This window comes from Bactrocera tryoni, chromosome 3, assembly GCF_016617805.1.
Source record: "Bactrocera tryoni isolate S06 chromosome 3, CSIRO_BtryS06_freeze2, whole genome shotgun sequence".
In the NCBI taxonomy this organism is placed as follows: domain Eukaryota; kingdom Metazoa; phylum Arthropoda; class Insecta; order Diptera; family Tephritidae; genus Bactrocera; species Bactrocera tryoni.
Genome location: NC_052501.1, coordinates 62444525 through 62669226, shown reverse-complemented (window position 1 = coordinate 62669226; position 224702 = coordinate 62444525). Strand labels below are relative to the sequence as shown.

General features: G+C 34.1%; 20 protein-coding genes, 1 long non-coding RNA gene and 3 other non-coding genes across 40 annotated transcripts; 7 read left to right on the top strand and 17 right to left on the bottom strand.

Moving 5' to 3' along the window:
* Window positions 1-208: 208 nt before the first annotated feature.
* LOC120772453 (inactive peptidyl-prolyl cis-trans isomerase shutdown) lies at window positions 209-2090 on the bottom strand. Its single transcript, XM_040101076.1, has 3 exons — window positions 1958-2090; window positions 1001-1899; window positions 209-931 (listed from the first exon to the last, which is right to left on the bottom strand). Exons 1-3 carry the CDS (start codon window positions 2014-2016, stop codon window positions 525-527), a joined length of 1365 nt encoding a protein of 454 aa, XP_039957010.1. The 5' UTR covers window positions 2017-2090; the 3' UTR covers window positions 209-524.
* A 367-nt stretch (window positions 2091-2457) lies between these two features.
* Window positions 2458-4349, bottom strand: LOC120772247 (hydroxysteroid dehydrogenase-like protein 2). The gene is made up of 3 exons (XM_040100744.1): window positions 4269-4349; window positions 3911-4110; window positions 2458-3842 (listed from the first exon to the last, which is right to left on the bottom strand). Exons 2-3 carry the CDS (start codon window positions 3954-3956, stop codon window positions 2650-2652), a joined length of 1239 nt encoding a protein of 412 aa, XP_039956678.1. The 5' UTR covers window positions 3957-4110; window positions 4269-4349; the 3' UTR covers window positions 2458-2649.
* Window positions 4350-4628: 279 nt separating this feature from the next.
* Window positions 4629-6189, bottom strand: LOC120772696 (hydroxysteroid dehydrogenase-like protein 2). The gene is made up of 2 exons (XM_040101436.1): window positions 6010-6189; window positions 4629-5935 (listed from the first exon to the last, which is right to left on the bottom strand). Exons 1-2 carry the CDS (start codon window positions 6053-6055, stop codon window positions 4695-4697), a joined length of 1287 nt encoding a protein of 428 aa, XP_039957370.1. The 5' UTR covers window positions 6056-6189; the 3' UTR covers window positions 4629-4694.
* A 981-nt stretch (window positions 6190-7170) lies between these two features.
* On the top strand, window positions 7171-9376 carry LOC120770324 (serine palmitoyltransferase 1). Of its 2 annotated transcripts, none has more exons than XM_040097706.1 (7): window positions 7171-7278; window positions 7592-7652; window positions 7723-8219; window positions 8286-8415; window positions 8488-8685; window positions 8756-9121; window positions 9180-9376. In XM_040097706.1, exons 2-7 carry the CDS (start codon window positions 7602-7604, stop codon window positions 9342-9344), a joined length of 1407 nt encoding a protein of 468 aa, XP_039953640.1. In that variant the 5' UTR covers window positions 7171-7278; window positions 7592-7601; the 3' UTR covers window positions 9345-9376. The 2 variants fall into 2 exon arrangements, with proteins under 2 accessions (XP_039953640.1, XP_039953641.1); XM_040097707.1 differs by having other exon boundaries at window positions 7183-7278; window positions 7582-7652.
* A 720-nt stretch (window positions 9377-10096) lies between these two features.
* LOC120770322 (1,4-alpha-glucan-branching enzyme) lies at window positions 10097-17188 on the bottom strand. The gene is made up of 6 exons (XM_040097705.1): window positions 16772-17188; window positions 12640-12809; window positions 11798-12566; window positions 11556-11727; window positions 10669-11484; window positions 10097-10235 (listed from the first exon to the last, which is right to left on the bottom strand). The coding sequence occupies exons 1-6, from the start codon at window positions 16861-16863 to the stop codon at window positions 10185-10187; spliced, it is 2070 nt and encodes a 689-aa protein (XP_039953639.1). The 5' UTR covers window positions 16864-17188; the 3' UTR covers window positions 10097-10184.
* LOC120770323 lies at window positions 16122-36390 on the top strand. Its single transcript, XR_005704925.1, has 3 exons — window positions 16122-16282; window positions 35458-35570; window positions 35638-36390. It is a non-coding gene; the product is annotated as an uncharacterized LOC120770323 (long non-coding RNA).
* On the bottom strand, window positions 21420-77188 carry LOC120770320 (AF4/FMR2 family member lilli-like). Of its 4 annotated transcripts, none has more exons than XM_040097701.1 (10): window positions 76391-77188; window positions 39769-40363; window positions 39359-39697; window positions 38413-38561; window positions 38176-38343; window positions 37760-38058; window positions 37162-37677; window positions 34489-35187; window positions 28424-30953; window positions 21420-23407 (listed from the first exon to the last, which is right to left on the bottom strand). In XM_040097701.1, exons 2-10 carry the CDS (start codon window positions 40204-40206, stop codon window positions 22093-22095), a joined length of 6453 nt encoding a protein of 2150 aa, XP_039953635.1. In that variant the 5' UTR covers window positions 40207-40363; window positions 76391-77188; the 3' UTR covers window positions 21420-22092. The 4 variants fall into 4 exon arrangements, with proteins under 4 accessions (XP_039953635.1, XP_039953636.1, XP_039953638.1 ...); XM_040097702.1 differs by having other exon boundaries at window positions 37760-38019; XM_040097704.1 differs by lacking the exon at window positions 21420-23407 and adding an exon at window positions 26395-26477.
* Window positions 77189-78892: 1704 nt separating this feature from the next.
* Window positions 78893-118490, bottom strand: LOC120770849 (GTP cyclohydrolase 1). Of its 3 annotated transcripts, none has more exons than XM_040098452.1 (6): window positions 94082-94240; window positions 93199-93827; window positions 88544-88753; window positions 79870-80035; window positions 79667-79783; window positions 78893-79537 (listed from the first exon to the last, which is right to left on the bottom strand). In XM_040098452.1, exons 2-6 carry the CDS (start codon window positions 93626-93628, stop codon window positions 79408-79410), a joined length of 1053 nt encoding a protein of 350 aa, XP_039954386.1. In that variant the 5' UTR covers window positions 93629-93827; window positions 94082-94240; the 3' UTR covers window positions 78893-79407. The 3 variants fall into 3 exon arrangements, with proteins under 3 accessions (XP_039954386.1, XP_039954385.1, XP_039954387.1); XM_040098451.1 differs by having other exon boundaries at window positions 94113-94240; XM_040098453.1 differs by lacking the exons at window positions 93199-93827; window positions 94082-94240 and adding an exon at window positions 117576-118490.
* On the bottom strand, window positions 80225-80296 carry Trnaw-cca. Its single transcript has one exon. It is a non-coding gene; the product is annotated as a tRNA-Trp (tRNA).
* On the bottom strand, window positions 80859-80930 carry Trnaw-cca. Its single transcript has one exon. It is a non-coding gene; the product is annotated as a tRNA-Trp (tRNA).
* Window positions 81803-81874, bottom strand: Trnaw-cca. Its single transcript has one exon. It is a non-coding gene; the product is annotated as a tRNA-Trp (tRNA).
* Window positions 118491-126342: 7852 nt separating the features above from the next.
* LOC120770848 (general transcription and DNA repair factor IIH helicase subunit XPD) lies at window positions 126343-129930 on the bottom strand. Its single transcript, XM_040098450.1, has 8 exons — window positions 129855-129930; window positions 129333-129793; window positions 128907-129258; window positions 128713-128846; window positions 128414-128661; window positions 128076-128357; window positions 127737-128015; window positions 126343-126949 (listed from the first exon to the last, which is right to left on the bottom strand). The coding sequence occupies exons 1-8, from the start codon at window positions 129857-129859 to the stop codon at window positions 126398-126400; spliced, it is 2313 nt and encodes a 770-aa protein (XP_039954384.1). The 5' UTR covers window positions 129860-129930; the 3' UTR covers window positions 126343-126397.
* Window positions 129931-130251: 321 nt separating this feature from the next.
* Window positions 130252-150453, top strand: LOC120770548 (USP6 N-terminal-like protein). Of its 6 annotated transcripts, none has more exons than XM_040098115.1 (6): window positions 130252-130328; window positions 130839-131595; window positions 134441-135122; window positions 136748-137133; window positions 138000-138064; window positions 144460-146383. In XM_040098115.1, exons 2-6 carry the CDS (start codon window positions 131162-131164, stop codon window positions 144804-144806), a joined length of 1914 nt encoding a protein of 637 aa, XP_039954049.1. In that variant the 5' UTR covers window positions 130252-130328; window positions 130839-131161; the 3' UTR covers window positions 144807-146383. The 6 variants fall into 6 exon arrangements, with proteins under 6 accessions (XP_039954049.1, XP_039954048.1, XP_039954047.1 ...); XM_040098114.1 differs by lacking the exon at window positions 130252-130328 and adding an exon at window positions 130335-130480; XM_040098113.1 differs by lacking the exon at window positions 130252-130328 and adding an exon at window positions 130335-130626.
* A 2216-nt stretch (window positions 150454-152669) lies between these two features.
* Window positions 152670-154293, bottom strand: LOC120771066 (arginine-hydroxylase NDUFAF5, mitochondrial). The gene is made up of 5 exons (XM_040098872.1): window positions 154033-154293; window positions 153701-153956; window positions 153411-153635; window positions 153129-153341; window positions 152670-153066 (listed from the first exon to the last, which is right to left on the bottom strand). Exons 1-5 carry the CDS (start codon window positions 154203-154205, stop codon window positions 152917-152919), a joined length of 1017 nt encoding a protein of 338 aa, XP_039954806.1. The 5' UTR covers window positions 154206-154293; the 3' UTR covers window positions 152670-152916.
* A 419-nt stretch (window positions 154294-154712) lies between these two features.
* On the bottom strand, window positions 154713-157646 carry LOC120772174 (WD repeat and HMG-box DNA-binding protein 1). Its single transcript, XM_040100620.1, has one exon. The coding sequence runs from the start codon at window positions 157588-157590 to the stop codon at window positions 154801-154803; it is 2790 nt and encodes a 929-aa protein (XP_039956554.1). The 5' UTR covers window positions 157591-157646; the 3' UTR covers window positions 154713-154800.
* A 193-nt stretch (window positions 157647-157839) lies between these two features.
* Window positions 157840-159273, top strand: LOC120772472 (synaptosomal-associated protein 29). Its single transcript, XM_040101111.1, has 2 exons — window positions 157840-158325; window positions 158398-159273. The coding sequence occupies exons 1-2, from the start codon at window positions 158076-158078 to the stop codon at window positions 158997-158999; spliced, it is 852 nt and encodes a 283-aa protein (XP_039957045.1). The 5' UTR covers window positions 157840-158075; the 3' UTR covers window positions 159000-159273.
* A 6557-nt stretch (window positions 159274-165830) lies between these two features.
* LOC120770023 (heterogeneous nuclear ribonucleoprotein U-like protein 2) lies at window positions 165831-175078 on the bottom strand. Of its 3 annotated transcripts, XR_005704909.1 has the most exons (12): window positions 174459-175078; window positions 174290-174325; window positions 173382-174170; window positions 172536-173312; window positions 171877-172376; window positions 171671-171799; window positions 169575-169746; window positions 167444-168342; window positions 167188-167377; window positions 167050-167129; window positions 166609-166973; window positions 165831-166554 (listed from the first exon to the last, which is right to left on the bottom strand). XR_005704909.1 is itself a non-coding variant. In XM_040097120.1 (11 exons), exons 1-11 carry the CDS (start codon window positions 174589-174591, stop codon window positions 166836-166838), a joined length of 3843 nt encoding a protein of 1280 aa, XP_039953054.1. In that variant the 5' UTR covers window positions 174592-175078; the 3' UTR covers window positions 165831-166835. The 3 variants fall into 3 exon arrangements, 2 of the variants coding, with proteins under 2 accessions (XP_039953054.1, XP_039953056.1); XM_040097120.1 differs by having other exon boundaries at window positions 165831-166973; XM_040097122.1 differs by lacking the exon at window positions 174290-174325 and having other exon boundaries at window positions 165831-166973.
* Window positions 175079-176461: 1383 nt separating this feature from the next.
* On the top strand, window positions 176462-181156 carry LOC120770445 (parkin coregulated gene protein homolog). The gene is made up of 5 exons (XM_040097918.1): window positions 176462-176723; window positions 176833-177011; window positions 178188-178359; window positions 178553-178702; window positions 180970-181156. Exons 1-5 carry the CDS (start codon window positions 176462-176464, stop codon window positions 181128-181130), a joined length of 924 nt encoding a protein of 307 aa, XP_039953852.1. The 3' UTR covers window positions 181131-181156.
* Window positions 181157-181202: 46 nt separating this feature from the next.
* Window positions 181203-183432, bottom strand: LOC120770446. Its single transcript, XM_040097919.1, has 4 exons — window positions 183025-183432; window positions 182131-182274; window positions 181927-182062; window positions 181203-181440 (listed from the first exon to the last, which is right to left on the bottom strand). The coding sequence occupies exons 1-4, from the start codon at window positions 183182-183184 to the stop codon at window positions 181356-181358; spliced, it is 525 nt and encodes a 174-aa protein (XP_039953853.1). The 5' UTR covers window positions 183185-183432; the 3' UTR covers window positions 181203-181355.
* Window positions 183433-185758: 2326 nt separating this feature from the next.
* LOC120770444 (sentrin-specific protease 8-like) lies at window positions 185759-206005 on the top strand. Of its 4 annotated transcripts, XM_040097913.1 has the most exons (6): window positions 185759-185852; window positions 203398-203750; window positions 203810-204478; window positions 204580-204883; window positions 205160-205249; window positions 205336-206005. In XM_040097913.1, exons 2-6 carry the CDS (start codon window positions 203411-203413, stop codon window positions 205553-205555), a joined length of 1623 nt encoding a protein of 540 aa, XP_039953847.1. In that variant the 5' UTR covers window positions 185759-185852; window positions 203398-203410; the 3' UTR covers window positions 205556-206005. The 4 variants fall into 4 exon arrangements, with proteins under 4 accessions (XP_039953847.1, XP_039953851.1, XP_039953850.1 ...); XM_040097917.1 differs by lacking the exons at window positions 203398-203750; window positions 203810-204478; window positions 204580-204883; window positions 205160-205249; window positions 205336-206005 and adding an exon at window positions 186861-188216 and having other exon boundaries at window positions 185772-185852; XM_040097916.1 differs by lacking the exons at window positions 185759-185852; window positions 203398-203750; window positions 203810-204478; ... (1 more) ...; window positions 205160-205249; window positions 205336-206005 and adding exons at window positions 186443-186664; window positions 186864-188216.
* LOC120770443 (fatty-acid amide hydrolase 2-B) lies at window positions 189383-192493 on the bottom strand. Its single transcript, XM_040097912.1, has 3 exons — window positions 191941-192493; window positions 191645-191864; window positions 189383-191067 (listed from the first exon to the last, which is right to left on the bottom strand). The coding sequence occupies exons 1-3, from the start codon at window positions 192241-192243 to the stop codon at window positions 189881-189883; spliced, it is 1710 nt and encodes a 569-aa protein (XP_039953846.1). The 5' UTR covers window positions 192244-192493; the 3' UTR covers window positions 189383-189880.
* A 227-nt stretch (window positions 206006-206232) lies between the features above and the next one.
* Window positions 206233-212937, bottom strand: LOC120770442 (succinate dehydrogenase [ubiquinone] flavoprotein subunit, mitochondrial). Its single transcript, XM_040097911.1, has 6 exons — window positions 212840-212937; window positions 212651-212771; window positions 207381-208772; window positions 207065-207267; window positions 206847-206997; window positions 206233-206786 (listed from the first exon to the last, which is right to left on the bottom strand). The coding sequence occupies exons 2-6, from the start codon at window positions 212702-212704 to the stop codon at window positions 206607-206609; spliced, it is 1980 nt and encodes a 659-aa protein (XP_039953845.1). The 5' UTR covers window positions 212705-212771; window positions 212840-212937; the 3' UTR covers window positions 206233-206606.
* Window positions 212938-213556: 619 nt separating this feature from the next.
* Window positions 213557-216030, top strand: LOC120772613 (succinate dehydrogenase [ubiquinone] flavoprotein subunit, mitochondrial-like). The gene is made up of 5 exons (XM_040101327.1): window positions 213557-213660; window positions 213755-215146; window positions 215200-215402; window positions 215453-215603; window positions 215759-216030. Exons 1-5 carry the CDS (start codon window positions 213607-213609, stop codon window positions 215936-215938), a joined length of 1980 nt encoding a protein of 659 aa, XP_039957261.1. The 5' UTR covers window positions 213557-213606; the 3' UTR covers window positions 215939-216030.
* Window positions 216031-216033: 3 nt separating this feature from the next.
* Window positions 216034-216737, bottom strand: LOC120772614 (protein CTLA-2-beta). Its single transcript, XM_040101328.1, has 2 exons — window positions 216451-216737; window positions 216034-216393 (listed from the first exon to the last, which is right to left on the bottom strand). Exons 1-2 carry the CDS (start codon window positions 216487-216489, stop codon window positions 216181-216183), a joined length of 252 nt encoding a protein of 83 aa, XP_039957262.1. The 5' UTR covers window positions 216490-216737; the 3' UTR covers window positions 216034-216180.
* Window positions 216738-224702: the final 7965 nt, after the last annotated feature.

Below are 224702 nucleotides of genomic sequence, written 5' to 3'. Positions count from 1 at the left end.
GAAATTGTGTTGCAATATTAAACAAGAAATCAAGTAATAAAAACTTGAAGAGTAAAATTAAGTAAGAAACCGTATTAGTATTATTTGTGAATTATACATAAATAATGAAATACATTTATGCGTTTTAACTAAAAATAAAAACAAAAAGTGTTTCAATGCAATTTTCATAGTTCAACATTTATTATTCGATTTTTTAAAAGTTCAGGTTTTTTTTATTATTTCTAAGCTTATACGAGTACATGAATATTAATTTTCAAACTTATTATATTTTTTATTGTGGTCGCTGAGCAGTTTTTTAAACTAGTGAATAAAAAGTAATTTTCCTTTACAGATTTTACCAATACAATTTTTATTGTACTTACTAGTAATTGTTTTGCATAAAAAAATTGGCGCATAAATTTAGCACTCTGTTCTTACGCACTAATATTGTTATGTATAAACTTATTTTTCTTTGGTGCAAAAATATATCGAACATTTTTGCTATAATTTCATTCAATCTTCTTAGTCTGCTTTAGCAGTCTAATTTATTTTTTATTTACTTTACTTAGCGTATAGGTTGCATTGTCTAGCGGTGAAAGCGTTAGTTTTAGATCCATGCTCTGCGCTAGCTCATCTACAGTTTTTATTTCACTTTTAGTTAAACCAGTTGGTAAGTTGAAATTATTCAAATCCATGTTTTCCTTGAAACTTTTCATTAGTTCTGCCATTTCTTGTTCGAAGATGCTGGGCGTCTCGGCGCTACCAGTATCACCTTGTTTGCCGACATCATTCTTCTTTATTATACCCATTGCTTTTGTCCAAATGCTGCGCTCGTTTTCTTTGTATTTTGCATAACGTTCTTCCAATATTTTCAGCTCCCGACTGATATCTTCGTTTTGCGGCTCCATGCGTTGAGAGCGTATAAGTATCTGCCGTGCGCGTTCATACTCGCCTACAATAGCAACCAAACAACATACATATTTGCCAAAAATCATACATAAAAATATTAAAAAAAACTTACCCAGCAGTAGCAATGCACGTCCTTCTTGAAATAATGCTTTACACGAGGGTTTATTGTTAGTCAACTGGCGTATTTCTTTGCACATAATGCAAGCCTTTGTTGGTAGATTAACTTTATTATAACAAACTGCTAAGTTTGTATATAGTTTCAATAAAAATGCTGTTTGCTCTTTCTCCTCTTGCTCGTTCGCCAAATGACAGCTGTTCAGCAAACTTACTGCTTTCTCAAAAGCGCGAAAAGCATTTTTGTATAAGCCTTGTCCGAAGAAATCTAGACCTTTGAGATGTACTTCACGTATTTTTTCAATTACTATGGAATATTTGCGTCGTTCTTCATCGGTTAAGTTTTTATCTGCCTCTAAATCACCAACGGCATTGAATGAAACTAATTCTATTATAAAGAGTCCATCGGCACTTGGTTTTATGCGTGGCGGACAACCAATTTCACGGAAGAGTAAATGATGTGAAATTACGAATTGTGCCTGTTCGCCACGATACATGGTGCGCACTGCTTCCTCTAATCCTTCGATTACTTCATTTCGTCCAGTATAGAATTGATACGAGGAGCCACGCAAAAATGATGAATCAAAAGGTGCCCCTTCACCTTCCCAGTAGGCATTATATCGTATACACACACGTGCATTTAACGGCACTTCACCGTTTTCTGCTAATCCCGGCTGTGTAATTTTTTTGTAAATGTGTTCATTTATCTGCACCATTTGTTGACGCAGTTCATCAAATGTTTTTGTCCACGGCGAAACCAGTGTTGTGTGATCTACAGCCGACTTTTCATCATCTTCCTCATCAGAACCTAAATTTAATTCATCGAATATATCGTTGCTGAAGCCCTCATCAAAGTTTGTGTTAATCTCAAATGTTGTGCCAGGACCAACGAGATCGCTGCAATGAATGAATGATTATATTATTTGCGTATTACTACAATTTAAAATGTAGTTACCTTATTGATAATGGGTCCTTTAGAAAGTTGCAGCTCCCAGGTAAAGTTTCTTCCTCCATTTTATCAAATACTTTTGAAATTAAAAGAAATTATTTGGGTAATCAGAGGTTTTGGTTGTATTTGCATGTAATTTAGCGGCAATTAACTGTGATTTGATGACGCACTGAAAGGAAGAAGAAGCAAAATAAATAGTGTTGTAAGACGATGGAAAATTTTCTATTCAACTTGTTGCTTCTCTTAAACTTAACAAAACCTATAAAATATGGTGAATTACTTATTTCATTCATTAAAAGTTTTTAAGATATATGCATATAATGCGCAAATTATCAATTTAATGCCGTTCTTCAATATTTCATTTAAAATGATTTGTAATATCTATTCAAAACTTCGGTTAATAGCTCGTCGTTTTTATTTTTAAGTATATTTAAACACACATTTTATGATATTTTCCAAACAAATTTGACCAAATCGGAACAATTACAAATAATATAATACAAAAAAGTCAAAAATTTTTATTGTCTAATCTACAACTTCGTTTGGAAGGCACATATGCATATACTTATGTATGCATGTAAGTGAATAAACAACGGTTTACAAATAAAATATTTATTAAAAAGTAAATTAAACCTATATTTAACATAAAAAATGCAACTTATCACTAGCAAACCTCAGGTCATAACAATTACCAAAGTCTATAATTTTGATTTTAGTGAACGCATAAGCTTCTCCAGTTTCATTGCCTTATTCAAGTCACCGGAAATTTTTAGTTTTCCTGTCATATATGCAGTTGCAGCCTTTAGTTTTCCCGAAAACATATCATGGAAGTTATTAGCTTTCATTGTTAAAGTTGCATCAGGTGAAATCTTTGGTTCACCACTACCGCATGAGCCTGTTCCATTTTTTAAATCCAAATGCCATGTGCCTTTTTCTTCTCCTTCAATATTGAATTGGAAAACAGCCTGCGTTTTTTGCACCAGTTCTGGTGAAAGCAATGTTTCAATCTTTCCAAATAATGCCGGTATTTGACCGGAAGATGCACCTTCAGATTTTCTTTGCTTGATATCTTCTTTAATTGCATTGAGTTCATTCTCGGGAATATCCAAAAAGAAATCGGGCATTAATTTATCGGCATATTCAGGATTGCAGGCGTATTGTTTCAAATCCGTGACACCAGCTTCGGTTAAGACTTCATCGTCAATAAGAAAACGTCCTGTACACTGAGTAGGTTCACGCACCAAAACTGCGTAAGCGGCATCTGCCATGATATCAACTTTGCGCGATACATTTAAACTATCTGGCCCAGTCAACATTTCTATGGCAGCCGTATGTATAGCAGTTCGTGGCCATAACGCGTTTACGGCCACTTTGGCAGAACGGAATTCTTCTGCCATACCCAGCACACACATAGACATACCATATTTGGCCATTGTATAGGCCACATGTGGAGCAAACCAGATCGGATTCAAATTTAAAGGCGGTGAAATATTCAATATGTGTGCATGATTACTCTTCGTCAAATATGGTAAACATTCCTTTGATACAAGGAAAGTGCCACGCGTGTTAATATGATGCATAAGATCATAACGCTTCATATCTGTATCCAGCGTACCAGTGAGTGAAATGGCAGATGCATTATTTATGAGAATATCAATACCACCGAATTTCGCGACAGCATCCTGAACAGCTGAGCGTACTTGCTGCTCGTCGCGTACATCTACAACACAGGGGTGTGCACGACCACCAACCTTTTCAATTTCTTCAGCCGCTGTATAAATTGTACCTGGCAATTTGGGATGTGGTGTGCTTGTTTTAGCAGCGACGATGATGTTTGCACCATCACGTGCCGCTTTTAGTGCAATAGCTTTGCCAATTCCGCGCGACGCACCTGCAAAAAGAAAGTTGACCCACTTTTGTTAGTTTAATTTTCATGAAAACTTTAATATGCGCCCTCACCAGTAATAAAAAGTGTGCGTCCAGCTAGTTTCCCTGTATTAATCATTTTAAGTTTTTTCCTTTAATTTGCTATTAAAATAAGTGCTAATTTATAGCGACCACTCCGTTGCGCGTTTGTTTTTTAAATGTCAAAAAATTGGTTGGTCAAACAATGAAGTCAACAAAAGCAGAGTCCAAAGTACACAATTGGACCGCGGCGTCTGAAGTAGAAGCAGAAGCAGCATAATTAAATGATAGCAACAATCACAGAGGTAAAAGAAAAAACGTAAACATGAACAGATATAGAAGAGAGAGAATCATAAGACTTTGTACCAGAGGCAAACTGATATATTTTAGGAATACAATCCATTGTGCGAACCTGTAATCATACAACATATGTAGATTTGTATGCATGTATGTATGTATGCTAAAATAAGTACAATCCCACATTTGCTATCAAAAAACAACAGGACAGCGTTAAACACAGACGTAGCAATAATGACGACAGTAATAAATTTGACCCCCCACCTAGTGCAAATGTAAACACAAACGAATATTTTTTCAAAGAGAAAAGCAGAGAAGTTTTTTGATAATAGATGTAATAAAAACGAAACATTCAAATAATTAAAATATATTAGGGTTGCCTCAAGTCTAAAATTAAAATGATAATGATAAAGATTTTTAAAATCTACGTATTGCAGTTTCAAGTTCAAATAAAATGCTGCGTAATAATTGCCATACTTTTGTTATATACTTTTTTATTCAATATGAACAAACTTCAAACAAGACGTTAAATAAAAAATAACTACAATTTATCTATAATCATTTTTGACCTAAGTGTTTTCGTAAGTTTCTCCAATTTAAGAGCTTTACTCAAATCTCCCGATATTTTCATTTCACCCATAAGAAGTGCTGTTGACGGCTTCATTTTACCGGAAAATATTTCGACAAAATTCTCTGATGTTATTGCAAATGTTGCATCCGCTTCCTCTTCCGGTACGCCTTTTCCACAAGAACCTGCACCATTTTTTAGGTCAATGTACCAAACACCACCTTCATTACCCACTATATGAAATTGATAAATCGCTAATGTTTTTTGAACAAGTTCATTTGAAAGTAGCGGCCCAATTTTTTCAAATAATCCTGAAATTTTTCTCTCCTCTTTTTGTGTATTTACTTTCGGTTTTCTTTCTTTCAATATAGACTTCCATACTGGTATATCTCTATTAATAAAAGGTACAATTTTCTCTTTTGGTATATCCACGAAAGATTCATACATCAATTCATCTGCGACTGTAGGGTCGTTAGCATACTGATCGAGATCTTTTACACCAGCTTCCGTTAAAACTTCATCATCGACTAGAAAACGACCAGTAAACTCTTTTGGCTCACGTATAAGCACTGCATACGCCGCATCTGCCATAATATCCACTTTGCGTGTTCTCTTCAGAAATTCTGGTCCCATAAGAGCTTTGATTCTCTCTGTGCATATTGAAGTTCGGGGCCACAAGGCATTTACCGCCACTGACATAGCATTTAGCTCATATGACATACCTAGCACACACATAGACATACCATACTTTGCTATGGTATACCCTAAATGAGCTGAGAGCCATTTAGGATCCAAGTTTAAAGGCGGGGCAATATTTAAAATATGTGAATATTCGCTTCGTATCAAATAAGGCATACACTCTTGTGATACGATGAAAGCGCCACGTGTATTGGTTTGATGCATAATGTCAAAATGGTTTATTTTTGTGGCCGCTGTACTGGAGAAAGAAATGGCGGAGGCATTATTAACCACAATGTCAATACCACCAAATCTCGAAACAGCATCATGAACAGCGGCACGCACTTGCTCTTCATCACGTATATCTACAGCACAAGGAAGTGCACGCCCGCCTGCTTTCTCCACCTCATGGGCAGCTGTGTAAATGGTTCCAGGAAGTTTAGGATTTTCTTCAGTAGTTCGAGCAGCTATCACTATATTTGCACCATCACGTGCCGCTTTTATAGCTATTGCCTTACCAATACCGCGTGATGCACCTTGACGAATCAAACGTCCAAGGAATGAATTAATATTTATATTTAAAATATTATAGAAGTAAATTATATTAAACCTGTAATAAATATAGTGCGTCCAGCTAATTTGCCCGTGTTTATCATTTCAAAATTTGGACCGATAACCTAGTCGAACTCGTATTTTGGTTATTTCTTTGATAGTTGAAGGGCAGTGATCGCATAATATTTGTTTATTTGCGTTTTTTTTGTTTAGTATATACCGGTAACAGCTGATTTGAGAAAACATCTGCTCGTGAATGAAAAATGACAGTTTGTTTTTTGTCTCTAGCTTACCAGAACGCTGGAAAAATAATTTTACTAATTGGCATTAACCTTTTACTTTTAGAAATTACCCTAGAAGATAAGTAATAGCTAACTAACCGGCCATCAATAGGCTATCAGTAATTAATGCCTTCGTTATCCATTAGGTTATTTATTATCCCCTGAACAGGGTATATTAAGTTTGTCACGAAGTTTTGTCTGTCTGTATACATAGTATATGTACATATGTATATACGAACCAGTCCCTCAGTTTTTAAGATATCGTTTTAAAATTTTGTTAACGTCATTTTCTCTTCAAGGAGCTGTTCATTTGTCAGAACCGCCGATATCGGACCACTATAACTATAGCTGTTATACAAACTGAACGATCGGAATCAAGTTCTTGTATGGAAAACTTTCACATTTGACGATATTTCTTCACGAAATTTGGTATGGGTTGTTGTTCTTAGAAATAATGTATTTTTGGAAGAAATTGTTCAGATCGGCTCACTATAGTATATAGTTGGTATACAAACCGAACGATCGGAATCAAGGGCTTGTATGGAAAACATTTGCCGTGGTATCTTCACGAAATTTTACATGAATTACTGCTTAAGGTAATAACGACAAAATTGTTCAGATCGGATTACTATAGCACATAGCTTCCATACAGACTGGACACATAGTTACTAAAAGAAATGCACCTGTGAAAGGCATATTAGCTTCGGTGCAGCCGAAGTAAACGTTTTTTCTTGTTTTTATTTATTATTATTCCAATTATCAGCGACAAAAAATCAGCCTTTCAATGGAGTGTTATACTTGTACAAGTAAAAGAATACGAAAAATGCCAAAGACCATCCCTTTGAATTCTGTATTTACGAATATTTTTAAATGTAAACAATACAAAAGGGAAATTCTGCTGTATAGAAATAAGGCAACACTTGAAAGGTGTAGTCAAATAGAATTTGACATTTCACCTTGAAAAGCGGGTTTTTTACCTGCACGTTCATATCAAAAAAAATTTTCATACTAAAATAAATAAATTGTGATTGATAAAAATTGAACAGGTACATTTTATTAGCAATATAAAACATTTGAAATATAGAAGTTTAAGAAAAAATTAGATACGGTTAAAAAATCTAACGTGATTTTCCAAAATAGTATCAAGTTTCTATTATAAATATTGTTTTAAAAAGTAATAAAAAAATAATCTTATCACTTCATATGTGAATTAAATGGAATTTAGTGCAATCACGAATGACGAAAGGTTTTGCATGACGCATATGGGGATTCTTTACTAACATGAACTAATCACATCGATTGTTCGCGTTTATATTACTTGATTTTTTGCTTATTTTACTTAATTAAAGTATTTCATAGGGTCAGCAGCATGGTCGCAATTCCTTATTTATTTAACGAAATCGAGCGCATATTTGAAAATGTGAGTAAAATTGTCATATTGAAATCAAATAGACCATGTTATAATTATATTCTTATTTTGCTAATTCCAGACCCCATTATATGTGATTGTATTGGAAGCTTTTCTGCTGCTGTCGGTAATATGGTTGTTACTTTTTAAGCGTAATGGGCGTGGTAAACGGTACACAAAAGTAGAGGAAGAAGAAATTATTTCCAAATATGAACCGGAACCACTCATAGCTGAAACCGATCCCAATCATCCATTGCTGCAAACACGTTTAGTCCAATCGAAAGTAGGCAAGCGTGTGGTAGTTGACGGACATGAGTGCTTAAATTTAGCAACGCACAACTATTTGGGTTTATTAGAAGATGACAAAATATTGGAGGATGCTTGCAATACATTGAAGAAATACGGTGTTGGTTCTTGCGGACCCCGTGGTTTCTACGGTACAATGGATGTACATTTGGATCTGGAAGAACGTTTAGCAAAATTTACGGGTATGGAGGAATCAGTGGTATACTCTTATGGATTCTCTACCATAGCAAGTGCTATACCAGCATATGCAAAACGAGGCGATGTCATATTTGCGTAAGTAAAAATTTTAAAATTGAACATCAGAGTTAGTATAATTTTTTTTATTTATGAATTCTTAAGTGATGAGATGGTTAATTTTGCCATCCAAAAAGGTTTGGATGCTTCACGAAGCACTATTTATTACTACAAACACAATAATATGGCCGATTTGGAGAGTCTACTTATTGAGCAACAAGAACGAGATGCAAAGGTGTGTTTATAAAATGAGTATGTGTATGCATTGAAAAGTGTAATTACCAATAGTTTATTTTTATACAAATAGAATCCAAAGAAGGCAGCCAAGACCCGTCGTTTTCTTTTAGCCGAAGGTATTTACATGAATACTGGCGAAATATGTCCTTTACCCGAACTTGTAGCGCTACGTGCTAAGTATAAATTGCGTTTGTTCCTGGATGAGAGCATTTCCTTTGGCACACTTGGTAAAACCGGCCATGGTCTCACCGAGCACTTTAATGTCGACGTAAGTATATTTTTTAACATAAATTGCATATATTATATTTTAATGGTTTACTAAACGTTTTTATTAACAGCTGATTGAGGTTGATCTCATTATGGCAGGTATGGAAAATTCTCTAGCTACCATCGGCGGTTTCTGTGTCGGTTCACACTTTATCGTCGAGCACCAACGTCTGTCGGGTTTGGGTTATTGCTTCTCTGCATCACTGCCACCACTATTGACACAAGCAGCCATCTCTGCACTTGATCGTTTCGAAACCGAACCGCAAATGTTTACCCAACTGCAGGAAATTTCGCGAAAAGTGCAAATGATATTTGGTAAATTTTCAAAGTTGAAGTTGCGTGCCAACGAACTTTCGCCCATCAAACACTTATATATAGCGGAGGAACGCGAAAATGCAGATGAGGAACGGGAATTGCTCATTCAAATAGCCAATAAGGTAATTCCTATATGAAATTAACGTTTTCAATTGTTTATACATTGAAATATATTTCTAGTGCATTGCAAAGGGTGTTGCTGTTATTGAGGCGCGTTATTTGAATAATTTGGAGAAACATGCTATACGTCAAAGCATACGTATAACGGTGAATCGCTTACTCACTGACGCAGATATCAAGCATGCTTTCGATGTTATCGAAAGTGTTTCCAACGAAGTGTTGTAAATCACACGCCATTCATTATGACTATTTCAAAATTAGTAGATAGTATAGGCTGATAGCTTATTTCAACACCATAAAAGCATTACGTTATAGTTTTATGTTAACTGCTGCTATGACATAGTAAAAGTGAGGTTAATTTTCAAAAAGAACAAATATTTGATGTACTAAGCCACGCTTTATTAAGTAGTGGTAGTATTCTATTGAATACTTCTTGTAGCTGAATATTGGAATGTGCATGCACACAATTTCCGAGCACTATTTGTTTACATTTCAACAAAAAATATAAATATAATAAAATTGATTAAATAATAATATTTTTGCATACATATTACAATTTTCCTAGTTTCCTATTATATTGTATAAGGTCATACATGCACATTCCATGCTAAGGCTTGTAATTTCACTTTCTTTGAATGTTCGTACGAAAAAATCGTGTGTTAAAACCAAAGCTAAAACGAAAATGTATTAAACTTTAAAATAATAAAACTTATAATTTAAAATAATATATTTATATATGTATACAGAGTTTTCTATTCAATTGCAACGCGTTCAAAACTTAATATAAAGTGATGTTTAAAGCATATAATTTTTCCGAGTTTAACCCTTAAGCACATATAAAAACTCAATAAATATAAAATTTATTTAAAAAAATATGGTATATGATAGAAATTTTTTATTTTCTTTTAGAAAAACACATTTCATTTCATAAGCTCTATTTTTAATAGAAAAATTTTGTTCACTTTCACTTATTGTACATTTTTTTCTAAAACAATTTGTAAATTTTTACAACTACTAATATGAGTATAGCGCTCCAACTTTAGACAGCCTTTTTGCCGTTGTTGTCTAGTCACTTACATGCGCATAAACCACAGCTGTGCGTGAGGGTGTATAAACCTGAAATGCAAGACGTTAGAAATATGGGTGAGTTTACTTAATTATTTCCATTAATATTAATTTTTAGATATTATTTGTAATCATTATTTTTGTTTTATGTATCTATTTATTTAAATTTTTTTCTTAATTTAAAATTCGTACATTTATTTGTTTTATTTTGTTATTTTTTCATTTTTTATTTTAAAATACTTTTTTTTATTATTTTGAATTAATATATTTATTTATTTTTTCATCGCACCGTTTTTAATTTCATCATGCTGTCTTCTGTTATTTAAATTATAGTACATCAATTACTATTTTAGATTTTAAAAATTAATATTATTTCTTGTTTAATAGTATTTCTTTAATTTATTTTATTATACTATACTAACGCTTTGTCACTTTCAAGCCCTGCAAACATTCCTACCTTAAGTGCTAACTACCGTTCACTTACCTCAAAGAAGTTCTGGCGTCCTGCATAACCTTCGGCTCGTGTTAAATGCTTGCAATCCTTATCAATACGATTTTGGCCGCCAAAGAGTTCATCATCCGAACTTAACACCGCCTGATAAGTGCCTGCCCAGTTGGTGCCAACACGATAGCCAGTAAAACTTTGTGTGGGGTGGAAATTGAACACAAACACTAAGCCGGCGCGTTCAAAAGCAATCACTTTATCGCCTTCATGCTTCCAGCTGACATATGCCGGATCTGAATGTAACCAGCCGTAGCGCTCTTCCAGCTCATTCATCGCACGATCAAATTCATTCAAAAATTTGTACTTTAATAATGCATCATCAACCAAATTCCACTGACGACGCGCATAATGATAGGAATCGTTATTGCCCACACGTGGGAAATCCAACCATTCGGGATGGCCGAATTCGTTGCCCATAAAATTGAGGTATGCCTCACCTCCAAGTGCATGTGTGATCAAACGTATCATTTTGTGCAACGCAAGGCCGCGATCGATAATCAACGACGGCTCAGAGAGTGTTGACATGTGTGTGTACATTTCTTTATCCATTAACCAAAAGGCGATCGTTTTATCACCGACCAAGGCTTGGTCATGAGATTCAGCATAGGCGACAGTATTCTCCTTCCAACGGCGATTTGTCAACGTGTGCACGATGTTACCAATATTCCAGGCGTCGTCTGTAAACTCTTTCAGCAACTCAATCCATTTGTCTGGTATGGCCATGGCAAGACGATAATCGAAACCAATACCGCCCTCGTCGACTGGACGGCAGAGTGTAGGCATTCCTGATACATCCTGCCATGTTGCGGGTGAAAAAATATGTTATCAAACTCAAAATAATCAAAATTATATGTGAAATATTATACTTCTGCGATAGTGACGACTTCTGGATTTTGTGTATGCAACATGTAATTGGCTAAACCGAGATAGTTCAATGCGTCCGTATCAACATTTAGACCAAAATATTCGTTGTAATCACCGCTGAAACCTTCACCAATGCCGCGTGAATGATACAACATGGAAGTGACGCCATCAAACCTGAAGAGGCAGGTCAAAAATGGTAATAAATCGCGAAAACATATATTTTCACAACTCTTTCACAACTTACCGATAGCCATCGAAGTAGTACTCATCGTGCCACCAACGCAAATTGGAAAGCAAAAAGCGCAACACCTCATATTCTACATAATTGAAGAGTCGACTATCCCATAGTGAATGTTCTCCACGCGCTCCATCATGGAAATAACATGAATTGGTGCCGTCAAATTGATTCAAACCATCCTGCACATTCTTACTCGCATGCGAATGCACCACATCCAATAACACATACAAGCCATGTTCATGCGCTACATCGATCATGCGTTTCAACTCTTCGGGCGTGCCATAACGACTGGAGGCGGCAAAGAAACTGGTCACCTGGTAGCCAAAACTGGCATAGTAAGCGTGCTCCATAATGGCCATAACCTGTATGGCATTGTAACCTTGACGCTTGATGCGCGGTATTATATTATCGGCGAAATTCTGATATGAACCAACACGTGGCTCCTGCGAGGCAATACCCACATGGCATTCATATATGCGCAACGATTTGGGATGCTTCGGACGTGGGTGCTTGCAGAGGTAGCGTTCAGTTGGTGGTGGATTCCACACATACTGCTTATAGTTTACACCCTGATTGGCCTCCTTTGGTGGTTGACGCACATATGTGGCCCACGGTGAGAGACGATCCAACAGATGACCAGCCTGATTGCGTATTATCACCTTCACCTCGCTGAGATGTTTGATGGGCGCGCTGCCATCGGCATTGGCGGGCAAATGTAATTCCCATTTGCCGAAATCGAGCTTCTTAAAAGGTGTCGCCTCCCATTGCCAGTTATCTGTGTGAAGTTGTAAAATTTGAACATGATAAAAATGACTTCTGTATGGAAAGATTCAACATTGGTTACTTACTAAAATCACCGGTGAGATAAACTTGCTGTGCACCAGGCGCCCATTCACGTGCAATCACAGAGTTGTCGGGTTGGAAATGTAATCCGTAATATTTGTAACCCTGTGAGAATGTATCCATGCCCCCTTCGAGCTGGTCGATTTTGCCGATCCACTCCTTAAGCACGCCATGTCTATGGAATGAAAAAATTTTATTTTGAAAATATTTGTGCAATAGTAAAAAATTCAGTAATAATAAATAATAAAATATTTGGCGAGAATAATTATGCTCATTCAAATTCTCTTCCTCGCAGTAATGTTAGGATGGTAAGGTCAAATTGTCATCGAGGTCTCCTCACGGAAGGCTCAGGAAACGTGCTATTTCGACGGCGTCGGACCATAAGATTAGCTGGGCATGCAAAGAGGTGATTAGTGTCATACGGGACTCGTTGCGCGCTGGACATATGTACATACATATGTTCAATGTGTCGGCGTCGATTGTGAATAAGTAGGAGTTTAATCTGCTACAGAAAGGGTCAAAGCAAGTAATGTAGGATGTTGTTTGTTGTTTTTGGTTTGCCAGTGCGCCAGTTTTGTTCAGTGCACCGAACACACGATTGCACTAAGCGCGCAGGAATCGAAGTAGATTAGCTGGAGTATAGCGCAGGGTGGTACTCCCAGAATACTTACATCTGGTGCCAAAAAGTATGCAATGTTTGCGAGTTAGTGTTGGGAAACTGACATTTCAACCAATTATGGCGGTTGTTATGCGCGCCTGGTAGAGTAGAGGTAATGAGGGTTAGAAACAGTGACGGTCTTTGAATTAGCCCCCCTAGTAGAACTTATGCAATATTTATTATTTCTACCATTCGACATACATATGTCGTACCTATTACTCCCAATTATATTCGGCAAGTCACTTGTCCTTCGCTCCAGGCCAGTATTGCAAGTAATTCACCCATTATTAGACTGACAGGATCGGGAAGGACATCTCCGAGCCGTTAAAAACCAAACGAGATTTTAGACAAGGCGACTTCTTCAATCTACTCCTTGAGAAAATAACTAGTACTGCGAAGCTGAATGGGGAAGGCACAATCTTTTATACAATTGCAGTCGACGGCGTCAAAATTCCGACTGTCAACAATCCTAAGATTTTAGGTGTAACATTCGACAGTATATGCTCCTTCTCTCCTCATACGACCGCGATTATCGCCAAAGTACAGAGCCGCAACAAAATCCTCAAGTCGCTAGCCGGCAGCACATGGGGAAAAGACAAAGAAACGTTGTTGGCAACATACAAGGCAATCGGCCGGCCGGTCCTCAATTACGCAGCCCCCATATGGTCGCCTGGATACAGTGGTACGCAGATGAGGAAACTACAGACCCGTCAAAACACTGCACTCCGGACCACTACAGGATGTCTTTTGATGTCTCCCATTGAACACCTCCACAGTGAGACGCTTATGCACCCAGTTAAGGAGCATAATGAACTCCTCTCCAAGCAGTTCCTGCTGGAATGCTTTCGCAGAAATCACCCCTGCAGTCATCTGCTTGGAGCGGAACCGCCTCCTAGGAGCATCAAAAGGTCATTCCTGGATTACGTCGACGACGTCGTACAGTACGCCGACCGGACTTCGGACGCAACTAACTTTCGACAGGTACTGACCGCCATTCACAGCGGAGCCATCAACACCTTCACCGACTCCCTTCCCGTGAATGGCGATCTTGGAGTCAAACCACCACCCATCGCAGACGAAGAGCTCCAGCTGCCGCGAGAAACGCGTGTGACCCTTGCGCAACTTCGTTCTGGATACTGTAGCAGGTTAAACTCCTACTTATCCAGAATAGACCCTGACATACCCAATGTACATATGTCCTGCATGCAACGAGTCCTCTTTACACTGACCACCTCTTTGCATGCCCTACAAACCCTACCCATCTAACACCCTTCTCCCTTTGATCCGACCCCTTCGAAACAGCACGTTTCTTGGGCCTACCGTTAGATGACATCGACGACAACACAAATGACATTTACCATCCCAACGGGGATTAGATTTCCGTTTAAAACAACAACAACAACATAGAAGAAGAAGTATATGAATAATCAGCTACTTTTTTTAACTAAGACGTACAGCTACAAAACATAACAACAAAACAATTTTTGTTCACATCCTCGATTACATAAAAAATTTAATAACACTAGAAGGATTCTTCTGTAATGTATTAGAATGAGACTGACAAGTTTGTTTTAAACGGATTGCAGGACTGGTTGTATTATCATACATATTATTTACACTTTTGTTCTTGCAGTTAAAATATTGTTTTTAACTATATTTTTTTCCTGAAAACACAGAAAAGAAAAGAACAGAAAATCGCTACAGGATTCATTAAAAAATGCATAGCAAACAAATTTAAACTAAAAAGCAAAAAAAAAACACCTTATAGACGGCTAATAATAAATTTTGCAATTCTGCATCACGAGGAAATAAATATACGGAAAACAAATTTTTATATTTATTAACATGTCTATATATTATATACTCGCACAGTCGATATGTGACTTCATAAAAGCTTGCATAATGCGTACAGTTATACATCCATCCACACATACACATATATTTATATGTCAAGAAACTATTTTAGGGATTATATTTAGAAATGAAGAACTTCGGCGTTGCCTTTAATATTAAATTTTTTTTTTTTAATTTCGTAAACAACAACAATATTATATGTACATAATATGTAGGTATGTATATGTATCATATTTCTATATATACATATTTTTGTGCCTTTAATTAAATATATTTTGACAATTTTCTGGATAATGTTTTTTATTTTAATTATTATTTTGTTTTTATTGAACTTGTTCGCTTTCATAAAAAAAAAAAATAATTTTAACCTAAACAATGGGTTAGGAGTATTATTTAGAACTTTCAAAAAATGTTTTTTTTTACATTTTCTTTAAGTATAATATCTAAGGAATATTCTCTGAATAAAGTAAAAAAGACTGAGAACATTAAAAACTAGTGCCTGATCGAATGATTTCTTAACTTCTATTTTTTATAAGCAATCGGCTGTGGTTTTTTCTGAAAATATGAAAAAAAAATTCTCTTGATCCCGCCATCTTTTTAATTTAATAAAAAAAATCGATAAGGCTTTACATTATCTATTAATAAACCGATTTTTTTTGTCTGATTTAACTTAAATGAATCTCCAAGGATTAGTGGTGGTCACCGCAAAGAGCTTTTAAAATTATATTTTTTCAAATTTCTGGCATGTCAAGTCGAAACGTTATTTAATGATGCTATATTTTTGCTGGCACAACTACATCTAACCCCACAAAGCACAATGTTTAGTTAAAAAAATTTTACCAAAAATTAAAAAAATGTATGATGTGAGGTGGATCCTTACTTGTTATACTGGGATTATTTTTTTGCTACATGGCGTGTGGCAATTTGGCGCAAGTGACGTTGTTGACCTTGGCAATTAAATTGCTAATAAAAGAATTCTTACGTTGTGCCGGTTTGATTAAATGTAAAAATAAATTTATATGTAGTATGCATGTAAAAATATAAATGATAAGGTTTAACACACTAAACCAAATATTTAAACTTATTTCAAAATGTCAACCTTTTACCGAACCGCGAACCACAATATGAATTAATATGTATGTATATGTATTAAAGATTACTAGGTATATTTTTTACTGCTAAAATTTTATTTCTAAATTTCTAATCTAATAAATAATCACCAATATGCATTTAGCTGAAATTTTTTTGCACAAAGTTTTGATAAGAAATGTTGTTTATAATCAATACACACACAAAGGTTTATATACGCACACGGTCGCCATAGGGTAGCGAGGCCAACTTGCCGGTGTGTGCTCATCAGTTTAACCTTCACCTGACTTTCAAAACTATGCACACAATTTATTTTGTATTAAACCGAACAAAATTACTTTTAACGCATTAAAACACACAATCGTTCCATTAAACGACATATTAAATAACTAATTATGCACATTAGGAATAATCCAGACAATGCGGATGCAGTTATCAGTGGTTGCTAAGAACTTTGACAGTCAACTTGCATGCAATAGTTTTGCGATTACGCTCGTTATCAAAATTTTTTCAAGCGCATCTATATTTTCACTCACCTGCGTCGTATTTCACGTTCAAATGGCTTTAAATAACCATCTAATTTAAAAAGTTCATCAATACTTTTCACTTCAACCTGCATTGGATCCATTATGGAATTATATGAGTTATTTACACAGCCAAACTTAAAATGTAGAATGTTTTCGTGATCGGTAAACAATATATTATTTGTACACTCTCACTCGCTGGAAGCGTGTTCACTTGTGTATTGAATTTATATTTCTGTTTTCTAAATATATTCCAATAGACCGGTTGCTTTTATGTTTGGACGCCAACTGATTGACTTGATTCGATAGCAGAAGACTGTGTAGTGAAAAAACGCCAACAACTAACTAATATACACCGAGTAGGGAGCACAGCTGTTTGATAGCGTCGGTTGGAGGCACTTATAGAGCACTATTATTTTGTTTATTCTGCTTTTGTGGTTATTCTGCTCTGCTGCCGAACTCCAACAGCAGCTGTAGTGTGCATTTACTTGCTCTTCACACATAAAGCTTACTTGTATGCGTTTACGTGTTTGTGTATGCGTATTTTTGTTGAACGAATGTCAGACAGAACAAACTTAAGGCAAAAATAGGCGCGCAACCCTATGAAAACAACAAATCTGATAAGCGGCTAACAACCAATAACAGACAAGGTCACCACTCTGTGCTTATGTTTCAAACATTATTCGTTTATTTTATAATAAATTTAAAATTTAATTATTGTGTATAGACTTGGGTTTTTTTATATTTCGTTCAGAATAAATAAAAAAAATTATATAGAGAAATTTGAGTTGATATCAATTCTCTGAATAATATTTATTTATTTAATGTTGTTTTCTTATTTAGCGCAAACATGTCTCATTTCAATATATCGCATCTCAAGCTTGAAATGAGACTGGCAACAGCGAATTGTCGTCGGCATAAGATGTTTGAATATTTGTATTATTCTTTTTCCCAGCTTAACTTTTTATAGTTCAACAAACATTTATAAGAAACGATTTATTTGCTAGGCGAGTTTTGTTAATTTTAATTGCACAACGAAGTGATTGCCTGAAGTTCCGCAAGACTTCAGCGCAGAAAAAAGAGAACTAATTGAGTTCGTCGGATTGAGTAGAGTGATTAGGCGAATAAACAGCTTTCTGTTTAATGATTCAAGTGCATAATAATAAAACAAATTATTTAACGATTTTTTTTTACATTAGAAGAAGCTATTCAAACCAACCAGTTCCATTTCCTATCAAATATGGACAACTATCGCTTAAAAACAATAAATCTCACTAAATAAAGCAGGTCACAGCAAATTTATGAAATAAGTTTCGTCTTTATTTTATATTATATACTTGTAGGTATGTAATGTGTAATATTAACAGATAATTTAATATTTCACATTATTACACTGTGCTTGAAGTGGGAACTTTTTTATAATTAGATTTTTTTTCCTTAGCACAATCAGCAACTCTGCGCTGGTGTAATTACAATAAAATACTACCAGCTGAGTGATTGTGTGCTTGTAGTTTTCTGACTAGCACAGTGCAGTTAATAGTGTTATAATAGTTTATATATGCGTAGCCTAAATGAGCTACATGCAATACGAATGGGTCATTTAAGCTTTTACAATAATATATGTATATATTTTACAGGTTCTTACAACAGTTTAATTTTTTTATTAATATCGCTCAAACTAATTCCATTTTTTAAGATTTTTCCTTTTTTTCAATAATTTGTTATTTTCGTACAATAAACTTATAATAATTATTTATTTTATGCTTTAATTACCATTATACTAATTATCAATCATTGGTTTTGTTTATTGGTCAAATTTTGTTCTTACATGATTTTATTTACTTCACTTTTTTCCTGATTATGAAATGCTCTTAAATTAAGTTAAAGGAAAATTATTTATTATGTTTAAATAAATTTAAAAGAATTTTATTTTAAATGGCTTAGATTTTAAATAAATTATCCAATTCAAAACTATTCTGAATTTGCATTTTGTTTCTAAATTCAATAAATTTATGTCTACAATAGTTTTTCGCATTTGCTTTTCGGTTTGTTTGTTTTGCTTGGCTTAAATTAATTGAGTTTATGTACTTATTAACACGTGCTTAAAACTATTCCATTTTTTATGTCTATATACTAAACGTACATACAAGTTGTTAAACATTTTCATGAATTTTTCAATTGAAAATCAAATATTATAAAATATCAATCAGCACATAGTCATATCAACTGAGTACTAAGGATCTACAATTAAGAAATACTTGTAACTCGTCGCTTTTTTTAAGCACGTCGCATTTAAATATTATTTTATTATTATTTAATCTTATTAATTTAATATGTATTTATATACATAATTAAAACATAACCTAATTGAATTGTAAAATATAGTACTTTTATTTTCTTCTATGATTTGCCTCAACTGGTCTCCTTAATTTTATTAATAAGCTTTTTCGTGAGTGTTTCTACTAGTAACTGACAGTCATGTTGTTTACTGCGTTAGATACTGAACAGAATATAGTTTCTGATTGTCGAACAGAAATCTGTATTGTTGAGTAAGAGGAGTCTGTTCGAATTTTAAAACAAAAATTTTAATTTTAATTGTAGAGGACAAACCAAAAATTCGAAGAAATTTGTTTATAATAATTTAAATTCAATAAAATAAATAGCATATATCTACATAATAAACAAATGGGTATTAAAAACAAACAATTCAAAAATAAATATAGTAAAATGACACCCGAAACAAAACAAACCAGCTCGAATGGCTATGTGTAATTGCAAATAATTATTAATAAAATATATTATTATGAAAGTGGAAAAAGGTATTGGTAGAAACAAGTATGACCTGACAAATGTGGTTCAAATATAGTAGTTATTTCGGCAAGTTTTGAAAACACAACACGAATTTGATAAAATATACTTTTACGACCTGAAAAGCTTTGCTTATACAAAGATATAACCAGGTGTAAGCTTAAAGCAGCCTATTTAAAATTATTTTCAACATTTGTTATCGCGATATTACCTTTTTACAAAAGTTCGAACCAAAAATGTAGAAAACATTAGCATGCAGTTGTGTAAAATCTTCAAATAAATAAAATTAGTTAAAAATATGTTATAAAATCTTCATAATCAATTATTTGTACCAAATGTAGAATTTTGAAGCGGTAAAAATACCATTAAGTGTAGTTTTAATACATTTTTGCATGCATTTATGTTTTTTGAAACTTTTATCGCAATTACAAGCAAAAGTCGTAAAATAGGTTTCTGACTTATTAAACTGCTTTCATAATATCGGCGTTACAATTTGTTGTTTTCTTTTTTTTTTGTAATGATGAGGATACACACAACAATTACTTTTATACAATTTGCAAACGAATTGGAAGGAGCATGATATATATAAAGTTAAAAAACTAAAGTAGTAGTAACTATAATATATTTTTAATAACGCTGAGTGATCGAATATAAGTTACCGTTATACCTATTTCAATGTTTATATCTTTGTTTATGGTATACATTTACAAAATAGTAACAATTCGAATTTTCGAAATTGCATTTTCTCGTTTTTATTAAACAAATTATTTGCGTGTGGATTATATAATATATAATCACCCAAAACTTATTTTACTAAGCTGTCTTTGCAGTACTTATGTGACGAGTATATTATGTATTTACCATTTTTGTTTCAAGTAATTCGACAACTTCGAAATACGCATTCATATTTTTCTAGTTTTATTTAACACACAGGTATTTATTCGTCTTTAGTAGATTCTAGTTTTGACGCTTGGGTTTATTCGTTAGTTTTAGTTTCGAACAATTCACACTTGTTGGAGAAATTAGTGTGTGGTATATGCTAGTCAGAATTACGAAGAACTGCTTGGAGATTTTTTTTATATGTGATTTTGTTGTTTTTTTTTTTGTTCTTGTTTGCTAATTTTATTTTTTTTATAATATTATAATGATTATTATTTCTTAATTCCATGGTACACAAAAATTTGTTCATTTAATAGAAATAAAAAAATCAATAAAAGAAAATATTTTAATATTTGTATATGCAATTCTTTGTAAAAATTTTAGCGCTAAAACAATTTTTATTAAAACTCTTGCAGAGAAGGCATAAAATGGCAGTTGAATTTAAAAATTTCGAAAACTGTAAAAAGTAAATTGATTATTAACTAATTTGTTGTATAAATAAACTATTATAAAATATTGTTTATGTAAATGATTATTTCGCGGCAATTGAAATAATATTAAATAAACCAATTGTTATTATAAATTTTGCCAGTAAAATTCTGTTTGTAAATTGAGTTTTTAAAAGAATTACTTTTAATGCATTGAGAATTTTAAAAAATAAATTACTGTAAAATTTTGTTTCTATCTTAAAATAGTTTATTCATGCTGAAATTAAAAAATAATAATTTTTTTATTTCCCTTTATTAGGACAAAACACGCATTCAAACAAATTGTGACAAACATATCCAAATATTATAAATTTTTTTTTAAGTATTCTAATTTCTAATTAAGTTATTTTCAAAATAATTAATGAATGTTATTATTAATTCGTTTTCAAATTGTATCTCATTTCAAAAGTTTCTTTATTTTCACTTTTAAAATGAAATAAAATTTAAATTTAGTGCTTCTCAAATTTTACTGCGCAATAAAAAAAAAATAATCACTTTAAACTTTTTGAAACATTTTATCAAATATTTAACTTATAATTATAGTTTATTTCATTTCCTTCAACGTTAAGTCTCCATATACTATTCATATACTGACATCTTTTCATAACTATGTATGAATTGTTGACTATTAGCTTTTCAGAGTTTAAAAAGCGACTAGTATATACCCGAATGAATATAACTGACGAATGACCCGACACTAAGCGGTTTTTTCTAATAATATTATTGTTAAGCATTATTACAGCAATTAAGAATTGCTTAATCGTAGCTAATTGGAGCGATTCTTGATTTTTAATATGCAGCCATAGATTTTAATTTTCTTTTGAGACGGTGTAAATTTAATTATTTCATAACAAGTTATCGAAAAACACATTTCAGCGCTTAAAGCTAACTGATTTAATTATAACTGATTTTTACATTTAGGTGTTGAAGAGAAACCAATTCAAGGAAAAAGTTTAAACACGAATTTCTTAAATTAAGACAAAACTAAATAACATACTCGCACTTAAAACTCTTTGCTAGACAAACTGATTACACATATAAAGTATACACGCACATTATAAACGGATACATTATTACCTGGTCGTTTTAGAAAAAGTAGGTCGTCGGTAAAATCGTTGCATTATTCAGAAATCGCCCTAATTGGCCACCGGCCAAACCCTACGCCAGCACTTGCGCCTTCAGCGCCTCAGCCTGTTGGGCGGCGACAATCTGCGCTGCAGCTGCTGCTGCCGCCGCCGAATTCGAAGTGGCGCCGTTGGCACTGGTTGCGGCGGCTGGTGTCGATTGTATGATTGGTATGGCGGTGCCGTCGGCGGTGAGCAGCAATGTTTGCGTTGTGGTGGCTGTTTGTGGTTGGTGGTGTGTTGCGGCAGCTTGTACAGCTTGTAGTACTGTTGTAGCATTAGCGTCGACGCTTCTGTTGGAGCTGCTGGCGCCGGCGCCACCGCTACTGCCATTCCAATCTTGTATCGCTATTATTTGTTGTTGTTGCGGCTGTGGTTGTTGTTGTTGTGTTAATTTACTCAACTGCTGTGGCGTCGCTGTGGCGAGTATCGTGGAACCATCCGGCGCCGTGAGCAGAATCGTGTTCGGTGGCAGATTAATACACGTCACTGTACCATTCGGTTGCAGCGTTTGCAGTTGAATTTGCGGCAGTGCTGTCGCAGTTGTTGTTGTTAATGCGGCGCTACCGCTATTGGCCGGCACTAAAACTGTTGTAGTGTTGTTGGTATTAGAATCGACATCAGCTTCTTCGACAGCGTCTACCTCACACTCGTTTATGGTGTCGGCTGTGGTTGTGTCTGCGGTGATCAGCACTTCGTCGGTTGACTGACACGTTGAGTTCTCGTCGGTCTCGATCACCTCCTCCACCAAATCTACAGAGTTCGGTGTGTCAGCCGGTGGTGGTGGCGAACACGAAGTAGAATGTATTGGCGAGTGCACAGGCGATGTTGAAGTGCTGCAGATTAACGCTTCCGGCGCACTAGTTGCCTCTTCCACGTTGTTGATCGATTTCGCCGTCAATGCAGTGCCCTTAGGTATACGAAATTTGCGTAAAATTTGCGCTGTAGTCGCCGACATTGCGAGCGCGTTCGGTGACATTGAACCGTCATCGCCACTAGTGGCTGTGAGCAATTCATCGTCCTCTTCCTCAATTACAATGGTTTCAGTACCGGTGGTGGTATGTAAAATTTGATTGTTGTTATTTTTGTTGTTTGCATGCATTGCCGCCGAAGATATTTTCAATACGCCAGGTGCTACAATTGTCGCTGTTTGCGTGGCGGCAGCGCCGCTGTTGTTTGCAACAACTTGCGTTCTATTGCTGTTGGTGTTGTTGTTTGCGATGATGGGACGACGCGTCACTAACAGTTGCACTGTACGCGGCTGTATCGTTGTCTTCTTGTTGTTGTTGCTGCTGGTGGTGGTAATAACGGTATTGTTGGCATTTCTGACTTGTGGCCCAGCAATGGTCCTAGTTGGTAGGAGGCCGCAATTTTGCAATGTTGGTAATCGTATTGGTGGTGGTGGTGGAGGTATAGGTGTTGGCGTTATTTTAGAAGTGGAAGAGTAATTGGTTGAGGTTAGTTCATCGGGAAAACGATCATTCAAAACAAAATCAGTAAATTCATCAACGAAACTATTAACTGCATAATTGTGGTTGATGTTGTATTTAACGCCGCCATTGCCTGTATTGGTGACTGCAAGCATCTGTTGGCTCTTGCTGTTGTACTTGTCACCAAAGCCACTACTGCATCCAACGCCGCCGCCGCTGCCACTACCGCCGCCACTACCTATGATGCCCATATTAATGGACTTAATCATTGTTGTTGGCGGCGGCGGCTTTGGCGGTGTGCTTTTGTGTGTTGCTAATACGTTACTGTTGTTGGGGTTGCTGTTGCTACGTTGTGGCTGTGTTATGGGTCTAAAAATTGTTGGTAGTTTTTGGGATATTGGTGTGCTTTGGTGTATGGCTTGTGTGGCGGTCTGAGTTTGTGTATTAAACACTGTATTAGTTGTTGTTGTTGTTGTGGTTGTTACCGTAGTTGATAACATGTATGGCGCTCTTGTTGTTGGTGTTTTACTGAAATGATGATTGGCATTTTTGTTACCAATTGAGGATGATGTAAGCAATGTTGTTGGTGATGATGATGATGATGTTGGCTTAGGAATTACTGTTCTTTTTGGTGCAAATGTTGTTGAGTTGTTTGTAATAGGTGTATGCTTCGATAGAGGATCTTTTGGTGGTCTACCGGCTTTACGCTTTATTGGGTGTAGTGGTGGTGGTGGTGTTGGTTGTTGGAAGGGGAAATTCGTGTTGTCAATGAGTGGTTGGTGATAGTTGTTGTTGTTTTTCTGTTTGTATTTGTTCTGATTGTTGGTAGCGCTAATTGTTTGGCTTTTAGAAAAACCTACACGTTTCCCGTTGACGAAACACAAGAAGTAGACATACAGACACAATATAAACACAGACGCAGAAATTAATTATCATGTAAAATAAATAAAGAAAGAAAGACAAAATGAAATTAGTTTACTATCAGTCGAATATCGAATTATTTTCATTATAAAAACTTAAAATTTATCTTACTATTAGAATATAGATGGAAATATGTGCGCGAATTAGTATAGTATATTCTCATTAGGGCTGTTAATGGCAGAACGATTATTCGATAACTTCGATTATTGATCAATTTAAAATATCACGTTGCTTTAACTTTTCCGAATGAATGCAGAATTTGGAAAAGATATTGAAAAATTTTAAATTTTATAATAACTTCAAAAAAAGTATACATTTTAATTTAGTGTTTATAAAATATAATGTTACGAATATTCAAACATTTTTGTATTGAAATCAGTTTGTATAAAGTTAATCCCAAATTTAACAGCCCTAAATCAAAAATAGTTACAAAAATTATAGATGTTGTATGAAAAGCGGTGGACTTATAGCTATTATTAAGTAAATATATTAAAAATAAATATATTTTTCTTCAAGAAGAATTTGTATGTGTTTTACTGCGGCATTTATGCAAAAGAAAATATAGTTGAATCTTAATATTACCAAAATTGTTTTCATTTAACACTGTTAAAATTTGTATACATAAAATAATATAATAAATTTTTCGTTTCCTCTGCATCAATGCCGCCTTATAAACAATATAAAATTCATAATGCAAAAATATACAAATTATAAAAAATACATATTTATAAAATATATACATATGTATGGTATATAAAATAAATTTTGAAAATTTGATGAATGCATAAATATGTTAATACAAGCATACATATATACCTGCAAGCAAAACAAAAATGCGTTCTGCATAGGTGAGTGTGTAAAACATAACAATGTGCATTAATTAATATGAATTGTGGGATTTAACAAAATAAAAAAAATTTAACTTAGAAGTAAAAATGTTTTAATGAACACAAAAAGTCAAAAATGTAAAAGGATGTATTAATAAAAGATCAACCGAATCGAAAATAAAAATTTAATATTAACAGATGGTTGTATAAAAGCGAAAAGGTTTCAAAAATTCAACAAATATCCATACAGCCATTGGTAGAAAGGTGCAATTATGCCTAAAACAAAAGCATTCAACTAAGTTTCTTTGTTCAAAACTTTGCTGATAGAAAGTAGAATAATCCTATTTTATGTGGTCGAAAAAGCTGAGAACAACCTATGAAAAAAAATTTGTTAAATTCAAATTTATGTATTTAGAAAAATTTTGTTTCAATATTAACCACATAAAATCTAATTTGAAATATTCGATTATACATACATATTTGTAGAACAACACTCCTGATACAACAAAAGCATATCAAAAATTCACACCAGGCAAACAATTTCGAAAATTTCACACAAAACCAATTTGAAATCGGCATTAAAAATGCCAATTTTGCATACTTTTAAGAGCTAAGGATAACTTCAAAACCAACCCAAGAAAGACACCAACATCAGCTTAGAAACTCAAATACCTATTGCATGCCTATGCGAGGCAACAGTATATTTATATTTTTGGTTTCGTTGGCCAAATCAATGTGGAAAACGGTTTCAGCGATACCACAAAAAATAAAAAAGAACTAAAATTATAAATAACAACAAAAAAAAGTATATATATTTTTTTAAGAAAACACATACCTCTGGTACAAATTTTATTGAACTGTAGTTAGCAGTAGTATGCAGCTAATGTTGATATAATAAGAAAAATGTAATCTAAATAAAAACGTAAGTCGGTTTCTTTCGCATTTTGACGAACTGCTACTTTTGCTGGCGCGTTAGCAAAACGAGCACTTTTTTATTTTTTTTTTTTTTTGTTTTATTCGGGTGCTTATTATTTGTATATCTAGTAATTATTATTTTGCGTTTCAGCAAAAATTATGATTTTTGGCTTTACACTTTTAACAATCTCTTTTCTCCCATATTATTATTTTTATTTAAATAATATATCTTTATTTGTTTCGTTTTTTTTTTTTTGGTAATTCCTCCTTAACGACATGCTTTTATTCATTAAAGCGCTAACAGAACCGCCTCGCTGATATCATAGCTGTACATTTGTTTTGTTATATTCATTCAGTTGTGCATGTGTACATGTGTATGTGGGTTGTATGTATGTATGTGTGTGCGTGGATTGTACACAGGACATGTTTGTTGTTGATTGAGCGTTCGTAGTTGTGAATGGGTTGTGTTGAAATTGAATGTTACGCGTTGTTACATATTTTTATATATAAAAAAATTAAATGAAAATAAGAAAAAGAGAAGAAGAAAACAAAACAAAAATTTCAATTAAATTAATGTTTTCAATTAAATCATTGATTGTATTTATATAAATAATTGCAAGGAATAAATAATGAATTAAAAGGACAAAAACGTACCCAACAATTATAATTTAATATAAAAAAAACTAAATGCAAATGTAGTGCTTTTCAACTCCCCTGCTAAATCAAAATTAAAGCAAATAAGTATAGTAATTAATATAAGTGCCCTCAACCACTTGATTGTTATACTTATAAAATGTAGTCACAAAAAAAGTCAAAACAAAGAAATAAAGGAGGTATGTAAGAATTTAAGTAGACTTCTAAGAAATAAGTGACAAAAAGAGTAAAAGAAATAATCTCAACAAGTAATAATTTACAGCTAAAAAAATCGATATAAATAATAATGTAAATAAGATATAAAACTAATTTTTCAAAAAAAAACATACATGATTTAAACAAATGCAAATACATATATTACTTTTGATAGAAATATAAAGAAAATCGAAAGAGTATCAAATGAAAAAAATCGTATTTTGGGTTAATTACTATTTAATTTTGAAATTAAATATTTTTCACGCACATTTTTGTATCCACCTTTTTGTTACATATGACATTGAAAATATATTGCAGCGAAATGTATTTTTCCCCAAACAGTGTTTTAACACTACAAATCGCTATTCGGCAATGAAGAGCAAAAATCTTAATAACCTAAAAATTTTACACAGACATTTTTGCAACGTCCGTTTGGAAATATGAATTGTATAAAAATTAAGAGCGAAACAAACTTTAAATGACAGTAGTATTTTAATCATTAACATCTTCAATTTGAGATAAGCTTATAAAAGTTGTTATTCCTTCACTTTTATTCTCATCACTCCACAGTTATAATAAATAAAGTTACGTTTACAAGTCAAACTTTGCAGAGATTCAAAATCTTCTAAAAATATAAATGATTTTTCATTGTTTATATTGAAAAAAAAAAAAATTATACAAAATATTATAAAAAAATAATAATAATTTTAAGTTGTCTACTTCTTACATATCGCTTAAAATTCGTTATTACTTTTATAGAGAGTGTTTATTTTGTAGAGAGTAAGAGTGTATTAAGAGTGTGTGAGCAATAGAAGTAGTTAGCAGCAACAATACAACGCAACAACAGTGTACATTTGTCCACGCCGCATACGTTTAGCAGCATTTTACGATAATATATTAAAAATTAAATACATTACGTTACAAATTAAACTAAAAAATAATTACAATTGTTTTACTGCCAAAAATATAATTAATATGAAAATTAAACTAAGTTAACCAAAAGCAAATATTACTACAAATAAATACATATACAATTCAAAGCACTTTTCAAACTTTTATTTTCTATATTTGTACTTATTACTTGGTTAGCGTTACAGTAAAAAATTAATACTGGAAGAAGATCAGTTAACAAGTTCTAAAATTGTATTACAATATACAATTGAAATATTTAGTTAGTCTCTTTTTCATGTTAGCGTTCGCACACACGCCGGCGATTGTTCGGGCAGGCAGTCAGGCAATCGCAGCGCTGTAATCAATAACAACAATCTAAAAGTTATATTAAAATCGGTTTAAACATACGCCAATCACTACTACTTCAACTTTATCTTCCACAAAATTTCGCAAATTTTACTTTTACAAATACGAAAATAAATAAGAGATTATGTAAATTGAGAGCAATTTATATAGAAAAAATTTGTGTTACCTAATCTCTTTGGTTTCGAGCAGTGACTGTCCGTTGCCATCGTTCACCGAGCTGATCATCGATGATGGCGAGAAGGGCAGGTGATACATGGAGCTCGCGTCCAACGCGTACGCATCAGCTGCGCTTTTAATCAACAAATCGTTCTTGAGCTCCATGAAATGATGTTGTTGCTGTATGTGATGCTGCTGCTGGCCGCCGCCGCCAGCCGCCAACTGGTGCTGCTGCTGCTGCTGTGTATGACTAGTTGTGGCGCCGGTAACTTGCTGATGCAACGCGTCCGCGGTGGCGCCATGATGTCCCGCATGTGTTGTGAATGTGTAATGTGGTGTCGTGCTGGTCATTGAAGTGTATGGACAAAGTTCCGCCAAATCGCTCGGTTCCAACTTGGTTGTCGTCGCTGTGGCGGTGGGGTAGCTTTGCAAGCCGTCGGGCGTGAGTATCTGATAGCTTTGCACAGTGCCGATGACATGGTGTTGATGTTGTTGATGTTGTTGCTCCGGCGGCGCCGGCGTTGCAGCAGTCGACGACAGATATGCAACATTCTCCAGCTCATAATGCTGTTGTTGCTGCTGCTGCTGTGTCACAACATTGCCTGTGTGCTGTTGCTGATGTTGTGTGGTTGTTTTCAGCTGCTGTTGCTGTTGCTGCTGAGCCTGTGCGGCCGGCGATGTCGTGGTGATGATAGTCTCTTGTGGCGAACCGGTTGGTAACGCCTGCAGCTGTATATGTTGTTGCGGCGCCGGCTGATAGGCATTCGGCGGCGTCGTTTGCTGTGTTGGCTGCAGCAACTGTTGAGGCGGTTGTGCATGACGCGCCGGCTGTGTCGTGTAGATTGTTTGCGTGCCGTCTAACGTGGTGGCTGCGTTGAGCGCTTGCAATGATTGCAGCGGCACCAAATTGCCCGCTTGATCTTGTATCATAATACTTTGGCCATGCAGCTGTTGCTGTAACAGCGCTTGCTGCAAATCAATCTGATTGGAATAGATGAGGGTGGTGCCAGCGGCGCCAGCAGCAGTGGCGGCTGTTGCTGACGGCTGCAGCACCTGCGTGGCTTGCGCGGACAATGCAATATGCTGCGGTGGTGGGGCGTGCGACTGTTGCTGCTGCTGTTGTTGTTGATGTGCAACGCGTTGTTGCTGCAGAAGCGCAGACGTCGCGCCGGGATTGGCCAGCGCTAGCTGAGCGCCACCGGGCAGAATCATACCACTCAAATCGATGGGCGGCAATGTCTGTTGTTGTTGTACCTGCACTTGTTGTGCGTTTGCCTGCTGTTGCAGTTGTACATTGATAGTGGTTGTTTGCGCCTGTGTTGCGTTCACGTCGGCTGCTTGCTGCTGCACCACGTCTAAAACGCTATCGATTTGCGCAAGGCGTTTCCGTTTCGCTTCCACGGCATTCTCTTCACTGCCGCTGTTGACGGTCGCCGTCGCGGTGTTGGCTATGGTAGCACGTGGTTTCCGCGCACGTGATGATCGTGCACTGGTGGCACGTGGACGCTTACCTGTATTGGTTTCTGACGATTGCTTCACCGGTGTGGCCGCTGGTGTAAGAGTGCCATCGGGTACTTGCATATCGCCGTGTTTATCTTTTTTATGCATTTTCATTTTGTCGGGACGTGAAAACTCTTTATTGCAAATGGGGCAGGCGAATATCTTGCGATTGTCGCCCTCGTGGAATAGGTAGGCGTGACGTTGGAAACTGTATTTGTTTTTGAATGTTTTGAAAACGTCATTTTTGGCACACACCAGGCAATAGGAGACGCCGTCAATGATATGTTCATAGCGCTGAATGTCCAGACCGCGCACCGACATTTTCTCCAAGTACTCGCCCTGTTCGTCGGGAGAAATCAAACGTGTTTTTCGCTTGCGCTTTTGTTTTTGCGGTGGTATCGCTGGTACGCCGTTAGCGGGCACTATTATCGTGTCGGTTATAGTTTGATTCATTTCTTCGTCTTGCTTAATAGTTTTATAAGTAAATTGTGGTTGCTGTTGTTGCTGCTGATGTTGTTGTTGGTGCTGTTGCTGTTGTTGTTGTTCCATTGACGATCCATCATTGTGTATGCCATTTGAGTTGTCCTCCTCTTGTTTTATCACCTGATATCCTTGATACTCGGTATCGTCACCCTCAAATTTAATGATCGTGGTGGCGCCCCCTCCACCGTTCACTTCAGTGACCTCACCATTGTAGTTTTCAAAAACGATTGTCGTCGGCGTTTGTCCATCTTCACCTGTAGTGGTGATGTAATGATACTGAGGGTGCGACTGCGTCTGCAGCGTTGTTGTCGTGCCATCGCCATTGACGATAATATGATTCGTTTCGTCGTTAATTTCAGTTTTGATTGCATTGAGCGGTGTGGCAGTGGTGGTTGTAGTGGTATAGGTCGGTGTGGCGGCAGCAGCGGAATTATGTTGTTGCTGTTGTTGTTGTTGTTGGAGATGATGTTGCTGGTGGTGGTTATTATTGGCGCCGGCGGCAGCGGCGGTCGAGGTGAGCAGTATAGGGGACGAACTAATAGTGGTGACCACATTGTCTTAATTTTTAAAAATTGGTTTCAAATGTGTATAAATGTAAATAATCTTTTTCGTTTTCAGTTTTTGGGATTTTTGTTGTTTGTTTAAACAAAAAAAAATACAAAATAAAAATTACGAGAAAAACTAAAATGTAAAAGAATCAATGCGTTCATAATTTCAACTAGCATATTACGAATTTATAAAGAAAATATTGAAGAAAAATTTTCAGAAAATTTTAAAAGAAAAATACAAAAATTACGATAGCAGTAGATAATTTCATAGCAACGTGCAATTTTTTTGTTTTTGGAATAGAAAATGCAATTAGATTTTTCTCCGTTTTAGTTCGATAGTTTGTGGTTTGGATCGCATTTTGAGACTCTTATCTAGATGTGCTTTTTGTAAAAATTCTTCAGAATTGGCTTTCGAATTTCCAAACTCACTCCCAAATTTTTATTTATAAGTTCGCTATTACCTTAACTCCATCCAAATATTTAATTATTTTTATATTGTATTATTATTGTGAAAATTTTATTTTTTTATCACAATTTTTTTAATATACAATTTACTAAAAATCATTAGAATTTGAAAAAAAAAATTAAATTTACGGATATTTGGCTTCCAATATTATTTTATTTTTTAATTTAAAGATTTTAATTGAAAAAGTTTATTTAAAAAATAGTCAGCTATCGATTATTTCGATACTCTGAGTTCATAAGTTTAAAAACTAATTTATTGTAGGTATGTGTTCGTTTTTAAAAACCGACTTTTAACTCTATGATTTTTGAGATTTCTGTATCTAGCTTTCTTTGATATTACTTCATAACTTCGTCTCTTTTCATTTTGTATAACCAAAATTAATATAAATTGCTTGTGTTGCATAGAAATTTTAACAGAATAATTGGAGTATAAATAATAAAAAATAATTATTGGAGCGATAACGTTTGGCAATTTCAAAACTATTTAAATATTAATACAAACTGGAGTTTTACAAAAGTTACTTAAAAAACTAATACATACATACATATATAAAAGAACTAAAAAACTTATTTTATGAAATTTTTTTCTAAATATAATTAATAACAAAATCAATATTAAAACTAATTAAAAATAATAATGTATATTATGTCCATTTTTGTATTTCTGTTGTAATTTGTTGCTGCTCATTATGAAATTGTTTAATATACCTCTATTTTTAGAACCGAAAAACGTTCTTGAACTCATTAATATTCGGTTTATAACCAAGACTAAAAGTAGGCCAAGCAGTAATTGGCTTAAGGGGTTATATACCTTTTTTAATTTAAAAAAATCGAAATTTTTTATTGCTTAATCTTAAAGAACAACTCCTTGAGAACATTTGCTCAAATTTTCATAGAGATTCGAGCAGTAGAAAAAAAGTTACAGCACTTCTAAGCGCGCGCCTCGTCGCGGCCCTAAACCCTAGCGGCCAGCGTCACGTGCGAATATCTCGAAATGGTGTTTTTTAAAAAATGACTTTGCGGTGACATGGATTGGCGGAAAACTACTGAACCGATTTTCTTCAAATTTTTTTATAATGTTCAAAATGAAATTTTTCTGTGCTTGAACGATCGACTTTTTACGCACAAACTTTTTTTCGCCAAAATGAATTTCTTAGTGAAATTTCTAGTGACCAAAAAGTTAATTTTTTGCATAAAACGTTCCCGTGTGCACAAAAAAAAAATCATAAAAACGATCGTTCAAGCACAAGGAATTACACTAAACTAATGAAATTTGTTTACTTTTATGGTTTCAGTTGACTTGTTCGACCTGGGGAATTGTCACCGCAAGGCCCTGCCAAAAAAAGGTCTCTAAGGGAAACAGCCCCCCCCTTGAAAACTATTTGATATTTTTCCACGAAATTTCGCACAAACATTGTTAATAAAGTGTACTGTCAAAAAATAAAAACATTCGTGTAATGAAATAATTGATACATACTTAAAAAAATTCAAACTTTCCTTTTTTTCTTCGACAGAGAAGGTATATAACCCCTTAAACTATTTTTAGGAGTATGGTTTTGCAAATTATATGAAAAGCTGCAGAGGAATTTTCTTTTCTTTCTATAAACGGTTTTCAGAATGAGGTAAGAGTTGGTATTTTTGAAATGTGCGCTACATTTTAATTCAAAATTGAAACTCGTAAAAAATAATTGAACCATGTATTTATGGCTGCTTAATTAAAAATAACTGTGCGAAAAAGATTTCTGTAAAATTAGATTCAACTCAAGATTTGAAGGAAAAGGTATTACAGTATGGCAATGTTGCTGTGGTAAACAGTATATGTTTCGGCAAATATTTCCATTTAGGGAACTTACGAATTTCTGGCAATGAACAGCTGTCGGACTAAAGCTGTATTTGTATATATTTTCATATATTTTGATATTGAAGAAATAAAATTAAATGAAATATATAAAAATATTGGAAAGGAGAAAAAAAATTACAATAAATATTTTAGAATTTCATTATATGGGAATAAAGAAATGAAATTAAAATTAAGAATTAGTACTTAACATATTTAATATTTTACTATATTTTGAGTACTAAATATTTTAACATTGAAAAGTTGTTTTAAAAATTGGGGCACAACATATTTTATTTTATTGTTGTAACTAAAACCGAGTTAGAATTTCGAATGTTTAAATTTAGTCGTAAATAAACAAATGAAGCCCAGATTTAATTATGAAAACTATGATTCTAAACTCTGCTTATTAGTTAGCACAGTGTGAATTTAGTAACATTGAAAGAAAAATCATAACTTAAATGAACTTCGCAGCGAGGTATTACGGTAATGGGTTAGATAATTGCAGCATGACTTTAATAATGGTGAATGGAAAAGAATTTAAATGGACTTTAGAAAGAAAAAAATAATAATTAAACATAAATAAAAAGATAAAATGAAAAATATATAAATTTAAATAAAAAATCATATATGTATAAAAAATTTGCAAAAAATTATTTATTTAAAAATTTAAAACAGTTGGTTTTACGTTAAATACTTTAATCATTTATTTTAATAACATTTGAATTATTGCCTTCTTTTATTACTTAAATAATATTATTTTTTTAATATATGTATGTATTTGTTTTTAATTTTTTGAACTATGCGGAGTTATTTTAAATTTTATTTTTCTTAATGAAATGTATTAATTTTTATAAATTTTAACAACAAATATTGAATATATTAAATATATTGAAATTGTATATGCTATATGTATATACATACTTTATACACAATTACATTGTCATATATTTAATGTATGCATTTAAAAAAACCAACTGATTTTGGGAAATATTGCTATAATAACGTTAGAATTAGGGCGACTTGATTAATCAAAGGAAATGCCAAACGTAAATAAAATCAGAAAAAGTGTTATTCAAAGCCAAATTACTACAGACAATATACAATAACAACTTTCAAATTAACAAATAAAACCAAATAAAACGAATGTTAGTTACAAATCAAAACCATTCTACACACAGCTACATACTAAGTAGGCAAGTTATTATGGCCACGGCCACTTTGTGTGGCAGAGACACCTACCTTGCGCTGCGGCGGCCGACGTCACAGCAATTGTATTGCCGTTGATGCTTTGTGCAGTCAATTGTTGTTGTTGCTGCTGCTGTTCGTGCTGTTGCTGGCGTTGTTGCTGTTGCTGCTGCTGCTGCTGCTGTTGCTGATGTTGCTGATATGTAGCTGCATCGCAAACAATTTCGCTTTGCAACTGATAAACAGCGCCATCCGTGCTATTGGCACCCGACGCCGACGATGTGGCGGGTATTGTAATGTATTGTGTTTGCTGTTGTTGTTGCTGCGTACTTTGCTGTGCAACGATGCCATTCAATGTGCTTGCCGCCGGCAACATTGTTGTATAAACAATTGTTTGCTGTTGTTGCTCCTGCTCGAGCTGCTGCTGCCGTTGATGTTGTTGTTGTTGCTGACTAGATGTGGTTGCTGTTGTTATGGCGTTAGTGGTATTAGCAACAGCAGTGGAGGCCGAAGCGTTCGATGTTGTTGGCATTATGAGCAGTTCGGCACGTTGTAAATTCACTTGTTGACTGATTTTCGGTATTTTACCCTCAAATTTGCGTGTTTGTTGCATGAACTGCAACACACTCGGCACAGAGGGGAGATCGTAGTTATGATTGCTCAGCTGATCGCTCAACTTACGCACCACACGTATAACGGGTGTGTGTGCGGTTGTGGTAGTTGAATTTGTTGTGACTGCTAAACTGCCGTTACCTACAAAAAGTGTTGAAAAACATGCAATGAATTATGACAATCAAAAGTTATAGTCAAGAAGACTCACATTTTCAAGCGGAAAATTTACTTTGTACAATTTTTACAATTTCGCTTTTTTTTTGTTTATTTTGGGTTTGGTTGTAAAATTTTGTACATGAATTCTGGCTTTGATTTTTTTCTTAATTTTTTTTTTTTGTTTCGTAAGATGTTATGAACATGTAAAATTTATTTTGCTGTTGTTAATTTAACTTTTTTCATTTCATTTGTTAGATACACGCTCACAAACGGGGCAAGTGAAGCAATCGATTGCTGGTGATAGTTGGTGTGGGAGAGGAAAGGAAATAGAAAGGAGAAAAAGTAGTAGTGTAACGGAAAATGAAGGAGTGAGTAAACTTGTATGCTTACCGCCAATTAAGAATACAATGACAGATTATCTTATACACTTTCTAGAAAGACAAGCCACAACTTGGAAATTTAAAAGATGAATATTCCCACAATTCAAAACGCTAAATTAATAACAGAGAGTGAAGAAAACAATGCCGCCGTAATTTTAATAAATTGTGTATCACTAGAAACCTCAAAATCTCAATATTTTGCAATTCTCACACCAAATGTTCAACCAACCTGTAACCAACAACAAACAAGCCAAACACAAAATGTCCACCTGGAAACGCTAAAGAAATACACAAATAATTTCGCCAAATGCAATTTTCGAAAACAATTTCTGCCAATTAAAGTTTTGTCGAATTGTTCGATGGGCCACATAAATTAAAGAAAAGACCAAACAACACGGTTTTCGCTTACACTAAAAAGTATATTTCTCCGTTGAGCATTTCAAAACAAAAAATCAGAAAATTTCGCAACATCATCATCTTCATCATCATTCATCATCAAATCAGTTCCACATTTTATGCAAATGAGCGCAGCATACAAAGCGCGACCACATTTTGCAGGGCAAATACAAAACATACAGTACATACTAAATATCGCTTAAATGTAAGAGAATACAACGGCGGCCAAAAAACAACACACAAATACAAAATTTCCAAAAACAAAATACAAACAAAAATTAAAAAACAAAAACTAAAACCAATAGATAGGCAGTAACGGTACGTTTGAGTGGGGTTGACTTCGTTAAAATCTGTTCTCAAAAGAAATACAAGTCGCAGAAGTAATAAACGAAGAAAAAAACAATTTGGTAGTTAAAATTTATAAAAAGAAAATATAAACAACAGAAGACCCAAAAAGACTTATAATACAGGATATATGTAAAAGTTTTCACTTCAATTTTGTAATTTTCTTGTTCTTCTACATTTTCAATTTCATCGTGAAGATACTTCGGAACTAGCGTCGTTTTACAGTTTGCCTAATAAAATGGCATTTTCCTTATTTTAAACATATTTATGCATATATGGATATAATTTTCGTATATATTTACAACCTAGAAGGTAAAACAAAATCCTACATAAAATGAGAAATCAATTGTCTAAAGTTAATAAAATCACGCATACACATGTATAAAATATAAATGATGAGCTAAAAGCATACATATACAAAGGTATTTAAATGAAATAAATATTAAAATTAAATGAATGAGGAAATTCGCTTTATATATATATATATATATATAATATATATTTTCGCAAGAACGGTCTAAAATGAAAAGAATTAATTTCTGTTCTGATTTTTTTGTTTTTGCTGTACGCATATGTGTTTTGTTAGCAGGTATGCATGTATGTTTGTATGAAGTATGTTAAAGTTTAATATAAAAGACACTAAATATAAGAGTATATGAAATAGCATAAGAGTAAATAGAATAGTGCGTTAACACAATGTGATGTTATAAAATAAGTAGTTAGAAACAAAAGCATGATTTGTGATTTTAATGGGTTAAAGGATTTGTTCATTTGCGATTGTAGCCATTTGCGGGTGAGATAAATAGTGAATGCTCCTTTATTTCGCTAATTGCCTCACCTCCCGCCGCATCGGCAGCAGCAGCTACGGCTGACACGGTCACGGCTACAGCTGGTGTCTCAACGTTGGGCGCTGATGGGCTCGCAACACCGCCATTGCTGTCGCTATTGCTATTGCCGTTTTCATCACTGCATTGTCCGCTTAGCGCTTGTGAAACGGCAGCTGCGGTTTTCAGCACGTTTGCCACAGCCTCGGATTGTGCCGCTTTCGTGGGCACTGTCGTGGCGGCGGTAGCATTTGGTGTTGTCGCTCCATTGTCTTTCTTTCGACGATTGGGCGTCTTGCGTGGTGTTTTGCCAGGCGTCGTACATGGCTGACGACGTGCACGTGACGATGAGGATGTTGACGATGCCGGCGATATGGAGCGATCGTCTTTATTGCTATTGCGCGGACTACGACCTTTGCTGCTATTGCGGGAATTCGTACGCCGCTTGCTGGTGAACCAATCATCATCATAATCAGAATGATGTTTGCGCTTATGACGACGTTTACGAAACTCCTCTTCCTCATCTTCATCTGAAAGTATAGAGAGCAAATTACAATTTTTATATAAAAATAATTATGCTGAGGCAGCGTGATTGATAGAATTGCCGCCCACCTGTGCCATCATCGATGTAGTCTAATAATTCCTTTTTGGTCTTCAAATTGGCTGGACTTAGTGGAATCAGCAACTCAGGTTCGCCGTCACCGATTATGGCCGGCTCTTCGTCCTCAGCGTCGAGTGTAAGTACGCTCTCTTTCAGCACAGCCTTAACCTCATCGGGTATGTTGGGATTTAGTTGTATCTCCTCTAAATTCAAGTCAGGATTGCGCTCTTTGAATGACTTCTTTTTTGTAGGGTTACATTGTTTCTTCATTCTTTGTATTACGTGCATTGGTAAATTGTCAGCCCCATGACTAAGGGCCGCGAATGGCAGTGTTTGTTTTTAAAAAAGAAAACAGAATGTTAGTAAACGTTTACAAGGCGTATAAGAGAAATGCATTTGCGGACTTGTGTTGGTATGGCCCACTTACTTCTTATTGCATGTCACATCTAAATGTGATGGTAGTGGTGCTGCGGCTACAGCACTGGGCGGATCCTCCGGATGTCTGCCCACATCATTGCCCTCCAGCCACGCTTGATAGCGGTCGGGCTGAAAGCGTTTCACGAATGTGTCCATGGAGATCTTAACCATATCGTTGCTATATGGGAAATTGTTTTCATAATTAATATGCTTTTTTGTGTATATGTAAATTAGTGCAACAGCGTACCTGCAGGTACATTGAACGGCACGTTTTCCATATTCAATCCACCGTTCCATGGCGAAATTTGTAGACTCGGCGCAATTGAAACCATGATTGAAGCCGGCATGGTAGCCGAAAGGAAATGTTATCATTATTTCACCAGCTTCTTGCGTTATCTGTGAGGAAGTTTGGGTATTTAGAAAGCGTTTGCTTTAACAGTTTGGGCAAGTACTTTTCGATTTGGTAGAAAATAGGATAACTGGCAAACATACTTGAGTATTTGGAAAATTACATACACATTTTTGTCATAAAATTTGAATATAAAATAGTTTAAAACATTTTTGAGAGCATAAATGAACAATTTCGAAGTTTGAAATTTTGATTTTTAAAAACTTATTTAGATTCCTCTATATTTTTTATGCTTTGTTGCTAGCATTAAGCATTTTTTTAATATTTGAAATTTCACCTCTAAAGATTCCCAGATAATCTAACTTTCGAAGATGCTTATAATCATAAATGAAAATTTAATTGTTTTAGTATCACCAAACAATATACATATATATCTTTGCTGTATCGATATTTTTTATGCTATTTATGCTAACTATTTGTATCAAAAATATTTTTCAGTAAAACATTTTCGAAAATCATTAAAGTTTTTATATATTTTATTTTGAACTATTTTTTCTTTACTTCATATTTATTTACATTAGCAAATATATAGTGACATGATTTTCACATGTTCGAAAAATTTCGAAGCTTCTCAATTTTCATCTACTCAAACATATCAAATTAAAATATTTTCGTTTCCATTTTGACACATTATTCGCATCAAATACCTGTTAGTTAATTTGGATACAATTGATTTTCGAATATTTTATAGACTGAATTTCCAAAATTTATTAATAATAATTCATGCGCCAGTTATACCAGTCTCGCCTATACGAAAAACAAACTCCCTTCACTCACTACTTACTTTGCTCACTGGCACATCGTGTTGCTTAAGCACTTGCGGACTGATCAGTGTCATTTTATGCCGTAAATATGCGTTGCAATTTTGATAGCTTGCCGGAAAATATTGATTAGCGACCTTCTCCAATTTGCGCCCATGTTCGGGTGGAACGACATACCACGTCTTCGGGGCGCCAAAGTGTAAATAGTTTATCGAATAGAGATCCATATCTTCGGTGTGCCAGGCAAAGGTGGTCTTCCACATGCCAAAATACAAATATGCCGTATTCACACCATCAATTTGTATGCCGTAATCCTCGTTAACAAAGTCCAGTATTGTGCCCAGACGATTTATATTCCAACTCTTTGTGGAGTAAGTGGAAAAAATAGTTCAAACAATTTTTATTCATTTTGTTTTTGTGCTCAGATACTTACATCCTGATCCACATCTGTAATACTACCGCTAACATCCGCGCCATATATCGGCGCTACATAAGTAATATTCTTCCAATATTTACGCTCGAGATCTTCAAAGTCAAAATGTTTGGGCGTCTGATAGCGCTCTGTGGACGCCAATTCACTGAATTGCTTCACGGTAAGTGGTTTCTTCTGTATGTTGATTTGTTGGTAGAGACCTTGTTTGCCGGTCACGACCTGACAAATCGGCGCCGGTATGGTAATGTTGAGTGCATCCAGATCATCGTAGCCACTGCGTCGTGGCACCCACTCGGGTGGTGGCACTACTTTGGCCAAACCGGCTTTGTGTGCGCCTTGAGATTCCATGTAGGCGATGTATTTGGGAAAATTCTTGAATTCTTCCCAAGTCGGTCGAAAGACCATAATCCGCGGTACATCTACGCTGGATGAAGACATTTTTTGTGTGCTGTTTTTGGTGTTGTGGTTCTTTATTTAAGTGCAATGCTTGTCACACATGCACTTACACACACACACACACGCGCGTTCGCTAAATGTATTTAACCGTTATAGCAACGTTATTTTGTTTGCTTTTCGTTTACGATTTTATTAATGGCTGCAAAAGAATGATATAAAGGTAAACGGTATAGAGAAAAACAATTTTCAAAACCTTTTTCAACATTACACCGTTTGTTCGTATTTCCAGCGCGCTCAAGACCAACAAATTTGTAGAATTCAATTTCCATGCAAATAAGTTAGACATAGTTGTAAATGAAGCCGTTTAAGCGCCTTTGCATGCATTCGGTGTGAGTGCACACACACACTCACGCAAGTGCGCGCACACAAGCGCTGAGACGGCAACACTTCGAACGCACACAATGCACTATATAACAATGGTAATAACAATACCCACGCCATAATAATCAAAATATGAGAATTTTACAAAAAACAACAACAACAAACACAACGCATACGCTACACAGGCTGCGTGATGTTCGAAAATGGAAAAACCTCATCAAGTGTATGACTTATTCGTGTCTGTAGGTACACAAGCAAGCTGGAAAAGCAGCTAAGTAGAACTAGAGCAACAACAACAGCAGTAAGTACCAGGATTACATACACATATGTACATACAAAGCTACAAAAAGGAAACGCTTCAACACATACAAAAAATACTAACATGGATGTACTCGCGCACAGAAAGCCGGGCACTTAACAAATATGCGCCGCTGTGCTTCTAATCGCATAATACAAAAACAACAACTACAAAATTCAACAACAATGCTGGCAGCTGCAACACAAGCGTGTAACCGCGCAGTCCCAATCTGTTTGAAAACACCGGTGCTGGTACTTGCTCACATTCTCGTTGCTATAGCTGTTGTTAGTGTAATTGCATGCGCACTAGTACGCGGCAGTCGGCTTGTTGTGCCACTCAGAGCACATACACATACATATGTATGCAAGTACATGGAGTTTATCAAACAGGCTGCTTGGCCGGTCGCCTTGCCTGCGCCCTTCCTTCTTCGGCTACCTTCGCCCAGAAGTCCAATGGCAGACATTATTTCGCGTCCCGCAAACAACTGGTGCGGCAAAGAAATCCGTCAGCTGGCATGAAGCTATAGCCAACTCCACTGAACGATAATTAATGTGCCAAGAAGTGCAGGCAAAAATTTAGTGTATTGAATTTTATTTTTATTTTTTTTTTCGTCAAATACAAAGGATGTGCAATTAGGTATGCACGCATACTCTGCTTGAGATTTGTAGATTTTTCCTTCCTCTTGTAAATTATTCGTGTTGGCAATGTTTTTTTTGTTCACCCAGAACTACGAATTGTCGGTTAAAATATTCGTAACTGTGTGCAGAATGTATTTTTTTTTAATAAAATAGTGTGTGAGAAAACCTAATAGCGTGAAAATTGGAATCAGCAAAAAGAACTAATTGGCAATTCGTTAATTTGCATAACGAAAGTGAAACAAATTTTTGACTTAAAATCTTTCAATTTCGAAACTATTTCGTTTAAATGCTCAAAATACCGATATTATGGCCAAGAATTTGTAAAATATTGGCAGTTTTTAAATTTTATGTGAATTTGAAATAGTATGCGAATGTTCGAAATTTTTCGATCATAAAAAATATGAGTCTCCGAATAAAATTTTTATTTTTCTGCTTATATATTAAATAAAATCAAACATGTATGAATTTCCATACAAACATACACAGTATGTAATTTAAACTATCACAAATATTTTTTAATTATTTTAGACTTCGAAACACTTTTAATGACTGTATTTTAACCAAAGGTTACGATTTTGTTGACACAGTTGAGTATATTTTGTAAGATTGATTTTAATCAAATTCGAGTTCGCTAATGTCCGAAGATGGAAAATATTTTTAATCAGACTCATTTTATTTTCGACTCTTAGTATTTACTACGATAATTTAGATTGAAATTTGGATTAACTGAATTGATTTAACTGATTCATAGAATTTGAGGAATTTATTTAGCTTTAACATTCACATGCTTAGAAAGATTTATTATCGAGTTCGAAATTTTTCGAAGTTTATAAAAATTAAAATTTCCATCTTTTGGATTTATTAAAGGAATATGAATTTAATATTTTAATTTTTCAGGACTCATTTTGTTTTCGACTATGAATAAGTGACATATCTTATCCCTTAGCAATTGTTGCTAATCAGTGAATAAATAAGTATTTTAAAGCTATTAATATGCATTTAAAAAAGTCCATTGCGAAAAAAATTCAAGTTCGAAAATTTTCGAAGTTAAAAAAATTTATGTTTTAACAATCTGGAATTGTTAAAGATTCCACAATTCTTGAAAAGATTGCAATTTACAGGACTTATTATATTTTCAATTATAAATATATGACCCATTAGCATCTTGTTCGGCAATGTTTTAAAGCCTGAAATAGTGTTTGACCAACTAAAGTGCAACTTCGATCGCATTTTAGAATTTATATTATATCGGGTTGGACTGTTTAGGACTGAACAAATCATTTTATCATCACTTAATAAGATAAGAGGAAAACACACAGGAAAAGAAAAATGTATATTAAACCTGACTACATTTTCAACACTCTCGAAGTAGTCTTTAAAGCACAATCACATAAAATTTGCATAATTCCCTTTGCATCAAAATCTGATCAAAGATATGTCAAGAGACGAGAGCGACGTGTTAATATGTTTATCTATGCAAATGTGAATATCGTCAACTGAAATGCAAAATAACGTAACAACATTATCGGAAATTAACAGTGGCATGAATGAAACACGAAATAAAATGGAACAGGAGTGAAAAAGAATTTTAATATTGGTTAGAACTGATTTATATCTGAGCGCAGAACCTGAAAATGTTGGACATACAAGTATGTAATTTAATGTGTGTATGTAATTTGAAGTAGTGAATCGTAATCAATAAGACACTCAATTTCGAATTTTTTGATGATACGTTATTTTGCATTTCAGGTGACGATATATCCTTTTTGATGAGATATACGACAAATAAATGCGTACGCACGCACACACACGCAGAGGCAAATTGCAGAGACAAGTAAAAACGTACACGAGGATGCGACAAACGGGCGATCGAAAAATAGAATATTCAAATATGTGCACGTTCAATAAAACTGTACCACCACCCAACCAGATTGGCGAGCAATATCACTAATAACAACAACAACGAAAACAGCAAGGAAGAACAAGCATGAAAAACAGAGCGCAACCGAAAAGGATACGCTTGCAAAGCAGCATAAATGTCATATCATCATATCATATTTCTATACGTATATACAAGTACATACATACATATGTATATGTTTGTATGTGTAATATAATAAGTATTACAACAAACACACAATAATTCGTTGTAGAACAACTACATAGCAAATGTGGTAGTGAGCAGCAGCGCCGACTGACGTTTGTTTCGAAGTTGAATTGACAACGAAGGACATGTTAAAAGGATATGCGAAAGTACATAAATGAGAAAGCCACGAAAGAGCGAAATACGTGTTGTGAGGATAAATAAAACGAGCGAAAATGACAGAAGCGGAGAGATTTTGAGATACATATTAGCGCACTATTGAGTGCTAAAATATATTTATGTACATACACACACAATCATATGTGCAAGTGTATGAGAAATCGGTGAATCAGGCGCGTACACAAAAGAGGGGGCAGTGGGGCTCGCTGTGGGTTGAGGGTCATTTATTTTTGATGAAATGCAAACTTAATTGCGCGTGTTTGCGCATTTTCCATTACTATTTTGAACTATTTCGCATTTTTTGTGTTCCATGTTGGCGTTGTAAGGTAATAAGGTAAAATGAGGTTAAGTATCAGAGGAAACTTTTGGTAAAAATTTAATATTTCAGCAAACATCTTTTAATGTTTATATATATTTTCCATTGCAATTCACTTATTAAACGTTTGCTGAGCGTGTATCTGATTTGACAGCAACATTTCTTTTTTTTTTTAATAATTTCACTATCATAACTTTTTACTTAAAAAATATATATTTAAGTTGAAAATAAATATAGAAAAATCAAAACAGTAAGCAACTCACTTTTATGTCATATTCAAAAACTTTGCTTTGCTCCTTAGTGGTAGCGCGTTTGGATCCTTTTTGCTGTTGTTGCACAACTTCGCTATACCCCAAAACGGCGGCTTGTGTTAATATGTTGTTATTGTTGTTTTTGGTATAAGTTTCTAGTTGGCTGCGTGCAGCGACTTCAGCAGCGCTTTTCTAGCTGATTATTGCACATTTTTCGCAACGCAAATTATTTAAGCGTGATATGCGCCAGCGAATTGAAGAGAATTCTGTACACTCTGGTCACTGTAGTTTGAGCAGCCAAATACTAGGGCTAGCAGCTTGGCCAATAAAAAAATATATCTGCATGCAGTTTTCACTTTTCTTTAATATTTTTCGCTTGGTTTTTTGAGTATTGCACAGACAGCACAATTTTTTTTCGAAATTTTTCTATTTGCAAACTGATTTTCAGATTTTGACAATATTTGCTGTTATTTTTTGTTTCTCATTGAGTTAAGTAACAGAAACGCTTTTTTCAATACGCAAAAAGTCGCCGAAAGTCGTGTTAAGTCAACGCGCACACACACTATGAAAACACATATATATGTATGTATATTAATATATGCATATACATAAGTAACAAAAATTATGCGCACTTAGAACAACAAATCTTTGGTTTGACTACATATATAATTTTTTCTCGCACAACGGTACTTCACTTATTTGAAATTATTTTTCCATCAAATTTTCGCCCATACACTTTCTCAATGGATATATATTTTTTCTATTTTTTATGCAGTTTAAATATTGAATGCTTATTATTTCTTTTGTTCCAAAACGCCCGCAGCCTAAAAGCCCACTACGCGTACTAGCTTGTAAGGCTCTGGCGTGTCTGAGATCAGCGAGTAAACTAAAACGAGCTGGGGTTGCTAAAGCGGCCGAAACCCAGCCGAGCGCCTGAACGGCGCAAGAACGAAACACAGGATCAAAACGACGACGACACACAAAATATGCAGACAGGAGGCGGCAGCGCAATGCAAACAACAACAATACGCTACATATATAAACATATAGATACACGCATACAAGCGCAGTACTACTCACAGATACTTCGTGAGTAGCGTACAAAGTGAGAACGAAATGAAGCTGAGATGCGTATGCGCTCGGCTCTGCACTCAAGGGAATTCGCGAAATTCGAAAACGAGTGAAATGGAAGTCTGACAAAGCGAGCACGGAAGGAAGCATTGTCCTTATGGCAAAGAGTAGAACAAATTTTGAGCGAACAAACGCGGCAGCGACACACATACATACATACATGAGGATGTGCTAGTTGATGTATGTAAGTGTATATAAATACATATATACGAAATAATGGTAAACAGGATATGAGGAGAATGTATGCGCAAATTGTGTGTGTCAGCAATCAAATAGAAACGCCGACAAGCGTAGGCTAAAGCAATGTTGTTGAGAACGTAGAAAATGTGTGATAAATAAGTAAGCAAAAGAGAAGGCAAACAAATAGCGAGTCCCTCCGGGCAAAGCGTCGCACTTGGCTGGTTTGAAGCGCAAACAAAATTCAATTAAAAGAAAGAATAAAAATAAATAATAAACAGAGAAGCTTAAAAGCAGCGCAAATGGCAAACATGATTTTTTTTAATGTAATGAAAAAGGATTTGACTAAAAAAGGGCGCTTAGAGCTGCAAAGCCAACAAAATTAATGAATGAAATGTTAAAAAGCAAATATACAAACAAAAAGAACTAGTTGCCAATGACAAAATAGCATCCGGCTGCAAATTTGATTTCAAACACCTAATCCAACTACCATGATTGCGAAGTAAAATCAAAAGGCAACAACACGGGAGACTGAAACGTGATAAATAATAAGTGCAAGCAAGTAAATACAGACAGCAATCAGTATCGCAAGACACTAATAAATGTTGGGCACAGCTTTCCTAATATTAAATATTTTGGTAATGAATCGAACAAATAAATGTGAGCATATATTGCGCTTAATAAAAACCAAATAAAAATGATATCGAAAATCAAAAAAAGGAAAAAACCAAACCAAATTTAAAAAATAAAAAATTTTGATAAAATTAATAAAAGATCGTAATAAAATTAATAAAAAAATTAAAATAAATTAATAAAAAAATTAAAAAATAAAAATTAATTAATTAAAAAAATAATAATATTATAATTAAGGGGGGAGCCTGATTTAGAAGCATCAAAAAATCAATTTTTTTATTAAATCTCTTTAGAAATAATCTAAGAATATGTCCCCAAAGTTATAGGTGGAAATTCGAAATATTTTCGAAGCTAGAAGGAAAATAGTGACCGAGCGTCTAGCAGATATGCATATGAGCGACTGGGCAGAAAGCGAAAACTTTGACACGCGATATCTCGGATTTCCATTTTTATGATTTTTTCAAATTGGCGGGCAAGATAAGAAAAAAAGTAAACGTCCTATCGAAACGAATCAAATGCGTTGTATTTGGAATTAAATTCTCTTCTAGGTGAACTTAGAATACCTTAAGAAAGTTAACATTAATCCGGTTTTTAAACGATTTAAAGTCATTTTTTTTAATCTGCGAAAAATTGTTAAATTTTTCACTTTTTGTTGAATTTTCTTGGTTCACCTAGGAATTACACTATTGAAAATTAAAAATTTCTTTTGTTTTTTTTTTTGTTTCAGATGAAAATTGCGACCTGCATCTTGCCCGTCACACAGAAATTGCACACTCGAGGCGCCTTCGTAAATTTCTTCAAACATGAAGAATATCTAATGTATAATAATAAAAAAATTTGAGAAGACTCTTCAAATATATAAAAATAAATCCTAAAAGTTTCATTTCAATCAGACAATTCTTTCTTTTCAAAAAAAATCATTAAAAATATAGATTTTTTGAAGCCTCTAAAGCAAGCTCCCCCCTTAATAAATAATATTATAATTAAAAATATAAATTACAAAAAAATATTTAAATTACATAAAAAAATTCGAATTATAAAAAAAATAACACAATTTAGAAAAACAAGACAAAGCAATAAGCGGTACACCTAGTGTGATATTTTGAAAAATTCTACTTCTTTCATATAGCTTTTCCATAGTTTGTACCTTTAAAAATAACATATTAAAATGTCAATCGATATCTGAAATAAATATTTTTTGTGTAACAGTCATTAAAAGAGTAAACTCTCAGTTCAATCAACTGTAACAGTTTATCTTTAAACCCCTTTTTCGTAACAGAAGTCAAGTAATCCGATCGTCATGAACAGATCACTGCAACTGTGGAGGAAATTTTTGGCGTCGTTGGAGATATTGCATAAATCAAAAAATATTTAATTAATTTTTTTTTTTTTCAAAAATTGTACTGCGCATTCTTGAATCACGTATATTTTCCCAAAAATCGACATTTTTTAGGTTGTCACACTAGATGTGCCCCTTAACTAAAACTAACTTAACCATAATTCGTTGTAAGAACTTGATTCCGATGGTTCAGTTTGTATGGTAGCTGTATGGTATAGTCATCACATCTGAGCAATTCCTTCGGAGTTTGCATTATTGCTTTAGATAATAATCCATGCCAAACTTCGGGAAGATATATCGCTGAATGAAAAAGTTTTTCAAAAGTGCACTTGATTCCGACCATTCAGTTTGTATGGTAGAAAAAAATGTGCAAAATTTCTGATCGATAGCTACAAAACGGAAGGGCTAGTTCGCGTATATACAGACAGACGCACATAGCTAAATCAACTCAAAAAAATATATCCTAGCAAAACATCAAAATGAATGACGAATCCATATTTAAGCAGTGAAATTCGTTTGTAGACTACATACATACATCAACAATCAATTAGATGAAATGAAAGACTGCGAATAAATATGCACATAGAATAAGTATATACATATATGTATGTACATATGTATATATATGTGGTATATCAACATACATAGTATGTATGTATGTATATAGAAAACTTAAGACTTAAGTCCAAGTGGACACTAACCGAAGAGTCGTCTCATGGACTTTTGACCAAATCTGTTTTATGCAGCTGTGTGTATGTATTTTATTCGATTATCACAGACACATACTATATATTTACCTGATTTAATTTCATTTCTGCATTAGCAGCTGAAATGTAGTGACCAAAACTGTCTCAGCATCAACAAAGAGCGTCACAGCGTGAATTAATATACCATGTGTATGTGTTCATATATGTATGTACATTTGTATAGCTGTGTGAGTTTCATTACGTGCATTTTTAATGCTATTTATTCTGCCAGACATTAGATCGGCTCGTGACGCGTGCAAAGGATATGCGGGCACAAATATAATAATAAACGTAGGTATGTATGTATATGTAAGTGTGTAGGACTTTTTTATTAATGGTAAAAATTTATTATGCACACACTACAACGAATGCTGCGAATTATGATAATACAATAAAAAGATTTATGTGCCCGATATAGTGGCGATAGCACTAGCAAAATAGATCAAACTAGGAGAGATAGTATAAAATTAATTGTTTAACAGAAAAAATGAATTTTTGCAGAAGACTCATAAAAGATATACACCGTGGTGGAGCATAAGTACAACAGCAGCAATGTAACGCTAAACAAACATTTACACATACATCCAACCATCAAATATACTTGTCTATGTGCATTAGAGTATTTACAAAACGGTCGGCTGCCACTGCTGATGATTTAGCGAAATTATGGGATTTCATTTTACTTAACGATTGGCAAAATAAAGAACGAAATATTACATTAACTACTCATATTAAACGCCTGAGTGCGTGGCTTGATAAATATGGCTGGATGGCAGGCGCTTGGGAATTGGATTAGATGTGGTCGGAAGATTAATGAAATATTGCACAAATGATTTCGCTGAAGTTAGAAGAAAACGGGAAATGTTGGTACCGACATACACATCGACATACCTCGATGTATAAATACGAAAGTATAAGCCAATTTCTGTTTTTTTTTTTGTTTTGCCATGGTGAAACCACTGGGGCATAATAACATGAAAAATCTAAAAGTAACATAAAAGCTAACTTAAGAACAAACAAAAAGAATTAATAAATTTTAAAAATACATACCAATGTATGTATGTACATATGTATGTATGTATATACACAGATGTAGTAATAGGTCTAGTAAAAATTAATCCATTAAATTGAAGGTTTTATTTAGCAAAGTTAGAATGAACTTGTTGCCAGTTTGAAGGTATTTTCATAATGCCTTCTACTCTTCAAACAAATTGTTCAGCAAAATCATTCGCCAGAGAAAGTAACAGGAACATAACACAGCGTCTACAAACAGGGATGACGTTATTTTGACAGCTCGTGGCAGCCATATTTGTTTACGGATTTTGTCAAATTTTGTCAGTTTGTTCAGTAAAGTTTGCCATTTCATCATGTCACTTTCGTACAACGCATGAAATTTGTCCATAATTATTGCGCAAATTCACGTTCACCAAAAGAATGTTGAAAAATCATTTCCTCGGCAGAGGTCTATTTATTTCTGGCTTAAAAACTTCGTCAACGCACAAAATTGTCGCTATTGGAGCGAGTCAAATCCTCGTGTGGTTCAGGAAACGCAATTGCATCCTCAAAAATGGACCTTTTTGTGGGGGTTGTGTTATGGGGACATCATTGTGCCTTATTTCTTTCGAAATGAGGCAGAAATTAACATCACCATCAACAGCGAGCGTTATAACACGGCATTGACGACTTTTTCCCGGAGTTGAATGAAATCGACGTAGACGATCTTTATTTCCAACGATATGTCTTTCATTGCGTGCAGATTTTGGCGACTTGTTAATTTCGAGAAATGGCCAAGTCAAATGGACGCCAAGATCATGTGATTTAACGCCTCTATATTATTTTTCCAGGGGTTATGTTAACTCAAAGGTTTACGCAAATTTACAAAATAAAAACAGAACCCATTTTGAACAAATTGGAGTGTTTGATTTCATTTTAACATCACATCATTCTTATTGATAGATCTTAATCTCCCAACTGAGCTCACGGAGCTTCGGGCCAGTCACTATCGATGGGTATAGCCAAGCATTGTCTTGACGGAAACAATTATAGTCCTATTAGCCAAAGATGGTCGCTTCTGGGCGATTACTTTATTCAGACGTTTCAATTGGTGACATTACAGGTCCGAAGGAATAGTTTGATTGTAGGGGAACTGATCATAGTAGATGTTTCCCCGCCAAGCCGACTGCGGTGCTCGCCGTTGCCAATGCACAAAGGACTATAAGGCCGAATCATCAGATGATGCCTTTGTCCAAGCCTCTTGACTGACGACTTGTAGAGTTTTGTCTTTGCTCGTCGAGAGAGGATTTTTTACTTCTCAATTGCCTACTCAGTCCGAAGTATCACCTGTTGGCAAGAGTTATTCTTATTATTATTTAAGAGCATTTAATTTTCGTGGTATCGTCGAAAACGTTGCCTACTTTTCAGCGCGATGATAATATATTGAAGTATGACGATTGTCGTTGTTTAGATAGTAATCAGCGTTACTTTCGTTTGTAGAGATTAATTTAACCCTTAACCACCTACCAGCGGTCATGGTGACCGCAACGACTTTTTGAATTTTAATTTCGTAGGAGTTCGTTATCGCCAGCAATTCAATTGTTCACATTTATGAGAAAAATATGTTTTGTTTTTGTTCCTTTTTCAGTTAAATAAATAATATAATACAGGGTTACCCACTCGAAGTGTTACCTATTCAAACGACTATAATTTTTTAGTTTGATAATATTTTTATTGATTCCAATGACAAAAATGTATGAAAATAATGAAAAATTTAGAATCCATTCACTTTAGCTCGATATGGCCACCTTTTGCCTTGACTATGGCCCTCAAACGGTCAAAAAACGAGTTGCATGCTGCACGAATGTGAGCTTGTGGTATTTTGGCCCATTCACGTACAATCGCTTTCTTGAGCGCATCCATACTGGTGTATTTTTTAGTCCGCACCTTGCTCTCTAAAATGGACCAGATGGAAAAGTCCATCGGATTTGCGTCTGGTGAATTCGAAAGCCATTGTGTCGACGAAATGAAGCGTGGAACATGATTTTTTAACCACTCTTGGTTAATTCTCGCTTTATGTGACGGCGCCGAGTCTTGTTGGAACGTCCATTCTTTCCGGCCGAAGTGTTTACGTGCCCACGGCTCTAAAGCACCTTCCAAAATATTTTCACGATAATAAGTCGCATTTACTTTGACACCAGGCTCGATGAAAACGACTGGAGAGCGCCCATCAGCGGCAGCCCATACCATTACTTGCGATGGGAAATTACTTCGGGTGGCCATTCGTAGGCTTAAATTCTCGTACGTGCGTTCGGTCAAGTAAACACGGTCATTTTGAGAGTTTATGAATTGCTCAATAGGGAAATTCTTCTCATCAGAAAACACAATGTTCGGAAATTCGCCACGTTCGTGCAAGTGTAACAACTCCTTCGCTCTTTCGAGTCTAACTTTTTTTTGCTGCGGTGTAAGATTGTGTCCTTTTTGGAACTTGTAAGGCTTGACCTTTAGCTCATTTTTCAACAGTCGTTGCATTGAACTTTGCGAAATTTTCAGCTCTTTAGCCATTTGATTGCCACTTCGACGTGGATTTCGTTCAAGTCGAGCCTTCACTTTTCGAATCATCTCAGGTGATGTTGCTGTTTTCTTATGACCACCTCCATGGCGTTTAGCGATGCTGCCAGTATCATTGTAACGATTTATAGTGCGATACACAAACATTTTGTTCACTTCGAGATGTTTTAGCTGACGAACAATTGCTGTTTGTGATTTTCCAGCCAAATATAAAGCAATCACACTATTACGTTTAAATTCCATCACGTATAACTTTTTTTTCACACGACACAGACTAAAATGTTTTTGTACGCTTGTAAACAATGGAATGATTTGTTATTGGTGTAAATTTAAGCGCGCTGTCATTAATAGTGTGGTAGTTATAGCAGTTTGAATTTGGTAACACTTCGAGTGGGTATACCCTGTATATATTAAAGAGTTTTATTAATGTATTCTTATAATAAAACCTTAAAATCCTAAGAAAATTCAAGAGTATTCGATGCGGTCACTGTGACCGTGCTCAGGTGGTTACGTAACTGATATAGGGGTCAGGTGGTTAAGGGTTAAATATCATCATTGCTTAATTAGATAACAAAATTATATATAAAAGTGGAGTGTACTTCAAAGGCAGTAAGGAATGGATCTCAAGTTTTTTTGTTTTTAATGTAGTCTTTTTTGAAAATAAGTCTAAAACGACATTTGCTCCTTTTGCACTCAAGCGACTATTCAAAATCTGCTTATTGAGAAAGCTACAAAAAATATATCAGTTCTAGTGTTTCGAGCTTAGATCGATGTTTGTAACACTTCTGAATGAATGGAAATCATTTTGCAATTTTTAGCTGCATTTTTGGAGCAAAAAATTTGCAAGGGCACACTGCTAATTCCCTTTTACGTATTCTTCTTACAATATAAACACATACATATGTATGTACGTACACAGCGCTTGTGCCTAACACCGTCACGAACACTATAAAACCGATTAACAGCCAATTTACCATTACCGCAACACCCTCACGCCTAAGAACAGCGGGAAAGGTATGAGCGCACCTGTCGCCAAATAGCTAAGCGCATAAACTATGAAAACGCGGCAGAAATGTTTCAAGCAATTCTTTGCATATTTGTGGCATTTGTGGCGCGCGGCAAGGCGCTTATTATAATTATCAGCGAAATTGTAGCGAAAAAAACGAGCGAATGCCAAGCAATCTAATTATGGACACGTAATGGTACGTAAAATACCTAGCTGCACACACACACACATACACCAAATATCTAGCTCGCGTTTGGATGTAGGTGTATGTGTGTGACATGCGATTGGGTAAGGCAGGCGCAACGCCAACAAGGATAATTGCGACAGCTGAGCGGAATTCAAATGCTTTTTAATTTCAAATTCAAGTAGCTGCAACAGAAACACGTATTTTCACATTTACTTGCGCACACGTACATATGCATACACTTACTATTGCAGCCCAAGCAACAAAGAGTAGTTAGAAAAACTGTATTCCGAAACAACAACAACAAAAATTAACAATAGAATAGAATTGGAAAATGAAGCAGCGTAATTTCCATAATTGACACACAAACGAACGGACTATGTGCATACGTATGTATGTGTCTATAAAATGAAACTTCGCATGGGCGTATGTTCAGACTTACATATGTATGTACATACATAATCGTATGTACATTGTTCTTGTTGTTGCGCAATGGTTGGAAATACCCAAGTGCACATGGCCGCCGCAAAAAACATTACGCAAAGAGCACGTACCACAAATTCCTTTTACAAACGCACACTTGCATAACGCAGTAGACACCCATACAAATGCATTTTCGAAACCGGTAGAGGTAACGCCTAATACACACAGTTGGTGCTTTTGGCTCGCCAGTTCTCGCCAGCTCTCGAGCGCGAACCCGTCGCACATCCTTTGGCTTTGAACGCGCTTATATACATATGCACATAGCATGCAATAAAATGTGCGCGTGTGTGTGTTTGAGTTTGTAAATGCAAGTAGCATGCATACATGTCGCAATCACTTGGTCACCGTTCTTAGCCTTTGACGGATAACAGAAAATACCGAAAACTTGTTTCGAGCGCAGCGTAGAAAAAGCGCCGAACCGTTACGTTAACGTATCAAAATACGTACATATGTACATACATATGTATGTCTGTTTATGTGCACGCATTCATATGTAAATGCATGCAATTAGACCAACATATGTATGTATGTACTTATCGAAACAGCGGCATGTGTGCTTTCAAGCAAATAAATTTGCCAACCAAGCACTTTTCGAGCCAGGACAAAGGATTACAAATTATATTTGATCAAAATCAAATTAGTTCTTTTCATACATGTACTTATACATGTACGTAAATTGGGAGGTGCGCGAAGCTGCCTGATATTCAAAAGAAAGTTTATCTCATACTAGAAATACCAAAATTTCTGACTGCGTTTTTGTATTGCTTCATGATATCTTTATAGGGCTACCAAATTTTGGTCTTAAAACTTTAATTGAAAGCTTTCTTCAGTTGACTTCTTATATTCTTACAAATCACCAAGAAGGGAACTTCTTTTTTCTCAGAACAGTTCAAAGTGTGAATTGATTGAAAGAAATTTTCCTCAACCTACATACATACATATGTATCTAATTCTCGAGTATTAGTGATCTTGTTATTATTTCTGCCTATTTCTAAGCCTCAAACTTTAGAAACTGAGGGATCAAAATCAAGTCATTGAATTGAAAGCTTTTTATTTTGAAATATCTTCACGAAATTTACCATAAATATATGGCTCAAGGCAACGATATAACCTCCGAAAAAATTATTCAGATCAGACCACTATAGCGGATAGCTGCCATACAATCGATGATAGATCAACATCAAGGTAAAGATGTTCATTTTCTCTTATTAAGTTACTTTAATTTGACTTGAAGGTTGTCAAACAGTGGCTCGAAAGAAGCAACGAAATGTTTTCCGTTATACATATGTACATACAGTTTAATATATCGATTTAACTCCATACTATATGCACTCTATAATAAATATGATAATGATAAAGATTTTGACCAGCTCCGGCTTTTAGACAAAAATTTCAACTCGTTGGCTACAAAAATGTCTACCGATGAAGTCTCGGTATAAAATTCAAGAACATAATCCACTTTGTTATTGGAGTGAAAACCTCTGTGAGTTTAAGTAAGCCTTTTGTCATACTCCTAACTGACAATACTCAGAATTTAAGGACCAAGAAATCAAAAACTCTTATAAAGCTCCGACATAACCTTTAGGTAGCAGTACAGACATCATATTCATGGCCTTTCCGCCGAATACGACATTATGTTGGAATCGCAAATTGTGCGTTAACGAATCCACACAATGAACTTCGTCTACCGAAGAAATACCGCAGCTTTCGAACAGGAAATAATCGCCGGTTAAGTGCTACTTGGAAGGGGAATCAAATTAAAACTAACCGACAAAGTGACAAAGGACAAGAAAAAGCAATAAATACAACAACAGCAATATGACAAATTCAGTAACAGCACAAGTCCACTAAAAGAAGGGCGATGACTGTCGATCGTGAGGCACTGCCAAGTTTTTCCGCCTCACCTCCCCCCTAAACTCTCGATTTTCATTTTGCACTTCTGGTCAGTGACACGGCACCAAACCAAGGAGACACAACAACAAACATTTAAAACAAACAAACTAGAAAGGGACGCGCGTTGCAAACCAAAAATGTGGCCAACAATGACAGCTATAAAAATAATAACAACAACAACAATAAACAAAAATCGTTACTAAAAAAACGTTTTAAAAAACACAAGCTCAGTGAAAGTCGAACTGGTCTAAAAAGTGCACATTGCACACACAGTTTTATAAAACTCGATAAAAGTGTAAAGCTCGTGTAAAGGGCGAGCGTGCGAGCCGCAGAATAACAGGACATAGGCAGGAGATGGCGTCCCTTCCGCATTGGCAATAGAAGCGCGAGCACATACGAAGCACAAACACATGCACACCAGCATAATTTCTCATGTTGTATATATTAGTAGGTTGCATGTGTGTGTGTTTGCTGTGAAAAGCCAAAGAGACTCACGTGCACATGAAATAATTTAAATTTCTCTCTGCTATATACATATGTATGTATGTATGTATGTAGGATATTTCGCCTTCGTCTGTCTCAGCCAGCGATATGCAAGCATGTGCGTGTGCATGGGGCGGTGTTTGAGTACGAAGCATTCGACGGGTTGCACAGTACAACAACAACAATGCAATACCAATAAAAATGGCATTCCGGTTTTTTGTTTTGTTTGTGCAGCCGTGTTTTTTTTACCATTGCTTTTGTTGTTATTGTTGTGTGACATTAGCAATGAGAGAAAAGCACAGCAGCTATGGCGGATTCGTATCTAAAATCAAAATTTCATGCCACACACAAAGCAGTCAAAATGTTGTAGTTGCAAATTTATTGATGCATACACTGGGAGAATTAATAGTGGAAAATTAGTTAATTAGAATAAAAGGCGGATTATGAAAATCCAGACTGTACAAAAATTATGAATTATACTAAATCATTTCTAATTTAATTTTATGTATTATTTTCTTTTCAATAATTGCTAAATTTTAATATTGGTGAAATATTAAAAAAAAAACCTTATTACCGAATTGAAAAAAAAAACTAAACAAAATTTCAAAATTATCACATTTTAATAATTGAAAAGTATCAGTATTGAAATCAGGTCAAACAAGAAAAGGCGTTTCACCGACACAAGGACTTCATTTTGACCTTCAGTTTTTATAGCAGCTATAGTAGTCCGATTTGAAATTTTTTTTTGGAAATTATGTATAGCGTTGCCTTTGGAAAGCCATGCCAAGTTTCTTGAAGATATTTTGTCAAATAAAACAGATTTCTATACAAGAACTAAATTTTGATCGTTCACTTTGCATGTTCAGGATATAAACATTTTTGTTTTGTTCTTCGTAAAATACTACCGACTACACTTAATAAGTAGAATGTATATTAAATACAAGACTAAGGAGTCCTCAGGAACAAGTCTGGAACAATCGGGATAATCAATTCATGTTGATATCAAAAACAAGTCAGCAAACTAAAAAAGGGTAGCAGTATTTGTCAATGAAAAACTGTAAAAGCACAGAAGAAAGCATAGCAAAAAAATTAAATTCGCTGGAAAAAATTATGCAGGCTAAGTACATTGAATAAAAATAATTAATATTTCCAAATTATTTTCAGACTTAAGGTTTCAAAATCTAACGCGAAATCTCCCAAAACCAAATTTTCACCGTGCATCGATGGCAAAGTCACATATGCGAACAACTAACGGCACTTATTCTCCTGCAGTCATTATCCTGAATCGCCGTTAAAACTGTCAGTAACTAAATCAAAAAAAAACAAAAAAAAAACACACTCATCTACACATACATATGTATATGCTAGCATAAAAAATGTATATAAAATCCTATTAGAAAAGCTGTTAGAAATTGTGAAGCTGTAAAAAAACACCGAAGCGAACGCGAAATGAAAATAAAAATGAGTGTAGTAAAAATCATATTTTATTACAACAACGCACACAATACGCTCTGTCAAAAGCACATGTATGCGCACACATACACACACACGCGCAACAAAACACGTAAAATAGTTTATATGCGAATATGTCGGAATAAAATTGCCACAGCCTTTGGCGTCGGTCGACTAAATCCCCGACGTTAGCTAGTGTCAGCGAGGCGGTTGGCAGGAAGGCTGCTGCTGATTGCATATACAGGCAGCAACAATAGCGCAAATCAAAAAAGGAAAATCGAATAAAAATACAACAAAAACGGAGCGTGCGTCCCCTCGGCTCACATAGTTGCTGCGCTGTGTGGAAACCATTGAAATCGCCAACTGCGCTCGACAACACGTCGCTTAATGCGCTCGAAGTACTTTCTTGCTGACTGACGACTGCGACTGTTTTTTTCTGGTCGCTGCTGTATTCAGTTATGCGTCCTTCCGTTCGTCCCGCTTTCAATATATTCTGTACATTCGCCTGCCAGTATATGCCTTGCGTTGTTATCCTTCTTCCATTCACCTCATTCGTTAATTTGTATCCTTGTTGCGCTGCAATAAACTCCCAACACCCTACTGCGCAAGCTCAGCAAAGGCAGCAAGTTTTCACCGTCATTGGCTCTCTCTTTCTTTCTTTCATCCATATACGTACGTCGGCATCTATCTTTTCCTACAAATTACGAGAAGGCTGCCGCATATTCACATAACTTGGCGTATATTGACATTTTTCTTTCCTTCTTCACCTCTGTTTTCGGTGTTCAGAGTGTCCTTTGTCGCGTACGCGCAATATTCAATTTCATTTGAGAGATACCTTGTATGTACACCAAAATTAAATGAGCGCCTTGGCGTCCCCACGCAACCCACAGGCTTTTACTTGACACATCGACATATGTACATACATATGTATGTACATATATACATATGCACGTACATATATATTTGCAGGCGTATATAGGGCCAGAGTCCATTTGGCACAGTATAGTGTGTACTTAAGAAGTTTCAAACTCTCTGTTTGGGTGTGAGAGGAGGGCAGTGAACTTGCGGAGTAGTAGAACTCCTACTATTGGCGCGTATTTATTATCGTTTATATTGCTAATGCTACGCAGAAATGTATGCTTCTTTTTCCAAATACCTCAGTTAACGAGCGGATTTCGCGGCATTACCACTTCCCTTTTTATTGCTATGCACTTTTTGTTGTTGTTGTTGTTTCTTTATGTTTCAACCGCCACATAACTCACAAAGTTCACTTTTTATCTTTTCATTTCGCTTTCTCGTTGCCATTTTGAAAGGAAATTATATATGCACAGCACTCTGGCATTTTATCCTGTTTATGGTGATGCGGCCATTTGCATTTTCCACTAAGGTTTGCTTCGAATTTCATGCTGCTGGTGTAGAAAAGTTTTTTTTTTCAGAGGGAAATGAAGACATGAAAACTAGAAAGCATACATACATACTTACATACATGTACATATTTAAGCTTGCCGCTGCAGCTAAACGAGATTGAGTTATAAGTTCGCGGATTCAGACAGGTGATAAAGAGCAGATGTGTAAAGTAGCAGTAGTAGTAGTCGTCATTAAAATTTCTTAGCTCCTTGTAAAAAGTTTTACGATATTTTTTCTTTAATCTTTAACGAACATCTGATTTTTTCCTATACTCGTATCAGCATATCTTTTATAAAAAGTGTGCTGCTGTGCAAACACAAGACAATTTCGGAGATGACTACGATAGCTTTATGATACGCGGATCGCAACCTTAAATCATAAAAATTCAAAACTTAAATTGAAGAGAAATTTTTACAATTAATATAACTTATGCTCAGCACTATTACAAGTTTGGACATTTTAGAAGCGGAAGATAAAAGAGAAAACAATTTGTAACCTTCAACGAACAACAAAAAACTCTTTAATAAATATTAGACACATACTTTTGCGCACATTCTTGACTAATTTGAGAACAAAACAATTTATTTTCAACATTTCGTCTATTTTACAGATTATTTAATAAAAATGTAAACAACATCGCATAAAAACAAAAAGTTTTGCATAGTTATCGAAATCGATAGCTGCTACAGCGTCATTTCACATTAACAGATGTTCAGATGTTCAATTAAATGTATACTCTCTATTAAGTATGATTTCGGTAAACAAATATTTGTTATATTATTTAATATTTGACAATATTAAGATTTATTGAGATGTGCTATTCATATAAAGTAGAAGGTAGAGTAGAAGGGGAGCACAGTTTGATAAGTATATACGAGTATATTGTGTGTATATTGTGATAATGTAAAACAAGAAGCCATAAACTGATTCCTAACGGCAAAATCAAAAGTAACTGGATACCGTTTAAAATGTTATGATATTATGAATCATTGAATAATATTTAGATCATAGATAAGTAAATGAACTCGACATGAAATACATCAATTGCACAAAGCATGTGCAAACATTTACAAGAAAAAAGTTGCTCAACTTTAGAAGTGCAAGAAAAATCAAAAATGAACAGCTTACTCTCTTTTGTATATCCCAAAAGTTTTGGGTTTGCAAAACTAATATACTGTAAAAATTTTAATTCCTTTAACAACCTGCTCATGTATTTCTTATTATAAAAACATTAACAATTTTTAATTAATTTAATTATCTATATTATAATCTATTATTAATATGTTTCATTTGTTTTTATAGAAATCGTGTTTAAATTATTTATTAAAATAATTTAATAAAACCAAAAAGGTTAATGTGACTTGCTAAACTGTTTAGATATTTGATTTCTGTTAAATTCAATCAGACAGGCTATTGTTGCTTTTTAATGTTATAAACAAGACATGTTAAGACAAGTTACATTTTTATATGCGATTACAGTTGTTTTATTGTTCTGCTCGGCCATTAAACATACGCAGCAACTAAAACACCTGTTCAATGACAAATCACTAATCTTTTACTGTTATTCAATGCACAAATGCAACTCGCTAACATTCTTACTAGTTGAAAGTGGAGGGAATTCCGCTCACCATCAGTGCAATGCCAACGAACTCAATGTCAAATGAGTGAAGTGTTGTCAGCAACCACTTTTACAATAAAATACATCAAAATTAGGTCATTACTAGAAAAAAACAAGAAATTGTAAACCCACATATTGGTGCTACCCTTAATCTCAGACACATTACACCTGATTTCAAGGACATAAACAAACAAAGGCTGATAATATGAAAGTGCATACATACATATATGTAGAACAGAACGTATGTGAGAGATATATGCGCACGTTCCTATCAGTATCGGCATGAAATGGCTGAGCGTTGAGAGCAGCAACATTTAGACTTTTATGAATGAATGCCAAGTAATTGCAATATTCTCGTATATATTACTAACTAACTACCACCAAATCCAAGTCAGAAGCGATAAGAAGAACCCCTAAAAAGTGGTGGCCACCACCACCGATGACGACGACGACAACAACTCAGCCGGCCGGCATTGGGAAGGCAAGGCATTCCTATATGATGCTACACTGCTGAGCTAACTGATGAGTAGCAACCACCGAAAGGATCCACCGGGTTGTTGTACGGTGGTTAAACATATGTTTTTTGTTGACAAACAAATCAATGCAACCATTGTCTATTGATGTCCGTCCAGTGTTATTCTTTTATTTATAGAACTTTTTTTTCTGGAAACCCCATGCAGAGCAACATGCCGGCGACTGATAAGAGAAAGTTGACCAAAAATGAGTTTAGTGGTTATTTTCTCCCCAAAAGAACAACCTATAAAAAAGCATTGTTTAAGGCATAATAACAAGTGGCGTTAACACATATGCATGGTTGTTGTGGCGCGTGCTGCCAGACGGACGGTGGCATTGGGGAAATGCGGGCGGCAAGCAGCTATGAATGCCATCGAACGGCCTTGCACCTAGAAAACACAAGTGCCTGTTGTGCTCACTCATTTCCACCCTTTAGGTACGTGTACCGAATACAACAAAACAGAGCAACGCAGAGCAAACGGCACGGCACAGTCAGTTAGTAGGTCTCCGGCGGTCTCTGGCCTCCAATGTCACAGCTATAATGCCGGTGTTGGTGGTGGTTCTACTGCTTCTGCTCTGATGTTGGCCAACAAACTTGGTGGTGGAAACAGTAGTACTATCCAGGGCTGGTGGTTGTTTGGTTCCAAAAATAAATACCAACCACCGAGGATGATGATGATGATGACGATGACGATGGCTATGATGGTGACTATAACGAGCGGCAAGGCAACCAGACGAGTAACCACCAAACAACCAGTGCATCGTTATAAACAATTGAAGAGAGATATATTTGAGTGCAGTAAACAAATAAATAGGGGTATGAAAGCATAGGCGTCGGAACAGCTGATTTCGGGAAGTGCCACACATAAGGTCGCAAGGACACGTGGTAACTAGGTTGCACTGCGTCTAGACAAAGTCTCGACGTTGCAAAAACAACAAACGGAAATCTGCAACAACACATTAAGGGTGTACGTACCGGCAGGGTAGGTGGAGCGCAGCGAAAGTAAAGTATTTAAGGGAGTGAAATGACAGTGAAGGTGGAAAACAACCACTAAAACGCTACCAAGGTTGTCGCCTCTAGCGGTGGGCTAGGTCAAGTGAGGTGCCGTTATGGTAGACATTTCGAGCATGTGCTCCTACATTGCCACTTTACGTCAATCCATGGCAGTCATATAAGGATATTCCATGCGTAAGCACGTAATGCGGCTGTAAATAGCGGGAATGGAGGCGAACGAAGCCATACAGTCAAACAACTAGCACAATAATAAATCGAAGAAGAAATTTTGTTATACCACATACACTTTTAAGTATATAAAAAGGTACTTATGTATGTTTATACTAGAAGCGGTCAGCTAGACAGCGCACACAACTAAACGGCCACTCGACCACCACCACCTGCCCGCATTTAAATGTGGAGCAGCTGATAGGATATTTATTTACACGCATGCAAAGAATAAAGTATAAAAGAAGGAACGAACAAAGAGCGCCAAAAAACTAAGTAGAACCGTACAGAATTATTGTATATACTTGCGGGCGGTTCCTACGCCAATAAAGAAGAGGGCTTGCGGGCGGTCGTTCGGCTGTGGCAGGCACCTACATACCTACCTAATTGGACGTGAGCTAACAGGGAGCGGTGCGAAGAGGACGAGATGTAGTAAGCATGTGGAGCAATGAGATAATACAAAATAATACAACGAAAGCAGTACTCAAATAACAGCAAAATAATGACGTCAACGACCCGCTTTAACGGATCAAAATTCTTATGCGGCCGAGCAAAGGAAAAAGGACGAAAAGAAAACAGACAAAAATGTATATAGACTTGCACCGGTCGATCAGTCTCTTGGTCGGTCGCTGACTCCACAAGCAATAACAAGCGATACTAAATACAACAACAACTAGTACAGCAACAAACAACGCGCAGTGTACGACAAATAAGGACAAGAATAACAATTCATCAGGACGGACTGGCAGCGATCGAGTCGTTAAAGTGCATGAACTCGCGCTGGCGTGTCTAAAAATGGACAGATGTGCGGTTGCGAGCGGTAAGCACACACACACAAGCACACATACATACTTACATTATGTCGGTTCTATACACACGCACGCACGCACGCCCAAAAACTCGCTGACAAGGCACGGCACACAGCTTGCCTGCAGGACAAACAGCCGGCTGATGGCTAATGGCTCTTGGCTGCGACTGATAGAGGCACAGCGAAGCCGATGTGAAAGAAATGTAAGTATGTGTATGTGTGTGTCAAAAATGTGGAAAGAACGCATGCACCAAGTCGCATTGCAATTGGAAAAGTGCCTATAATAGCAACAACAACAGCAGTAATAAGCAAACACCACCACACATGCGCGCATTGAAGAAAAGAAATTGAAAAAATACATACTATGTACATAGATACATACACAAATAAATGGAACGCTCCATTCACTTCAATAGGAAGTAGAGAATTCGGTACGCCTGCTGTTACATTGATTCTATTCAAGGATATGAAATAAAAAGTAAAAAAAGAAATAAATGATCGCAACGCAAGCAGATGAGGCTGCCGCAAGCTGTGTGAGATGGGAGATATACATACGTAGATACATATTTACCTTTGGAGGTAGAATAATAAGCGCTGCTGTTGCAGTAACGCGCAAGGACATCTGTGCTCCGCGCGTACCAATCATATAGGCCAAATGCAGCAACTGCGCTTCCCACTAACTTAAAAATAATAAATACGAACTACATACATACATATAAGGCACTCGCACAAATTACACAACAGATTAATCGCCCATTGGACATCGCATATTAAAATTGTACAAATAGTCGGGAATCGGCTGTTCAAACGTGGCATATGTCAGATGATTGTAGAGATGCGCAATTGGCGATTGCTAGATAGAGATAATGATTGAACATCGCAATTATTAATAGTAATACTATCGAGGGAATATAAATTCCTTAGTTCACAATGACTTTAGAAAATTATTTGGCAATTCTGTGTGCAAAAAGCCATTGAGTCATCATGAAAGGACAACAAAATGGTCGCATATGTTTTTAAAACAAATATTAGATCAATCTTTTCTTTGAAATAACTAATGATTGAATTGTGTTTGCACTGACATTAAATATTCCACAAATTTCTTTTTATTAAGTATCCGAGGGAGCACATTTATGCTTAAGAGGTTATCTACATACATGGGTTTCCTCGGGTAAAACACAGCATTTTCCCAACACTATTTTTCTCATGTAAAAATCCAAATCTTTTGTTAGAATTTTTTTTTGTTACAAACATACACTATTAACGAAGAAATTCTGAAATTTTTGGAAAAAAATATTTTAAACTCGGCCATTGCGACGCCATTTCTGGTGACCGCTCGGAAAAAAGAAGCGACCGCGTTAGCAGGATAATTCCTTACAGGATCATCTAAAGTGAAAAAACATGAGTTTTCATTAAAACCTTAACTTAGAACTTGAACGAAGGTAAAAAAAACTGAAAATTGGATTTTTGGCAGACATCTTTACAAAAAAAACTAATTTCATTTCGCGACGAAAAGTCCTTCGTCCAAGTTTTTAAGAATTGTGTCTCAGAGACGTATGTAAAATTCCATGAAGATCGGTTGAATAGTTATAGAGAAATTTTCGAGAAAAACGCGTTTAAATCCGGCGTACTTAGGCTAGCTAGCCTCGAGGCTGTACCTCCGAAAACTATTACTCGCATCAGTTTAAAAATTTAGGACAATATTCTAGAGTTGTTGTAGAATTTAATAAGACAATAAAAAAATTCGACTTTTACTCGACTTTATGATTAGGAAATGGACAATTCTTCAAAGTTTAAGTCGCTTCTAAACAGCTGATTGACGTCTACATTTAATTTTTGTTGACAAAAATACGTTTGCACCTTTGACAATGTCTACGGTAGAGAAAAAATTCATTGACATAACTATGTTGTTTGAAAAAAAGAAAAAAACAATCCGGAAAATCCTTTAAAGGTTTTTATTGTAATTTAATTCTATACTCGTCATGTAATTACACTTTTTTAATCTAATTTTATTAATTATTTAATATTTCAAAAAAGTGATAAAATATACATCTACTATAATTTCTGACGTTTTCCTTAGAAAATAATTTTTAACTATGGTAATAGTCAATATATGGATTTCTTGAACTATTTCAGACGCCAGATAAAAATTATATTAAAATAATAAATATTATAGACCTTTTAACTAGTATGCTTTGTGTATATTTCAAACTATTGCTTCATGTGAGGATCATTAACTAAGCACCTACTTCAATATAAATCTTCTTCTTTCAGTCTCAAAAACGGGTTGGGGTCAAAATTCTGCTTTTTTGGAAATTCTGCATTCATAATTCCGGAAGTCGGAACACCGGGAATCAAAGTTATGGAAGTCAATATTCTGGAATTCAAAATTCTGGATAACGAAATTCTAAATTGCAAAATTTGCACTTTTTTGTTATCAACACGCATTTTTAATCATTAATTACAGAATTTTGCCATTCTGTAATCATATGTTTTATTGCCTAGTAAGTAGTGTTTTACAATTGCATGATTGTATTTGTTATTGTTATTTCTTTGTTTGTTGTTGTTCATTTACTTTTTTGTACTACCATGATTGTATTTGTTATTATTATTGCTTTGTTTGTTGTTCTTCATTTACTTTTTTGTACTACCATAATGATTTAGTTTACTATGTACCTACATATACATACATAAGTATATGTACTGACTAAGCAATGTGTTACTGCAATTTCATTAATAAAGACGTGCTAAATATTTTTGTGAAATGATGGAAAATATAACTGTGGTGAAGTCCAATAAAGGAAAAGACATGTTAAACGTCGACGGCTACTTCTTCTATGTATTTGAAACGAAAAAAATAAGAAAACATTTATCTGGACTTGTTCTGAACGAATTAAAAACAAATGTACCGTGCGTATTGTCACACAATTCGATGGCTGTGAACATGTTATACGAAAAAAAAGAAATGAACATTCTCATGATCCATTAATGTAGTATCTATTTGATCTTTATTTGTTAATAATGTTGTTTTTTGTCTTTCCGATAAACATGTTTGAATTTTGGAATTATTTTGGAAGTTATGTTTTGTTTATGTTATAATATTATGGATGTATAAGCAAATTTAAATAAGATACACGATTTGGCTCAAATTTTGGGGAAAAAATTTCCATAATTAATTCTGGAAAACGTAAATTCCGGAATTATGAAAAACCAGAATTTTGAAATGCAGCCAAAAAAGGCGAAGGAATTGCGGAATTCCGATTTCCAGAATTTTGTCGACCCAGAATTTTGATTCCGGAATTTCGACTTCAGAATTTTAATTTTAGAATTTTGACCGTTTCCCCTCAAAAACACATTTTATGTAGTCTAGTAATCAACCCGATCCTCATTATCAACATTAAAAATTATTATTATTATTAACACACGCTATTTTGTCTGTGTATCAGCTGCTCCGAGCAGTTCAAACATTTTTCTATGACTACTGTTAGCATATGCTTGAGTATGTATACCTAATGATAAAGCAAACACATGAAACGAAAAAGCATCTGTCAATACAGAAAAAGGGGCTTGATCTTTGTTGTTGATTTCTATTTTGTTTCGTGCATCTGTTGTTGGTTGGCTATTTTTTAATATTGACCTTTTGATAACTCATACATTTTTATGCTGGTTATTCGCAGTTGAAAAAACATTGTGGTATTATATTAGATTATTTTTATGAGACATGCTTTTTAGTATTCTAGTGGTTCATTGGGGGTAATGGTATTACCCATAATATTATATTATTAGTATGTTGAGCGTTTTATTGGAACCATTTTTTAAACTTTGTTCACTTACTGATCTTTTTGTTAACCGTGATTTCTAGATTCAAAAATCACTTTCACCGAAAGTATCCGAAGTTTTAAGTCTAGAATAAAAGATTTTGTCTCAAAGCGAGATAAGTTCGACTAGACATGGAGTGTAATTATATCTGTTATTGTTATTTTAGCAAAATAAAATCAGTCTATCGTCGAATTAAAATATGGCTCAATTTCATAGTTACATGTACGATTCCAAGCCATCTGTCGAATACTGGGTTAATAGTGCTGGCGAATAGTGAAACTATACACATTTTTTCTCATGGATTATATGTACATATGTACATGTATCCATTATTGTTTTTATTTTTATTAATTGAAAGATTCGGTTATGAGTAATTTTTTCGATATTTTAGGAACATTTTGGAACATGAATTAACGTATAAATAATAAGGAAATCTATTTAAAGCGACTAAAATATATTTATTACGTCCGGATATCTGGATATTTTAGATCTCCTAATTTAGAAATATTTAGTTTCGGACCGCCGGAATACCAAGACCTCATTAAACAATATTATTATATTCTAAAATACTATACCGGCTGTTTTGTGTAGAAGTTTTGTTCCAAACAATTGATTTGTAAAATTTGATTAAAATTTAAATTTCTTGTTTTTACAACAAAGCCAAACTCGTTTGCTTCAATTCAAAATTGTAATATGTACTTGATACAACAATAAGATTATGGAAATAAGAATATAGCAAACGAAATATAGGAATTATCGCCACAGAATTAATTATGCACACCGGTCAATGAAGTTTTAGGTTGCATTATTTAAATAAAATCGGCTGGCTGCAAGTACATATGTATATTGCATGGCTTACGTTTATGTTTACAGCCTTATCGACGCTTAGAGGCTTTCCATGTAACATTTGAATAACAAAAAAACACGTTCGAGCTGCGCTTTTGAAAGGACAACAACTACCGAATGTTATTACAGAAGTGAATTATGTGTAATATTACAATATCTGAATGAAGGCGTGTAAAAAAAGGTGCTGGCTTCCGCTTCCAAGCCACCGAACAATAATGCTGCGAGGATATTAAATATAATGACAACTTCAGCTGTCTGGGAACGGAACGGAGTATTGGAGCTGGAAACAAAAACACGAAGGTTGCCATATTGAAGAGGACAAACAATGGAAAATATATAATTTATTATTATTGCTTGCATATATGTACATATGCATAGGTAGGTTATGTTAAGGACACACACATACGCATACATATTTATACTAATGCATATGCACATATGTACTATGTCTATAGAATGAAATTCAATCTGACCACTCGACGCATTGACACAACGGCTCATATTGCAAGCAAACAGGGAAGAGAAATAGCGGAATAAGGAAGCGAGTGAACAGCGCTCGCGACAAAAAAAAATAAGCTACTGCAGTGTTGAAAGAACAACTTGTTCAAATACTTATGTAGATATTGTGTTGCAATAGCACTATGAAGAATGAAAGCAACCAGACGCACTGCCTTGACGCTACTTATAGGTAACTGTGCTGAGGAAGCGCTACAAACATAAATGGATGAGTACATACAAACACATATGCATGTGCTTATTCACAATAAATGCTCCTGTGAAACTAAAAGATAGTTTAATACATTGGCATTAACGTACTAAAAGAACTCATGCCAAAATAGCGAGGGCACTAAGATTTCCTGCAAACAATACAATACAACCAATTGGTAAGGACAATGATAAATGTATTTAAAAGTTTCATTTCCTTTCAGCGAGTAGCATTTTTTTACTTGACGATCAATTTTCTTTTTAAATTGGTTTTTGTGTTATGTGCTTTCGGGTGTGGCTTATGATCGTAATATAAGCTACACGTCCTGTCTGACATATGTACATATGTACTTATTTATGTAAGAGGTGCTGTTTACTTTCGCATTGCACTCGCGCAGCATTAAAGTAGTGGCAAATATTTATTTATAGTACATTGAACTGTGTGGTACAGTGTTACCAAACAAACATGTAAAGGAAAACAGGTAAGAATTGAAGCCTGACAAGCAAGGATAATGAAAAAGGTTGTTATTTATGTTGTGCACAAGCGTCATATCTGCTACATAGTGAAAGAAAAACTTACGCTGATGAAATAATCGCTGGTTTAGCCATGATATTATTCTGATAAGATTTATTTGGAATGGAACACAGGGTGAAACAAGTGATTATTTTTATATATTTTTACAAAAGAACGAAAAAATAATAAACTTGTTATAAAATTGTAATTTTGTGTGAACGTAAAAAAAAAATGAGCCGCAAGATGAGAATTCGTTATTTTTAGTTTTTACAATAACTAAACTATTTTTTATATTTATTAGTTATCCAAAAAAATAAAATATAAAATAAATTTTTATTTAAAAAAAAAATTGGAAATTAAAAATGAAAGGTTTAGTCCCAAAGGAATACTAATTCTTATTAAAATATCAACATATCGTTGTCTTCTTTAAATTTAGTTTAAATTAGTGTTTAAGTGAAAATATGAAAAATCTTTTTTATTCCAACATTTGATTACAAAAATATATTTGTATTTGTTACTCCAAAATTTGAATTCAAATAATTTTTTATTACTTTTTAAAAATGTTGGGATTGAAAATTAAATTTTAAAATTTTTAGTTCCAAAATTTGTACTCAAAAATAACATTATTGCGATTTTTTCAATATAAAAATTTTGGATTAAAAAGTAAAATTCGCTGATTTAATTTCACCTTTAAGGTTAGTTTTTTTGTTGCTGTAGGTTGCTTTTGTTATTTGGTTTGTCTAATAATGTCTTAATTGTTTTCAACTAAAGATCGTAAAAAAACAATAAAATGATAGTCAACATTAAATATTAAATTATATATTTTAATATATTAAAATAGCATTGTTTGTTATACAAATAATCAACAATGGTGCCAGGTTTATATAAACTGTTATGTCGTTTGAGCATTACTAATATAGAGCAAAAAGAATTCTTGTTGGAAATGATTCTGATTGGATTAAGTTACTCCCATAATGAAACAAGAGGGGAAACTTTAGTATACCATCCCACAATTTCAGGGTTAAAAGTGGTATGGTTGGATAGGGCTGATGCTCCAGATTAAGAAAATATATAATTATAGCCGCCGCAAACTTTTAGTTTTCGAGATATTTGCATTTTATGTTGAAAATTTGGCTAATTTCGCGGAACACTTATTGTTATTGTGCGTGTAATAATATTTATGTAAAATATAAAATGCTTATTTTAAGCAAATATCTAAAATATTAATAAAAAATAAATATGTAGAAATATTGAGGTGAAGTGTAAGTGTATAAAAAGTGCATAATATGAAAGAAAAAGTTACTATAAATCGAGAAATTGCCAAATTAAATTTGCGAAATTTTCAACTTTAAATGCATAAATCTCGAAAACTATAAGTTTGCGGCGGATATAATTATATATTTTCTTAACCTGGAGCATCAGCCCTATCCAACCATACTACTTTTAACTCTGGGATCGTATACTAAAGCCGACCCAAACAAGATATTTATCACAGAAAAACTTCCCAATTAAACATTCGACAACATATGAGGGAAATATCGGGTGATTTTTTAAGAGCTTGATAACTTTTTTTTAAAAAAAAACGCATAAAATTTGCAAAATCTCATCGGTTCTTTATTTGAAACGTTAGATTGGTTCATGACATTTACTTTTTGAAGATAATTTCATTTAAATGTTGACCGCGGCTGCGTCTTAGGTGGTCCATTCGGAAAGTCCAATTTTGGGCAACTTTTTCGAGCATTTCGGCCGGAATAGCCCGAATTTCTTCGGAAATGTTGTCTTCCAAAGCTGGAATAGTTGCTGGCTTATTTCTGTAGACTTTAGACTTGACGTAGCCCCACAAAAATAGTCTAAAGGCGTTAAATCGCATGATCTTGGTGGCCAACTTACGGGTCCATTTCTTGAGATGAATTGTTCTCCGAAGTTTTCCCTCAAAATGGCCATAGAATCGCGAGCTGTGTGGCATGTAGCGCCATCTTGTTGAAACCACATGTCAACCAAGATGCTAACAAACTTTTTGTTGCCAAAAATGGAAGAACTGAACTTGGTTGACATGTGGTTTCAACAAGCTGGCGCTACATGCCACACAGCTCGCGATTCTATGGCCATTTTGAGGGAAAACTTCGGAGAACAATTCATCTCAAGAAATGGACCCGTAAGTTGGCCACCAAGATCATGCGATTTAACGCCTTTAGACTATTTTTTGTGGGGCTACGTCAAGTCTAAAGTCTACAGAAATAAGCCAGCAACTATTCCAGCTTTGGAAGACAACATTTCCGAAGAAATTCGGGCTATTCCGGCCGAAATGCTCGAAAAAGTTGCCCAAAATTGACTTTCCGAATGGACCACCTAAGACGCAGCCGCGGTCAACATTTAAATGAAATTATCTTCAAAAAGTAAATGTCATGAACCAATCTAACGTTTCAAATAAAGAACCGATGAGATTTTGCAAATTTTATGCGTTTTTTTTTTTTTTAAAGTTATCAAGCTCTTAAAAAATCACCCGATAGATTCTTGATGATGCACGGCTTGGCACAACAACAAAACACTTGCAAAAAGAAAATACGAAAGGGCCGCAAAATGTTAATTTTCATTGATATTTCTGTTTCTGCAATTAGGTGTTCTCGTGCTCTTGCATATTTTGGTATATGATTTTTGTATTTCGTACAATCTTGCAACACCAGGAGAATCACCTAATGGTCTTTAATACATTGTAAGGAAATGAATTGAATAAGTCAATAATGACTAAATTAAAAATTAAAATATAAAGTCAATAATGCGCTAATATTAAATAGTAAACAATATTACTATATTTATTGATCCATATTTGCATTTCTCACTATTATTACATCTCTTGATAGTTCTTTTAAAAATAAATATTTACTTTCCATAGTTCAGTGATATACTGCGGAGGGCAATATTTGAAAATTGTGAATGTGTTATAAGGCACAATTCCGATTTCTTTGGCGCCGCGATTTGAAGGTACCGTTGGAAAGAGGAAGTCCTCCTGATTAAAAAATATATAGGGTTATAGGTACCGCAAACGCTTAGTTTACGAGATATTCGACCTTAAAGTTCAAAAATTCGCAAAATTCGAACTTTTCAAGAAGCTATTTCACCACGTTAAACCCACTTTATTCACATTTTTCTCTTCAAATTAATTAAATTACACTATAATCTTTTAAATAAATCCACATTTTACACTGTTAGCAGGTTTTTTATTTAAAAAATCTTTATTTTATAAATTACATTTTACGCTCGTTTGAACCTCATTTGTTTACCAAAAATTACGAAGAAATGGAGCGCTGCCATGTGATGACAAGGCAATTCGCTGAAATTCCTCTTTTTCGCAAAAATTCCTCTATTCATGCATATGGATATTTTCTTTTTTAAATTTATTCAGCAAATAAGTAATATTATATATCGGGTGATTTTTTTGAGGTTAGGATTTTCATGCATTAGTATTTGACAGATCACGTGGGATTTCAGACATGGTGTCAAAGAGAAAGATGCTCAGTATGCTTTGACATTTCATCATGAATAGACTTACTAACGAGCAACGCTTGCAAATCATTGAATTTTATTACCAAAATCAGTGTTCGGTTCGAAATGTGTTTCGCGCTTTACGTCCGATTTATGGTCTACATAATCGACCAAGTGAGCAAACAATTAATGCGATTGTGACCAAGTTTCGCACTCAGTTTACTTTATTGGACATTAAACCAACCACACGAATGCGTACAGTGCGTACAGAAGAGAATATTGCGTCTGTTTCTGAGAGTGTGGCTGAAGACCGTGAAATGTCGATTCGTCGCCGTTCGCAGCAATTGGGTTTCGTTACGGTGAATGGCGTCGCTATCGTTCGATGCTAACAAACTTTTTGTTGCCAAAAATGGAAGAACTGAACTTGGTTGACATGTGGTTTCAACAAGATGGCGCTACATGCCACACAGCTCGCGATTCTATGGCCATTTTGAGGGAAAACTTCGGAGAACAATTCATCTCAAGAAATGGACCCGTAAGTTGGCCAAAAAGATCATGCGATTTAACGCCTTTAGACTATTTTTTGTGGGGCTACGTCAAGTCTAAAGTCTACAGAAATAAGCCAGCAACTATTCCAGCTTTGGAAGACCACATTTCCGAAGAAATTCGGCTATTCCGGCCGAAATGCTCGAAATGCTCGAAAAAGTTGCCCAAAATTGGACTTTCCGAATGGACCACCTAAGACGCAGCCGCGGTCAACATTTAAATGAAATTATCTTCAAAAAGTAAATGTCATGAACCAATCTAACGTTTCAAATAAAGAACCGATGAGATTTTGCAAATTTTATGCGTTTTTTTTTTAAAAAAAGTTATCAAGCTCTTAAAAAATCACCCGATACATGTATTAATAATATTATATAATAATATTATATATGTATACATATGTATAAGTAATATTATATAATAATGTTACGTAATAAAGTGTAAGGTTACAGTACAGTACGAAAACTCAAATTTTGTTTCAATATGAGTGCATGATAACCGTAAAATATAACCACTTTATATCCAAAACTCATATTTTGAATATCATTATCACCTAATATACAAACCAATGTATCATAAAAAATAAATTGAAATCGCTGACAGATATAATACCAAAATGTATAAATTTTATAACGAAAACTTAAATTTTGTTTGAATATGGGATATAAAGTGGTTATATTTTTTGGTTATCATGCACTCATATTGAAACAAAATTTTAGTTTTGGATATAAAGTAGTTATATTTTTTGGTTATTATATCTGTCAGCGATTTCTATTTATTTTTTATGATACATTGGTTTGTACTTCAGTCACCCCGGGTATTCGCTCGGCCAGAGTTATTTTTTTAGAGCGCGGCCGAAGGCCGCCAATGCAGAAAGGAGTACTACGCGATATTACTTCAGTCACCCCGGGTATTCGCTCGGCCAGGGTTATTTTTTTAGAGCGCGGCCGAAGGCCGCCAGCACAGAAAGGAGTACTACGCGATATTACTTCAGTCACCCCGGGCATTCGCTCGACCAGGGTTATTTTTTTTGAGCGCGGCCGAAGGCCGCCAACGCAGAAAGGAGTACTACGTGAAAGTACTTCAGTCACCCCGGGTATTCGCTCGACCAGGGTTATTTTTTTAAAGCGCGGCCGAAGGCCTCCAATGCATAAAGGAGTAAATTACGTATTACACATATATGTACATATGTTGAAAGTATTTTTTTTTGGTTAATATAGAAAAAAGAATCACGCGATAAAACAAACAAAGAAAAATTGTTAAAAATCCTACATATTTACTGTTTAAGATGTGGCAAGGCTCGTTTTCCTCATAATTGTAAACAATCTAACCTTTTCAACGATGAGTGTCCTAAGTGATTTTTAAATTAATAAATTTAGGTAAAATATAGCAAAATAAAAGTGAAATGTAAGCTTATTTCAAAGATTAGAGTGTGTATTTAAATATACGAAGTAAAAAATGTGAAAAAATTTAGTGAAACATGCAGAAATACCATGTGTTATTAGTGCAAATTTTTGAACTTTTAATCGTGAATATTTTAAAAAATATTAGTAATTTTTACATTATTTTTAGACATTCCTCCTCTGGAGAAGCTTCCCTATCCGTACATACCCCATTTATACGGAAATTCGGTTTTTTTACCCCTCCGCCAAAGTAATCGGAATCGTGCCTGTTATAAATTTGCACAGCGTGCCATTCTATTATTATGAATTGCAGAGCGTTCGTAAATATTGTTTATGTTATTACTTATAACTGCAAATGTCCAATATTTTAATAATTTAACTCCCGAATTCAAACAGGCGAAATTACAATCGAGACAACACTAATGGCAATATTACGATTCTTGCGGCGGTATTTGTCATGACATGTAAAGAATAACAACAACAAAACAAAGTAAGAGTGAATTGCATGTAAAATTGTGGATCTTTGAAGTGAAATATCTCGAAAACTATGCGTCTGAGGACGGTATATGTGTATATATTTTTTAATCCTGAGGACCTCCTCTATCCATCGGTACCACACTAATACTTATATTTGATTTAACACAACAGTATACTTTTTAAAAAGTACTGCTATAGTAGTAAACCTAGTGTATGCAATTGTTATTTAATCACTACAGTGAACTTCAAACTTTGAACATCGAAAAGTCAAGCCATTGTGAACTGTTACACAGTGAATATTCTCTCGCTTGTTTGTTTACATTTTGCCAGGCTGTGTGATAATAATTCGTAAGTTTTGTAATAAAAGAAAGAAATGTCAAAGAAAAAACTATTCTCTTATACAAAGATACGAATATGCGGTTCTTAAACACAATATATTCCAAGCTTATATAACTTTTCTGATATCACACACAAATAGAAATAAAACATTCCCATTTGGTTATAGTTATTAAAATTTTTAAAGCAATTTAGTAAAAGTAAGAAAGAGTTTTGCTAATTATTATGAGTGTCATTGCTTCTTATGAATATTACTTATATTGGTAATACCGGTGAGATAAACACATCAATGCCTTTTACCAGTCGCTTAGCAACGTTGAAGGAATTAGGTTAAAATATTTTGTAAAAAAGTGATAATAACTTTGAAATAATCATTTAGATAACAAAATTAAATATTTGCTGAATCTCTAAAAATCCAAATTAGAAAATTAATTGCACAATTAAAACATATAAAAATATGGCATCACTGAAACTTATGCTGGCAAAATTGCTCTTGTAACGAAAATCTATGTAATATTAATGCAAGCGAAAAAACGGCCAGTAAAATATTTTACTTCACTTAACAATTATTACGATTAAATGGATGTCTTTCGATAAACTTTTATCAAATACATTTTTATACCATTGCACATTGTGGATAATACCAAAACCGGCACTGGCAACACTGTGTCAAGTTAAAGAGTATTTCAACAAAATGCTTTGCATTACATTAGCAGCAAACCAAAAATAACACAATGTACAAACCATGTACCCTAATCATCTTAGAATTAAATGTATCAAAAGAGCGTTCAACAAGAAATGCACACAAACATATTTGCAAATAATTTAATAAGGGGGCTTGGCAGCTTGGTTTTAAAAACACTTTGGTGCTACGAAAACACAATCTCGTTAATGTCGCCCGCATAATCACACACTGCAGGTGTACATATGTAGATACATATTCACAAACACACACACACCAACTGACAAATGAACAACGAGTAAATATTTAATAGGATTATTCGGAATTTAAGTAAACAAAGCAGCAAGAATAAAATCTAAACATACAGCTAAACTCAATGAGAGAATGTTTTTTAACAAAAAAAATCTCTCCCTCCATCTCTAAAAAGTTCACCTTTCATAGATCTTTAGGTGCGTGAGGCACGCAGTTGATTGGTAATAAATCGATTGCACATTTTCTATTTCTTCACAATAATTAATTGTTTTTACGAACAAACGGTGTAGATGTCAAAAAAGGCCAGTAGAGAAATATTTGACATTGTTGAAAAACAAAAATTTTACCAAAATTACTTACCAATCAATGTTAGTCGCTGGTTAGGTGTTCCATTTAATTGATTTTCCCTTTGTGAATATTTTCTTTACACACAAAATAGGATCACACTAATATTGTATTTGCATTAATGTAAACAATATTAATTCGCAATATTCTTCGCACAGGTAAAACTGACTAAATTATAACAAAATTGCACAGCATGAAAGAGAGTACGTGACCACAGCGAAAAGCCTAATGCATTCACAATGGCTGCCACCACTGCACACACCTACTGACATATTTAATTCTGAAATTCACAGTGGTGCAACAATAAACGAACGTAGCAAAGCATGCCAAAGCAACAAAAACACCACGTTTTGTCAAGCTATCAATGCAGCACGATACAATATAGCGACATAGCAGAGGTTGATCGTTTTCGATCGTTCATATTCGGGGATCTCTTTTTAGCATCTACAAATGGTAGCAGTTTTCATGAATTTCTCCAAGCACTTAATCACATCTTTACAAAACTTATTTTCACTGTTTAATTATTTTTGTTTGCATAACAAATTCAGTAGCAGTTTATTGAAAGTCACCGCTGAGTTCCGTGTATTCTCTAAACAACTAGAGCAGTGCACTTTTATGTGTTCTTCACCTTACAGTGCTTCACATATGAATAGCAATTATGCTATACAATCAACGCCAACCACAGTCTATTGCAGTGTTTTATTGAAGTCTTTTATATAGTATTTTAATTATTTTCGACACAATTACTTTGTTTTCACAACCTACCGAAATTTTTTCACAAACTAGAGTTGCTGACAACAATTTTGTGTAGAAATGTTGAGAGACTTATGAAAATGTACGCTGAAATTCACAATAGTACGTTGTAAAAGTAAGCTATTGCGGCGTGCATTCGTGTGTGGACAATCGGTTCACATCTTTGATAAAGTAGTCGGGTTTTGAAAGAATAAATTGTAATCATATTGCAGGAAATTAAATAAATACATGGTGAATTTAAACATTTACCATCTTCAATGTGAAGACTACAAATATGTCAGTATTGATTTATTTTCCAATAATTGAAACAATTACTTCATGCCGACAAATAGTTTGAAATGTTTAAAAAACTATAATCTTTAATAAAACCCTAATTAAATCAAGACCCAGTAATAAAACAAATACTCTTTACACTTGCTTCTATAACAATTTATTTATATTTCACTTTTAAATATCTCGAGAATTAACATAGTATAGAACATCTGTATGTATGTATATATAATTTTTTTATACTTATAATGACAACAATGAACAACAACAAATATATCATACGAATTTCTCGAAGTATGGATGCATGTATGTACGTTTGCATTAACGTAAATTGTTAACGTTTTTAGTTGGCGCCATTTTTTTCTAGGCAATTGCATGTCAAAAAGCCAAGGTTTTATGTATTTTTACTTTAAAAATATTTGTAATGCATTATTATTATAAATACACATTTCTTTCGTTTTTAATAATTATATATATTGTTTTGTAAATATAATATCCGATTTTTATTTGTAAACTCGTTTGATTGTGTAAATTCCCTAAACGATTTGCAGCAGCCAAAGTTATTTTGATCAATCTTTGAACGTTATGCCTTCAGTTTCATTTTCACTATGTATGCATACATATGTATAATAGTTAGTATTAACAATAATATTATTGTATTTATTTAGGAAAATTTTTTTGGAAAATATCCGATTGCATTTATTGTTGTTGTTTCGTTATTATTTAAACAAGCTTTTTTTATTTGCTTAACAATCGGTGTAAATCATTAATGGCAAGTCGATTATTCTTAAAGTTGTTCCTCCTGTTTCTCTCCAAACCGTGGTGTAGTTTTGTACAAAATAATATTTATTAATATTTATGTATATTTAAATTAGCTTTTCAAAGGCTTTTTGCGTGCGGAAAACCATTAAATCAAAATAATATAAACTACGCAATGTTGAAAATATTTTATATTTAGCGCACATTGTCAAAAATTTATAGTTTCTAATTTTAATTCCTGCTGTATGGTGCAGAGTCTTGGACGATGTCAACAACGGATGAGTCGACGTTGCGAGTTTTCGAGAGAAAAGTTCTGCGAAAGATTTATGGTCCTTTGCGCGTTAGCCACGGCGAATACCGCATTCGATGGAACGATGAGCTGTACGAGATATACGACGACATCGACATAGTTCAGCGAATTAAAAGACAGCGGCTACGCTGGCTAGGTCATGTTGTCCGGATGGACGAAAACACTCCAGCTCTGAAAATATTCGACGCAGTACCCGCCGGGGGAAGCAGAGGAAGAGGAAGACCTCCACTCCGTTGGAAGGACCAAGTGGAGAAGGACCTGGCTTCGCTTGGAATATCCAATTGGCGCCACGTAGCGAGAAGAAGAAGCGACTGGCGCGCTGTTGTTAACTCGGCTATAATCGCTTAAGCGGTTTCTACGCCAATTAAGAAGAAGAAGAATTTTTAATATAAAATTATGTACATACATATATAATTTGTATATTGGCTAAGTTTCGTTGCTTTTTTAGTTTTAGTTTTAATGAAATCAGTTTGCTATTATTTTTATTATGCTAATTTTGATTTGCTTCTTTCTACCTTTTCATTTACTCTCATTAAATATTTCGTAATTTTACTTCTCACAGTTTATTTTTAAAATTCCCTATTCTCCTTTAAGATATTAAGTTATATTTTTAATATTTTTCTATGTTGTCAGAAAATATTTACTCATACACGTTTTGAATGATTTTGGTGTTCCTCGCTTAAGTACAATACAATTCTCTCTCTGGCTTTTTTATAGTGTGTTAAAGTTTTCTATATACTTTCCATTTACGTATGTATTTATGTATATATATTGAAACATATATCTTTATTTGCAAACAGCATCTTAAATCTAGGTATGTGTATACGTTTTAAAATATTATATGTATATGTAAATATAAGCAGCATTCATTAAAAAATTTCCTTCTATATGCATTCACTGGAATAAATTTCAGCAAGTTCATTCAATTTCAAAGGTGCGTTTATTTGCTGGTCACAAGATTTAAGAACTCCTCTCTGGTTTTAGGATCATCGCGGAAAACACCCAACATTGTCGAGGTGACAGTTTTGCTATTGATCTTCTGCACACCACGCATCACCATACACATGTGACTAAAATAGCAATAAAAAAATATAAATAATGGAGATAAATTTATTTATAACGTTAATATCTAAATAATGTGAAGTCGTGTTACTTTTATTCATTTATATTTTTTATTAATATATGGGTGGTACACTTACACTCCCTCAATGATGACAGCAACACCAGCTGGTTGCACAGCCTGGGTGACAGCAACGGCGATTTGCTTTGTCAAACGTTCTTGCACTTGTAGACGACGTGAAAAGATCTCCACAATTCTGTAATAAATTCGAAATGTATTAAAAAACTATTTTATTCCAACCAACCAAAACTTCTAGGTTATGAATCACAGAAATATATCTACCTTGCCAACTTGCTGAGTCCCAAAATCTTATTGCAAGGCAAATAGCCAATAGAAACTTTTCCATAGAACGGCACCATGTGATGCTCACACATGGAAAACATTTCGATATCCTTTACTACGACCATTTCATCGTGATCCTCATCGAAGACAGCGCCATTGAGAACGTCTAAAAATAAAATTGAATTGATAAGAATTAGCATTTTTCAAATTTTTGTTTTCAACTAAAAATAAAAAGTCATACATTTTAAAACATATTTAAAATTACTGAAATATTTTTAATTCATAGAAAATAAAAGAAAAAAATTAAAAATGGTCATGGTTATTTATTCATTCACAAAAAACTTATTTGTTGGTGTGACCCCGACGTGATTTGAACACGCAACCTTCTGATCTGGAGTCAGACGCGCTACCGTTGCGCCACGGAGTCCCATATAATTTCCTTCACAAAAGCGCTACACAACCACGCTGGTTACCGCTTGTTTACTTATTACGATAGCCCATTCACAATAGTCTGAAATTACTACTAAATTATTGCTAACAAAAAATTCTATTTTCAAATTTCTCTTTTTTAAACATACATTTGCACGTAGATAAAAACTTATACATATATTTGCATGTGTATGTTATCTTGTTATAACTATCTCAAAACTGTTTTTAATTTGATTAATATTAATAAATTGATTAAAAAGACTTAAGGCTTTTTTGTTTGGAATGTTACTATTCAACTACAAACTTTTTTTTATAAGCTAATTCAAGATAGATTCACAGGCGTATTTCAAGCAGAATTTCAAAAAAGCAAATAAAAAAGTTTTTCATTAACTGTTTGGCGTATTTAAAATATATATATATATTATTCTTTGAAGTCCACTGCTTCATATAAGCTTTATTAGTAATTTTGTTGAGATATACAATATTCAGAATTAATTAATATTTCAAAGTGTATTTAAATTTAATTTTTTCCAAGCAAAAATAAAAAAACTTCATTCTTGTGACCCCGACGTGATTTGAACACGCAACCTTCTGATCTGGAGTCAGACGCGCTACCGTTGCGCCACGGAGTCATATGATCTCGCATTCACAAATGGCGCACTCAAGCACAAGCCTTTGGTAAATACAAACAAAAAACGATAAATGAAAGAGAAACTAACAGCCTACACTAAGCAAACTTGAACTTGAACTTAAAAAGCTTTCGGAAAAGCTTTAAAATTAAGAGTAAACCATTGCAAAGAGAGAATGATGAACTATTATATTTGTGTATTAGCGGTTAAGCAAAACTGTACTAAAGGAGGACCATTTAGTATTCTTTGTTATTTTTAAAGTATTAGCTGTAATTAAAAAAAGGCACACGCATTTTAAGTGCGCCAAAATTTTTATGACCTTACGGCGTACAATTTTTTTACCATGAGTATGTTCGTATGTGAAAAATCTTTACATGGCACTATCCCTAGAAGGAAATTTTACTTTCAGATAAATACTTAACACGTATGTACATACATATGTATGTACATACATAAATATTACATACAGTATTACAAATGCAGTATATAGTATGTGAGACAATTTGTTACGAAAACGTTTTATATGCATATCAAGAAATGAAATTTGTTTTTATACTGCAAAATTAGCACTTCACATTGAAAATTTCTTTCTAATAACGTTCATTATTGCATAATTCATAATTGCATTGGTAATGTTAATATTAATTTTAATGCACTCAATTTGGAGCGGTAAATTAAAGCAATGAATAAAGTAAGCATTCCTTAAATTAAAAAAATTAAAAAGCGATAAAATAATATATTTTTTGTCCGATAAAAATATTTAAAATTGCGTAATAAATTTGCAGATCAGAATAATAGAGGAAAATTACATCAATTGATTTTTTATTCGTTATATATGTAAATAAATAAAAAAGTTAAACAATACTGGTCTCCAATGACCCCGACGTGATTTGAACACGCAACCTTCTGATCTGGAGTCAGACGCGCTACCGTTGCGCCACGGAGTCGTGCTTAAATTATGGCGCAAATTAGCCACAAGAGCACGCAGGCGGCTCGACAATTGATTTTTTCGAAACAATACATATTTCAACTACATATACAGTATCGAACAAAACATTTGCAACTGAAATATGATAATGAAAATAATATTTTGTATCAAACTCATTACTCTCAATAACTGCTTTGCTTCGCAGCGGCATTGAAGCTATAAGGTTATTCACTATGGTTCGGGGTATATTTCTCCATGCCTCCAGGGCCCTTTGAAAAAACTGATCAGTTTTTGGCACATTACACATTAAATTATGCTCAGTAACTGTTCTAATTAATTCAAACTCAATACCGTTAGAAAAAGTAACGAGCAAAGGAGAAAAGAAGCGAACAAAACTGAGTTGCAATTGTTTTGTCGCGGCGGATTAACGTCCATTTAAAATTATTTTCAAATATAAACGGCAAAATAAAAAAGCTCGCGATAAACATTGCAAAATATGTAACTTCAATCTTGTAAATTTAAAACAAGAAACAAAAAGCAATTCGAAGGAAAAATGGTATTGTAAGACAAAAAAATCTAGAACTTCGCTCTAGTTGCAAATGTTTTGTCCGATACTGTAAATCCTTCAAAATATTATTATTTGTGCTTTAATTTTTTTCTGCACTTTATATAAAATTATAATATGTTTAATACAACATATATGTATAGACATTGGTAAATAAAAAGTTAAACCTTAGGATACGATAAATTTACTTAAAAAGAACACTGTCTCGAAACAAAAAAACACAAATCGATTTTTATGTGGTCGATAAAATATCGAAAAACAAATGTAACAGAATGCAAAAATAAAAATAATATGACAAAAGAGTTGGAAGTCGCCCTGAAAAAACAAAATTTTTGTAGCTAATATTATTAATTTTGATTTGCTATTTATAAAAATGTCAATTTTAATTTCAAGTTGGCGTTTTATGCTCATAAAGTGCACTGAATGTAGTTGACATCAGGACGTTCTTGCTTTAAGAGGATTTATTTAATTGAATCAAATACTTTACAAACCCTCTAATTTTAGCTTAATTTAAGATAAAGCAGGTTATAAAGTCAAATTACAATAGCAGTTATTGACAAATACCAAAAATAAACATAGTTTATTTAGTAGAACGGACAGCTTCGGAGCTTAGCTCAATTAAAAGCTGAACGAGCATATACATATGTATGTATTTTTCTACTAAGACTATATGTATGTGTTTGTGAATGCACCTCGGCTAATTTGCAACACATTTAAACTTTTAACGCCTGATCAAATGTGCCACGATAAATATTTTTTAAATATAAGGCTTTTTATATTCAAATGGCACAGCTGCAATTTTTGCACTCTAATGCACTTTTGCCAAAAACATGCATATACATACATAGAAATGTAACGTTTTTTTATTTTATGAAAAATTAACAAGTTTAGAAACCAGTTATTTGCGTTTATATATTTTTTGTGTAAATCAAGTTTTTGTATTAATTTCGATTTAGAATTTGTAAGCTACTGAGCTTTTGATCATATGGTATGGTTTTTTTTACCACACGCTCCTATGCATTAATTAACTAAACGTGTCACAACAATTTGATTTTTTGTTTTACAGATCAAATGCAAAATGAAAGTGCTTTGCCTTCAAAATATGTTATAAAAAATGTCGAAAGCAGAGTAGGAATAAGAATGTATCGGTTTAAAAACAATTTATCTTTGAAAAGTAAAAAATAACACAAATGGTTAATTCGAATTTATCGCCACATAAATGTGTCAAAATCAAAACTGAATTAGGAAAAAAATTGCGGCTGTTTGCTTTTTAGCCAAATTTTTCATAACTTTACACAATAATCAAAGAGCACAAAATTCATTTATTTATGATTTAATTTGATTACGTACAATCATTAAATATACAGATAATACGCTTACATATATACATACATATGTACATATGTTTATGTAAACGCATTTATATAGTTAAATTCTGTCAAAAAGGAATGATTACATTACAAAGTATGTGTGTATCTGAATAAGTACATATACATAAATATACATTCTTACATATACATACATACGTATATGGTACATAAATATGTGTAACTAAATTTTATTTCCTTGTCGAAAAGGTTCACTCATAACCATATTCAGCAAAATAATTTTATCAACACTCTTACAAAATTGATTAACGTTTCCTTTCAGGGTTGCCGTTATAAATATTAATCTTTGGCAATAAATATCAAAAAAAAAAATATTTCGTTTTACGTTCACTAATACATATTACATATAATAATCGTTGACTTTCCAAAGAAATCTAACTAACGACTTAAGGGGATTACATAATTACAGTTAATTATTATTATTGCCTAACCTTTTGAGCTTTTGTAATTAAAGTGACACTTATACAAGTATACAAAAGAATAGTAATTAGTTGTTTACATTAATCACTATAATTAAAAAAAAATTACACTTATATAAAACACTTTCTTTAAATATACATAAATGACAATTTACTACAGCGGCAACACTCTTTCAGTTAGGTTAAAACGTATACGCCACGAAGAGCACACATTGGCATGTTAAAAAAAAGAGAGAATGTAATAGTAGTCGACGGCAAAGGAGCGCAAAATCCAATCTTTGACTTGCTAACAGTGAGTACTGAATTTTTCATTGATTTCTGCTTGCGCTGCTTGAAAATGTAGCCTTTGATGATAGTCAACAGTTGTTTGTAGGAGAGAAGTTACAACCAACCTCTCCAATATTTTATTATTGATGTGTATGTACGCTTTTGAGGCAACCACTTGTTGAGAATGCCTTCAGGATTGTAAGAATTTTGTATGTAATCACGTAGGCAATTTCCTTTTTAGCGCTCGTCATGAGAAAGCTTCTTATGATAAAACTGAATTTAGGTTCATGTCAAGACAGCCCTAAATTGAACACACTTAAAATCCAGTCCATTTCTAACACTACATATTTGCCATGTACATATGTATGTATGTACATTGCAGTAATATATTACTTTTGCATAGTTTCTTTTCAACGAAGGACAATAGCTTGCGCATTTTCTTCATACTTCTTACATTTAAATGCACATTGGTATGTACATATATCTATACAGTCAACTATATGCAAGCTTTTTAGCTATTTATGCGCAGTCATGTCGCCATTCAAAGTTAATGTGGCGTACAGCAGTTAATTGTGTGGCCATCTTGTGTATGCCAAGCTGTCAGTTAAAGTGCATAAATCAACTAACAACAGAGCTTCCTCTGTACGTATGCAGCAAAAGTTGGTTGAATACATTCACAAAATATTGGAAAGCACACATTTTGCAATTTTCGCTCCTGCACACACATTTTATTTAATATTATGCTAATGTTTAACTTGCTAGCGTTGGAAAAACCGAATGCTTGTGCTAATTTAGTGCGAAATAAGTTTCTGCCATTTCTTGGTATGCAGTTTCATTTTCTTTCGGCGTATTCTGCAAATCACGAAAACGATTCGCTACTCTTTACGCACCTTGTTGTGGTGTTTCCCCGCCAAGCTCTTACTAAAATAATTGACTCATCGCTATGAAACAGGTTGAGGCTGCTAAAAGAAATCCCCATGCATTGAACCAAGCTCACACAAGCTGTTAGTTTACATACATATGCAACAAGAATAATTTCACAACTGACGTCAATGTGGTGGCAAAAAATCAAATTTTTTGCAAGGTGAAGAACGGCGCGTCAATTTGCTAATGAAATAAGTAATCATATTTGTTGTTGCTGTTGATGACGCCAGGTTCGCTGACCGCTTATGAATGATGAACAATTGTTGGACACTGGACACTGAAGATGTTTGGTTTTGTTAAAGGTTTGTATGTATGTATATAAATTTGTACCATATACATATGTATATACTATATACATATGTATGTTTCTAACTGTAAATAACGACTTATTCGTAATTAACGCTAATAGCACTGTTATGCAATACCTTAATTATCATATCGTATAATAGTTAATTCATTTGTACTTAATTGCAGCATCAATTGTGCATAATCATGCAGAGGCGTTAACATTTGCTTAAATTTGTTAATTATTTCATAATTTCATATTAATAGAAATTTATAAAAGAAATGTTAACCTTTATATCATTTAAAATTTCACATCGTTCTGGTGAATATTTTCGATGTTACACGCAAATTTGAAGAGGTGTTTCAGAGTGCTTGGAAGTGCATTCCAAACTTTAAAGAGGTTTTCTCAAAATTGTGTTTTCAAAGTCGATGACCAACATTACTCGCAAACGGCTAAACCGATTAGTCTCAAATTTTAACACGAGCTTTTTAAATAATTGCTTTAGTAATTAAAGTAAAATTAAATAAATAAATATTTTTGTTTTATAAACAATTTGAGTGCGAAATTTTGGAAAAAATCGATTTTTTTTATAAACGGCCACTTTGTCAAATAATTTTATTTCGCTTCTTCCTTCAATTAATTACTAGATTTATCTTTACTTAAACGAAAACTGTTTGGTTTTTTAATTTTAGAGGGTCCAGTTCAGAGCTATAGTGGTCGTCGAAAAACGTCTTTTTTGAGGAGAGTTTCGGAGATCAGCCGCAGTTTCTTTCCAAATAAATATCTTACTAATACTAAGTCTTAAAATACCGTTAAAAGATACCATAATATGTGTACAAATTTTTGGATCAATTAATTTAAAATCTTTCTCAAAAACAATTCTAGAAAACGCGCTCTTTTTCGGCCTTCTAACTGTATATAACACCTTATGAAACGGCACATCGTTATGTAATATTTCATGAACCAGACTACAGCTGATTTTGACTGAGAAGCGTCAAGGGTTATGCATTAAAGTCATACTTTAAAAAGTAATTCTAATTAAATCTCTAATTAAATAATGATATTATTAAAAGGTTTTTTATTATTAAAGTAAACTATTATTTTGTACTAACCTAACTTTTTCAATATACTGAGTCTTTATTCGTGTTGTTTGCCCAGAGATAACTAGCTTTTTATTCTATTATTCCAATATTTAGTTGGAAGGATCGTAGCTTGCTCTGCGACTTTTTTGTATATGGCATTCATTTGAAGCGTAAACAACAATAATATTTTCTCTCAAACTTGTCCAACTTTGTACCTGAAAAAGTGTTTTTGCGGAGATTCTTGTACATTACATTAATTTGAAAAATTCTCAACCGGAGGAAGTTTATGGTGAACAAGCTCTAGCTGGACGATTGTACCGAAAGTGGTTTGCACGATTTCAAAGTAACAAATTTGGCTTGGAAGGCGACGAATATCCTGGGCAGCCAAAAAAGTTTGGAGTTGAAGAACTTTAATCATTACTCTATGAAGATTATTGTCAAACAAAAGAAGAGCTTTAAGCCAAAGATTCTATTTGGAATTCACTCAAGCAGTCATTTCAAAACATTTAAAAGCAGGCGGTTACATTCAAAGGCAAGGAAATTAAGTGCCATATGTATTGAGGACAACCGACTTTGGAAGACAATTTTGGAAACGGATTGTGACTGGTGAAAAATTGTATAGCTTCAGATGGGTAATACTATTTTACATGTTTTTATTAAATAAACGTTCAAATTTTGAAATAAAAGAAGCGCACGAATTTAGTTATAGACCCAATATTTTATTAAGTATAATTTGTACCTATCTTTTTTGTGCTTTTGCTTATATTTAGAGTAAAAATGAAAAATAAAAAAACTGTGCCATTTGACTAAACAGTTATTAAAGCAAAAACCTGCTGTGATATGTTATTTTTTTTAATAAAAAGTAAACCAAGCTATAAAATCACGTATTTAAGTTATAATTACAAATACTACGCCAACTATGGCTCCGTCAACGTTGCTGAAGTTAGCATTCAACTATTGAGCGGTAAAGAGTAAAGAATATCTGACATGTATGGATATCTAACAAGGTGATCGTACTAATGAATATCGATGACCAGCACTATTTAAAACTTGAATTTTTGTTTGCATGAATGTGCATATGTATGCAAGCGCATAAATAATTATGTATGTATGTATATAAGCATGTATGTACCATATATAAGTGGAATACACAAATTTGATTATTTAATCAAGAAAATTAGTGGTAATAAAATTACAGTTAATAATTTAAAAATATATAATGTATATAATCAAAACGCATGGATTTATACATTTCAAATAAAAAAGCCAGTTACTTTGTAATATATTCCATGCCAAATTTCGTGGAGATAGCTTTTCAAATGAAAAAAATTTTCTTACAAGGGCTAGATTTTGGTCGTCCAGTTTGTATGGCAGCTATATACTATAGTGATTCGATGTGAACAATTTATTCAAAGATTGTGCAATTGCCTTTGACAATAAAGCGTGATAAATTTCGTGAGGATATCTTGTCAAATGAGAAAAGTTTCCATAGAAGCACTTGATTCCGATCGTTCAGTTTGTATTGCAGCTACAAGTATATGCAATAGTGATCCGATCTAAACATTTTCATAAAAGATTGCACCATTGCCTTAAACAAAAATTCATGCCAAATTATTTTGTCAAATAAAAACATCGACTATACAAGTACTTGAAAATGTATACAAAGAGTAGGATTATAAACATTGTTACAGTTACTTGTATAATACGCAAATAATAAAAGTTAGAATTGCTTTGAAAAGAAAGTTGCTTGTACTCACCTTCCAAATTTTGATCGTAACCCTTTGTAAAGAATAGCATAGCCTTTGCGGCGCGTTCGGGTGTCTTCAGCAAGCCCTGTCGTTCGGGATTCTCACCAAGCCCGCTCAGCAATAGACGATATGAACGCGACAATTCGGGTAGTAACGCCTCGCGTGTAGGTGGTTTGTGATCCAGCTCGAGATCGTGATGGAATGTGCAATGTTCATGGCCTAAGAAGAGCATAAGAAAATTGAAAAACAAAATTAGTAAATAATTATACAATGAAAATGTGTGAAGTGCTAAGCCAAATGCAATGTTACAGCGAAAAATTTAACAAATAAACACATTTTGTGTTATTAACTTTGTGAGTTTTAGCGTTTGCGTTGTTATAATTTAAATTTTATTTTATTTATTTTTAAATACATATATTAAAAAGGATAGAATTGTAAAAAATTATTAGTTGAAAAAAAATATATGTTAAAAAAATTAATTTTTAAAGAAATGTTATTAATTTTTTTTTCAAATATTATTTTGTAAAAACATAATTGTTATTAAAAAGAAATTTATCCAAATGATTTATTAATCACACATGCAAAAATTGCAAAACGAAACAAAATGTTTACACAAAATAACAGTAGTATATAAACGTGTAACAAATAAAAAAATGGAATAGTGTTGCACTTGAAAACAGGCGCAGGAAAATCAAAAAAAAAAAATTATATACTTGCTTCGCTAATATTTTTGCATTAAATTAAACAATTGATGTGTAAAAGATGCAAATCATTTTGCTTTATTTTGATTTTGCAATGTTTATAACGGCACGAAAAATAGTTTAATTAAATCCAGAGCCTTAAACGATTTCAAAACATTACTTATCTGTTAAATAATTCATCAATATTCTCATAACACTCTGCTAAGCAATCTACAGTTGCCAGAAAACCAAAAATGTTTTATATTAAGTCGTGTCTATTGTAATAAATACCAAAATATATATATGTATGTATTTTAAAAAATTGTATATGATTTTTTTGGTTAAAAACAGTTTTGGTATATCAAGACCACAAAAAGCACAATTTAATACTTTTATGGATTGCCGTTTAATTCTGTCCAATATTATGTCAGCCTTGAATTACCGTTTAAGGGTATTTACAACTGCAAATATAAATTACCGAATTTTCAATAAATTATGGGTATTGCACCCTCAAAAGCAGCAACCTGCCAAAGTACCGATATTGATGGCACATTCACATAATAAACATGGAATACCAATGCATAAATCAACATACCAGGGTGTATCTATTGCAAATAGAGGGATTCAAATGAAACAAATTTTATTTTTTAATTGTTGCGTAATCAAAAATGTGTGCTATAATGTCAAATTGTTCTACAAAATCATAAATTTACATCTTATTCGTTTAAAATATGTTACGAATTATGAAAATGAGAAAAATGACGCCTAAATTTTTTCGCATTAAATCTGTGTGACATAGTATTTGTAACATCAAAAATATGGCAAATATTAAAGAATTGAAAAAATTACAAAAAAAAAAACAAATTATGATTAAAGCTTTTATAAAATTATTAAAATACAAGAAATTATTTTTTAAGAAAAAATAAAGAAAATAATTTTTAGTATTTTCCCCTCTTTTCTACTAATTCTAATATGAAATCTCTCTTAATTGTTTGCAGTTCTCGTGTTATATACCATACAATGTTTACCCCTTAGACCGGTGCAGAGTGGCAACCATAATTACCTATAATATGTGTACACAGATAACCAAAACAATAGAAGACAATAAAAAACAGCTTCTGTCATTTTGTAGACTATGCATCTCAAACTTAAATTGATTAAAATAATTATGGCTCTACTGATAACAACGCCGCAATCTAAATAACTAAAGAAAATAGTGAAGATAAGAGTATTTTGCCCACAAAGCTCGAGTTATAAGCTATTAAAAAGTAAAAAAAAAAGAATTGACAGCAAGTAAAAGTTAGAGAGATGTATAATAAGGATCTATAATGACAGTGGATATAAGAAACACGGTACTGTTAAGCGAAAAGTTAATCTCAGATATCGATGGAGAGGACATTGAAGATACATACATATTTGGCAAGTATAAATTCGTAAGAGAAAAAGAAAGAGTTTATTTTGTACTGTTTTTTTAAATATATATTATACATATGTATAGGTACATACATATCGTCACCTAAAATGCAAAATAACGTATCATCAAAAAGTTCGAAATTGAGTGCTTCATTGATTGCGATCCACTACTTCAAATTACATACATATGTCCAACATTTTAAGGTTCTGCTATCAGATATAACCCAATTTTAACCAATATTTAAATTTTGTTTCACTTATGTTTCGTTTTATTACGTGTTTCATTCGTTCCTCCGTAAATTTCCGAAAATGTTGTTACGTTATTTTGCATTTCAGGTGACGATATATATGTACATACATATGTATACTAGAGTGATTAAAAAAATTTTTTTTTTTGTTTGGTACTCGGAAAAATAGGTTCCTAGACACCTCTAAGAAAGCCTCTCCAAACATGAGTTTTTAATTGTAAGGGAAGGTCCTCCGCCTAACGGTTTTCTATTTTTTCTTATTATCAGATAGAAAAATTTATATTTCGCTTCCAACTACTTGAAAAAATATCTTGTTCCTGAGGTTTTGTAGGAAATTGAATGCTCTAAAATATGGTCTCTCATGATTTTTTCGTAAACCCAACCGTTTAAAAGATATTAACGGTGGAAATTTGACTATTTTTGGAAAAATTCTTTATTTCTTATTAATTTTATAATTCAATGAAAACCAATTATTATGAATGATGGAACTCACAGTTTTGTAGGAAATTTACTGCTCTATACAAATGGTCTCACATGATTTTTCGATTAAGTTAAGCGTTTACGAGATATTCATCGTCAAACATCAATGCATATTAAGGTGGATCAAAAAAAAAAAATTTTTTTTTCGTTTGGTACTCTGAAAAATAGGTTCCTAGACACCTCTTAAGAAAGCCTATAAGTTTCATCATTCATAATAATTTTTTTTCATTGAGTTATAAAATTCATAAGAAATAAAAAATTTTCCCAAAAATAATCAAACTTTAACTGTTAATATCTTTTAAACGTTTGGGTTTACGAAAAAATCATAATAGACCTTTTTTGTAGAGCATTCAATTTCCTACAAAATCTAAGGAACAAGATATTTTTTCAAGTAGTTGGAAGCGAGATATACATTTTTCTATCTGATAATAAGAAAAAATAGAAAACTGTATCTAGGAGGACCTTCCCGTTACACTTAAAAATTCATGTTTGGAGAGGCTTTCTTAGAGGTGTCTAGGAACCTATTTATCCGAGTACCAAACGAAAAAAAAAAAATTTTTTTTTTGAATCACTCTAATGTATACATACATACATTGTGACAAAAAAGCACCCGGCAATTGTAATTTAATTCCCCGGGTAAATGATATTTTAAAAAAATTCATTTTGCTAAGTTGGTGGTAGGACTCTCCTTAATTATTATGCCAAATATGTGCGCGATCCACCAACCAGTTTGTTTACAGCAGCTGCTTAAGTCGGGACACCTCAACAGTGCGTTGCGATTTTTACAATGGATAAAAATATCAAATAAAGAGTTTGTATCAAGTTTTGCAATTCTAACCGAATTTAGTGTGCGAAATCGTTTCGAATGTTCGAAAAGGCTTACAGTTATTCAGTTCTATCAAAAACACAAGCGTACGAGTGGTACAGGCCTTCAAAGACGGTCGAGAGATCGTTGAAAACATGCCTCATTTTGGACGACCTTCGACTCGTCAACTGATGAAAATATTGAAAAAGTGAAGGATATGGTGCTAGAAATCGACAGGTAAGTGTTAGAGAGATGGAAAGAGAGCTCGACATCTCTCGCGAGTCCGTTCTAATGGTTTTAGTGGATATTTTAGGTATGAAACGCGTTCTTGTTTGACTCATCCCGATAAAGCAGATTTTTTTTCAAAAAGAGTACCGTAAACAGATCTCTTTGGACATGCTTGATCGTACGAATTCCGATCCCACAATGACAAAGAGAATTATAACTCCCAATGAGACATGGGTTTATGCGTTTGACATGAAAACAAGTCAACAATCATCAGAATGGAACCTATTTTCAGTCGATCGAAGATATAAATCAAAGGAGGAGGTGCTGAAAGCCATCCCAAAAAGCGCTTATGAAAAGTGTTTCGAGGACTGAACAAATCGTTGGCATAAGTGTATTAGATCTGGTGGGGATTACTTTGAAGGCGATAAAATAAAATTGCCTTAAATTTCGCGCCATTTGATGTAACAAATTTATATCAGTGTATTGTGGTATTATTTAATTCTAATTGGAATTTCAGAAAATATTTAAGCATAAAAATATCAGTTCTCGGCGTTGCATTTAGGTATTCCCTCCGCATTTAATAAACACAATTGCAAATAATAATTGTAATTTAATTTACAAATTACACACATTAAATTTTTTTAAACACTAGCAACACTGATAAACGGGATACGCCGTCAAAAAAATATCAAAACAGAAAATACAACACGAGTACATTTGACTCACACAGCATCCAGTCTTTAATTTTCTTTTCTTCAAACACACAAAAAAAGTATTAAAGTACCAACTCGCCCGAGTACGCGCACCCACCTGGTGTAGTTGATGTGCGCGGCGTTTTTGGCGTCATCGGTGCGTCCGCCTCGTGCTCTGGTATAATGCCATTTGTCTTAAGCATTAGCTTTGGGCGCGTAAAGGACACAGGTGGCGTTGTTATCACTGCATCCTTCGTTACAGAATTACTCAAATCAGCAACAACGCCACCACCAACAACATTGCCACCATTCGGTGTGGCGGGTGTGGCAACGGCATTGGCCACGGTCGTGGTGCCAACCACTTCATCTGTTTGCGAGAGTGCACGATCCATTAGCGGTGTTATGCCGGAAGCCGAACTGGTCGAGCAGACGCTGTTGTTACGGCCACGTGACAGGATATGCGCCTGCGGGAAATTGGTGTCGTCAATGGCGTCATTTAGTTCGCTGGCGCTCATTTCCGACAGTTGGCGTGCGAAGCTTATGCTCATTATTGATGCTTTTTTTCTTTTATATGAAATGCACACGTTAAATAAATTGCTTGATAAGCTAGCTGAAAACTGTTGTATTAGTTTGTATATTATCACTTTTTGATTTTGTTGCAAAAATTAATTTTTATTAATTTGTACTTTTTCACTTGTTGCAAATGCCCTTTTGATTCTTTCGTTATCTTAATGGTCGCAATTTTCACTAAAAAAAAAAAAATAAATTAAAAAAACGTAAGTACTTAGTACTAATATTTATTGAAAACTGTCACTAGTGTGTTGTTGCCAATTGTCGTGGTTGCCGTTAACCGCGCGAGCTGTGTGCAGTTTGCGTGTGTGTTTGCAATGAATATTAAAATGAAATTATCTGCGTGCAAACTGTTGTGGCTGCCTTTTATACAAATATTGCAATTTCAGGCGATTTTTTTTTTGAATTTTTTGTTTTGCTTTTAATCTCACAAATCGAATGCAATCTGGAATTAGTACGCACACACAACTCACTACTCGTAGTATCACTCATAAGCTACTGCGGTTGCAGCTTTTTAGCATTTATATTTTATTTTCAATTCAACGGTATGATTTTTCAGCTTTGAGAGCGTTTGTCGGACACCTTCACGTTTTAAAATACCGTCAAGCACTAAATTTCTTGTGAGATTTCTCTGGCCGTGACGCTGCGCCAACACTCACGCAAATCAAAATTATCAAAAGAAAAAACCTTTTTGGAAACTGTTTTCATGCTGGTGTATACAAATCAAACAAAGCTCAAAAATTGTTAAATAAAGCTTCGATGCTAACGAAAGAGAAATCCTACTGAAGAGAATGGCGCTGTCGTTTGTGTAGATATATATGTATGTGCGTGTGGAGACAATTTTGACGCAGCGTACTGTTAACCACCGGTTGGGTGGTGCGGAGCAACAAGTATGCTGTTAAATAAATATGGAAATATAGAAACTAGTTGAACTCTCTTGTCGCCACTGTAAACACAGAATAAAGCACAGGGTGGGAATTTATATTTCATACAGTATATTTACACGCACACACACGCCGGTATGTAGCTGCATATTCCATTGTATTGTTATTTTATGTCGGAGAATGCTACGACGTTTTAAAGAAAAAGCCAGCTTTGCTTTTGCTCCGAGTATTTGCAGCATCTGTGCTGCCGGTGGCAGTATCTCAGCGTGTGGCTGCGGCAGCTTGGATTTAGCCAATTTACCCGCCTGGTTTCCGCTATGAAATCGCTGCTATGGCATTTATGTATGTCGTTGTTATTATGTTAATGCAGATTTTTCGCATGCCACTGTAAATACACCACCCACTCTTTTCGTTTTCTGTCCATTCGAGTTTCTTTGAGCAATTTATTTTAATATTTTGTTCAAGATTATCAGCAAGTTTTAGGTGTCGTATATTACTTTCTTTCTTAGAAATAAACTGCTTATTTGCAACAATTTTCTTATTATTGCCATACAACTCGTTTCTATTTTGGTCTTCCGAATTTAAATTTTGTCTTCTATGTATTGTGAAATATTAGCTGTCAACCAGCAAATAGTAACGGATCGAAGTCAACAAAAGTATGTGCAAATATGCTCAGCCAATCAAACAATTGAATAACATTAAAAATCAATCAATTTTTCTAACATAACATAAAATACGAACAACATAACCCAACGGGATCAACTTGAGTGAAGTCAACAATGACAAAATGAGACACTTAGATAAATTTCACATCTAAAAAGCACCTCTTGGAGAGAAAACAAAACCAAAATAAACAAATGGGAAATACACTTAAGAAATCTTATTCTCTGTTTGAGTAGGCATGGGATTGACATGTTCGTTACTGCAATAGAAACAATAAAGAAGGAAATCAAAAGTGAAAACCAAACTAGAAAAATGAAATAAAAATATGTATACATATACAAATATATTTTGAAATAAAAAAAGTAAGGAAGAGCAAAGTTCGGGTATAACCGAACATTTTATACTCTTGCAACTTAAGATACATATCGGCACACACATACTGGCTGATATATGCGGTATAAAGCTACCGGGAAGTTCAAAAATCTTTATATTAGGTATATGTGGGCTAAGGGAAGTATTGACCCGATTCAACCCATTTGTAGCACACAGACATTCTACCAGGAAAGAATTATCTCCTTTTTTTTTTTTATATATTACACAATGTCTGATATTTTTTGTAAAAAGTCAATTATAGGTACTGGGTCCACATATTCAGTACATAGGCACACACTTTTGGTTCGATTTAGGAAATTTTGAGTCATAAGGTGGAACACCTCAAATGCATTATTCGTGCAATATTTTGATAAATTAATTCATTCTTGATTTATACTTAGACTGGCAAGTAAAGGTTTCAAATGGAATTTAAAATTGTGTTATATGGGAGGTAGGCGTTCAATCCGATTTCGACCTTTCAAACAAATTAATGTCTCTGGCGTATTTAGTTACCGATTCACCGCGCTTTTAGTAGTTTTTAACAGTACCGTTTTATAGGTAGTGAATAGGCGATTTGCAATATTTTCGCTGGGTCAAGTTTGTTGTTGTAGCTTTAGTGGCTTAAGAGATATGTATATTGAACTTATTAGATCGCGGGGCAAGCCCACTTTTTTAAAAAGTTTTTGCCGACATGCAAATTAGAGTTTTATATCTTAATTTAGTGCTTAATGGAATAAACTGAAAGAAATGCGCCGGCTTGGCGGCGAAGAGTGAATCAAGCCACTTTCAGATACCATGCTCTGACGGAAACGTATTCCCGTGAGTTCGTTCTGCTTTGAGCGGTACAAAAGGTAGTCAGAAAAGGCAAGGTCCGGGTTATAAGGCGGCTCTGGCGAAACTTTCCAGCTGCTGTTTTTCCAAATAGTTTTAAATTTACAATCAGTTACCAACCGTTAACTGTAACGATTGACATTAATCAGCTGTTAGAGAGACTGTCAAAAATCATAAAATAAAGACAGTGATTTTTGTACTTTTAAGGGGGTATTCTGCTCCAGAAATTTAAAAAACCGAAATTTTTTTTTATATTTTTAAAGTTTTACTATTCAAGAATATGTGTACGAGAGGATTTTTCAAAATTCAAATTATTTTCGGAGATATAGGCATTTTTCTGACCCGGCATCCAAACTCGTTCGGCCGGAACTAATCCAACAAAAGACTTTAAACGCGTTTTTCTCAAAACTGACTTTTTCGGAACGATACCCACGTTTTCTCAGATTCTACTGGACCGAATTACTTGAAATTTTTATAGAGTGTTCTTTATAGGCTTGTCTACGGTTGGAACTAGCCCCATCCCCAAATTTTTATTTTTGTTATTTTTAAAGAATTCGAAATAGTCAGAAACAGTGATCGAAAAAAACTTTTTTTCAGGTAGTCGCCATTTTGTGGAAAAAAATTTTTCCCACTTTTCCGTAGCTCCGGTCATTGCGACATTATTTCAGATAACTAGGAGGGTTGAAATCATGCGTATGGTAACGTGGAAATTTTTAGAGAACCCCACTTCGTCAGCTCATAATTTTTGAAATTTTTTATTTTTTTTTAGTTTTTAATTTTTTTTCTGTACTCTTCTAAAATTAACAAATAACTAATAAAAAAATGGATAGTAAAAATATTAATTGCCTTTTTTTACGACACTTTAAAAATTACCTGAAATTCATGCTTCTAGACCAGAATACCTCCTTAAGTATACAAGTATGTAACAGATATAATAGCCAAAGCAGAACGATTACTTGCCTAATACAAATTATTAAAAAATTTAAAACGAAAAATTTTTCAGAGCAAATGTATGTAAACTTTTTAATCCCCGCCCTAAGGATATTGCTATCGAAATTATTATTGCAGACGCTAATTAAACACAATTTACGATTTTGTTAACCACATTTTTAATCTGACAAAAAAGTTACAGCAATGACCCTTTCAGAGAAGCCATACAAGTACTAAATAATTAATAAAGTCAACTCAAATGTTTCGTATATGACACTAACAGCCAAAGATCTGTGCAATGGCAGGAGACGAAGTTTGTAGTACAGTCAATGTAATTAATGTAACGTTCATATGGTTTTACTAAACTAATTGTGCTATTCATAGCTATGTATGAAGGCATGTAATTACATATTCGTCCATCGAAACTTCTGATTCAATTTAGATTTTCTTGTGGTTTGAAACTTTCACTCATTTATGAAAATACTATAGCTGTTATTTTTGTATTTAAAACGAGATTAATATGTAGGTAAGTTTTTTTGTATATTTCTTACTGAATTATATTAAAAAAAATATATAAAACTATTTTGAAATTTTCATATTTTAAAACATTTTATAAATTTATTTCATCAAATATTTCTTAATTGCTTTAGCAAGTAGTACAGGGGTTCTTGGAACTAACATTTTTTTTAGATCAGTATTTAAGATTTAAATTTTTATTTTTAATTTTTAAATTTTTAATCCGACTATTGGGATTTTCAATCCGATATTTGGGACTGGATATTTTGAAAATTGTCTTTAATTAAGATTTCAGGGATTAAATTAATTTAGATGTTTATTGAATTATCTTTTTAACGCATCATAAGCAACTCTGGTTGCGCAACACTTCATTGAGTTCAACTCTGAACAATTGATGTATAGTATTTCAGACAAACCGTACACAAAGAAGCTGTCAAATTTTCACAGTAATTGTAAACGAAGGCTGCCTCATCATGATTTCATGACATTACCAACTAACTTGAGTTCTGTTAACTTTTCTTCGTGATTTCTGTCAAACTCTCAAAAAATGTAAGGAAAATTGTCATAATCCTAAAATCTATAATTATTAGCTTGATGTTAGTTTAGATTTGTGATAGGTAAAGCAGTTTCTTTTTAGCTAACTTTAATCTTAATTGAAGCGTAATTTGAGCGAATATCTTCTTAATTCACTACTGGCTTGAACCTTTTTAGTACAATTACACACATAAAATTTGTCAAGTTTATCGCGGCACTAGGTCATCTTCTTATTTAGAAAGAATAAAAATAAAATAAAAAAACTATAAAAGCGTTGTTTTGAAAAAAAAAAATTAATATTAGAATTACATATGGATCTGTATGATATGTACATAAATTTATAGATGTACCTTTGTTTTTTTTAGAAAGAAATATGTTAATTCCTTGCAGATATTCAGCGGGTGGCGAAACCACTTAGTTCTAATGCAAATAAATGCGCATACGAACAATTGAACACTCTCGACAAAGCATAAGAATAAGGGAATATTGAATATTTTTTCAAACTGTATGTTTTTTATAACTCCAAAGTTGCATAGAAGGTCGCTTAGAGCTCATATACGTACGTATGAATATATATGTACGAACATAACCAAATATACTATGGGCAAAAAATGGTGAGACTTTTCAAGTCGCACGAAAAACCTTTCGTCGACGTTTTTTTCTAGGTTGGTATGGCTGTCAGTGACATCTGTGCCAAATGGCACATCAAAGTGTTTAGTATGCACCTGTCTTTCTGAAGTATATAAAGTGCATTCGGCGATTTTACGATGAGTGAAATTATTCAAAAAAGAAGTTCTATTAAATTTGTGCCGAAACTTTCAAAATGTTGGAAAAGGCCTTCGGTGATAATTGTTTGTCGTGAGCAAATGTTGTTGATTGGTAAAAATTATTCAAAGAGGGTCAATAAAATAAAGGAACTGGTTCTTAAGAATCGACAATTAGCAGTCAGAGATCTTATTGGTATAGTTAGAATATCGGAAGGATCAGTGAAAACCATTTTGAAAGATAATTTAGGCCTAGGAAAAGTGAAAGCACGATTGGTTTTAAAATAACTCAATTCTTTTTCGAAAAATAGCGTCGCCCTAACGTCTGTGAAACAAGGCTTTCCGACTAACAGGCCTTACGGCCCGAATATCGTGCAAAGGTGAGCCGAAGTCGAAAAAACCAAGTCAAAGCATGTCAAAAATCAGAGTTTTGTTTACAGTTTTCGTCGATTATCGAGGTGTGCAAATTCCTTCCGACCGGCAAACTGTTAATATGGAATACCGTTGGATTGTTATGCGTCGTTTGCGCGAGGCTATTCGTAACAAGTAAGGAAGGGCTAAGTTCGGGTGTCACCGAACATTTTATACTCTCGCATGATAAAGTGATAATAATTTACATATTTTTTTATTTTGCTGTAAAATTAATTAGATTAGATCAATTTGTGTACTTTGAGTAATGAATTGTATTTTCATTTCCTTATGTATATATTATTCAGAGAAGGCATGGTTGTGAACCGATTTCACCCATATTTCGTACATGTCATCAGGGTGTTAAGAAAATATTATATACCGAATTTCATTGAAATCGGTAGAGTAGTTCCTGAGATATGGTTTTTGGTCCATAAGTGGGCGGCGCCACACCCTTTTTAAATTTTTAAAAAAAGCCTGGGTGCAGCTTCCTTCTGCCACTTCTTCCGTAAAATTTAGTGTTTCTGACGTTTTTTGTTAGTCGGCTAACGCACTTTTAGTGATTTTCAACATAACCTTTGTATGGGAGGTGGGCGTGGTTATTATCCGATTTCTTCCATTTTTGAACTGTATATGGAAATGCTTGAAGGAAACGACTCTGTAGAGTTTGGTTGACATAGCTATAGTAGTTTTCGAGATATGTACAAAAAACTTAGTAGGGGGCGGGGCCACGCCCACTTTTCCAAAAAAATTACGTCCAAATATGTCTCTCCCTAATGCGATCCTTTGTGCCAAATTTCACTTTAATATCTTTATTTATGGCTTAGTTATGACAGTTTGTAGGTTTTCGGTTTCCGCCATTTTGTGGGCGTGGCAGTAGGCCGATTTTGCCCATCTTCGAGCTTAACCTTCTTATGAAGCCAAGAAATACGTGTACCAAGTTTCATCATGATATCTCAATTTTTACTCAAGTTACAGCTTGCACGGACGGACAGACGGACGGACGGACAGACAGACATCCGGATTTCAACTCTACTCGTCACCCTGATCACTTTGGTATACATAACCTTATATCTGACTCTTTTAGTTTTAGGACTTTCAAACAACCGTTATGTGAACAAAACTATAATACTCTCCTTAGCAACTTTGTTGCGAGAGTATAAAAAGAGGCCGGAATTATGAGCCGACAACACTTGGTTGTTGTAACACGATAATGCACGGTCGCATACCAATTCCGGAATTTAAACTTTTAAATTCTAATCCACAATATTTGGGACCAAATTTTGAAAAGTTATTAACTTTTTTATACATATTTAAACTTGATACAAAAAACCAATTTTAAAAATTTATAATAGAACACGAAAATATTAAATTCAAAAACAATTTTTTACGCCCTAATCAGGGTATACCTTGATTGCCTTTTATATTTAGGGATTTGGCAGTTCTAATGTTGCAATATGACAACTCATAACTTTATCGTAAAGTTTACATTTTGAATGGTATACATACTCATAACGTTTTGACATACGAGTGCTATTTGTGATATTTACAGTGACTAAAAATATTCATCTCAGCCAAAAAATGGAATTAAATCGCGATTTTTTCGCTCGATTATTTTTTACAACTTTCGACATGGATTAACTCAGCAACAGCGCATCGAAGAAGTTAATTCAATTTTTAGTTATGAAACTCCATCAAGAACCAGTGTTTATCGATGGTATGGTGAATAGACGATGACGTCCATGACGAATTTCGGGAAGATCGTTCGAAATGGTTAGAGAAATGATAAAAAAATACCATTACAGTGCTGAAAACATGTCTATGATGTCATGACAGATGATGAATTGTGGATTCACGCGTATGAGGCCGAAAGTAGACACCAGTCGAATGTATGGGTGTTTCAAGATTTTTTTTTTTTGGAAAAACTGAACATTTCGCTCTTCATCACGACAATGCGAGCTCTCACACATTGGCTGAAACAGCTGCATTTTCAGCCCTCAAACCATCGATAAAATAAACTAAGATATCAACGTTTTTCGGCACCTGAAGAGGTGGTTGAATGATAAGTTACCTCAATCATAGTGGCAAAAGTGATTCGACAATTGGTTTAAACGTTTGCAAAAGTGTTTAGATCTTAAAGGGGTATTCTTGTCTAGGATTTTGAAAAAATCGATTTTTTTTTGCATATCTTGAAAGTTTAGACTTTCAAAAATATGACCTTGGAAGGATTTTTCAAAATTCGACTTATTTTCGGAGATACAGCCGATTTTGTGACGTGGCGTCCGTGTTTTACTTGAAAATTTTATAGAGTCTTCTTTATAGGCTTGTCTATGGTTGGAACCAGCCCCATCCCCAAATTTTTATTTTTATTATTTTTAAAAAATTCGAAATAGTCAGAAAAAGTCATCCAAAAAACCTTTTTTCTTCAGGCAGTCGCCATTTTGTGAAAACATTTTTTCCCACTTTCCGTAGTTCCCGCCATTACGACATTATTCTAGATTAATAATCTTTTTTTTTTGGTTTCAGATAACTAGGAGGGTTGAAATCATGGGTATGGTCACGTGGAAATTTTTAGAGACCCCCCACTTCGTCAGCTCATAATTTTTGAAATTTTTTACTTTTTTAGTTTTTAATTTTTTTCTGTTCTCTTTTAAAATTAACAAATATCTAATAAAAAAATGGATAGTAAAAATATTAATTGCCTTTTTTTACGACACTTTAAAAATTACCTGAAATTCATGCTTCTAGACCAGAATACCCCCTTAAGAGGGAATATCGCGATCGGTCAAGTGAAACAATAGGGATAATTGTCATTCATTCACTCCTGGTCGACATTAGCTCGTATTTATTAATTTAATAGAAATATATAGTAGTTCTGAGTTGCAGCTTCCGACTCTAAGGATACATTTTAAACACCCGTTTTTACCAAGCCCTCATATATGGACAGCTCTCTTAGCCGGATAAAAATACTGTGACGGTGGGTGACCGGTTATGAAGAGTTTCACATAAACGTGACGAGTTGAGCCGATTTAGCCGTGCCCGTTTGTCTGCATTTTCCATCAATTTTTAAGATATAGAATATTAAGCTACTTTTCTTTCTCCCCACAAAGCTACTTATTTACTACTATTATACATACATATATTATGATAACACTATTTTGATGGTTCCACTACTACATTTACCATCGCATAGAATTTTGACCGTAAGTCTAAAAGATGCCCAGAAATTGTATGATCTAATCTGAACCCTTCATAATGCATTTTATGTCAACACGTGTTACACATTGCTTTGTGGAAAAGTTTAACAGATAAAAGTAAGATACTATAGTATGTAGATATAAACCGCATAAAATTAAAAAGCATACAATTATTATTCATTTATACAATAAGCAAATGCAATTATTGTGTTATAATAATAAAATCATAACAAATACTATATGCGGATGTAAACAAACCTATAATATACAATGTGTGCATGGATGTGTGCGCGACTTTTGATTTTATATGTCAGAAATGTGGTTCGGGAAACCCCAGAATTAATTACACTAGTGAACAAATGCAATTTTTTTCGCGAAATACAAATGCAGACTTCTAGACAATGCTACTACTTCATGATGGAAGGGTTTAGGAGTGAAAACATAGAAAAACGGACAAACATTCATTGAAATTGTAAACAAAAATTCTCTCATTTAGGCCAAAGTAGTGATCAGTTAAAAGTATTTTAAAAAAGAAACGGAAGAAATTGTCAAAGTCTCTATTTTTATTATAAAAACAATTCAATATCAGATATTATTACTTACCAAAGAAGAAACCTACAAACTAGTTGCAGAAATTACGATTTTTCCAAGAAATCTTAAAAATAGTTTTAATAAAAAAATATAAACAATATAATTATTGTTTGTATTATTAATGGTCGTAGAACAATAACCATCCAATAATTTATGTTATTGAGAAAAGTGTAATTGTAAAATTATTTCTTCGTAGACAAGTGTTATTCGTCAGAGCAATAGAATTTCGAAAGGGCGTGGAAAAAGCGCTATTAAATATCAATTTAAATGAAATCAGCAGGTGTTTGTATTACACAAATTACAACAATAAAACACCCATATTACAGATACTCTGTATACAGATGTATGTACATATAGTATGTAAGTAATCCATTTCATTGACTCGGGAGAAGGTTGATTAAAGCAATTAAGTGCACACTTATTACTTAATTGTTTTTATACACAGTTATTTACATATGTAAGTATGTATGCAAGTAGCTTAATGAGTAAATTTTGGCTTAGATTCAATTTACTTTGCTTTTTTACTAATTTCCGAAAATAAGAAGATTAATTTAACAAGTAAGGAAGGCTAAGTTCGGGTGTAACCGAAGAATTCACACTCTTGCAACTTGCCAGGACCAAAGCCAGAGAAATAAGAAATACCTTCAGGTGCAAAGGTTTGTAAGTTATATAAGGTCTAGGATAAGTTTCCACCCGATTTTCGCCGATATATGCGGTATAAATTCAACTGGAAGCCCGAAAGTCATTCTTTTAGGTATATGGGACTAAAGAAATTATTATTTCGATTCAACGCATTTTTTATATATAAGCATACAATTATTAGAAAGGATTCACTCCCAATTTCTATAATATATCTAAAAAATTAACCGATATTTTCGATAAAATGTTCGCAATTGCAACCCTGAATGTCAACATAAAATCTTCACTTAATTTTGTTAATTTCTGATGGGTGGTAAACTATTTTGCACATCTGCTATAACAATCTAGAATCTAGAAACAATATAGAATGCTAGGAAATCATCTAGTGGAGGTACATACAAGTATATCATAATTCTCAATTCAAGTTTAAAATTTTTACAAATCGTATAAATGCATTCAGAAAAAATTCAGAATTTAGATTTTTCGACGCTATTAATTTTCCGTTAGCAAATTTAATATATTTAATTAGCTGGCATACTATATATGTATGTATGTATACTATTAACAGAGCTTGCATCTAAGCAAATGAAAACCTCCTAGAAGCATTAAAAAGATATTTCTTTGATTATTTCGACGACTACAGACGCAACTAACTTCAGACACGCACTGACCACCATTCACAGTATATTCACTAACATCTTAAGGGGTTATATACGTTGCGATCGGTCAAAAAATCTAAAATTTTTTTATTGCTCCGTCAGAAAGTTTAAGTCGTAGAGAATGTTCTCCCAAATTTTCATAAATTAGAACCAAAGTTATAGCGTTACATAATGCACGTAGTCATAGGACGAAAGCCCAGCACATGCTGCTCGCAACGTGATTATCTGGAAATCGTTTTTTCCAAAAGTGCCATTGTCGTGAGCACGATTGCAAACAATTTATCTCACCGATTTTCTTTATTTTTTTTTAATTCGTTCATAACTAATGAAGGCAGTTCGTCAACGAAGCGTTTTTTTATATAAATTTAAATTGCAATGTTAAGATTTTTTAATTAAAATTTTTTCAGTCGGTAAACATGACTTTGAAAAAATGATCCTCGCTTCCACAAAAAATTTTTTTAGGAAAACCCTTCGTTCACTGACTCCGCACGTCTACATATACATATACTAATGAAATTTTTTGTGTTTTATGTGTTCTCTTCAAGAAAAATCGCATTTTGAGGAAAGCGCACTAACTCCGATATTTTTCATTATTTCTGAATGGTTAATGAACTTCGCAATATGTTCAATATTCAATAAAATGACCGCTACATCCCTTAAAAAATTCACAAATTTTTCTTTATTTTTGCGCTACCCCACGTATATAACCCCTTAATTTAATTCCTCTCAGTAAATGGCGTATTTAGTGACAAACCAACGCTAATTGCAGATATGGACCTCGAGTAGCCTCGCTAATTCAAAGGGACTCTTCTGCAACTTCGTTCTGGATATTTTTGGAGGTTAAGCCAACCAAGTTATAGACCGACCATATAATTTAATTTAATTTAATTTTTGGTCATAAGGTGGCCAACTTTAAGGTTTTTGGTCAAATAATCGGTCACAAGCGTCGATCGATGAGACGGCGATTTGTGGTCGTCAGTCAATTTGTGCAGAACAAACCGTGCACATACCTTTCGTAAGCCCAAATGTTCGGTCAAAATGCGGTAAATCGATACTTTAAGCGCACTATTCGGGTAAAGTTTTATCCCTATACATTCATCAGTGCTTAGTTTGCATACTGGAAAGTAAAAGAATCGGAATAAATTCAAAATTGTGTTATAATGGCTCGTTTTGATACGGGAACTTAGGAATGTCAAGATAATTTTATGTTCCAAATTTGGTCGATATCGCTTGTCTATATAAAATTTAAATTTTCAAAAGTTTTAGTCCACGGGTGTCCCTTATTACGTCCATTTACGAGCTCGTCCTCACTTTTTTGCCAAAGAACACCTGTATTAAGTTTCATTTAGATATCTTATTTATTACTCAAGTTATCGCTTGCATAAACGAACAAACAGACGGATCGACATACAGACAGTCACTCGGATTTCAACTCGTCTTATCATCTTGATCATTTATATACATGGTATATAACCCTATAGCTGCCTCGATTAGTTTTAGGTGATACAAATAACTATTAGGTGATCAAAACTATTATACTCTGTAGCAACATGTTGCAAGGGTATAAAAATTATATTCTAAAAGATTGTAAGAAATTTACTTCAATTTCTTGGAATTGTTTTTGTTTGGTGCTCTTTCGAAGATGGAAGATCAAAAATAACATTTTCGGCATATTCGTTTATGACCGAACGCCAACACCAAAATTGGTTTACAAAATTTAGATCCTGAGTATGTATCACGTCCTGGAAGGTCTTTAGAAACCGATAAAACCGATAAAATAAAATTGTTGCCCGATGCAAATCGAGATATTACGAAAATTTGCACTAAAAAACTTATTTACTTAGTGAACGATAAGTACACATTTTTTCTCTGAAATAATTTTTATAGTCATAAGTTGAAGTTTTTGCTAAGAATTTCTTAGCGTGTAAATATTTCGGCTTTTATTTATTTTGACTTTTTATTATCCTCTCGAAACAAAGTTGTTAAGGAGAGTATTATAGTTTTGTTCACATAACGGTTGTTTGTAAGTCCTAAAACTAAAAGAGTCAGATATAGGGATATATACAGATATACCAAAGTGATCAGGGTGACGAGTAGAGTTGAAATCCGGATGTCTGTCTGTCCGTCCGTCCGTTCGTGCAAGCTGTAACTTGAGTAAAAATTGAGATATCATGACGAATTTTGAAGAAGGTTAAGTTCGAAGATGGGCAAAATCGGTCCACTGGCACGCCCACAAAATGGCGAAAACCGAAAACCTATAAAGTGTCATAACTAAACCATAAATAAAGATATTAAAGTGAAATTTGGCACAAAGGATCGCATTAAGAAGGGGCATATTTGGACGTAAAGTTTTTGGAAAAGTGGGTGTGGCCCCGCCCCCTACTAAAGTTTTTGTACATATCTCGGAAACTACTATAGCTATGTCAACCAAACTCTATAGAGTCGTTTCCTTCAGGCATTTCCATATACAGTTCAAAAATGGAAGAAATCGGATAATAACCACGCCCACCTCCCATACAAAGGTTATGTTGAAAATAAAAAATACTAAATTTTACGGAAGAAATGGCAGAAGGAAGCTGCACCCAGGCTTTTTTTTAATTGAAAATGGGCGTGGCGTCGCCCACTTTTGGACCAAAAACCATATCTAAGGAATTACTCCACAGATTTTAATGAAATTCGGTATATAATATTTCCTTAACACCCTGATGACATGTACGAAATATAGGTGAAATCGGTTCACAACCACGCCTTCTTCCAATATAACGCAATTTTGAATTCCATCTGATGCCTTTTCTGTATAATATATACATTAGGAACCAATGATGATAGCGGAATAAAACTTTACACAAATACGGTATTTGAAAGATATGTAAATGACGGATAATGAAATCTCGATTATCACTTTATCATGCGAGAGTATAAAATGTTCGGTGACACCCGAACTTAGCTCTTCCTTACTTGCTAAATTATAAATAGTTATATCAAGAAATGTTGCATAAAATGGGAAAAATAATAGTTTTAGTCCCTATTGTCATACCCATCCTCGGTTTCAAAATCTTTTCCAAATAACAGCAATTTCTCAAACTACCCCTTTCCGAAATCCGGAATCCGTTCATGACGTCAGGAATCACTACATCAGGTATATATGGCTAGGAGAATGTTTGGACTGATTGTACACATTATTATCGTTGAATATCATAAACGTATTGAACAGAGTTACCGTTATTTTCGGTAAAAGCTCAGCGCAGCGCATGACTTCTTTGATAACTTGTATACTATACCGAGTACAAAAATTTAATTTAACATAGTAAAAGGTTAACTGAATAAATTCCTACTAGATTGATATACTGGAGAAAGGATAAATATGTATGTATATATAATTTTTAGATCAGAAAACAAAATTATTTAGAAAATTAGAATATTCGTGAAAGAGCAAATTGTTTCTACAAAATTGTAATCAAACAAAAATTGTGAGAATAAAATTCTTATAAATTGTAAGAGTGTTTGCTTTATTACAATTGAAAAAAATAAATCGAGCCTATTTGACCGTATTTTACAAAAAAAAATGCAAGCATGTTAATGAAATTAATTGCCACACAAGTATTGACCGCAATCATTCATATGTGAATTAACTAAAAATCACGTTTATAGAAATGTAATAATGTGTATACAACATGTGCAAATGTGTTTGCAAGAATGCAGTGCAAAACGTAGCAAATCGAAGAGCCGAAGTTAAGTCAGTGGCTGGCATTCAGCTGCCCGTTATTTTATTACCAATGTGCGGCAAAACTATGCGAAAAAGAATATTGTATGTGATAAAAAGTTGAATTACGAATCGGCCGTCAGCTGTTGCTTGGCAGCCAACAACAGTAAATAGTAAATTATTTCAAGCGCACTCAAAACAAGTTAAGCTATAATATTAAACCAAGAGACGTAAATAACAACAGAATGTTAGAAACACAGTTACGTACTTACATACGTATGTATTTATGTACATATGAGCGTATGTGAGTGAGTAAGTCCAATATTTAACCTTCAAAGAATTTCATGTCCGCCGCACGTTTAAAAGTAGTTCACTCGTACATTAAAAAAAAAAATGAAATAAAAAAGAGCAATTTGAAGTGTCTAATTAAAAAATGCTTATGATTTCTTTGCATTTTCCTTCTAACCACACATAATCGGCGCTATAAAGACATGCAAACACATTCAGCTCCACAATTGACCGTTCAAGCTGTCAATCATTCGCACGTGCGTCATCTTGCACTCCCCTTTTCAAACCTCAGCTATTATTTACTCTCAAATTGAAACATCAAGTCATTCGAATACTTCAGTTTTTCTGCTATTGTCTTCTTTTAATTTCACAGCAGGCAATAATTTTTTCATTGTTTGATCTTTTATGGCAAACGCCAGGTTTTTACCGTTTCTGTAACCAAGCGCATACACAAACACACGTATTCGTGCGCTTGAATGTAATTGCGGCTACTTGCAAAAATTAAAATTTTTAATGTCTTGTTTATTTTTTTCAATGTCAAAGTCAATAACGTATTTATTGATTTTTAGCACAGCATCAGCAGTCCTTTCTATTTCTTATATAAAGTAGTGATGTTTTATGGATGCAAAAATACAAACAAGTTAGATATTGCATTTTTTTTTATATTTTGCAGTTTACAAGCAAATGCAGTTTAAGGTAATAATTATATGCCAAAGTTGGAGGTAATGAAAAGATCTATAACTCTCGTATGAAAAATCGTCTACAATTCGTATACTTCTGGTTTTGAACAAGAGAGAGTTTTGAAGAAAGAGTGATAAATTAAATCCATTAATTACCAAGCAATCACCCGTCTGAGGAACAACAAAGCGGCGGGGGCCGATGGATTGCCGGCCGAGCTATTCAAACACGGCGGCGAAGAACTGATAAGGAGCTTGCATCAGCTTCTTTCTAAATGTCCAACGATTGGAATTTAAGTGTGCTCTGTCCAATCCACAAAAAGGGAGACCACACAATCTGCGCCAATTTCCGTGGGATAAGCCCCGTCAACAACGCGTATAAGGTTCTATCGAGCCTATTGTGTGAAAGATTAAAGCCCACCGTCCACAAACTGATTAAACCTTATCAGCGTGGCTTTAGACCTGGCAAATCAACAACTGACCAGATATTCACCATGCGCAAAATCTTGGAAAAGACCCGTGAAAAGAGAATCGACACACACCATCTCTTCGTCGATTTCAAAACTGCCTTTGACAGCACAAAAAGGAGCTGCCTTTATGCCGCGATGTCTGAATTCAGTATCCCCACAAAACTAATACGGATGTGTAAGCTGACATTGAGCAACACTAAAAGGTCCGTCAGGATCGGGAAGAACCTCTCCGAGCCGTTCGATACCAAACGAGGTTTCAGATAAGGCGACTCTCTTTCGTGTGACTTCTTCAACCTTCTTCTGGAGAAAATAATTCGAGCTGCAGAACTGCCTAGAAATCCAACGCAGGATATCTCTTGCACACAGGTGCTACTTCGGACTAAGTAGGCAATTGAGAAGTAAAGTCCTCTCTCGACGAACAAAAACAAAACTCTATAAGTCTCTCATTATTCCCGTCCTGCTATATGGTGCAGAGACATGGACGATGACAACATCTGATGAGTCGACGTTGCGAGTTTTCGAGAGCAAAGTTCTGCGAAAGATTTATGGCCCTTTGCGCGGTGGCCACGGAGAATATCGCATTCGATGGAACGATGAGCTGTATGAGGTATACGACGACATTGACATCGGTGATAATTGTTTATCGCGAGCAAGTGTTTTGATTGGTACAAATTATTCAAAGAGTGTCGAGAACGCGTTGACTACGAACCACGTCCACGACGGCCATCAATATCAACTGATGATCAACACGTCAATAAAATAAAATAATTGGTTCTTAAGAATCGACGATTAACAGTCAGAGATCTTATTGGTATCGTTGGAATATCGGATCGGACTTAAGAAAAGTGAAAGCACGATTGGTTCTAAAATCATTAAATTTTTTTTCGAAAAACAGCGTCGCGTCAACGTCTGTGAAACAATGCTTTTCGACTACCAGGATATCATGAAACATACTATTACTAGCGATGAGTCTTGGATATATGCTTACGACCCGGAAACAGATCATCAATCGGCTGAATATCGTGGCAAAGATGAGCCGAAGCCGAAAAAACCAGGTCAAAGCAGGTTAATAATCAAGGTTATGTTGACAGTTTTCTTCGATTATCGAGGTATGGTGCTCACCGAATAAGTCCCGACCGGCCAAAATGTTAATACGGAATACTATTTGAGCGTTTTAGATCGGATTGAGCGTAAGAGATCGGAATTTTGGGCCGACAACTCTTCGTTTGTGCACCACGATAATGCACCGTCGCATACTTCATTGATTCTAGGTGAAATTTTCGCCAAATTTTCAACCATTATCGTGCCGCAACCTCCTTATTCGCCTTATTGAAGGCATTAAACATGAATCGCTACGCGCATTGAAGGCTATTCCAGAAATTGACTTTAACAACTGTTTCGTAGATTGGAAAAAACGTTGGCACAAGTGTATTGGAGCCAAAAGGGGATTACTTTGAGGGGGCGACATAGATTTTGTAGAATAATTTAAGTATTCGAAAGTCATGAACAAAGTCTTACTATTTTTTGCTCATAGTGGTAAGTCGCTCTAGCCAATTACCAACGATAGTGTTGTTGTCTTTTCATTACACGTGTCACAGTTATTTTAATACCTGCAATTTGAGATTATTTTTATGATTCAAATTGCTACCATTTCTCAAGTATTTCATCAGCGCATATGTCTGAAAGTGTGTGTTTGTATGTAAATGGATGCGAGTGCATAACAGGTAATGTGGTAAAGGGTCACCTCTATGAGGCGGCACAACATAGAAACCTGTGTAAACAATTAAGCACCGACAGATAATCATAAAAGCACACATACATACACGCACGTATACATACGTATGTCTGGAATGTTAGTTGCATTAAATTTATTTGTTAAGAATTTGTAGTATTTAATGGGCATTGGAATCAATCAGAACCGCACAATTCTAATGTTATTTCTATTTCTATGAAAAGTATCCATTGTATGCTGTAAGATTCGGTATGCAACGAGGTGCACATAAACCACAAGTGCATATTGATATTGATTTCAGCCATTTGGCGAAGTCGTGTGAAAGGCCTTTGTGTTTTGAAATTTAATCTTGGCATTTTATGGTGTTAAATTGACATTGAACATACACACATGCATATGTATGTATGTGTATATTTACGAGTGTAGCAGTGTAGTGCATCTCAAACGTAGCGGAAAAGTAGGCAAACTGTGCGTAAGCATTAACCACATTGCAACCCTACAATTTTACGGTGAATTACGACCTTTTCCTTTATAACGGTTTCATATTTTATAGCACTGCACAAGGTTGCATTTGTGTGGCCTTTGTTTTTGAAGTTTTTTTTTTGTCACTGAATATGAATGAGTCAGTGTCAGTATTTGTGTAAAAGGAGCTGAATACCGAGGCAAAAGCACTGAAGCGGAACTTTCAGAGTGAATTGTAATATCGATAACTCTGTTATTAGCCTCCCTGGCGGTGTTAGTTGGCGATCAGAAACCTATTTAGTTTAAGGCTAATGCCTTGAATGATAACCTCAAACGCAGTATTATGTACTTTCATATATTCAAACTATCTCCGAAACCAAAATGTTGAACTCTGAACATTTCCAACCTCTATAATTGCTCTTGACAGCCTCTAAAAGCTCGAAAGACAAATACTATATTTTTCAAAAAATAACGGTAATTTCGGCTTTTGAAAAAACTACGTATTCATTTGTCTACATTAATGGGAATTTTCGGTTTTTGAAAAAGCTATGTATTTATTTGGCGACATTAACGTTGTCGTCTTCAAAATAGTCACCATTCGATATTTTACACTTATGCCAGCAGTACTTCTAAAACTCAATTTTTTTAATAGTCTTTAGCTCTTTCAGCTATGCGCTTTTAATATAATTTCTGCTTGTAAAAAGACGGTGCTTTAAGGTTCTCTTTATTTTTGGAAATAGGAAAATGTGACACGGCTTTGCGTATCTGGCCAATATGGAGGCAGAGGCGTCATTACAGTATTGTTTTTGGTCAAGAACTCACTAACAAATTCTTTGATCCATTTCTTTTAACGAACGGAAATAGCTCGTAAAGCTCGTAAAACCACGTCTAACGACTCTAAATCTGTTACAGACGAGGTAAGCAATGTTTATAGCCGAACATTTTACATACATTACATACTGCAGGGGCATGTACATTTATCAAAATAATAAAAACAAATACAGTAGAGGCCCGCTAATCCGGATGAATTAAAACCGGCCCCTATCCGGAATATCAGGGGATCCGGATTACCAAAGACATATCAGAACTATGTACTCGTATTAAGAAAAAATATTTAAAAATTTCTGTTTGTTTATTATAACAAATAATACACATGTTCCAAAAAAAAAACTTAAAACAATAAAGCATAAAAGTGAATGTAGTGAATAATAAATATGTGATCCGGATTAGAGAATACGGATAGAGAATGTCGGTCCGGATTACAAGGGACATAATAGAATTTTTGAATTTTTTAACCCTGTCCGGATTACAGTGGAATCCGGATTAGGCCGTGTCCGGATTAGCGGGCCTCTACTGTATTGACATTTGGTCTCTCAAAACACGTGAAATATTTATTTTAAAATTGCCGTTTTCTTTGGAACTTTTGAGTTGTAAAATTGTATTTAAATGTATTCTGTTTAAAAGCCCGAAATTTAGGTATTTTTTTTGAGGCGATAAAAAAAATCAAAAATTATTTTGACTATTTTTTACATGCTTTTTATTGATATTCTAAGAATACAAAACATAAATAATATAAGAAAAACAAATTTAATTTAAAAAAAACGACAGGTCGGCGAAGTATGTAGAGACTGATGAAGCAATGGCTTGTCCTGGTGTGCAGGATATAAATCCTTTCCGTGACCTAAAATGAAAATTTATGCGAAATCCGTGAAGAGTAAAAATGTAGTTTTCTCACTATGAAACGTTTTGAAAAAAAAAATTTTACAAAATGGTGGAGGTTTGAAAAAAAAGTTTCATATTTGCCCTGTGTTTTTGTGGTTCGGAAGTTTTTGAAAATAAAAAAAAAAAATCTTTCGAAAGCTCTTCGTAGTGCGATACTATAATGTATAAGAAAGCTCTGTGTAAAATTTCATGTGAATCGGTTGAGTAGAACTTGAGATATCATGCACACCGTTTCAAGAAAAGTAGTTACATATGAGAAAAACGAGTTTAAAGTTTGAGAACTAGTCGCGCGCAGTCGGAGTCGGAGTCACAAAATGAGCTGTAACTCGGAAAATAATTTGAATTTCGAAAAATTCTCTTAGGGACATTTTCTTGAAGCGTTATACTATAAAAATATGCAAAAAAAACTCGTTTTTTTCGAATTTCTAAACCAGAATACCCCCTTAATTAACGAGAATTGGCTCAATGGCAACTTTGAGGTCTAAAACTTCTCACCGAGAGTTTTTTTTTTATTTATTTTTTTGTGAATTGCTAGCCTGCCACAATTAATCAATGTTTGTTTTTTTTCAGAGGATCCAGTTCAGAGATATAGTGATCACCGCAAAACGTCTTTTTTGAGAGGAGCTCCCAGAGATCAGCTGTAGTTCTTTTCAAATAATAATTTTTACTAATACTAAGTTTTAAAATACAGTTAAAAGATATCGTAATATGTGTAAAAGTTTTTGAATTAATAAATTTAAAAGTTATCTCAGAAAAAAATTCTGGAAAATTCGGGTTTTCGGCCTTCTAACTCTATACATATAACCCATTTAGAAAGCATTCCGCCTAAAAATTCAAAGAATCGTTATGTCCGCTTTGTCGGGAGATTGGGAAACTAAATACCTTGCCTTACACCCTACACTATCGCTAAATATCTACCACGTTTCGTGGTTACTTATACAACCATCTTTTGATGAGTTCTTCATGTTATCTCAAGCACTATTTTCTGCAAAAAAACCGCTCGTACAAAAAGAAGAACATTAGAAAACTAATATTACGATGGGTGGAGTAATTCTCGATTAAATGCCTAAGTGTACCAACATACCACTTTCATATGCTGAAAATCAAAATTTCCCCGTCAATTGTAATATTACGGTAGTTTTCATTTTGTTTTGATATTAAATTTGGATCAACTAAAAAATAATATAAAAGCTATGAAAAATGAAATAAACTTTGAGCATGAATTCTAAACTATCTCTTGCCTCACGCTGTAGTATTTTCTATTTACTATAATATTTAAAAAAGATAAGCATGAGCCATTAAAAAGTTAATGTGATTAAACACTGAACAGCTGATATGATCCGTAGCAACAAATTTATATGGTACCAACGAGTATCATGAATAATCAGTGAGTACATCTGGAATTTGTGTCAAATCATGTAGGAAATAATTGAAACACACAGCGCGATCAGACACTGAACTCTTTAACAATTGACAATAATCAAATCGTGGAAATTTATTTACAACAAGTAAGGAAGGGCTAAGTTCGGGCGTCACCGAACATTTTATACTCTCGCATGATAAAGTGATAATCGAGATTTCATTATCCGTCATTTACATATTTTTTTATTTTGCTGTAAAATTAATTAGATTAGTAGTTCCTGAGATATGGTTTTTGGTCCATAAGTGGGCGACGCCACGCCATTTTCAATTTTTAAAAAAAGCCTTCTGCCATTTCTTCCGTAAAATTTAGTATTTCTGACGTTTTTTGTTAGTCGGTTAACGCACTTTTAGTGATTTTCTACATAACCTTTGTATGGGAGGTGGGCGTGGTTATTATCCGATTTCTTCCATTTTTGAACTGTATATGGAAATGCCTGAAGAAATCGACTCTATAGAGTTTGGTTGACATAGCTGTAGTAGTTTCCGAGATATGTACAAAAAACTTAGTAGGGGGCGGGGCCACGCCCACTTTTCCAAAAAAAATACGTCCAACTATGCCCCTCCCTAATGCGATCCTTTGTGCCAAATTTCACTTTAATATCTTTATTTATGGCTTAGTTATGACACTTTATAGGTTTTCGGTTTTCGCCATTTTGTGGGCGTGGCAGTGGGCCGAAAATACGTATACCAAGTTTCATCATGATATCTCAATTTTTACTCAAGTTACAGCTTGAACGGACGGACGGACGGACAGACAGACATCCGGATTTCAACTCTACTCGTCACCCTGATCACTTTGGTATATATAACCCTATATCTGACTCTTTTATTTTTAGGACTTACAAACAACCGTTATGTGAACAAAGCTATAATACTCTCCTTAGCAACTTTGTTGCGAGAGTATAAAAATCGAAATTTTAGCATCAAACTTGAGCAGCTGTGATTAGTAATATTTGGGGCTAAAGGTGTATGCTACGCGAAATTTCGATATTTGAAGTGAAAAGCTCCGGTGAAGTCATCACTTAATTGGCATGTATTTTTAAGAACACAATCGTAGATCACATAAATTGCAAAAGCTTTACATAGGTTATGCGATTTTTGTCCGTTAGATTATTTTTGGGGAATTATGGGGACATGGACAGTTAGAAATCAACATTCCCTGCGTTATTGGTGAGAAACGTTAGCATTACTGGAAATAGTGGAGAAAAAATGGATATTGTAATGGCGGAATTGAGCTTTAAACAAAAAAATGCTGTAATAAACTTCACAAAAGAAAGTTTCAAAACAAGAACTATATGCTATAGTGGTCCGATATCGGCAGTTCCGATAAATGTGCAGCTCCTTGGGAGAAAAGGAAGTGTGCAAAATTTTAGATTGATAGTCATACCGTGGACATGTTATGGCTAAATCGGCTCAGCTCGTCACGCTGATGCCTTCGGAAACACCCTTTATGTGTGTTATAAACTTCGTGGCATACTTTATATACCCTGTTAAAGGGTTTAAAATATAAGAATTATTAATATTAAATTTTAAGTGAGAGAAAATAAAAAAGTGGCATAGAAGAAATGCAGCCATTTACTGAGCTCAGCTTAAGATTTCAAAATAATCATTTGACAAATCTACAACAAAAATTAATAAAATAAGCTTTTATAAATAAGGAAAGGATTCACTTTCGAACAGAAACCTTCGAATTTGGTTTAAGGTAAGTATAGCGTGAGTCTTGGTCATAAGGGGTCTGTTTGGTAATAAGATATAATATTTTGCTGTCGACACTTATTTTTTTGAAGTTATTTGTTTTAAATATTAAATAATTTTAAAACTAAAAATCATTCATTGACATTCTTAGTTCTTTTGTGTAGCATTTCTTTTTGCAAAAAATTCTGCTCGATGCGACACCAGCGTGTATATAAGATTTTAGTTATCGGGTAGCACTCATTATTACATTGGTGGCCTAAAGGTTTAACTTAAAAAACAGCGTTGATGAATACAACATGAAAGTGTTATTTAGAAATGCAAAATCCTGAATTACATCGGAAAATATATTTGCTCTACGAATTTTAATATATTTAAACGTATTTTAGTAAAATTTTATTTGATAAATTCATTGATTATTGATGCTTATAATCACATGATAGAGTTCCGGTGAGGAAAAAAAAATTAAATAGCTTTTTTGGGTTAAAGAATTAATGCACACCTGATCAACATTTTTTTCATTTTTTAATCAATTGTGTTTTCCCTATTAAACACTTTTTATTGTCAATTTTGCTTTTTAAATTGCTTTGAAATTTTAAGGTGGATTAACTACCTTAAAATTTTAAAGCAATAGCCAATTACATACATGGAGCATTTACTCGTGCTCTCTACATTCCCATACCAGCATTCGTATATAATAAGTGTATAAACATTCCTAATGCATATCTACGTACATACATATGTATATAAACTGCAAATACATGCTCACCATTTTCACTGCCATTCTTGCCGTTCTGTGCCAGAAAGTTGCTGCCGCTGCTGCTTGTACCACTAATGCTGCCGTTACTGCCATTTACCGTTAATGCCAGCTGCATACTATTCTTATTCGGCAGCGAATGCATCAGCTGTTGCGGCGTTTGCTGCTGTTTCTGTTCGCCGTTACTTGCCAAATCCTCTGCAAAATGGCGCTGTAACGCTGTTGATTGCTGCTGCTGCTGTTGTTGTTGTTGCTCTTGTTGACTTACGGTGGCGATGCCGTTTTGTTGCTGTTGGCCTACTGTTTCATTTAACTGCTTCATTTCAATATTATTTTATTTTGAATTTTTCTGTGCAAAATATTTGGATATTATTTGGAAAATTTGGCAGCTTTAAATGTTTAGACTGTTATATTAGTTTTTAAAATACTGTTTAACTGTGGCACAAACTGTAATTCGCGGTTTTGTAGCTTATTTTTGGTGGTTATTAAAAACGCGTTTTTTTTAATTTTTGCGTAAGTTCGAAATTATTAAAAAAAAGACTGTAATGTTACTTCAAAAGTCGTTTAGTCGCACTTTGTGGATAAACGAAACGCACACACCAATTTCAAATGGCTGCTTGATATTATTTGTTTGAAGCGCTTCAAGTTGACACTTTGATTTATTTACGTTAGTCTTCTTACACGCACGTATTTTTTTTGTTGTATTTTTCACTTTATTCACAAGCTTTGTTGCGGCGCGTTTATAGTGCTTGACGTTTGGGGTTTGGTGTTTGGCGTGTCGCGTTTCACTTTCCTCAGCATCGATAGCCGACTAAACGGCTCGTCATTTAGTGGAAACCTTTTTATTATGAAAATCGGAAAGTTCTTTTTTAGCTTCTTATTTTTGTTGTTGCCTTCTGCTCTGTAGCAGCTGGCCGCGCGAATATTATGGTAAACGTATATTTACATACATACATAGATTCGCATATGTGTGTGTGTGTATATTTCCTTCAATTATCGTGTGTGTGCTTGTGGTTGTAGTTGTCGGCGCTTTATATTATTGCTCTGCATTTGAATCGTTGCCAATTCGGCAACTGATTTGTTGCTCAGTATCAGTATCGGGTGCAATTACATTTACTTGGCTTGTTTTTGTTGTTGCTTATGCCTTAGTTAGTCGAAGCTATTGAGTTTAGTTTTGTTCGAAGACTACAAGACATGCTACGCTCTCAAAACCGAGTCTGAGACTGAGTCTATGACGGGTAATATTCTCCATGTTAGTACGTCATTCACCATTCTTATTATTGTTGTTTCTATTCTTTTCTCTGTGATTTTGTGGATTTTGCAAAAATCAAGCACAAAGTAGCTCTTTCCTCAAAGTTCTGTTAGACGCTCAATGCTCACGGAACATGTAGACACAGTTACACACACACGCATGCGCGAGCACCAAATGCGTGTCCAGCATAAAATCAACACTACTACTCACTCACTCTCATTCGCTGGTATCAGCACATGTGTGTATGTATGTATATGTATGTTTGTGAATGTATGCTAAGGGGGTAAGTTCCGTTGACAATTTCGATTCTATGTCATATCTGCTTACCAAGTTGGACTAGTCACCGTAGCGGTCACTGAGTCATTGACTGTTGTCATTCGCTCACAGCTCTTACTCACGGCTCTCGCAGTGCTTCACACGCTTTATTGTTGTTGGTCTCAGCTTTAGCTGCAATTGCTTTCGCTATGTTTTTGTGCTTAACCGACGTGATTTTGTTCACTGTAACTAAAACCGCAAGCACAGCAACAAAGCTTACAGTTAACCTGTCAAGACCATGTACATACACACATATATACATATGTACATACATACATACATTCATTGTAAACCCGACCACTGTTACTCATTTGTAACATTCCAGCTAATGTATCATCGCATTGCTTTATTTACATAAATTCCAAGTGAGCGAATTTATTAGAATTGTGCAGGTGCGTATACGCAACGAAAGTTTCCGCTCAAAGGATGCGATGTTACTCATACGACACAACGCTCCCCAGTGAACTAAAAACTGTTATAAAAACCTTGAAAAATGTTCTGAATATAATTAAATACTAATATGAAAAAATAACAAATTTGTAAGAATTCTCAAAAAATTTAAAGAGAGTAAAACTTGTTTCGAAAAAATGAAAATTTCCATAACACAAATTCATGTTATTACAGAAATATTTATGAAGGTTAAAAAAAAGTTGAAATAAATTAAAAGAAGCTATTTAAAAAAAAGTAAATACTTTAATTTAAAAATATAATATACATACATACATATGTACATAATAATTTATTAATTAATTGGTTAAAAAATTCTAATTTTAATTTTTTAACGCTTAAAAACTGCCATAAGAAAATAATAGAAAAATATGAAAATACTAAAAAATATATGTATATGCAGAAATAAAAATAAAAACCTTATAAAAATGTTAATTCTATTAAAAATGCATATATGTCATATATTTTAGAAATATGTAGTTCTCAGGATGGAGTCATGTGTAGAAGTTGACGCAAGTGAGAAAAGTTCTCTGATGGCCATTCACTTCGGAGTGGCCAGAAAGGATTCTTTTACACATGGCTCACGACTTCCGGTCTTTGACCAAGTATCCTCTGGGTAGCCAAAGAACATCCGTTTGAAGGCGAGCTAAAGTGAGAAAGCGAAACATCCCCTCCACAGGGTTATGCGCTGGGTTTGGGAAAAATTTCCAACAGCCTAGGATGAGAGACCCCCTTTTGATGACGACCATGCAAACGAATTAAAGATTTCGATTTGAGAACATGCACCTGGAATGTTCAGTCCCTTATTAGGGAAGGTGCTGCTGGCCTGCTGGTTGATGTCCTCGTGAAAATATAGACTGACATCACCGCCGTCCAAGAAATGCGATACACGAGACAAGGGCTCAGGCGAGTAGTCCTTGTGGCGTTTACTAGAGTGGCCATATAAAGGAGCGCATGTTCGGTATGGGATTCGTGGTGGGATAGAGACTTCGTCGCCGTGTACTGTCATTCACTCCGGTGGATGAACATCTAGCCACAATCCGCATCAAAGCGAAGTTCTTCAACATATAGGTGATTTGTGTCCACGCCTCGACGGAAGAGAAGGACGATGTGACCAAAACTGCCTTCTATGAGCGCTTGAAGCGCACCTATGAGAGCTACCCCCGCCACGATGTCAAAATCGTACTTGGCGACTTTAACGCCAGGGTGGGCAAAGAAGATATCTTTGGAACAACCATCGGTAAATTTAGCCTCCACGAGGAAACATCCCCAAATGGGTTGAGGCTGATCGACTTCGCCGGGTCCCGAAATATGGTTATTTGAAGTACTAGATTCCAACATAGAAAAATTCAGCAAAGCTGCCTGGCTGTCCCCGGATCGTAAAGCCAACAACCAGATCGACCATGTTGTGGTAGACGGAAGACACGTCTCCAGTGTTTTAGACGTACGTACGCTTCGAGGTCCTAAATGCCCAAAATGCCGAAAGCATGCCCAATGATTGGAATTTAAGTGTGCTCTGCCCGATCTACAAAAAGGGAGACCCCACAATCTGCGCCAACTACCATGGGATAAGCCTCCTCAACATCGCGTATAAGGATCTATCGAGCGTATTGTGGGAAAGATTAAAGCCCACCGTCAACAAACTGATTGGACCTTATCAGTGCGGCTTCAGACCTGGCAAATCAACAACTGGCCAGATTTTCACCATGCGTCAAATTTCGCAAAAGATCCATGAGAACCGACACGTACCACCTCTTCGTCGATTTCTAAACTGCTTTTGACAGCACGAAAAAGAAATGCCTTTATGCTCGCAAAACTAATACGGCTGTGTAAGCAGAGCAACACCAAAAGCTCCGTCAGGATCGGGAAGGACTTCTCCGAGCCGTTCGATACCAAACGAAGTTTCAGACAAGGCAAATCCCTATCGTGTGACGTCTTCAACCTACTTCTGGAGAAAATTATTCGAGCTGCAGTACTTAATCGACCGATTTAAAAGGGTCCGACTTGGCGCTGGCACTGATACTTCGATCGCCTGCAAGAGAAGTTTTTCTTTCTCCGCTCCTTTTTTTCCGGTTTTCCTTTAAAATTTCGAGCACGAGTGAAGTTTTTGAATATCAGTGTAAGGTTTTCCTTCTTTCCCGCATTTTAAACTTAATTTTTTTACTCATTTTTACTTTATTGATTCAAATATATTCGTATTTTTCCGTTAAAAGTGAAAATAGTGTTTCTCAAACACTGGTATTCTAATGTTTCGTTTAAACACGTGCTTACAGCTGAAGTTTGCCGTTATTTTCAAAAGTCCCATATTTTATTAACATTTTGATGTTTACAAAAGTTGCCCTGATTTGTCAGACAATTTTAAAGTGCCAACTTGTACTTTTTAAGCTGATAAATATGCTCTATACGGATTTATACAAAACTGCTATGGCTTCTGCTATTTTCATGTTCGCAGCTGTACATGAGCCCCGGTAATGTTACGTATACGCACTGTCTGGTGTTCGAACGATTTTCAACATGCATACATACATATGTCTATATGTGCGTTAGTATGTATATAAATATGCTTGATTTAAAAACTTCTACATATTTGTTAAACAATGTTACGTTGTTGCTTAGAATTCTAACCAATTTTAACACTAAATATACCAGACCAGTCAAAATGACTGTTTTCGGTATTTCAATTTAAAATTCCTACTACGTGTAATATTTTTTTTTCGTAATAATATCATGACTTTTCTAGTTATAACTAAAGAATTAATTTTATAAAGTTTATATTACTGTATATATGTATACTGTATGTATTTAAAAGTAAATAAAGACTGGAAACCCCATTAAACACTTCCTTTTTAAGAATAGTCATTTTGACTGGTTTGGTATATATACTTCAATCGCTGGTATATCTAGTGTTAATTGTAAGAATATTACAGAAAATCTTATTTCAAAGACTTTGCTATGATTTCTTAGGAGAGGAAAGCTATTAATTTGGCTACTTTTAGTTTTTTTGCACCTAGTACGAGTAAAGTATAAAAATAATATATGTTATAAATTTTGCGAAAATTCCCAGCGTATTGACGGTCTTCAAAATGTAGGAAATGGAATTGAGTTTCAAGCGCATTACATCTTTGTTTTTTCTTGATAAAGTAATTATACTAAGCTTGATAAATTACTATCAAAGGAAAAAACCTAAGAATTCAATGAAAAATCACCATTTGCTTTGGAATCTGTACAAGTACAATATTTGCCTGCTGCCTGAGTCATGGCTGCAATGAAATTCCGAACGCAGCAGTCTAGTCACAAACTAGACTGAAAACCACAATAATTAGCGCAAATTTTGCGATAATTATACAAATTGTGTTAATTAGCACGCTTTTGCGAGAAAGAGCCAGTTGATATTAGTTCTAATTATAATAACTTTTGGTTTATATTGTGTAGTATATTTGTAAGTGTGTGTGTATATATGTACTTCCATAATAGATATGTATTTTATGATATGATTATTTCCATTGAAGTAACAAGAACTAATAAATCATAAATTAAGTGCTATAGAAAGAATGATGCTCTAGCCTAGACTGATTGTTATTCTAATTGATTTTATATACAAGATATTTCGGAATTATGATTTTTTTCTATTTCGTACTTGTTTTAAAGGAGAAAATTAATGAAATTAAAAAAAAAAATTCATATTTCGATAGGTTCCATACCTTTAAAACTAACATACTAAAATTTTAAGTTAATATCTTAAATAGTTTTTTTGTCAGAGCTGCATCGGTTTATCTTTAAATGCGTTTTTCTCAAAACTATATTTTTCAAATATCCTCAAACGATCCGATCACTATCAAATTTTTTCTGCATATAATTCTCCATACAATGGCTTACCAGTTTTTCATTTGATCAAAAATCGGGTTCTGGCAGATCAAAAACGATCAAAGTTTTCGTTATTTTGAGTTTTTAAAACACCAAGAATTTGTTAATATTTGATTATTTTTAACTGTAAGTCTTTTTTTTTTGTCTGGATGTTTTTTCTGGATGAAATGGCAGCTTTCATTCTCTGCAGATTGCGCGTTGTCCCGAATGTGCCAATTTTGGTCGTGTACACACCCATTGAGATAGAAATAGGTCTCTCGCTGAACAAAATTTAGCTCGAAAACGTCGGATCTTCTTGGAACTTTTCAAGCTTTGCTTAAACATGCTGTATTTTGTAGGCTTTTAATTTAATATATCAACGTAAAGTCGTTCCATACGTCAGTCGGTGTTGCTGCGGACGGCTCTGAATCGACTCTCCGCGGTTTCGTGTACACTCTCAGCTACGACTGCTATTATTTACTACGTGCTGGACGTGATCTATTCGGTTGAATAGTATCCAATAATAAATGCTGGGTCTCAAGATGGATGATGATGTTGGGAATAGTGCGCTTAGTAGGCCGATTATGTTGACCAAAAGTTGAGAGAAGCACCAGAAGCACAATCTTTTCAGAACGTGAATTTTCGTAACAAAATTGAACGATTTGTAATTGTTGTTGAGTCTATCCATGATAAATGCCACACACTACTGAACTAAAATAACATGACAACTTGACACGATTCACGGGTGATCTGTCATAAAGAGGCTATTGAAAAAAGTACCTCTACGTGGATCACCCGTCTGAATCCAATACAACGTCTTTACCGTTTTTACAGAAAAGGTTAGACCTGTTTAGGAGTATACTTAACGAGTCCTAGAAACATTTTCCAAATTGGTAGAAATAAGTAAAAACAATGCAATGCGTCATTGTAAATTTCTTATCATTATTGCATGAGTCCCTGGAATCAAAATATAAACTTTAAAAAATTCTATACACTCAAATACGTACTACTGAAAGAGCGAAATAATATTCCTTTTTCCCCACTCCCAGATTTTTTTCAAGGATAGACGATTTTTGAGGGCCTTAGATAAGAGGAGCGAATTTCTAAAAAATCTTTTCGTTTGCAAACATAACCAAAATAGTAGAACACGGTCGCCTGGATGCAGTGGTACGCAGATGAGGAAAAGCCAGACCTGCCAGAACACTGCATTCCGGACTACGACACGATGCCTCTTGATGTCCCCCATTGAACACCTATGTATGTACATAGTGAGACGCTTATGCTCCCAGTTAAGGAGCATAATGAACTCCTCTCCAAGCAGTTCCTGCTAGAATGTTTTCGTAGAAATAACCCTTGCAGCCACCTGCTTGGAGCGGAACCGCCTCCTAGGAGTATCAAGAGGTCTTTCCTTAACTACGTCGACGATATCGTACAGTACGTCGACCGGACTTTGGACGCCATTCACAGTGGAGCTATCAACACCTTCACCGACTCCCTTCCAGTGAATGGCGTTCTTGGAGTCAAATCACCACCCATCGCAGACGAAGAGCTCGAGTTGCCGCGAGAAACGCGCAGGTTAAACTCCTACTTATCTAGAATAGACCCCGACATATCCGATATACATATGTCCTGCATGTAATGAGTCTCCGCATGACACTGACCACCTCTTTGCATGCCCTGCCAACCCTACTCATCTGACACCCCTTTCCCTTTGGTCCGTCACCGTCGAAACAGCACGTTTCCTGGACCTCCCGCTAGATGACGTCGACGACAACATGGATAACCCTTACCATCCTAACGGGGATTGATAACCGTTAGAACAACAACAATAAGAAGCGCGAAATAATATGTAATACAAAACACCAGTTTCTTGTTTTAACTATAAACTTGAGATTAACTTTTTTTTTTTTGATATGGTATTTAAGATTAAATTTTATTTTTTAGTTCGATTTTTGGGATTAAATTCTTTTCTTAATTTTTAAATTTTTAATTGCGACTTTCAGGATCACAAACTAAAAAAAATATATTATATTATAACTTAATTGTCTTTTTATTGCAATATTTGCAACCCTACTCTACTCCTAGCACCTAAAATTGTGTCAATAAATTTACTTCGAGGTTCAGTAAATGTATAACAAAAAATATCATTTCAACAGCTATGTATTATTTGAGATGCAAAAAACTTGATTTGAAATACTAAAACAGAATAAAAATATAATTTTTGGACTAACACGCTTAGAAAATGTTAACGTTAAAAAAATTATGACTTTGCTTCTTTTTTAAGCTTTTTTGCTTTTTAAAGCAAATAATTTGGAAAGGAACTTTTTATCTAAGTCAATGACTAAATATTCTGTAGCGAAAAATTTTAAATCTATAATTAGTCAAATAAATCGAACCGAAGGTAAAGGTTTTGGGACTGTATTTAACGTTCAATGCCATTAACACTTTTTGCCTGCGCTTAATTTGCCGTTTGTAATTTGTTTTCGAAACAGCGCTGCAAGCAAGCGTGAGCAGTAAATTGGATGCAAAACAACAAAAAAATTTTAAACTTGCAAGTCGAAAAGAACAAAAAAAATTATAATAATAAAAACAAATAAACAAAAGTAAACACAATTACAAGAGAACTCGAGAAACCCTAAAAATAAGCAACCGGTTATTTGGCGCTGCTAACCGGAAGTCAATTGCAACTCACCAGCAGGCTGGTCCAGATTTTTATTATAATTTGCAAGTCGTCTGAGAGCGGTTAATGTTGATTTAAATATAATATAAAATAAATTTTTATTGAATATTCAAAGTCGTTTATTTACATTTTTTTATGAAATCACACATTAAATGCCACGTAGAAAATGGTGAAAGATTATTGAATTGCATACACAAACTTACCGCTTTTAGCAAATTCTTTACACAAAGGTAAAATGTGACTGAAGTTAGAAAAACTTTATTATTTTCAAATTTATTTTATTTCATCGTTTCTCCTTCACAGCTCCATCACCTCTCCGCCCACACCCTCTTTGCCTTGCGCCTGCCGCTCCAGTTTCTCCTTCTCAGCGTTCTCCAATTGCTCCAAAGTTAGCAATGATATGCCCAGTTGATCTTCACGCGTGAACGGTTGCGCCATGCGCCGCAACCAACGGCGCGCCAATTGCATGGCCTCCTCAGTGCTCAAATTACAGAAACTATCAACCAAGTGCTCCTGTATCCATTTAGGCAAGCGACTGCGTTTATCTTGACGTGAGAAACGTTTATCGGCGAATATCATAATACCATAGTCAGTTTTGCCACGCAAAGCGCGTCCCACACACTGCGCCGCATGTCGCATGGCATCGAAAGTGAGAAAATCATTTTCACGTATCTGAAATTGATCGCGCAGATAGTCGAGGCGTGCCTTCAGTATTCGTGATTGTGTGTAAACATAGGGTATGCCAAACATGAGTACGGCGCGTCCGTAATGGTGATCGAAATCAACGCCCTCGGAGACTTTGCCACGCGCAACGGCAAGCAAGACGGCGCCTCGGCCGCAATCACAGGCCTTCGGTTGAAGAAAATGCATGTGAATAATGTGAGTGTATATGATTTTATACCCTAGTACAATGTGTTGCACCGGGTTAATATTGATTTGGATTTAGTGAGCTATAGACGGATGTGATTAAAAAATTAATCACAGTGATGGATGTGATTTTATTAGTATTATGGTTGTTGTAGCATCGTAAAACATTAGCCAAATTGGAAATTTTGGAAACGCTTGAGATGACATTACTTGACCGGTTATACATATGTAAAAACGGATTTTTTATTATTGTTGATATGTTAGAAAGCATTTGCCAGAAGTTTTGAGGAATGTTACCGAATTGAAAATGCTTTGAAAGGTAAAAATCCGCGTCTGTTCAAGTTACCTGGAACCAACAATCGAGACAGCCGATCCTGATCCTATCAACTATCCTTCGTCCACTGTTTGACGCAGAACTCAAAACAGTCTTTGAAGCATTTTATTAACTCAAGTTGCCGATATAACCTTAAAATTTAAGTATTTCAAAGTATAACTAAATTTACTAAATATATTGGGGGAATGCTGCTTGAGTTGAGCAAAAATAAATTGGATCATATCAAATTTGGTTTTGCGTCCAAATTTGCAATTATTTTTATATTCGGCTTAATTAATTTGAAATAAAAACAAAAATCTTCATCCATTTAACGATAATTACTAAAGAAAACAGTCTAAAAAAAATTAAACGGACGTCGTAGCGCTCGAACTGGAGAATTTGGGACTACTAATAGGAGGTATTATAAACGTATTATAATTTTAATTTTGTACTTACCTTGACATAGTTCATTAGCGCATAACTAGTCTCAGCATTATCCTGTGTTTCAATAAATAACAGTTTATAACGTAGTAAAGTGTCCACAATGCCCTGATCGTACCATGAGGCAACAACAGACTCAAGATAGAGATAGGAAGTGAAAAAGCATACAATACCATCAGGTACTGTTTTCGCTGTCTCTACAAGCAATTGACCGTAATTTCTTATAACTGCGGTGTCTTCACGCGTTTCGAATTTTGAAGATATTGCCACTTGGTCATTACCTTTCGATACGATCTTTAAATACAAGAAATAACACTCAAATTAAATTTTAATTATAACTTACAAACATTTTACCATGGGTAGCAAGCAGGGACGTGCCAGCGTCATTGTAAAGGAACTCATTATAACAGGATCGAAATCCAAAATTTTTGGATACATATCCATAGGTGAAAGTGTGCCTGATGTGATTACTACAGTCTGAAAGCGTTTGAACACCGGCGCCATAGCTATGGAAGAGTCCAAGCAACTGAAATGTAGTATTGGATTGATGACGGTGGGTGTTTTATCGTCAAAAGGTTCAACTATGATTGTGAAACCCTTAGTGTAGGTGGATACTAAAGTAGCGAAATGTGTAATCTGCAAACATAATTGTAAGTTAACGAGTGTTCATTAGTTAGTTTTTTTTTGATTACCAATGTCAACGCGCCATACTCTGTCATATCGGTAATTTCCAGTGTTCTCAACAAGCTAGCTAGACGCTCGGCACAAAAGCGCAACGGTTTACGTTCTATGCAAATTTTAGATGCCACATCTTTAAGGAAACCAGCAGGTGATTCCTGCACAACATGATGTACGCGTAGACGTGTTTTAATATATTCTACAAAACGACGTAGGAAACTAAGAAAATGATCAGCATTACGTATATTTCCGGGCACAACCTCTGTAATTTAAGCGTGAAAATATGAAATCATTTTTTATTTTTAAAACAAACCTTTCAATACATCTGCAGGTAATACGGGATTGGCCATCACCATATCAGTTTCACGTTGCACCTGTGCATCCTTCAATCCTTGTACCATACGTTGGTACTCATCATTGAGTCTATTGGCATCATCCTCACGCATACTAAAACATAAGCATTGGATTATGTGATGATTTAGTATATTTTTATAAACATGTACTTACTCTTGTACCAGTTTTTGTAGATTATTTAATGCATTCGTGCTACGTTCTACAATACGACGATTGATTTTGACGCTCATCGAATCGATACACACATTATCAATATTATGTGCCTCATCAAAAACAACGCAACACTGTTTGGTCATCTCTTTGGACACAACTTCAGCTATTTTAGGATCCAACAAATAGTGATAGCTGTAAACAACTATCTGTGCATGTGTTATAGCAAAACGTGCCAAAAAGTAGGGGCACCAATTCCGCATGCGTCCATATTCTTTGAGGTCATCAATACTATATACACCAGGTGGCATCATACTCTCTTTTCCTTCCAAAGTAAAGCCTTCATAGTATTGGCCTAATATACATACAGATAAATTTGGTATATTTTTTATATTATTCAATTGATGATGTTGTAAAAAAAAAACTTACATATTGGATTATTTTCAGGATCTATCTCATGATGTTCGCGAATATAACTGGCCGTCAGGCCAAAACATTTTCCATCGACTGCTTTACCCTCACGTTCTCTACTAACTTCCGGGTGTATGCACATATTCTTCCGCGAACTTAGTACCAGACCAAGTAAAGCAGGTGGCTCAGGCGCATTCTTTTGGTAGTATGACATCAGATTTTGCAACTCGGCGATGACCTTTTCAATCTCCGGTACGGTACGCGAACAATATATTAATTTTCGTATAACATCTGGATGCTCTACCATATATGCGACAATTAAGGACAATAATGTGGCTGTTTTGCCTGTGCCCGAAGGCATCTCCAGCAGGCAATGTCCCTTTGCATCCAATGTGCGTTTCAACTCTAGCATGTACGCATACTGTTCCGGGTAGATGTATTCGTACGGAAAATACACCAGCAAGCCATCAACACTTAATCTGAAAGAATGTTCATTTTAAAATACATAAAAAAAAACATAATAATTGCTTTTTATTTTACTTCATTCTAAGTTGTTTATTATTTGGAATATTAATATGCGCCAACAAGTTTTTGCCGGCTGACTCTCAAAGGTTGCCCATAGTTTATATAAATGGACATATAAAGGTTGCCAGATAAAAATAAACTAAATGAAATAAATTTACTTAGGTAATCCACATAAATAATATTGAAATAGGGAACACGGGTATTTTTTCAACATGAAGAAGAATTTTTCATATATTATCAGAGAACGTGTATTATTTTACGTCCCTTGATATTATATAAATAATTTTTTTTTAACATAAATATTTTCGCCCATATTACAATTTTTTTCGCTCTAGTCGCTGTTTTCCCATTTATCTTCTTCTTGACTTTCCACTGTCATTCGGATATTTAACTGTCAGTGCTGTCAAAAATTCTCTAGTTCCGAATGGTTTTTACAATTGTGTTGCGCTGGGGAAAGTGTAAAAATTTAAGATTCGTAGGAATTTTTGTGTAAATATTATTAAATATATATGATAAAATGAGCAAAATATATGCAAATATTGGCATAATTGTGTGACCGAAGTGAATATAAGTACAAAAAATAGTTTTTTTTTGAGGAATTACTGCAATAAAAAGTGAGGAGAAATTGATGACGGCCAAGAGTATGTGCGTGCGTGTTTTTGTGTGTGAGCTTGTGTTGTTCACGGATAAAATATAATTAAAAAATATGCAGAGGAAGTTATCGCGATAAGAAATTAAATATTTAAAATCTCAAAAGTTTGCTTTCTGTGTACTATTTATAACAGAGGTAAAACTTAATCGAATATACAAAAATTAGTTAATTAGCTATCATAGCTTTCTCAAGCTTACACTGATCTGATAAAAGAGCAGAGTGGACGTTATTAAAGACAAAGCGGGGGCGTCATATATTTCGTATTGATATTGGTGAAGTCTTATGGTTTAAAAATATATAATGTAAAACAATAACGGACGGGTACTATTAACCAATTTCTTATGAAGGTATGAGCTGGGCTTTTAGCTGAACAATGACATCAATGGCCAAAACCAATCAAAAAACCGGAACAACAGCAGATGCATTTAAAACATTATTTGCAAATAATAATAAATCGTGCTCTGGCAGTATATGCAGAGATACATTATTTTTGTAAAAGAAATAATAAAGTGAAGTTGATACTACATCAACAAACAGTCATTCCAACGTGTACTGCTTAACTCATAGCAGCCCTCGGAGTTCAGTGCCACAAGCTATCGCTAAGCGCCCGCACAATCGCTTCTTGTTTAGTAAAATATACAAGAATTAAATAAAAACAAAATTTGCAACCATGAATTCAACTGTGTACACCAATAGTGTCACTATCATCAGCAGTAACAGCAATAGTCACAATCACAACAACAGCGCCAACATCAACAATATTACAATTACAAGTAATAGCAATGCGAATAATACAAATAACTTGCCTGCCTCCACACCCGTAGCTACGAACCATACAACAACTACGCACATAACAACAACAACAAGTAGCGATACAACAGTTTTAACAGCGGCAGCTGGAGGTGATGCCGCAAATGTGCCGCTTATGACCAATAATACAAGTAACAAAAGCGTAGCAGCGCTTGATGATCAAGAGGCGTTACTACAACGCGCCGCAGATGAACGTGAAGCAATTTTCAATCGTTACTCGTTGGGTTTGGATCCCACTAATGTGGTCGACCCTTGGGAGAATCCTACATTTGAGCTCTACCATATTACGGATAAGTGAGTATACGTAAAAGAACAATTAATTATCAATATAATATACAATAGAAACAGGTATTTATTTTGTTCATTATAATTGATATGGAATGGCAAACACTAGCTGACCCTTTAAAAAATGTAGAATTTGCTAACCGCAAACAAAAAATCAGTTGCTTTCTAATATTGCAAATGACAGATCTCGGCTTGTGTTCTTATTATTAGTTAATATAATTGAACTTCCACAACTTGAACTATTGAATTGGCAATAGAAATCAAATTTCATAACAATTCCCACCCATAACTCGAAGTTTTTTTGTGGTTTATGGTGATTCGATTTAGGGAAGTTAAACTGTATTACAGATATACATATTGCTGCATATTTTTTTATTCATAATTGATTAGATTTAAATGTACCCGCCTTATTCATGATGGATATTAAAGGCTGGCCATTATCCAATTAAGAAATTTCGTTTTTTTGAAGTGATGTATATTAACATCTTTTTCACATACATATGAATAGATATTATGCATTTATAGAAATCCAGCAGTCCGCAGTAAGTGTAGCACTCAAAAACTGCATATGCTTGTATGTACAAATATTTCTAAAAATACCATAAGTATAGAATACATTTCTATAGTTGAAACAAAAAAGGTTACAATTTTCGATTGGTTTGCCTTGATGAATGTCTTCATACACATGTGAAATTTACGCATATATACAAAAATATAAGCGTTAAAAAATACTCAACTTACAAATAGTATTCGTAAACCACTGAGAAAAAGCATATCCTATTAAATTATATATAGTATATAGTATGTATGTATATACTTCTCATTTTGTTGGATGATTCATGGCGGGTGCTTTAGAAAATCGCACATTTCCATTTTTATCGATAATTTTCATTTACTTATGAATGAAGAAAAGTTTTTTGTCTAAAAAAACCTGACTGCATATACATATATTGTACATACATAATTATACTACACGTAGGAGATGACCTTTTTGCCCATTGAAAAGTGGGTGAAAGACGGTACTCGACCTCCATTTCAGAAGGAATACAAAATATGCACACAATAATGTGTAATGGTGCGGGTGAGTGTCGTATTAAAAGCACTATCACAGAGCAATTGAGAGTGTTATATTTAAAAATGCATTAATAAATCAAAATAAAACTTATTCACCCGGCACATTCTCAATTGTAAATGCAACACGAATTAGAAAATATATATATATAAACAAAACAAATTAGGTTCTTATATACAAACATATACAACCGTATGTACATAATTTTTGTATTGTGGAATTCAAAAGCGAATTACAACACCTTCCAAGTACCAATTCGCACATTTCTAACTATTTACTTTCGTCTCTACTTGGAGCTACTAGGGAGCAATAATTTCCTATTGTTATTATAAGTTGGCCACCGCAAACATTTCCGGGCAATTTGCCAATGTTTTGCCTGTGACTGGTTCTTATACCCTTTACCTCACGATGTAGTCAAAACCACTTGAGGCAATTTCAAATAGTAAGGATGTGCTAAGATCGGATATAACCGAACATTTCAAACTGTTGCTACTTGCAAGGATTAAATAGAGCGAATAACCTTCAGGTGCATAAGGCCTGTTATTGATATGGGGTCTAGGTTTTCACCCGATTTTATTTATTCTAAGCACAAATATGCACCATTATAAGAAAAACAAGCTCTCTCAATTTAATTATGATAACTCACATATTGGGCGATATGTGCGGTATAAAGTCACCCGGATGTTGGAAAACCTTTATATTAGGCATATGGGACTAAGCGAAGTATTGAACCGATTCATTTGTGGCGCACAGACATACTACTATCAGGAAAGGATTCTCTCTTAATTTCAATTATTAATCTTACACTTTGACCAATATTTTCGGTAAAAAGTGAATTATAGGTACCTAAGCGTTTGAACAGTTTTTGTGGGATTTAGACAATTTTATGCCATAAAGTGGCATAGTCTAAAGACATTACTCATGCAAAGTTTTATCCCATTATATTAATTGCCTCTTGATTTGTACTATCGATTGGAAAGAATGAGATGGAATTTAAAATTGTGTAAAATGGGAAGTAGGCGTGACAGCAGTCGATTTCGCACTGCAACATAAAAATGTTAAGGGATTGCCATATACCAAATTTGGTTGAAATCGGTCGAGCGCGTCCTGAGATATATGATTTTACCTAAAAGTGGAGGGTGCACCCCTCTTACTCCTGTGATTCCTTGTGTCAAATTAGTTATGTATATATCTTAATTTAGTGCTTAGTTATGACACTTTATAGGATTAATACGCCCATCTACGAACTCGTACTTTTTTTGCCAAGGAAGGGACAGACAAATCGTCAACCTGATCTATCTATATACCTGTTATCTAACCGTTAGGTGAACAAAATTATTATACTCTGTAGCAATATGGTGCAAGAGTTTAAAAATGACGCCTTCTCGCCCACAGCAGCTCACAACTTATACTACTATTCCGAGTAACAAGTCTACTTGTGCATAATTTTTTTATTTATTTTCATTTATTTTTTCAAATTAATGCAAAACGCTTGTTTCACTGTCGTGCACTTCTTTCGCTTCCCACCACGGCGATCTTGCTTCCGTGCCACATTCCACACTTTCTTACAATGAACCCTTTAAGCATAAGCATAGCACAACAGCGTATATGTACATAGAAACAAACATACGTGCATACCGGTAAATAAATACCTGTTACTTTGCAACATTTACAAGTTTTCTTATTATAAAGTAAATCCATTTCCACAAGCATACACACACATATATGTTTGTAAGTATTTATTTTCTCACAGTGACTGTATTTTCTTCTTTACACGCACAGATATGGCTTCATGCACGATTCCCGCCTGCCCGACACCCGCGACTCACAGGAGCTACAGCGTACCAAAATCGAATTGGAGCGCGACAAGAAATGGATGAAAATGCTTGCCAATTGGAATCCCAATAATGAGAAAGTGCGACGACGTGTCTTCAAAGGAATACCAGATCGTATGCGTTGGCCAGCATGGAAAAAATTGCTGAATGTTGACGAATTGATTGCCGCCAATCCAGACAAGTACGCGTCTATGTTGGCATTGGCGCGTAAATACTCCACCGAGGTGCGTCAAATCGATTCGGATGTAAATCGACAATTTCGTGATAATGTCGCTTACCGTCAACGGTATAGCGTTAAACAGTGCTCCCTCTTCAATGTGCTAAATGCGTATAGTATATATAATCCAGAATTGGGTTATTGTCAGGGTATGGCATGTCTGGCGGGTGTGCTATTGCTCTTTATGCAGGAGGAAGAGGCATTTTGGGCGTTAAATCAATTAATTATAGATCGTAAATATGCTATGCACGGTCTGTTTATTGAGGGCTTCCCAAAACTGACGCGCTTCCTTGAACATCACGATCGGATACTGTCGAAGATGATGCGTAAATTGCATCAACATTTCATGAAGCACAATGTCGATGCCATTCTTTACTCGATTAAATGGTTCTTTGTGATCTTCGTGGAGCGGGTATGTAGATATAATAAAATTATTTTGAAAATATACAAATTGTTTTAACTAAATTTTAATATATGTACATATTTCATTTCATTTTAAATTCATCTTACTTCAATATTTTTATATTAACATTGCTACGAAATTTTTTATTTTGAAAACATAAATATTGTGTAAACAATGAGCAATAATATCTCTTATTTTTAATCAAGGCGACGAGCTCAGTCGATTTAGTCATGCCCGTCCGAAGTCTGTCTGTACTATATAAGCAAACTAGTTTCCCAGTTAAAATTTTGCACATGCTCTCTTCTTCCCATGAAGCTGCTTATTTGTCGGAACCGCCGATATCGAAACATCATACATATATGTATGTATGTATCTCTTGTTGTAGCGGAAGATTTTTACAACCAGTATAGTATATGTAGCTGCCATACAACGAACGATTAAAATCAAGTTCTTATATGGAAAACATTTTTATTTGACAAGATATCGTCATGAAATTTGGCATTAATAACACTGTGGAGAATTTTTGGAATTACGAGTATTGTCTGGGGGGTGAGAAATTCCAAGTCAGGGTGATGGTACTAGGTCAGTATAGTAAAACCCTCAAAGGGTTTGACGTTCGTATGTGTCAGTTTTTTTTTTATGACCTTTTAAATTTTTTCCTTATCTTGATGTTTTTTCGCTTAGTTGTAACATTTTGTCAAAAACGTAGTTTAACATATCTCGCGAACCACTATTATCTATTTTTCCTATCCATTAGACGGTTGTAGCAGCTTTTACACACTATATTTGGTACCCAATTTTCGTTCACTATATTGATATTTGAAAAATATGTAAAGTTATGTTACGAGTTATGTTAAATTACGTTTTTGCCAAAATGTTACAACTAAGCGAAAAAACACCAAGATAAGGAAAAAATTTAAAAGGTCATAAAAAAAAAACTGACACATACGAACGCCAAACCCTTTGAGGGTTTTACTATACTGACCTAGTACCATCACCCTGACTTGGAATTTATCACCCCCCAGATTAGCTGTTGTACTGTGTAATTTTTCAGGTCGACGCTGTAATCTCCGAACAAAATTTTCAAATTAAATCACTGTAGCAGATACTTATGTAGCTGCCATTCAATTCGAACGATCAAAATTAAGTTCTTGGTTAGAAACTTTGTTATTTTTGAAGGGTATTCTAGCTTCGATGTAACCGGAGTAAACATTTATCATATTTTGATAAATTTTTTTTTCTAAAATAAAGTAGTATATGCTTTAAATGCTTAATTTTATTATATGCTTTAATTATTTACTACTCCACTGGCTGATTTTATAGCAGTATTAGTACTCCTATTGCATTGCTCATTTTAAGATCGTATGCATTTTTCAGTTTATTTTAACAATTCATTCTTTTATCTAACAAATTTGTTAACAGTATGCGTAAAATAGTAACACCTAAAATCAAGCAGACACATTACATCATTAATAACAATATACACACTGTCCAAATAATTTGGCTTGTCACCATATTTGGTACTTGGTCACCATACGCGTTTACTTTCTTTTTCTTTACGTTACTCTTTTTCGTACAAATATATTTATATTCAATGCTTGTTTACTACTACACTTCCACTTTACTATTTTCAGATACCATATAGTTTAGCTTTGCGCGTGTGGGACATTTATCTGTTGGAGGGTGAACGTGTCGTCACTGCGATGGCCGTCACCATACTATATTTGCACAAACAGGAATTGTTGCGTCTCAAAGATATGGACTCAATTATTGAATACTTGCAAGTGAAATTGCATAAGAATTTCGGTTACAACGACGATTACGTAATTGAGGCACTCGAACGTATGTTGAAAAAGTTGAAAGAATTGAAATTGGATGTAGCACCGCCCCCAAAAGCGAATGAGTTCCCTGTTCGACCGTTAGGACAATTCGTGGAGGCGGATGTTGAGAAAAAGATCGGGCGACGACGTTCCGAATATACCGATACGGAAAAACAAGTTATAACTGATGTGATATTGAGGTAAGGTCGCTCCAGGTGAACAGTATTTTATTTTAATAATATATATATTATGGTTAGTTCCAAATATTTTATGTATATTCATTAAAAAAAAAAAAATTTATACTTTTTAAGCGATTTTGCTGTTTTTCTCTTCTAAATTGTAGTAAAAAGTAGCATCTAAAAATTAGGAACTATTTTTTTTTATTTTCAACAACATAGATTGATAGTAAAAACTCAGGCTTCTCAAATGGGAGCAATATTTTTAATTCATATATTCAATATACAGTTACGGACAATAAAATAGAATCAAAGGTTTTGCTTTGAAACAATGGTATAATTTTTTTGAAATTTTTCATTTACATATGTAGTAACTTTTCTACATAATAACAAAGGCAATAATATGTACTTTTAAAAAAGAGGAAAAGAAAGCATTGTCGACACTGAATGATTGGAATCAAATGCTTGATGGGAAACTTCCTCATTTGACGTGGTATCTTGACGAAATTTGACATGGATTATTTTTTCATTAAGTTTATGTTAACAATAAATCATCTTAAAATTTTAAATAACTATAAACGTCTAAAAGATCCATTTTCTTTACTAAATAACCTTAATGTTTCTAGCAAATAACCTGGCTAAAAGGAACTAGTAAAATGTTTTCCTTTGGATGAAAGCCACTGGCCGGTTAGGTCATTAGATTTACTTAAACACATAGTTACTAAAAGAAATGCACTTGTGAAGGGTATATTAGCTTCGGTGCAGCCGAAGTTAACGTTTTTTCTTGTTTTATTTGACAAGATATCTTCACATATCTTCAAATTTAACATTTTTTCTTGTTTTTATTTCCTATTGTTAACAACTAATAATTTCGATTCTACCGTTTTCAGATCTGAACAAAATGCAGTAGAAGTACAATCAACTATGTCGTATGAGACCTCTGAATGCGCTACCGGTAAGTTTCAGATCATACATGTCAGATGATTTTCGTTTCTTTCTCTCTATTTGCAATCTATATTATCTGTACTAAATACCACATCTAATCACTCCTTTACTAAACTCTCACACTATAATAAAAAATGCTTTTAATATCCGATACTCTACATACGTACAATAAAAATGCTTTGATCTACAATATGAAAATGGAGTTTTAAAATATGTTGGACAAAGTTTGTTCTGTAATTGGATTTTCAAATTTAATTAAATGCCTTTAAAAAAGTTATACATAAGAATATAATGTATGCACATAATTTCTAAGTTCACATTTATATTTTAAAACTTCATTCAATTAATCGCTTATAAATATGTATGTAAAAAAATATGTATTCCACCTTACAATTCATACCAAACATTTCACTGTGTAGTGCGAGCTTACTTATAAAGTAGTTTTGTATTAACAATACGTATATTTTGCTCGTTAATGTAAATTGCATTTTAATAGTGAGATATCTAGTACTAGTAAATAAATAGTAAATTTTTGTAGATAATCAAAATATGTAAATATATAGATATTAATGTAAATTGAATAAAATAAAACCTTAGCTTTATGACCCCATTGTACATGTATAAAAAGGCCAACGCGTTAAAAGAGAGTTCCCCCAAACAGCGCAGCTGATAAGTTAATTTTGCTTTTATTTTAATTTGTTTTTAATTATGACCTTTTCAACGTAATTTCATTACTAGAATTAATAATATTCTTAAATTGTGAATTAACTGTTTTTTTTATTATCCCTTATATTGTATTTTCCTTGATATTTTTTTTTGCTTTTTTTTGGAAATTACTCATTTACCTTTTTGCAATTATTTTGCTTTTAAAGCGCCTTTGTCTTTCTTTAATGCCTACACTCCGTTTGTTTATATAAATAGGTGTCACCAATAAATATTTATGTTTTTTTAAAGACACCGAAATAACTTCTGCATATTTGTCGTTCATATCTCCGATGCTAATATCAGAGGCGTAAATTAAACAAACGACTCTGCGAGAACGTTACCTCAACGCCAGAGGCGGCCCGGCTGCATAAAGCTCTGGCTAGAGGCACCAACGACACAGTAGTAGCAATCAAAAGAGGAGATGGGACATTCACGACCAGCGCAGAGGACAGAGCGACGGAGCTTCTGCGGGCGCACTTCCCGGAGACGGTTCGGGAAGACCAGTGTCTACCTGTGATCAAACACAGGCCATCCCGCGAGGATTGGAGTACCGCCAAACGGCTTTTTACGGCGGACTCGATCCGGTGGGCAATGGCCTCGTTTGAGAGATTCAAGTCTCCGGGAGTGGATGGTATTTTTCCAGCGCTGTTACAACAGGGGGAGCAGCATTTACTGCCTCACCTGATTCGGCTGCTGAGGGAAAGCCTCGCATTGGCGTACATCCCTGAAGTATGGAGGACATCGAAGGTGATCTTCATACCCAAGGTGGGTAGGAAAGACTACTCAAAGGCGAAATCCTTCAGGCCAATCAGTCTAACGTCTTTCCTACTAAAAACCATGGAGAAGATCGTGGACCATGAAATAAGGTCGACAGTGCTGAAGAGAGCACCCCTGCATGCGGCTCACCACGCCTACAGAGCGGGTAGATCCACTAACACTGCTCTGTACCAGATAACCTCTGAAATAGAGAATTCACTGGAGCATGGAGAGGTGATGCTTTTCGCGTTCTTGAACATCGAAGGTGCCTTTGACAACACGTCTCATAAAAGTGTAGCCAAGGCACTGGAGAAAAGGAATGTGGCAGCACCGGTGCGCAGATGGATTGAATCTGTATTGCGTACCAGAGTTGCTGAGACCACAGTAGGTGACAAAAGGATTCGTCTTGGCACAACAAGAGGCTGCCCACAGGGAGGTGTGTTATCACCCCTGCTATGGAGTCTAGTTGTAGACGACCTGTTAGTACTGCTAACGAACAATGGGATCCGCTGCCAAGGGTATGCGGACGACATTGTAATTATAGCAAGAGGCAAATACGAAGACACTCTCTGTGACCTAATACAAAGAGGTCTAAACCTGGCGAAGATGTGGTGTAAAGAGGTTGAATTAAAGATCAATCCAGCCAAAGACGACCGTAGTCCCGTTTACGAGACGCAGGTACTTACCCGGTCTCAGGAATCTTAGACTTGGGGGAATGACCGGAAGTGTCAAATACCTCGGGTTAATGCTAGACTCTACGTTGCGGTGGAATCAGCATGTAAACCTGACCCTGGTCAAGGCAACAAAAGCTTTAATGGTGTGCAACCGGCTGGCGGGCTAGTCCTGGGGCTGTAAGCCAAGGATCCTCAGATGGTTGTACACCATGATAGTGCGACCAATAATCACATACGGGGCGGTGGCCTGGGCCTCAATAACGTCGCAGACTTCGGTTAAGACTAAGCTATCGAAGCTGCAGCGGCTAGCCTGTGTCTGCATGACGGGCGCAATGCGCACCTGTCCAACGGCAGCACTGGAGGCTCTGACGGAGCTTACTCCACTTCATTTGGTTATCGGTCAGGTGGCCAAGCACACAATTCTGCAAATAACGGCAGAGGGGTGGGGCAAAGGTAGGGTAATCTCGTCCCAGAGGATGGAAAATATAAGTGGCGATGTACCATCAGCCCTCCTCCCGAGGGACAGCACTACCAAAACAGTTAACTTCAAGAAGAAGTTTAAGGTCACCCTCGGCACCAAAGACGAGTGATTCCAAACTCGAGCTGATGCTGAGGAATAGTACGCTAAGGTGGTACACCGACGGATCGAAAATGTCGGAGGGAATCGGTGCGGGGATCGTGGGCCCACGCACTAAGCTCTCCATACCCATGGGAGAGTTCCCAAGCATTTTCCAGGCAGAAGTTTTTGCCATAAGTCGGTGTATAGAAATAAACCTCCATCGCAACTATCGCAATGAGAGAATGGCCATTCTCAGCGATAGCCAAGCTGCGCTAAAAGCGATCTCTTCTTACGAAATCAAATCGCTATTAGTGCAGGAGTGCAGGGAGAGGCTGAACAGCCTTGCAGAACGTAACCAGGTACACCTAATCTGGGTGCCTGTTCACAGAGGTATAGCCGGTAATGAACTGGCAGATGAGCTAGCCTGCTCCGCAGCCTCCACCAAGATGGTGGGACCAGAACCCTTTATTGGGGTAGGTCCACATACCATAAAGGAGCTACTTCGCAGGGAAGAAGGAGTGGGCAGAGAGGAGAACGCGTGGTATGAGACATGCCAAGTTGCTAATGGGAGGATACAATCTAAGCAGGTTCAAGGTTATAATAAACCTCCCCATGAACAAGCTCAGGCTACTGGTCGCATGGTATACCGGCCACTGCAAGTTGAATGGGCACCTATACAACATGGGACTATCCTCTTGCATTAACTGCCGGTTCTGCGACTTGGAGCCTGAAACCCCGGAACACCTACTGATTGACTGCACAGCAGTCGGTAGACGCAGGACTAAGGCCCTCGGATCAATACTTCCGGATAGGGATGCATAGCCTCACTAGCGCCCAGAAGTCTATTGAACTTCATCGATGCGCTGGGGCTAGGTGAGTCTATGTAAGGTAGGAGAGGGCACAATAGACCAAAGGTCGCGGTGCATTCCTCATATTAATCAATCAATAAACAAACGACAAGAATTATTTCACAGTAAAAAATTAAAAATTCTATACGTAGACTTAAGCTATTTAGCAAGCAAGCTTTTAATAATCGCGCTTCATGTTTTTGTTAGTGTACATATACAGATTTTTTTTCAATATCTACCTATATAGTATATAAAAGAAAGAGTATGTGAAATGAATTAGAGCAGATTGCGGAAGGCAATTAAGAGACCGTTTCTTTTCTTATTTGATACGCCCTGTGCAGAATTTTTGAGTTTATTTTTATAATGGCGTAAAAAGACAGCTTTAGAGCAGGCTAGCTTGTGGTAATGCGTGAATTTTGTAGGAACGTAGAGGCTTAACAGGTTAATAGTTAATTAATAACAATCAATACTGCATGAAATACATGTATAAGTGTACATGCGTTGCGCTGTAAATACTATTAATATTACTTAATACTACAACATATCTAATATTTTTGTACATAACTTATTACTTCAATCCGTTTTGCTTGCCCACTTATATATAATATTATGAAATTATCTTAATTTTTATGACACCTTTAATGGCATTTATTTTAATATTTTACACTTCCATTGGAATAATAATAACAATTACCCATAGATTACTCGTGTAATACATAATCAGCATGGCCCGACAAAAAAAAAAAACGCTTCCGGGTTCGCAAGTTCTTATTACATATCTATTTTTACTTATTTACACATTAATTTCTGCTTATTTGTTAATTTTATAACAATCAGGTTTTTATTTACTACACTGTTTCTTATTTCTTTACACTTTATAAATGTATGTTTTGTTTATTAAATTTTTCTTGTCAAACCAAATCGCTTTACTTCCAACTATTTGACAGACTTATTATTTTTCTTGATTCTTTGTTTTCACCTAGCAATCAACAGTAAATAAAATTAAAATTATGTTATGAGGAAATATTTATCATTTTATTGTTTAATTGAAATGATTAAAATTTATGGTTAAATATCAAAACCGTGGACGTAACATCAGAGGCTATAAAAAGTTATTCAAGTATTATCGCATAGGCTATAACCGCGTAAGCAGTGTCAACGCCAATAAGGAATAAGTTATCATTATATTAGAGTGATTTGTTATTCTATATTTAAACAATTTCATTCATAATTTAGGTATTAGTCATATTTCTTAGTTCCATATTAAAAGGCCCCAGTCGGAATAAGTCTTTTGATTATAATTTTAAATTTTAACTGGCTAATTAACTTTTTTTTTTGACTAAAGATTGCTTTTCTTGCCAGTAGATAACTATTTCACAAGTTAAATAGTATTTAAAGCGAAAAATCACGTAGAGCCTTAACACATCGAATTTTAAACTTTTTTTTTGAATATCAAGGTTTTTTTTTATCAACTGTTCCCGATAGCGGAGCCAGAGAATGTCTTCACTGCAAAATTTTTTGTAGAATACCTTATACGAGTAACCTTACAACAAGAACGTTTCTATTTTCGTTTCGTAAATTGTTGGTGAACTAACAATGTTTCTGTATTTGACTTCAAAACATTTTAGCTTTAGAGGTTAGTATTTTTTTTATATCTCTGCAAATTGTGTGGAAAACTTCGTTTGTCTTCATATTTCTGAATTGCCTACTATTGTCATTTAAAAAACTGAACTTATATCTGTAATGATTTAAAGTCATACTGCAGTACTATATACATATGTATGTATGTATGTAGTTCCTAAGATTACATAAAAATTTGTAAAAGATCTTTATGTAATTTATAATCTGCATTGAATACTTTAATAAGAACTTTATTCTATTTTTGCTTAAAACATATTTATATATCTATTATATGGAACATTTTGTATAACTATATATTATTTATTTTTCATCTAATATAAATTTCGCCTTCGCTTTTGTAATTTTATTCAGCTTTTACTAATCATCTAATAACAATATGAGGGTATTTTATAACTCGGATAAATGTGGCATTTATAACAAATTAAGTCGTGTTTTATTTTATATTTAGTTCAATGAAAATAAGTGATTTTCAACGATCCATTGTTTTGACAATACTGTACATAAATATTATGTATATTTAAATAAGAGGTTAAAAGATGATATTTTTTGCAAAATTTCAATTTGGAATGCATAAAACTCTTATATCTCGTAAATACGAACTGTAATAAAATAAAACACGACTTTAAGCTTCTGACTATATGTGCATATAACAGTAACATTACATGTACAGTTAAATTATTACAAACATACATACTGCCAAACAATAAATATTAATGGTGGAATACTGGTGCTACTTACTCGAAAATGGATCCATTGCTACATCTTATTACTTACACACATAAAATATTTAATCCAGTTTTTTTTCAATTTCTACAACTTCACTTGAAGTTCAATTTCATAAATATATACCATATCTCATATGTGTATTCTAGTAATTTAGCATTTTCGCATTAAATATATATAATATTTTTGTGAATGGTTTCTTATTATCTTTCCTTCACTCGTTCTCTGTCTGTCTCTTGTAACCTATTTACAACATAAGTTGTAAACATTTCAACATTTAAATGGTTTTATCATTTTTTTCCTACATACATACATACAAACATAGATATTATTTAATAAAATTATTATTTTTTTTTATTATGATTACTACCGTTAAATGATTATTATTGTGATGATTACTTTACTTTCTCTCTTTCTCTATTTCTTCACCCATGAACATACCGACACTCAAACACACACAAAATTGTTTCCACCATCTTCGTCCCAATTCTTCTTCTAGGTGATGCATATTCAATGAAAACGTATCGAAGTATCACTAGTTTAGCCACCTCACCGGCTGTTAGCAGTTATTCACTATATAGTAATGGATTTGTTGTCACCACCAACAATAAATTGTACAATGACATTGATAACAATGCTTACAATAACGGTCACAATCACAACCACAGCCAGAGTTATTTACATAGGCACAGTAATAGTTATAGTTACAGCCATACAATGTTACCGTTACAAAATCATACAGACGTTGACGTTGACTATTCGAATGTTGTTGATTTACCGCCAGACTTTAATGAAAATGCTGAAATTGATGACGATGAACTCAGCGTACAAAATACTCGGCTATAAATTTATATACTAGAAAATATTCAAAAAAAAAACTAAGTAATTCCACATTTACCAGCGCACTAAATATGTATTTATAAGCTTATTAATACATTTAATAATTAAAATAAATATATGTATGTAGTTATTACAATATGCCAATTTAGCTAGCCTTAAGCTTAAAATATGCGATAATAATGTAATGCTATTGCGTTTATAAAATATATATAAAAAATTATAGCATTTAATATTTTTTGTTTGAAAACTATTTTAGAAAAGCTTGCATATTTGTAGGCTGAATATAGCAAATACGCAAAACTGCAGTCATCTAGCTCACAAAATATTTGAAAAATGTTTTTTTATATTACATTTAATATTTTTCGCCTATAAATTGAATTTATTACCTTAAATACTAACAAATAACAGCCTAAAATATTAAGTATATAAATATTTTTTTCCCTAATATGAAAATTTATGCCGCGAAATCGAATCAGAAAGAGATTAATTTGTACTACAAAATTTTTTATATTAAAATTATGAGGTTTACACATACATACATACATATATTTTTATGTTTAATTAAATTCTCCTATTGCCAAAAATTACATACCTCCTTTACAACATATTACGTACAAAAACCAATTTACAGTTGTTAAAAATATAATTAACATAGGCTGTTAGAAATGTTCCATTAGCTGTTATTACTAATATATAGTGACATTGCTAAGCATAGTATTCGCTATATTCAGTCTATAACTTATATAATTATATAGCGAAATTCAGTATATAACTCCTAGCATTGTATAGTATAGCTTTAAAAATTTTGTTTTCCATATTGTAGCTTGCCTTTTTGCTAAGCACACATACTGCTAAATGTGTATACTTTATAAAAAAAATTGCCATTGCAAAAAAAGCATAAGTAATTAGTTAGATTTTATAATTACTCAATATGTATTTGTAAACTTTAGAATCTCTCTTCAATAATACTATGCTTTACACCTATTGTCATGCTTATTTTACTTCAAACATTGCCTATTGCAAACATTCCCTTAATGCAATTATTGTATATTTTTTCACAAAAGTTATTAAGTAAAAGTGGTACACAATATTTTACTGAATTATTAGCTGAATTCAAACATTCTTTAATAATAATTCCACATTCATTTTGTGCGCTTAAATGGAATAACAGTAATTTTTTAAAAGTTTATACATAATTTCGCACATATAATTGCAAAGAAAACACGTGGGATTATTTATTTATAATATACATATGAAGTTTCATAACGCAAAATATAATTTTTGAGGTTATATACTCTTTTCAATAATACCTATTGGGAACTACTGATTTGCATTTGTGTTTTTATGATCAAATAACTAGAATTCATTTCAGATTCCGCTTAATACTGTTTAAATTTCGGATATTTTCCATTAATTAATGTTTTATTATATCTTAGGTGCATACAGCACCTTTTAACTTTAACGACACATGCAGTCAGTTTGTTTCAATTAAATTGTAATTACACACAAGCAACAGTGTTTTCTGTTTATGTTGGGAGGATTAAATATATTAGTAATTCAACAAAAAAATATAAAAATATAAATATTTGTAAACATTTATTATTATTATTTTTTTTAATTTTTGATTTGTTTTTCTAAAAACATCAATTATTGTTCAAAATATTTTTTAATAGAATTTATTTATTTTTGAATAAGTTAAATAACTTTTTCTCCACAAGTCACTAAAATCATATTCTTGTTCCAGAATACCGTATTGTTTGTACGCAAAGCTAATATTTTAGACGCTGAGGCCAAATTTTCTGAAATATTTCAAATTGTTAGTTACCAGCACGATTTTTATTTTGCAACTATTTAGTTTCGAAGTCTATAATTTCAATCATTTTGTATATTATACATATGTATGTATGTATGTATGTGTGTATGTACATGTACATATGTACATATATTCATTGTGCTTATAATATAAACTTGTAATTCCTATTTTATTCCTATATAACTATTTTATACTATATACCAATACTTATTTATTTATATATTATGCTTACAATGCGATACCTGTACCATGATATTTATTTACAACTATGTACTTCATCTATATACAATACTTATATATACCTACTATAAAATATGTGAAAAATATAAATTTTTGTGCATTTATAATGTCATTTAATTAGTTAGCGCTTTTTGTACGCCTGGCGTCAGTAACTTGCAAAAAGTGCTTTAAAAGTTAACGAATTTTCATTTAAATATCGAAAGTCTACGCATTTCATACTTTGCACTGTAGTAGTGTGTTTATAGCATTAAAAATGTACTGAAATTTAAATAAACATAAATAATTAAATTATAAATAAAAATTATTTAATTTTTAAAGTTATGATTTTTATTCACTTATCCATTAAATACAGCTCGGCTGAGGCAAAAGAGGACATTTTGATTTTTGTAGAGATAATATACAAGATTCTTGACCTATTTTACTTCAAATAAAAGTACATTTTGCTGAGTTACATTAAAAATGTAAAATCTATAAAATTATTATGATGAAGAAAACTTTTTTTATTGATGGTGATCGCAAATTGGTTAGCGGCAGTTCTTCTGCTGACGTCAAATTAGCGACTATTTGCAAACGGTTGTAGTATAGTTGGTAGTTTTTTGTGCAAAAAAAGTTTTCTTTGACAACTTATTTTCAATTCTCTCTGATGATATTTCTTATTAAAGGTTATTAAGGTAATAATTTTTTTAACGAAAATGTAAGTGCATTCGCAGCACTTCGTGAGGGAATCGCAAATATTTTTTAAAAGATTTTTTTATTTTCTAAAAAGTTTTAAAAATATTATCTATTTTAGAAAGTTTTTGAATATATGTATTAAAGTTTACGGACACCTTAAAATGTTAACAGAGCGGTTATCACCTCAAAATTATGTAAAACTTAGTGATTAGTGCCATAAGCCACACATTATATATACATAATTTTTTATAAATTCTTTATCTATATTTTTTCGAATGATGCATATACATATGTATTTTTCTACATCCCTTTTCCAAAAATATATTTTTTCATTGGTACTTATTTAATATTTTATAATTATTTGTATATTGCATACCTACAACTAACAAATATTAAAAAATATTTTTTTTTATTAAATCTAAGCATGCGCGTTTTATGCTCGAAATTATTAATTGCACTTTTATAATTGTTTGTTTAACCGAAAAAAGTTATGTAACAATAATAATAATTAGTGTGTGTATAATTTTTTTTAACATTTAGCATGTGCTCGAAAATGTATTTCATAAAGAACATTACATAAAAGTCGTATAGTTCATCAAATCGTAAATAATTGAATATTTCGTGACTGCGTTATGGCCTCGCGCACGCACACCAACTAGCTTATCTCTGATTTCTGAAAACTTAATTTTATGATTAGGTATTCAGCCCAAATACTACCGTATTTTGTCAATTAGTTTGTCAACTCTGCATAACAGTAAATAGAATGAACAACTTGCACACTTAACACCCCTCCAGTACTAACATTACAACGCTTATCCTACCCAAATTTGATTTTAAACTTTATAAAGCTAGGCGCCACGCCACACACACTTGCAACCACAACTTTCCTATGTATTAGAAAAACACGCATTTATTTACTTGCTCTCTTCTTCATTTATTGCAAAAAAGTAGTTCTCTCCACATTTATTCAATTAAATTTATACAAACAGAAAAATTTTACATACAAAATATTAATAAAAAATTGGTATTTTTTGCTTTTGTAAATAATTTCACAACAATATTGGCTTGGTTGAAACAAAAAAAACAAAATGTGGCCCTAAACGAAAATTAAAAAAAAAATTATTAAATAACGTGTATTGGATAAACACAAACCTTGTTAAAATAAATGCGCAACAAAAATGAAAAATTAAATTTTGAAATTTTTATGTTTAATTCGTTTACTGTTACGCAAAAAAATTGGACAACAACAACCACTTTCACGTACAACAAAAACGAAACGACTAAAAATTTTATAATTCCCAAAAATTTTATGGAAAAACATCTTTTGCCACAATTGAAAATTTTCTCTACCCACAATAATGAACAACAAAATATCCATCACCGACAATTGCCTTAAATTAAACTAAAAAACAAAAAACAAATTGAAAAATACGTACATATAATAAATAATAAAAATGCTAGTAACGCTAAACGTACCCGAGGACTCGCACTCAATACGAAGTTCGCTTGCAGGTACTTCGGTGGCCTCGCACGGTTCGTCGGAGACATTCTCGCTGGAAGACAATAAGTGAGTAATTGATTTATATTTGATTATTTTTAGTGTGCATATATTTTTTATTTTTAGTGTGTATATGTTAAATATTTTTTAAAATGAATCAACTGCTTACATTTCTGGACCTTGGAAATTATATTATTTTCAGTTGTTTTTGGAAATGTCCTTTGATGTTATATAACTCGGTTGTTGTTATTGTAGCGGCAGATAACATTCTCGAACTAATTTCGAGGAATGGTGCCAAGTTGTTAGTCCTTGGTCGGGTATAAATCCGGTTCCGTTACGATTACTTAGACCCCACTGTTGTGGGAACAGTACCTATGGTTTTATTTAGTCTTTCTTGGAGTGATTTTTTCACTCGACATAAAAGAATGTCGATATGTAGGAGTTGAAAGAGCCATCTTAGCCTTCTCTATTGGTTCTGGAAGGATTAATATATCCATACGATTTATTATGTTTCTGTTGTGCAAGCAAAACTACTCCCGACAAATTTAGATTACTTAGCCAAGGTGATCGATATTATTCGAATATAAATCCATCATCGTTCCTATTACCTAAATCCATCAAACTCGATAATCATTAAGAGAATTCAAGACTCCGTAAACAACTCTGACACATATAATACGCTGAATGTTTCGTTTTTTATATCATTGAAACATATTAAGCAACATTTTGAAATATACTTGTGAAATAATAAAAATATTCCCTCAAAGTAATTTTAATCTCTCTCCCTTTTTCACTCACATTGCGCACAGCATTCACTTAAAGACGGCTAATGCCTTGCAAAATACGCCACAACGTGAAATATTGCTTCTGAGCAGCACTTGACGACAGGCAAACTTCGCGGCAGGGACAGCGACTACGTCCACGTCGTGCACATCCATAATAGCGGGTAGCGGCGGTGTGTCCGGTGCCGTAATGACAACCTCTACTTCCACATCGTCAGCATCGGTCTCGGTCTCGGCAACGGCAACGCCAACAAAACACTTTACAGTATCGCCTTCTGCAACACCACCACCGCCGCCGCCAACAACACCAACACCTACACCAACGCCAACACCGACGCGTCAACAGCCAACAAGCGCACACACTGCTGTGCCGCCGGTGTCTATGTCGCCCTTGCGACGCGCAGGCGGCGGTACAGCGCTGCCAATTGGATAGCAGCAGCAACAACAACAGAAGCATCATCACCAAGTGACGCAAAAATTAGGCGGCATTTACCATATGCGTTCACCAAACGGCACAATTGTTGAGGAAGAGTGTGTCCAGGAGCAATTTAGCAATTCATAAATTCAACCAAATGGAATTAACAATAGAAAGTGCTTTGTTTTCCACGCAAATACAGTGAAAGTGTGGATGGTCATCATAAGAATTAAGTATTACACTTTGTTACACTAAATATTTTCAAATTGTAAGTACATAGAATTCATTGTACCTTATTGTTTTTCTTCTCTCCTTATTTTGGTTCTTGTAATACAAGTGCTTTGTTTTGTATTAACACTTTTTTGTATTTCATTTAAAGAACTACATTTTGTACATTGATTTTCATAAATATATAATTTTTATTTATGATTATAATACATTTTAAATTTCGAGTTTTGCAGAAAAAACTAAAAAGCCACGGATTAAATCTATAAGCAAACGCCTATTCTTATTAAAAATTGTTTGTTGTTTTCCCCCTACAAAGCTTCTAACTTATATTATTTATAACAATCGCTAACAATCGCAAACTGGGTGTTAACCGATTCTGGAAAAAAACTCTGCATGTTTTGGCAAGCGAGTAATAAAAGAACACTAGTGGTGTTAAATGAAATTCTATCTTCGTGTTTTCACATAAAACGCTTAACATGGGAGAAGATGGCACTTAAGGTGGTTTTTTTGGAAAAGCTTGTTTGCAATAAAATAATTGGCAGATTTAATTTTGAATAATGTAAACTTATTCTTAAGCAAATTATATCCAAAGTTTGAATTATTTTAACAGCAGTAAAATCGCAGTCTGCAATTTGTGTTAGAATATTACATAGCCTAACTTTTCAAAACCAAAACGTAATCTCATTTTTATGAATTTTTTTTTATCATTACTGTTTTACAAATACTATCCGTTTAAACACACTTACTATTAAGGGGAACATCGGAATTTTTAATTGAAGCCATGAGTGCGACTTAATTTACTGTTCATAACTTATCAGTTTGCTAATATTTACAATTGTTACTAACTAGTTTAAATAAAAAATAAACTTGCAATTTTTTTACACACAATATACTAACTTCAAACTTAAAACAGAGAATGATTTTTTTTGTAACTTAAAACATTCCCCAAATGCTTTTGAAATATACTGTCGAGTTGACAGTCCTTGCTAGAAAAAATAGTTAAGTATAACAGCCCTTCGTCATAACGGTCATATCGCCCATATTCGAGTCCTTTCTCCTAATACCTATGGAATATTTCCTTTCTCCAAGGCATTTACACTTTCTCCAAAAGTTTTTTAGAATACAATTCCATTCCTCATATGTATAGTATATGTGTACCTTTTTTACTTTAAAAATTAGTATTATGTGCGAACCGTATAATTTCGTAATAACTTTACAAAATTTTGACATTTTTATATGTAAAAGTATGCATTTTACAATTTTTTTATTTATTTTTCTACAGCAAATATGTATTAAAGAAAATTAAAAGCTCTTACATACATACATACATACATACATAAAAGTTACAAATTTATAAGAAATAACAAAAGTTTTACTGTTCTTCAATAAATTTAAATGCAAGGCAATATAGGCAAACCACTAAATAGATTGTATAACTCAAAACGTTTACAAGTTCAATGGCATAAACGCATACATAGTTAGTTACTTACATACATACAAACAAACAGACTTGCATTGCATTTACATATAAGCAGCAAATAAAATTCAATGCAATGAAGTATAAAAAGTGGAAACTTAAATGTTCACAAATGTTAAGCCAAAATTTACAATACAGCCGAGTTTAAACCATTTACAGTTCACAGTTAAAGAAAAAAATGTTATTTGTAAATTATTATTATTGAATATTGATGAAAGTGAAGAGTAATAAACGCACTGCAAGTGGCACTAATGATTAACAAAAACAAAACAATACGTTAATGAATTACGTCCATTTATAAGAGAAATAAAAATTACAAAACGAATGAGAATAAAAGTCAATATGTAAAAAGCAAATATTAGTAATATGTATAATTATAATACGCAAAATTTAATTGAATTTTATAAATTGTATAATAATTTGTGTTATACATATGTATGTATTGTATATTTCTATGATGCACTGGAATTCTTCATTGGAATGCCCCTATGAAGCATTATTTTTTATTTAACATTTTACTTTTTTTAGTATATAATTATATAACTATTTATGCTTTAGTAACTAAGTGTGCTAAATATATGCTTACAACATGCAACAACAGTTCAGATGTGTGCATATGTATGTACATACACAAAGAAGCATGTATATAAATAAATATTTATTTTTAATTTGTCGTCTAAAAGAAAACAAAAAAAAAAACTATTTAACCAAAGTGATACTCGCTAATTTTTATTTTTTCAAAAATTTATATGAAAACTTCGAAGAAAAGAACACTTTATAAAAGAAAATTACCACACTTTGTATACATATGTACGTATACTGCTATACGTACTATCGTGCTTATTTACGTTAATATTCAAAGACTATTATTTCTAAAGTCAATAAAGACAGCATTTGCTATAATACAAAACCGAGTTTTCTTCACAAAACGTTACACATGCATTGACCTCCATTTTATGCATGATTCTATTAAATTGGCAACATAAATCTTTTATGATTTTGGTCCGCCAGATTCGATAATTTTGCCTAAATCTTTTAGCGAAACATCACCACTGCCACGTTCCAAAGGTTTGGGTTGATTCGGACCCGGTTTCCAGCCGACAAAGTATATTATTTGAAATGTCGCCGTCACGCCATCGTCCTTAAATGTTAATTTCACTTTTATTCTTTACAAACTTTGATATATACGAAGTGTGCACATACCTTAGCGTACAACTCCTTATAAATAGCACTTGCTGCTAACATTGTTTCGCGACTTATATGCGCTGGTCTATTGAAAGCTGCATTATTCTCTGCCATACCTTTTAGATCCCACATAAGTTCAAACATGCTGGGGTAACCCACTACAATTTCATCGGTATCAATGGTTAGCATGGTGAAGCCAGCACGATTCAGCAAAGCACCTACATCTCTAATCTATATAAAGGAAAAACTATATTGCTTGCACTTACTATAAATCGCTATAATAAAATTAAATTAAAAAACCTGTGTGAAAGGAGAAATATGCGGCGAAAGGCCGCCTTTACGCTCGATTTCAGCCAATTGTAGCGATGAACGTAACTCATATAGTGTATCACCACCAAACAAAGACGCTATAAAAACACCATCAGGTTTTAAGCTACGTATTACTTTCGAAAAGCAACCTGGCAGATCATTAACCCAATGCAAACTCAAACTGGATATAACTAAATCTAATGAGTTATCAGGAAACTGTAAGCATATTTATATAAATTGCAAAAGCATTAAATATTTTAATATTTAAACTGTTACATTACATCCAATTTCTCCTCGTCCAACTCTAATTTAGTTAATTTCAGACCAGGCGTGCCTTGCGCTTGCGACAGCATTGTAGGGCTCGTATCGCATAGCGTCAAATGCTGTACGCTTTCCGCCATTATGTGTTTAGAAAGAAAGCCTCGACTGCAACCAATGTCTGCGGCATTTGTAAACTCACGTTTTATATCAATGATCCGATCCGCTAAGCGAAATCCAACCTCTTCTTTCAAGTAGTCATAGAGCTCTACATCCGGGCTATGTGATTATGGATATTAATTAATTGATTTATACTTTTATAAAATATATTGCTAATATATTATATTTTACATACTTTAGGGCAGCGCGTTCCTTTTGCAAACGCTTTGCATTTCTATCAAATATATTTTGATGTGCAGGTTGTGTGCTATATTTCACAGCTTTGCTTTGACACCCTTTTTCATAAAAACATATTTTATATGAGTGTAGCAATTGTTTTGAACTTATTTGCCGAATACTTTTAAACATTTTAACTTATATTTTTAATACGGCACAATTGAAATTCATGTAATAAAAAATATGCATACAGGTAAGCAACTTTTATGGATCGATCAGCTGTGATGCGCTAACAGCTGTTTTTTGTTGTGAGCAAAGCGTTACCAACTTAATAAAAAAATATGTCGGATTTGCCAACTAAATACGGGACATAGTAGCCATAGAGGAAGTAACTTGAAAATATCAAACGCGATTTGAATGATTATATATAATAGCAACTCAATCAATTACAATAATTTTTAAGCTTAAATAAATCAGTTGAAGCATCAAAATTATTAACTTATCCTTATTTAAATTATCGACCTGTCTTTTTTCATTAAACAACGTACACGGATGAATTTCTCATAGAGGCTTAGCGGAAGCAAACCATCCCAAACATAGCGGATATAACACCACAAATAGCTTAAGTCTTAAGTAAAACGTAGATTTTCTTTCACAGCCACATATTACCAGAAAAATAAAATAAAATAAGAAAAGCTGGGTATGATTACAAAGTCATTATATTTAAACACATAAAACACAGAACTACACTAACATACAAACTTATTGTTCCCAATAGTTATGCTTACTATTTTTTCACTATCTTTAGCTTGCCACCATTGATTAAGACTCCACCTTTATTGGACGAATCAATTTCTGAATGTTTGCGTTTAGCTGCAAACGGATTTACCGCATTAAGCGGTGTACGCGCAACATCCTTTGTGTCATTATTGGCGGTGTCCAACTGCTCACCATCTTTATCAGGAATGTTTTCTTGTGATTCAATTGCTTCTATGTTGGATGGGGTAGACGTTGGCGACGAATTGCGTTCCGTTGCACTTAAAATTGCCGATTTTTTTCCGAAAGAAATTGGAGAATTGGACATAGCAAAACGTTTAAGTGATGCACGTCGCGCGTGTGTCAATTCCATTGCCTTTGGTGCTATTCGGTTACCAAATGAAACACTGTTGTTAAAGCTGGGGCTTTGCGAACGCATAACTGACGATAGCGTCACATTGTTGTATTGCTCAAATTCGTGTAACTCTTGACGTTCACGTTGATTTTGTTCTTCAAGTTGGGGCATCAGTTCCGATAAACGATCTGAAAGATGTATACGTCCCAACTTTGTGGCATATTTCACTGCTAAGAGCAAGAGTTCGGGGCAAGCAATAGTTTCAATGAGTTCTTTGGCGCGCATCTCCACTTCACTGCGACATGCTAATGCGAAAAGTTTGATTGCTGTTTCCTTAATTACCTTATCAGCATTGTCCATATTCATAATTGAAGCACGCACTAAAGCATCCTCCAACTCTGACTTCTCCACTTCAATGTCACAAATGGGTAACTGTAGTGTCAACTCCTGTGTCATTGGTCGCGGATTAGTCATCGGATATGAGCTGCCTCGACATAATACCGCTTGAATAATTTGACTACGTTCTGATACAGCAATAATAAAGTAATTGTTCGAAACGCTTTGACTTTGTTTTAAAGTATCACAGATTGGATACCAACATTGACTCTTCAGGCTATACAATTGCAATAAACCCATGGAATCAGAAAATACAGGTGAACCACAATCTGAAAAACCAAGCCATGTCAGACGACGTTCGGGTGTTAAGGGCACTGGGATGTGTTGAGTGCGTAGCTGCATGCCAGATGTTTGTATTAGCATTGCGGATAAGTGCTGCTGAAGTGTACCGGGTGGAGCACTGTGGTAAACTACCATTATACGATCCTCATGACCAGCCAATGCTAATACTGGTCCTGGAATAGATATTATTTCACGTTGAGTCCCCATGACGGTGAACAGACGCAAAAATTGCATGCTAGTGACAACGCCCACCAATTTGTTGGTTGCCACTAAAGCTTCGGTACTTTCACAATCAGGAAATGTTACCGACCATTCCTTATTGCCGGAAGCTGCCAGCGCAATACACACTAATTTGGTTGAATTTTCCGCAGACAATGCCAATACGCTCGTGCTCAAACTAGCTATGTTGTGGTTGCTATAGTTTGGGATGTGCAAGGAGTGATGTACACTGGCATCGTGAAATTCTACATCAAGAGAACCGTCATTGCCCTCTGTATGTGCTGTTACAATACCAACATCATTCCAAACTAGATAACGATGCTCCAGATGAGTTGGTGTTGCACCTGGTTGAAATGCAGGTTGTTGTTTAAAAGACTTCACTAGTGGTTGCGGTTCAATATCGCTATGTATTGATTTAGGCAAGGAATCGTGCGTATTTTCATCCAGATCATCCGCAAATCCCCCAGCTTTCCGCATGACTTGATTCTTAAGACGTTCAATTGAGATACCATCATCATCATCATCGTCACCATTTTCATTATTTACATCCAGACCATTGGCACTCACCAAATCATCATTATCATCATTGTTGAACTCAATATCACCGAAGTCAACTTCCTCCGCTTCGCCATCAGCGAATACTGCAGCGTTGCCCCCTTTTGTACGAAATAGCGTTCCTAACTGACCAGTCACATCACAATAGGCTAATTCGGTACCTGCAGTATTCCAGCTTATACTGGTAATAGATTGACATTCGCTTGACGGTGCTTCGGTTTTAATAGACTGCTTTCGTAAAAAATCAAACACACTTATTTCACCTTTCGTGGTTCCTGCGGCGAGAAATTGACCATCTTTTGAGAAGCGGCAACATGTGTATTCTCCTTTGTTTCGTTCGTCAGAAAGCGTAAATTTCACTTCCCAGGTGTCTGTGTTCAACACTATTATCTCTTTACCAAGCACATATGCCAACGACTTACTGCTTTGTGGCTCAAAACAAGGTGTTCCAAAATGCACTGCGTTCTCAAAACTATTCACTTTAGGTAACCCCGAAATACTTTTCACTTCTGTGCCACTCTGACCCAGGTTCCAGATTTTCAAGTTGCCATCACCAGATATGGAAGCTAGCAATTCACCTTTATTACAAATATCTAGACCGAGGACAGGTCCACTATGTCCTTGTAAATGAAATTCACTTTTGCAATCATCACTTTTCAACACCTTTATATTTGTGTCGTCTGAACCAGCGGCAACGTATTTCTCGTGCACGCGAAGGCAAGTGGCTGGCGCAGTAAAACGCATTAATGTGCCATCACTGTCCAACTCTGGATATGTGTACGCTTGCACAGTATTTCGGTCAGTGGATGCCAGTAGGCGTTTGCCGCAATGTGCGATACATATAACAAATTCACCTAGGCAAGTGGAACTGGGATCATCGTCGTCAATGCCTCGCCACACGCGTATATCGCCGTCAGAGCCACACGTAATTATGGATTCATCGTTCTCCGTAAATGTAAGACTTGTGAATCCATTTGTATGCGCATAGCGCAATGAACTGCGTTCATAGGCCATCACTTAAATAAAATAAAAATTAAAACTTCTGATAATGTAAAATTTACAATTGTCCAATGATTTGTTGGCGCCAAAATATTAATGATCAAACAGCCAAACAAAATAGAATGATAACCAACCAACGAAAATCAGAAACAGGGTTGTTGTTGCAGGATTTCAGAAATAAAAATAAAAAAGTATGGCAAGCCCATGTCATATCAGCTGGACAATTCTTCTTGATTTCCTATTGACGTTTCTCGAAAGAGGGGGAGTATTTGGAAGAAATTTTCTTTGTACATAAAAGAAACACAGCAACCAGGAATAATTATCTCTGCCAGCAACAATAACAAAATCCGTGGTTTAGATTTCTGCAATTTTAAAGAGGTCACATTTAAAATAGTTGATATAAAACACAAAAAAATTTAAATTATAGCTTTTTTGCAAAGTAAAACACATTTTCTGTTCAAATAATAGCAGCATAACAAATACTCACGAACCAAAAAGTCATGGCCAATAATTACTTGCAGCCAGTGAATAATCACTTCGACTTGAATACAGGCGATCTAGAAGATGTAGATGATGATATTTTTTTAAATAACTCTCGCTCCAATAGCACTATATCGGGTCTTGATAGTGGAATGGAGGGTGCTGTTGGTGGTCGTAGCACCAATCCATTTGATGACCCTCAACAAATTTATGCAGAAAGACGTAGAGAAATTGAGTCTCGTTCATTGGAGTCTACACAGCGCAGCTTAGGTAGATAAGAATGCCAATATAAGTATTTACATTATGTATGTAACTGAAACTTATAAAAGAAAATTTTTTTAGGTTTGTTATATGAAACGGAAGATGTCGGCAAAGCTACAGCAGCTGAGTTGGCAAAACAACGAGAACAATTAGAAAACACCTCGCGACAGTTAGACGAAATCAATTCGACATTGCGCTTTAGTCAACGTCACTTGAACGGCTTGAAAAGCGTATTTGGAGGTCTTAAAAATTATTTATCCGGTAATCGTGATGTACCTTTAACCCGTACACCGAGTACACAAAGTGGTGTCAATCAATTTGGGCAAAACCAGGAACCAAGAGAAACTACTGCTAATATTAGCAAATCACCACCGCCTATGTCGCCAACGGAACGTTATAACGATCATCCCATAAGTCGCATTAGGGATGACTCCACAGCAATTAAGCAACGTGAACAAATACAAGCCCAACGAAGCAATAATCCATTCCAAACGCAATTAGAATCGAATTTGGATGAAATGTGTGATAATTTGTCACGTTTGAAATTTCTTGCCACCGATCTAGGAAGTGAAATCGAATCGCAAAATGAATTATTGGACAATATGAATTATAAAATCGAAGATGTGGACTTGAAGATGAATAAACAAAATAAGGAAATTAACAAGTTGTTGGGCAAAAAGTGAACATAACTCTGTAAAATGCAAAGATAGAGATATGGACGCAAAACTACAAGTGCAGTAGCATCCCTATGCGAATATTTGTACATTTATGTTTAACAATTAGTAAATTCATATATTTGGGTAGTCTTTAAAACTCGCGCATAAATATTAGTCTTGTATGCATACATTCATGTAAAGTATTCAAATTTCAGTATAATAGATATTTTATAATGAAAGTGTGTACCTTTTTCAATTTTTCTTTCCCGTTATGAAATAAAAATATTTTGTACTTGGAAAATATTCTCTTACAAAATGGTTTGAAATAATTGTGAAGGAACTGATTTAAATTTATATATAACGCACATAATTCTTATAAAATTAAAAATATATATAAACATTCATAGGTATATTTAAAACATCATTATAATAAAGTTCAAGTACCTGGAGTTCGATAGACTAAAAAATGTGATAACCTTTTGTTGTACCCTCTATAATAGGAATAAACATGATTTTATTCCAAAATATATGTATGTTCACACAGGAATAAGTGACAAAAGCACTTGACATTCCCAATTGTTATCATACGCTTTGCATTTTCAATAATTAGCAAAGGCAAATATCATCATTTAGTTGATGCATACATACATACACACTCCATATTTGATTTCATTTCCTCTGCCGATGAATCACAACAATGTTACATGATAACCAATTTGAACATTACCAACAAAACGGGGATTAGATAAAGGTTAGAACAACATCAACAATGCCTCAAAATATCGAAATTCAAAATGCCGACACATCAAAAAACCGACAAAATTTAAATATGCAGCCAAATCAAAATACCGACAAATAAAAATACCGACAAATCAAAACACCGACAATCGGGATTCTAAATTTCGAGATTTTGATTGTCGGCATTACGTTATACACCCGTATGTATGTATATGGCTACTGTGCAATAAATAAGTATTTACTACCGATTTGTCTTTAAAAATGTTTAATGAAATTTACAAGAACAAACGATTATTGTATTTATCAGTTAGCTTTTTATGTACATACTGCATGGACAGAGATTTAGTGCACTTGCATTCATAATTAGAAATATTGTTGTTACTTGTAAAAGAGCGATATTTCCATAAATTTTTTATTGATCAATACTGCTTCTCACGCCTCTTTAAATGCTTAGGAAAATAACCGTTATCATATCCATTCAGATGTTGCTGTTGTTGTTGTTTTAACGGTTATCAATCACGGTTAGGATGGTCAGAGTTATCCATGTTGTTGTCGACGCCATCTAGCGAGAGGCCCAGGAAATGTGCTGTTTCAACGGGTCGGACGCAAGGGAAAGGGGTGTTAGATGAGTAGGTTTGGCAGGGCATGCAAAGAGGTGGCCAGTGTCATGCGGAGACTCATTGCATGCAGGACATATATCGGATATATCGGGGACTATTCTGGATAAGTAGGAGTTTAACCTGCTACAATATCCAGAACGAAACTGCGTTAGGGTCACTCGCGTTTCTCGCGGCACTTCGAGCTCTTCGTCTGTGATTTGTGGTGATTTGACTTCAAACTCCAATTGAGGACCGGCCGGCCGATTGCCTTGTATGTTGCCAACAACGTTTCTTTGTCTTTTCCCCATGTGCTGCCGGCTAGCGATTTGAGGATTTTGTTGCGGCTCTGTACCTTGGCGATAATCGCGGCCGTATGGGGAGTGAAGGAGCATAGACTATCAAAAGTTACACCTAAAATCTTTGGATTATTGACAGTCGGCATTTTGAGGCCATCGACTGCAATATTAAGTTCAGGTCTATACTGCTTCGTCCTTGGTCGTTGTGGATTTGGTGGGGGAAAGTGTGAGGTTCCGTGCAGTGAGGAAGCGAGAAAGGTCGGAGAGGTAGTTGTTTACTTTCTAACACAAGCCATCGATTCCATTGCCCGACGTCAATATCGTGCAATCATCTGCGTACGAAGTTATGGAAACCCCCTGTGGTGGCTGTGGGAGTTTCGAGATGTAAAAGTTAAACAGTAACGGGGAGAGAGCACCACCCTGCGGAGCCCCCTGTTTAATTTTTCTCAGGCTAGGCTCAGGTGGTGAGTGAATGTCGGGAGTAGCAAGGCCTCAAGTGTCTTCACTACCAGGGAGAGGAGAGTTATCGGACGATAGGACTCCCCTTTGTTGGTGGGTTTCCCAGGTTTAAGTAGTAGGACAACTCTTCCGACTTTCCACACATCGGGTATTTGAAGAGTAGTCAGCGATAGGTTGAGGACCTTTGCAAGATAGCTTGAGCTGATTCCATCAGGGCCAGTGGATTTTGATGATTTCAATTTGTTGATGGCATTCTGAACCTCCTCATCGGTGAAAGTAAGTGGCACGCAGTCGTTTGGCATTTTGCGCAGCCGTCGGTTAACACATGAGTATGCATGCAGTTGGTGGAGAGGTTGCAGGACTTCAGGTGCTCTATCCATTTCGTCACTTATGACGGTTTACCATTCGCCGAATCTCCAAATTGAGATCCCTTATTCGAGGATCCCCGGGATCGGCATGGCGTAAGGTGTCGCGCTCATTAGCTAAAACGACTGCTTCGGATGGGAAATTGGGGCGGATTTCTGCTATTCTTTCAGCCGGAATGAAGCGAGCGATAGCTGCTGCGACCACCTTGCGGAATCGACGTTCGCCAACGCATACGTCTTAGGAATGGGTAGAGCGTTGAAGGTGCTCTCAGTAAATTCTGTGAAGCCGACCCAGTTTGCTTTGTTAAAGTTAACGAAGGTACGGTTGTCCACAGAAAAAAATCAGGTGCTTTCTTGATCGAGATAATTATGGGCAGATGGTCTGATGCGAGAGTTAGCCCATAACTCTGATGAGGGCTTCGTCATTCATTGTGCAGAATGTCGAATCATCAATCTGTTCCATCGTTTGATAGGCAGGAATGCCAAAGATCGTGGTGCGCGTTAAAGTCGCCTAGTACCAGACGGTTTTCACCACGAAGTAGCGCGCGTCGTTTTGTGCAATATGAAGTCTAGGCCACCACCATTATCTCGCTCGCGACCCTTACTTATCACGTTGAAACCGCACAACTCAGAAGATCTGAACGGCTGTTTAGCTTGGTTTAGGTTAAGTTAGAGTGGGAGCAATGTTGCCTGTTTGAGCTCCTGAGACCGTGGAGGTCCTCTGTTGACCCCTCGGGGTAAGTGGCGGCGCAGCGCGCGAACTATGTGCAGATTGCACAGGCGTAGAGGCTAGTGTCGTAGTATTGCGTAAGCAACATGGGGCCACGTAACTCGTGGTCCACTCCCTGTGAGTCTTAAGGCCTCAGCAGGTCTTAAGATGTCTCCATCCATTGCATGTGTTACACCTGACCGAGGTGGTGTTTGGATGGAGCCTTTTTGCGCTAACGCAGCAGAAAAAATTCCTTCGGGCCCGGGTTGGACTCAATGCCAGCACGAGTCAGGAGGATACGGAGCAACCCAGCTGCAAGGCATTGCTCCAGTGACGAGAAACAAAGATTAACACTTACCGATCCTAACGGGGTTAGATCGCCGAAAAAAACAGCCCTTGGTCGGATAAAATCCGAGTTAATTCCGGTGCGTACAACCGGCTGTAGTGGGAATTGATTCAGATGTTGCTAATACGTTTTTGTTAAATTTCGCCATAAATTCATTGGACAACGATTTAGCACACTTTTAGTTTTCCGTCATTAGTTGGGTTTGATTTAACAAATAACCGCTCTCAGCACGTTATGAAGTTGTAATTAATAGTTAATTTTATTTAAATGACAAAAGGAAAATACTGTGAATTAAAAAAAGAGAAGAATTATTTAGGACCTTTACAAAAACGGTACAAACTAAGTAAAAATTGCTAATATAGTGAAATGTTCTAGAAAATTGAAGTACAATGCCATAAAAATGTTAAGAGTGATCCCAATTTTTTATCTTAAAACATAATTCGTAAGGCGCCCCCTCGCAAAACAACTCACCGTGAGGACAAAATAGTTGTTAGAAAATGTAAAGCTGATCCTTTCAAATCCTCACACGCAACAATGGTCGCAGTCATTGCAGCTTAAACGTGTCAAGTAGACTATTGCGGAGACGTTTAAGCGAAAATATTTTTTTTCGGGCGTGTGAGCATAAAAAAACTACTTCTTCTTCTTCTTCTTAATTGGCGTAGACATCGCGATTATAGCCGAGTTAACAACAGCGCGCCAGTCGTTTCTTCTTTTCGCTACGTGGCGCCAGTTGGATATTCCAAGCGAAGCCAGGTCCTTCTCCACTTAGTCCTTCCAACGGAGTGGAGGTCTTCCTCTTCCTCTGCCTCCCCCGGCGGGTACTGCGTCGAATACTTTCAGAGCTAGAGTGTTTTCATCCATCCGGACAACATGACCTAGCCAGCGTAGCCGCTGCCTTTTAATTCGCTGAACTATGTCAATGTCGTCGTATATCTCGTACAGCTCATCGTTCCATCGAATGCGATATTCGCTGTGGCCAATGCGCAAAGGACCATAAATCTTTCGCAGAATTTTTCTCTCGAAAACTCGTAACGTCGACTCATCGGTTGCTGTCATCGCCCAAGCCTCTGCACCATATAGCAGGACGGGAATTATGAGCGACTATGAGCGACTTATAGCTGATGCATGCTCCCTATTAGTTCTTCGCCGCCGTGTTTGAATAGCTCGGCCGGCAGTCCGTCGGCCCTTGCCGCTTTGTTGTTCTTGAGGCGGGCAATTGCTATTCGAACTTCTTCATGGTCGGGTAATGGAGCGTCTGCTCCATCGTCATCGATTGGGGAATCGGGTTCTCCTTCTCCTGGTGTTGTGCGTTCATTGCCATTCAGCAGGCTGGAGAAGTGTTCCCTCCATAATTTAAGTATGCTCTGGGCATCGGTCACTAGATCACCTTTGGGGGTTCTACAAGAGTATGCTCCGGTCTTGAAACCTTCTGTAAGCCGCCGCATTTTTTCGTAGAATTTTCGAGCATTACCCCTGTCGGCCAGCTTATCAAGCTCTTCGTACTCACGCATTTCAGCCTCTTTCTTCTTCTGTCTGCAAATGCGTCTCGCTTCCCTCTTCAACTCTCGATATCTATCCCATCCCGCGCGTGTTGTTGTCGATCGTAACGTTGCGAGGTGGGCAGCCTGTTTTCTCTCCGCTGCGACACGGCACTTCTCGTCGTAAAAGCTGTTCTTTTGCACTTTCCGAAAACCAATGGTTTCGGTTGCAGCTGCACGTAAGGAGTTTGAAATTCCGTCCCACAGTTCCCTTATACCGAGTTGTTGACGAGTGCTCTCAGAGAGCAGGAGTGCAAGCCGAGTAGAAAATCGTTCGGCTGTCTGTTGTGATTGCAGCTTCTCGACGTCGAACCTTCCTTGTGTTTGTTGGCGTGCGTTTTTTGCTGCACAGAGGCGGGTGAGAATCGTGGCTGCAACAAGATAGTGGTCTGAGTCGATGTTAGGACCTCAGATCGCGCGCACATCTAAAACAGTGGAGACGTGTCTTCCGTCTATCACAACATGATCGATCTGGTTGGTAGTTTTTCGATCCGGAGACAGCCAGGTAGATAAAAAAACTACTACATTCGAAAAAGAATGTTATATACATATATGTATGTTTGGCATTCGCTCATAGTCACAGATCAAAGATTGAAATTTTTGAAAAATGATGGTTTTTGCGGATGAAACGGAAATAAACCATATTGGTCCTGATGGAAAAATATTTGTACATCAAGAGAAAAAGCAAGAAGTCAATCCAAGATATACCAAAAAGACCGTAAGGTGCGGTGGAGGAAATTTAAAAATTTGGGGTCGTTTTCAAGGCCCACTCCACGCCTCTACTAAAGATAGAAGAGAATACGGATAAATTTGCATATCTTAATATATTAAGGAATAATATACCAATGATGTATATGTAATGGCAAAATGAATTTTTATGCGCGATAACGGGCCCTTATTGGAAAGGTAATAAAAAAAACTGATTTACGCAAGAAAAAATTCCAATTATTGGTCCAGATCTAAACCCGATCGAAAACTTATGTAATGAAGTCAAAGGAAAAAATGGGCAAAGAAAATGTAGAAATTGCAACGAGCTTTGAGCAGTAGAGGAAAGATGGAACTCATTCTTTTGGATAGATGGCAAAGGTTAATAGAAAGCTTGCCACGCAGCTGTGAATCGCTGATTAAGAATAACGGTTATTTCACAAAGTGTTATCCATGGTGAATATAATAGCAAACAATTTCACGCTACTTGTTAATAATATTTATTTTGCCTTATAGATCTTTTAAAGTGCGCTAAATACTTGTCCAAGTTAATTTTGACTTAAGATTGTAAATTGAACCATAAATTGTATACTTATTATAAGAAACTAAGTATTTTGAATTATTATAGTTTTTAGTGAAGTAATAAATAGCTTTTTAGCAATATAACGGTTTTACTTTCTTTAACTATAACGTTATGAAGTATTGTATTTCACAACAAGAAAGTGCGCTAAGTCTCTGTCCATAGCGGTATAGTACATATTATGTATACTATTTCATGGTTTTTGAATACACTTTGTTGATTCTCAAAGGACAATAACATGGCGTAAATATTTTTCTTAAATTCCCTTGTTTTTTTTTTTTTTAATTCGTTTGGTTCTATGAGTACTTAAAAAAATATATTTTCTTTATGTCAATGTGAATTGTTTTAGCGAATATTTTGCCCATATTTTGGAAATTCCAACTGAAAACGTTAGAAATTCAATCCGTTAAGATTTGTCTTTTATGAGAATATGTTTCTATATTTCAACCATTTTAGCGCACAGTGAGTGCAATGTCTCTAAGGCGGCAACAATTTCCTCCTTTACAATAAAGTAAACACAATGTTATATTGATTTTTTTACCACTTACGGCATGTACTTAGTAATTCTTAAATTTATTAAATTTTCAATTGTTCTTTGATTTATGCAATATTTACTTATTTTCAGTGAACTATTGCTTCAGCTATTCGTTTAATAATATATGAATATTCAATTGAAAAAGATAATTTTAATAAAAATTAGAAGGTTTTTTTGATAATAGACAATCTTTCTGTGTAACAAGAATAATTTAAAGGCCAAGTTGAAGAACATCGGTTTCCAATTTTCATATTTCAACGATGGTTTAACATTTTAAAGTTTAAAAATAAAAGTTGAATAACTAAAAAGAGATACGTTATTATTTAGTTTGTTTGCAAATAACCACGAAAATGAACAAGAACATAGAATAAGTAAAATGATAAAAACTTGTAGCAGCAGTAATAATGTAAGAAAGCAATTAAAACTGAAAGTTATTCATACTTTTTATACGCTAATTTGCTTAACTTTAATTATACAAAAATGACGGGAGTTGTTGGTATATTTAATTATTGATAAGTAGTTATGCGGAGGGTCATATACATAGATTATTTTTATTGAATGTATTTTCCATGTTTAGAATGTAAGTTGTCCATGGCTGATGTTGAATAAAGATGCGTCTCGCGGCATATTGCAACAAGTAACTTAGTATCTTTAACTGTTTTTTTTTCTTTTCTTTTTAATTGCGTTGATTTGTGTCTTTTCATGTCATGAGCTGGTGTATATAGGCATGTAATCAATGTTTAATTCAAAACTATATTTACTTTACATATGCTTTCAAGCATTCCCGCGATCTCTGCACCGCTCTTTTCTTTATGTGTGTGTGTGTATGTATGTTCCACGGGTTTGTTGTAAGTTGTTTTATTGTAAGTGTATTTCAACGCGTTGTATGCATGTGTACGACAATAAAATTTGTAATTTACTTTTCCCTTTTATTTCCCCCCTTCTATATATTGAAATTGTACTATGTCACTGCGCATGCTGCTGCAAGGATATTCACTTTTTCCCAGCAGCGTCAACCCCAGTACTACCATTGCCCGTCATTGTCGATTGGTAGGAGTATTGTGACCAATATTGGTTCGCGTCATTGGCATTGCCCATACCAGCAGTCGCTTGGGGTTGTTGCTGATTTTGCTAAAAAAAATACCATAATTATTGGTGAATATATGTACATAAATATTTCTTGGAATGCTATAATGTTCGGTATTACCTGCCACCATGCTAGCCAATCTTGTTGTTGACTTGAATCGGTGTTTCCCCATGGTTGTGCTTGTTGAGCATTGGCATAACCTATGGAGGAGCATGGTCAGTCAAAATGTGAATTAAAAGCACACAATTCGCCACTCACCTTGCATGTCACCATAACCCCAGTACTGTTGCTGTGCGGCAGGTTGCTGTTGCTGCTGTTGATATTGTTGATGGTGCGGCGTTTGTTGTTGCCAATTGCCGCCGCTGGACATTTGATGCTGTTGCTGTTGTTGTTGTTGTGACTGCTGCTGGCCATAGGAGCTCCATTTTCCGCCACTTTGCGAGGAACCCTAACCAGATAAATAACAAATTGATAAAAAAAATAATTGAAAATTCAATAGAAATCTTAAACTCACCTTGCCACCTCCCATTCCTGTAGTCGCTGATTTGTTGCTATTGTACTGACTATGTTGCGCATGCCCCTGCGCATGGTAGCCAGTTTGACCATGGGCGCTCCCACTGCCGACAGCATTATTTGTATTACTGCCATATTTTGTAGCCGCGCCGCCGGTCGCACCCGAACGCTCATAGCCACCGCGACTATCTTCTGTACGATTGTCGCGGTGGCCAGGCCGAAAATCCCGCTGGCTATCACCACCGGACCGATAGTTGTCACGTCGACCGCCGCCACCACCACCGCCTGCATTGCGTTCTCTATGATCGCGATCACGATAGTCTCGTCCGCCACCACCTCCGCCTCCACCGCTATTTCCACCATAAGAACTGTAACGGCCTCCGCCGCCACCAGAATCATAACGACCTCCACCGCCGCCCGAGCGATTATAACGATCTTCATAGCGATTAGAACCACGATTATTTTGCGACCAGTTCTGTGGACCATTGCTATAGCGATTGTTGCGATTGTCATAGCCACGACCACCTGCACCACCACTGCCTCCACCATAGCCGCGATCGTCTCGCCAGCCAGAACGGTAGCCGGGAGCACCTCCACCACCGCCACCGCCCCAGCGATTACCACCACCTGAGTGGCCACCGCCGCCACCGCGTCGATCGTTCCAACGATGAAAATCGCGTCGCCCTCCGCTGCCGCCACCACCACCATCGCGATGACGTCGATCATCTCCGCGCTGACGATGATCACGCCGATTGCGTTTATTCGGTTGACTTTCATCCAAAGCCTTCTTGCCTTTCTCGTTGTAACGTTTGACCTCCGCCTTAGCCTCATCACCACTAAGGTCAGTGTAGATTACTTCGTCGAACCAATCCAGATCAATTGATGGCAGCGTAAAGTTGGCTGTAAGCAAATTTCCAAAGAATAAAATTGTTTGAGTTTGACATAAATGACAAATTAAGCGATTTTTTTGAATTCAGTTATTTTACTACAACAAAAAATTAAAATACAGTGCGTGGATCACCTATTAAGATGGATTAAGAGACGAATATAGTCTTGTGAATCACTTGGACTGGCAGGAATATATCGTAAAGTAAAAGGTGGACACACAGAAAACTAGTCAATCGACAATTTAAGTGGTAAAGAGGAAAATGTTATATATAGATAAAGAGTCCCTGTACGAATTGGCTATGACTGGAAGCAAAATTTACGGAGTATTCCTTAGCCAAGACTTAACTAAAAGTCAAAAATGGTTACAGCTGCAGTTATAAAAACCAACCCGGCGATAATGGAACGGATTTATATATTTGCATTAATTGCAAATCATCACTTTCAGGACTCTTTCACAGGCGAAGTCGGTTTCATGAAAATGTCTATCAAAACAAAAAAAAAATACATTTACATACTGCTAATACCAGTTGATATCTTAAAATCATATTAATGAATATAGTTAATATAGAAGTGTCTCGAAGAGTATAAAAAAGTGGATATAAATAGCCAGACACAATGTTTAGATTAAATAACAACAGAAAGAGTGTTTCGTGGATTTCATTGAAATCAATGTTGTGGCAGATGTGTATTCACTTTTGAAATTGGTGTGTGGATATTTGAAATCCAACAAAGTTCCGATGTCCACACGCAAATTGTAGCAGCTAACATTGCACTTAATAAATAAACAAATACAGAAAATTACGGTATAAACAAATATACATATACTTCTAAGTACATATACGTATAAAATATTAATGTAGTACACAAATATAATAATATTGTGTTAAAACCTGTAAATTAAAAAATTAAAATATAAAAAATATAAAATGGCTTACATATGCACTGACTAATTAAAATAATTGCATGAACGCACAAAAAGCGCGTAAATACTTTATAACTGTTAAGAAAATAGTATAATATACATGTATGTAAACTTAAAAAGGCAGAAAATGTAATTTGAAAACCTAATTATTTTAAGAGACAAACACTTTTCGCATTTTCTATTATTTTAGCAATTTCAGACGCATGATTTAAAAAATTGTTGAAGGATCATTATTTTTTTTTTTCTTTGTGGATTTACAATACGTGCTTACGTTCTTAGTTTGCTTTATTTATTTTATTTTTTTTTCATTTTAGATAATTACCTCGTAAATTATTTAATGTTGATTCTCTAATTGTATTAGCATTGCCCTTTTCTGTTTTCTCAGTGTTGCGCCGTTTCAATTCTTCTTCATTTGGTATGCAAACAACAGCAATGCGTTTGAAGTCGCCGAAACCTTTCATTTTGCGCCGTTGTGCGGATGCGTATGCATTGGTCTACAAAATCATGATCACATGTGGATGAGGTTGTTGGTTGACAAATTGTTGTTGTAGTAGAAATTAAGTTTTTGTTTTATCAATTTTGATTTTATGCTTGTAGGTACATCAGCAGTAGAAGTAGTAGTAAATAACATTTCATAAATGTTGCTCGAGTTGTTGCGAGTGTTGATTGGCGCATTTCGTTTCTAATATACTTGTACACATTGCATACTTTCATACTGTATTTAACATTTAAATGACATAACATCTCTGATCTTATACTGTATATACTTCCTCACACATGATTGAATACAATTTGTTTTCAAATTTAACGGCCATCGCGTTTCTCATAGTATATGTAAATAAACCCAAACCGATAGTGCTAGGATAACTTAATACTACAAACATACCTCCAACATTATCATCACAATAAATAAGCAGCTTTTAAACCATGTAAAATACTATTTGAAATGACGCTCTCTGTTGGACGCATAAGATATGAATGGCACGCATTTCGGATGAATCTAGTGGTAGATTGCTTAGACAAAAGGAATATTCAAATAATATAAGCAATAACGCAATAACAGCACTAGTAGTGTACGTCAATGTATTCTTTCTGGCTTCTATGTACTTACAGGCATTCTTGCCGCACGCTCCTCTTCCCATTGCGATTTAAGTAATTCACATTTTCTTCGATTACAATAAATTAACTGTTGCTGCTGCTTGCCGGTGATGACGCTGACTAAACACTACCCAATTATACTCACGGTGTATATACATACATGATAGTGACACGAGCAACTTACATATCTAAAACTTACTTGCTTTTGTTTGTTGCTGCCTTAAATCACTTGCGTTCGAAGCAAAGTTTTTAACGGCAGTTTGGTTTCAATTAATGACTTTTTAATAGCAAATTAAACTTAAAAAAATAGATTTTTTTAATATAAATACATGAAAAACTTGAAAAGTGTGTGTGTGTGTATTAAGAGGCGTTATATTAACGCAACCAAATTCTTAGAGGGACAAAATTAAATTTTTGTTTTGCTTAAATAATTAGGACGAAAATAATATTTATAATATGTCAAACATATTATGAAATTAACAAATAAAAAAATAAAAGAAATAAATGCTATGCTTTCGTTTTGCTGCCTATTTTAGGTAGTAAGGTATTAATTTTCGAGAATCTAAATGGCTCAACAAACACTCTCTACAACTTTAATTGCTTGCTTTCAACTTAACTGCTTTAAAGCTAACAGCATTAGTAGGAAAAAAAAACGAGTTTGAACTAAATCTGTTTTCGCAAATACCAAATGAAAAAAATCCTTGATAATATTCAGACAAATGTAAAGAAAAATATATATATACATTTGTTTGTCTGAAGGTGCGAGTTTGGAAAAGCAGTTGGAGCCATTGTTCGTGCGTTTGCGGTAAATAAGGCGCAGGCTGCTGGCAGTCCATGTGCGATATTTTCTTCTTTCTCTTCCAAAATAAGGGTATGTCTGTAAGACTTATTTTATATTTGTTGTAGCGTTATGATAAGATCTGCTCAATCTAGATTCTCTTGAAAACTATATATATAATAGCGATTTCAAAGATGTTGATAAACGGTTCCACACTTATTACTTTGCGTCGAAGTGTAATACATAATGTATTCTTCTTTTACAAACAGAACAAACACGCAATCCAACAACTTTTCCAAAAATATTAAAAAAAAAAAAAAAAAAATATAAAAAAAAACTCAAGTACGGAGTTACACATCGTGAAAATGTCTACATACCCAACTACATATATGTATACCAAGATTAAGGGATTTTTTTTTTGACAAGAACTTACTTTTTTCTTTAACCTTTTCTTTCCTACTAATTTTGCTGTTAGCCTTTTGCACCAAAACTTTATTGTTTTGACTTTGTCAACCTAAAACAACCGAATAATACCGAATTACCTGATCAAGTATGAAATTGCGACGTCGCTTGGTTGCAATCTCCTCTAATGGAGACAAATTATTCAAGCATAATTCGTAGACACGTTCCCAACGACCCTTATGTAAGGGTTTACGTGGCGCGCCATCAATCTGAAATTAATTAAATAATTTATGAAAATAAGTTAACTTTTACGCTTAAAAAGTGTGTCGGAATTTCATCTACTTACGGTCATTTTGGCAATCAATGAATCTGCTCCAATCACGTGATAACGTTTTTCGGCATTTTCTTTGATGTGCTGTAATGCCCAATGGGTTTTGCCAGCACTGGGTAGGCCTACTAACAGAATAACTTCGCATTCCTTCCGACTGTTAGGTCGCTGCGGACCAGGCACATATTTTTCTTCTGGTATCAATGCGATCAGTTCATAACCGACTAATAGAGAGACTGGCTCACGTGGTTCCGGTATGATTTCTTCATATTCATCTTCATCGGAAGACTCACGTCGTTTCTCTTTACCATCATCAAGACGTTTACGTTTGCTTGGTGAGGGTCCATCCACATCTTCTTCATTCTTTTTCTTGCTATCTTTTGCATTTTCAGCTTCTTTTTTATCTTCTGCTTTATCTTCAACTGCGATGTGGTCATCACCATTTGGTTCAGCATTTTCAGCTTTCTCACTCGTTTTTTGTTCTGTTGGTTCAGCTTCCTCGCCTGCCGGTTTAGGTTCTAAAAAGATATGTAATGCTTTGAATAATAACTCTATTTGAACAAAATTCAAATATTCAACTGCATAACTAGTTTACATTAGTGTACAACAACCCTTCCTACTAACAAAAAAAAAAAAACTTGTGCTCTGGTACACAATTTTGTAATAAAAAGTCTCACCTTCGGTTTTTTGAATTTCTGTTGTTTCATTGCCTTCATCTTTTTTTTCCTCCATTTCCTCGTCCTCAAGGGTTGATGGTTTCGATTTAGCAGCAACTTCCTCTTCAGATTTTGCACCACCTTCTTCCGAGACCTTACTGGTTTCTCCTTTGGGTTTTTCATTCTTATCTTTATCCTTTTCTTTCTCAACCTCTTTTTCCTTTTTCGGTATGCGCCGCATACGTTTCGGTCTCTCCACATTCGCTAGCAAATTTTCATTGTCAGCAAAATTCACATGGTACTCATAACCTTTAGTCAGAATATGTGGAAATAGTGCACCATTGTCTCCCAAAATACTTTTGTCAAATTCAAAAGCCATGCCAAGATCTTCGCCATTTAAGGTATATTTAATGTTGCAAGGCGTACTCTCTAAATCCAAATAACATCCTATTACATCATCAAGTTGATATGGTTTCGAAAATTCTGTAAATTCTGAATTAGTAGCTTTGCGACCGGTCTCACAATAAGCGAATGAATTTTCTGCTTCACCCAGCAATAAAGTTGTGTCAGGCAAAGAAAAGCCGACACGAAAGCCGCGCACATGGGGTTCATCGCGGAACTGATGTGCACGTACTAATTGGGTTTCCTCTGCCAATCTCACTTCAAAACATACTTTACCCTCACGCACACCATAATTTGTTCGTGCACCAGACCAAATCAATGAATATATTTCATGTGACATGGGCTTCGCCGATGTGAACGTTACCGGATCAATGCGCAGATGTAAATCGGAATCGACTAAAAAACCGTAACAATTATTCAAAAATATGAAAAAGTTTGTAATCAATAAATGTGGTATTAACTTACACCAACTTAAACCAAATTGCTTGTCTTCAATGGTAGGTTCATCTTCAGGATTTGTTGCCTCTTCTGCTTTAGACGGTGTACTTTGACTACCAGCGCCGCTTCGACGTTTCGGTGTGCGAGATGTAGATTTGGATCGAGAGCGCGATCGTGATTTTGACCGAGAACGGGAACGCGAACGTGAGCGGGAATGAGAACGATTATGACGTTCTTTGGAATGTGAACGTGAATGGGAGCGTTTATCACGGCTAACTTCCGGCTTACTTTCTTCCAACTCCTTTTCATTGTTCTTTTCAGTAACCTCTCTAACTGCTTCTTTTGGTTCATTATCTTGATCAACTTCCATTTCTTTGTCATTATTATCTTGGTCCTCCTCTACCGTTTCAATATCGCTTTTATTAAGTTTCCCATCTACTAAACGTTCTTCCTCATATTGATTTTCTATTTCTTCATTTTCGGGTTCTTCTTCAATATCTTCCCCTTTTGAATCTTCTCCGTTCTGATCAATTTTTTCAACAACCTCGTATTCTGTGTGTTCCTCTTGATCGTTTTCTTCCGATTCTTGGTTTTGATTTTGATCTTCATCAACGGCTTCTATTTCACTGGAAATCTCCTTGCCCTCAACTTCAGTAGGAGCGCTTTCAGAGTTAGCATTATCATCTTCTTCAGCTAGTGTCTCCAAATTAGGTTCCACTGCTGCAATTTTTACTGGTGAAGGTGAAGGAGAGCGGGTCATGGACCGAGTACGACGGCATCTTCTACCAGGAGTTCCTGGTGTACCGGGTGCAGAACCTGATACGAAATATATGTATTATAAATATCATGATTTTTCTTTTAAAATTATTCACTATAAGTCAAAATACCCGAAATCTAATGTGTATGTCTATATGAGCTAAAATTTTTTATATCACCTTTCGTTTTTCGTAATGAAGTCTCCCTTTCTATTGCTATTGTTTAAAATAAATCGAAATATTTTATCACATAAGTTTCTTTCAAAAATTTTTCTTCAAAAAGTAATTAAAATATGCTAGAACATAATGCTATATTCGTAATCTTATAATTTATAAGAAAAAAACTTACCAATGCCATCTTCTAGAAAAGCCCTTAAACGTTCTACCAAAACCGCTTTTACACCTTTAGTATCAAGACCACGCGATTCCAGCTCCTTTCGAAGGTCTATCACCTTCATCTTATCCAATTTGGATACATCCATATTACTTATTGTGCGAACCCTTTGCCAATAATTAAATTATTTATTGCCGTCTTATTTTGTGACAATTTAATAATAAGTATTAAATATTCAGTTAGTATTATTTACTAGACGCATATGTAAGTAAAGAATAAAATGCGGTCACTCGCGGTCTCACAAAACGAGAAACGGCGCGAATGCGTTTCTCGCAATCCGCTGTTACTGCGGCGGCTGCTTTTCTACTCGTTGCTTGCCTAGTACTTGAGGTGGTGGAAAGATTTCTGTGGCGAAAATCATACAAGTCACCCTGCAAAATTTTCTCAATGTATTTTTCTGCACTTTTTGCAAAAATTGCGTAATACTTCCATTGAATATGATAAATATAACCAAAAAATAGTATTTTTTAAATATTTTTAAGTATTTTTATGTGTGTGTTTGCACTATTTTAATATTTTTTCACACAGACTAACCAATCATTGAAAATTTCTTCGTTGCCGTTGCGCGAATGAACGAACAAACATGAACGAGCAGCGAGCGGCGCGATTCCGAAAAAATGGCGGTGAATTGGAATGGCAGATGCTAGAATGTTACGAGTTGCCGTATTCAAGAGACCACTTAGCTATAATTTAACCACAAAAGTGGCTAATTATTATAATTAGTTCTTTAGGTAAAGGGTTTTTTTGGGCTGGGATTTAGAATAGCATCCCCGGATTTCGGGAATAAAATGGGTATCACTGGAAAGGTGACGTTCTCCAGATCACGAAAAAATATATACATTTAAAGTTGAAAAATTGACAACTTTTACATTGATAACTTTAATAAAGCTTTATTTACAACAAATATTAAAAAAATGAATATACCGAAACGTTATAGTGAAGTGTTAGTAAGTGAAAAGTGCACAATATAAGTGAAAAAGTTATTCACAATATACAAATTATCAAGTTAAAAGTTGTCAATTTTTTAACTTTAAATGCAAATATTTTAAAAACTATAAGTCAGCGGCAACTATATATATATATTTTCGTGATCTGGAGAACGTCACCTTTCCATTGATACCCATTTTATCCCCGAAATCCGGGGATGCTATTCTAAATTTTACCCTTTTTTTGTAAATGTATATTTGTATGTGTAAGAACAATTCTAATTTTTATATTCAAAGTTTAACAATTTCAGACAGGTCCAGAATAATTGTCGGAAATTATTAATACTCTAGACATTGTATAATACATACAAATCGGATAGGGGAAGTTGCCACTCTATACAAACTGGTTTGAGTTCAATATCTATACGACGTATTTCGGAATAGAGTGTATTGCATTCTGCAATTAGATGGTAGGGTTATTGCAGAACGAATTTAAAAAATAGCTACCGTTAGGATAGGGTATTGCATAATGTATAAAAGTCTTCTTCTCTAAACAAAATATTTATTCTACATTGATGTAAAATCTTGAAATATCTGTCATCTATGCTTGTATGGCTTTCAATTTAACCACAATTAATTACGTTTTCCAACATGTACGATAAACCAAACTTTTATTCTCTGTAGCAACATATTGGGAGAGTATAATAATAAATACATAAATATATTAGTATCATTTTTTGTAGGGAATAAATACTAAAAAGGCAAAACAACAGCCCTCACTAACAAATTATTCAAAGCTTATTAAGTTGTTTACTATTCGATTTAAGCCTAGCAACGTTTTGTTTTGATTACCACCCACACCAATTCGTTACACTGATTCCAATACATACCAACTAGACGCTAGAAAATTCCTTAGATTTTAGTAGTTAGTAGCGAGTCCTTAAACTTTAGTTTATTGTTTACCCTTTGAAGTGTTGGGAGCGCCCCTACTCAACAATTCCATTATTAAAGTTCATTTCATAAATAGAATAAATGTTAAAAGCAATGTTACATACGGCACGTGTTCATATTCCAAAATCGCACGAATGTAATGTTTATGGTAAATCAACCAAATACCGGTCTAAATCGGCAAATCCACCAACGACACGCCCTTTCGCAAACTATTCTGCACAACGGGCCCGTTGTGTACCACCATTTTCAGTGCAATCGATGCAGAAAAATACTGTGGTTGTACATGGACCAATAGATGAGCCACCAGCACCCGCGAGCGCACGGGGAAAAGTGAATGGAAAAAGTATGTATCGGTTTTAATGATTTTATTAGAAATTTATAATTTTATCATATGTATGTATGTGTGTGTATGTATGTATGTAACGGCAAGATAATGAAGATATGAATTTCAGATTTGAACGGCGGCAAAAAGAAAACCATTTCCACTTTACAATTGGATTTGGGCGGAAGCAATTTCAACGGTGGTGATAGTCACAGGCGTTCTACAACAACATTTCGCATGTATTTTGATCGTGGGGATCTGCCTATAAAAATGGAGTATTTATGTGGAGGTGATAAAATTGGTTGGACGGTAAGATTGCATACATACATACATACATATATGTATAAATACATATATAGTTGTGTACGCACTTAATGTCCATAAAACACTATTTTCTGTATTTTGAAAAAAAAAAAATTGAAAATGAAAATTTGTTTTTATTTACAAAGGTCTAAAATTGAAACTATAAATAAATATGTTTATGCAATGGATCAAAGTTTGCTTTATCTAAAAAGAATCAGCAAGTATAGATTAAAAAATTAATATTTATATTATATATTATAAGAAAGGATATTTAAATATTATTTTTTTATATAATTACCAATATTCTAAAATAATCATAAATTCACTAAGTTCGTAACTTAAAATAATAATCCTAAACTGCTCTAAGCAGCTCATTTTCCATTGCCATACATACAATTTAACAAAAAAACTTTGCAGTTTTTTTTAATTCAGTACTATAAATACTACCCTTAGAGAAAAATTTGGTATAATTAAAAATAATACGTACTTAATCAAAAATAATAAATTTTGAATATATGTACATACATATGTATTTGATTTTATATTTACATACATATTCTAGAATAATAAATTTCTAACCTAAAATAATAATCTGTAGAATATTCAAGTTTTAATTATAATTCACTTTCGCTTGCCATTAATACAGCTGCAGTATATAACTTGCCAAAAACTTAATTTTGAACTCAATTTCCGTTGCAAATGCAGATTTTGATTTTGATTGATGGATTATTTATTGCAACAGAATGCAAATTCCTCAAATAAACAGTTCAGCTGTGCATATATAAAGTTTCTATAAATAAATAAAAATAATAATAATTTCGCACGACAATGTTGTCATTTAGAGATATAATATTTTACCGCGGATTTATTGCTCAGGTGGGTGTACTCTATAAAAATGTATACACCTACGAACACCTGCCTCACTCAAAAAAGCAAGTGCTGTGAAAGGGCACATGCTTATGAGCAGATGGGCGAGTGTTGCGGGTAATTGAAATGGAATTGAATATGTTTTTTGCGTTCTTGCATTTTTTGTTGCGTGCAAAGGCGTGCTTGGCATGTAACACGAACGTAAATGCTCATTATATATACATACATACAAATATCTGGTACATGCATACACATAACGATATATTTGAGTAGTATATCTGGTATTTAGTTTACTATAACAGCTTTTGTTCGAAGGTGGATATTGACAAACTCGACTACAGCCTCTACTTGCCGCTCTTCTTTGACGGTCTGTCTGAGACCCAGCACCCCTATAAGACATATGCTCGTCAAGGTGTTACAGATTTATTGGTTGCTGGTGGCGAGAAAATTCATCCCGTTGTACCGCAATTAATATTACCACTTAAGAGTAAGTGTTAAGCAGTTAATATACATATGTATGTATGTACATACATATGTATGTAGTAACATATGTATTGAAGTGATTGCGTGCGCCTTAATGTAGGCTACCGCAAGCCAAAGTGTTTATGACCGTAACGCGGTTTTGATTTTAACGCCAAAAACATGATTAGGATTCTTTGTTTGCGTTTCTTTCTTTATAGATGCACTTAGCACACGCAATTTGGAGGTTATGTGCACAACTTTAAAAATAATACAACAACTTGTTATATCTTCCGATATGGTGGGTCCAGCTTTGGTGCCGTTTTATCGACAATTGCTGCCCATGTTTAATGCTTTCAAGGTGAAAAACGGTGAGTGAAATTAAAAGTGGACGATTAATTATGTAATGCCACAAATATTTGGGTTTTGCGCTCAAAATTTAGTTACATGTGTTTTGTTTTCTTATAAAAAATCATTAAAAACTGTTCCCATTTGAATATGTAGTACTCCATTCATGAGTAAAAACTCTAGCAAAGTGTTCATCAGGGCCGAAATACAGCCTTGAGCAGGTTATTTTAAGTTAGACACGAAGTTTATAACAACCACAGGGAAACGTCGCAGATCTTATAGTGTACATATATACATATAAAGCCATGTGCGTCTGACCGGTCTGTATATACGTGAAATAGTCTCTCTGCATGGACTATTGCCCAAAGAAATTGTATAATCTCCGAAGAAATTGTTCAGATCGGACCACTATAGTATAGTACGGACACCTTTTATATGTGAAGGATATTATAGCTTCGGTGTAACGGAAGTTGACGTTTTTTCTTTTTAAATTATTATTTTGTGTTCAGTCATCCAATAAAAACTGTTGTTTTTTAATCAAAGATATTAAACTAATTAAAATATATACATATATATAATATGTATATTATGTACATACATACATATCATCAATAAAAATATGCATTATATGTGTTTATTGTTACTAATCTAAATTATCGGCTCTCAATTAACCCCTTTTGTTTCATTCTAGAGTCTAGACGTATCGACAAAGGGCATCTGTCTAAGTATACATATTGTTGTTAATGTACAGATAACAAAAGTAAAACTATTTTTTTGTCAATGCACTGAGATTTATTAACTATCAACAGTGCAATATATAGGGAAATGTATATGTATGTATGTATGTACTATATAACCTTGTACCAAAAATGCAGTAAACAAATGCGAAATCTGTAGCTAAGTGACCATGCATACATATGTATGTCTGCAAGTACATACATACATACACATATGAAACCGCGCTGACAACTAATGATAAGCAAGCTGACTTACTGAACCAGACTTATCAACAAGTACAGATTTAGATGATTACTCACATCGAATGAAATTACATTAAATGAACTAAGGGGTCCTCAAGTATTTCGAACTATGTTTTTGTCTCAAATGTATACTTTACATAAATAATGGACCCTTTTTTTGTAGTCGAGCTCATTTCGTTGAAAGATGGGATTGATGACGACAATTGTCAGCAAAGAACAATTTTATTTTTTTATTACGCATGGCTTGGCACGTGGACCGACACGCTACTATGGCTGTAATCAAACTGTCTACTAAATTGTGCAAATATGACTATATATTGATTATGAAAGGGTAAAAGATTCAACCCCTCTGTGGTGCAAAAACTCCGGCGAAAAGGTTTTTAATAAATATGTTTGTGATTTAAAGGCGAGCTGTGAAGGTCTCCGATGGTCGGTTCAAATCGGAACAGCTCACCGAAAGACCAATATGTAGAACTAGACAAAACGCAGTTCTGCTCCTTTTTAAAAAAGATGTTTTTGTGTTGACGTCAAAACGAGCTGTCAAGTTTGTCGATGGTCGGTTCAACTCGGAACAGTTCAGCGAAGCACCAAAAAGGTTTCATTTTAATAAACAGTTTTTCTGTAATGACTTCAAAATAAGGAGTAAAGTTTCCAATGGTCAGTTCAACTTGGAGTAGATCGGCAATGAGCAAATATAATCAATGTTTTCTGCTTCGTTTTAATAAACGGTATATCTGCACTTTTTTTTCTTTGCTTCCTTTGGATAAGCGGTTTTTGTGAAATTATTTCAAAACGAGCTGTAAGGTTACGATTCGACTCGGAACAGATCGAGCAAAAAGCAATAAAGCTTTTTCGTTTGAAGAAACTGTCTTTGAGTGAAATTAATGTGAGTTATGGTTCGATTTAGCTCGGAGTAGATCAGAAAGGAAACAAATAATCAATGTTTTCTGCTCCGTTTTAAGAAACTGTATAATACATATTTCGAAACGAGCTGTAAAGTTTTACGATAGTCGTTCGACTCGGAACAGGTCGGCCAATGAGCGTTATATTTTTTTTCCTTTGAGTAAACAATGCAGGTGAATAGATTTTAAAGCGAGCTATGGTTACTTCGACTCAAAAAAATTTGACCAGTCAGCCACCAGTTTGACATTACATATACTACTATTTATTTAACATAAATTCCTAATTAAAGGAGTCCTATATATTTGCCTGGATATGAGTTGGGTGATTCGCAAGCTTAATATTAAAAAGTGCAAATGTGGGAATTGTATTATTTGCAACTCTCTTATTAATTTCCCTCTTCTTTGCAGTGAATTGCGGCGATGAAATAGACTACGCTCAACGCACCAATATGAATCTCGGAGATCTCATCGATGAGACCTTACAAGTGTTGGAGTTACATGGCGGCGAAGATGCTTTCATAAATATCAAATATATGGTGCCCACTTATGAGTCCTGTTATTTGAATTGAATTACGTCAATATTGAATTATTTTCTTATACCTATTTGTATGTAAAAAAAACTTATTAGAAAATCAAATGCGTTTTTATGCTATCATCTGCTTTGAATATATTTTCATTCATAAATCAATTTATAAAGTTACTGATCATTTAACAAATTCATATTTCTTAAATAATTGAAAGTATAAAAAAATTTTTGCGCCAAATTTTAAGCAATATTAAAAAATAGTATTGCTTTACTTCTCACGTAAATCCCATTCCTTACCGGAACGTAGAGCCATTGCCAAATCTTCAGCAATAGCGTAGGATGCAACAGCAATGCTGAAAGAAAATAAGAGAGTAACAATTAGTGTTAATTGTAATTTATAATTCAAAACAATGTAGCTTAAACAAAAGCTGCCTCAGCAAAATGGAAACACATTTGGTCTCTACAATAATAAGTGCAACTTATGTGAATAACTTAAATTGTAATACTTTAATTTTTTTTTAATTTTTAATATAGATATTTTAGATCTTCAATGAGTCAGTTAAAATATTAATATTAAATTAAATTAAAACTTTTGTTCGCCAAACCGTACATGAAATTTTACGTTAAAAATCAAGCAATCAAGTCATAATTTTTTAATGAGAAATCAAATTAATTAAAAGCTGCTAAAGTCCAAAAGGTGGGTTTGCATACACAGAAATGTTATTTTAATATTTTTCCCTTATAAGGTACACATATATTTAGATTTAGAATAATTTCTACCAACATTAGAGTCTACCAATGATGAAATGATAAGAAAAAATTATTCCATATACACTTACTGCTGTTGCATAATATAGTCTTTTTCCGAAAATTCGTATTCGTTGCCCTTTATATTGTGGGGAGAATAACGATTGTAGAAACCCCAAATAGAATTCATCAACTTATCATTATATTTTGCCGGTGTATATTCAGTCACTGTAATAAGTAAGAAAATTTAATAAATCTAAATATATATTGCTTTAAATACAAGACTTCCAACTTACATTTTTTATTAGTATTAATATTTTTTGTTTCATTTTTATCAGTGTTGCTCTTTATGCGAGCTATCAGTAAGTCCCTATTATTTAATTCGCGCAATTTACTTGCGGCAAAGGCTCCTTGGGGCAAAGCGGCCATTTTTGAACAGTCTGCAATATGCAAAAAAAGTAAAACGAAAATATAAATACACATGTATGTACATATATACAAATCAAATTTCGTTACATGCCCGTGGAAATACTCGGAATTTAAATAACGATGAAATTAAAAACACAATTTTTAAATAAATAAAATAATAAAAAAAACATATTTTTTTATTAAAATACTAAAACTGTTTTAGAGGTCAATTCTATGAACCTACACAGCTGATAAACGAAGCATGGTGCGATAACAAAACAAGTGTATGCGTATATAGGCATTTGATTTTAGATTTGGCACGTTTTTCTGAGACTTTGAATTATTTAATTTTATAAATTTCCAAAATTTGTTTTACAAATATTAAACATATAACACCCACTTCTTCGTATAATAAATATACTATGTGTATTATTTATTATTTTATTAGAACATTGAGGCACTTTAATTTTTTATTTTATTAACATAATTGCCTTTAAATTAAATTCTTCATAACTTTCTGTGATATGTAGAATAAATATATTTTTTTTATGCATTTTATTTTAATTTTTGGTTATGAACTTGTTAACTTCTTACTCTCTATTCGCCTGTTTGGATTAACAATGTGATTTTAGTGAAATACATATTAATAATTTTTCCAAAACACAATTTTTTTAGTCTTTTTATATTAAAAAAAATTAATTTTAAATGTTTATAAAGTAATAGCTTTTTCCTCATATTCCTGTATATATAAATATTTAACAAAAAAATTAAAAAGCTCATACCTTCACAATTGTTTAGTATATCACAAATAACGGGTTTGTCAGTGAAATGTGATTCGCTGTGAACTGTAAAGTCACTTTTTAATAAGTCTTGCAAACAATTTCGTTTTCTTGGCAAATTCAGTATAATGTTTGGATATTCGTCACTTTTTATAACCACCATTCAAGCGTCTTTTTAAGCAATAACAAAAAAGTATTGTCCTTTCCGCACTGAAATAACTTTTTTGGTTAATATTTTTGACACTGTACACAAACAATTTTACTATCAGTAAAACAACACTTTTGAGTTAAATCTAAAAAATTTAACAAATGACCGGTTATACATTTGTATGCACTTGCAAAAAATCATAAAGAATAGCAAGATGTTGCTTTCAACGCTCGTGATGTTCAAAATTGAACTGATTTTGTTGGCAACATACGGCTGAGATTTATAAGTACACTGTTCGATTGTTTTCATTTGCTGATTAAATGAATCGGATGAGTCCGTGACGCAAAGAAAATTCATATGCATACATATGTATGTAAGTATGTATGTGATAAGTAGTTGTAGATTAGGGGCGGGTGTCAAAGCCGGTGCTGTTAGTGGTCAGTAGAGGCTGTTGAAATATAACACTAAGATGAACTGTTTAATCTACATACATATGTGTAAGTACATACATACGTACCTACATAATATTGTTTATAGTAGATACAAAATTATTACTTCTTATCTATGGAGTATGAAGTTTATTATTTTTATTACGCACTTTGAAAAGAAAATGAGAAGAAAAACTAGGTTTACTTATTTTGCTACAAGTAACGGATGGACATTTTCTATTTTAGTAAAAATTTCATATGTGAGGAAGATCACGTTATACACAGATCTATAAATATGGCATTGATAAGTAAAACAGTTAAAGTTAGAAACACGTATGTATGTACTATATAACTAATGTTGTAATCACTTTGGTAAGTGTGACTCGCCTAACAACTTTTGTATTATCTAAACAGTGTTGTTTGTTAGTGTATTTTTAAGATTATATATACATAATCTGAAATATACAGAAGTTAAACTTCTACGATTTTACGATATACCTAAGCAAACTTTCAATTATCTTTATTTAATTTAAAGAATTAAGAATGTTTTACTGTATCTGACGTTTCCTTTTTAAGTTATTTCAATATGGCGTATGTGGCTCTAAATATAACAAGGTTGCATTGCTCAAACAAAGAAAATATATCAATCTATTTGATTTAAAAATATTAAATATGTTCTAACTGATAACTAATGTATATACATATACATATGCATGTATGCAAGTACATGTGTATATATATAGTAGTTTTGCTTAAATTACCACAATGTTTTGACACAGGTAAAATTAAGTTTAGCCTTCTTATTTCTATTAATTATATACATATATACATATATATATGTATGTATGCATTCGAGTATATAATGGAAATAAGTAAGAGCAAGTAAATATCTTAAGAGCCCAAACAATCTACTGTCACCGAAATAAATAAATTGTGGAAAAAGCGCTACATTTTGAACCGCTACATTTTGTTGAGAAATTCGCCGACGATTGTCTTTGTTTTCGATGTGTTTATTATTGTTGGTGCATATATTTGCACGCGAAGAGACACGAAATCATAAAAAATTAAATAATATTTCACTGATAACGATATGTACATACATATGTATTTAGAATCGTGTCTCAGCAATTGTGTTCAATATACAATACCCATACAACATGGTTTTGTTGTGTACTTTTTGACAGACATGTAGACATATTTTCAAATTAAGCATGAGGATTTGTGCAGTTGCAATGCTTATAATGGGTCCGTTTAGATAATAGTTAATTTATGCTTGGTCTTGGTCATGTAAATGTATATATTGTTTTTTTTGGTGGATTTTTTGTTTAGTTTTAATTATTTTTTCAGCTACTTATATATAAACTTATATAGGTGTAAATATCGTTTCTAAATAGATAAGAATTGAAAAAACAAAATCTTGTTTTGACTAGTTTTTTATGTTTAGCAAAGCAAAAATGATTTGAAGATAATAAATATTTTTAAACAGAGCTAAAAATAAAAAAATATCTTAGATATAACGTGTGCGAACACTCATAATATGAAATTTAAATAAATATTAAAAGGTGTTTAGATAATTTTACAAAAAAAATAATAAAAGTTTAACATTTCTTAAAAATTACATGCCGGGCTATTTGTAATCTTTTAATCGCTAAATAGAAAAACAACATTGATGAAACAACGAACCTCTATTGCATCATTCATCATTTAAAGTGTTAGGAAAACCTTAAATGAGAGTTCGAATGGACGTACGTATGTTCATAAATATGTATAAAGAAATTAATTGCATCTAATTAACTTAATAAATAGAAAAGTATGCAGATAAAATCTACATACATATGCATATGAGCTGCACAGTTTTAATAGAAATTTATAATGCATAAATAAAAATTAAAAAAAGTATTTGAAATCCATATACTTAAACTGAGAGGTAATTAAAAGAAATATTGAACATTCAAAACATTTTGACTATTTACTAAATGGTTTTTTATAACTCTTTTATGATTGCTTAAAAACGCCGAAAATAATTCATTTAAATTATGTCTCTATTAAGGGTTAATGTTGTAGCATGCAACTCTGTATCCTTCTTTATAAAAATTCGGCGAATTCGTTCAAACAGCTGTAGAATATTTGTTTTTCTTCATTCTCTTAGAAGTCATCATAATACACTATATAAATAAAGTACTTGCTTATAATTATATGGTTCTAATCTGTGTAATAAGACTCCGTATAGTGCAATAATAATCAAACAAACTTTGGTAAGTTTTCCTGACACTCTCATTGACATTGCTATTTTTTACAATTCTTGCCATTGATATTTTTTCACTTTTCGCGGATGGAGAAGCAAGTGTAGAACACTCGCCAATTTGAATTTTGTTTTGGTATCTTTTTGCTTAGAGTTGCCTATATTCTTATTTAAAGGAAAGTTATATATTAGTAAAAATATAATTGATGTTAAACTTTTCGTAAACTTTATTTACATACGCCACAGTTCTTTAGGTTTTAAAAACTCACTTAACAAAGCTAAGTTAATTTAAAAAAATACAATTGTAAAGCCTCTAAAGTTTCTAATCCGCATTCGAAGCTAACCTCTTGTTATACCATGTTCAGACCGAAAATTATAGGGATCAGATTACCTTTAAGCATTTCATAACCCAACAGTGTTCTTACTGCCGTTGGTGATTTATAAATCAGATGTTTTTGACATTCAGCCATAAACATTAAAGTATTTATTAAAGTGTAATATATTAACCTTCGCCATTCTTAAAGGGTTGGCAACAAGCACATTGCATAGCTGCCATATATTTATTAATTCGCCGCTTGAATTCGTACCGGCGTTTATAGCCTCATATATTTTTCCGCATTGCTTGATGCAAAAAACGAAGCCTAGAACAAAATAGAAGAGTGAGAATTGCATTTTTTTTTTGTTCTTTTTATTGCGTTTTAATTCGCAAAAAGCAATTGTCCACAAAAAAGTAAAAGTGGTTTTTAAGTTTACGTTTCTATATATTTTATGAAATTGAAAGAAAAAGCAAGCTGCAAAGCTGTTTTGCGTACAATATCAAACTAGGTAAAATGTGTTATAGCAATCAAAATTTCATAACTATTGAAAAAGCCGTTAATAATAACTATTCATATTAAAATTTCATGTTTTCATGTAACAAACCACAACTATACGATAATTTATATATGTATGTATATATACTTGTGTATGTAAATGAATGATTTGAAACGCCTTGACGACATTTACAACGATATTAATGCAGCAGAAAGAAAAAGTAAATGTAACTTGACAAAAGTTATCTCAAGCCTAAAGCATTATCATACGACGTGTAGAAGAGAACACTAAATCAAGGGAATTGGCAGTTAAAGTGCAAGAGCAGAGGTAGCACTCGGACATTGGGAGAAGCAACGGTGAAAATGAGTTCCTACACGCACGCCGATCCTATAGCGCTTAGCTTTAACGACACATGCCTTCGTATGAGCGATGTACAATTACTACAAGGACCGCATTGGTTGAACGACCAAATACTTTCATTTTATTATGAATACCTGGAAAAGGTAAAATACAAAAATAATCCGGATTTATTGTTTGTCGCTCCGGAAGTAACACAATGTATGAAACTAACAGATGATGACGAATTGGAAACCGTACTCAACCAATTGGAAGCGCCACGAAAACAATTTATTTTTTTTGCACTCAACGACAATGAATCCACACAAGCGGGTGGTACACACTGGTCACTCTTGGTATTTTCACGGCCGGAAAAGACGTTCTTCCATTTTGATTCGTGGGGTAACAATAACTCGTTAGCATCTCAACAATTCGTACATCAAATTAAAGTTGCCTTGAATTGCCGCCAATGCCATATAAAACCCATACGTTGCTTGCAACAAGCAAATGGATACGATTGTGGCATACATGTTATATGTATGACAGACAACATAGCCGACTATGTTAACAGATATGAGTGTGTGGAGGGTGTAGGACCACTACATCAGGATATAATAAGCGCAAAACGATCCGAACTATTGAAATTAATTCAATCATTGGGAGGAAAGGTATAAACAATTCTGTAACAATTACGTAAGATGAAGAAATTAAAGGCTTTACTGCACCGAAATGTACGGTGAGATATAATCTGATAGCGGCTGTTAAAGAAACGAACGAAAAATGATCGCTAAAAAGTAATTATTTTTTATATTAGGAAAGCACAGGGATAGATATAGAAATAAACGAAAATAGTAAACTAGTATCTTCTGTATTAAAAATTGCAGTGACACCGAGTTAAAAATGATAATCTACTGACTTGAAATAAAACCTTGTTTTATAAGTATGTAAGATAATACAAGATATATAAATTTCGAGAAAACATCGATTTGAAAAATGTAGACTTTCTAATTTCCAAACTAAAATCCTTTTGAAAAGGTATAAAATAAATAAAAAAAAAATTTATATTAAACCATAATTTAAATTTTATGCAAAGGGATTCTTATATATCGAGTACCATATATAAAATATATGTAACTAAAATACAATGAGCATATACATACGAACATACATTATAAAAGGAATGTGAAAAAGCAACATTTTAACCCTGTAATATTAGGCTATATTAGTTTTATGCTTCACTTTTTTCAAACAATGAATTGCCGCTAAGTTCCTACTGCTAACTATTCCCTTAAAAATGCTTTACGCAAACATATGTATAATTTATTTCTCCAATATGTGCATAGCACGACTTAAACATACATAGACTCTCAAAACATAGTAATTGATATTACACTGAAATGATTTTGCATGCAACCAACGCATACAAATATTGTATGGGTTAAAACGCATTTTCCTTACCCTTAATTATAATTGTACACTTCAAATGTTTTTTTAGTTTTAGAAATAATTCACTATAATTTTTAATAAAAACTACAACTCGTATCACGAAAAAATATGCATTATGTCATTTATGGGCTATTGGCAAACTTAAATAATATTTTTATGAAGAATTTTTAATTGATAATTACTAGCTTCATCAACTATATTGCGGAATATGAACCATTCTTACGATGGATAGCGAATCTAAACTCAATAAAATCTCGAGATGAGTTTTTAAATCGCTCGTTCATACAGCTGTACATATACATGTAATCCTCTTAGCCAATCTCAGTGCGAAATGTCCGAAAAATCGGTTTTTTTGTGGCATTATCGGATAGTATATTTTGAAGTCGAAATTCAAATTATTATATTATATATATATATACATATATATATTATAAGCTATTTTACTCTCGTTTGGTTTGAAAATTTTTTGATTGAATGTCGAAACCCTATCCTCATAAAGTTTAACAGCCTTGTTTATTATGGGGAAAATAATCCTTTGGGAAGGAAAAGCTAAAAATTTACACTGTACCAATCCCAACTGTCCGCAAAACAATATCACATTTTGCCTTTTATATATATTTCAGTAATACCCATCCCCAAATCAATTATAAGAGCGTCTCTTCTCTTCAGATGCGCTCTCACAAACGAATAAGACCGGTCATGTAAAGAAAATACAATAACGTTTTGTATTTTATATTATTGTACATATTCCCCTATATAGGGTTGTGCGCTGGGTTTGGAATCCGCCATGTAAAAAAACACCCCCAGTGAATAGCTATAACCAGCCTCGGATGAGAGACGCTGTTGTTAACTCGGCTATAATCGCGTAAGCGGTGTCTACGCCAATTAAGAAGATATATTCAGTAACAAAAAGCACTTTTTCCTTGTAAATAATTCTACCTTTACGGATACACATACATATTTTATTTTATAAAAATATTTACTTTAATACAAACAAATTCACGTATATATTTAAATACAGTTTACTGGTAACTTATTGCAATACCAACATGTTAGTCTATTTAACGCATTTAAATGCTTAACAGTTACTTGTATATATGGATGTAAAGTTACGTGTATATATGTATTCATTAAATTACATCTTACTTATGGAGTCGTATATAATTTAAGTTGTATATCAAAGACAATTCGACATGCACACGTACACATAAATACATACAAATTGGCGTGCATAAATCTCATTAAATCTGCATAAAAAATATAATTTCTTTTCATAACATATGTACGTATGCATATCTATGCCTGCGTTGTTCCAAATATTTACACATATATAAAAACAAAACCTCACTTTAAGAACTTTACATGTACATAAGTAATATAGGTAGTATAACATTATATAATTAGATATTAACTAATCTTGTGACATCGGCAAGCTTAGAACTACTTTTAAACTTTCACTTCGGGACGCGCCCAACCACCGAAAGCGCGTTCCAATTCTTCGGCAACTGCCAGACACAGCCTATCGTTATTGAAATTGGCAATCACCTGTAAGCCCAAAGGCACACCTTCGCTCCCGAGTTGCCCCAGAGGCACGGCAGTGGCGGGGAAACCCAATACATTTACAATGCCTGTATAGGAAAAGTTGATGGGTCGGAAGATGGGTTCATTGTGGTATGGTGCAACGGTAGGATGTGTAGGATAGAGAAGAACACCATCTTCGCCAAGTAGCTCTTGCATTTCGGCACGCAATTCATCACGCTTCTTGACCATATGCTTGTATTTGCTCGAACCATATTGCACTTGCGTTCTATCCATAATTGCGGTTATCAAACCAATAAATGTATGCTTGGAAGCTCCGAATACCCATTTTACCAGCTCCAAGTAAGGATTTATAGCGACTTTGAGATCACCCAGTTGATGTGCGAATGTATAGCCTGAATCATCCTTCATATTGGCAAACCAAATTATAGTCGACTGACGAAATTGCTCCAATTGTACCTTTTCTACCGAAACAGGCTTCAATTTCTGTCGCAAATGTTGTACGGCACGTTGCATGCCAGTCAAAAGATCGGGGTCCACAGGCGAAACCAAGCGACCGCCACCATCGCTCTCCTGATAGAAGAAGCGTACCTTTTGCAAATCGACTGGCTCGTCTAAACGCAATTCCTTGGCCTTTTCGCCAGCAATAATGCGCAGCATGGGCTTTAGGTCCTCAGCAAAACGTGACATAGGCCCAATACCTAAAAACGAGTTTTGCTCATCGGTGAACGGCATTGGAAATTGGCCTTTATTGGAAACGATTAATTTGCTGGGTTTATGACCAAACACACCATTGAAGAATGCTGGCATGCGTATAGAGCCGCCTATGTCGGAACCAAGACCAAAAGGTGAAGCGGCTGCTGATTGTATGCAACCTTCACCGCCGCTTGAACCACCGACAATGCGATTTGAGTCGTATGCATTGCGCGTGCGTCCGTGCACGACATTGTTGCTCTCCCACCACATGCAGACTTCCGAGATGTTTGTGATCGCGAAGGGTATAGCACCTGCCTGTCGCATCAATGACATGGCAGTGGCGTCTTCAGTAGCGCGCACATCTCTACGTGCATACAGACCGGCAGTGTGCAGAAGACCTGAAAATAGTTGTGAAAGATTTATTCTACTATAACTATCGAAATATATGTATTTTTGAAATTAAATATTAAATTTTTGCTGCATTATGCATCTACTTAACAATGACCACATACTTATATTACTTTCAATATTAACTCCGGTAAGGTCCGATAATATTGAAATAATTTAAGTTTTAGGATTGATAACATAAAATATTTTCCCCACAAAATTCATCCACCATGTGGAGATTTGAATATTGAAGTTTGTTCGTTTACAAAGTTCTATTTTAAAATAAATAAGCGTGACTGAATTTTACCAGGAAACTTAAGGCTTACGAGCAAGAATGTGAACTACATTTCTTTCTTTAAGTATTTTTTTACTGGTTATCCCAATCTGGCTAATCTCAGTTTGATAACTCCTGGTTCTGCTCAATATTCATCGGTCTAAAATATGACATCACGTATACAGAGAAATTCTAAACTGCGACTGTATACTAAATTAAACATAAATAAATAACTGGAACTTAAAAGATTAACTCTTGATAATACATAACATTCGAATAACGAAATTCATAAGAAATAAAAATAATCGAATAACCTTTCACCGCAATGCAATCCTTAGTTGATATTGGCACACCCAAATATGGTTTCGTCTTCTCTAATTCCTCCTCGGTGTATTTGCCGGATTTGATGAGTTCATCAGCTTCGGCAGCCTCTTTCAGCGCCTCATCAAATCGATTGTCCACACAGCAATTGAGCTTCGGATTTACATCTTTAATCCGGCGTATAAATGATTCCATTACTTGCACGCTCGACAACTATTTTTTCCGAAAAATGTTAAAAAAAAATAAAGTTAGAAATTCTCATATACGCAGAATAAATGGAAGAGCTCACCTCCTTTTTGCGTATCTTACGCGCTAGCGATGTGGCAGATTCGAGCAAAACGGGATCAGTGATGGTAGGCATAGTTTCACCCTTTACACCATAGATCAGTTGGAATATGAGGCGTATGATTTTGCTAATAAAATTGAAGAGTAGTTGACCAATGAATGCGCCGATTGAGCAACCTTTACGTGCGCGGTGCCGTTTACCACCTTTGCCGCTGCTAACGCTGCTGCTGGTGCTGTGTCGACGACTACTGTGCCGCCGACTTCTTTTCGATTTCTCATCATTATTAAATGCATTAGTTTCCGTCATGTTTTTAACCTTTTATTTATGATTTAATTTTTTTATTTTTATTTAAATGTTTACAATGGAATTTTTGTACTTTCAATAGTGTATATTGATTTGTAGGATTTTGAACTGCCTTGCAGTATTGCGGAATGTTGTTGTATTATATGCCTGTGGCCATTCGACGTCTGTGTAAAGTTTCTATATTTCTAGTAGTCGTAATAAAAAATACTAAAGGTTTTAGTAAAAATTGGTTAAGAAATGTTTCAGTAGACTTGAAACACAAATTAACTTCTCTTTGCTGATTTTATTGTTTTTAAATTAGTAACGCGACTAAACTATGTGTTTTAATTATAAAAAATAGAAGAAAACATTTATTTTAATTATGGTATATATTAAATTAAAAAAAAAAAAATCGAGCTCATTTTGTAAGTCTTAAGTCTTTCAAATTATTTGGTCTACAGCTGAATGTGTTTTATTTTTAATTTTTAATATTTTTGATAAATAACATATCGCTACCGCTATAAATACATGAAAATATTGAATGGTAAATTGTGAGTGGCCGCAGGTGTATATATGTATGTACATATTAACTATTTTAGTTCCGAAAGGCAGTAAATAAACTATTGTAAATTTTAATTTTTCTAAGAAAAATAAAATAAATAAATTTTTTTATGACCTACTTTGAGAAAGCAAAAACAAATTCTTGTTTAATATTATAATTTAAAAACAAACATTAATTATTATAAACAACAAATATACATTCTCATATTCAAAAAACGAGGGAAGAAAAAAATAATGTTCTAAGAGAGAAAATATACTTATGTTGAAATTACTTGTGTAATTTTCGCTGGTAAATATAGTTGCCGAAATCTAATTGTTCTTCTTCAAACAAAATGAAACATTTTCGAAAGTTGCTGTGGACGTACACCAGAGCTACATACTATATGTTCTCATTAAAAGCAATGTAATCGACCTATATTTGCCATCCCTCTACTCGTTACATCTGATTATTGTTTTATTGTCAAAACATGTACATACGTACATACATACGTATATAGCTATAACAAAGTTATCCAAGAGTGTGTTATCAAACGATATCTCTACCTATGTACGTGTAAATTTCTTGCTGTACAATTTTAATGCGATCAGAGCTTGTTTGATTTAATACGGTTCGATTCGCCTTTATATACGTTTTGATGATACAAAAAAGTTTATATGGACCAGGCATAAAACATTTCAGTTTCCACACACTGTTGGTACACCTTAATATTGAAAACACATATCCTATACTAGCGTAACATTATCATTCCATTCGTTTAATGAATTTCTATGATGTTTTCATACCGTATCGATTTAATTTCATTGCGCAATGATTAAGCACCTATAAACTATTAAAATTCACTGCGAGGTGTGCAATTGCAGCCATATGCATATGTACACACTTACGTATATGTATGTACATATGTATATTAATTTTAAAAGGTACACGGATCTGATTACAGGTAAACTGACAAATTGCGAATTTTTGTAGAATATTTACAGACGCGCATGCATTGTTTTGTTATTCAATAAACTTTTGTATATTTGCACACATACATATGTATGTACATATGTATGTATGTTCTTGTGTTTATTATTTGAACAACACATCACACTGACTCACCACTTCTAGTTCGCATACAAAGGCTTGAGATGAATTAAACCAACCAAACAGCATTATAACAACAAATATACATTATACAATACACAAACAAAGAAAATAATTGCAACAAAAATACGAAACAAACAAAAAATGCTGCCATGCAAGAGTTTACAATAGAATTGCCCAAAGTTCCAAAAGTCGTATACAAGCACCACAAACATACATATGTATGTATATACCTTTCGCCACAACTATACTATTAGATAAGTACATATGTATGTGTTTGTCCATACCTAAGTATATACTATGTATATATGTTTGTTTATATTGTATGAACAGTATGAAGCAGGAATACCAAACCTCGCAAAGCGAAAACTCAAATGGAACTGAATTAAATAAAAGATACGGAGAAATTATGGATAAACCAGCAGCAGGGATTACACACATACTACATACATATGTATATTTACAACGGCTGAATATAGTAGTATTTGTATTATATTGTATGTGTGTATTTGAATGTAAAGAGCTTTGTCTGCGGCGCATACCAAAGGCTGCAATCCCGTGCCTAGCAGATTTCCTCATTCTTGAAGAGTAGTGGGCACACTTGTCGTTGCCGAACGAATGAACGAGCAGCCAACCAAAAAGCAATGTGCTTGACGCGCTGAGTGTGTGAGTGGCTGGCGGGTTGTTACTGACGCTAGATGTTGCTGGAATATGTATTGTATGAAAACCCGAAAATTCCGCATGACTGATTGAGAAGCTACAAGACACCTAGTGTAGAGGTAGTTACATATGCATAGATTATGAAGTATAGTTACTTGTTGCGCGTAGCGTGTAAAACTAGTTTAGTGGCATTTATTAAATTCTACGTAGTGTATTTATTTCACGTCATTGATGAAAGTTATGAAATTGCGTTTGTTATTTCACAATTTGTGTTTGGTAAAAACACCTTTGGCAAATGAAAATTCCGTTTTTTTCGCAATTGTCTATTTTAAAGTATATATTATTAGTCTCGTTACAATATTTGCCGACTATATGGCTGACTTGTTGGGTATGCTGTTCATTTTTGTTTGCATGATTTTGCGCAAATTAGCATAAATTTGTATATGTATCGGTTGTTGACTTCCGTCGTCAAGTGCCCGAGTCCGATTCAAAGATCAAAACTAATTGATAGATAAATAATAAAGTTAAGATGAGCTGGAACAATCTTTGGCAATGTGGACACTCCGTTTATACGAGCGTTGCTAAACATGTTTCGTATTTTGTCCACTTGAAGTCCCCATTGAAATTTATGACGTATTGCTCTGTACATACTTCCAAAAATTTATTCATAACCGCTTTGAAAACTTTGTATAACTGGTTTTTGCTAAATAATAGAAATAGAGGTGTGCATCGACAGGCCAATCCTGCTCTCACATGTCGATTTTTTGCCAATCCAAGGTTCGTGGGTTCACAGTTATTTTGATCGAACTAGCCAAATTAGTTTTGAAATTGTTTCAAACTAATAGACGTAAATAGGAATAACCATTGAAAATAATCTTCTTCTTCTTAATGGGTGTAGACACCGCTTACGCGATTATAGCCGAGTTAACAACAGGGCGCTTACGCGATTATAGCCGAGTTAACAACAGGGCGCCAGTCGTTTCTTCTTTTCGCTACGTGGCGCCAATTGGATATTCCAAGCGTAGCCAGGTCCTTCTCCACCTGGTCCTTCTAACGGGGTGGAGGTCTTCCTCTGCTTCCCCCGTCGGGCACTGCGTCGAATACTTTCAGAGCTAGAGTGTTTTCGTTCATCCGGACAACATGACCTAGCCAGCGTAGCCGCTGTCTTTTAATTTGCTGAACTATGTCAATGTCGTCATATATCTCGTACAGCTCATCGTTCCATCGAATGCGATATTCGCCGTGGCCAATGCGCAAAGGACCATAAATCTTTCGCAGAACTTTTCTCTCGAAAACTCGCAACGTCGACTCATCAGTTGATGTCATCGTCCAAACCTCTGCACCATATAGCAGGACGGGAATTATGAGCGACTTATAGAGTTTGATTTTTGTTCGTCATGAAAGGACTTTACTTTTCAATTGCCTACTCAGTCTGAAGTAGCACCTGTTGGCAAGAGTTATCCTGCGTTGGATTTCCAGGCTGCCATTGTTGGTGGTGTTGATGCTGGTTCCAAAATAGACGAAATTATCTACAACTTTAAAGTTATGACTGTCAACAGTGACGTGAGAGCCAAGTCGCGAGTGCGACGACTGTTTGTTTGATGACAGGAGATATTTCGTCTTGCTCTCGTTCACTACCAGACCCATTTGGTTTGCTTCCTTGTCCAGTCTAGAGAAAGCAGAACTAACGGCTCACCACCCGCGCCAATATCATCGGCATACGCCAGCAGCTGTACACTCTTATAAAAAATTGTACCTGCTCGATTAAGTTCTGCAGCTCGAATTATTTTCTCCGGCAGCAGATTGAAGAAGTCGCACGATAGGGAGTCGCCTTGTCTGAAACCTCGTTTGATATCGAATGGCTCGGAGAGGTTCTTCCCGACGGGGGCCGTCGCCCCGGGCGCAACGTCTTGGGGGCGGAAAAACGATCTTCGCTGTTTTTTTAATATTCAGAAAAATACTTCAACAAATTTTATTACAAAATTTATTATAAAAGATAAAGAGTTGTACACTCACAATGTAATAATCTGAATAACAATGAAAAATATTATTTTTTACTCGAATATTCTTCAGTCTTTGAATTTGTTTTATATCTTTTGGCTTAAATCTTTCTTAAAAATAGTGATAGAACTTAAAGATGCACTTTTCTAGCTTTGATCGCTGCAAAATCACATATCATATCATTGTAATTTGAAGTTGAAGCAGTTTCACATTCTATTGAGAGAATCGCAAGATTGGACAGTCTACTCTGACTCATGGTCGATCTCAAGTAAGATTCGATCAATTTAAGTTTGCTAAAAGATCTTTCACAAGATGCAACTGATACAGGTATAGTGAGTAGTATTCTTAAAGCTGTCGCTAACGTCTTGTAGGCTTCCAGTCCCATTGAAGAAATGTATAATAAAACTTTTTCTGGCGAAAATCCAATTTGTTCTTCGTTTTTCTTCGCTCTCTTTAATAAAAGTAGGACGTATGTCTTGTAAATTTACTATCAATTTCCTCAAAAACCGTACTGTGAGAATTTTGGAACTTCAGAATTTGCGTGGCTTTTAATTCCAAAATTTTATATATTAATATCGAATATATTTTGTAAAAATTCACTTTTGTTCGAACCACCTCAAAAAACTTGTAGGTAGGTAGATAAAGGGGGGCGGCAGAACATCCTTGGCCCCGGGCGCCCGAAGTTGTAGCTACGCCACTGTTTCGGGCCCCGGCGAAGTCGATCAGCCTCAACAAATTTGTTGATATTTCGTCATGGAGGCTGAATTTACCTACCGTAGTGCCAAAGATACCTTCTTTGCCCACCCTGGCGTTAAAGTCGCCAAGCACGATTTTGACATCGTGACGGGGGCAGCTCTCATAAGCGCGCTCATAGAAGGCATCTTTGGTCACATCGTCCTTCTCTTCCGTCGGGGCGTGGGCGCAAGTCAGCGATATGTTGAAGAACCTCGCTTTGATGCGGATTGTGGCTACACGTTCATTCACCGGAGTAAATGATAGTACTCGGCGACGGAGTCTCCTTCCCACCACGAATCCCACACCAAACTTGCGCTCCTTTATATGGCCACTGTAGTAAATGCCACAAGAACCTACTCGTCTCTGTCCTTGTCCCGTCCATCGCATTTCTTGGCCGGCGGTGATGTCAGCCTCTATTTTCACGAGGACATCAACCAGCTGGGCAGTGGCACCTTCCCAATTAAGGGACCGGACATTCCAGGTGCATGCCCTAATATCGTAGTCCTTATTTCGTTTGCCATGGTCGTCATCAAAAGGGGGGTTTCTCATCCGAGGCTGTTGGTAGTTTTTCATTGGTAGAGTTTTTTACGTGGCGGGTCCCAAACCCAGCGCACAACCCTATGTAGGGGATGTTTCGCCTTCTCACTTTAGCGCGCCTTCGAACGGATGTTCTTAGACTACCCAGAGGATACTTGGTAAAAGACCGGAAGTCGTGAGCTGCTTGAGCCATGTGTAAAAGAATCGTTTCTAGCCACTCCCAAGTGAATGGCGATCAGAGAACTTTGATTGAAAATAATCACTGCGTTTTTAAACCGAAAAAATATTGCTTATTCCTTTGCTGGCTCAGAAATATTAATACCAACCCTTTGATTTGAAGTGAGAGGCTTAGAGGTTTCACATAGTCTCATAAAGTTATAAGTTATAACGATCCAAAAACATAGCGTTCAGAGTTGTATTTGCGTAAACGAATTTTAGTATGCAATCCAACAACAAATATTTTAAACTAGTATAAAAATTTATGATTTTACCATGCTTTATGACACGTTGTGAGTACCCCAACTGTGTTTAAAGTGCATGAACATACATATCGTCGCCTGAAATGCAAAATAACGTATGATAAAAAAATTCGAAATTGGGTGTCTTATTGATTACGATTCACTGCTTCTAATTACATACATAATATTACATATGGCCAACCTTGTCAGGTTCTGCGCTCAGATGTAAACCAGTTTTAACTAATATAAATATATTTTTTTCACTCGTGTTGCATTTTATTTCGTGTTTCATTCATGCCACTGTAAATTTCCGAAAATGTTGTTACGTTATTTTGCATTTTAGGTGACGATATGTACATATACTCATCCATTAGTACATGCTACATAAACTTTTTGGACAATTAAAAATTATTCCGGCTAGAACACCATAAGATGCTTTTCTACTGTTACTTATTCATACCAGCTTGTCAACTGTGTTAAAATTTTAGATGACCCCTTAGATTGTAATATGCCGCTTTAAAAAAAATCTGATACGACAATCGTGAAATGATTTTGTGTTAATTATTTTAAGTTTACTTCTGTGCTGATTGTGAAACCCTTTATTTATTATAATTTTAATCACATTTTCCACTTGTATATTTGTTTGCACGCTCGATACAAGTGTTAAGAGTACATGTTATCTTTATGCACGGATATACACACATACGTACATATATGTATATGTATCTGTATTACGATTTAAATGCACTTTAACGGCTGTAGTCGTCATGTGTCAAAAGTAGCAATATATATGTATGTATGTATGTACATATGTATATCTACGAATACAAATTCACTTAGTGTTAAAATTATATTCAAATATACGTACAATTGTAATTTTTTTGCCATTTACTAAAAGAAAAAGTTATTCCAAAAATATTTATTGTGTCATAATTAAACTCCGAAAATGAGAATATATTTAAAGGATACATTTTTTATATATAATACATAAATATTTATTTCTGATTTGGTTCATTCCTTTGGATATTAAAAATTGGATATTTATTTCAAAAATTCTTTTATGGTATATGCCTTAGCTGTAGTTCTATAAAACAATTTGATGGGAGGGGCTTTGAAATCATTGGCACTGATTACTATGAATTTGTATTAAAGGGTTGGATATTTTTTTAATTTCTTAACCATGGAAAATAAAGTTTTCATAATTTTTATCAAAACATCATAACTGACTTTGACGATATATTAAACTTTCATTGTACCATTTCAAAGTAATGTAGCTTTCTTAATGTAGGTATAGGATAATTAGAGAGGTGCATTCATTATCTATCAATATGCCGGAGTTGAGTCCATTTTAGTATTTAAATTTGGACTCATAATACCAGCAAAGGAATAAGTAATGATTTGAAGAAATTGGAAATAATTTAGTTTATACAAAAATGTGTTTATTTTCTTAACGACTTTTGCTTATATTTTCTACCTGGACTATAATAACCGGTAATAAAACTAAATAAATCAACTAAATCAAATTTAAAATATGGTAATACCTGAAATAAACTAATCATCAATAGTTACTAAATAATGATCAAATACAGAATTATTAATAATTTATTATTTCATATATATTAACTACCTCATTGCAATTACTATTTTAAGTATTTTAATTTTATACATATATTTTATTTTTACTGGGAAAAAATTAACTATTTTAGACGTTAAAGTACTCCTTTTTTTAAATTAATGAATTTAATTTCTAATACTACGTTCGGACCGACAACGAAAACATGTTTTCGTGGGAAAAACTGGTTTTCGCACGAAAACTTGTGTTTTCGTCCATATAAAATATGTCAAACGAAAACACAGTTTTCGCTGAAAACTACTTGAAAACTTACATTCCACTCATTATAATCGGTGCCTGTGTGTCATCGTGCAATCTTGCAAGAGCAAGAGATTGATAGTTGTCAGTGAAAATTCATCGAAAATACACATTGTCGAACGACTTAGATTCCAGAACATACAAATGTGTTTTCAATGTCGGTCCGAACATAGTATTAGAAGCACAATAGTGACATTGTTCCTATTCCAAGATTTTCTGAAGCTATGCATCACTAAGTAAAGATTATAGAAATGTGTGTTTATATGTACATAAATACATATGCATGTATGTATGTATGGGCCTACATAAAAAATATAATCCACATATTTGCCGGTAAAATTTATTTTTAGTTTTCCTTTTCACATTTGGTTTCGTTGCGTTTATCTTATCATGTATGTAAATAGAAAAATATTGGCATTATAACAATAAAATGTTGTTCTTTTCTAACATTGGTAGGGTGCGGCTGTAGTAACATATTATGTTACTGATAATGGCAGCGTTATTTCAAAATTAAAAAAGCTATGACAAACCAGTAAATATATACATACATATAATTCATTTATTTAAATCCGCGTGCACAACAAAGCGAATTTCAGTAAAAAAATTAATGTTTTCCAATTTTAACTTACATGCTATTTTGATTGAACGAAAAATCATAACATTTTTGGTGTTTGCACATATGCCTACATATGCACATTGATTTAACTTTCACACGCATACTGACCACACAAATGGCCACTCAATAATTCTTTTTGACTGATTATCTAACATTAAAGCATTAGTCCCCCGCTTACGAATTTTCAATAAAAGTGTTAATGCCATTTATTGCACTGACGTGGATTTGCGTGACATTGTGTTTTCGCTAATAATATTCAAAAAATTTCTATTTATTTTACCATGCTAGACTACGCATACTCTATAATCTTTTTAAAATGAATACACATGTATGTACATATGTAAATATTAAGTTACAGCATATTAATTAGCTTGAACACCATTTTTTATAAAAAAAGAGATGAAAATTCCGGAAATACAAGTTTTATGTACACATATGTATGTATAAGCAAAATGGTTCTGATTAGTAAATAGTTCAAAGACTAAAGTGACATTATAAAAGTTTTCTTTTGAAAGAATCACAAATGTTATACATATATGTACATACATATGTATGTAAATTGACACCGTACATTTTTGTGCTACTTTATTTAATGCTATTGACATTTATTATGTTGTTGCTGGAAACTTTCCATTGAATTGTTGCGCATCAGGCTACTATGTAATTATACATATGTATGACAATGTAATTGCTTTGTGTTCTCGTATTGCTTAACAATTATTTATAAGTATCTTCGGTATAAACAATAAACAAAGCTGGCTGACTAGCTTCTTTTATTACTTTACTTTTTTCTTTTCATAAGATAAAATTGGATCTGAAACCAAAGAGCATTTACATATATGTATGTATATACATACATATGCGGAATAATAAAGGAAACAAGTTATATACTTATGAAGAAAATGCTCTAAAGAAAAACGCCGAAAGGTTATTGCTTGATTGATTGTATTGATTAATAATATATTTAATATAATTGTATATTTATATGTATATATGTACGTAAATATTAAATATATGTATATATGCATATAAAAATTAAATCAAATCATTCTGAAGTCTCTTACTATTAAACGAAACGATATTGCTTATTATACACAGGGACTGAAAAAAAAATTTGTTTGCCCGGATTTTAATTATTTATTTGTTAATAGGCGTGGAAAACTTTGGAAAATTTAATTTGCTAACAAAATATACTGTTGACGCCTTTAATTAAAACTGAGTAATGTTTCTTAATACACCGCTGTTCTTTTATTTTTTCTTGTCACGGTTGGTCGTATTACAAAGGAGTACATTTGCATCCAAATATACATACATATTTATCATACGTATTGGTAGATGAATAGTTATAAGCTACGAGACAATTACACTAAAATAATTTTGTATTGTACGTATGTACATACATACATACATATGTATATGTACACAATATATTGATACACATACGTACATATATACATATGTGTATACATGTTTTATATTGCCGCCCTTATATGGACGACAGTTATTAAGGTCACGTTTGAGTTCTTTCACTTTTACTTTCATACAACAAATTGGCACAAGTGCCACCCGGCTTTTTCCTTGCTTGTAATTGATTTGTACAAGTAAATATGCATACATATGTACATACCCGGTATGTTCATAAGAAAGCTTAGTTAAAAAATCATTTAGCATAAAATGATATGCAAAACATATTCTATTTAGCTGATGAACGGAAATATACGATACAAAGCAATAATACGTTGTTAAACTTGCAGAGAGTATGTATGTACATATGTAAAAATCTTTTGTAGGTGGATATGGAAAAATGGAAAAGTAGTCATTAAATATTAGTAGTAGTTCCCAAGATATTGCATAATATGTATGGTCAAACGACAGAGTGTTTATTTTTCATAGCACTTGCATTTAGTTTTGAAAATTTTGTTTTTTCCTTTTTTATTTCTTTCTTTCACTAAAAATCATTAAACATTTCACAAGTTTTTCGAAGCCGGTATATTACTCTTTTTTCACTTTCACCAACTTCCTTTTCCGCACCCTTCATTTTATATCACACACAAATAAAGTATTAATTACAAAATATTTATAATATAAGCGATTCCGTGAAAAATCAAATATACATCTATATAATTATTTTTTTTTTTTAAATCTAACTCACATTTCATTAGTACAACGATTCGTTAAAAACTAAATAACTGCTAGCTGCTGCTAGTTTTGTACACGCAGAATAGCTGTGAGAACGAGCACTCAAAAGCACAATAAAATATACGTTTACTCGTTGTTGAAATTGGTTCATGTTGCCAGACTATTTAGCAAGTAAAAGCTTTTTAGCAGAACTATTATTTTTTAATTGATAAAACATAAAGATTTCTTGAGCTAAAGTGAAAAAACTCACACGATAATGTTTGTCGGGAAAATACGCAGATATACATACATAAGGGCCGATATGTTGTATAGGAATGTTGGCGGAAATGAGATGCCATATTATTTTGAAATATAATAACGGAAACGTATTCTTATAAGGCCTGGCAATGCAAAAAAGGAAATAAAAATTATACGTCTACTTAATTGAAGTATATTTAATATCTTAGAGTAATATTTTGTATGTTTTTGTCTTAAATTTATAAAATTGCTAGTATGTTTTCTTTTCCATCTTTAGTTTTATATACAGCATGTCCGATATTAATAAGAAATCATCAATGAGCAATCTGCAACCCCCAACAACAACAACCGTCGGTCAAATGCTAGCTCCAGCAAACACTGCACCACAAAAACTTAATGCAGGTTCCGCTACTGGCAATCCACGTAACAAATGCGCGCTCAAGCCTGGTCACTCTCTAATGGATTGGATACGACTTGGTAACTCAGGTATAGACTTAGCAGGCACAGGTGGGCGTGTGACGCCTGTAAATAGCGACGAGTTGGCACGACATAATACTCGCGAGGATGCTTGGATGGCGATACGTGGCAAGGTGTACAATGTGACGCGTTACATGGATTTTCACCCTGGAGGTGAGTTAAATATGCCCATTTTGAAACCAAAAGAATTTTTAATTCTTAACTCTAATCAGGTGTTGACGAGTTAATGCGTGGTATTGGACGAGATGCCACAAAACTCTTTGATGAGGTACATGCCTGGGTAAACTATCAACAATTGTTGGTGAAATGCTTTGTTGGTCCATTGCGTACGTTGTCCAAAATGAGTTCCATACCAGAAGGGAGAACACCAGTTCCCACAGCTAACTTTGAAATACCGTCCAGTAACAAACCAGTAAACACAAACACCGAAATTGTACCACGTTTTGACTGGATACAGAAACGACAAGACCTCACAATCTACATTTATACTCGCCAACTTTGCAATCCTGGTCTGCTGTTGCGCCAAAAATGTGCTAAGCTCCTACAATTGCAGGTGCAAATAAACAGTGCTCAACATATATTTGAATTCCAGCTGCATGACGAAGTAGATTGGCCACCGAAGTCGGTGCGTGTTGGTAGTGAGACAGGTAAAATCGAAGTATCGGTCACTAAAATAGAGCCTGCTTTATGGCCAACGTATGGATCATACACTGTATCGAAAGGTGTAGTGGGTGAAACGGAGGATTTGGAGTATGAATATGAAGTTGTAAAATGTACGGATTTTAATCATGATTCATTCGTGTTATCCTTGCGTGGCATACAAGACACATTGATGGTGCTACCCATTGGCTATCACATGACTGTGGCGGCGCTAATAAATGGTAAGAATATAAATGCTCTAAATATAAAAGAAAATAATGATTTTGAAAATATTCATGTAAAATTTTTACAAATATACTTACATATATGTTTGTACTCACAGGCGAATTGACCCGTCGCAGTTACACACCTGTTCCAGGCAAAGTTCTGCCACAACCTCGCACTGACAATGAAATCAATAGTACAAATTTAAATTTCCTTATTAAAAGCTACGCTGAGGGCATACTATCGACACATTTGCGTCAGAAGCAAATCGGTCAGATGTTATTACTATCAACACCACATGGCAATTTTCATCTACAACGTTTACTGCCTCATCGTCAAATAGCTCTTATCGCTGCTGGCAGTGGTCTGACGCCTATGCTAAGTTTAATAGAGCATTTGCTTAAACGAAATGCAAACCGAATGTGAGTGAAAATGCATATTAACCAACAAATTTTACGCTTTAAGTCTTCCATATTCAAGCTTATTTCAGAATATATTTAAATACATAAATGTGGTACAAATTATATATTCGTGATAGGCATGACGTTCTCTTGACCACGCCTATAATAAATATATGAGCCTTTCTCATGCAGCAATCACTAACAATTGCTTTAGCAAACTCTATATTTTTTAAGATACAATAATTGAACTTAAAAGCAATAACCAACGTTAAATTTCACACTTTTTGACTTTTACAGCGACTATTTACGTTTAATGTACTTCAATAAAACACCCGCAGACATATGGTGTCACAGTGAGCTGGAACAGCTGCAAAAAACTGATGAGAGGTGAGGCAGTAATTGTGGTAGAAACAATATTAAAGTATTTGTTATATACGTTTGTAATATATACATGTACATTACAATATATGTAGATTCCAATTGGTGAATGTGCTTTCCGCAGCCGACGCAGAATGGACGGGTTTACGTGGACGGATATGCAACGAGCTACTCGCCCCGCTAGTAACGAAAAACACACCAGAATATGCAAGTTTTGTGGCTGTATGTGGACCTAGCGCATTTAGCCAAGGAGCTCAGGATATATTGCAGGAGTTGAAATTTAATTTGGAAAATTTACATATTTTTCAAGGTTGAATAAAGTCGCTGTTTTTATATAACACATTAAGTTGAAAAGTGGACAGTATATAATTGTAGTACATTATTATTGTTGTTATTTTAGTTTTGTCAATTTTTTCTATCTATTTACTACTTAGAAAATGTATTGTAATTTCGAATTAGATTTTGTAAAAATATATATGACTAAACATCTAGATCAAATTTAATCTTGCCGTTCCAACGACCGCCGGGTCGACGTTACCGGAATGACTCCGGATTTTCATGCCGTCAAAAACTGTCAACTCGGAAATATTCTTCAAGGAATACATTCTGACGCTTCAACAATATCAAACTAGAAATGATCTTACTGATATTAAAAAAATAAATAATAGTTTCCAATTTAAAAATATTCATTATCGACTCTTTATTATTTAATTAACTTTCATTCACAATTTTTTCCTTCCTCTTTTGTTTATCGTTAAATATTTTTGTTTTTATGTTTAGGTATATAATTTAATAAAATTTTAACAAATCACTAGAAGTAGCAAAAAACATACTACAAATACACAACACACCACTTCTAGCAGAATATCATGAAGTTTTAAAGTATTTAAAGACAGTGTTAGATGTTTTTCAACGAATGCGTTACGTTAAGGCGACTCACTTTGCTTTACCGCTTTTAATTATATGCTAAGGAAAAAAATAAAACTATTAAGTAAATAAAAACACAATTGATTGTTTTCTTTCTAAAAATCATCATTAAGTATACATTGCAAGATACTTTTAGAATTGTTGCGTGTAAATAACTGGGTGTATGTCTGCCTATGTGCGGTTTGGAGGGCAGAAAACATTATATGCATTTCGTGAATAAATTACATAATTTTCATAGTGTAAAGGGAAGGTGTTTAGTTTGCCGTTTATATAGCTTATCTCAATATAGTTGTATAGATTCAGCGCGTTTAAACTTTTCACGTCAAAATGATCATTCAGCGAATTACTTAAAGATGACATGTGAATACAAATATACGCCACTCCTACGCAATTTGTAGTGTTGATGGTTACGTTGATCCATTTAATTACTAAATATTAATTAATAGGAACGTATTGCTGGTGGCACAGTTTGTACGGTATCATCCAAAGTCTTATCAATGACCGGGCGGTACTTGATTTTGATATCGCCAGCATCGCCGCACACCCATGTCAGAGTATGTTTGCGCCAATGTTCGTCCAATGGTATCTTCTGTTGACCCTCAATTGGCTTGCTGAAGTCCTGTATGTTTAAATTATTGAGTAAAAAAAGGCTACGAAAACCAAAATAACAAATACTTACATATTCATCGATACGCGTCTTGTAGTCCTCGCGCGCATGTGCACCACGCGATTCTTTGCGGTTTTCTGCTGCAACAATAGTCATTTGAGCGTTGGCCAAAAGATTTTGTAATTCGAGCGTTTCCGCCAAATCGGAATTCCACACATTCGATCTAAACGCGATAACTTAAACTCAGTATACACAGCAACACAAGAGAGAAATTGCTAATTTAGGCTTACTTGTCAACAACCTTGACATCTTGGAACTCTTTGTAGATCTCCACCATCTTCTCGCAACCTTTCTTCAATATGGGACCATCACGGAACACGGCAGCGTGACCCTGCATTGTCTTTTGCATTTTCAAACGCAAATCGGCGGTGGTAATCTTGCCATTATTATTCTTAATTTTATCCAAATTAGCAACGGACATCTCACCAGCATTCTATGAAAAAAAAATATAATTTTGTAGATCATACCAACAAAAAAAATGTGTAAAGGCTTAAACTACACTTGACTAAGAGATAAATATTTCAGCTAAATGCAAATTTCACTCACATCCTTCAAACTGGGAGCTGGCACGCCGGGTTTATTCTCTTCAGCAATAGTAAGTGCGCAAGCACGACCAAACACGACCAAATCCAACAATGAATTAGCGCCCAAACGATTGGCACCGTGCACAGATGAGCTGGCAGCCTCACCGGCGGCATACAAACCGGGCACTACGACATCACAGCCGTTCTCATCGATGGTCAGTACTTGACCCTTGTAGTTGGTTGGGATGCCGCCCATATTGTAATGCACTGTTGGCAGCACTGGGATGGGTTCACGTGTCACATCTACGCCGGCAAAGATCATTGCGGTCTCGGAGATACCTGGCAAACGTTGAGCCAATTGCTCTGGTGGCAAATGATGCAATTGCAGGAAAACGTGATCCTTTTCGGGTCCAACACCACGTCCTTCCATGATTTCGATAGTCATTGAACGTGACACCACATCACGTGAAGCGAGATCTTTGGCGACTGGCGCATAACGTTCCATAAAACGTTCACCCTTTGAGTTCACCAAGTAGCCACCTTCACCGCGACAACCTTCAGTAATTAAACAACCGGCACCATAGATACCAGTCGGATGGAATTGCACGAATTCCAAATCCTGTATGGGCAAGCCTTGGCGTGCGACCATTGCACTACCGTCACCAGTACACGTATGTGCTGATGTGCACGAAAAGAAAGCACGTCCATAGCCACCGGTCGCAATGACGGTGTTATGCGCACGGAAACGATGCAGTGTGCCGTCTTCCAGATTCAGTGCCAACACACCTTTGCACTTGCCATCCTCAAATATTAAATCCAATGCGAAATATTCGACAAAGTAATTACAATCATAACTCAACGACTGCCCGTACAGTGTGTGCAACAGCGAGTGACCTGTACGATCCGCTACGGCGCAGCAACGATGCGCTTGACCACCCTTACCGAATTTCAAACTTTGGCCACCGAAAGCGCGTTGATAGATTTTACCCTCGGGTGTGCGCGAGAAAGGCATACCGTAATTTTCCAATTCAATGACGGCTTGTGGTGCCTCCCGTGTCATATAGTGAATGGCATCTTGATCGCCCAGCCAATCGGAACCCTTCACGGTATCGTACATGTGCCATTTCCAGTCATCGTCTTCCATATTGCCGAGCGCCGCATTAATACCGCCCTGTGCGGCAATTGTATGTGAACGGGTGGGGAAGAGTTTGGAGATAACAGCTGTCTTGAAACCTTCAGCCACCAAACCGAAAGCGGCACGCAGACCTGCACCACCAGCGCCAACAACAATGGCATCGTAACTGTGATCGACAATCGGGTACTCTTTAGAGATGGCATCAGTGCGTACTTTGGCATCATTTTTGCCATGTGTAATGTGCAGTTCACGTTGTGGCACTACAGTGGCAGTGCGTAGCTGGAAATATACAAACCAATAACAGTTATGGATAAATTAAACTTTCATAAATAGTTGTAAATAAATTTTAAATACAATAAAAAAAAACTTTTTGCTTCAAATATTTTTTCGTAAACTCTCTACTCGAATGCGGTTTTATGCTTTGAATGCGCTCGAAAACAATGCAACCGAACGAACGAAATGTCAGTAAACTTCACCAAGCTTTCCCAATTCGATTTACAATGAGATATACTTAAACCTTATAACTATCTACTGTGAAGTGATAAGTAAATTAAGAAAATACTTAGCTCTATTTCTATTTAAAACGATTCTATCATAGGTATGTTATTTACGAAAGATAATTACGAAACAAATTTTTTACTAATCATTCCTCTGCTCGTTTTATAAATGAACTGCGTTGCTTTTTCCTCAGATAAATAGTTGTATATATATATATAATTTTCATGTGTTATGTACTTATATAAATGCGGGCATGCGATAGAACTAAGCAACGCAACTTAACTTTTTTAGCACAACTTAATATTGAGTAATAATTTTGTTTCTTTGTTTAAAAATATTTATAAACTCTATTTTAGCGATCGAAACACATCTATAAACTTGTAATTCTTAAGTTTAAGTTAATGCAATTCTATTGCAATATATTTGATCTTAGATCACGATCTTCTGAAACGAATAATCATTGACAATCCTAAATGATTAGATCTACCTAATCTGAATGCACACACCTTTTATTCTTAAAATGAATAACATGAATGTTGATGAAAAACATTTGTTTGATACATCCTGATTTCCATAAATTTGAAGCTTTCATAAAACGCTTGATGTCGAATGTGAAGAGCTTTTGATTTTAAATTAAACAAAATGTAATAATAACGATGAAATTATCCTGATTACACTTAATTAAAGCAATAATATTGAACTAAGCGATTTAAGTATGGCATATTAGAATAACAAAGCAATTTTTATTCACAAAACATCAAATTAATTGTACTACTTATTAGTTTCATTTTTTTTTCAACGGAAAGCCCAACGAAATAATATCTTGATACGACGGTTAAATATAATAACATTTTTTGCATCACTTAGAGCTGTGCAATAGTAAAATTACAAATGAATATAAACATATACATATGTATATATATGCCAATATTTAACTATATTAATCAAACATATTCGAGTAGAAGTAGTCGCCAGCAGACGTTTGCACATTAATACCTATATATGCATATGTATGTATATTAATATAAGTATAAACTAGTACGCTATAACTATATACAATTTTTACAACGGGTTAGCTTGGAAATGGTGGGATATAATGTATTCACTAGCTGCAATGCAAATTTATGCTTAATACAAATCGGATACTGTTCCGGTTAGGCCGACTCGATTCGTGTGATTAGTACATTAAAGGCTATTGAACTTTCATCATTATCCCATCACTACCAAAGATAGATATGCAGATTAAAAATTAACTATTATTTTTATTAGATAATACTTGAAATACTCATCACTTAAAATAAAAAAAGCATTGCCACGTAGTAAAGAGGGGCGGAATTAAATCAGCTGACCTTTTTTTTATGATATTTAAACCAACATACAAACATGTATACTTTATATATGTATATGTAGTCCACCTTTATGAATAAACATAATGTATTCTACATTAAATAAATAATCTTGAGATTTATAGCTATATTGACGTGCCCATTACAATTAAAAATTAATCTCACCAAATGCCTATATCGGACGAGACAATTGTGTCGAACACTCTGTAAACGACGGAGCGGTAAAAACAACTACATTTTGAACATTGTACTTAAAAATTTCTAAGGAATATACATAGCATATGTATGTATAATTGTTTGTATTGAATGTTTAAAAATGACTAATTTGATTAATTCTGAATTTGTAAGCGGATAGACACGTCTTGAGATTGGAAATTTTTTAATGTACGCTTAGTGATAAACCGCTACATAGAAATGAGAGATTCACAAGTTAATGTTTTACTAACAATAAAACGATTATAAAAAAATATTAAATAAACAGCTGCGTCACGCACAACACACACATCGTAAAAAATAGTGGAATATATACATACATATGTAGGTAGTGTCTTAATTGTGGTGGAAGATGCGAGCACAATCAACGAAAGTGATAGCCAAAGAGAATTACCCGCAAGATACTGATTATCAAAACAAAGCTTGCTGATATGTATACAGTAAAGTGGTGAAAAAGCGGCATGAGGAATCGGAAATCGAGCCCTCCAGCGGCTTTACGTATATTGTATTGAAGGTCAAGGCACAGTGTCATATTTAGTAAAAATGAAATGTTTAAACATTCTTTTATATTACTACGTTGTAATTTTAATAATTAGACAGTTAAACCAATAATGTTCCTGCTAATCGTTTAGTACATATATGTAATACATAAATAACTAAACAATAAACAAATATATATATAAACATGTATAGTAGTGTTCATTAAAATAGCAGTGGAGCAAAAATTAAAATATGTATATAATGTTTTTTTGCATTCTTTAGTTGATCGCTTGCACATTGTTTTTATAAAATGGAATATGGAAATAAGAAAAATTTAGAAAAAACCCGTTAAATTTGTTAAGTTTTTCTACATTTTTGATATTATTGTGCACTATCACGCATTTTTGGTTGTTCACTGATATTGCATATATTATGAACAAATTTAGATAATCGACTGATAGTGCTCTTAAGCATACACAATGGTGTTATATCCTTTCATAAATCAGTCCCAACTATAGCTGTGTACATACAATCGGTTAAAAAATTAAAAAAAGGGTTAAAAACTGAGCAAATCTAAGAGGTTTTTACTTTTTACTTATCTCTATATTCCATTCTACAAAGACTATGTGCAACTAACAGAAAGGAATATACAAAAAAAAAAGTTATACATTTTTGCTTCTGTTGCACTGCTTTTTTAATGAACACCGCTGTACATCTGTTTAAAAATTTGTAAAATTTTTTAGATCGGAAAAAATTGAATCAACAATGGACACACCTTAATTAAAAGAACAGACTTAAGATGAATACTTTAGTACCTTAAACCTTCGAAAATAGTACCAATATGAATATTGTAAACTAAATAAGAGAATGATAATGCATTTTTTAAGTTGTTTGCATCATTTATACTAAATATAATATATACATATTTCCCCAAATACACCAAAATAAATCACATTGTTATGTATACGGCGCAACACGTATGACTGATTATGCAAATAAAAACTTATTGAAATATACACGCAAATTGAAAGCGACGTAAGCATTGCACTAAGTTATCAATGAAATGTTTAAATATTATATAAAATTAAAAATTATTAAAGTAAAATTGTAAAAAATTCCCATAAAAAAGTTACATAACAAAACACCGTCTAGCTTCTTCGTTGGTCGCAGTAGCCGCAGTCGTCGTCACTACCACTCACTACGTTCCGTATACACTGACACACAGTACACTTGTGAAAGCATGCGGTCTTTTGGTGCTACCGTGGCCCTTTTTCTAATTAGTCGAGCCCCTTAACAATAATGTTCACCAGAAAATTGTTTAAAAAAATATCATAGAACAAACAAATTTCACAATCCCACGGTTAGTACTTCCTTTGTGTTGTGCATTGCTTTTTCAGTGCAATAATCAACCGAAATTATCTTTTCCCCTCGCCGAATATTCGGAGAATGCAATGTTTGAGCTTAATGTGTAATAATGGTTGTGTAACCCAATGAAAAAGCGAAATTCTAATACTATTTAATGCATATATATAAGCATGCAATTATTTTGTCCCAGCCTGGATAATGGACTCTTCGTCATACAGCTTTACCCCTCAGATTTACAATCGATGTTTAACTTACCATTGCCGCTGCATTTTTGGCCAAAATCGATGGTACACGCATTAGGCTCGCCATTTTCGTAATATGAAACACTTCACAGCAATCTCCCCTTATTGAATACTATTTGGATGTTTCACTGCGCCTATTTTAAAATAAAACCGATTATTATTGTGTTAACAAAATGTAGTCCTTTCATATTTTTATTATTACAATTTAAATTCGCTCCAAACTAATTGTCAATTCGATGAAACTTCTCGCGCTCGCACCGATCGACTGATGAGAAGCAGCTGCCCAAAGCGCCAATGGGGAAAACAAAAACAATTCTGGCAATAGCGTTACCAATTTTAAATAAATGACATTATGTGGTAAAACAAAATAAATATTGTATAAATAAATTGGAAGAAATAAAAAACTAAACCAATTAAAAATAATAATAAACTATGATTGAAACTTACACAATAAATTCGCTTAGTAGTTTTCCACACTGTTCTGCGCTGTTGTAATGAAGATGATGTTTCGCCGACACAGGGTGTCACAAATAGACGCTTTTTAATTCCAGCCATTTGCTCCTGCTTATAATAAAGTCAAGCTTCTATTTAACCAAATTTTACAAAAAATCTTGTGACTCGATTAGTTACAAATATCCACAAAAATACGTAATGTCAGAGAAAATTACATATTATTTGTTCTTTTATCATGTATTTAATAGTTAACACCCCTGTAGTTGAACGGAAACCCAGAAACGGAAATTAGGTAAAAAACATATTTGATCTATTACTGATAAATATACCTGAATGAATTGAATGTGAAAATAAGATTTATATAAAGGGTAAGAAATTTTACTTGTGAAAACTGGGAAAAACGAACCTTTTTAACGTAAGTCATATGAAAATAATGAAAAAATTTAGTATCTGACACTGGTTCGAATGTTATTTATGTGTGTATCCTGAATTTTATTGGTGTTAATAGTTTTAAATATGAGACTTTTTAAACATTTGCTATTTATGTTACGTGTGAACAAACGGAAATTGGTAAGTATTGATAGAGGTCAATATAAGCTACAGAAATTATATTATACTTCCTTATATGCGTGCATTTAAAATTGTCATATATTTGTGATTACAGTTCCCATCCTTGACTACGCCTAGGTCCTCAATCCGTGCATTAACTTGTGACAGTAAAACACGCGGAGATGCCAAAGTAAGCAAGGGTATTTCAAAAGCCTACCCGGTCGTAGACCATGCATTTGATGCTGTTATCGTTGGCGCTGGTGGTTCCGCTTTACGTGCCGCAACCACTCTAGTAGAATTAGGGTTTAAAACCGCCGTTGTTAGCAAAATTTTCCCAACACGATCCCACACCATCGCTGCGCAGGGTGGTGTAAATGCCGCTCTAGGTAATCAAATGGAAGATGATTGGCGTTGGCATTTCTATGACACAGTTAAAGGGTCAGACTGGTTGGGCGACCAAGATGCTGCACATTATATGACGCGAGAAGCACCACGCGCTATTTTAGAACTTGAAAATGATGGTTTACCCTTTTCTCGCACAGCGGATGGTAAAATATATCAGCGACCATTTGGGGGGCATACCACAAATTTCGGTAAAGGACGAGCAAGACGCGCCTGTGCATGTGCCGATCGTATAGGACATGCCATCTTGCATACGCTTTATGGCAAATCACTCGCTTACAATATTAAGTACTTTATTGAGTTTTATGTATTGGACTTGATTTTTGACAATTACGCCTGCTGTGGTGTTATTGCCATTTGTTTAGAAGATGGGACATTGCATCGTTTTCGAGCACTTAATACTATAATAGCAACAGGTGGCTATGGACGAACGTATTTTTCCTGTACTACCGCCCACACCAATACTGGCGACGGAAACGGAATGGTCGCTCGACAAGGTCTGCCCCTACAGGATATGGAATTCATACAATTTCATCCAACGGGTATGTATGGTCCCGGTGTGCTTGTCACTGAAGGTTGTCGCGGTGAAGGAGGTTACTTAGTAAATGGAAAGGGTGAACGATTTATGGAAAAGTATGCACCGAAAGCAAAAGATTTAGCACCTCGTGATATGGTGGCTCGTTCAATGACTATAGAAATTATGGAGGGACGTGGTGTAGGACCCGATAAAGATCATATTTTCTTGCAATTACATCATTTACCACGAGAAAAATTACTCACGCGTCTGCCTGGTATTTTAGAGACGGTTAAAATTTTTCTTGGAATAGATGCGACTAAAGAATCTATACCAGTAATACCTACCGCACATTACAACATGGGTGGTATACCAACGAATTATCGTGGACAAGTATTAACGATTGATATGGATGGTAATGATCGTAGTGTGGCTGGCTTGTATGCTTGTGGCGAAGTTTCATGTAATGTACATGGCGCAAATCGTTTAGGTGCTAACTCACTGTTAGATCTCTTAGTTTTCGGCCGCTCTTGCGCTTTACATATTTCCGAAAATCACCGAGCTGGCTGTCCGGCACCGAATCTGAAGGATGTGAGTTTTGTAATATACATATACTAAATGTCGGTTAATATTGAATATTGCAGAATGCAGGCGAAATGTCTGTGGCAAATTTAGACAAATTGCTTCATGCGAATGGTAGTATTACCACTGCCACATTACGCCTTGAAATGCAGAAGGCAATGCATCAGCATGCAGGTGTTTTTCGAATTGGACCAAACCTTCAGGAAGGTGTAAAGAAATTAACTAAAATCTATAATGATTTCAAAGATGTGCGCACTGAAGACAGGTAAGCAAATAATGTAATATGTAATAAACATTTATGTATTTTTTTTTTAGATCCTTAATTTGGAATTCCAACCTGATTGAGACACTAGAGCTCCAAAATTTGCTGGTGAATGCTATGTGTACAATGGTGGCTGCTGAAAACCGCAAGGAGTCTCGAGGATCTCATATGCGTGAGGACTTTAGAGAACGTATCGATGAATATGTAAGTAACAAACTGCTCTGAATAAATGAGGAATTATACTACATATTTACATAAATAACATAGGCTACACACACAACATAAAAAAATATTAATTTTTGTTTTAAAATTATACGATTCCAAATATTTCATTTTTACTCATGAGAATATCTGCGTAGGACTACAGCGAGGCCATTGAATGTCAAGAGAAGTGTTCGTTCGACGAACATTGGCGCAAACACACACTTACCTGGATTTGTGGCGATACGGGCGAAGTTAGAATTAAATATCGTGCCGTTATTGATACACCCTTAGATGATAGTGTGGAACATGTTCCGCCCGCTATACGTTCATACTGAAGCTGATGAATTATACACTAATTACTATTAATTGATTAATATTCAATAATTAATTTGACTAAAGCCCTACAACATTATGAAAATATACATACAGCTCGATTTGTTTGTCAATGGTTTAATATTTTTAACATTTTACAATAAAGAAGACTACAAAACACATTTTAGAGCATACATATGTATAAAATCCGTTTTATGACAAATATTCGAAGTGATAAAAAAATACATACATATATAATTAATACTCAAGAGGATGTGGGTGGCGTCACCTTCTTACCGCAACGCACCGAATACTCCTCTTCTGTTAAATCGGATAAGTGGTTTATACCCATTTTCCATGTAACTTCGCCGTTCTCGTATTTTTTGTTATGTTCTTCCACCATTTGCTTGGATTTAATGTACCGTTCACGGCGCAATTTATCCTCAGCATCATCAGAATAAACTTTATTGAACTTTGACTAAAAATATTAAAATATTATGTATCTTATGTATGCCTAATATAACGAATATCTTACCTTATACTCCTCCCATTCTTGATCGGAAACTAGTGACATTTTTATATGTGTATGCAGTTTACTGTTGCCTATAAACAACTGTGCTCTTATGAACTTTTGCTTTATACTTTAAATAAAATGAAAGTATTTCAGAATCTGTATTATTGCTGATAATAGCCACAGAAATGACTCATTTATTTCAGTAATTCTCTTTGTCGAAATCGTGCCTGTATGAAAAACAAAGGCAGAAAAAACTCGACTATGTATTATTAACACAAAACAAATTTCAATCAGACGAATTGGGGAAGAAAACAACAGTATCAGCTGTTAACCAAGGGTAATAAAAAAAGGAAAGCAAAACGGTAAAAGTGCTACCACCTATTCGTTTCGTGCAGAGTTGCTTCACATTAGGGTAATTTCGAAGTTTAATTCATCATGCGTAATCATGTGGTCATTGTTTCATTTCATGTAATCATTTTCGTAATTGTTCAGATTAGCGGCTTTCTGAAAATAAGGTTAAATTTTCTGGAAAATATCTTAAAATGTATGTTTTTAAATGAAATTAAACAAGAAATAGAACGCATGCCATTGAAAACAAGAATTTTGTTCTTTTAACGAAAAAATTCAGTTTTCAAAAAAAAAAAATTCAGTCCATATCCAGCTCTTAACTCACTGGAAATGTGAGAACCGCTCCCCTTCCGAACTTTGACAGTTGACTGGATTGGTTAGGTTTTGACGTTTTGCAATTGGAATGACTGGAACGGCCAGATTGAAATTATGCCAAACATGTATGAGCCTTATCACACGAAGCAACTTTTGTTGCGGCAACTCTTGGTTTATAGGCGAGGGGGCGACGAGGAGAGGGGAATCGCGCCGAGTTTCCAGTGTTCAGCAACTCGCTTTGTGTTCTTATTCGTAGCAGTTCGCTGCGACGTTTTTCGGCATTCGTGTTCTTTCTTTCGTAGTACATAGTTGCATTTGCGTATATTTTTTTGAAATTAATATTTTGAATATATTTAAAAAATTTAATTTCATCTTTTGGTAAGTAATTTGCAAATATGTATACAAATATACATAATATAATATAAATATTTTAGAAAATGGAGTATGACGAAAAAATCGAATTAATTAAAGATATTGTGAAATGTATGGAGGAAGCCATACAAATTGATTTAGATGATAGTAAAAAGGGTGATATATGTTTGTTTTAATAAATAAAATGTATTTCTTAATTGACAGAGCTGATTAATATATGTATGTGATAGAGTGCCCCAAATACCTATAAGGAAAAAGAAGCGACAATGGGTTAAAGTAAAGAGTAGACAATGGGTTAAAGTAAAGTGAAAGAGAATGAGAAAAAAACTCGAGCAGAGTTGCGCAACACAAGTTGCTCGTGTGAAGGTAATGAGCGACAGCAAAAGAGAATCGCCCGAGAATTAGCAACTAAAGTTGCTTCATGTAATCGCAAACTATGTGAACTGACGAATTTGTTACCGCCGTTCAAGATCGCTAATAAAAATTAAAAAAAAAAATTTAAATCAAAGAAAATGCGAAACTTAAATATATTTCATGAAACGCTTTGCTTTTTGATGCATAGAATAATTAATTTTCAATTACAAATGATTAAAAACATTTATTAATTGAGAACTAACAGGCTTAATTCATCTTATTAAATAGTGAAATATCAAAAGTCAGTTGTTTTAATATATCATAAAATCATAAAAAAGGATTTAAGTAGTTTCACCATATATTAAAAGTCCAGTATATAATAATTTGAAATCGTAATAAATGTTGGGTGTTTTAATTTAAATGCCCAAAAATTCTTATTTTGTTCGATCTGGCCATAATGGAAAATGTTATAAAAACGCTAATTTTGAAGCGCTCTCACACTGGAATAAGTTGGGCATACCTTTATTCCTGACAGCTCCATAGACCACAGACTTGTGTGCACACCGATCGTAAAAAATCAAAAATTTTCGCGAACATGGATCGATATGCGCACAAGCCCATACACGAGTAAACCGCAATCGTAGACATACCGATCGCACGCACATGTGTGTCGTGTATGGCCACTTTAAGTATATGTGACCTGGTCTACGAAAAGGGGGCTAACGTGCGAAAACTAGTTTTCTGCGAAAAGCTGTTAAAAATAATCGTCTGTTTCTCGTTATCTCATTAATTGTTCTCCTGTTTTTAACACCTAAGCCCCCTTTTCGTAGACCAGGTCAAATATAAACATTTTCCTTGAGATTTAAGGAATGTGGTTGATGATTGGTAAGTTTTATACAACATTTCAAAATGAACTATGTATCATAATAATGATTTTAACTAATTTAGGATGAATTTGACAATTACTTTGAATTTCCTTTAAGAAATAATTGATTTCATGTTTTTCGCAAAAACAGCGTTGCCTTATTCGAATTTTATTGAAAATAAGTATTAAAAATTAGTACTAGATTTTCCTGCGGTAAATTTTCCTGACCATTTCTTAAGCGTTTTTTATGAAGTTTTTACATTTCTTGAGACCTGGATCCTAAACTTAAGGGGATAGGGGTAGTCAGAATTTACAAAAAAATAATTTTTTTTTTGCATTTTCGTTAAGTGTAATATCTTAAAAATATTATCTGAAAATTTCACGTTGATCCGATAATTAGTTTTTGAGTTATTCGACAAATAACAAAGAGAGCTCGAGCACTTCAAAGCGCTAGTGTGAAACTTTAAACTCGTTTTTCTCAAAACTATGTTTTTTGAACTGGTGACAACTGTAACTCGAAAACCGCTCAGTAGATTTTAATGAAATGTATACATCTTTTAGAATACATAATAAACTCGGGCATGATAGAAGGATTTTTGTTTTTCAAAAATTTCGATTTTTTAAAACCAATTAGAGTTGATTTTTTCCCAAAAATTTAGAAAAAAATTTCCTGAGGCCGCAATTTTGTTAATTTTTGAAAAAACAAAAAATTCTTCGATCAGGCCCAGGATTATCTATTTATAGAACTATTTTTTTTTGTCCGATTGATTTTAGATAAATCTCCAAGGACTTATGGTTGTCACCGCAAGTACCTTTTTTTGGAACAGGGTCAACACAAACAACTATAACTTTGGAAATTAATACTTTTTTTTTGAAATTTTTGTGACTTCAAGTCAACACATAATATCATAATGCCATATTACTACTTTTGTAAAATAACACGATTTAATAGCAAAAAAAAAATACTGAAAATTGTCATTTTTTCGTTCCTCTGACTACCCCTAACCCCTTAAATGTTACAAATATACTTTCAATCATTCATTTAAAAGTTTTTATTGACGCATTGCTACTGTTGACAGGAGACTGGGTCAATGAATATGACGTCGAAACTGTCCAGCAATCTAGCGAATGGCATTCCATAAATTAGCCGAATCCTAAAAAAACGCTTTAAAGTCTATCAGAAATTAGAGTGAAGTAAGAGTCCAACAATCATAAGAAATGCCACTTGGCCGTTGTGACGAATTTGTGGGCTAAACACGATACGAGAGTCATCGCTCGTATTCGCCACATCAAAGGAGGCCGGATTTGTCATTTCATTATTTTCATGGTATATATAAAGAAATGGATTATTGACTAAAAATGAACTATTTTCAATGTCATAATAAAGTTTTGTAATAAAATATGCGAAAATGTTGTTTTTTTTTTCAATTGGCGTCAAATTTAATCAGATAGCACCATATACCTAAGATTTTCTTATTTTCCATTGTGATATTTTTAAGGTAACTAACACCCGAATTACAACTTTTTTGTTTCTCAGTAATCATTTCTACTGCTACTTGATCTTTCTCAATTTGAAGTTTATTCTCTACAAGATGCCATAATACTGCAAAATAAAGTTTTAATTTTTAAGCTTTTCTCTAGATGTTTTCAACACCTCCTTTACAATTTGAACTTTAGATCCTAATATATTTAAAGTTTACTAATTTCATGAGACTGTAATATTGTCGATTAAACCTTTTAGGGTTTGTTATGTCGAAGTCTTACTGCATCTGAAGAAATATTTCAATTTCAGGGATATTGCTATTTGTTAAATTTTGCATAATTTTAGTCAAATTTCTTTAAAAACTATGCCAGATTTTAGTACTTACCTTTAATTTTTTTTAATTGTTAGTGAGACAGTAAGTATGGTGCTCAAGCAATATTAAACTGGTGTTTTTACATTAACGAAGCATACAAAGCCAAATATTTTGAATTGTAAACTTTTTGTACAATTATATAAATTTTTATTCACTTTTTCTTAATATAATTCAATTCTTTCATAGGCGTATAATTATTTTTATAAATTTATTATATGTATATAATAGCTAAATATTTAACGCAAAATAGTGTTGTTAAAGATTATTGTGAATTTTGCGTGCATTTGCATTTAATTTTTTAAGTGTAATGCACTTATAATGTTAATTTATGCTTTCTTTTGTAATTATTTGCAGTTGTGTGTAAAGTGAAAAGCTTATTTCAACTTTGCTAGAGTAAAAAAAAATAGTTTTGAATATTTTGAATAAGGGTCACAAAAACAAACTAGGTTAAGTAATTAATATATTCTTGCTACAGAATGTTGGTTTCATTATTTCTAAGCAATACATTTGATATTTTTTGCTTGTGGTGCAAAAAATTGTTAGAAATATGCTTCTGTATGTATAAGGTGCAATTTCAATTTTAACATGCGAACTAGTGAATTATTAAACAATATTAATAATAATAGCGTATGGATGGTGGTACTTTTAAATATTTATTTAAATTATTAAGCTTTTAAAAGTCCGCATAAAAATTACCAACACCTCTTCGAATTGTTGTGTTATGTGATGTTTTTGGTAACCTGACTTACGTTTGTTTGCAATTTTATAATTTTTTTTTTTTTCAATATTCCACTAAGCCTAGCTTTCAAATATTTTCCTATACAATCAAAACTATGTTGAAATACCACAATAATAACAAAAAAATGTTCATGTGCACAGAGTTATTAAAATCACTAAAAACACAACTGCAAATGATAAACAAAATATATTTAACAATCACGCGACAGTCCTAAAACTTAGCTTTTCAAAATAACAAAAAAACAAAAAATAAAATAAAAGAAAAAAATAAACATGCAATACGTATACATTTCTGTAGTTTTCTATCAAAGAAAAATAAATCATTAATAAGCATTATATAAAATGCGTACATTGCATCCGTTTAATGTGTATATGTATGTATATATATGTGTATGATTTTCATATATAATATATAACATAAGACTTAAGTATTAAAATATTACAATAAAAATTGCCAGCGGAATATTTTTTGTTTTTCGTTTTAACATAATAAATTTATTATAATATTTTGTAGCTGCTAAATTGCTTTATTTTTAAATAATTTAATTCATTGCTTTGTCATAAAACATACTTGTAGTTGTTTGCCATTAAATTTGAAATAAAACACAACATTTTAAATTTAGAAAAATTAATGAAAAATCGGAGAAACAAACAAAACACATGCGGCGCCAAAGACGAAGTGCATTCTATGTGAGAACATGAATATTAAATATTTTTTTTTTATATATATATATATAAACTATTTTTGAAAAAATACTACGGTGATGGGCTATGAAACATATGCAAAAATGTAGAACGAATAACATCAAATGCATTAAGTTCCAAGTTAAATGAAATTCTACACGAAATAATAACCTCAAAAGCGTGTGTAAACATTTATGTTACAAGGTAATGTGTAGCAAGAGTAAATTTGATTTTGATTTTACAGAAAATAATATTTTTATTATCTGTATTTTATAGAAAATTATATTTTTAGAGAAAAAGTTTTATCTGCATATTTCGCAGAACACACAATGCACTACAAAAGTTTGGAAGCAAAAAAATTGAGTTTATAAGTCATTATTTGCCAAAGTAACAAAATGTTTATACAATTAAAGCTTATTCATAATTATGCTCACAATAAAAGCTTTGTGCAGCGGATCTAAAAAAGATCAATTTCGTTGAAATAAACTGTAGTAATAGCAAACTGTGATAACTACTTACTGCAAACTGCTTTAGCCTAGAATATATTTTCCACCGCATTAAAGTTTTAAAGCTCTTTTAGCACATTATTTCTCAATTTTTTTTATTTAAGCAAAAATTATATTTCATATTTTGTATATTATCGATTTTTTTAATTTTTAGTTGTGTTTGTATGAGTAAAAGTATTTGATTTCCTTTGTTGCTAATATTTTACACGCTATGGCAGTTTATTAAATATATTTTATTTATATTTTTATGTATTTTATTTTTGTGTTTGTGTGTGTGTGTGGAACTATTACATATAAAGTTTAGAAGTATAAGTTTATTTTTATATCTTTTATACATTTTACGTTTGCGATATTTCTTGGTAATTTTAATAATTTTTTAATTTAAAATTTTATGTAATTATATTTTTTTTTAAATTTTTCGCTGTATGAGTTTGCATTGAAGCGCGATGTGCAGTTAATTTTCTTTGATGGTGGTATGTTATGTAACTTTTTGTTGGTGGTAAATTGTAGACACTACTACCTAACTAAAAGTGCATATCTGTTAATTTTGTATTTATTGCAACAAAAATATTTTTTAATAGTTCCAGCCACCGACCTCGAATTCCAATCGAGCCTAATGCTTTGCACTGTTTGCCTTATACTGAGTGTAAAATTTTGAAGAGTTAAAATTTATTAAAATCGAATTTTAAAACTTGAAAAAGTCATACATAATCTTATAAACATTTTTAGTACGTTTTTGGTTGTATGTTTTAAGCACAAAACTTCTTACGATAACAATTATGTACATGCGTACATATCGTTACCTGAAATGCAAAATAACGTAACAACATTTTCGGAAATTTACAGTGCCATGAATTAAACACGACATAAAATGGCATATGAGTGAAAAAAAATTTTAATATTGGTTAAAACTGGTTTATATCTGAGCGCAGAACCTGAAAATGTTGGACATTTGTAATATTATAGTTGTAATTTGAAGTAGTGAATCATAATCAATAAGACACTCAATTTCGAATTTTTTGGATACGTTATTTTGCATTTCAGGTGACGATATATAGCTGATTCTCAAATGTCTGAAAACTTAAGCTGATAAACAGCTATAATTGAAGAAATTAATGATGCGAATCTTTAACAAATCCATATATAGGTGCAACAGATGTAAGTCTGTTTTCCAGCAGTTTTGCTCAAACATTTTACTTGATATGTTGCTAAAACAACGATAGGTCCACATTCTAATGTTAACTGAAGTATTTTTCATTCAATATGAATTTCTTAAGTAATAATAAACATAGTCTGAAGTATATAGTAAATAAAAATATAATTATTAAGGACTCCCAAGTTAATTTCACAGCTAACCTTTTTAGCACGCTGGTAGTAAATTTAAATTTTAACAAAAACAATAAAAAAGCTATTTTGCAAAAATTCGATTTTCACACGCTACGCAACTTATAGAAGAAATTTAGCTTGTTTTGCGTTTTTAGTTAGATACACACAGTAATATGCCTGATTGCAGATTTATGATAAAAAATAATACTGCTACTAAAACAAATTTGTGTGAGTGTCTTTATGTTTATCAAGTATATTTTATTTTTACCACAACTTTCTTTGATAACAGCCTGCCTGCCTTTAAGTCGAATAAATAGTACATAGATAAAGTAATAAAATTTTATTCGGTGTACTGCACACAATTGCATTGCAATTTAAAAAATGTAATTTTAATATATTTTACACGCCTCAAAAAACGGAAAAGTCTTTCTTACAAGTTAGTTTCGGTAATATTTCATGTTATTTTTATTAATAATTTAAATTTTGAGTTAGACGTTAAACAAACTTGTTTATATTTTCATAATTTATTAAATTAATAAATGCTATGTTTCAAATATTTTCCATCTACACTTTGCAAGCAGGAATTTTATATCTTCCTAATTGTTCGCGCCAAATCTTGTTCTACATACATACAAACACTATTTTCTCACTTCCAACTAATGCACTTCGCTTAAACGCCGCCAATCGTCGCCTAGTTTACATGTATACGTCTATCAACACAAAAGCTTTATTTAATTTAATTAATTTTTTGTCCTACCTGACATATTTCAATGATTCTTCATTTTATTATAAATCTAAATTTCTTTGCAATTTATGTTTTCATATATAAACGTCTATATTTATTTATTATAAAAAAGGTGTTGTGTGTTCTAAATATTTTTTGTTGTTTTTATTTAATACGCATATTTT

Coding starts and splice junctions, on each gene's coding strand:
- LOC120772453 (XM_040101076.1), bottom strand. CDS start 2,016: ATGGAGGAAGAAACTTTACCTGGGAGCTGCAACTTTCTAAAGGACCCA. Junction 1,900..1,957: donor AAGGACCCATTATCAATAAG/GTAACTACATTT, acceptor CATTCATTGCAG/CGATCTCGTTGGTCCTGGCA. Junction 932..1,000: donor ACGTGCATTGCTACTGCTGG/GTAAGTTTTTTT, acceptor TTGCTATTGTAG/GCGAGTATGAACGCGCACGG.
- LOC120772247 (XM_040100744.1), bottom strand. CDS start 3,956: ATGATTAATACAGGGAAACTAGCTGGACGCACACTTTTTATTACTG. Junction 3,843..3,910: donor ACGCACACTTTTTATTACTG/GTGAGGGCGCAT, acceptor TTCTTTTTGCAG/GTGCGTCGCGCGGAATTGGC.
- LOC120772696 (XM_040101436.1), bottom strand. CDS start 6,055: ATGATAAACACGGGCAAATTAGCTGGACGCACTATATTTATTACAG. Junction 5,936..6,009: donor ACGCACTATATTTATTACAG/GTTTAATATAAT, acceptor TGATTCGTCAAG/GTGCATCACGCGGTATTGGT.
- LOC120770324 (XM_040097706.1), top strand. CDS start 7,602: ATGGTCGCAATTCCTTATTTATTTAACGAAATCGAGCGCATATTTGAA. Junction 7,653..7,722: donor TCGAGCGCATATTTGAAAAT/GTGAGTAAAATT, acceptor TGCTAATTCCAG/ACCCCATTATATGTGATTGT. Junction 8,686..8,755: donor CCGAGCACTTTAATGTCGAC/GTAAGTATATTT, acceptor TTTTATTAACAG/CTGATTGAGGTTGATCTCAT.
- LOC120770322 (XM_040097705.1), bottom strand. CDS start 16,863: ATGGATCCAATGCAGGTTGAAGTGAAAAGTATTGATGAACTTTTTAAA. Junction 12,810..16,771: donor GAACGTGAAATACGACGCAG/GTGAGTGAAAAT, acceptor TTCATTCCATAG/ACATGGCGTGCTTAAGGAGT. Junction 11,485..11,555: donor AAGTCGTCACTATCGCAGAA/GTATAATATTTC, acceptor GCAACATGGCAG/GATGTATCAGGAATGCCTAC.
- LOC120770320 (XM_040097701.1), bottom strand. CDS start 40,206: ATGTCTTCATCCAGCGTAGATGTACCGCGGATTATGGTCTTTCGACCG. Junction 38,344..38,412: donor GCCGTTCAATGTACCTGCAG/GTACGCTGTTGC, acceptor TTTCCCATATAG/CAACGATATGGTTAAGATCT. Junction 30,954..34,488: donor GTCGGCCGCCGCAGCGCAAG/GTAGGTGTCTCT, acceptor TTAAAAATTAAG/ACAATGTGGTCACCACTATT.
- LOC120770849 (XM_040098452.1), bottom strand. CDS start 93,628: ATGAGCATAAGCTTCGCACGCCAACTGTCGGAAATGAGCGCCAGCGAA. Junction 80,036..88,543: donor TTACGATCAAAATTTGGAAG/GTGAGTACAAGC, acceptor TTTTATTTTTAG/ACGTTCTCAATGGCGCTGTC. Junction 79,538..79,666: donor GCTGTCATCATTGAGGGAGT/GTAAGTGTACCA, acceptor TTGCTATTTTAG/TCACATGTGTATGGTGATGC.
- LOC120770848 (XM_040098450.1), bottom strand. Junction 128,662..128,712: donor ACCTGCAGATGTATTGAAAG/GTTTGTTTTAAA, acceptor CTTAAATTACAG/AGGTTGTGCCCGGAAATATA. Junction 128,016..128,075: donor GTCCCTGCTTGCTACCCATG/GTAAAATGTTTG, acceptor TTGTATTTAAAG/ATCGTATCGAAAGGTAATGA.
- LOC120770548 (XM_040098115.1), top strand. CDS start 131,162: ATGAATTCAACTGTGTACACCAATAGTGTCACTATCATCAGCAGTAAC. Junction 131,596..134,440: donor CTCTACCATATTACGGATAA/GTGAGTATACGT, acceptor TTACACGCACAG/ATATGGCTTCATGCACGATT. Junction 138,065..144,459: donor GACCTCTGAATGCGCTACCG/GTAAGTTTCAGA, acceptor TTCTTCTTCTAG/GTGATGCATATTCAATGAAA.
- LOC120771066 (XM_040098872.1), bottom strand. CDS start 154,205: ATGTTTAAAAGTATTCGGCAAATAAGTTCAAAACAATTGCTACACTCA. Junction 153,342..153,410: donor ATATTTCTCCTTTCACACAG/GTTTTTTAATTT, acceptor TCCTTTATATAG/ATTAGAGATGTAGGTGCTTT. Junction 153,067..153,128: donor ATAAGGAGTTGTACGCTAAG/GTATGTGCACAC, acceptor TTAACATTTAAG/GACGATGGCGTGACGGCGAC.
- LOC120772174 (XM_040100620.1), bottom strand. CDS start 157,590: ATGGCCTATGAACGCAGTTCATTGCGCTATGCGCATACAAATGGATTC.
- LOC120772472 (XM_040101111.1), top strand. CDS start 158,076: ATGGCCAATAATTACTTGCAGCCAGTGAATAATCACTTCGACTTGAAT. Junction 158,326..158,397: donor GTCTACACAGCGCAGCTTAG/GTAGATAAGAAT, acceptor AAATTTTTTTAG/GTTTGTTATATGAAACGGAA.
- LOC120770023 (XM_040097120.1), bottom strand. CDS start 174,591: ATGGATGTATCCAAATTGGATAAGATGAAGGTGATAGACCTTCGAAAG. Junction 172,377..172,535: donor AGAAATTCAAAAAACCGAAG/GTGAGACTTTTT, acceptor ATATCTTTTTAG/AACCTAAACCGGCAGGCGAG. Junction 169,747..171,670: donor GCAATTTCATACTTGATCAG/GTAATTCGGTAT, acceptor ATGATTTTGTAG/ACCAATGCATACGCATCCGC.
- LOC120770445 (XM_040097918.1), top strand. CDS start 176,462: ATGTTAAAAGCAATGTTACATACGGCACGTGTTCATATTCCAAAATCG. Junction 178,360..178,552: donor ATTAATATTACCACTTAAGA/GTAAGTGTTAAG, acceptor CTTTCTTTATAG/ATGCACTTAGCACACGCAAT. Junction 178,703..180,969: donor TGCTTTCAAGGTGAAAAACG/GTGAGTGAAATT, acceptor TCTTCTTTGCAG/TGAATTGCGGCGATGAAATA.
- LOC120770446 (XM_040097919.1), bottom strand. CDS start 183,184: ATGGTGGTTATAAAAAGTGACGAATATCCAAACATTATACTGAATTTG. Junction 182,275..183,024: donor TATACTAAACAATTGTGAAG/GTATGAGCTTTT, acceptor TGCATATTGCAG/ACTGTTCAAAAATGGCCGCT. Junction 182,063..182,130: donor TATTAATACTAATAAAAAAT/GTAAGTTGGAAG, acceptor TACTTATTACAG/TGACTGAATATACACCGGCA.
- LOC120770443 (XM_040097912.1), bottom strand. CDS start 192,243: ATGACGGAAACTAATGCATTTAATAATGATGAGAAATCGAAAAGAAGT. Junction 191,865..191,940: donor GTAAGATACGCAAAAAGGAG/GTGAGCTCTTCC, acceptor CGGAAAAAATAG/TTGTCGAGCGTGCAAGTAAT. Junction 191,068..191,644: donor GGATTGCATTGCGGTGAAAG/GTTATTCGATTA, acceptor AACTATTTTCAG/GTCTTCTGCACACTGCCGGT.
- LOC120770444 (XM_040097913.1), top strand. CDS start 203,411: ATGTCCGATATTAATAAGAAATCATCAATGAGCAATCTGCAACCCCCA. Junction 204,884..205,159: donor AAACGAAATGCAAACCGAAT/GTGAGTGAAAAT, acceptor TGACTTTTACAG/CGACTATTTACGTTTAATGT. Junction 205,250..205,335: donor CTGCAAAAAACTGATGAGAG/GTGAGGCAGTAA, acceptor CAATATATGTAG/ATTCCAATTGGTGAATGTGC.
- LOC120770442 (XM_040097911.1), bottom strand. CDS start 212,704: ATGGCGAGCCTAATGCGTGTACCATCGATTTTGGCCAAAAATGCAGCG. Junction 207,268..207,380: donor CAGCTCCCAGTTTGAAGGAT/GTGAGTGAAATT, acceptor TTTTTTTCATAG/AATGCTGGTGAGATGTCCGT. Junction 206,787..206,846: donor AGACGCGTATCGATGAATAT/GTAAGTATTTGT, acceptor TTAAACATACAG/GACTTCAGCAAGCCAATTGA.
- LOC120772613 (XM_040101327.1), top strand. CDS start 213,607: ATGAGACTTTTTAAACATTTGCTATTTATGTTACGTGTGAACAAACGG. Junction 213,661..213,754: donor GTGTGAACAAACGGAAATTG/GTAAGTATTGAT, acceptor TTGTGATTACAG/TTCCCATCCTTGACTACGCC. Junction 215,147..215,199: donor CGGCACCGAATCTGAAGGAT/GTGAGTTTTGTA, acceptor TGAATATTGCAG/AATGCAGGCGAAATGTCTGT.
- LOC120772614 (XM_040101328.1), bottom strand. CDS start 216,489: ATGTCACTAGTTTCCGATCAAGAATGGGAGGAGTATAAG. Junction 216,394..216,450: donor AAGAATGGGAGGAGTATAAG/GTAAGATATTCG, acceptor TAATATTTTTAG/TCAAAGTTCAATAAAGTTTA.